The sequence below is a fragment of the Bombus vosnesenskii genome, unplaced genomic scaffold (assembly GCF_011952255.1).
Source record: "Bombus vosnesenskii isolate JDL3184/JDL3185 unplaced genomic scaffold, Bvos_JDL3184-5_v1.1 scf7180000013275, whole genome shotgun sequence".
Classification (NCBI taxonomy): Eukaryota; Metazoa; Arthropoda; class Insecta; order Hymenoptera; family Apidae; genus Bombus; species Bombus vosnesenskii.
The window spans coordinates 8599-229187 of NW_022882933.1; the positions used below are offsets into that span (position 1 = coordinate 8599).

The 220589-nt window shown below is 32.0% G+C and overlaps 23 protein-coding genes, 3 long non-coding RNA genes and 1 other non-coding gene across 51 annotated transcripts; 14 read left to right on the forward strand and 13 right to left on the reverse strand.

The window, feature by feature from the left end:
- Positions 1-14669: 14669 nt before the first annotated feature.
- Positions 14670-16353, reverse strand: LOC117231901. Of its 2 annotated transcripts, XR_004493041.1 has the most exons (5): positions 16299-16353; positions 16056-16143; positions 15907-15978; positions 15076-15256; positions 14670-14989 (listed from the first exon to the last, which is right to left on the reverse strand). It is a non-coding gene; the product is annotated as an uncharacterized LOC117231901 (long non-coding RNA). The 2 variants fall into 2 exon arrangements; XR_004493040.1 differs by having other exon boundaries at positions 14670-15256.
- A 4634-nt stretch (positions 16354-20987) lies between these two features.
- Positions 20988-23815, reverse strand: LOC117231895 (intraflagellar transport protein 74 homolog). 2 transcript variants are annotated; one of them, XM_033490779.1, is made up of 3 exons: positions 23698-23815; positions 22748-23044; positions 20988-22600 (listed from the first exon to the last, which is right to left on the reverse strand). In XM_033490779.1, the coding sequence occupies exons 2-3, from the start codon at positions 22834-22836 to the stop codon at positions 21076-21078; spliced, it is 1614 nt and encodes a 537-aa protein (XP_033346670.1). In that variant the 5' UTR covers positions 22837-23044; positions 23698-23815; the 3' UTR covers positions 20988-21075. The 2 variants fall into 2 exon arrangements, with proteins under 2 accessions (XP_033346670.1, XP_033346669.1); XM_033490778.1 differs by lacking the exon at positions 23698-23815 and having other exon boundaries at positions 22748-23459.
- A 214-nt stretch (positions 23816-24029) lies between these two features.
- Positions 24030-66830, forward strand: LOC117231893 (SLIT-ROBO Rho GTPase-activating protein 1-like). 6 transcript variants are annotated; one of them, XM_033490768.1, is made up of 14 exons: positions 24030-24152; positions 24258-24430; positions 56143-56326; positions 56976-57141; positions 57720-57944; positions 58452-58580; positions 59456-59686; positions 60030-60305; positions 60562-61157; positions 61349-61570; positions 61658-61728; positions 61811-61991; positions 62877-63150; positions 65126-66814. In XM_033490768.1, the coding sequence occupies exons 2-14, from the start codon at positions 24352-24354 to the stop codon at positions 66149-66151; spliced, it is 3660 nt and encodes a 1219-aa protein (XP_033346659.1). In that variant the 5' UTR covers positions 24030-24152; positions 24258-24351; the 3' UTR covers positions 66152-66814. The 6 variants fall into 6 exon arrangements, with proteins under 6 accessions (XP_033346659.1, XP_033346663.1, XP_033346664.1 ...); XM_033490773.1 differs by lacking the exons at positions 24030-24152; positions 24258-24430 and adding exons at positions 32338-34113; positions 49672-50287 and having other exon boundaries at positions 65126-66830; XM_033490775.1 differs by lacking the exons at positions 24030-24152; positions 24258-24430 and adding exons at positions 41258-42210; positions 49672-50287 and having other exon boundaries at positions 65126-66830.
- LOC117231900 lies at positions 24831-26362 on the reverse strand. Its single transcript, XR_004493039.1, has 2 exons — positions 24950-26362; positions 24831-24862 (listed from the first exon to the last, which is right to left on the reverse strand). It is a non-coding gene; the product is annotated as an uncharacterized LOC117231900 (long non-coding RNA).
- A 154-nt stretch (positions 66831-66984) lies between the features above and the next one.
- LOC117231894 (E3 ubiquitin-protein ligase RNF123-like) lies at positions 66985-73346 on the forward strand. Of its 2 annotated transcripts, XM_033490777.1 has the most exons (12): positions 66985-67914; positions 68255-68405; positions 68774-68913; positions 68997-69319; positions 69388-70356; positions 70427-70554; positions 70652-70755; positions 70823-71889; positions 71964-72292; positions 72366-72531; positions 72609-72755; positions 72830-73346. In XM_033490777.1, exons 3-12 carry the CDS (start codon positions 68816-68818, stop codon positions 73138-73140), a joined length of 3642 nt encoding a protein of 1213 aa, XP_033346668.1. In that variant the 5' UTR covers positions 66985-67914; positions 68255-68405; positions 68774-68815; the 3' UTR covers positions 73141-73346. The 2 variants fall into 2 exon arrangements, with proteins under 2 accessions (XP_033346668.1, XP_033346667.1); XM_033490776.1 differs by lacking the exons at positions 66985-67914; positions 68255-68405 and adding an exon at positions 68417-68515.
- Positions 73347-73551: 205 nt separating this feature from the next.
- Positions 73552-75706, reverse strand: LOC117231896 (putative sodium-coupled neutral amino acid transporter 7). Of its 2 annotated transcripts, XM_033490781.1 has the most exons (5): positions 75548-75706; positions 75239-75454; positions 74662-75022; positions 74339-74588; positions 73552-74266 (listed from the first exon to the last, which is right to left on the reverse strand). In XM_033490781.1, the coding sequence occupies exons 2-5, from the start codon at positions 75342-75344 to the stop codon at positions 73613-73615; spliced, it is 1371 nt and encodes a 456-aa protein (XP_033346672.1). In that variant the 5' UTR covers positions 75345-75454; positions 75548-75706; the 3' UTR covers positions 73552-73612. The 2 variants fall into 2 exon arrangements, with proteins under 2 accessions (XP_033346672.1, XP_033346671.1); XM_033490780.1 differs by lacking the exon at positions 75548-75706 and having other exon boundaries at positions 75239-75538.
- A 191-nt stretch (positions 75707-75897) lies between these two features.
- Positions 75898-79081, reverse strand: LOC117231898 (bolA-like protein 3). 3 transcript variants are annotated; one of them, XM_033490785.1, is made up of 5 exons: positions 78856-79081; positions 77040-77268; positions 76668-76794; positions 76261-76349; positions 75898-76193 (listed from the first exon to the last, which is right to left on the reverse strand). In XM_033490785.1, exons 2-5 carry the CDS (start codon positions 77079-77081, stop codon positions 76128-76130), a joined length of 324 nt encoding a protein of 107 aa, XP_033346676.1. In that variant the 5' UTR covers positions 77082-77268; positions 78856-79081; the 3' UTR covers positions 75898-76127. The 3 variants fall into 3 exon arrangements, with proteins under 3 accessions (XP_033346676.1, XP_033346675.1, XP_033346674.1); XM_033490784.1 differs by having other exon boundaries at positions 77040-77276; XM_033490783.1 differs by lacking the exon at positions 78856-79081 and adding an exon at positions 78619-78753.
- Positions 79082-79139: 58 nt separating this feature from the next.
- Positions 79140-81946, forward strand: LOC117231897 (GSK-3-binding protein-like). The gene has a single exon (XM_033490782.1). It carries the CDS (start codon positions 79807-79809, stop codon positions 80320-80322), a length of 516 nt encoding a protein of 171 aa, XP_033346673.1. The 5' UTR covers positions 79140-79806; the 3' UTR covers positions 80323-81946.
- A 1958-nt stretch (positions 81947-83904) lies between these two features.
- On the forward strand, positions 83905-91262 carry LOC117231884 (xaa-Pro dipeptidase). The gene is made up of 9 exons (XM_033490758.1): positions 83905-84279; positions 85761-85959; positions 86027-86266; positions 86619-86680; positions 86750-86794; positions 89691-89960; positions 90033-90477; positions 90617-90768; positions 90950-91262. The coding sequence occupies exons 1-9, from the start codon at positions 84260-84262 to the stop codon at positions 90990-90992; spliced, it is 1476 nt and encodes a 491-aa protein (XP_033346649.1). The 5' UTR covers positions 83905-84259; the 3' UTR covers positions 90993-91262.
- Positions 86900-89578, forward strand: LOC117231883 (FAST kinase domain-containing protein 3, mitochondrial-like). The gene has a single exon (XM_033490757.1). The coding sequence runs from the start codon at positions 87306-87308 to the stop codon at positions 89478-89480; it is 2175 nt and encodes a 724-aa protein (XP_033346648.1). The 5' UTR covers positions 86900-87305; the 3' UTR covers positions 89481-89578.
- A 304-nt stretch (positions 91263-91566) lies between the features above and the next one.
- On the forward strand, positions 91567-112840 carry LOC117231876 (C-Maf-inducing protein-like). 5 transcript variants are annotated; one of them, XM_033490742.1, is made up of 10 exons: positions 91567-91738; positions 92255-92449; positions 97770-99836; positions 105548-105733; positions 106576-107165; positions 109394-109483; positions 109807-110059; positions 110237-110494; positions 110870-111170; positions 111575-112840. In XM_033490742.1, exons 3-10 carry the CDS (start codon positions 98556-98558, stop codon positions 111697-111699), a joined length of 3084 nt encoding a protein of 1027 aa, XP_033346633.1. In that variant the 5' UTR covers positions 91567-91738; positions 92255-92449; positions 97770-98555; the 3' UTR covers positions 111700-112840. The 5 variants fall into 5 exon arrangements, with proteins under 5 accessions (XP_033346633.1, XP_033346636.1, XP_033346634.1 ...); XM_033490745.1 differs by lacking the exon at positions 92255-92449; XM_033490743.1 differs by lacking the exons at positions 91567-91738; positions 92255-92449 and having other exon boundaries at positions 97415-98025; positions 98516-99836.
- Positions 112841-117474: 4634 nt separating this feature from the next.
- On the reverse strand, positions 117475-128106 carry LOC117231875 (cartilage oligomeric matrix protein). The gene is made up of 15 exons (XM_033490739.1): positions 127814-128106; positions 126441-126614; positions 126126-126346; positions 124458-125043; positions 123963-124048; positions 123822-123885; positions 122633-122846; positions 122300-122428; positions 121846-122122; positions 121613-121720; positions 121129-121501; positions 119932-120285; positions 119635-119862; positions 118694-119203; positions 117475-117849 (listed from the first exon to the last, which is right to left on the reverse strand). The coding sequence occupies exons 1-15, from the start codon at positions 127890-127892 to the stop codon at positions 117773-117775; spliced, it is 3480 nt and encodes a 1159-aa protein (XP_033346630.1). The 5' UTR covers positions 127893-128106; the 3' UTR covers positions 117475-117772.
- Positions 128107-130356: 2250 nt separating this feature from the next.
- LOC117231878 (surfeit locus protein 1) lies at positions 130357-131857 on the forward strand. The gene is made up of 5 exons (XM_033490747.1): positions 130357-130688; positions 130775-130896; positions 130968-131159; positions 131230-131403; positions 131459-131857. Exons 1-5 carry the CDS (start codon positions 130467-130469, stop codon positions 131673-131675), a joined length of 927 nt encoding a protein of 308 aa, XP_033346638.1. The 5' UTR covers positions 130357-130466; the 3' UTR covers positions 131676-131857.
- Positions 131858-132057: 200 nt separating this feature from the next.
- Positions 132058-152537, reverse strand: LOC117231877 (glutamine synthetase 2 cytoplasmic). The gene is made up of 3 exons (XM_033490746.1): positions 152188-152537; positions 135854-136044; positions 132058-134162 (listed from the first exon to the last, which is right to left on the reverse strand). The coding sequence occupies exons 2-3, from the start codon at positions 136035-136037 to the stop codon at positions 133237-133239; spliced, it is 1110 nt and encodes a 369-aa protein (XP_033346637.1). The 5' UTR covers positions 136038-136044; positions 152188-152537; the 3' UTR covers positions 132058-133236.
- Positions 152538-157169: 4632 nt separating this feature from the next.
- LOC117231880 (putative peptidyl-prolyl cis-trans isomerase dodo) lies at positions 157170-160045 on the reverse strand. The gene is made up of 3 exons (XM_033490751.1): positions 159881-160045; positions 159121-159333; positions 157170-159024 (listed from the first exon to the last, which is right to left on the reverse strand). The coding sequence occupies exons 1-3, from the start codon at positions 159933-159935 to the stop codon at positions 158804-158806; spliced, it is 489 nt and encodes a 162-aa protein (XP_033346642.1). The 5' UTR covers positions 159936-160045; the 3' UTR covers positions 157170-158803.
- A 790-nt stretch (positions 160046-160835) lies between these two features.
- LOC117231879 (S-formylglutathione hydrolase) lies at positions 160836-166861 on the forward strand. Of its 2 annotated transcripts, XM_033490749.1 has the most exons (14): positions 160836-160955; positions 161250-161675; positions 161769-161990; positions 162141-162332; positions 162402-162617; positions 162680-163063; positions 163128-163382; positions 163487-163969; positions 164051-164263; positions 164341-164568; positions 165515-165585; positions 165821-166198; positions 166317-166542; positions 166606-166861. In XM_033490749.1, the coding sequence occupies exons 1-14, from the start codon at positions 160851-160853 to the stop codon at positions 166786-166788; spliced, it is 3582 nt and encodes a 1193-aa protein (XP_033346640.1). In that variant the 5' UTR covers positions 160836-160850; the 3' UTR covers positions 166789-166861. The 2 variants fall into 2 exon arrangements, with proteins under 2 accessions (XP_033346640.1, XP_033346639.1); XM_033490748.1 differs by lacking the exons at positions 160836-160955; positions 161250-161675; positions 161769-161990; ... (5 more) ...; positions 164051-164263; positions 164341-164568 and adding an exon at positions 165005-165229.
- Positions 166862-167511: 650 nt separating this feature from the next.
- On the reverse strand, positions 167512-169806 carry LOC117231882 (presenilins-associated rhomboid-like protein, mitochondrial). Of its 3 annotated transcripts, XM_033490756.1 has the most exons (10): positions 169673-169806; positions 169346-169458; positions 169159-169246; positions 168885-169074; positions 168680-168781; positions 168447-168612; positions 168149-168366; positions 167973-168074; positions 167783-167880; positions 167512-167713 (listed from the first exon to the last, which is right to left on the reverse strand). In XM_033490756.1, the coding sequence occupies exons 3-10, from the start codon at positions 169215-169217 to the stop codon at positions 167617-167619; spliced, it is 1032 nt and encodes a 343-aa protein (XP_033346647.1). In that variant the 5' UTR covers positions 169218-169246; positions 169346-169458; positions 169673-169806; the 3' UTR covers positions 167512-167616. The 3 variants fall into 3 exon arrangements, with proteins under 3 accessions (XP_033346647.1, XP_033346646.1, XP_033346645.1); XM_033490755.1 differs by having other exon boundaries at positions 169159-169458; XM_033490754.1 differs by lacking the exon at positions 169346-169458 and having other exon boundaries at positions 169728-169797.
- Positions 169807-170049: 243 nt separating this feature from the next.
- LOC117231881 (chromosome-associated kinesin KIF4) lies at positions 170050-175335 on the forward strand. Of its 2 annotated transcripts, none has more exons than XM_033490752.1 (14): positions 170050-170206; positions 170881-171106; positions 171202-171637; positions 171725-171990; positions 172074-172514; positions 172583-172970; positions 173087-173453; positions 173524-173812; positions 173906-174042; positions 174167-174352; positions 174434-174601; positions 174695-174877; positions 174951-175027; positions 175102-175335. In XM_033490752.1, exons 2-14 carry the CDS (start codon positions 170881-170883, stop codon positions 175112-175114), a joined length of 3177 nt encoding a protein of 1058 aa, XP_033346643.1. In that variant the 5' UTR covers positions 170050-170206; the 3' UTR covers positions 175115-175335. The 2 variants fall into 2 exon arrangements, with proteins under 2 accessions (XP_033346643.1, XP_033346644.1); XM_033490753.1 differs by lacking the exon at positions 170050-170206 and adding an exon at positions 170244-170264.
- Positions 175336-175873: 538 nt separating this feature from the next.
- Positions 175874-176760, forward strand: LOC117231888 (40S ribosomal protein S23). The gene is made up of 3 exons (XM_033490762.1): positions 175874-175990; positions 176173-176332; positions 176444-176760. The coding sequence occupies exons 1-3, from the start codon at positions 175987-175989 to the stop codon at positions 176709-176711; spliced, it is 432 nt and encodes a 143-aa protein (XP_033346653.1). The 5' UTR covers positions 175874-175986; the 3' UTR covers positions 176712-176760.
- Positions 176591-178578, reverse strand: LOC117231887. Its single transcript, XM_033490761.1, has 6 exons — positions 178089-178578; positions 177946-178004; positions 177753-177878; positions 177509-177682; positions 177087-177275; positions 176591-177011 (listed from the first exon to the last, which is right to left on the reverse strand). The coding sequence occupies exons 1-6, from the start codon at positions 178324-178326 to the stop codon at positions 176871-176873; spliced, it is 927 nt and encodes a 308-aa protein (XP_033346652.1). The 5' UTR covers positions 178327-178578; the 3' UTR covers positions 176591-176870.
- A 555-nt stretch (positions 178579-179133) lies between these two features.
- Positions 179134-187330, reverse strand: LOC117231906 (mediator of RNA polymerase II transcription subunit 12). 3 transcript variants are annotated; one of them, XM_033490843.1, is made up of 12 exons: positions 186609-187152; positions 185816-186531; positions 184770-185550; positions 184369-184694; positions 183735-184266; positions 183055-183648; positions 181259-182973; positions 180739-181164; positions 180195-180666; positions 179839-180104; positions 179588-179749; positions 179134-179522 (listed from the first exon to the last, which is right to left on the reverse strand). In XM_033490843.1, the coding sequence occupies exons 1-12, from the start codon at positions 187150-187152 to the stop codon at positions 179310-179312; spliced, it is 6747 nt and encodes a 2248-aa protein (XP_033346734.1). In that variant the 3' UTR covers positions 179134-179309. The 3 variants fall into 3 exon arrangements, with proteins under 3 accessions (XP_033346734.1, XP_033346735.1, XP_033346736.1); XM_033490844.1 differs by having other exon boundaries at positions 179250-179522; positions 180195-180663; positions 186609-187330; XM_033490845.1 differs by having other exon boundaries at positions 179310-179516.
- Positions 187331-188116: 786 nt separating this feature from the next.
- LOC117231907 (MATH and LRR domain-containing protein PFE0570w-like) lies at positions 188117-191851 on the forward strand. 3 transcript variants are annotated; one of them, XM_033490847.1, is made up of 5 exons: positions 188117-188171; positions 188511-188815; positions 188955-190140; positions 190221-190943; positions 191019-191851. In XM_033490847.1, exons 2-5 carry the CDS (start codon positions 188753-188755, stop codon positions 191663-191665), a joined length of 2619 nt encoding a protein of 872 aa, XP_033346738.1. In that variant the 5' UTR covers positions 188117-188171; positions 188511-188752; the 3' UTR covers positions 191666-191851. The 3 variants fall into 3 exon arrangements, with proteins under 3 accessions (XP_033346738.1, XP_033346739.1, XP_033346737.1); XM_033490848.1 differs by lacking the exon at positions 188117-188171 and adding an exon at positions 188245-188328; XM_033490846.1 differs by lacking the exon at positions 188117-188171 and having other exon boundaries at positions 188335-188815.
- Positions 191781-194767, reverse strand: LOC117231909 (kynurenine formamidase). 2 transcript variants are annotated; one of them, XM_033490852.1, is made up of 8 exons: positions 194627-194767; positions 193289-193379; positions 193125-193226; positions 192845-192979; positions 192667-192745; positions 192399-192590; positions 192194-192329; positions 191781-192108 (listed from the first exon to the last, which is right to left on the reverse strand). In XM_033490852.1, the coding sequence occupies exons 1-8, from the start codon at positions 194630-194632 to the stop codon at positions 191971-191973; spliced, it is 879 nt and encodes a 292-aa protein (XP_033346743.1). In that variant the 5' UTR covers positions 194633-194767; the 3' UTR covers positions 191781-191970. The 2 variants fall into 2 exon arrangements, with proteins under 2 accessions (XP_033346743.1, XP_033346742.1); XM_033490851.1 differs by lacking the exon at positions 194627-194767 and adding an exon at positions 193458-193789.
- A 1614-nt stretch (positions 194768-196381) lies between these two features.
- On the reverse strand, positions 196382-196454 carry Trnar-acg. Its single transcript has one exon. It is a non-coding gene; the product is annotated as a tRNA-Arg (tRNA).
- Positions 196455-198280: 1826 nt separating this feature from the next.
- Positions 198281-199918, forward strand: LOC117231908 (innexin inx2-like). Its single transcript, XM_033490850.1, has 2 exons — positions 198281-198422; positions 198530-199918. Exon 2 carries the CDS (start codon positions 198701-198703, stop codon positions 199775-199777), a length of 1077 nt encoding a protein of 358 aa, XP_033346741.1. The 5' UTR covers positions 198281-198422; positions 198530-198700; the 3' UTR covers positions 199778-199918.
- A 7843-nt stretch (positions 199919-207761) lies between these two features.
- Positions 207762-213058, forward strand: LOC117231891 (innexin inx7-like). Its single transcript, XM_033490767.1, has 7 exons — positions 207762-208287; positions 208689-208779; positions 209447-209528; positions 210073-210250; positions 210893-211230; positions 212008-212198; positions 212724-213058. Exons 1-7 carry the CDS (start codon positions 208200-208202, stop codon positions 212962-212964), a joined length of 1209 nt encoding a protein of 402 aa, XP_033346658.1. The 5' UTR covers positions 207762-208199; the 3' UTR covers positions 212965-213058.
- A 309-nt stretch (positions 213059-213367) lies between these two features.
- LOC117231892 lies at positions 213368-216406 on the forward strand. Its single transcript, XR_004493037.1, has 3 exons — positions 213368-213742; positions 214102-215154; positions 216062-216406. It is a non-coding gene; the product is annotated as an uncharacterized LOC117231892 (long non-coding RNA).
- The last annotated feature ends 4183 nt before the right edge of the window (positions 216407-220589 follow it).

Below are 220589 nucleotides of genomic sequence, written 5' to 3' on the forward strand. Positions count from 1 at the left end.
TGAAGATGCTTTTAAATTATCATCCAACATTTCTGTGTATTCGTCAAGTCAAAATTCGTGAAAATAATAAGAATATTAATCAATCTATGAAACAAAATCCTTTGAGAAACAGTTAAAACGAATAATTTGTGTCATAGGAAAACAAGTTCCCATAACTACCGAGTAAAAACCATAAACTCATCCGTCTGTCCCACCTGTACCAGGAAGGTACACCCTCCTTTTAAACCGTGCATTGTATACCATCATCCCCTTTTTTTGTCACGTACCGTGGGAAGAACGCACATTTGCTGATCGACTGTTTTTTCAGACTACCACATAGATCTATTAATCTATCCAAATGAAAATACCTATCGTTATTTTCATAAAATGTTTTTTCAAGATCGACGATTGGTAAGCCCGAGATAAAAAGCTGAATTGAATTTAACACTAGAACAGCCGATAGTTAACACTAAGCTATTTCTACCAAAACCAGTCGAAATGGCTGGTCTTTAAAAAGTACACAATAATAGAATATTTTTATATTTATTGATTTATTACTTTCTTACAGAAGGAATTCCATGTTATGTAGTACATTTTTGGTATTATTAATCCATCTGAGACCATGATCCCTAAACAAGGGTTCACACATCTATAAAAATGTAGAACCAGTCACTTTGACTGGTGCGAATTTTCCTGATAACTGATATCATCATATTGATCGATACGCAGTACAAATTTTAAAAACGTGTGGGAAGTTGTACAAAACGAGGAAACTGGTTAATTGGGGTTTGATAAACAGATTGCAAGGCCTCTTTACATTTTGACAAGCACCAGTCATTTTGACTGGTATTGGTATAAGTAGCCTTGATATAAAATTATTTTGGGTTTGAATACACAAAAAACAAAATAACATTCATTATATTATTCTTTTAGTTATCGTTGCGAAAGTCATTACATCATTACGGAAAAAATATAGGAATTTTAAAATAAAATTGTAAAACCAGTCAATTTGACTGGTGTGGTAGTTCTAATATTAATTAGAAGAGGTTTCCTCTATCTTTAGTCGAGGTCTTAAATTCTTTCGTAATTCTCAGAAAGCCTCGTTTCAAGCGCAATGCAGCTGCATGGATTCCCTGTTGCTTAATGACATAATTGGACATAATTGTTTGTCTGTTAATTAACGTTATATATGGACTGTCTGCTTTGATCAATCTTTCTTAAGAAACTTTTTCACTTTAAAAATTTCCCCGTGAAAATGGATATATAACTGGATTCTTTTACTTAAAATTCTTAATTCCGAATACGATTATATTGCGTGATACCTTGAGTAATACGTACGACAAAGAGAATACGCTATTTCCATAAGTGAACCTCACGTTCGTGCAAATCTTCAATCAGACATTGGACGAGCTCGTACACGATGATTTTCCCTGATAGCTTAATTGACTTAATTTAAGCGTTCCAAAAGATGAATACCATTTAAACATTTAGAAATGGGAACCGAATGAATTAACAGTTTGGAATGTCAAACAGCATATACCAAATGCCACGAATGAAGATTTTCAATAAAATCAGAAGGACCGTATGACACAAATAATTGATACAAAATTTAGGAAAATTAATTAAATTTATTTATTTCTATATTTTAACTTCAAATTTTTTTAATTTAATTAGCATTTACGATCATAGTTCTATGTTGCAATGATCTAAAGAAGCAAGATAACTTATTCTATCAATTATAACTTTTCTCAGCCGTCTTCTACATGGTATTTATATCCTTTTCCATTACGAAACTGTTTTTCATTTTTTCTTTTTTTTTTTTTTTGTGCCACTCACATCGTTTACCATTCCAACTTCTCGATAAAGTAAATAACAGATTAAGTAATTCGAAAATCGAATAAGGAATAGATATCATAACAAGTATACGAGTCTACACCCTTGGCGAGCGCACAATTCATAAATCTTGACGACACATAACTTCCTCTACAGATCGATAAAGTGAAATTGCGTACTCGGTAAGACACGCCGCATCCTGGCACGTGCCAACAGGGATCCCTTTACGTGTTTCCTTCTTGCTAACCACCATGCTATACATAACAAGCCGCGTATATTCGATACAGGAGGAACCCAGGTAGATATACATAATTTCGTACCAGATGCATCTTAAAGCTATAATGTTTCCTACAGACCATCGGGTTTCGATACCTTCCGCACGTGCCATCACTCCTAAGACTTGACCAAAACAGGCACCGACTATCTTACACGCGACGTCTTACTTAAACTCACTCGCAAAATGTATGAACTACGATTAAACTTTGCAAAATCTACGAATTTCAATTTATCTTTGCGGATTTTACAAAGCTTCCTTCTTCTTCCATTAGCTTTCAATTTCAATCAATCTATCGATCAATGCAGATTGTCGTGTAAATAATTATCTTTACAGTAAAATTACAATTACGAATTTTGTTCATTAAATATAGATACTTTTTATTATGAAGAAATTTCCTCTAAGACGACACTAGATACGCGTAGAATGTGATCAAATATTTCTTTGCGTTACCTGATCTTAAATTTTCACAAAACCTTCAAGAACGATTAAAAGGGTTGCTAGATGAACTCGTTTCGTAGAACATCCTATACACTGTACGTAAACGGTAGGCTTTCTGATAGTTACACTAGTTGAAACATTATCTTCGGTGGCAATCCAGTAGATTAGTCCTTAATGCAGCTTCGTACGACCGAGCAATTAAACAAGTCTCAGATGAAAATTACCGGCGTGACCGCCACTCGATAGAGATCTTATTACGTACACTTGCACGTATACTGTCGTCTAGCACGAAGGCTCTCCACGATGATTGCTTCGTGAGAACTAACACGAACTTATTCTGCATTAATCGAATCTGTAACCTAAAATTCTGAATCTCTTGATTCCATATTAATTAAGTTACCAGTTAGCAATAAACATAGGTATAACAAATTTACGAATAAGATAAATTCCCAATAAATCAAAGTAAGGACAACGATGGTTTATATAAAATTGAAACGTAGAATGAAATTTCAAATAACTGATGTGGAAGAAGATTACGGGAAACCTTACGAGAAATTTTTCGTGAAACCTGAGAAAGTTTCTGAAGCTAAAGCAACAGAAAACTGAACCACAGACACTTGGGAATATTTGATATAGCACTACGTAGAACCGTTATAATGGAAATATAAATAAATTAACGATGATGCAAATTTAAATAAAATATTTCTATTTCATCTTCTTTAACTAATATTTTTGTACGATTATACAGTGTGAGCCACGTAAAGAATTACAATCTTTTTTTTGGAACTATCATAGATATCGATTTGAAATTTGGGTACAGTAGATGGTTAAAAGGGGCTAATGTTACAAAGTAAAGGAAGTTGTGGGAGTGAATTTCCTAAGAGTGGAAAGGATGCAACCCCTAATTTTTTCTGATACAATTGTATGTTAATTTTTCATTATTCTAGCTGTTGTCAAGCCTAACAATTTTTGTCCTAAACATTTTTATTCTGCATATTTGAAAAGTTATAGCAAAGAACAATATTTTTAAGAGGGGTTTTAATTTTGGGGTGGATCAAAATAAGCATTAGTTGCGATTAAAATTTATGTTATTAAATTTTCAACATACTATCATTCATTTCTAAGCATTTATTTATTCATTTTATCATATTTTGGCCAAACCGCCTTCATCGAAAAAAGGATAAAGAACGCTTGTGCATCAAGCAATGTTACAATATCTTCAAGAATTTTTTTAACAGTACGAGAAAATATGGTGAAAAGAATAAATAAATGCTTAGAAATGAATATACTATACTAAATGAAACTATAATAGTTTCGCTGCTCGTCCTGTATTATTTTTATAAGATTTAACATTCTTGTATATTGGTAAATAAATATTAATAACTTATTGTCTTTTCAGATTCGATCAAACAAACGACCTAACATCTATTCCAGGCATGAAAGTGTGAAGACAGAACGACAGAATGTATTGAACAAGAGAACGTACTGGGTAATTGGAAATACGGTATTAGGGTGTCACAGAATCCTTAGCAAACTGTCATTCACGTGTCACCGGACTAAAAGAAGAGGAGGAGAAACGAGTGCCTCTGTTCTTTCACCCTTCGTTTGCGTAACTGTGCGTAACAACGAACACAATGGGGCTTAGAAGTCATTGATCGTCTAAAAACTAATGCTTATGCGACGTTATGAAGCTTCTGTTAAGTATTTTAAAGCAATAGACGTTCTTATCAATTTAATCAATTAATGATCGCGTCTTGTATGTAAATTTTTATGGACGTCTCATTGACGGATCCTTAATCATCTAACATAATCATTTCATCGCTACCGAATAGGGATAAAGAAATCTTACTTGCAAAAGCATGAGACGCCCATACTGATAAATAGTTCACGTGTATAGCTAAATTTTACAAATATCTTGACAATTTTCTAGCACCGCAAAGATCTGATATTAACAAAATAAAATAAAATATACGAATTAAACGTTTATCTTCTGTGAGTTTATTATCGTATTATAGCAACGTTTATTATCAGGCGACGAAATAAAATATATTTACAAAATATAATATATTACAAAAGGAGATTTCAATTGGATGAAATGGATTAAAGCAGTTTGAAAGTGAGACAATATGTATCGTCAAGTAATGAATTAAATACCGAATAATAGCGTAAAACAGAAAATAGGAAATAAAATTAAAAAAATGCATTTCAGCTAATGCAGTGTAAAAAATAATTCCAAAATTCGAAAATGCATGAACAGTAAAATGTACCATACACAGTACCTGTCGAGTCTCGAAGAAGTAAACGCGACTTTTGAAAAAGCATTCTTGCAAGCATCAGTTTATACATGAGCGGACGCGTATCACGGATCACCGTCCTACATACTAGAGACTTTTAATCTAAAATCTGGGCAACATGTACGCATGGCATGCACGAGACACATCGTAAATGTTACACCGTGTCGCAAGTAAATGATTGCCAGAAAATTGCAGTTTCCGATAGGGTCGTTGCAGCGCAGTTCCTCTGGTCGTAACGGATCATTTTCCTTTTTCTTATCGTCCTCTAGAAGCCCACCTTTTCTACCTTCCGCGAGATCGATAGATACTTTCAAAGTTTTCTACCCAGTGATTACAAAACTGCTTTACTTGACACGCCATTTCTTTGGACCATAGTCTTGCCGCTATAAAAATATTCAAACTTCACTGTACGATCGTTCTGCGCTTCTTACAAATTTCTTTCCACTATTTTCTGCTAAATCTGTATACGTTTATTTAAATTTTATTAAATCTTGGCTATCAGGATATTTGGAATAATAGTATTCCAACTAATAATATCAATGAATTGAGTTACAAATTACAGGCGAGTTATAAACCTCCCTTTTGTAAGTCCACAATTTCAAGTTAAAACGAACAATCGAATGACTTGTAATTGATAATATTTGGAAAATTTCATATGCTTCGTTATTGTTGCACGAGAGGATTTATTAACATTAATAACTTGTATCTTGGAAAGTTCATTAATAATATTAGTTCAATTGTGCAACAGAACCTTCCTAACGTTTAGTATTAATTGAATGTTTCACACTGCTTACATTCTAGTTATTTTACAATAAATCTGCTATTTCATGCGCATCATATGTGCCAATTTTTTTTTATTTATTTATTAAAATTGCAATCAATTCTCGCGTTGAGAATTTTCAGTAATTTTTCTGGCGTGACATGGCTGATTATTTATAATAAGTTAATACTTATTATAGATAAGTATAATTTATATGTAAGTATTATAAATAAGTAAGTATTACTTAATTTAGATAACTAACTGAATCTAACTTTTGGGTCTAGCGGGTAGTGCCTCTTCAGCCTGCGAATCTGGTCCATCGTATCGAGTAGTCCAGTGATTAGGGGGTTTCGGTGCTTGTCGACTCTTTTGCTATATCTGTCGCTATATTTTGCTATATATGTGCCAATTTGCCATACGATATAAACTACTATCTCGTCTAAAGACACAGCATTTTTCCCTGATGGAATTCGTCACTTGATAGATGGCTTAAACTTACAGAAAGCAACGGTGAATATTTTGATTGAATAACTTACTTTTCTTTATACAAACGTTGAGCTTCATTGGATAATTTGGATTATTTACTTTTACACCTGAAATAAAATTTCTTACACTTTTCCAATAAATGTTAACGTATGTACCATAAATGTATGTTAGATAACGAGTTGTTCTGACCCTCATAGCCGACAATGTACGTAAATGTTATTCGATGGAAGAAATAAAAAGCGATTCGGGTTCAGATTCATTTAAAGTTCGTTTAATCGAACCACGGATCTGCTTGTAAAAATTTTACTCCAACTACGTGGAGGTTTACAGGCGGTTTATGCCTTCGTTGATTGCATGCTTGACTAACCCGACAGCAGCAGTTTTACGGTACTTTATACTTGGCGTGAAGTTATCGTTAATTACTTATAATAATGCAACGCTTTCTTCGTGTTCTATCGATGAAATTCGTATAAACGTGGCACGAGATTTCTAGCTCCATTTTGTTTCTTATTGCAGCATATGGATGAACCGTATAGATTACGACTACTCGCGAAACTGGAATTAATCTTCGCCGTATTTGGTCCTTGAAACGCTCTACGACGTATTAATCTTGGAAAAAATTTACGTAGATCCACTTTTCTTTTTTCAGCTTTTTCGTCTGATTCTAACGATAATTCAGAAAATATTTGGATATTTTTGAGAAATAACAATAATGATAATATCGAGTGGATAACGATTACGTAATAAAACAAGGGAATCAAATTTTACCGTTAGAATTTACGTCGAAATTCTCACAGTAAGGTTGTACGTTATTGACAAGCGTTTAATTGGTCCCACAGAAAATTATAGGCCTTAAACATAGTATTTTTCCTGCGTTTATATTATTGGAATCGACGTCATATGGTGTGGTTGGACAAGGGTTGCAGGCATTCCCATGCGTGTACAAATAAACTAGCATGCAAGCTCTAGTAGTAATTCAAAATCGTTGTATTGCAACATACTACCTTTTACTATAAAATTATGCCACGTTATGACCGTTATATAATATTTTTATTTCATTATTACAAAACTACTTGTACCTACGTATAGGGAAAAAACAGATTGAAAATTTAGTAACATAACATATTCGAACGGTGAAACTTTTCAGCAACAGGATGCATTTACGATTACTTTACAGAAAATGCACGATTAATCAGATTACCATAATCAAAAATACAATAATGATATAATACAAGAATAAATGAAGCAGATAATAAATAAATGACAAATAGCTGCCAATACAAAAGGATTTTTGTTCTAGAATTATCAATCTAATGAAAATATGTATTTAGATCAATAATATTAAGTAGTGTTTGTAAGCGGAAAAATTACATCAAAATGAGAAGAAAACTGAGAAAGATAAAGATGAAGAACTGAAGACAATTGTATCGTATTCTAGGATACAGATCTTCTCTCTCAAAACAGTTAAGCCAAAATTACAAAACAGATTGCTACTATACAAAGTTGAGATTATCTTAATATGGACGTATGGTATCAAACTCTGGGACTGTGTTAAAACAAAGTAATTTCAATACCACACGAGGTATTTATATTTATATATTATATATATATAATATTTATATATAATAATATATAATATATAATATATAATATATAATATATAATATATAATATATAATATACAATATACAATATACAATATACAATATACAATATACAATATACAATATACAATATACAATATACAATATACAATATATAATATATAATATATAATACATAATACATAATACATAATACATAATATACATAACACATACATAATATACAATATATATATAACAATATATACAATATACAATATATATATAAATATATAATATATAATATAATATATAATATATAATATATAATATATATATTTATATATTTATATATAATATTCGAGGTATATATATTTATATATATATATAGGTATATTTCGAAATAAAGCTTTAGGAACTGTATTTTCGACCAGACGCGAGAGGACGCGATCGCGAGGAAGCGCGTCGACGGGAGTCGTAAATTCCCGTTACGATTATAATAATCGACACCACGAACAGGTCGGTCCCCTTATTTCTTTTGGGATAATAAGGATGATAAATGTGGTATAACACCGCGATTAATAGGCTATAAATTCTATATTTCCAACAACCTAATACAATAAAGAATTACGCCGTTACGTGTGATATAAATGTCGTAGACGATTGTTCAACGGATGAAGACCCGATACAGATACGTTGACTGATCTGTAAGTGAGATCAAGTACGAGTAGATATGTCGATGTTGCTCGAATGTAGTAGAAGTAGTCCGAGATATTGATTGATCCGTTGATGACTTGGCAGTTGTCGACTTGATGCAGGAGTATTGACTGAACTAATGTGGTAGAAGCAGTTGAGTTGACTCTCCTAGTGTCGTAGAAGAAGTTGAATTGACTCTCCTAGTGTCGTAGAAGAAGTGAAGTTCGTCCTCGTGTTATTACGGAAGAAAGTTATTATGGGTGTGCCTTTCGAAATAAGAACGCGGATTCGTTGTTCACACTTTTCGTTAGAAAAGTGAGGGTAACGGTCCACGATGCCCATTGGTTATAGCCAACGTTAATAAATGAAGATTAGAGGAGGAAGCCTCCTGCCAACGTGGTTCGTGGGTGACATCGTTTATGAGAAAAAGCTGCTTTTCCGTTAGACAAATTTCCGCTTTCTCCGTAATTTGTACGAGCGTGCAATAAACCTAAGGACTGTTCTAAGGACCATCCATAAACAGAAAATACTTGCAGGATTTGCGTTTTAAGTTAAGAAGATTCTCGCTAAGATCCCTAATTGATGCACCTTGGTATGTAACCAATGAAACAATACACCGCGACCTCAAGATACCCACAGTCAAAGAGGAAATAGCAAAATATAGCGACAGATATAGCAAAAGAGTCGACAAACACCGAAACCCCCTAATCACTGGACTACTCGATACGACGGACCAGATTCGCAGGCTGAAGAGGCACTACCCGCTAGACCTAAACGTTAGATTCAATTAGTTATCTAAATTAAGTAATACTTACTTATTTATAATACTTACATATAAATTATACTTATCTATAATAAGTATTAATTATTATAAATAATCAGCCATGTCACTGCGCCACGCCAGAAAAATTACTGAAAATTCTCAACGCGAGAATTGATTGTAATTTTAATAAATAAATAAAAAAAAGAAGATTCTGTTTATGGTGATTCCTTAGGTTTATTCAGGGTCTGCATAACGACACGCGGAACCTTCACGGCCAGACAATGAAGAACGTCGCACCATCTTACGCGACGTAACAAGAACAATAACAGTGGCCCTATGATATATCAGCGTGATGATAAATAATGAAATGGAGTGGTAACACTATTGAGTGTTATCCAAGCGCACACGATACCCAAATTATCAAATTTTCTGGTTGGCGCAATAAAACCACTTGCGAATTTAATATAGATATTTAAAAAAAAGGAATAATTCTAAGTAGTCAAGACAATCAAAAATAGATCAAATTTCTAAATTATAGAATTTAAAAATCATTTATATAATTTCTACACTATATAATTTCTAAATATTTCGCATAAAATTAGTGCAAAAATTAGATGCGATAAAGAATAAAGAAAGAAAGCTGTAGACGAAATGTACGATAGAAAACATCGAGGGAAAGGGTCGTTTCTTTCACAGATAGGGCAAGCACGTTTGTGCACACTGTAGTAGGAATCGTATCACGTTCTCTGGTTTATTATATCGTCTAGCATTCATCGAATTGAATAACGGCTTTCACACGAGACAGGACAGGACGCGCGTCATTATACAAGCGAAGGAGATACGAAAGGGATTGGCGAGCGTTCGAAAGGGCCCACCTGTTGCAACCACCACAATCTCCACCAGCTTAGCACGCTGATCAACGCGCGACCCTGTTCGAGTTCGAGTTCTATCAATTTCCACGAGGGGAAATCTGCTTTGCATCGCAACTGTTAAGCCAGGTCTACACCTGACGAACCAGATGAAAAGATCAAATGAAGAGAGAAAGAAAAGAGGGGGGGGGGGCAGAAAGAGAGAAAATGAACGTGAAGAAACAAAAGGTGCTCGACGTAACTCAAAACTTGGAATTTTTTAATTCTTATGACAGAAAATTTCTAACACATCCGCAGTGTAACAGCAAACGATATAAAGTCCCAATTATTGTAAAACGCACATAACTCGTTGTAAATATGAAAAAAGATACTATTGGGTTGGCAATTGAGTGATTGCGGATTTTGTCCGCAGACAAGATATACTTGCTCACAAAATCTAACTCAAACGTGTAATACTCATAGATCGTAAGGCGCTACCCTCTTCGTCGATGAGATCGCAAGAAAGAATGACTTTTCGTCCCAATGATGCCACAGAGGAAAACTATGATGGGGTGTGTCTAAGGACACGACATCATCGGATTCGTTGAGTATAGCCCTCGTTCAGAAAGTAAGGGAAATTGACGTCGCTGTCAATTGATCAATTTGGGACAAAGACTGCCTGTCCGTTTGAAGAACCTTAATTAACAAAAACCTAGGTTTTGTAGCGGGTCCTCAGGCTATCGGGACTTGTGCTGTGTAAGTGCCTCAACATCTGGTATTCATTGCCCGAAGGAACCGTTGGAATGTTTTGCTGTCAAGTACCTCTATGGGTATTTCTTTTAATGAGGGTCATACTGTCACTCCACACCTTTGTTAGACGACACGCCTGTCCCGTTGACCGCGGCTACGGTCGCCTTGAGCCCAAGTTTATTATCACAAATCGCAAATAAGTACAACTGGGTAGAATGACTTTAACTTTAAACTTTAATTGGCAATTTTACGGACTTTCCCGAGGTTCCAGAAGGAAGGTCTCCGGTGTCCTTTCATCTCCGACATGTATATATTTCAACTACCTACGATCGACAGAAACTTTACTCATAAAATTACGAATATTACTCATACAAATAAAATCTAATGACGAAACTGTAACTGTCCTATCAGCCTATAATAAGCCTGTAATATTTATAATACATAGGTATTAGGTTGTTCTAAAAGTTTCTTTCGTTTTATAAGGAAATAACAGATGCATAACATTTTTGCTTTCTATTGTTTTATCGAATTATGTATGATCCATTTTGTTCTATTACTACAAATATGTAGTAAAATAATATAAAACAAAAAATGTTGTGCATCTATTATTTGCTTATAAAACGAAAGGACAATCTAATACTTAGATATAAAACGTAACACGATCACAGAACGAAAATCACACAGGTATAGGAATACGGACAGATAATGTTAGATCGGAGACCGTAGCAATTTACGTTCACCGGTGACGGCACTTGTAGTGAAGCACCTTTGTAATTTCCATGGGTTCCGAAACAACGCTAACAATAGTGTTCGCAATACGGATAGGGCCACTCATCGAACAAAAAGGCCACTTCGGTTCCGAGTGGACGTCTGTGCTTTTTTTTTGTCCAAGAACACCACCTGTTCGTGGGAAATATTATTGGCATCGCCATAAAAATTCTATGTTAACGAATCCATAGAAATTAACCTGGTAACAGCATGGTGAGGTATGACATAGCACAACTGTTTTGAAAGTAGTGCAATTACGTTTTTAAAAAATCTTCAGCGTTTTCTTTCTATACTACACAAATATTCTATACTTGAATATTTTTCTATATTAGAGTCGTAAATTCCCGTTACGATTTGATTATCGACGCCACGAGTCAGTCGATTCCCTATTTCCATTAAGATAATAGCATCGGTTAATTAATTATAACACTAAATTAACAGGTTAAAATATGCACTTCATTCCAACAACTTTGTAGATATAAGTAGTTACGCGTCGTGCGAGTAGATGAGTTCTTAGTAACAAGTTAAACCGACGACTGATCAATGAACGGAAAATCAGTTAAGACAGTGACTGGTCAACGGATGAAAAACCAGTGAAATTCGGAGGAAAACTATCGATGGGTGTTAATCGCCCCACCAACAGTCGTTTACAGATGGAAATGACTGTTGAACCTGGGAAAAACCTGCTTTTCCCAACTTTTATCTGTTTGAACAATAACTCTTAGAAACGTCTCGATTTGAAAGATATGTTGCAATAATTAAGGGCTTGACGATAAAGTGAAAATCTTTAGTTCTATGACCGCTCCTTAGGCCCGACTAGTTATATTTGCATAGCTAGTGGTCGTCTTGACCGAGGGATGGATGTCACCCGACGTAACAGATACTGTAAGTTTAAAATAAATAAAGTTTAATGAGAAAGTTACAAATTTGTATTTTCTCAGTATACATATTTGGAGATAGAAATAACTTGGAATTGTTTTGTAGATAAACAATAAGACATAAATAAATGTGGATACAAGAGCAGAGATCTGGTATTAGGTTTAAATTTTGTAAACAATTGATTTGCAATAAAACCGCTGAAAGCATGCGTGCAATAACGAAATATTAATCTCCTGTTGCTGTCGAATTACTTCAGCAATGACCAACAGACACGAAACGATAAAAAATGTTCATGTAATACCTATAACATATTTAATTTTACTGCCAAATTATAATAATTTTTACATTCGACCAATTCTTCAAAATTATATTTTAAACCTATCCATCGTTGTCCCAATTTTACGGTTTTGTCACATTTCTCGGTTGTTAAATTACTCTAATCCTGATAATCACAGCAACAGCATGCGCATTATCATAAAATCAGTAGCGTGATTCCTGGCAATTGTTTAATTCAGTTATTTCACGTGATACGTTGGAGACGATGACTAAATCTGATATTTGTGTTCAATGTTCCTAGTAAATTGATACAGACTGCATTACACATTTTAAGCGATGTAATAAAACGTTGTGACCTTGTTTCAAGAACATAAGAATAATATTCAAATAAATATCTATTAGATGAAAATTTCATAAAATATCTGGTCTCGTTGAATTTTTTTTCTTCTTTTAATTTTAAATTAGAATAATCTTTCTACGAATTAATTCCTCTTATGCCAATTATTTTTCCAAATTTAAGTTTACTCTTTAATTTATTTTTTTTTTTAATTTAAAAATATTTTGTCCAACGACAGTTGGACGAAAATTGAAACATTAGATGGAAGAATCGATCGGTTAGTATCTTCTATCTGTAAGAATCAATTTCATTTACTATTATCGGTCCAGGTCGCCATACGATTTATGGAATTCGAACGCAATTAACTTCCGGTAGCTCGCCCACACGAAGAACGATAGATTTATAGACTTCGATTAAAATAGTAACCGTTGCAGGGTTGGTGGTTGCTGGCAGGCTGGTTCTTTAGCCATTGAGACATAAGAATAGAGAACGAGATGGGAAAACAGATGTTCGAGTGACTTGCAGTGCTCATTTTTTACTTTTATGTGTCCAATAAGGAAAGCACGCGATCGGTCCGCATTGCATGAAACTTTGTAGACTTTAAAAGCAACCGAAAATAGTAGATACGTATTCTTTTAGCTCTGATCGAAGGGGTGAAATCATCCTGCAAAGTTCGACGCCTAAAAGATAGCTCGCAAACAAATAGAAGTTAAATATAATTACAACCAAGAAGAAAATGTTAACAAAAATTGAATGCTTTCTAATGCATTAGAAGTAAAAAAAAAAACAAGTCTCATCCGTAATTAGCCTATATATGTATACGCGTTTTTCAAACTCGAATACCCCAAACACGAAACACCCAGTATATCCAGGAAAGGTAAATAACTTTGTCCTCTTACGTTCACTTTAATAGCAAAAGGTTACCTACGTCTGGCTACTTATTGAATCGAAAGAGGAAAGAAGGAAAAGGCAGAAACGTCCAGATGCGGTCGTATCGAAAGTAGCCGCATCAATAACGTCTATTCCATTTCCTAGCGTGACTGGAGATTTCGTATGCGACTGGCACCCTTTCGGGACGAGTGTGCTTGCTCGTGGTTTAACGTTGGACAAGGAAGTTAAAGAAGAGGGATGGAATTATTGCCTGGTGGGTAGTAAAATGCGGTGTGACGATGCCCCGCCGTGGGCATACTTAGCTAATTAAATCGTATAGGATACTCGTATCGAGATTAACTTACATCGGGACATGCGAGGCACCGCAGTTGAGAGGAATCCTTCGATGATACACGTGAACAAACGTATGCGTTGACCAAGTTATCAAGGACTATGAAACACTCAATAGATATAAAGAACATACTCCTGTTTTTCGATGATAGAGATTAATTGAATTATAAGATGTAAGTAGACTATGATCAGGATGTTTATACACTTACAGGAAATTGAACTTGATCAGTTTTGCTTTTGCTATGTCAGGAACACACTTTTTCTCCAAAAGATAGGGAACAAAGGAAATTGAAGAATGAATGAAATTAAAGATCCTGCCAGTAGTACTACGAGTTAACATAGATATTACTTTAAATTATTAATTTACAACGATTGAATACCAAACTTATATTAATTTGAATGTCGATAGAGTTATAATATCTAATATAAATTAGAGAAACATTCTTTTATATATCTTAGTTATTAGAAGTAACGTCACAGCTTTTATTATTTTGCTACAAACATCAAAATACACAAGATTTTTGTCTTCTTCGTGTTCAAATATCAGTGCCAACCAGTACTGTCAACGCTCCCTTTGCGATAATTTATTTTAATTTAATTTAAATGATACGTTTACTTTTCGTTATAAATATCTTACATATTCCAAAGACTAACATCCACGTGTACTCGTGTATAGTAATCTCGATAACTGTATCACAATGCTAGTTACTAGTCGATCGCAATGTTTGCGCGACTCGAGTGAAACGAAGCTTGAAGTTATTACGAGGGTTCGTGGATAGACATACCAAGACAAATGACGCGCTGAAAGGGACAGCTAAATTCGATATGGAACGAGGAAATTCTATAACGCGTTGCCCTGTGATACGCGTACGAATCTACGGACTTACCACGCTGCACGTCGAGGATATCAAGTTCCTAAATCGACACGGTAAACAGACTATCCGCGTCGTGGGCCACGCAATGCCTAATCGAATTCATGGCCCGAATACACGATCGAACATCATCGCCGATTTCTCGTAGTAATTCAATCGATTCGATACCATCCTGTTAGTATTCTCGCATTACCCCCTGGGAAAACGAAAATTGCTTGTTACCATTCGCTATTATCCCAATATGTATTTGGAAATGATTTTATTTTACATCATCGTTAAACGTTAAAATTTTAACTAATTTCAAACTTAAGTAGCTACTGACGAATAAATATTGGAATTTTTACAAATAATACATTTCATCTTCTTTGTGTCGAAAAGAAAGATAATAATTTCAATATAATAAAGAAAAAGTAAACACTGAATACATATACGTAGGTACTAATTAAATTTAGATTTGAATTTCTTTAAATCTCTAAATGTTTTTCCATTGAAAGTTTGTGAGTTTCTTTTTTATGAGGTTATCTGTACATTATAAGCATGACAATACATTAATTCAACCTAGAATCTTGAACTGCAACACATTCTGACAATGCGGGCACGGCATTGGTATTCACGGTCGAATCATGATTTAGGACCTGTCGTATTACTAAACCCCTATTCTATTCAGGGACACGCATAATAACGATTATCGTAACCTTGGCTATCTTCTTTTCACAAGTTACTTTGAAATCTCTAGAGAGATTCTACTAATACTAATTAATATTTCACATTAATGTTTTCTATTAAAAATATGAAAAGATATCTACATATTATATATATATTATTTTATATAGTAAAATAACTCACTGAAATACTGGGACAAACGAAGTAGATAAGTATTTTTCAAACGCGTGACGCCAATGCCGCCTTATTTCATCTCTGTGAATAATACATTATATTTGTATAAAATGTAAACAAAATCAAAATTTGAATATCTGATAAGAATAATTCTCTACCTGATTATACGAATTATATACTACCACTCTGCTGTTTGAGATGTTTACACCATTCTCATAATGCAATCTTCAATAACATAATTCTAACCTACAATATAGTGAATTTTATTAAATATAATTAGACATAGAAATTTCAAAGTGGAACGATTCAAACGCTAATTTCTAAAATGCAAATCTAAAGTATTCAAAGTAGTATCAAGTAAAAACAACCGAAAATTGTATCCTTTTATACATTATACATACCAAACAGTTACAAGAAAAAACGACCGTAGGATACAGCGACACACGCTAAGCATGGAATATAAAAGCTGCACGTGGTACAAAAGCCGTACATGCGCACAGTAGCGCCCTGCGAGAGTGGATCCCCCTACCTCTCTTTACTATAGTAATGTTAATGGCGCGACACATGCGCACGCGCGCGTGGGGGGGCAAATCTTTAAAATTGGCCCTGTGGTGGGGCAGATCGTGCGAATCCCGGAACAGAACGAATCCACGGTCCGTTTCTGTAGGATGTGACAAACGGAGCGGCAAAGAGGGGAAAGCTAGAGGTGGGGAATAAAAAGCGGCATGCTACAGAGCAGAATTGTGGAAGTGGGGCACGTGCCAACTTGTGCACCTCCGAAAGGAGTGTGGTGGTGGCACGGTTCCGAAAAGTGGGGGAAATATGCATCTTGGAGCGCGACGAACAGAATTTGAGGTAGTCTGCGAGCAGACGAGTGACTATGCGCTTGCGTGGACCCTCGGAGAATTTTCTTTTATTTTTAATTTCTCTTTTTCCCTCTCTTGTATGTTTTTGTTCGTATTTTCCTTTCCTCTCGTTTCTCTTCCCTTCACCTTTTTCTTCAAAACCAAGATCCAATCTCCGAGGGTCTGCAACCTTCTATCCTGCTTCCCCTCTCCCGATTCGACACATTCAATTGAAATCACCGAGAGCAATCGTCGAGCTGAATTTCGAATTGATAACCAACCGAACTACCAAGACTGAACTGGAAACACTGGAAGAAACCGGAGATCCTTGAGTGACACCGAGACGGAATTCGTCGAACCGATAAAACGTCCGAGAATAATCTGACATCTACACACTGTAAGTACAACATAGAAAACCAATACATTCAAAGACGGTCAAAGTGTTCATTTATATAAAATCATGGAAGAAATATATTTTTTAATGACAGATTCACTACTGATTTGAAATTATATGAGGACATCTACCATCGATGAAATAAAGTGGAATGTCGTTGACGATGTTGAAATCGGGGAAGGGAAAGCAAAGATTACCCTCTGTTACAGAGGATTTGTGTAAATATACTTGTACATACGAAAGTATTTTTAATTTGTACAAAGAGAGAGATGTAGAGTTCTGATGTTAAAAGTACAACACTACTCGAATCATATGCTCGGTGGATGAGAATTTCCTTCGAAATTGGCCAGTAGTCGGCGTTGCAGATCGCCTATCTCGATTGATATATCAAGCAAATAATCATGCAATACTACATAACAAATTTTGAATTTGATTATTTAAATAAAAGTCGAAGATCGAAGAAAACACTGCAAAAGATACGACGACCAGGAACCGTTTGCAAAAAGCTTATCACTGAAGGAAGCATATATCGATTAATCAATAGATCAAAAACATTTGAAGAAAACTTGTCATCACTTATACTGCTTTTATGGAAAAAGACGTTTTGAAGACAGAAAACAACCGTATTGCGATTTTTGACTTTGACACTTTATTGGTAAGGTAACTAATTTATTATTTGATTAAATAATACGAAACTTTGAGAATGTGTCAATTCTGCGATTAAAGATTATTGGCATTGATGTAAATGTATTTCGTTATACTTGTAACGTCGCGTGACCGTCTATATAAACTAGAAACCATCCCTCGGTCATAAAACTAAAGATTTTGACTTTACCATCAATTGCTGCAACATATCTTACAAATCGAGACATCTCTTAGAATCATAGTTCAAACCAGTAAAATATGGGAAAAGCAGGTTTTTGAACAATAACCCTAAGGAATGTCTTGATTTGAAAGATATGGGCCTTGAAAGCTATAATTAAGGGCCTTGACAGTAAAGTCAAAATCTTTAATTTTATGGCCGAGGGATGGTTTGTAATCTATATAGAGGGTCACGCGACGTAACAATACTAGTATAATATTTATTAACGATAATGTAACTAGTCTTATATTTTAATTTAGAGTTTTAGGGTTTATTGTAAGAAATTGACAAAATTTTCGAAGATTTCTAAACACCGAGCTAGTCATTAATTTAAGGTAATGTAATTATTTTATATTTTAAGTTCAATTTTCCTTTCTTTTTTAATTCATATATATCGTACTTACACGAAGGAAGGAAAATATTTAGAGGTTAATATAAAAAGAGACAATACAACGATCTAGTCAGCAAGTGATAAAAATGTAGTATACACTATGAGAATCAAAATATAGAATCTAGTCTAAAAAAGAAAAAAAGTATAATTACGATCTAGTCAAGAAATCGAATTATTAGAAAACCTAATCTAGTCACAAAATAATACAGTCTAGTCATTATTATTTTTAGTCGTTCGCATTGGTGCCACGGATTTTAATCTCGAGATAAATTTTTCTGAAATTTTCTCGTGAATTACTAGAAATTAAGTTGAAATCTTAAATTACAAAAAATATGTATTTAATTTAATTACACGTAGCATCAACGAGACGTGTGTATACCTTTTCGTATAGCTTTTTTATGTTTCTAGTCAACCATACTTTTCTAGTCATCGCGTTCTTTTTACTTAACACGTAAGTATCGTAAGTATCATATTCCTCAAAGGATATGCAGGCCACAAGTAAATGCAATTCTGAAACTTTTATTTCAATATATCCTCTACTTGTGTGACATGAATTTTGCATATTTAAATACATACGTACCATACATTTGTCAAATAAATAATATCCGTGGATACGATGCCATACAAAAGTTAAGTCATGAAAATATATCATACTCGCTTTCTATAATCTTAAAAAAGAATCACAAAAAGAATAGTTAAGAAATTGCAGTCTATATTATCTGATCGTGTATACATAATATAATTTATTAACTAAGTCAATATTCTATTCATTTCGGGGAATGTGCCAGTAATCTACATCAATATTATTATTATATAGGTTTATGGCAAAAAAATAATTTCATCAAAAATTAGAATTCCAATAGTTATATAAAGTAAAAAAATTAAACTTATTTCAAAATTAATTACGTAAACGGTTGTCAATAAAACTGAAGGAATATTACCTACGTATGTATATAATTCCGATTTTTTTGCCAAATTCCTATGACTCAGTCGGTACAGTTTAAACAATTAAATTTATTAAATCGTCCTTTACAAGGCAGCTAATTATGTATTCGTTTAGGATTAAATTATTATATACGTATTCTTTGATAATTTTGAACTGGGAAGATTACTAATCACAAGCACAACAATTTAGTACAAAAAGTATTTTGTTAAGTAAAAAGTATTATGTGGCTGTGTTTAATAATTAAGAATAATTTTATATTAATTAATACAAATCTGTACTTCTTTTTAAATTGATAGAGATGTCCATTACTATATTTTAGTAATATCTAATTCGAACATACCGACTGAAGTTAATATATGAAGTGCTCCATTTTTTCTGATCAAATTCTCTTAATTTGTACAGGAACACCCTGTATCGCATTTAATTTTAAGCTTATTTATTTCGAAATGATAAAATAATTAATTTATACATTGTATACGCATAGTCACTATCATTTTGTAAAAAATTCTAGTCAAATTAATATATAATTAAATTATTATTAGGAGTGGTATCTAGTCAATGAATCCATGGACACTAACTCGAACAGTTTAGTCCAAGTATTAAAAAAAACTGAAGAAACAAATTTGTTTTTGCTTTATATATGTAAAAAACATCGTATCGATTATCGTATAATTATACTAAATAGATGTTTTGGAATTTTACGTTTTATTGTGCAATTTCTTTTTATATTTCACTGGCGAACTTAGTAGAGTATTTGATCTCAGTTCATGGATAATAAATCTAGTCTACAGTATGCTAAAGCGATTGAGTAAATTGGAGTTACTAAATGTAAAATATAATCAAAGATAAAATAACTTATAATTAGTTTGAAAAACTTTTATTATAGTTTCCGTATCAACCTAATAGTAGGACACGATATATTGTGTATGGCTTACAGTAAAGTATTAAAATAAACATTTATTTATAAGATAGTTTATAACATATAGGTATGTATTAAGGTAAATTTATATTGTAAGGATTTAGAATATAAGATCATCATATATGTATTCTTACTTATTTCGTCATATTTATTTTCTATGAATTGCTGTGTTGTGTGCTGTATTGTGTGCTGTATTGTGTGCTGTGTGCGAATTTATTTCAAATATTTATTTATTGAATATTTATAATAATAATATAAATCGCGATTTATATATTTTTTGCTACTAGCTTTGCGTGTTCTTAGTATTCAAAAAATTGTATTCCATAATTTCATTTACATAACTCTACATACCAACTATAAGTATTCAATCATTTTACTAATCACATGTTTGTAACTGCCATAAATAACACTGCTACAAAAAATGAACTTCTCTTTGAAATATTGAAATATCTTAAATAAAATTATAATCGCCAAAAAGTACATTTTACAATTCAGTTATTACCTTATTCATATTCCTATACCTTATTTCTGCGATAAAACAAATGATGTGGCGTTCATAATAATACTTTTATTATTATTTATTTATATATTACTTTAATTATACAATTATTCGCATAATGTGGAAAATTTTTATATTTAGAAGGAATAACCATAGAGGATTGAAATGATAGGTAGAATCTGGAAAAGGTGAGAAACTACATAGAGTTCGGGAAAAGAAAGAAAGAAAGGTAAATCTGATTTAGGTTAACTATACTTAATAAATACTACAAACATTGGTTAATCGTGCACAAAATGAAAATAAATGTTAAAAAGAATTTTAATTAATAAATAGTTTTTAGATTTTCTTTCAACATAGAATTATAAATATTTATTGAATTAAAAGTGTCTTTTCTTATTGGATCATAATTACCACGTTTCTCCTCTTTGACAATAAAATCTTGAATCTTCTTATGTTCTTCCAGCAACTTGTCCATAGTATTCTCTAATACACTAATTTGAGTGTATATATCATTACTTTCTAAACGTTGCTTTATTTCATCATACTCAAATTGAATTGTTTTGATTTCTTCTTCACATTCTAATTGCTGATGTTTCAATTGTTCACATTCTGCTATTAATTGCCCTTGTTTCAATGTCAATTTAGCTTTTAAACTCTCTAGGTCTTCTGAAATTATTGATTTATTATCTTTGTTACCCATTCTTTCATTAAGATCAACAAATTCTGCTTGAATTTTTTGCTCTAACATTTCCATTTCGCTATAAATTTGCTGCAACTTTAAATTTTCTTTAGTTAATTTTTCAAAACTTTGATCACTCTTACTGTAGTCATAGTCATTGAAGGGTGGTAAATTATTCAGAATGGCTATTTCATCATTTCCTATAAAATCAATATCAACGTTTAACATATTTGAAATATTTTCCAAATATTCTACTATTGTATTTTCTAATCTATCCATTTTTCTTGTCTCATCATCTTTATTCTGCTCAAAAGAACTCATAAATTGCTCTATAACTTCTTCTCGTTTACGAAGTTCTTTAAATTTTGCTTGCTTCTCAGTTTGAGTATCTTCCATGTCTGTTTCCAATTGCTCGAGTTTTTGTTCAGTTTCTTGTACCTGTTTCTTTTTCTCAGTCAATTGAGCTTCAGCAGCTGCAATATCCAGATTGTCTTGCTTAATTTTTTGTAGTAGTTTTCCTCTTTCCTCTTCTGGTGAAATTCTATGCTTCTCTTCTTCTTTCAACTTGTCCCTTTTTTCTTCCATTTCTATAATTTTCAAATGTAATTTAACTGCTTCCTGTTTCAATGGAGATAATGTTATTTCTTCTTCCAAATAAGCTTGTTCTTTATATAATTCATCCAATTCTTGTTGCAATGCATTTGTTTTCTCTTGCAGTTTTGCTTTTTCTTTTGATAATTCATCATATTTTTCTTTCATATTAAAATCCATGCTCTCTATAAGTCTTTCAGTCCTCTTCTTTTCATCCTCTAACTGTTTTTCTATTTTAGTTAACTTCTGCTCTAATTCTTTTCTTTCTTCAAACATATCTTCGATTTTCAATAAATTTTGTTCATTCTTTGTGGCAAGTTCTTCAGTCTCTTGTTCAATGATTTCTTTCCCAACATCAGATGTCATTTTATCTACAATGATGTTGTAGTCAGCCAGCTGTCCTTGCAAAGTTGTTAATTCCATAGCTAAATCTTTGGCTCTTTTGTCATAATGTATATAAGTAGCTCTTTCCTTAGTTTGATCTTCAATATCTTTGAAAATAACAGCAATTTCCTGACTTAATTCTCTGATTTTCAGTTGCATGAGTCCAATGTAATATCTTTTATCTTGAATTTGTCTGAGAATAGAAAATGTAGATTAAAAAACAACAGAAATGTGAGTTTAATAATTCCATTACATCTATCAAAATAATACTGCTATTATAATTAATCTTAATCTAATCGTACAGATTTAACATGAAATATAGAAAAATAAATTTTTATACCTGGTCATCGACAATCCTCTAGCTGTTCCAGGTCTCAGACCTGCTACTCCATGTTGGGTGATAGGCCTCTCCGTAACGTTTATATTCATCTGACCAGGCAAAGGAAATGCTGAGTTAAATGCTCCGGAACTAGTTGAACTGATTGTACTCAACCGTGAAGTAGGTGTTGGTACATGGTTAAGTAAAGCCAATGATGATGGTGGTCTTGCCAGTACATTTTGTCCAGGTGTGCCTGGTCGAGTAGTACCCGAGGTGACATAAAACTCTCCAGATTCATTCTTTACACCTCTGTAAAATCTATCATATTTGCTTTGCAATGGAATACTTGTCTGTGGTCTTTGCATTATGATGAATTATTTAAGATATTTTTCACTTTATTGGATACAGGTATCTTATGTATTAATAAACAGTAATTTTTATAGATAACTGACATTATTTTGCTAGAGCACTTTATGATCCTTTTGGTTTACATTTAGTTGCCATAGAAACCAATCCATATCAATCCATACACTTGATATGAATAGAAATTAGATATAATAACATTTAATTAACATTCATATCCTTGTATAAAGAGATATATAACTTTTAATAGCGCTATAAGAAAATTATTTTATAGAAAAAACTTTCAAAAAATATACTTTTAAATATACATTTAGATATACCTAGATCAAACATTACAAACATAAAACTAATTAAATACGATCATTTACAATGTCGAAATAGATACTCTCATACTCTTAAAAAGTCCATAAAAACAATATTTAAAAAGAAATTTAAAAATTTGAATTCATCGCTATTTAACCGACAGTAATGTTACCCATAGTAGGAATAAAAACATTTATAATCGATTCCTCTATTTTCCATTACATTTATCGATACACTTACCGAAATAAAAAATTAAATTCTTAGTTCAACCGAGGCATCAACAGATGGCAACAGGATGAGGTTACCTTGGAACAGGCAGTTGCTAAGCAACAAAAGTGACGCGGCGTGGCGACCAAGTGGCAATGCACGACGGTGACGGCGACGGCGACGGTGACGGCGGTAGCGACGCCGGTCCCCCAAACTCGAATTAATATACGGTAGTCCAAGAATATCTTCAGTGTGCCTCGGGATAGTCAGAAACCAATCGGCGTTACCACAGTAACCCGCGTTGTAGATACGTTTACCCGTGGCATCGCAATTCGTCCCGTCGACGTATAAACGATCAACGCTACTCACTCGTTTCATACACGCTTCTTTCACGTTGGCATTTCTTCTCTGACGCTTGCCATTTTTTTTCTTTCTTTTCCTCTCTTCATCCTTCCCTCCTCTTGCCCTTTTGCTCAATAGACCGTAGTAGTCCGTGTGCACACGGTTGGCACATGTACCCGGTGATAGCGCATCTAGTGCAGATCATAGAAAGGTATCAACGCTGCCCGATAAACCGGTTTCACCGCAATCAACCGGTGACCTCCTCGTGCTTGAGAATGCTTTAAACTGTGACAAGTATTTTGTGCTCACTTCATAGAAACTGTCCGATCGTGCGTGCGTGAACACGGGACGAGAAAAACCCCGAGTGGGGTTTTTGACGGAAATCGAGACGCCGCGTCGTTGATACGAACATGGACGAAGAAGAAATCGACGGCGTGAAGTCGCCCATCAAGAGGCTTGGCTCCACGCGGAAGCTGCTCGTCTTTAACAGTAAGTTGTAACCAGTAACCATGCACTTGTTATCTGTCTCGTTCTTTCTCTCTCTCTCTCTCTCTCTCTCTCTCTTTCTCTCTCTCATTTTTTGTGGTTTGTACTCACTACATTTTTCTCTCTTTTTACTCACAGAAAAAGTCAACTTTTTCTAACTAGTATATTTTAGATGAATCGTAAATAAATTGTTTTCCATAATGCTTAGAATTTGAAATTGGGATTTGTTATAGCAGTATTGGTATTTATTGGAAACAATTTCATCAAAGATTTTTCTTTCAAAATCAGGAGGATTTTATTATATTTTGCATCGATCGTAAGTAAATTATTTTGAGATTGAATTTTGTGACTATAGTAATACAGATTGATATTTGTTGGCAATAATTTTATCGAAAATTTTTTGGGAAATCAGGGGAGTTTTGTTATCTTATTTCCCTAAAATTCGATTTGTAAAGTTATTAATTTTATGTCAGGTTTTCTTGTTATGAAAAGATTTAAGATAAGGATATAGATTTGTGTTACTGGTTTGAAATATATTCGCGGCGTGCTCCGAGTCGAAGGGTAATTTATTTCGATAAAACTCGTTCCAACGTCCATTGGGATGCGTGCATCTGCTCGATTGACTGTAAAGAGTGTAAAGGTGCAATTTGTTTCATTCATCCCATCGATAAAACAGCGAGTGCTGACATTTCTTTCGTGTTTTTTCTTTCCTTAATACATGGAGCATTTTTTCAATACGTTTGGCGTGTAGGAATGTATAAAAAGCTTAGCGGCTATATGGTCAACAGATGTTAGAAAATCTCGTTATAATGTGCACTCGACAGTGCGAGTACCGCGACGCTGACTTTCGAAGAATAACGCGACGTGTCGATGTTTTTATGTTCAAAATGCCGTTTATTTGTGCATCTTGGCATGCAATGTATTTCAAACCTGCGATGTTTCTCTGCAAAGAATAACATATTTCATCCATATAAAACATTGCTTAATTCGTGTAATATATTACTCAATGCTAAAAATACTTATATTTAATTATTTCATAAGATGATGCAGTCATATGTAACAAAAGATAGTAAATATTTTTTTATACAATAAAATGAGCTTTAACTTGTGACACCTCTCTAAAAAGAATTATTTCATCCATGTAAAACATTGTTTAGTTCGGTAAAAGTAATCTTAAAATGATTATAAATCTGTTGATAGACGAGAGAAAAATTTATTGAAAAGAACATAATAGATGACGTAAGTACAGGATTTCATGTGTTAAGAATATCACGACATTGTAAACTGCTATTATCAGCCAGAGCATTGTACAGCATAATCAAGTAGAGACTATTACACCCTTTGTGGAATGCTGGTGCATTCGAAGGTTGCGTTAGACATTCCTAGTTACCGGCGTACTTGAGTTATACGTTTGTATAGGTAATAGGCTTCGGCTTTACGCTTCGAACGTATATCTTAGAAATTATAATGTAATCAACATTACAAGTTTTCTAAAGAAAGATTTATCATAAAATCATCATGACGCCATAAAGAAATGTATCGAATCCTTTTTTTGATATTATTTATTATTATATCTAGATTCTTATCATATTATTTCCAATTGTTAATTAATAATTTTTATGTATAAAATTTCTCGCAAATATTTCGTACAACGAAAGAAAGCAAAAAACGTAGTTTCACTGGATCAATGAACAATCGTGTAATACCTATCGTCATTCGATGAGGCAAATGAGGTGCTTGCACGTCTCTCAGTTGAAATGTTGGCGCGTCGCATTAGAAATCGCCTCGTCTGCATATTAAAGTCGTGGGAAGCAACAAGGATAGGTTTCACGGCATTCTGAAAAAACTCTCACATGTTTGACACTGTTAAACATCTCTGTTTCTTCATTATCTATTATCTCATAAATACATACTTATTGTATATGTAATACATACTATAATATAATAATATAATAGTCTAATAATCTTATTTATACGTCCATATTTCATCAGGAATTAGATGAAATTATACTGGACTGAATAAAAGTATTTTTTAATAATAAAAGAAATATAACCTTAATATCATAAATATATTTATAACTTGATATTACAAAATAAGAGGAATCTTGACATTTTGCAAATTTTGAAAATTTATTTAATTTCCTATCATTTCATCAATGTGGCATAGTGCAACGTGTCGTGCATTCATAATCATAAGTCTGTCCGATCGGAAGTTCCCAGAAGAACGAACATCGGATGCCCATCCCTGTTTCCGTTTACAAACTTTCAAGGTTGTTTTTATTTTACTTTAACGCGCGTACTGCCCCCATCCCTCTCCGTTTTTTTCTCCCACTCCTTATTCTTTAGTGAACACATTCACACCGAACACTTTCAGACGCACTGTGGACGTGCATCTATGTATTTCTTGATTTCTCGAGGCGCATGCGCATATTCTCATTGTTGGTTGCCACTCGTTCCACACAGTCGTGCCTGACTGCGTCGACCGTTTCCTCTATGCATTCTGATTTTTGTGTTTATACCACGTTGCACGGTTGCAACATTGTCTGCTTTAATATCGATTTTAGTGACCCGCCGCTACGCGGAGCGCGCCACGCCGGTAGACGCGTCGCTTCACAGACGTGTTTCTACATTTTGTTTATTTCCTGAGTAATTTAATCCTGCTATTCTCTTGAGTCTATATGACCCGAAATGAATTTTACAATATAATTTTATTTTATTTTTACTAATTTATTACTTTTATGTACTTCACTCTTTCTATAAATGAATTATTCCAAAAAAAAGAAGGCATCTGAAAAGATACAAACAGCAGATTTAAGTTTATGTAAGCGATAGGGTATTGATATAAGATTTATTGAATGACATAATGTTTTGATACATAATACTTCATAAAGGAGGTAGTGAAAATAATAATTACGTATTGAGAGATTTGGAATAATCTCTAATACTTATCTGAATAAAAAAGCGGTCATAAATTAAACTTATACTGTTTTTTATTGCTATTCACTCTTTCTCATTAAACTGGAAGTAAAATGTAGAATATACGTTTGAAGGTTCTGATCAATGTTTTAATTAGACTAATTAGGGATTTAAGCATTGAAAATAATTCTTTGATAAATTGTCGGCGGAAGAGCTTGTTCACAAGAAAAGTTAAGAATTTTTGTCATTACTTTAACCGTAAATCCGGTGGAGAAATCTGAATAAAGTGAAGAGTAAAAAGGGAACGACATTTCCTGCTTTGTGCGGCAGATGTTTTTACGAACAGACACCATTTTTAGAGTGTCAAAGAGGGTATCTATCCCAGCCAGTAAAAGATATGTATATCTTTCATTCGAGTACTATTGTGATTACATGTTTTATTTAAATGTTTTCCAAAAAAATTATATTTTTTTGAACGTAATGAAAAGATGGAATTTAAATAGAAATTCGTTTTACCGATTAAAGATATAAATATAAAATAGTTATTAAAAACAATTATTTTGCTTTCAATATTTTATATATTATTATGTATTATACGCATTCTGTACATTTTGGTATCTTCAAATTGTAATGCATAAAAATCTGTAATCTAGTTATTCGGTTATTAAAATATTATATATATATATATATATATATATATATATATATATATATCACATTGTAATCCCTTTGAATAACTTCAAGGATATTTTCGATTTGATTTTCCCGATCTATAAATATCACGAACGAAAGTTCGGCCTCCTAAACCGCTGTGTAGAACAGCGAATACACATATACACGGGACAGTATAATTTTTTGATGCACATGTGTAAGTACTAGCAAGGGCATTCATTTTATTTTAGTTCATTAGCAACTAAGTCCTACTAGAATAGAGGCGAAGAAATTACAAAGAAATAATATGTCTCCCTAACGTCTGTTAGATTAGATTGTTAGATTAATTAGCTTGTGGCGTGCGTATATTTTCATCTAGATGTACGACGTTAACTATCGGGATGAGTTACTAATTGAGATAAATCGCCCGAAAAGGGGATCGGACAATTCCTTCGTAAGGACAATCGAATGTCGCTGTATATACTCTATGGGTGCGTTTACATTCCGAAAAACGATTATAAGATAAAGAACGCGGCCTCTCACCGGGTAGATTGTGAACTTGCAGGAGGAAATGTCGCGAGTTGTACAGAAACACCAATAGAGTTCGCTAACGAGATAGCAAGGCGAATAAAGCGCTAGGGTTGTGCTGCTGGCATTTAACACTGACGGTATACATATAAGAAAGTACTCATTGTACTTTAAATTAATTCCATTTCTCGGTATATGTATCGTGAGGGCTGTCGAAAAAATTAAGCAAGAGACACGGTGTAAATTATCTTATATTGTTACTTGGAAAGAATGCAGTAGAACTATTTTTAAAGTATAGAGTAAGAAAATTAAATCAAAAGTACTAGAATCATTTCATATCTTTAATTAAGAAGAGATAATAAAGAAGAGATATAGGGAATTTCTAAAAATGGAATAATCAGAAAGTGTGATTAACCAATACAAGAATAGTGTGCATGCATACATACGATATTTATATTTGCGTTAGTCTGGAATGTATGACATAGAAATTGTAAAATTGTACGGAAATTTTGCGTGGAGAATAATTGTTTCAGGTTGACACTAATCTGATGGATCAACAAAGACTTCTGGATAGGTGCACGGTAAGAAGTCTAAGTGGTATTGAATCTGCACGCTTATCTGTACGAAGGTCGGAACCCCGAACGATCTTTAGCTTTAAAATAGCGGTAGCGGTACTACGTAATGATCACATGAATAGAGATTCAGTTTTAGAATAGTACACACTGAATGAACTTTATCTATACTATGAGTAACTAACAATTTTTTAATGTTTGAAATTAAAATTACCATATAAAAGGGTAATAATGACAATCATTATTACTACTATACGATAATTATAAAGATTAGATTGTTTAAACAATTGATTTTAATTTAATGCAATTTGATAAATGTGAAATAGACATTGAAGAAATATAAATTTGTATAGTGTAATTTTCATAGAAATAATTTAGAATTTAAGCTGAAGAAGGAACGACATTGGCCGTTACTTACTCACCATAAGGTTAGCGGCATCAATGAAATGGCGCGGTATCCCATTGAACCACTTGGCTGAGTCAACCAATTGCGAGCGCGCTAGGTTCAGGGTACATTTTTCATAAGTGCTTTTACGACGTTTCAGATTTAATACGTGATTATGTTGGAAACAAGTGCAGTTTCTTCACGAAAAAGAAAATAAGTAAAACAAACAAATCGATATCGATCATTATCATTGAGAATAAATTTTAAAAAAGGATTGATTTATGAAAATTTTTTGAAATACAATATTACTTTCATTCAAATCAAGTTTATGCAGTTAATTGTAGATACTATCCTCTTTTCATGTTTCTATATTTGTAAATTTAATAATAAAAGTATCTTTTGTCGAAATCAGATCCAATTATCATGACTTGGAAATTAAATAACAGATGACGCTAATGGTTCCACAATCCTCGTATTCTGATCCTAGAGCAAGATTAAATGCTCTCTTCTTACGTAGAATTTAGTGTTTTATTCTTATAAAATTCTTGACCTCGATCATAATAATTGACATAACCTCCACAATAATTCTGTAAAATCAAAACAGAAGTGCATTTATATACTACTGAATTTTATTTCATGTTTAGACTCTCAAAATACTTAGAATCAAAAATAAATAAGAAGATGAATAGAAAACAGTTCGACCATATTTCTCTTCACCAGTTGGTGATAAAGTAAATGAAAGAATGCAGAAAAACTAACAGTGGTAGTAACCTGCCGATAAACTAAGCCAATCGTAAGATGATCCCTGAGTGCCTTCGAAGTGGCCGATGAAAAGCAATTTGTTTCAGGGTGCTGAGTACATCGAATGAGCAAACGAGATCCACTTTTATATCAAGTGTAATCCCTCTCTCTCTCTCTCTCTCTCGATCTCTTGAATTATCTTTAAGAAACCAGAGAAGTCGTACCAGAAAAAAACATTTTATTAACGAACAGTTACCAATTTTATACATTACATAAGATAGTTCGTGTTATAACAAATATTATAAAATTTACTAGACTCACGTAAAACAATTTTTAATTATGTATTTTAACCACACTTTGGAAATCATGAAAAAAAACATAAATATAGGTTAGTTAGGAATCTGGGCGCGTGGCGCTGAAATGGTTACCGAAATGGTTAAGTGTTTGTTGACCAAGCGAAGAATGTCTACAATTAGGCGACATGGAACCGTGTGTATGATACGCATGTATCGCGTGAAATAACCGCGTCGAAACGAAGAAAAGTGTTTCCACGTGGTACAAGTTCTACGGGGATGTAGAGAACAGGACCAGCGAGAGCACAAGCAAGCGCGCAGAGCCAGAGAGTAACGTACACACGGTGGACACGTGCACTCCGTTTGATCAGAGTCACAGTCACGGTCACGCTTCGAGGGTTGGACGAGCCTATATAGAACACCACGGTGGGAGACTGGTGTACAGAGAGTATAACCATGCAGCGAGAGAGACGAGGAGAGAAACAAAAGCGGTGGCGCGAGTAACACTCATTGATTCCCCTACCAGCTCAGCGGCCATCTCTTTTGCACTGTTTTGCCTCGCTTTATTGCTATTATTTCATCTCTTTTCGTTACGTCTCTTTCTGGCTACTGTTCCCTCATTAACCCTCTCCCTCTTCGGACAACTGTTATCTCTGTCCTCCGTTTTCTACCTATCTCCCTCGCTCTCGTTACGTATGCACGATATACACTTTCCGCTCGACGCTTCGACAACGGTATTACGCGATTCAGTTGATTTCGAAACGGTGCATCGGGAGCGCGGAATTTCTCTGGTATATAATCGGTTTTCTACAGACTCGTCCCCTTTTCCGTTTGCAAGTGAAACGCTTTCAACGTAGAAAGTTTCCTGGCCGATTCGGCTTAACAACTTCAAGTGTGTTCTCTTTTCTGTTTTTTTTTCCTTTTCTACTGTTTCCTTTTAGGCTGCACCGGCCTTATGATCCGTGTATAGTAGAATCGTCGTGTCTACTACTGTGAGAATCAGCCGTTTTGAGGACGTGCCAGTGCCTCACAATGGGGAAAGCAAAGCGCGCCAAGAGATAAAATAACCGTAACCGATTGTCTTATTTTGGCTTTTCTTTGTGCGCGACCAATTTTTCATAAATGGCCTCTTCTCTGTATTATTTTTTGTAACAACGTCGATACAAATTCAGGTATTTTGAATTTTCCTCGGAAGGGATAAAGCCGATTTTATTCTACAAAATCGAATGTTTCAATTCAAAATAATTAACTTTATCGTATTCTTTGCTTTCTTTTCTACTTTTTGCTTACAAATTTCCGATAAACTAGATATTGAGCCGAAGATATAACGCGTGCCAATATTGTGCGCAAGCTCTTTATCATGACTGATCGTGCACAAAAATACGATAATCCACAATATCAATAATTAGAAGCACGTAAACTTAGCCTAGTATAAAATCTATCGCGAGATATTAAATCAAAATACACGTCATCTGAGAAGCTTATAAACTTTACTTAACAATAGCTTCTTTACTACGCAGAAAGTAAATATACATTAAAATTAATTTAATCTTTACACTGCCTAATTAATTTCTCCAATTATATATTTTTAGATAGCTCCAGTTTTAGAAGTAAGAAAGATTCTTTAACTTTTTTAAACTTTTTCTGCATTTCTTTCCTACCATTTAAGAGATTTCTCGTTTGAAAAACGTGTAACCTCTCATGTTGTATAAAAAAAAAGTTCTAAATTTTAATTTCGATCGAGTATCGTATTTTCAAGGCACGACGGTGAAGATCGGTGCGCGGTCTGCCTAAAGTCATCGGCCAAGGTATATACAAGAGAGAGAATCCTCTACACGTTCCGGAGTATGCAGGGGGTGGCGAGTCAGGAGAGCGAGAGAGAACGAGAGAGAGCATGAGAGTAACCGGTGTGTATGTGGTGTGGTGCGGTGTGTTGCTACTGCTGCGGCTCTTCAGTGGGACCGAGGGAGAGAGTTTAACGCGACGATAGAGGAAGAGAGGGGAAAGGAAGGTGGGGCGAGCGAGGAGGTTAGAGCAAACGCGAGAAGAGCACCGGTACGGAACCGAGTGACAAAGAGAAGTGAACAGAGAGAAAGAGAGAGAGAGAGGGAGAGTGAGAGAGAGATGGATAAAGTAAGAACGAGTGCAAAGGGAGGGAGGTGGTGTGCAAGAGAGAGACAGAAAATCCGGTTGCCTGGCGACGAGCCATCTAGTTCGATCCCAGCCAGCCGACCAGCCACCCTCTGGGCGCAGGAGCAACGAGAAAAGGCGACTACCTTCTGCCTTCGTTTCCTTTTTCTTGTCATTCTTAACTTTCTTGAACCGCGCCGCGCCTTTGTTTCCCTGGCCTGTGCGTGTTGGTCAATCTTCTTGCCCACCCCTTTTGGTTCTTTCTCACGTTAACATCACAGAATACATACGTTAGTGTACCGTATGAACGAACGTTGGTGATGGGTTTCGGTTAAACCGGGAAGAGAGAAGTGCACACGTTTCAAGGCCGGAGCGGTCGGTCGGTCGGTCGGTCGAGTGCATTGCATTACGTTGCGTGTAAGAGCGCGTGTGCCGAACGATGGAAAGATCGCTGTGAACTCACAGTGTTTCGTTTTGTTGCGAGGATGAGAGTAATCCTTGGAGTAGCGGGCTGCGGTGAGGGAAGCCAGGCCTGAAGGGAAGAAATCAAGAAACGGAAGAAGAAAGAGTGTGGTGGTCCATTGGTGGGAGACAAAGCGAACGAACGAGTTAGAGAGGGATAAATAAAGAACCGGTGCGTATATGCGTATACCAGTTGTGTGTATGTGTGAATATACACACATGTTCGAAGAAAGAAGAGAGAGTAGTCGAGCGACAAGAAGAACATTTGATAATGATGTGAAGCCGATGATGAATAATACCCGCGGTTTCTCCTATGAAATGGAGGTCGGTCCAATTGTCGATCTTGTCTTTCAACGAACGACAACGAGCGTATAAATCGAAAGTATCTTCTCACGAGATGCAAGAATACACATTCATCGAGCTCCATGCCGATCACTCGAATCGTGAATCGAATCGATTTTACGATTGACAAAAAGAAACTAGAGCGTTCCGGTAATGGTGGTGCATTGACGGAGAACCATTCTGGAAAGAAGCTTGGAAATCTTACCGGAAAAGAAGTAAGCGTAGAAGATTCGTTTCTGCGTACTTGATCGAGTCGAGTTTCGCTCTAAATACTCGCCGTACGATAATATTAATCGCTAATCAACGAGGAACTCGATCTTGCAGTAATTGGTGCGCTCTAGGGATATTTTTAAAAAGGAACAGAGGGAGAAGGTGGCCCATTGAAAGAACTTGCCAACTATAACGGATCTTGTGTCTTTTTTCACCCTGTTTCCCCGTCTTTCTTTTTCGTCGCTGTATACTCTCCCTCGATCCATCTCGCTCTCTCCCTTCCTCTTCCTTCCATTCCCCCTTTCTTTCTTTCTCTCTCTTGCTCGTTCGTTCGTTACAGCCGATCAACACGAATCGAGACCTACGCATAGTCCAGCAACATGTTCCAGTGCATTATTCAGCAGAGAAACGGATGGATTCATCCTTATAACCCCGATACTAAGGACGTACTTCCAGGTATGGTTCATTAGATGCAAATGCGTTCGCTTTTTCTTGCATCTGAAGTAGCTGGGGATGAAAGAAATCGCGCATTAAACGGAACAGTAAAGTTCCTAGATCTTTCCCCTCGGTGATAGTTCGAAACACCAAATCAGTAGATACTTAACCTAACCTAAAACCCGTAAGTAGTTATTCGTAGTTCTTTTTTATTTCTTTGAGTTGCCTACGTTTGAGTAATCACTACGTAAAACATTAGTAATCATTCTACGACCCCTACTCATTGTTTTATAATTCGCATAAGCTCTATACATTATTTGTCGATTTCATTGAATTTAGTTTACAAGCATCGTACATTTTGGTTTCGACATTTTCGCGTGCATTTATACCATAAGTCTTTCATTCGTCCACAGTTTTGCCGTGATACATTCGCACAATGTGTGCGTTATACAATATTGGAAATTCTAGATAGACGAGGACATCTAATGCCGCTGGTGTAGAGTAGTGCGAATACTCGTTTAAATGTATAGAATTTCTCTCGTCGCGTTACTTGGAACGCGAGAAAAGCGGCGCGGCGCAATGTCGAGCTCGAAAAAATGGTCTTGGAGGTCGCTGTATCAGCATCACCGAACAAAATATTATCAAAAGAAATTATATTATAAATTCGCTGATTAGAGCGTAAATGTGTGGTTTGCATTAATTGTAAGTTTATAAAATCTATATTTTTTAAATGTAATAGAAATTTTCTAGTTAGCAGTGAAATTTTGTATTTGACTCAGAAAAGAATTACGATATAAATATTCAACACTTAAACGCATAAATAACATTTGTCAAGATGATATATATTATTTAATCCAATGATTGATAAAGATGACTTCAATTATTTCACTAAATACATACATATTTACTAAATAAGCATGTTATCTTTAAATGAACAATGGGCGACGCATTTTATTGCGTTCGTCAGAATTACAAATTCCAAGTATCCAATTACACAAACTGAACAAAATATCAGATGTAGAAAAAGGTTCTGTGTTTCTATTGTCTATATTACGATCTACAATCTACAGCAGTAAATACTTTGGGTTAAGATATCTTAGCGTTTTTTACTACTGACATCTAATTTTTTGAGTATTATCGTTTATCACCTTGTTTTGAGGTATGCAGTAAATAATGATCAACACAATAGCAATTGATAAAGTATACGTTCAATACTGCATTCTCATCGCGTTTTAGCTTAATCAGAACTATTTACAATGAACCTAAGATTTTTTTCCTACTCTTGATATCTATATTGTAGTAGATTAAATTTAAGATATAATATCAGAAATATTGCAGAGGATGTTTTGATTTCAAAAATTAACCACTTACTAGTAACAATATAGTGATGACAGTATTGAATCATTATGTCCAAAAAATGGAGAAAAGTTATTAAAATCGATACATAATATTTAAGAAAATAATTGAAAGTATTACAACTTTTTGTAAATGAAAATACATTTTGCCTACACAGTGCGTACATAAATAGGGAAAATTCTTATACCAAAAATCTAACTTCAGTTAGTTTGCAATTACTATTAAAAATCAAAAGTTTGAAAATCATCAGTACATTATAGAAAATAAATAAAGCGTATCATAATAAAACTACAGATAAGAATTTCCCTATCTGTATGCTTATCATTAAAAAAATAGAATTCTTTCCTATATTTAATAGTATAAAATGAAATTATTAAATATGATGCCATTTAACCTTCCAACTAAAATGCCGATTCTCCGTAACAGTGGAGATTGGCATTCGGATTAATTACGAAAATTAAGTGAAGTCTTTGCAGCATAATTAAATTGTAGGCGCTCAGAAAAGTCGCTCGATGGTGGTATTCACATTTGCAAAGGGTAATTACGTAACGTCTTTCATTTCGAGCTTTGTCTCTTTGAAAGTGATTAGAAGGAATATCGAGAGCAGTCGTTCTCTCTCATGATCCTCAGGCGCGGCACCTATTTCTTTCTTTCATTTATGTCTGCCTCTTTCCTAGAGTCGAATGCACCGCAAATGGCATTCTCGATTCCGTGTACCAGTGTACGTTTTTGCCTGGATTGGATTCTCATATTGAACGAGGTTTCTTTTACATGTTAATTGGAAAATGCCTGTGTAGATTTGCTGTTCTAACAATGTGAAGGGAGTCGTGGTATTGTTGAGTATGTACATGCTACATGTGGTGTAGATGCACGATTTGCATCGAAGGCCAGCCCTTTCCTTTTAGGAGTTTTCCACGATAGATCTGAAAAAAAATCAGTTTCTTTTAGTATTGTTTCCTTACCACTAGAATTACCAGATTGGTCGAGATAACTACTTTGCAATCTTTTATAGAAATCTTTCTGATTTGTAACTATGTATTTTTGAGAATTTGAATAATTTTCTATGATTTTTAATCTTTTTATTTTTAATATATTCTTTATTTTGATTTTTATATTTTAGTTGATAGTTCTAATATTAGAGAACATATGTTAAACTGTCCCATATTAGGTTTTTTGCATAGATTATATATACCAAGAAGTATATGTGTTGTTCGTAGTATTTCATATATAAAATTAAATTGATTTTCGCCCAAGTATTTTGAATCGATCTGCGGTCTCTTTGTTTCACGTATGAAAATGACATTTAGAATGACATTCATTGTTTAAGCGATATTACATTATGGTTGAACTGCATAGTCACTACGAACCTATGACCTTTCTGTCACCGAATCATTATTTTATAATTGTATGAGCTTATTCAGAGATGATAATAAATTTTTTATTTTTTTCGATAAGATGCAGCTAGTTCGGAATTTTATATGTTGATTTCAATTTCAGAGATTTTACGTTATTCCAAATACCATAGTATACAAGTTTTTGGTTATAAATTAGTGGCTATTAAAAAGAAACAAAGAAAATCAAAGGGTTTCGAGTAAATGTAAAGCCGTTTTTCTTTTCTTAAGTACACTGAACGATTAAACAAAAGACACTTCCGTGAGCGATAGCATTGTATCAGAACAGAATTACATGTTATGTATCCGTTCTCTGAACGAATTCGTTCCTACCATATGGCGTACGAACTCTAGCAGCTAGCTTCCGGTCGAGATGGTTATGAAGGTTCCCCATGCCATGCGCCGGAGAAAATCAAAGGGGTTCCATATGGCTTCCTTGTCTGTCGGAACTTCTAATCTGCTTTCAAAACATTTGATTGCAAAATCATGTATTAGGTCGTCCGAAAAGTCTTTTTCATTTTATAAGGAAATAATGGATGCACAACATTTTCCGTTTTATATTATTGTATCGAATTACGTATGATCCATTTTGTTCTATCAAAATAAAGATCACAACCTTTGACAGATTAGGTTTCATGTTTGTATAAAGATGCATCGTTGTAAAAGACATGTCTGTAAAAGAAAGACACTTTTCTGATGACCTAATACTTATGTTTGGAAATTTTAAAGTAAGTGATTTTAGAAAAATATACAGGGTGGTTGGTAACTGGTGGCACAAGCGGAAAGGGGGCGATTCTATGCGAAAAAAGAAGTCGAAAATGTAGAATAAAAATTTTTTTTTAATTTTTCTATCCAGACAACGATCTACAATGAGATCCGTTATAGCGTACCGAGCGAAAATTCAAAGTCGATTTTCTCGAAAACAAAGCCTCAAACGAAAAATTTTTATTCTATATTTTCGACTTTTTTTTCGCGTAGAATCACCCCCTTTCCGCTTGTACCACCAGTTACCAACCATCCTGTATATTATAATATAGATTATAGAGAAGAGAAATGTATTTTTTTAAATAGTAAAATTAAATAATAATGAAACAAAAGTTACTATTTATATTTAAAAATGAAAAGGGAGTACTGATGTACTAGAAGATAATCTAAAGTTATTTGGAATTTGGTTTTCATCTTTAACAGTCCAACTAGTGAGTGAAATAATCTCATAAATTGTAAAACCTTGTACAAAAAATTTTCATTTCGATTCGAAAAGAGATTCCCCTTTTCTCTTCTCCTGCAATTTCAATTTCCACACGCCAATAAAGAAGCCAACGATAAAACGCGCAGATGTGTTTAGTCCAATTACTCCTTTCGCGTAAAAGTCAACAACGCTGGGAACGTATTCAGAAAAACGACGAAGTAAAAGAAACGCAAACGTTTTAAAAGCTTTTTTGTCCGAAGAATCAACACATTACCAATCAAATGAATTGCGTTTGAATAGATCTTTAAATGATCCTTTATAAGGATTGCAGAAAAGATTAATAAAATATTTGGCGCCAAGGAAGTTAATATATTCCGTGGTATTATATGGTAGAGCAGCGATGTTAAAATTTTCATTTAACTAAGAACCATGCATTTATATTAATTAAATTAACGATCTCAGTAACATAAGTTAAAAAGATGAAAGAAGAACCAAAGAATAAAAGGCAGGAACTGAGTAACTAGAATTTATTATGGTCAACTATTTTCTAATTGCATATCCTTCTTTACTTAATTTCAAAATTTAAAAATATATTTAATCTTTGACTGGCATTGAAAGTGCTAACTATATTAAATTATAAAATATATTCTTTTTAATAAAATTTCTTACAAAGTAACTTACGAAGATGATCTATCAATTACGATAAACGATACGATAGAAAATATTAGGACAGATCTGATTTATATGTATTCTTATTTCCTTATGCAAAGTTTTTAATGCTTGGTTGCGACGATTCGTTTAGGAGGGCGCGCCGGTCGCAACATAAATCTTGATAATTGACGAGGCGCGTTGTTCGTCGTGAACTACACGGCTAATGGGTAATTCTCGTAGCAAGACTATTGAGAGGCCATCGCACTATCTTTCTGACCTGCTATTACAGTAGATAGTTTCTAGTTTACCATGCACACGTCACGGTACAATTACGGGATACGTACACAAAGGAACTGATATGCATTGGATTTTAGATAACGAAAAGTGAACTGAACGCGCAATAATCATTTTATGTTCCCCTTCAATTCGTGCAGGAAGGAAGTTGATAGAGAAACGTTGCGTTGCATATCAATTTGTGCGCGCGAACTCGTGCGTGAAGATTCTTCTCCCTCCATCTTTCCGTAGATTTAATTTAATTGTACCGATTTTTATTTTATTTTTTCCTCTTCTAAAAGAGTACCGGTTAGGATTTTCAGTATATTGGCATTTAAATATTTTGTTATTAATTGCGTTATAAATTAAAAATATGTAGTTATTTTGTTTTTTGTTCTTTTCGGGCTAGAGTATAGCTTAGGATCTTTAAAATATCAATATTTGAATACTTTGACTGAATACAGCCATTTTGTCTTTTGTTCCGTTTGGGAAAAACTATTGGTTAGGATTTTTAGTACCCTGAAATTTGAATATATTCTTTCATATTAATTGTATTAAGTTTGAAAAGTATATAGACTATTCCATATTATTACTGAATACAGTTTCACATTTTAACCCGCGCGAAATGTAAAGGTTAATATCTATTAAACTTTCTAAAGTTCGTGACCTAACCTTGAAATCTACAACAAATTTTACTTTCACATTCCATTCTCGACAAATAAATAAATGTATTTCTTCACCATGTAAAAAATAAAATTATGAATTTAAATGAACGCGGCTCGTAAAGTAACTCGAGAACGATTTAAATTATCCATTTCCTTTTTGCGTTTTATTTTTCGCCCGGTAGCGCAGCTCGGTGCAAGGAAGAGAAAAAAATTAATTCGATAAAGTCGTCAACCTTTTGTACGCATGACGTGTTTGTTCGTATGACGGTATCGCGAACGATAACGTGGTAATTGGCAACTAACTTGTTAATTGTCGTGGTTCACCCCTCCCAAATCTGCTCGAACTGAATCACGTATTTCGCCGCTGCGTCGTTTCAAACACTGTTCAATGGTATCTGAATTCCTGAAATTCAACTTACCGTGCGAACGAAAACTTTTCTTTCCTTAAAATCAATATTAAAAAATATGAAATTATCTTTAAATGCATGAAAAATGCATCAAATATTAAAAATTAAGTTAGGTTTGAATAATAAACATATGAGCGCTGCTTTGGTTATTTTATAGGAATAGTAAATCGTTTCTGTGATCAAATTGCATTTCTTGATGACCTGGTTTTCTTGAGATCGCTTGCCTAACCACGAGTATGTTTGTGTTGGTTATCAGAATGTCGGACCAATGTTCACTGTCAAACAGTCGTATACGTGTAAAGTATGATTAACTATGAATATGATGTGTTAAGTATGTATAATTCCTAACTTAGAAATGGTTTACTAATCTTTAATGTATGTATATAAATGTAAATCTAAAAAGAATGTATAAAATTAGCAATTATCGTTCTAATTTAGTGTGTTCTAATAAAATAATTTTTTCAGATAAGAGAATGTATAAGATAGTTGTTTGTAAACGTTTGCTTAGATCGATTCATGAAAACTAGATTAAACGCTATCTGTAATTGTGCGTGGAGTGCGCACGTGATACGAATAGATATATGTTTCTTTGCTTATGCGTTTGAGAATGCAAGATCTTTCACGGTATTAATTTCCGGCTATTAATTTGCAGATGAACATCCAATTATGAATTTACATCGAATATATTGTAACTTATTCCTATTAAATTCGTGCTATTTGATCTGACAACTTTATATCGTATGTTACAAATTATAAATTACTAAATTAATAAATTAGTACAAATTAATTTTATCGAACTATTGTGAAAAGTGGGAAATTAAGTATCATATAATCACTTAAAATTCAATAATATAAAAAATTACTATTCAAAATTTAATAAGGTTAAAAATAAAATCTAGAATTTCATAAAAATGTAAAAGTTTTCGAAACTACAGAAATAAAAATGTCTTCAAGAGACCCAATAACATTGAACATACTATTTTCGTTTCCATAAATCTCCTCTGAATCGTCGCATTATTCAATAGCAGTTTGAGATCACCGTATATCGTTTGCTTAATGGCGTTCGCGCAAGTGTAAACGCACACGACCGAGCAAAGTTAAGACGGATGTGTGTACATACATGAACATATAAACGTCGGTAATATACACAGTAGGCGTACAGAGAGGAAGGCGCGTGCGTGTAGGCCTCGCTGGTAATTGTGGTTAATTTAACGACAGTCAAAGCAACGACTGCCTGTCCTTACTGGTCAGTTCACGCGGCCAAGTCCCTCTCGACTGGTCGGCCAATGTGCAATACTCTCGCGGTCATCGAAACCGCACGCCGCTGTTATTTGCTATCGATATTTGTCCGTAATCCCTTGTCTGGATTCGTCAAGAATCGTAAAAACCAGTTAATTTCGTTCCTTTCATCGCACTCGTGAAACCACGCGAATTTTGACGAATACGAATATCTTCAATAATTTCACAACGAACAGAACTATCTCAGACAACTTAATAACATTAGTTTTCCAGACAAAACGATCTCGTTCGTATTACAACTGGTTTGCAGTTTTCTTTCGTGGATTTCTCTCTCGCTCAGTGTGTATATATACCGTTGTGCCGTCTCCCCTCTATAGTAGAAAAAAAACAACAGTCGACATTGGTTTAGCCGAATAGAGGCAACGTCGGTCAGTGTTCGAAGCACGTGTGTATATTCTGTCGCAGGATATCCGGCAAACTTTTGTGTTTCATGGACGGAGAGAAAGGATACTTAGACGTGTCGCGTTCTATAGCGATCGAACTCGCGTGTAAAGTTCCTCGAAGTATCCAGCTATTAGACAAGCGTATTCGGTGTGGACACACGTGTACGTAAGTTCGGTAATCAAAACAAGGCCGTTTTACACGTCGAGTGAGTTTGTGATTGGTGTGTTCAGTGGTTCATCGATACGTGTTATTGTGACCGTGTGGAACTTTAGGAGATCCGAATGATGTTTCGAATTAGAAACGCGTGACATTTACGAGAATCTCGCGTTTCTAATAATACATCATCCGTGGTGAACGGATCGAGAGTGAAAATTAATGTTATTCGCACGGTTGCGATACTTCGTGGCGCTGTAGTTTTAAAACGTTTAGTTTCTTCGAACAGTGGTCGAACGCTCTCAAAAGGAATATAATCAAGCCTGTTTCAATCGTCCTGGAATGAAACGGTAAACAACGTGTGATAGGAATAGAGTTTTTCAGACACCAGCTGTTTGCTGTTGTGTGCTGCTGAACTTTCCACGTCCGTTGCATAAAAGTCTACTGAGTCATCGAAAGATATGTTTATGTTTCGAACGAACAGCATCGTGTTACCGGTCGCGAAACTACTGTTGCGATAGAATCGAACGAGGCACCGTGGTAAAAACTCGACGAGTAATTGCTTGGCTTGCGTAGAACAGCTAATTGAAGGAGAACTAGTATTGGTGGCAGGTTGTTCCCGAGAACACATTTTTCGGAATACTAATTGTCCAACGGGACAAGCAACGATATTAGAGTTTAATACGGAGGTTAGATTTGTCCCGTATATTACGTATATCGAAGTTTTGTAATGTTATTTACTTTCTACTTTAATTGCAGGTTTTCTTAGTATGTGTAATCGAAAAGTTCAAGTGATAAACCGAGTATGTAATTACTCGAAGTAATCATTTAAGTGACAGACTAGGAATTACTTTTAGTATCATTGAATATATGACAAGAACCATTTTGGAAACAGGAATATAATGTTGGATTTTTATTTTTCATGAGACTAATGTTTGTAGATTTTTATGGTAATTTTGTTACTATAAATGTTGCTTTTAGTCTGCTATAGCTTATAAATTAATTGTAATGCATTTTTAATGCATTTATATATTGCGCCAATTGTTTATTATATAATACAAAGAAAATAATAATTATATTTTACAATTGTTTGAATATGTATCAAATATTTTAGGATACATTTAACCAGTACAATAATAGTTAAGTTCGATATAAAAATTTTTACGAATAGAAAAATCAGGGCGAGTATTACATATTCTCTTTGAAATGAACAAACTTTTGAACGAGTAACTTTTTACGTGCTCGATTTACTTACTACGCTACCGGAAATATCTCATGTTTTTCTACGAATGATTGTAGGAAATTGCTGACATATTTATTTCAAAGTACAGTAAAACATTCATTATCCGTTCACCTACTCTTCGAATAGTTGCTATTTGAATAGTTCCTCTATCCCGAACCTTCCATTATCCGAACAGTACATTTCCTTCGTTACTTTGATATGAAATTAAAAACAAAAATTTCCTTTTCCTTACTATCCCTTTTATATTCGATGCTATGTATATATTATATTATACTTTAATAAGTTATTAATCTCTCTGACCTCAAATTCTAGTGCATTATATGTTCTTGACAATCCCACCTGGTAAAATATATTTCTATGATTAATAATTAATTAAAGTATTTGCCAGAATAAAGAGGCAGCTTCAATGTTTAAATTGTATTTATTAGAGAAGTAAAAAAGTTTATCGCTGCGATTATTAATTGACTATGAATTTATAGAACTCTACCCTTATTACAACAGCCCTTTCAATTAATAAAAAGCTATTTTTCTCATAAACGAATTTCCCAAAGAAAAAGTATCGACTCTAAAAAAATTAAAAAGAAAGAGGAAGATCTAGGTGAATGTGGAATAATTTACATGAAGAACACTATAGTAAATCTCGTAGATTCAGTCCAGGTGTAACCTATATTCCTCGTATCATTTTATCACTATCCCCTGTCGAAAGAAAAATGGTCTCTCATGCTCGTGCATACTTTCTCATTGGAAACAGGATTTTAAACGAGTTTAGGATGACCCAGATCGATGGGTGGACATCATAGGTCCATGATGTTCATAGGACCGATTCGAGGCGATCCGAACAGTGTCGAACGAAACGGAATAGTCACAAGTACATCTCAATTTAAGGGCAATTGTGTTTAACAGTCCGACGCTCTCAATCGACTGTGGGCGTTTGCTTCGTTGACGAACGAACGAACGAACGAACGAACGAACGAACCCACGGCCGAACCGTGAATTTTATTCTGTATCTTCTATTGTCAGACATATGACTTCCCTTTCCGGTTTTAGTTTACAGTGTCTTATTAAAACTTCATTACTTATGGCCTATTGTAATGTACGACAGATTTTTTAGTTCCCTTTCCCTTTTTTCTTTTTACATATGATATGTTCTACTTTCCTTAACGAGATTTTATATATGTATTTATTCATGTTTCATTAAGATTCGTAAATTTTTTGAATGGCAAACAATCAGAACTTCCGAATATACTATCGCTTGGAAGGAAAGTTTCCTTATGGTTTTCACGATTCTGCCTTTTTTTGTTCAATTGAGATGAGTGAATCAAAAGAATTCTTAATTAGGATGAGATTGAATCTGACGGGTAGCAGAAGCGAGAAAATACAGACGATTAAAAAAATTGCGGTACTTTGAAGTTTTACTATCGATGTTTTCTCCTTTTTCATATTTTTCGCGGATTAAAAGAATTAAAAAGAGAAAGGTAGAAGAGATAAATGAAGAAAGCAAAGGAAATCATTGAAAACAGTATCTAATTTTGCTATTTCTGATCTCAGAGTTAACATAATCTTGCATAATTATCAAAACATTCTAAATTTTACTTACTAATTAGATCAACTATATTTATAACTATACCGTAGATTTTTCTGCATCTATGAAAAATTTAAAGGTAAATTTAAACACAAATACATAGAATGCACACAATACACAAAAGTATATAAAATATCCAAAGTGGAGTACTCATCATAATTTTTAGCAGTCGAAATAGATTGCCATGTATGTTTCATTTCTTTAGTTCTCTTCATAAAAATATAAAGTTGCATAACAAATCGCTACTAATAACTGTTGCAACTATTAATCAAACATTTTTCTATGCAAACTTAACCAATGACTTTTACATCCTTTATTAAATGACTATAACTTCGTTGTAATATTTGGAAAATTTGAACATAGATTTTTGTAGATATATTTTTCAAAGGACATTCTTTCGGAAAATACGAAAAAAAAAAGAATCGATTGTTTCTCAGTTTGAAAGAGTCGTAGTAATTGGTTCTTACGCAGTAATGATCGATACACCTCACGGAAGGATGATTAGTCGAACATCTCGTGAAACCGATTGTTTGTTGCGCAACAAAGGCAATAATGATTGCACGGTGATGATTAAGGCTAGAAACGAGATCGTGGTAATTCCCAATGTAGGATAATGACAAAGTTCTTGTGTTGGCGTAGCACGCTCTTCCGAGGTGAACTTTTATAGAAAGAGAGATTTTAATAGGTTTTGTCACTTTGCATTGAATTGTGCGTATTTTTTATCTGACTTATCGGATAATGATCAGATGCTGATTATTAAGATAGATTTTAATCGTTAATACTGCTTCCATTGTTATCGTCATTAAGGCAATCGTCAATCATTAAAATAAAGTTTTATGAAAACTCGCCTTTGAATATTATTTTCTTTACTCATTTATTGCGATTGTTTATTTGTTCATTTATTAAAATTAAAAAGAAAAATTTCTTATAGGGGAACGTATTAAAATACTATTGATATTATATCGAATATTTCTGTCTTCTTTCTTAAAAAATTGAATCAATCACGTAAAGGTACAATTTTTATGTAAAGATACGTTTAAATTTCATTTGCATAGAATTTGTTCGATTGGTCTTCTTATTCTGTTCATTTATTAAATCTTATGTTTATTTTACTTGATTTTACTGTTTCAAGTAACTCGATCAAACAGTTCTGTTGACAAATTTGAATCGATTGGACGATTGTTCATTCGTCAAATTTATTCACTGCTGACGTGTGTAGAGTGATTGTACAAACTAGGCCGGATTATAGCTGTTTCCTGAAGGAAGATGACGAAAATTGATAGTGGGAACTATTTCACGCCTGAACTGAATTCATCTATGTATCTAATCGTATTTTTCTTCTGAGCGCGTCAGCACATCCGTTCTGCTTTTTTGCTTTTCTTCTTCTTTTCTCCTTTTATATGAAATTGTATGCAGTGATGAGTGTCTAAAAAAAGGGCACTGTTTGAATAGAATTTAGCCTGTTATTGTATCTGTTTAAATAATGATAACGCCGTGTCTTTATTATAACATTATTAAAACATATATGTTGGAAAATACTGAAAGTTGAAAATATATTCCAAGGAATAGATGATAAAAGGAGTAATAAAATCTTTTTTTGTGTTTATTTCTATTTACAGAGTTTAAGAATTCATAAAAATTTAAATACATAAAAATTATGTATATAGATGAGATAGTAAATAATGAATATTTTTCTATTTATGTATTTCATATCTTTTTTACCCGTATATATTTATATTCTTTCAAAAAATAAAAATACTATATATATATATATAAAACAACAAAATGAATAAAAGTATGGAAAATTAAATCATAGACAATATATTGAGCCTATTTTATTGCATGAAAAGCTTCCAAAACTATCAATCTACCAATAAGATTAGCATTAATATTAGCTTAATAACGTTTTTTCTTTCCTCCTAGTTTATTTTCTTTCTAAACGATTCATCTCAAAGCGTTGTTTTATCGATAACTGACCTGTACCTACTATGCTAACAAATGTAACATGACATGCTGTAAATAGAGAAGAAATAGAAGTGATACCAGTGTCTCGCGAAGAGGATTATCTAGATTTCTAGAAATACCTGTAACAATCCTTATTAATAGCGCATTAAGTAGTACAAAAGTATAAACTCTTAAACTCTTCTAAGTTAAACTCTTCTAAAGACGAGATGAACTTCCATCCAGCTGCCACTTTATTATCAATTTTCAAGTAAAATATACAGAGTTTAACTATTTATTAGTATTCTACCTGATTACTATCTTGCCAAAAATATATGCAAAATAAACGATCAAAGCTTTCCAAACATAAAACAAATTCCTATCTATGTCCCATTTTATAATCGTCTAAAGAAATATACATTTGCATAAACATCCTCCGTCTAGCGATAAACGAACGAGCCGATTTGCCACAATCTTTCGACTATTTTTATATTCGAAGTTGACCCGTTGAGACCCAGAAAATTCTCAATATTATAATAATAAACTACCCGCATCTATGGCAGCATTCCGTTTCGTCATTGTCGTCTTACAAACGACCTATTAAGGCCATCCTCAGCGGGAATTTTAAAAATAATCCTTTGCGTGGCCATCACGCTATGAAAACGGTGTTGTTGATCGTGTTCTTTGAGGACTCGACGCACGACGTACAATCATTATCTGTTGCAGTCTATCAGGGCCGATAATTGCAAAGCATAAACTTGCAACACAGCAACTTATCGTTCACCAGAGCGAACGAGTGAAAGAGATAGATTCACGGTTGCATTCTATTAACGGAATCCTTTCTGAGGCTATAACGGGAACATATAGGAGCTAGAATTTTTATGCCACTGCGCTTTCAATTTTCTCGCACATGGTGCGAACCAGACCTTTCTACGGTTTGCTGATCCTATAACAATACTTACTTACATCGAAACGATAATACACTATTAGAGAGCATGCAATAGGAATTCGATTTTCTTTCAAAGAATTAAGTACACATTATGTTGGTAAACTCATGTATTGGATGGATACATTAATATACATATACATACACAGTGGCTACAAAAAATATATATTTATTTGTACACAACTTTATTTGCCAATGAAACGTATTTTTTTTATTAGGTTCTACGTTTTATTTTCATAGTATCAAAGTGATTTTGTAATCATATGAAGTTTATTACAGTTGGATACAATTAACTAGTATGTATGTACTATACATGTATACAGTAATAAGTAATAGGTAATAAGTACAGAAAATTGGAATATTTTCGGCAATATATAGCAAAAAGTGAGTATTTGAGTTTGAAATATTTCATTCGCCGTGAAATTTCGAATCGGTTTCAGCATCATACGTTTCGATATCTAAAATTCTTCGAAACTTTATCGGAACTAGAAAAACTCGAGATCCAGCAAGATTTTTATGAAATATTACAAGAGTTTAAGCGATTCAAAATGTTTCACGCTCAACACGTATGTATCGTAGGCCATTGATCCCAGAAATACTTAATTTTAAATAAAGTTGCATTACAAACATGATATTTAAGAGCAAATTGTGATAAGAAAAATTATTTTTGCAATGTTTATCTAAACATTCGTGTTTTTAATCTCTATTTATATAAACTGGACCACGTGTAATATAACACAGGGACAGTTCTGGAAATATGAATGATGCGATATTATCTAATATTAGAAAATACGAACCACTTCTTCTGTATTTTAAGAATTTTCTTTCATGTTTCGAAATATTTGCATATTATTGTAGTGACAATGGAATTGTCGGAATCGTTTCGTGAAACAATAGAATTGAAAAATTGAGTACACTGTTTTGTTTTCCTTTCTTTCGCAGAACTTTTACGAAATTGTTCTGAAGCGGAAAACGCTTAACTTAACAGATATTCCACGACGAGTTTGCAAAGTAGTGTAGATAAAAGCTGCATAAATAGAGAGTTCATGTCAATGTTGTAAGATATACGTGTTAATTTGTACATTAAAGTAAAAATATCTCTTAAACAAATAACATAGCGAAAGCACCATAAAACACTTTCTTGCAAGTAATGATATAATACACATTCGTTTAAGAGGAATATAATTTTCACTTTTGATTGAACTTTATATTGAACTTATAATTTCGCTACAGAAACAGGAAGAAACGACATACACTACCGATCAAAAATTTGAGACCAGTTGTCTCAAGTTTCGTGTCAATTTTGTTATTAATTGATGATTAATGTGATACAGATATCAATGGCGATTTTCTTTATTTCAATATATTCTTGACTAAAAAGATATTCTACGGTAAAGAAATTGTAAGCCGATATCATCTTATCTATTCTTAGATCTTATCAAACACATGATTCCAAATATAGGTCCAGTACTAATATCTCTTGTAAAATGTATTGTTTTAATTTGTTATACTTTCCAATTTCTTAAGATTATTAGTTATTATAATTAATTTTATTAAACTAACAAAATAACTTTGATTTCAATGCGAATATTAATTGTTACTATAAATCAACATTCGAATCATTAGTCTTAAACGGGTTAAAAAACTTCAATTTACAAATTTTCTTCGCATCGACAAACTTTTACTATTACAATTTTACAGTCTGGTTAACTTGAATTGCTTCTCAGCAAATACATAGATAGCAAGTTTATGACTATAATCACGTTTCATACAAAAACAGCATTTCTTTCTTCGTTCCCACACAAGCACGACAACGATGTTTTCGTTAGGCACTTTATCATTCCATTACATAACTATTATTTTCCAACAATATCTTCACGATACGCATCTATCCTCATATCATCGCCACCAGCTGGTACTCGATTAGATTGCCAATCCATCGTTGCAACGAAATGTATTAGCCCACCCACGATTAGATACACGTTGCTCTATAGTCTATCTCGAGCTTTCTTCGCCTAACCTGCCCGCCCTACTCACTCCTTAACGTCATTATCAGTACGTATATATCATAATTATCGTCTAATATCAATGAAATCTAGATGCGAGCTCGTCATTCGAGGCCGAAGAATGTCAAAGATCACGGCGTCTGGGTCCAATTTGACCAGTGTGTTCCAGAAACTGAACATTCTCAGAAATATCACGTTAGCTCGTTGATGTTCGTGCAGTTTTCGTGATTCGATTAATTCAACGAAATATTCACGTGATCATCAGTGACTTTCCGTGACACGATAGATTTGAGAAAAGCTCGCGAGAACTCGCGATAATAATAAATTTGAGGAAAGTTCCCAGGAATTCGTGATTTCCGCGATATGATATATTCGAGAAAAGTTCGCGTGAATTCGTGATAATAATATATTTCAGAAAAGTTCAGGCGAACTCGTGACTTTTTCGCGATATAATATATTCGAGAAAAATTCGCGTGAATTCGTGATTTAGTAAAACACGGATTAATATCGCGTGTGTTCGTGTAACTTACACGTGAGAAAGGAAAAGACAGATTATTGGACGAAATAAAAGAGAGAAGTGATTTGTGGGCACGAGGAATAATCGTCGGAGGACCGGAGAGAGATCAGAGTGTGGTGGACAGTCGAAAAGGATAACGGAGAAAAATGTTCAAGCTCGCTGGACGACAAGAATGGGAGGCTTTGACGAAAGGTAAATGGCACGGCCGTTTACGAACCGTTTTTAAGCAATTATTCCACACGTGTACCCCTAACCCGTTACCGTGAGCCGGGTATCCGATTGTTGAAAGAATGTTTGGAAGTTCTAAATAGGGAGACATGTGCTTTTTAGGAAACGAGAAGTCTTGCATGAACTTTAACCCCTCATATGAGAGTCGTGAGAGCTCCCTGGCACAATCTATGATGTTCGTGCACAGATTTGATTAATGTGTTTCTTATAATGTATAACAGAAGAACTGGGAGTTTTAATTTTACAAATTAGATTTGGAAGTGTGGAAGAATTCTAGTAAACTGATTGAAGTCGATGTTTTATATAATAGGGATGATTTTAGGAATTATTTATGTTCTTCTGTCTTTTTCTCTTTTATACACTTTGAAGGATCAATTATTATTTATGTTCTTCTGTCTTTTTCTCTTTTATGCACTCTGAGCAATCAAGTATAAGTGTCTTTATAATTTTTCTGGAACAGTAATAAACATCTTTCACAGATTTTAAATTACTTCTCATATAGAGTGTTCATTGAAATTATTTGAATACTTACCAAAAAAAAAGGTTTTTTAAAAGAATTCCTTGAAACTTCATTAGCGTTGCAATGAAAGAAGATTGTGGCAATTATTTTGATGAAGTTTGAAACAAATCAGACATTATAATGCAAGCAGAAGTTAAACATGCAATCAGTGCTAGTGAAAGCTTCACTAAGTTGAGGCATATTAATATAATGTATAATTAACTTACTTTCATTACGATGCTTATGAAATTTCAGAATGTTCTATACAACACGCATAATACATTCATAAAAAATTTCTGTAATAAGAGTTATAATATTTTTATATATCACTGTATAGAATATTATGTTTAATTTTCGATTTATTTTTCGCACGGGCAGTCATCTTTATCTACTTTATTATTTCCGATACCTTTTATGAAATATGAAAATTCCAAGTAACAGGTGGTATGGAGAAAGTCTGTAAAATCAACATTTTCCTTTATGTTGCAATAAATATCTTTTTCAGAGTTTCTAAACATATTTCACATACTTGATACGATGGCTAAATTTACGATATCTATATTACTGACTTAATTTGTCGGAAGACTTAATTTAAAAAAAAATTGCTTAGCAAAAATGTAAGTTAAAAAAATTGGTGACTTGGCTTTACAAAAACTAAATCATATTGAATCCGCAATTGATACACATTGTTCAATTGCTAAACCTATATAATCAGCTACAGCAGTTTCCAATTGATAAATTAATCGATTAATGGGTATTATAGATAATAAAACAAGAAAATACTGTGATCGCAGAAATGATAAAAGTAATGATTAGTTTACTGTTGTATCAATTAAACTCTACTTTGTCGAAAGAAGCAAGAATCACATAATGATGCAACAAAGCCAAAGTATTATCAAAAGGTATTGATTAAAACATACAGATATTGATAACTAACTCGATTAAATAAATGTTCCTTTTTAAAAAGTGAATCAAATAAAATTTGTCAGCTATTTTTGTTATAAGTTCTATTCTTGTTTAAAAAATTGTTATTCTTTCTATGCAAAAATATCGACTAAAATTTTGATTCAGATTTATATTTTATGCACATCGGATCTGTTTTCCTTGCAATTTTTTAATGTTAGATATATGTAATTCTTTAATTTATGTGCATCAGTGCATTCACTGCACCTATCTCCAACAGTTAAAAGGTTAAAAAATAAAGATAGACAAGCATGTAACTTCCATGTCACTTGCAGAGAGTTAATCGGTTATCGTTATAGAACAAGTTAATTTTATATCCGTTACGACGACCTGTTTCATTCTTCGAACGTGTTTAAAAAAAGGAAAATATATCGGCGCTAGCGTATGCATCAAAAAAGAAAAAGAAAAGAGGGAAGAAGAGAAAGAAGCTAAAAGTTGGCCGTGGGTCACCGGTGATCCACGCAGGACGGAGCTCGTTAGAACTGTTAACTCGATACGCATTAATCGAACGGGTAACGCCGTGCGGGTTATTATTATTATTAAGGTCGATTACGTAATATTCGATAACCATGTGGAGCATAAAAGAGTGCGCCGGCTATTATTAACGTAGAAATAATTTATCGTAGAAATGTCGATATTTTGACGATGCGTTGGGAAACGGGTAAGCCGACAGTTTCTGAAAGGAAATTGCCACGCGCTCATCGCCATCCTCCGGTTACTCCCCCTTCGAGGTTTCTGATCGATGAGCACCGTGATATACAGGGTGATTTAAAGTTTGGTATATGTCCTCTTTTATTTTTTATAATATTGTCTGGTAATATTTATGTTGGGGAAAATATTCTTTCGTTTCAAGTAAATAGAAACATTATAAATAGATCGTGGATTTTTATGTGTTTATGGAAGATGCAAAAATGTGCAGAATGTATGTAATACGTAAAAATATAGAAATTAGTTAAAGTGATAGTAATCTTTGCAATACATGTCAGATAGAACAATTTTCTACCCAAGTCCCATTTTATACTTATAAACGTGTATTTCAATCTGTATCCCATGTTTTATGCGATGTAAAGAGGAGTGTTTCATGTAGGTAGGACGATGTAACTTTAAAATACTTAGAAATGAAGAGAAATGGCGTAGGGCGAAATGAAATGATATAGAATAAATGTCATGTATTAACGAAAAAGATACAATTGCGTTGTTTGAATGTACGAATGGATGAAAATACATGAAATTAACACCAGAATACCCTTTATTCTATGCCATTTCATATTGCCTTATGACATTTCTGTCCGTCTCTATTTTAAAAATACATTAGCCTGCCCTAGTTACGTGAGACATCCTGTTACTTATTTATCGTTTTTACCATAAAGTGCAAATTAAAAGGACATACGCTGAAATTGAAAGACTTCTCTGAAACTAAACGAAGCCCAAACTGTTATGCGAATCAACGATACCAATAGTTACGGATTAAATTAAGTTTGGCTGTGAATTATTAACATCATCATTCCAAAACAATTTTTAGAGTATAGTTATCATTATAAATATGTTCAACGAACGCACATTTATTCGTACATTTTGCATTTATTTGTTTATTCTTTTTTTATAAACGTATTATTGAAATTCTAGCGCTCGGTTGTGTAATTCTAGCAGCCAGGCACTATGATTGAGATCGAGAGAATGTTTTTGCCAGGGTATCGGTTACGAGCGAAGAGTGATTCGGGGAACTCTCGTGAAGATTTGGAATGCACGGTGTCACATGGAGATTTGGCTGCACGTGGCAAGAATGGTGTAACTCGTCGTTCGTGTTGCCAATCTCTTGAACATAATACTTTCTTTATTTAGAATTTCCTTATCTCTTTTTTTCATACGGCTCGTTTCATTTCTGTTAAGAATAAATTATATCATATTTAAAAACCTGTCGATTCCACTATATATATATTACAGGAATAAAATAAATCACAAAGAGATAGGGAATTTCTAAATAAAGAAAATATTATGTCCAAGAGATTGGCAATCCGAATGACGAGTTGCACCATCTGCACGAACTGAGATTGACGTAACAGAAATGAATTTATTTGTAGTCATTTATATTGATTATAGAAGAGTCCGATTAAAAAGTGACCTAGTTAACAGGTGGAAACCTTGTTCAATTGATAAATCAAGTCGTGTGAATTTTTAATGCTTGAAAGGACATTTTATGTCATCGATGAATTCAAGTGTCTGAAATCACATGCTACCTTTACTTTAAATCACCCGATATATTGGCAGCCCGCAACGAAATGCGTTTATTTACCTTCTTAGGGGCGTAGGCAGGTCGATTCATGCGTTTCAGCCCCTGTGCGACGGGGTCGAAAATCTCGTGGCCACTTGGGGAATGAATCACACCGCGGAAGTACGGAAAATCGATACGCCCTACGCTCGAATCGAGTGGAAAAAGTTAAGCAAGTTCATATGGGATGACCTAAGATCAACGATGGACAGCTTCCTTCTTTTTTTACTCCTTTTTCTTGCTTTCTCAGAAGTACTCGACACCACATGGTACTTCCCCGATGCCCTCAGCTATCAAGTTTCTTCGTACGAGTTTCTAAAAACGTTAAAAACTTTCTCGAATATCTCCTAGAACTTTTTATCCCTTTTTTTTTTAAATTGTTCTTTATATTTTAAAATATCCATACTGAAGGAATTTGAACAGCAAATGATATATTTTATTACTAATTTTCGTTCCAGTTTACCATGGTTTACCATGTTTACGGATAAATGACGAAATAAATTCTTGTATTACCTGATTTTATTTACTTATACATTGCCGCCTAGTCAACATTAATGGTCATAGTCTAAAAGCTAAAATAAATGATCGTAAAAGCTTTTTCTTATAACTTTTTTACTTTGTCACGCATAGAATTTACATATTTCTTTACTAGAAAAAAATTTTATTTTATAATTCTATCATTTATATCGTTTATTCTTAGAAGTCCTGCACTCTTAACAACTATAGCTTTTACGCGCCCGTTTTTTATTCGACTGTTCGTATCATTCGTTTCTCAGAAAGTCACATAAAGAATCGTTTAATCCTCGGCGAAGGGTGCCTTTTCTTCAATGAACTCGTTACAATGACCCTCATTGATCCATGATTAGATGCAAACCATCCAGGGGTAGTCTAGACTTTAGAGTTTTATTCGCATCAGATACATAGAACGAAACAGGTTGTCAGTTTCAGCTGCTTTTAAATTGCTATTCTTTTTTTTTCTCTTCTCTCCTTCAACTTTGATTTTTTGCTTCGATAAATTGAAGAGACATAACGTTTTTCAATTTGTATAACTTCATCTTTCAAGTATTGTTCATTTGCTTTAGTCGTAGAATAAATAAAAAATGGTCATCCGTAGATTCTTATGTAAATTGGAGTTTAAGGTCAGAATGAATTATTGAATGATCATTGAATGAAAATTAAAAGAGATTGTCTGAGATATCGTTCTACGTAGGAAGTGTTATAAAAACACAGATATTTACAACAATTTACAATTTTAATGTTTAGGGTAATACAATCACAAGTTTAATACCACATGACCTTTAAGAAATTGCAACAAAACAGACAAATATGAAATTTATTATTTTATGATATTTATTTATATTATTTTTTGTAGGTCACTTCGCATTACACTTGCGATCCTATTAGAACACCAATAAAACCCCCTCAACTATTACAATTAAGGATAAATAGTAATGCTAAAGAATATCATCTATGCACGTGTACATGATATTTCTGTTTTTACTTATTTTTAGTATCTTTTAGCAATCCCTCAGTTTTTCTCAATACTCGTTCTTAATACAAAACAAAAATAATGGAGAATTATAATCTTATAACAATACATTTTTCAAGCTCATAGCAACGATGCAATATGTATAACATACGATGTAATTCCGAAATCGTGATATAAAAAGAGCGAATGAAAAAACTTCACCTTTTTTTTTAAGAAAGCACATATTGTATAAAAATATGTTGTTCTAGATATCTGGTCTCATTTTACTAAGGAATTACTTTGTATATTTTACATTGAATCCACCAAACCACAAACCAACCCGTTGAATCGATAAAAGTATAAATAACTATAGAACTATATAAAGTTCTGTTATTACTTTTATATGTACTATTTCTGCGACAAATATAAAGTTGAAGAGTCGGCAGCAGGTGTGTGGAAAATAAAAAGTAAAGCACGATTGGATGTAGACCTTTCAAGGTAGCAAATACGTTCGTAACACGAAATGCGGTTGCGATAAACGGGATTGGTCGATCGATCGATTAACGAAAAACGAACGAACCAGCAGAAAGTCTTTATTCGTGGCGTGTTCCTGTTTTCAGACATACGGTTGCAGCTGAACGAACAGCTGAGATGTCTCGACATCCGGATGGAGGCCCAAGTCGCCATCGTGGCGGAGCTTCAGGATTTTTTTCGAAGGAGAGCCGAGCTCGAGCTCGATTACAGCAAGTCCCTCGACAAGTTAGCCAGAAGCATACAGCTCAGACACAAGGAGCAAAAGCAAAAGTACATATCTTTAGACTTTCTTCTCTTTAGACTTTGTTTTTAACAATCTCACATTATCATTACATTATCTACATATATACGCAGTACTGGTTTCCTTCTTGCTAAATTAAGAGACTATTTGTTTCTGAATGAACAAAGAATAATAATCTAGTGCTATTGGGTTCTTTCTCCATAACTAATATACTGTTCAAAACAATTAAGTGTGTGTTATTATCGTACATTTTATTTCACGAACCACGCAAACAGAAGTAAAGAAGTCCTACAGGTTTGATAGACAGATAGTTTGTAATAAATAGATTGCGGATTTTTATACACTTATGGGAGATTTGAAGGTGCAAAAATGTATGCAATGCATATGATACAAAAAAATATATAAATATTCGAAGTAGAAAATTTATTATAAAATATATAAAACTGTAGAAATGCATAAAAATCTGCAGTCTAATAATAAAAATTGACTTTGTGAGTTATCAGAAAGTCTACGAACAGAACGAGTGGGTACACAGATCAAAGTAACAACACGGGGAACGATCATTTAATTGTTTTGAATAGTATAGTTTATTAAAGTACATAGATAGATGCGTAGATTGGTGATAAAGTAGTAATGGTCGGAAGTAAGCAGATCAAGCTAACAGCAAACAATTCCTAGGCGAGAACATTGGCCCCTATTCTCGAGTTATGCTTGCTGGCAACAACTTATCAACGAGACCAAGTCCTTAAGCAGAGATCATGCGGCTCTTTCAGAAGTGTACAGCACACATCTCGTCGGTCGTCTCAATCAGGTGATGGAAGATGTTCAACGGATATACAAGCGTGTGAGTATAAGCCAGTACCATTGGAATCCCACAAAATACATTTACGATTTGTTGTCTGCAATTATGCAATGTTATAAATAATATTATACGGTCGAGAAACGTGGAAAAATACAGTTTGAAGTATTTAGGATTTTTGTACATTAACTTTTATCAATACAGTATTTACTATAGATTAGAAAGCGATAGAGAATAGTTACTATAATGTAATTTTAATACAATATTCCAACTGAAAGCTCTAGATATCAATTTATAAATAATATTTGCAACTTGAAGTCCGAGACATCCCACTTTGGAGCTCCTCCAGACTGATAAAAGTATCTAACAATACGTGCGCCCACTTATGTCCTTTTTATCAGGAATACATTATTTACTATTCGTCGAAGAAACTAGATCCAACAACTAGAATCAACGTAAAATATTCATATGAAAAATATCACACATACGCATCGACAAATCTTACTACCGCCATGAATATATGTACTCGGCGTTGGTCTGGGGGGATGCTTATATCAACGAACGGATATGCATAATCAGAGGAATCATTAAAAATGACGGTCGTTCAATCCGATTGATTTCAGTGCCGTGAAATAGGCTACGAGACGCACGAGGAGATCCTTCGAGTGTTGGACGAGCTGCATACCACGATGAAAACGTATCAGACATACCAGACGGGGTCACGGCAAGCGGAAACGAAGCTTCGTGTGGCGGAACAACAACGCAGCAAGCTCGAGGTGGCGAATGCCCCGCCCGAGAAGCTCGCGCGTAGCAAGAAATACAAGCTCATGGAAAAGGAAGTGAACAAGGTGGGTTGGCGATGTGAAATCAAGGCCAAGCCGCCGGCTGCTCTCGCTACTCGCCCGTGTTTCTCGATCCTCTCTATTCTCTCTTCAGTTTTCTGTCCCTTTCTCTCCCTCTCTTTTCTTACTTTCTACCTTTCTTTCTATTTGCTTTTCTGACCCTGGCGAGGTCGAGTGTACTTCAAGACCTCGCGAGTATCAATTTCCGCCACGTTCTTCTTACATGGAGGATACGTGAACCGAGGCCACCAGCTATCTATGTATTCTCTTGATGAATAAAGCACCGTTTCATTCATCTCCCTGTCAAAATTTCACGCCTTACCATTACTAGTTTTAGAGAGGAGCTTCGTGCAGGGTAGATTGTGCGATTGCCTAAGTTTGTTGGATCGAAGAGGTGCGGCAAAAGTCGGAGGTTTCGGGGATTTTGATTGTCAGAAATGAATACCACGGATAAAAGGACGGTATTGATTAAAATTGATTGAACTTATCACGTATACTTTTCATTCTGTTCAGAGGAAGGTCAAGTATCAAGAGGCGAAGCTAAAGGCGTTGAAAGCAAGAAACGAGTACATTTTGTGTCTGGAGGCATCCAATACGACAATACACAAGTACTTTGTGGACGACCTATCAGATCTCATCGATGTAAGTTTTAATAATCAAAGAAAAGAGCAAAATTCTTATAACTTCTATAAAAATCATAATATTTTGATGAATAGAAGACAAAGATAATATTTGGAGCTTGCTGCTTTATTTGTTATATCTACTCTTCTAATGATATACTAGTTTTGGAAATAGCTTCTGGTCAATTTACAAAAATTTTCAAATGCAAACCAATAGAAAAATTGTTATTATATCAAAAGTCAATACAATTATATGGATCAGTGATCTAAAACTTTTACCCAATAACATAAAACGTAGAACGTTGCAACAATTATTACAAAATATATTTAGCAACTCAAAGGAAACTTATTGCATGCATCACGCTACTGTACATCTGCGTTCCGCGCTAATTGTTTTAACAGTGCAAAGCTTTAATGTAGAAAATGCTCGAATGCATATTTGACACGCAATCTATGAACTAATTGCAGTAACTTGAACATGACTTAAGAGAGCATTAAACGGGCTTCTCGATACCGTACACGTGACTCAATAATGGGTCAGTGAATCGGTTTAGTCAACTGAAAGGTCTAATCGCCTTTCCTAATTGTTTCTTTGTTAAATGATTGTTGAGTAAGATGTACATAAATAAATCTCCTTGAAAAAATTGCATTCACTTGTTCCAATAAAGATCTAGTCATTGTCCTTCCAGTCTCTCAAGTTCCATTCCAATTTTGTGCAAATTTTTCTAGAAATATTTATTTATTTCATAATAATTTATTTTTTTTATATTTTTATAATAAAAGAAATTCATATATGTGCATGGAAAATGTTCTCGTCCTTTTATTTACTGTAATATACAAATATAGGATAAGAAATATAGATATCCTAACGACTGAATATTCTCGGTATTTTTTCAGTGTATGGATTTCGGATTTCACAATTGCATTGCAAGAGCGTTGCTGATGCATTGTAGCGCAGAGGAAGGTAGGCAACGTTCGCTGCAATCCGGTGCTGAACAATTGGCAGCATGTGTTGGTGCTCTAGACTCGAGGGCGGATAAACAGAGGTTTTTAGAATCTCATCATTCTGCTTTCATGATACCCAAGAAGTTTGAATTCCAAGGTCAACGAGGGGACGAGGTACTTGAAGTATGAAAATTCTTCTTTTCTTTAATCATCATTTGATCACGTTCGAACGATTTAGATCATGAGAGAACAAGTTTATAATTGATTAATCTTGATGTAATTATAGTAATAAAATTATTATTATATTCTAAATTTATTCTTATATTCATGTTTTGAAACATTCTACATAACTTTAAAAAAGGTGCGTTTTGTATTTTTTAAAAAATAGGTTTTGTAAAAAATTAAGTTTTGGAGATATATCCTACATTTCATATACATAAAAACTAGTGAAAACGTGTGCAAATGATACTTTCAACTTTCAACATATTTTAATTATTAATCTATCTTTTGCAATTTATTTTCATAGACTCCAGAACCGGAACTGCAAAAATTGTTACACGCTGAGATGGAACAAAGATTGTCCCAATTGCAACAAAGACTGACATCTTTGAGAACAGAATCTGAAGAAGTTTGGAAAACCTTGGAGACAGCAGAAGCTAGTCTATTGGAGATGTTAACCGCGAAAGATTACGACTGTTCCAGATACTTTGGTGAGAATGCTGTTCCCACCTCCAGGCCACCAGAAACTGTGCAAATTAAGCTCAGAGCAGATAGACAGGAAACTGAAGAATTCTACCTCACGGTAAGTTCGACTGATTAAAATAATTACTTAATCAGATAATGAAAAATTAAATGGAATGGGGGGTTAAATATAATAATATATGAATATAATAAATTTGGGAATAAGGAAAATCCTTAGGGTAATAAAGGCCTTTTTTATAGAATGGCTATTAGGGATTAATAGAATAAATAGAGTATATAGAATATTAATTTTTTGTTATTTAACTAGCTGTTACCAAAGTTATTGTTAGTAATATTAGTTTGAAACATTTTTACAGAAATTCAGGGAATACCTTCTTGGAACATCAAGAATAGCTAGGTTAGACGCAAAACAAGAATACATTCGACAAAGCCTGTTAGATGGCTCGACTGCTAGCCCCAATCCATCGATATCAACAACGAAGCAAAAACAAGCTCGAAGAAAACGAATTGGTAGATTGCAGATGAACGGCCAACCAAAGTTATTCGGTGGCTCATTGGAAGAATATTTGGAAAGCACTAATCAAGAGATACCTTTAATCATGAAAAGTTGCATTAGAGTGATCAATCTATATGGTCTTCATCATCAAGGTATTTTCCGAGTCTCGGGCTCCCAGGTAGAAATTAACAATTTCCGGGAATGGTTCGAAAGGGGAGAAGATCCATTGGCCGACGTCACTGATGCGTCCGACATTAACAGCGTAGCCGGTGTGTTGAAGCTCTATTTGAGGGAACTAAGGGAACCACTGTTTCCTATTATTTACTTCGAACATTTAATGGAATTAGCACAACTTGAATCGAAGCAAGAGTTTGTTAACAAGATGAAGGAACTGATTTCCAGTCTTCCAAGACCAGTTGTCATAGTGATGCGATATTTGTTCGCTTTTCTTAATCAGTAAGTACATTATATCAATTACCAGTTAAGTAAAATTTATAGCAAGAATTTTCATGTTAGAATTTAAAGAAAAAAAACTGCTTTTTATAGTCCCTAATATTTTTTACGCGTTTGCTTCAAGAAGATTAAAAAGATAACTATTGAGAAATCCCTTTAAATTTTATTCAAAATTTTTCTTTATTTACTAACAGCCTTTCAGAATTTTCGGATGAAAACATGATGGATCCCTACAACTTAGCAATTTGCTTCGGCCCCACCTTGGTACCTGTTCCAGAAGACAAGGATCAAGTACAATACCAGAACCAAGTGAACGAACTCATCAAGAACATTATCACGTTCTGTGAAGAAATATTTCCAGAAGATATTGGAGGTACTCAATACGAAAAGTACATCAGTAGAGAACCTGACGACGTGTAAGTATATAATAATCTTATCTTATACTGACAGAATATTTTATCCATAATTTACCAATTTATGATTTTTTATAAAAATAAATGCAGAGACGTGGGAGATTCGCCGACGGACCAGGTCCAGGAAGACATGGACTCCGAAGTGTATCCATCTGAGGATGGTGAGTGAAACCAGATATGTAATAGTTGTGTAGTTGTTCGGAATCCAACAGCGCGATCTACGTTCGTTTTGTGTATTCCCAGAATCGGAAAACCTCGAAGCCACAGCGCAATTCGATTTCAATGCAAGGTCCGAAAGAGAGTTAAGCTTCAAAAAGGGAGATACCTTGACTCTATACACACAAGTCAGTAATGACTGGTGGCGAGGTGCCTTGGCCGGTAGAGAGGGGCTTATTCCCGATAAATATATTATGATCAAGATAAAGTAAGTGCGACTTAATCACGCAGTGGTGAATTACTTCCTTCGAGAATGTCTTCTGTTGAACCTAGTGGCTGAATTTAGCAATTCCAAAGGGAACGAAATTTGGATGACATATGCTTGCTTTTTAAGATAAAAGGAAAAGCTTCTTTATAGATTTCGCTGTTAGAAATGTTTCCTCAATATAATTTTCTTTTGATGAATGTATCTTCTTTCCTTTTTAGTTCTTTCCATGTGAATATCTGATTTGTCATATGATTATTGTTTATGGAAATATTATTCTTTCAAAATGGGATATATGACTTCTTATGGAAAGAATTAAATATGGAGTAAGAAAGCACGGAGACTTGATTAATTCCACTGCTTTCAAATCCTTTTCGTTTTCGCATGATTATTCAGTATAAAGTCTTATATCCACCGGCCACGTAAATGGTTCACAAACGTTTACGAATTCCTTGAGCGGTAGGTAGAGACGTAAAACTAAATGCTCATTAACATATTTAGTATTCGTTAAATTGACCATACACCATTGGAATAATTTCGCTTGTTTTAACGCAATATCCATATATATTATAACATATGCTTTACAAAACAAATAATATTATTTAGATGCTCAATGATGCATTTGATAATTAACATCATTTTTATAACATTAAGCTGTTGGTAATCTCCACGACAGCAATATACATATTGCGGAGGGATTTTTCTAACATTCTTGTTGTAAGATTTAGGTTTTGTTAAACCTACGTTGAAATTTATTATAATTCATTGCATAATTCTTCCAGACTCAAAAAGTTTCTTTATAGATCCAGGAATGCTTGTCATGCAGCTCTGCTTGCCTATTTCCTTACGTAACTTCATTTTATAAAAATACTTGTATCTTTTGTTCAGGGACGAAGAACGTGAAAAGGAACTCCTGAAGTCGTCTAGTGAAGAATCAATGCGAAGAAGGACTTCAAGCTCTGCCGATAGTGTTCTTTCAAGTAACAATTCACCGCTGATGGGACCGTCTGGAAATCCGACTACTTGGCCCTCTAGCACTACGTCCGACGTGCAGTCAACCGCAAATATAATCACAACAGACAATAGCAGTAACAGTGGTGTTATTCCAGCAGTCGTGACAAATGCCCCTTGCATCTCAGCACAACCAATCATCAGTCGAGAGGTACTGGAAACTACCGTTTAGTATTAATATATCTTGTTCGATTTTTTTTTCTTTTCATACATTCGTCTGCTTGTACATTTTCTGCGACGCACTCGGAAGATTTTTGAACTTTTAAGCACAAGTGCATGGCTATTGTGCTGTAATTCGTCTTTCTTAAGTGCAGTAGCAGCGAAAGATTGGAATGCACATTTTAAAGACGCAGACTTGTTGCCTGTACACCACACACATCTAATAGAAAAGCAGCATCGCTTTATGTCGTGGGACCATAAATCTGTTACAAAATCTCTTGTTTGTTCAAATGGATATAAGATTATAAATAACCACATTAATTCGGAAATTTTGTGGAAATATAATGGAAATTTTATAAGAACCAGTAACGTTATTGTTTTCTTTTATACTTTAGAAGGGTCGCTGGATTTTTTATGATAGATTTCATTGGGTTCATAATCTGTGATCTTTTAAGATTCGAAGATTCTCTCTCACACTATAGTAAGTTCATAAGATAGGAGACATGAACCTAAGGCTATTGTTAAGTTTAATTTACTTCGAAATAGTACTATTTCAATTAGCTGTAATCATTTGTATGATATATTTGTAAATAAAATAGAAATATATACATGTTTGTTGCTGCATGTGCCTTGGTCTCTTTGTCTTGTGTCGCCTGTATCCTTTTTGTTGTCTTGCGTCATGTACTTTTTTTTTCATTTTTTGTACTGATTACGACTTTCGATGTTAATAGTTGGGATGGTTTTTCCAGATATACGTTTAGTCAGCTTTTAGTTGACAAGAAAAGTTTCACATACATAGGTAGTGGGCGAAACGGACTAAAAACTGTTCGATAAAACTGCTGCCAAGTGTCGTGTGGTTCTGTCATTTGTGTTTTTCGTTTCGTTGAAGGAGTGCCTCTGTTTAACAGTTCAGTTGGTTTGTGAATCCTAGCATTCTGTAAAACAATTTCAGTCTATAGATGAAACCAAAATGGAATGCTACTCGCAGAGCCTACTTCTCCAGCGGATATTCTTTTGGCTTGAGGTGAGTAAATAAGTGTCTCACCCACCCAGATCAGTTAATAATTAACTTCGTCGTTGGCATCTCTAGACAGATAGGTATCAGTGCGAGGCTGTTGTCACGTTTACATGTTTGCCTGCTTGTATTCATCCTACTCATTGCCAGTTTTACGAGCAGTTTTTAATTCTACCTTGGTATGAATATTGTTCTTATGCACTTGTGTTTATTCATTTCCTTCTTCCCGTATTAATGCATGCAGATATCCACTTTAATCATTTATATAAATATTATACCTTCATATTCTTGTAAACACGCGTCTAAAACCTGCAAATTACTCCTGATCAATTTATGAGATATTCTAAATTAGAAGATTCAAAAATTTGATTTCAACTTTTAATTGACTTATATTTCTGTACAAATATAAAATAAACATGTAGGTATTATCTACATCAAAAAATTGTGGAAGTCACTAAAATTAAATTGAACCGTTTTCAAGATTATTTTATAAAATCCGCTAAAAAATAATCATCTAAATTAGAATATATCTCTCATTATTATTTACTGTATTATAATTTTATCTTTCCTCTTCTTTTTATAATATATATCATTTATTTTAGAGAATGAAAAATTTTCTGTGTTATACTTATTATCTATTTGGGATTTAGTTCAATGATTCTTTTTAAACAGATTTTGTTCAATTAAAAAGTAGTAGGTTCTTACCATAGCTATTTATAATATAATAAACATAAATTGTAAAAATAACAATTTGTAACAAAATTCCAGGGCACTACATACGCAATAACAACACAGAAAATAATTTACATTTCATTGCAACAAATGTGGTTGGTAATTTGGAGAGCGTCACTAGTTTCCCATTCACTACGTAACAAAACATTTCACCATAAATGCTTCTTTAAACGTCTATATTACAATCTACAATAGTTTCACATTGTTCAACTATTTTCAGGAATGTGCATCTCGAGTAGCAAAGGTATCGACACCAGAAAAAGAGAAGCATATCTTCGTTTCTGATCATCGTGCAGACACAACGCCAGTTATTATTAGTAATAATGGTGAGAACGAGAAGATATCAGATTTCAGCGAGTCGTTACAACAACGCAACGAAGATACTAGCGAAGAAGCAGAACGTATTTCCTTGATGAGCCTAGACGGCGGATCAAAGCGTGGAACAAGTAGAAAACAACACTGGAAATCCCAAAGCATGGGTGATACTGTGCAGCAGACTGCGAATTCTCTTCAAACAAGCAATACTATCTCTCAAGATGAAGAACCTCAGGAACAGCCGACGTTTTCTGCGAATCGAGAACTTTGGCAAAGACGAGCGACGTCGCAAACGCAATTGAACCCGCCTGCGCCTCCTAATCATAAAATTTTCCGTGCCTCCCAAGAATTCCGTGAAATGCGTCAGAAACATACACCGGATTTGGTAATGGATCTGCCTTTATCGGCACAGGATGCGAGTAAAAAGTCTGCTTCATCGAGCAGTCTAAGCAGCTCTGACGAAGAGACGCCAACTCAGCCATCTCGTGCTGAAGCGGCCACATCGCCAACGGGCGGTCCTGAGTCCCCTGACATGAGCACAGCTGCAGAACGATTCGCTAAACAGAACCAATGCACTCTAAAGAAAAATACCAAGTCGAATCCTGACGCGTCAAAGTTAAAACGTATGGAGACCGAACACGATCCCGAACAAGAGTCTGAGGAAATTGTTAGGTCGACAAGTTCCAATCAGATCTCGGATTCGATGCCTTTGAGATCACCTCTTCCACCACGTTCGACGCCGAAGATAGTGGCGAAATTTGCAGATATGCATCTAACAGGCGGCAGCCAGGTGTCCTCGTTCAAGCCGCAGATAAAAGTGAAGCCAACGATTCTCAGAAAACCGGTGTTACCATTCCCACATCCGCACATGAGTCCTGAGCTCGCGAGGAAAATCGAGAAGCAAGCGCAGAGCGCCGAACAAACCAATTAATTGCTAACCCAGGGTATTACAGAGAAGTTTTTAGCAGCGAGGAAATATTTATTTTCAGCAACCCATGCGTGTTTGAGTAAGATTTCCAGACGCGTAGATTTGCCACTGACTTTCCATTGACCAGTTACTCCGCCCAAATCGCAAGGACACGAAGTGTGTTAGTTACAGTACCCAAAAAAAGAAAGGAAAGCCGGACAGCATCGTTCCTTGATATGGAACGGGTCACGTGAGTTTAGTTTCAGCCAGTGAACGTTGCGTATAAAAGGTCTGATGCTGTCCTCGGGCCGAGTTTATTTTTTCTACGACTATTTTCCATTTTCGCATAATTTTTTTACCAAATGACCCGCGAAACGATGTTTCTAGTCATCGAGCGATGATTGAAAAACGATGCGAGAAATGTGTGAGCGAGAAAAATACATCGAAAAAGAAAAAACAAAAAAAAGAATATAATTTCGAGATTAAGTAGTTTTTCGTCGATAGAGCGAGAGAATGAGAGCGAGAAAGCGCGAACGAAAGAGCGAGAGAGAAAAAAGCCAGATGATTTTGTACGTTGGACGATTTGTAATTTATTGCAAAGAATATTTCTTCTCAACGTGTTATCAGTATAATGTTTGCAACAAACGTATTTGATGTTCCTTTAAAAACGCACGCGAGTAAGTATGAGTTTTAAACAAAACAAGAAAAAAAGAACTAGAATCTTTTTTAGGAATTAGTTTCTTAAGAATGAGTGAGATGATTTCGGGATTTAAATCCCGAGCTATTATTATTATTATTATTATTATTATTATTATTATTATTATTAATATCATTATTAATATTATTATTATTATTACTATTATTATTTTCATTAAACATTAGTAACATGTCTTTAATAAGAATTATAACGACAATGATGTTTGATATATTCGAGAATAGTAAGTGTACAATAATGCACGAGTATTTAAACAATTCGACGTCAGTTCTAGATATGTACCAATAATTCTACTATGACAAAAAAAATTCAACGAAATCAGAAGAAAGCGATGTAACACCTCGATGTATTCATGCCCTTCTTCCCTATAACCAATTTAAAAAAAAAGGAAAAAAAATCGAAAAAAAATCATTGTACTCGTTTATCGAAGTAATATGCATACAGTATACTTGATACTCTGTGCAAGCATTCTACGAATTATACTTTGAGTGGAAAACTAATGGGACGCGTTATAAACAATCGTGATCCATAAAGTAACGAGTGATGCAAATTCAATTAAGATTGATTAACATAATACTCTTTATAGTTACTGATCAAATATTAGTACGAAATATTATCACATTATACCCACCGCAATAAGAAAAATACCAAAGCCAATGGATTATTGCCTCCCCCCTTTCCCCATTTTTCTGATTGTATCATAATATTTGTTGAACGAACACAAAGCTAAAACTTTAGTTTTCTTAACGGTGCGTTCGTTTTTATATACATAGTTCATACATAGTGAGAGTTGCGCTTTTACAATCGTTTTCTTTTGTATAACTACTCTCATGTTGAATTGTTAGCCCTATGAGAATTCAGTGTAATTTAACGTGTAATTTAATGTTGTTACGTATTTATGTCAATTTGCCCCATCGTACAGATACAGGAGCCTAATTTGACTATTTTTCCGTTACGGTTACTGATATTAACTTCAATAAAAAAAACTTGCAGGCTGCATTGTGACCATTTCTGCAACAAAACCTAATCATATTCCCAAATCTAAATTTGTGTAACTTTTATAGGTATTGCGGTGAGTAAATTTCTTAGTGCTTGTTCTTTTGTTTTTATTATTAGGAAAGAGTCCCTGAATTTTAGTTTAATGATAACTTTGAATTATGACTGCAATTTTAAAGAAACTTTATGCATCGCTTTGGAAGAAATTTAACATGTCTATAATTTTTTAATATTATTCGAATTATTTTTCCTGATAAAAAATATTTTTGGTCGTGTTAAAAATTATAATTTTTCCAGTTACTTGCTCCAGTGCAATCAAGAACCATTAGGTGATCATTGAAAGCTAACTTGAAATAAAAGTATAAAACTAATGAAAAATGTGAAAAAACAGGTAATAAATCATTTATTTTTGGCAGGCCTTTTACAAGTATCCTGCACGTTGAATGCAATAACTTAAATGAACATCTACATAAGATTTTCTTTGTTAAATGTAAAAAAACGTATCAAAACGATGTTTATAGAGCGCGCGAAATTTAAATGGAGAAATGCAGTATTTACACCTGATGAGTGAGTGACTAATGGTCAATAAGTATACATAATTAAATACATAAGGACGGCCGATAAATCAGCTGATGTCAGTTTTTGTAAATAACTACATACATATTCTTTGCGAAAAGGTAAAGATGACATTGTATTCCATGCGTATGCGTGTTTATTAACGAAAAGCTTGAAAAAATTTCTCAACAAATCAGTATCGAGTATTAACATTCACGTCCTCATACTTTTATCAGATTCAATTGTTTCGTTTTTGATATTATGTGTCCCTCTCGGTTTTCCCTTCGGTAAAAAAAATGTGGTTAGTTTTTGATAATTACAACAAAAGTTATTGAAAATACAATGTTGATCCTTGTATTTCATACTTGAACTTATTCCAGTTTAATGGTTTCAATGCCGATACACAATAAATATTTTCAAACATGGAAATTGATGAAATAGTGAGAGACATTTTTGGGTCAGATATACTCTTAGAATCTACTGATAGAAAATCTGGCAATGAAAGTGAAAAATCATCAAGGTATTTTTACTACTCGATCGATTTATTTATGTATTAATTTATCATAGTTAATAGTTTTTGAAATATATGTATTAACATTTTAGGGTAGCTCATAGCTTAGATTTAACAAATAGGTACATTGAAAGTGCTCTTTTAAAAGATGCTCCAGAGAAAAATGTAGAAGACAAAAGAATTGGCAGAATTGGACCAAATGTTGTCAGATTTGACATAACATCACGTCTAGGATTATTCTCAATTTCTCCTGATAAGCTCACTCTTAATGGCAGAAGTAATTTTAGCACAATGAGAGCAAATACAGCGGTATATCAAGGAAAATGGATGTACGAAGTTCAACTTGGAACCAAAGGTCTCATGCAAATTGGTTGGAGTACAGTTAATTGTACATTCACTCAAGAATCTGGTGTTGGTATGTTGATATTTCTGATAATATAATTTAAGAATTTAACTCTATCTTATAGAATGTATCTTTATTAGGAGATACCATTAATTCATATGCTTATGATGGAAACCGTGTTAGAAAATGGAATGCATCTACGTTTACATATGGAGAACCATGGCATACAGGAGACATTATTGGATGTGCATTAGACTTAGATAATGGAAATGTTGATTTTTATAGAAATGGTAGATGTCTTGGACGAGCTTTTGAAAATATATCAATGGGTGCTGGTTTTGCATATTTTCCAACAGTAAGCCTTGCACTAAAAGAAGGTTTAACAGCCAATTTTGGATCCACACCAATGCACTATCCTTTAGAAGGATATGAGCCATTACAAGCAATTCCAAAACAAGAAATACATCAAGCTGTACTTTTATTCAAATGGTTTTTAAAAATAACAGAACAGATAGATACAAGACAAAATATGAACAAAGAGAGTGATATAAGCAAAGAGATTATACACAAAGAAAAGTTACATAATGAAGATATGAATGTACAGACCTATTTAATGTGTCTTTCAAATTGCGTTTTAAAACATATAGGACCTTTAGTTTCAATGCCATATGTTACGGAATATATTGTGGTTCCTTTTATAAGACATCTTTCGGAACCAGAAACTTCTTTATTGTCAACATGTTTAGATTTATTATGGACATTTCTTGAAGAGCATGAACTCAGGATATGTTTAGAAACTATTGTCGTTTTTTTACTGTCTGCATTCAGACATGTATCTTATTTAGTTGAATATTCTGATCAGTGTAAGAACTTGCTTCTTCTAATGAAACTTTGTCAACATGTATCAACGCGTCAGTATTTATTGCAACATTTACTCTTTGATCAAGTAAGGCTTCCAAATTTCTTGGATGTTAAACCACCAGATAAAAAAGGACTGATTGACATAGTTAGTAATGTATGGTGGGAAACAGATCCTGTAGATTTAACAGTTGAAGCTAATAAAAAAAGTTACTTAGAAGCTTGTCAACGAATTAAAACTACAATCTCTGGTACAGTCAATTTTAAGCGTTTTTGTTGTATAATTTTTAATATTTTTTATTTATAATTTGTATTTTACAGAACTAGAAACATTACAAGTGCAATTTTTAATAATTCTTCTTGACAATTCTGATGGTAATGAAAAAAGACCAACTTCAAGAACTATATTTTTAAGAAAATTTAAGCATTTTATTCCTATAGCAAGTAGTGTAAGTAACGAACTATTAAACTTTCGATAATTAAACTATTTTGTTTAGCATTATGTCTTTGGTCAGTATTTCTACAGATAATAATCAATAACTTCAGAATCCGGCACCGATTACTCTTTGTTGTATTTATCGACTTCTGATTGCATTCAAAATTTTATGGGATGCCGAAGTTGGAACATCACCTGTTTATGTGCCTTCCAGGTAAAATTTTATTCAATATACCTTCAATATTAATAACATCTTTTTTTTTATAAATTGGAATGAACAGGGTATTTTACGATGGATCGATCGACTACTCCAGAATCGAAAGACTGGGTGGATTAGTGTCTCATTTGAACAAGATGCACAGAAGTGAACTAATACAACTGTTAGGATCTGAACACCAAACAATTGTTACAATGGATCAAACTCAAGAAACATCTCATTCATATAGGATGGCACTTGTTCGAGTGAACAACATGAATTCACTAGATCAAGGAAGATCAATAACCCTTGATACAACATCATTACCCATGAACACTGCAGATCCAACTACATCTTTGCTTGAATTACTCGATAGTATTATTTTATTTTACCATCTAGTAGCAAAGAAGCCATTGGCAAAAGCGGCTCTTCTTAGGAATAGCATGTTAGAATATATTTCTGCCAATCAAAATATAAAAATACGACTAGAAGAAGTTAAACAGAAAGAGAAGCTTGAATCTGTGTCAATCGAACAAGAATTACTCAGATCCATTAACGTTTTCAATGCTAAGTTAATAGAACAGGGAAGACATATGGCGTGGATTCGTGCTGCTGTTTATTCAAAGGAGAAACAATCACAACTAGCATGGCTTCTAAAAGTGATCACGTTGACTTTGACAAACGCCAGCTTAGAAGGAAACATGTTTAGTTTTGTCCCGGACTTTTACGTAGAAGCATTAGCCGACTTGTGTGTTGGTTTACGAAATCATATGCATCCAACAGCACGTATTGAACAAATTCCAGATTATCAACAAATGTTTTTGAACACAGCTAAATTTCTTTGTGATCATTTTATGGACTCTCGTATAGTAAACGTAGATTCTAAGAGTACGTTACTTTTGATGCTAGCTGGATTCGTGTTCAATCCACTTACATTAGAAGCTATGGAAAGTGTACCAGAAGAGAGTCGAATAAAACTTGTCACGAGCTTATTGAAATCATACGAAAACAGGGCATGGGCCGAGTCAAATTGGATTTTAGTCAGATTTTGGCAAGGTAATGGCTTTGCCTTTCGATATGAAAGAAGCCCACATCTTTTGAAAAGAGTCGGACCAAAATCTTATCAACAAGAATCAATTTCTCAACCTAGAAGTACGTAATTTTTGTTTTCAGTAAATGCCTTAAAAATTGGACAATCAACGAGCTTACTAGTCTCCGTTCTTTAGAGCCATGTCCGTCCATTGTGTACCAAGGCCACGTAAGGGATGTATTATTGAAAAATCTTCAAGACACGACAGCGTTGTTAAATTCTTTACTAAATTTGCTGAATTGGACTTTCTCCGAGTTTATTGGAATGGTTCAAGAGATTCACAATGTTTCATCCAGGCCCGAAAGAGTCTTCATTGAATCTAGACAGCTAAAAATTTGCGCCACATGTTTCGACTTAACGATTTCGCTATTGAGAGTTTTGGAAATGATCATCACTGTGATTCCGGATATCTTCAATAATTCACCACAGTCTTTCAGTGAAAATCTGTTGTTTAGATCGTGCCAAGTACATGTTTCTATGTTATTAATGTTTTTATACTTTACTTAACATATAATTATCATTACATTATTATTTTTAGTTACTTTGTCAAATTTTAAATAGAATTAGCTCACAAACTAGTTGCTTCCAACATGTTGTGTTATTGGAAATCCCAGATTTAGAGTCGGTGGACCACTACCCAATATTAGCAGCAGTTACAGGTATTTTGTTGGCATTACTGAATGATGATATGATCAACTCTAAATGTAAGTATAATTTTTAATTACAAGTAAAGAAGGTATATAGACAGAATTCAGCGTAAGAAAAATATGAATTTTATTAGCAAAACCCATAGCAGAAGTACCAAGGATTACTCAAACCCTATTGATAGAGCCGAGTTTTCAAATGAGCACTCTTTATTTCTTGCTAGGAGATTTAAAAGTTGAAGATAAGCAAGGAAGAAATATAAAAAGATTTTCTTTTTCAAATTGTAAGTATAAATAAATATATATAGTATGATATATAAAAAATTATCGCATAACTTTCTAAATTAAATTTTTGTAGATAAAAATGACGTAACAGAAGAAGAAATTGAAAAAGTGAAAGGTATGATAGAATATTTAGACGAATGTCGTGCTATTTTACCAAACTCAAAAATTTCAAGCGATAATGGTGATATTTGCACAATATGCTATGCACAACCTATAGCAGTAACTTTTAAACCTTGTAATCACCAAACATGTCGTATTTGTATCGACCGACATCTCTTAAACAGTAGATCATGCTTTTTTTGTAAAGTTACGATCGAGAAAGTCATAGACCTTTCTAGCAACGTGTTACACGATTTTAGTAATGAAATTACGTCCTCGAAATAATCCATGATAACGTGTTGACAGTATAACATAATCGTGAAAGTAATTATAAAAATAAATTTCTTGTAAAAGCTATGATAGATTCTGGAGAAAAGTAAACAAATTGTAGAAAATGTTATATAAAATTTTATTTATTTAATATTATTTTCTATCACTCTGTCTTAAAGATTTATGAATGCAGTACAAAAATAAAAAAATTATAAATTTTAGTCTTTATATAGATTTTCTGCCATAATATAACAAACATACCATTATATTTGCGTATGTATCAGTCTTTCCTGTTTCCTATTATAATTAATACAATCTATCAGAGAATATTAAAATATTTAGCTAAATTATAACAGTTATAAATCACAGGACATTATGATAAAATTATTATACGAGCATTTATGACATTTTTTCTTTTGCTTATTAGTAGTTTACACAAATTTTTCTTGTGTAAAATATTTTACAACCTCAAATCATATAAGATATACTAAGTACATAGATTTTCTTTCAACTGTCTAAATCCAGTTACTAATGAACTTTTGTTAGGTTTTATATTCAAATCTTCTGTTGCTTCTGTAAGTATAACACCAGATATAAACGCACCAAGCGCAGTAATGAAAATTGCAAAAAATATTAACAGTCGATCTTTATTTAAATGTAGTTCCGAATCTTTCAAAAGTGTACTCTGAAATAGGCAAATGCCTGGGAAGATAAACATAAAAGCTGCTGACAACGCACCCAGAAAATTAATAACTGGTGAAATATCTGGTACTAATACCGCAATTACTAAAGACAGTATATACCAGATCAATGTAATAAAAACTCTAAATTTAATAGAGTTACTGTCCATTCCTAAAAGACTTAGAAGCGCATCACGACCACAATACAAAACAATTGGATATGTAGTAAAATTTTTGATTGCTATGAATATAATCCCTAAAGTGAGAATTATACTTTTGTCTGCATAGCCTTGAAGAATATCACTGGGCACTTTTCCAGCTCCAAATGTCGCATATCCAAAAATACCAACCACTGTGTAAGCAGTAAAACAAATAATCATGCTTACTATAGCACATAATGTAAATTTTTTAAGATTGCGTTCTTTCATACAAGCATACATTGGTATTGCTGTCATATGACTCTGCAAATATAAAAATCATTTGTAAGAGTGAAGCAACGAGTTAAAACCACAACATTCTTAAAAATAGGATACCTGGTATGCGAAACAAATTACTGGAATTATTTGAAGTGCCTCATATTCGTTGTCTGGCCATATTTTCATAGAATTAATGGGATACACAGTATTTGTAAAATATTTATAGACTATTAATGCTATTACATATAAAATAGTTATGCAACCAATAGAACTAGCATAGCTTAGAACATCCAATCCTTTAAAAAAGCATAAAGGCAGTATAAATAAACTACACGTCACAGTTGTGACAAATGTTCTGGACATATACCTAAAATATTAAATTAGTTAATAAAAAACAGTAATATTAATACAAAAATATTCCAATATATACTTTCATTTACCATGTATAACAATAATCAAGTCCATAGTATGTTGCCAGAATTCTATCAAACTGGTCACCAATAATTATTAAAAATGTTAAGCAACATCCAAAACTATATATCACAATACAAAGTGCACATAGAAACAATGATCTTTGTCCATAAAAATTAGCAAACATATCTTGCATAGTGCAGGTATTTGTAATGTCACTGCAATTGGCTAAAATGACAAGTGTAGCGGTAATAAAGATGAGCGCAACAATTTGCACATTAATAGAACTGACCAATCCTCCAGCTCTATCAAAGGCTTGTGGGAAATTTAAAAGACCAGCTCCTAAGGTGGCATTCACAATTAGAAAAATTGTACTTAATATGCTGGTTCCTACAAATATTACAAACAATTAATAAAAAATATGCAATACATTTCATTTCCTTAAATGCTTAAATATATAAGCAAAATTTACTATCGTACATTATTTTGACATATAAATAGTAGATAAATTAGAATTATTAGAAAAAATCAATGACAGATGTGTCTTATTTATGTTTGAAGAAAAATTAGAAACTGTATTATAAAGTAAAATAATAAACGTAATACCTGATCGAGCATTTTCAGCATTAGGAATAGACGAAGGACTTGGTGCAGTACATAATAACATATCATTGGTAATAAGTCGTTCCGTATCCCCTATTAAACAATTCATGATGATGTTTGCAATCTGAATGGTTATTCCTGACTAATAAACTATCCAAGTTTTATCTGGGATAATGCATTTCTTCGAGTAAACAGAAAATTTATCAGCAATATCTATGACTAGATAATTAGATCAAAGTTCGTTAGAAAATAAAATTATGTTCGTTACTTTAATAACATTGTTGTTTTAAGAAATATTTTACAAGTACATACTCTGTTTCAGTTATGATCTATTGGTGAACTTTAAACCTTCCGACTTGGAATTGCCGATTGAATCCGCGTGATGTCGCCGTGTTAACTTTGATTAAACTTACTACTAAATTTGAAAACTTGTTAGATGATAAATTATAGTACTTTAGACATTCTTTCTTATTTAAAGCCAATTGACAGTCTAATATATTTAAAAATAATAAATTGTGTTATTTTATAATTGTAATAATATAATATGTTATTTTTAATATTTTATATTTTATAAGAAAATGTTTAAGATAACATGATGGGAACAAAATATCAAATTTTATAAAATTGAATGAATGGGTAAAATAATATATAGAAAAATAAAATCTATTTAATTATGTTAGTCATTTATTGTACACATTTCTATTATGCATATAGATGATTCATATTATTAAAATCCTTTAAATAAACATTGAATTTTATATATATGTGAATACAAATAAATATTGCTAGATGTATATATGAATATTTATATGCAAAATTTACAAAACTTTATACAGTTCAGTCATACATTTACATGATATAAGAAATAGTTTCGTAAAAAATTACAAATAATCTAAGCTTCAGGAACGCTTGTATATATTCTTACTCCATGCATATCCTTAATCTCTTCTTTAAGGGCCTGTGGAAATAATTACAATAAAAAAAAGTCAATGGTGCAACAATATCTTTTCAATAATGTTTCTTACATCATTAATTAATCGATGCTGCTTAATAGTGTTCAATCCTTTGAATTCTGGTGCAATAACATTTATTTCAAACATTGCACCACATCCTCCTACAATAATAAAATGTATACATTCCTTCAAGCTTTAAAAAAATTTTAAAGATAAAAAGAATATCTTTAAAATTTTTAGAAGCAAGATATTTTTAAATCAAAAATATTAAATTAAAAATAAATAATATAGAATCTTAAATGAATGAAATTAACGTTTTTTTCATATTTCTATATTAGACAAATCATTCTTAAGTCTTTAATCCTTAATAATGATCAAGATAACTTTTTTCAACAAGCATCAGCGTTCTATTACATATTCCATTACATTGTCGCAATAAAAATATACCATAATTTACTTTTTTTTCACAATCATTTTACCTGAGACATCATTAACTTCTATAAGTTTAGCTTGAGGAAATTTGTTTCTTAGAATTGATATCATTTTTTGTTCAGCATTTCTACCAGCCAATGCCCTGTTGGGTCCATTCCATACCCTCGATAGAAGCTGCAAAACTTTCATTTTATTCATCTTACGCATTCTTCAAGAGTTTTTTATTTCTCTCTTTTGAAGAGAAAGGAAATATGAAAATATGGATATTAGGAATTTCTTCAAACGTGAATAATAAGTATTTAACGAGCTGATTTTGGCATGTTAAGAGGGGATGGTAGCTATCATAAAGTTTCTTCAATTATAGAACAATTTGCTCGATAGTAAACGTACACTTATATGAGAAGTGTGTTTGTACCTACCGAAATATTACGAAAATTTGACATAAACACACGACCGAACATAGTTATTACGATAGATCGGGTTCGTTTAAACCTCGTTTGTTTTTCTGTTTATGATCCAATGAATGACAGCTTTTCGTTGAAAACAGTCAAATGAAATGGTAGTCAACTGAGAGTACATAAGCATCAATATTTCACTCGATCAGCTGATTCCTAAATATAAAGTTAAGATGGCGCCATCTACTTAATTCTAGAACACTGTAAAAAAAGAAAAGCGCATTAAACAATATAAAAATACATACATATATTTTTTACTTTTACTCATACATGGAATACGTGAATCGAATATTAAATTGACATCAATTGAAAATTATTATCACAAATTCATTACATTTGGTGTTATTTCATTTAACAAAAATTTTATTAATGATATTATTCAGTAAATTTGTACATAAAAAGCTTCAAATAGTGAAAACTGAATTATGCAACAATAGATCAAAAATATAAAATATAGCCAAAATTGATGAATGATTTTTCGATCGATAAATATTGATTTCATAAAAAGCGAGGTTAGTCTATTTATTACCGACTAACCCATCTTTCATAACAAAAATTACAAGCTATTTTTACCGAACGTTATATCACAACCGACATCATCATTTTCATCTACACATCCAAATAAACAATCTTTCATTGGCATTGATACTTGAAGAAACATTGTATCGCCTAATCTCTAAATGAAACTAGCAGATATATTAGAAGAAAATGTCATTCCTTTCAAATTCGCGATAGTTGCGATACATATGTTAAGTAAATAATCATACATGTAACAAGAGCCAATACATATTCGTGATGATGCAATCAACGAATGTGTGTGTATATGAAATTTTTCCTATGATTTCGTCATTTTTTTCAGCCAATTAGAAGAAAATTTGCGAAAGTGGATGCACAACAGGTTACGTTGTTTCGCGGATTAGATCTAATGAATGATTTGCTGGTTGCCGATAAATGCTTACGTAAACACATATATCGCAAGTGGAAATCGAGTACACGCGCGTATGCGCACGCACCATAAACTTGGCAAAGGATGACGTAGATTAACACGGACTCGAGTGTAACCTTGATCCGTACATTGCAGCCTCTCCCTCCCTTTGCCCTGCGACCCCTGATCCTTCTATTTCATCGAAGCTGAAGCGCTTCAGGAGCAACATACAACTTACGTACATACATACATGCAATAAACCATAGACTTGAGAAGTATAGACCGCAAATGCCGTGTTGAGAAAATGGCCCTTGTGGAAAAAGAAATAAAGATAAATAACAAGGTCTCTCTTTCTTTTTCTATGTATTAAAACGAATATCTATTAAAAAGAGAAAAAGAGACCACGTAATATATCTCTATCTCTTTTTTAACGAGAACCACACTCTTCATAAAGCATGTCGGTCTATATTTCATATGTCTATGCAACGAATCAATGATGTGTGTGTACGTGTTTCTTCCACCGAAATTCATGCTTAGCCCGAATCCGAACGATACGTTGCGAAAAATTTACGAAGTGAAATCATTTCACCTTATAGGCTTATATGTATATACACTTACACACGGTTTTCCGGGGGGTGCAGGGGACACCGTGCAACAAGGAAGTGGTAAAGATATTATCGATTCGCTAGAGCTCACGAGTTAACGGTTTGTTTACACGAGCGTGGGGGAAAGTGCGCATGCGCGTCAGAACCAAAACAATAATAAGAGAGTAGAAGATTTGTGGCTAACGGACGAGCGGTCGCTCGCTTTAGCTCTAGGGAACGTTGCCGTGCCCTTTTTAATCTCTATACTTACGAATTACTCAAAATTGTAAACTTTCGACCTTTTATTATTCGAAAACAGTTATTTGTTGGAGGTATTGCAATCGTCAGTGGATTTCTGGATTCCGAACCGTACACGCTGTGTGAGAGCCGGAGCTAGACTTGCGTCAAAACGTGTATTATTGTGCAACGTGTGCTCGAATCGAAATGTAACACGATCGAGAAAGAGACGATGTTGACGTTGAAATAACTCCAATCGAGTTAAGAAAGAGATAGACAAAGAAGAATATTTTCGTGTATATACGTTCAAACGAATTTAAAACCACCGTGTGTGCGTGTGTGTGGCCGACTACACTAATATATGTGTCCGATGAGGATGTGTTCATTCAATTCTTCGAACTAAAGCACGAGCAAAACTTGATGATTCGTTCAACATTCGAGAAAAGGAAAGGCTTGGAGAGGAGGGGGTAGGATAAATGGTGCGTATTTACACAGTGAATCACGCGTTCCATGCGATTACGAGACGCGACTGCTAGTTTAGGCCATCTATGTTTACACGAACGTTTCTAAATATGTTCGTAAACATCAAGTGCACCTTTAACTGGGAAAGCTAGGCAGGCTTAATCAATTCAGTTACCTATATCATTCAAAGACAGGTTTATTCTACTCTGACAAAGAAATTACAATATATTTAAGAAACAATTAAAATAAAAAAAAAAACGGAAACAATAAGCTAGGAAAGTATTTTTCTTGTGTATTGATGTGTGCAATGTGAAGAACCTTTTGCCTGCTTACGAAAGGAAAGGAAAAAAAGAGAGAAGGAGAAAGGGAAAGAAAGAGAGAGGACAATAACACGTTGGCCGAGAGCGCGGCTTTATTGTAGCCGCTGCTCGCCAGTATCGCAGACGTGGAGGTGTAAACACGGCATTCGTGCCATTGTCCTTTTGTTCTCGTAGCCGGTGAACGGGGGAAAGTAACCTACGCCATGCCGAGCGCCGAGGAAACAACCTACTTGATCGAGGTAGTGCCCAACACGACGCAGGACTTCCTCTCTCGCGACGTCGATCTTCTTGTCTCTCAAATCAAAGAGAACCTTCGACTATCCAGTTTGAAAGCCAAATCTAGCATCAGTCAGAAAAACCGACCATCACCATATCAAATACCTTCGAGGTCTTGGGCAGATCCCAGTAGCTGTGAGATGTGCGGCATGAAGAATACCGGTGGCCACGATCATCGTCATCACTTAGCTCATCATCATCACCATCACAAAAGGCCGACAACGAGAGATGACGACCCGTATGAGCTTTTACAAGAATTGCTCAGAGAAGGTGGTTTGATAAAAGAGGCTGTGAAGAGACTTCAAGCGAATCTCGTCGATCTGGATAATTCCGAGGAGGAGGAAGATGATGAACAATCGTCGACGGTTTATCGAAGAAAACCGTACTTCTACGATTCGGAGGACGAACAGTTACCACCGGTGTACAAACCACTTGAGCTGTGAAAATGAATTATAGTGCGACCGGTATACGAGACCGGTATATGGAGATTTAAACAGATTTTTGTGGTGTCTAGACTACACAAAAATGAAAAAAAGTTCGGTGTCCTTTATTAAAACAGTCATTCTTGTTCCTTGGTGTATCTTTCCACGGTTATACATTTGGTATACCTCGTGTGTATATATATATGTACTCTGTGTGTATATATTGTGTATGTGCATACATGAGAAAAAAAGGGTTATCAGGCGAGACATATTCGCCCGTTAAGCGAAATATGTGTGTGGCTCGTATCGAAAGAAAGTACAACGAGGTAAACATAATTAGCCAAGAACTTACGGCCTTACATGGCCGTGTTTGTAAATATGGTATGTTGTTATCCGAAGTAGTTTCACACGCACGAATCGTGTAAATTCGGCTAAGCTCGCCTGTATCGACGACTCACGAGGCTTACGTGGAAGATATGGCTGCCTCGATTCGGGCCCTCGGATTCGATTTACATGACAACAAGGTTCACCGATCTTTTTTCAAAACTGCGATTCTTGTCCCTCTTTGAATAAATGAAAAAAGATAAAAGGAAGAGTTCCTGAGTGCTACTTTCGCGTCCAGGGTACTAGAAAGATGAGGTTTTGGAAGTAGTGATTGACAATTGAAATTTACCGAAATCGTTTGCAACCTATTTGTTCTCTTTTTTATACAAAAACATTTATAATTTTTTGTTTGCTTTGATAGTTTTTACCTTTTTTGTAATTATAGAAAGTAACCTGGTAGTTAATTTGAATTAGGTATTTAAAAATGGAAAGAAGTAGCAACTTAATGTGCGATCTGATGTGAATCGGTTAGCATAATAATTCAGCATTCAATAATTTAATGCTTATTTAAGTTCATGTGTTACCTCCGTTATATATGTATATGTATCTTATGATTATGGATTTTTTAATGGCGTGAAATACGAGAAAGAGCACGCGTATAGGACATATTAGTTAAAGAATTTTGCTCGATTTGATCAGGTTGTTATGGTCCAGTTACTACTAGAGGAGTTAACTATGTAAATCATCTGAGAAATCAATCAACGAATTATAGAAACGCCTTTTTACGCGCGGAAGCATCGCAACTCGAAGGATAGTGATCTCATTTATTTTCTTCTTTTTTATTTTTTTCTGCACAACGAATGAGAGGTATTTGTTTAAGGTAGAATCAACAATGTAGCGTTCGTTACTTGAGTTATATATATTATGTATATGTATACTTTCAAATTTAAGTTCTGTAATTGTACGCACACGAATTATCGCCATTTTGTTCGTTTGAAAGTATTTAGCCGACTTGGTTGAAGAGAGATAGTAAACCGACTTTGTTGTAAGAGTATATACGCGAGTGCGTGGGTTTCTTACACGCTTGATACATGGTAGGTTTACATTCGCTCTGCATATATTAAGTACATATATAGTTATTTATCACTATCGATCGTTAGCGACGTAACAAACGCTGTACGCGCGTGTAAATTTGTTGTATGCATATTGGATGCACATGCGTATTCGGTTTAACGGTAGAGCATAATTCAGTTTACGATTTCGGAATTGATATGAAGAAAAATCCGGTAAAAGGTGGATTTTGTAATATATCGCCCTATAAGAGCCGGACAAAATGAAAGCACGGTATCGCATATCGTGTCATGTCTACATATTGTACAAATGTTAACTAGTTCACAACTACAAATATTACGTTAGACACAGTTCCGATGAACGCACGTGATCATATGTATGAGCGAATGAATGGGGAATTAGCGCGTTTCTTCCTGATGTGTATTTTGTGCGTGTATGTGCAACGATTTGAGTTCGCATAGGTATGAGTGTGTAGATAATGAGAGATTTGTCTTTAAATTCACCGTTAAAGTGTAAATCAAGGAAGTTATATACCTCGTTGTGATCGCCGGATGACAAATCCGGCGAACCTTAATTATAAATAAACAAGTAAAAGATTTCATCCTAGTCTTATTTTATATTTTCTTTTACCCAGTGAGTTGTATTTTAGGAAATTATTGTTTTGAGAATTTTTTATTAGCTACTATATTGATTTATGCCATGTATTAATATTACAAATATTGTAATGTAGATTTTAACTCGTGCTGTTGCCATAAAAAAGTATCGGAGAAATTTTGTTACGAAAATTATCCAGTCACCTTGGTACATACATATATGGAAAACATATTTCATGCGTGAAGGTATTACAGGGATATCATAATATCCTCGGTGATTAAACGAGATAATCTTTCAATAAAAAAATAACAGAATCTTTGAGATATTTGAACTTCTTATTTAATTATTTTCTATTCTTAAAGATTCTTAAGTACATATTTTTTCAAATTTGTATAATGTAATATAAAAAATGATATAGAAATAACTTTAATATACATCAGTAATAAATTTTAATTTTCTATTTTTCCTTAAAAACACTCAAAACTTAATTTATAAATGGTAGCATAGTGGTCAGATAATAATACCGATAAAGTGTTTCAGTTACATTTAAACAAGATTATGGGAATCAACTTATATTTACCGGTGCTTGATATTTACTCTACATACAGATAATGTTACGTAATGGAAATATTGTCGATAGCGAGGAGCAAAAGTAAAAAATTACAAAAGGGAATGATTCTTTACATCTATGTTATTATATTCATTGATAGCATCGTAAAATACGGTTAATAAAGAATATTGAGTTGTTTTATCGATATGATAGAATTAAAGGAAAGAGCTGTACGATAAATAACTTTTGACGTTTTAAATATTGTACGTGGCTGGATTGAAACATTTGCGTCACCTCTTAGAAATAGATGATAACGGAAATTGGTATACGCAAATAACATATACGCGATTATAAATAGTTATAGTTAAAATTATTCCTTTTGACATATATGAGTAATAATATGTACATACATATACATATGCACGTTCGTACGTTATCAGTGACGTTTTACGACATCCGTCTTTAATTAGAACTTCGAAATCAAGTAGCCGTTCATGAACAAATTAGATGTCAAATCGTAATATTTCATCGATTCAAAATTTAAATCAAAATTTTAAGTAATGAAAATATATATTTTAAAGTAGCCAGTCAGTTGCAAATATGTATACATAGAATCATGTAATCGTACAATAAAATTATTTATTAAAAATCAAAGTTAATTAGATATATTATTATAAAAGAAAAAATATGTAGACAGGAAATTATATGAAGCATGTTAGAAAAATGGGAAAAATTATTATAGGAAATCTGCAATTTATTGCTATTATAAGTTAGTACAATAATATTTTTCATTTTTCATAGCTAAAAGATATATTTTTATACATTAATTTAGCTTATGTAAAACAGTGAGTTTTATACTCATATAAAAATCACCAAGGTTTATTAACAATGATTCGTCTTAATTATTGATTAAAAATATAGGACGCTAAATAATCAAATTTTAAGGTTAAAAACATGTTAAGTCATTTGTTTGATCTAAAATAATATAATATAGAATGATAAATAATTTACATTGATTAAAACATAGTAAATTTGACTGCCCTTTTTATTTGATGTAGATTCATGTTGTTTTATAAAGAATAAATTTAATACATGTATATATAACATACAGGTATGTAATGAGTAATGACTGGCAATGATAACAAAAGGCCAATCATTCCATGTCGTTACGCGGGAAGTTGCAAACATTATTGGTCGGTTGAAATTCATCACGTGATCCTTTAGACTGTTGCAGATAAAAGATAATAAAGTGGGTCGTGAATCGTACATTTGCGTGAAAAGTGATTTTACAAGTATCAATGGAATTTTCGTAATTTGAACATTGAATGAGTCATTGCTTACATTACAAAGTATATATTCAACTAGTGTCATAAGAAAACTATACTGTTCTGTCAACAAATCGACAAATGAGAAAGTAATATGGCGGACACTGCGCATTTGTATGTATAGACGCAATTTATTGATTCTTATTATATCCCCGATATTAATTAGGAATCGATATACTGTTATTGAATATAAATATATAATTGTTATAATGATAGCAACAAATTATTTGTTCTTTGTATTCCAAATACTTTGTTGTTTACTTTTTTTCCCTTGTGCATCATTTCTTGTCCAACTCGTTTCCTGTTCGTACCTTATAATACCCTTACATAATGCTATCAATTATATTGCTTATTGCTTTATTAATTATACCATAACGACTATCTTTTATTCTAGCAAATACGATAATGTTTGTAATGTTAAATTCTAATTTTTACAACAATATTTTGCCAAACTTTAAGGTTATATTAAAGGCAATTTCCTTCTGCGCATGCGCGAAGAAGGATGCTAGGTATACCCATATATACAGAATGTTCAAATTCTATATCTAATGAAAACATTAATACTAATATCACATTTAATACATAATTGAAGTTATAGAATTATAAATTGTTATTTAACATAACAAATATACTTATATTAATTTTTTAAATATTTGGACATATTCCCCATAAAGTGTTATATATACTATAGAGAATACTGAATACAGTCTATAACAAATATGTTTTAATCTCTAAAAATACAAAAATAAAAAGATAAAAGTGTTAATCAGTGATTACTTACTTATCATATGTTAAATACAATTTCCATTTAATAAAATGTTACTTATCATTGATCTTATTTTACTAATTTTTGATTATGTAAGGTAGATAATTATCGATAATTATGTACCGATTACCGATATTAATATCATTTTAAAACAGATTTTTGTATTAAGTCTTATAAAACTAGAATTTTATTGCTTTGGAGTATTTTTCAAAATTTTAAATGTTTAATAAAAATTGAAAAATGTATACTTTTAAATGTAGCAATTATAACTGGGCGAAGAAATTTGTATACCGGTAAAAAAATTTTGAAGTGACGTAATTATTTTTATTGTAAAAAAATTGTACGTATATTGAATAAATTTAACAGTAAATTATCCTCATTGAATTTTTTAGTTATTTCTTTATCCTAAGAGCATATTTTCACTAATAAGAATAACGCTTATCTTGTTCATATGTAGTACTTTATAACTATATAATCTTATTGTTAGTATTATTTTCTTATGATAAAGATATATCGAATACTCGACCTATTTATTTCTGTGCTATTATTAAATTGTTAATAGAAAATTATACCTACAAGAACTTTCAACGTTGTTACTAATTTTCTTCTTTAATTATTGTTCAGATATTTTACAAGGAACAATATAGCAAGATTATATTATATTGTAATATACAAGATGTTTTTATTGGATGGAAAGGTTTATATAAATTAGAACTGAAATTATTTGCTATTAAATTGGAAATTAGATTGTTTGTTAATGTAATAATAAATAAAGCTTTTATTTTTTCGTATTTTTTATTACTTGATAAGTATAGAAATATCATTCTAGGAATGGATTAGAATCATGCTTTCAAAGGGGAAATCTTACTTTAAAAGTACCTATGTCCCTTTTTGAAAACAATCGCAAAAGATTAGTCGAACGCATTAACTCAAATACAAAAGTACCAACTACAGGCACTTTTATTATTCTCGAAGGAGGAGTTGAGATTCCGTTTAATGATACTGATATATGCTGGCCATTCAGACAGGTAAATAAATCGTTAATTATATAGTACAGTAATATAACATATCTTTTTTATGTAATTTTTTTGTTAGGAGTCATTTTTTCAATGGTGTTTCGCTGTTGAAGAGCCAGGATGTTATGGTGCCCTTGATTTAGCAACAGGAACGTCCATTTTATTTATGCCACGATTACCGCCTGAATATGCAATTTGGGAAGGAAAATTACATAGTTTGGACGATTTTAAAAAACGATATGCAGTAGACGAAACTTATTATACCGATGAGATAGCTAAAGTTTTGAAATCAAAACAAGCAAATCTTCTTCTCACTTTAGTAATTTAGTATTTAAAATAAATATTTTAAAGGACTACATACACTTAGTTAGGGGCTATTTTATTTAAAAATAAATTTATTATCGCGCGGAAGTGAAATGTAACTAAATTCTTGCGAAAAGTTACTTGAAATTTAAATAGCAATTTTTCGCCATAAAACAGTCAAGAAGAATATGAAAATTAAATTATTACTTCCGATACTGTTCTTGAAAATATATAGAGAAAAAATCACGAATAATACAATTTTGAATAAAATTATTATTGATTCTACCTACGCGTATGTTTTCTTTTTAGCGAATAGCTTACTTAATCTAGGTTTGCAAACATATTTATTTCTTTTATTATACTTCTAGAATGGTCAAAATAGTGATAGTGGCTTGCAAGCAAAAGAGGCAACTTTTGATGGCATTAGTCAGTGAGTACTAGTTTTCAATATTTTCTACATTATAAATAATTTATTTATTTACATTTTATCGTGTTATAGGTTCAAAGTTGACAATAAAATTTTATATCCTGAAATATGTGAATGGTAAGTGCTACAAAATTAATATTATGCGGTCTGGTAAAAATACGTTAATTCGACCGAAAGAGTTAAATAAATGGCTCCAAAGAAGAAATTTTTATTTTATTGTAGAATATAGAAGGTAGAACATATAAAACGTAAAAATTAATTACTATATATCAAATTGAAATTGGCGAAATTTCACACGATATATGGAAATTTAAAAAATTGCTATCGAAATTGAGCAATTGTCGATTTATTATATCGATATATATCGTTATAATTATTTTCTGTAAGTTTGTCACAAGTCTTTCACATGAAGCCTTTTAATAATGGCTCTATAAAATCGTTAAATTGAAAGTATCATTGAAAACAGGTTCAAGATATAAATACTGGTCATTATATCTATTTTAATTCAAAACAATTTTATTGCATTCTGCAAGAGATATTTCATACTGCTTCATCTTTTCATTTCATAATTGGAGAAGGTACATTAAATAAGACATGAAGGAATTATTGTTAAACTTAATCTTATTAGATGCTTGTATGCTTTATGCAGATGATACTAGCTGGTCATGTATGGACAAAATTTTTAATGCGTATGAGCATGCAATCTTCTGCTTGGATCACTAAATTTATTATACGAAGCTATGAGTCCAATTCTGGAAAATATGCTGAACAACAAAGTCTAACACAGACTAGCATTCTTGTAGAAGAGGGATTAGAAATACAGGAAGTGCCTTTAATTGTTAGAAAGATCAAAAATATTGAAACCATATGTAACAATAAAGATCAAAATAGCATTTCTATTATTGATAATTGTTACAAGGTTCCTGATATATCTAAGAAGAATGAGCCATTTACATTTAAAGTTAAAAGTAATGCAAGTTCCAAAAGTAACACTAATGTGAAAAACAAAGCATTAAACCAAAGAATAGACATAGAAACAGATGAGGGAACTGCAATATTATTTTATTCAGATCTTGACTGTTTCAAAGATTTGAACGTAGAAGAGGCATTGCAAGGATTACAACTGTTCAATGCAACTAATGGTGCCTATCCTACGTTAGACAACAAGATCTCACAAGAAATCAATTGTAGAGTAGCTTTAGAAGGATTAAGAAAAGTTATAGACTTAGAAAATAATTGGTTTAAACAGAAGTCTAATAAAATGCAAAGAAATAGGCAGTTTGATGTTGATAATACTACTAGAGATATGATAATGAAACAATTGATTAAATTAATTATTAATAGTAATGATGCTGAAATAATAGTTCAGGGGCTGATAGCCCTAAAAAAGGATAAAGTTAGTCCATCTAGAAATATATATAGAGATTTCATGTGTGATGAAGCTTTAAGTCGAGCAACAGATGGAGAGTTTTCACCTGCACAATTAGTAAATTTAATAAAGATTTTATCATCTTATAAAGATTCTAAGTACCGTAAATCAATAGATACCTTATGGGTTGGTATTTTGCTTCAAGAGCAAGAGATTAATACATATACATTAGTAGCATTATTTAAAGTATTAAAGTATTTTAATCAAAGTAAAAATATGGTCAAACTTATTTTAGAGAGAAAACTTTCTGACTGTTGGTTAAAATTAACAGGCACACAAATTGCAGAAATACTAGATTCTTTTCATGATGATGTTTCTGCAATGAAATGTTTAATGAGTGCCAGTAAGTGGGCAAGTATAAGCATGAATGCATGTAGTGAAAAAGATTTAATAAATTTTATACATAGTTTACATGTAAAAGATTACATTGATGATAGAATAGAAAGTACTTTACAAGGCTATTTGAAATCTAAAGCATCACAAATTGATGATTCAAAATTAATAGCTACAATTATGAATTATTGTAAGGATTTGCAAATCAGAAATGAAAGAATCCTATCAGAATGTGGGGAATATTTTATGAAACATGCTATGAATATATCAACTTCTTCATTGTCTTCTATTCTTACACCATTTGGATTATTATATGTACATCCTCCCAATAGTACTGAATTTTGGAAAACTTTTGATGATGTGTTATCAATAAAATTTCATGATTTGAAATTAGATGATGCTTTAGATATTCTTCTTTCTTGTACTTATTTGGAAAAATATCCTGTTAAATTTTTTGATAAGATATTTATTTCACAATTACTGCATAAAATTCATTTGAGAAATCATTCTGTATTCTCTAATCGCATAAAAAATAAGTTGAAATTACTAGATGCTACCATGTTTTTAGAGTCTAAGGAATATCCATCTTTACATTTTCCCCTAAGAAGAGTAGAGAAACCTTTAGTTTTAGATGTTCGAATTAGAAGAGCAGTGAACATGATATATCAACCATTGGCATCTTTGGTAGGGGGAGAACAAAAATTGAGTAAAAATGTGATATTGAATAGACTACCACCTATTAATTTCTATATTCTTGATATTCTTATACATCCGCATATGGTATCCACGTCGGTATTTCATTTGAATTTAGATCAGGAGAAAAATGTAAATACTGCAGTTTTTATTTATTTACCAGAGTATTATTGTAGAAATACGCGACATTTAATAGGACCACAAATAATGAAAAAGAGACAGATTAAGAAATTAGGTTTTAAAGTCATGATGTTAGATTATGCAACAATACAAGAACTCTGGAATCAATCTAATAAATTGTTATCTTATTTGTTGAAAAGTTTACATTCTGCAGAAAATTCTGTATAACATATACGTAACAGAAATATAAAATATAAATTTCTCTATTTTTGATAGAAATTGTAAAAGTAATCTAATGAAATATATTGTATAATGTGTAGAATAAAATTTTTCATAGATGAAAACTGAATAATTTCTTATATAATTATTGACAATTATATTATTATAAAATAAGATGTAAGTTTCATGTGAAGACATATGTATTTCTTTTCTTTATAGTCGAGTCATAAAATCTCCACAAGAAATTAAGGTACTGGAATATGTGATTAAAGTTAGCTCAGATGCTCACAAATCTATTATGCAAATGGTGAAACCAGGATTTGCAGAATTTCAAGCAGAAGCAGCTTTTATGCATTATGTATACTCCATAGGAGGTTGTAGGCATGTGTCTTATACTTGTATTTGTGGATCTGGACATAATGCATCTATATTACATTATGGACATGCTGGTGCTCCCAATAATAAAGTTATAAATAATGGTGATATGTGGTAAGTTTTGATCTCTGACATTTTAATTGAAATTTATTTTATTTACAAAAAATATTATTTTTTATCTATAAGCCTTTTTGACATGGGTGGAAACTACTGTGGATATGCAGCTGATATTACATGTAGTTTTCCAGTTAATGGAAAATTTACAGAAGACCAAAAAATGATCTATAATGCAGTGTTGGCTGCTCGTGATGCAGTGATGGATGCTGCAAAGCCTAATGTTCTTTGGACAGATATGCATCTTTTAGCAAATAAAACTATGTTAATTTCATTAAAAACCGGTGGTTTATTAGTAGGCGATGTTGATGAAATGATGAAAGCAGGATTGCACGAAGTTTTTCAGCCTCATGGGCTTGGACACCTTATGGGATTAGATGTTCATGATGTTGGTGGATATCTTCCAGGACATCCTGAACGTTCATCAGCTCCAGGCTTAAGAAAATTGAGAACCAGTCGTGTTTTACTAGCTGGTATGGTTTTGACAATCGAGCCAGGTTGCTATTTTATTGATTGCGTAAGTAAAAAAACTATAATAGATTATAAGAATGTGAAGAAAGTACTGAATATTAAAGTTTTTCGAATCTATAAAGATTCAATAATATTAACAAAATATTACATATCAATCAATATAAAAAAAGATAGTTGATATATAGTTATTAGATGCAGCACTGAAAAATCCAAATCAATCAAAATTCATCGTTGCTGAAGAATTGAAAAGATTCCGTGGTTGGGGTGGAGTTAGAATCGAAGATGATGTTCTTATAACGGAAACAGGCGTAAGAAATTTAACGGATGTGCCACGCACGTAAGTTTCTTGCATATTTTGATATTTACATTACCTGATATTTAAATTATTCATCTTATAATTATATTCATTATTTACTAATATTTATACGCACTTTATTTGTTAATATCTGCACAATTTTTGACGTCACTTGCAATTAAAATGTAAGTATAACTTACAATAACACACCGTTTAATTATAGCGTGGAAGAAATAGAAGAATGGATGGCCGCTAGAAAAGAATGAAGTTGATTACATATGAGAAAACAATGAATACATCGTATAAAATATGCGATTGTATAACGAAGAATTTCGTGCGAAGAAACACTATTTGCATATTCTGTTCCTTATGATATAAGAACAATTGTGATACGTCATATAACGTCATAAAATATTTTTACACGCGTTTCTTATAGCGCATATAATGCAATATTTAGTATCACACAGGTTTAAGTCATGCCTTTATAAATTGTATATAAAGAGAAACAAATAAAACAATATTCTTTATTATACAGTGCAGTTCATCAATACTTTTATTTTTCCAAATGAAATTTTACTGCATCTTTTCTTTTATTAAACAAAATATATATTGCAAAATATTTACTTAATATAGATTAGAAAATAATCTTTAAACATTAATAGAATATATGGAATTAAAAAAATATTAAATGCATTGAAAATGGAACTGCATGGTTTTCTATCGTGAAAATTTCAATTCGTAATAACCTTTTGTGAGACGAAAGAGGGGGACAGACAGTGTCAAGTGTAACCTTGGATGTGATATCTTACGCATATTGAAAGGGAACTTGAGCGCTGTTATTATCGGGTATGGTGTTACAGTCGTGGTCGTGGTGTGAACGCGCGTGGTTCTTTTCGTGGAGGTTCTGAAAACTGTCAAAGTAGACAGACGAAAGGATACAAGTGTTTTCTTATTGCAGAGTGTCGTTTTATTCTTTTTTGTTCAATGATTCTTTACAAGTTGTGCATTAGTGGTACGTATATTTTATGAATTATTTATTATTTGCGTACGAATATGTATATTAATTGTGTTCGGTTATGTCTTAACCAAAACAAATTTTCTATCCACGATATTAATAAGTTTTTAAATAATTTAAAACTGAATTGATTGATAAGACAGTTTTTTTATAGATCTTTAAATGTATGAAGAAAGATAATGATGAAAAAGATTTTGAAATGAGAGTTTTTTTTATATAAGATGTTGATACAGTACTGTTTGCAAAATATCTTATTTTTTATTCTCAGTGAAATTTTTAAGAAATTTATAGATATATTATAATTATTTAAATAATTGAATACGGAGCTATTACGAAAAATAAGGCGGTATCGATAAACAAAACAATAACAATTAAAATCTCCAATTTTTGTATTATAAAAAAATGAAATTTAAGAATGGAATAAAAATAAATTTAAAAAGAAGTATGTTAAAAATTAAAATGGAGAAGGACTAAGACTAATTATGTCACATCTTTTTCTCTTTAATGATGAAGATTCGTTGTATTTGGTTGTCGACGTCAAAAGCGAAAGTGGATTGGATAGTCGCTGATATGACTTGTCTTTTCGAAGAAGACCACAATATAGTGCTGGATCTGATAAATTATAATAAATAATCAACGAAAAGCCAACAATCAGCCATCGAGAATAAAAACTGCATATGCACTCAGAATAAAAGATGATTGATATAGGTATGTTAATCTAATTATTAATAGTTATGACTATATACGAATAAAAATTTTTTAGTTAAATATTATTAATTTATCTATTATGGATATTAGAACGTAAATGGTTCAATTAATATTTAAATCGTTACGATAAATCTTTAATGAAAATTAATGATTTTGAGTTTATCAATTTTGCATTAATTTAAATATTTATTTTCATCGGGTTAAAATAAAGCTTATTTTCATTTTTTGGTATCTTCCAATATAATTACAAAAGTATTCTTACAATTGTAATAATATAATTTAAGGATTGATTAAGTTTGAGAATTAAATAACGAAAGAAAACATTATTTAAAGATTCAATGTGGAATTTGAAGTGTATCAAAGATAGGATGGAGAATGAAAGATTCTTATAACGGATTGTTCTATAATTATTTTCTTACAAAATTATATAATATTTCCCTAAGTAGAATAGTGCAAACTGTAATCTTATATGAGTTTTTAAAATTTTAACGAAAACGACAATAAATTATTATTATAAATATCATAGAAGATAAATGATAGTAAAAATGAGGAATTAAGATTAATAAATAATTTGTTTTCAATAGTTCAAAACAAAACAATTGATTAATTTATAAAGGATTACAAAAAATTTCATTGATTCCCTTTTTCGTCTTGAAATAACTTTATGTATAAAATGTTAGTTTATATTATAGCGTTTAAGAGAAATGGAAAATACTTTAATCTGAAATGTAATAGTAAAAAATAATTCTAACCAAAGGCTTGACGAAGTAAGTACGTCATTTACCAAGAAAAAGTGATAGCGTCGTCAGCTATTTATCATTTCTTCCTCCCTTCGCAAGTTATTATTTTATGCGCACATTTACTAAAGCTAATCAGAATGCTACACAATAGTTAGAAACTGAGCGGGACCAAGTCTATTAACCTATTGAACCATGAATTGTCGAAGAGATTTCATGGGCAGTTCATTTCAGATGAAAAGAAGAAGATTGTCAATTGCAGATTTATAAACGCATTCTTTTACAATCTTGTCAATTGACCATATTTGATGAGTTACATTCAACAAGTATGTACTTCTTAATTTAACTACATTTTCATATTTTCGCAACTGGGTACGTATCTGTATGAACACATTAGCAGCCGATGGCGTAACGTTTTTTTTTTCAACAATCGTATCGTTAATAAACGATTTTTCTGGTACGTATATACAATCGCAAAACTTGAATAACAATTTAGGAAACATATATATCTATGTATACGTCCAATTTTCTAAATTAAGAAAATGCATATAAGTCCAATTTTCTAGATCTAGAAAATGTATATATGTTTAATTTTCTAGATTAGAAATTTTATTATTCAAGTTTTGCTATATATTGATACTTTTTTCACTCGCTATGCCTGCCGAATATTGTTTAAAACTGACTGTATTTGCTAATTTCAATGAAATTAAAATGTAACATAGAGAATTACATTTTGTATGCTAAAATTAAAAGAAAATAGAAGAATATACGGTATCGACTGCTCTATCATCATAAGATCATGAAATACAAAATAGTCGTCATTTTTTCTTGCTGATGGAAAATCTATTATTTCAATTAATATTTTTCGTGTAATTATCGATTCTTTATTTCAATGTGATCGTTTTCCATAGAAGTCACGAATGTACGTATTTCTCACGTAATACTTAGCAAAGAAACGTAAAAAATACCTAGAAGAAAACAACAGGTCCAAGTTCTCGGTAGCAAAACCTGTTTCCCTCGCAATTTACTTTGGCTATTAGCGATTGAATTCTTCTTCTTCCTTTTTTTTTTCTTTCATTTTGCATGGTCGCCACCTCTTCCTGCTTCCGCGAACATACGATTCGGATTAGTCTAAGCTCGTGATCAAGGTGAGGGTAATCGATGAGGGCGGAGTGTTTACGTCGATTTCCATTACGTAGAACGAGAGAAACGACGGCTTGACAAACACGAGTCACCTTTGACGCAACGCGAATATATGACAGTCAGCTGCATCATACGACCAGAGACCAGGATATTGTCGGCCGGTCTCGTCACGTGGCTGCTATGTCAATGATTTGAGACGTCAACCAAACGCCTATTGCGTGATCGGTTCCTGATTTATGTTATGATAATACTAATAATCACTTGATCTCAGTCATAGGTTCAATAGAGTTACAGCACAACTTCATTTAGTGGAATGAAATTTTAGTCGATGTTTGATATAAATGAGTTTCTAACGATTGAATAGGATTATTCAAAAGTGAGCTTCTACTATATGAATGAAAAATGATAGATAGTGAAGAGAATTAGTGAGTTTTTATTACATGCATTATATTTCGTTGTATTATAGTACGTGTCCATTTATTGAAATGAAATTTGACTTGATGTTCAAGTAAACGTGTTTCTGACCATCGAATGCGATTATTTGAAGGCGAGCTTCCATTACATGAATGAAAGTCATAGGCAGTGAAAAGGATTAGTGGACCTTTATTATATTACAATAGAACTCCATTTATTGGAATGAAAGTCAATATCCAATTAAACGAACTTATTACTTCTACGTTCATTTCATTCACTTGTTTACATGTTTTTGCTATCGATTTAATTTTGAGTCCCAAGTTCAGTTGCGTATTCATTTTTATTAAGTCATTGTTTTGTACGTTTTCATTTATCATATAAGATCGAGTTTTCACAACTAATGATACGTTCTAATCCTTTTGTTATTGTTTCTTCGAAACTGAAGAGTCATAAAGATACAGGTAACCATCTTATGGCACGGACGTCTGTATCGGACAATTTGATAGTCACGGGAACCTTGGTACAAATTAAGATTTTAAAGATTAATGGAATAACAATTTTATTCCTAATTTTGTTCAGAAATTTATTGAGAAAGATATATCGAACGACGATATCGTCATTATAATTAAATAAAATCAACACATTTTTGCATGGTACCAAAAATGGAAGCTAGTAAACAATTTTATAAATTAATTTAAATCTTTAATAGTATCATTAAATGTATAGTTTATAAAAGTAACTGTCTGAGATATATGTAAACATTGAAATATCGCGTTTGGGGCAACGCATTGTTAATTTATTTCATTGTTATTTTTCATTTTAATTATGAAGCGAAGGAATATCAAAAGAACATTCGATGATAAGTTTACTACTCTTGCGTAACTTTTTCTTGTCTTACGATTTTATTGAAACTCGTAACTAAATTGGATGGTCGATTATGTTCAATAAAAATGGCTTTTGGCAAAATTCTCATGTCGTAAATGTCATTCTTTGCATCATCGGAACGCGACTTCTCCGATGATGTCATTGGACGAGGTGAACAGTCGAACCGACTCGATAAACTAAAAATAGCAGTTTCTGTTTATGCTTTTTTAATTTTTTCTCTTTTTATTTTCGTATGCTAATTTCGAACAATCGCCAACGTTGCTGAAAAATTCCTTCGGTGGGAACGAGATACGATCGATCTTAGAGGCACAAATAGTGCGACATAGGAAATAAATCTTATCAGTTGCCCAAGTTCAAGTGAAAATCTGACATACTTTATCAGGAATGATGCATTGAATTATATAATAGGATAAAGTTCGTTGAAAACGAGATCGTCTTTGAAATCGCTATTTTCGTCGGAAGTAAAAGTGTATTTCGCTATTCCGTTGGCTAACAATGAGAATTTACTATTGGTTTATTTAAAAATATTGCGAGTTCGTTATCGGACCGTAAAAAAACAAATGTGAGTTCCATTCTTTCAGCAGTCTTTAAGTCTATGGTTTAGTATTAATGTATTTGGTAATATACTACTATTTCCTTTACATTAATCATCGATGATATGAAATATTAATTATAATGAATTGGAAAGAATAATTTCATATTTTTACAACTGTTTAATATTTCTTATAACGGTTGATTTGCTCTTTGAAATAATATAAAAATGTTATTAGTAAGAATTTAATGGTATATAATGTTTGATTGTGAATTCATAATTTTAGTAGGTTCTTGATGCGAGCAAAATTTGGCGCGAGTTTTGAATTCTCTTTTCTCTTAAGCATCGTGCAATGAATAGCACGTGCGATATTATGACTAATTTTTATGAAATAATTCGAGAGAAATGCAAATTGACAATTTTAAGAACCGATCGAAAATAAAATATACCTTTCGTTTCTCCTATCCCGTTAAAAAGGATCATAAATCTAAAGCACTCATTTTTACGAAATTTATAGACAAGATATTAAAAATATGATAAACGATACTAAAAAAATTACTATAACTTCATTAATATTCCAAACTTCTTTATCAAATATCAGAATGTTAGAAATTATAGTGAGTGTTACACGTATATTCTAAATGTCATACACTCTCAGAAAATTAGAAACAAAAGAAATCGATCCTTTCTTACCCGAACCGTGCAAACACTCCTTAAACCGGAATGTCAATGTATCATAACCTCATTAACAACGTCCACGTTCTATTTGTGCACGTTGTGCACATTATTGTGAATCGCATAAAAATAGAAATCCGGCATTCGCCAGGGGAAGAAGAGCGAGGAAAATTCGTCGGGGACTATTTTCGGAAAAACCTTTGAATTATTTTCAAGAGTTTCGGTATATTTACCGTAGACACGAGCCAAATTTTACTTTTCACAATTTTTTTCTTTCCTTAAACCAAGTCTCCAATAAAATAAGAACACAAAACAGCCAACGGAAACGACCAACTGCGGAAGCCAATGACAGAAACGAACATAGGAAATGAAAACGAGAAAGGAAAAAAAGGAACGAGGAAGAGAGATGGAAGGAGTGAGAGTAGCGGGAACGCGATAATTCGAAGCAAACTCGTGACTAGTCATTGATCGACCGCGAGACGTCGAGCGCCGCGACGCCCTCTCTCCTTTTCCTAACCCCAGCGGCGCGGCCCGGCGCGGCGTCCCCACCTGTACTTGTTCACAATCGTGTCAGACATTTAAGCGTCACGTCGGAAACACGCCTCCCTCTTTCTCTCGCTCTCTCCTCTCTTTCCCCTTTGTTTCTCTCTCTCTCTCTCTCTCTCTCCTTCGCTCTTTTCATTCGTCGTTCATCGACTCGTCGTCGCGTCGTCGGCCGCGTCTCGCGGACCAGAAGAAGAAATTCGTCGACGAATCTCGAGTGCTCGTTTCGTGTTTCCTGTCGGTTTCGTCGTTCGGGTAGAGAGAAACGAGACTAGAGATAGAGATAGAACGAAAAGGAGAGAGACGGAGAAACTGGCGCACGCAGCACGCGAAACAGAGACACTTCTTTGCTACGTGAAACTCTATTCTTCTCTTTTTCTTTTCTTTGCAGAGGAAGAAACGTGCCGGTGGTCGACGCGCGAGTGTTTCCGTGCGAGCTTCATGATTCGATTGACCCAGTGAATAATCACGAGGAACGGAAGAAAAGAAGAACCGAAAAGGGGGAAACGTTTCTCAAGTGGTTGTGCGTTTTGTTTCGTGGCAAAATGTGCTGTGGCCAGCTGCAATGCGCGGACGAAACGTTCGACACGAGTCTTGGTTGATCGTTCTTCGTGAAGATATCCCCGGTGCGCGGACAGGGAGTATCAGTATGTCCTAATGCTAATGTCGAGGATTCGTCGAATTTCGACGTCGGTTTGCTGGTGCTACCCCGTATCGCCGTGCTCATTGAATCGCTTTGTTTGAATGGGGTGGCGGTGAACGACCGTTTCTAGGTCGGTTGAGATCCACACGGGAGCTTAATTGACGCGCATCGAGGGATTCTAGGAGCGGGTCGTAGGCGAAATTGGGATATCGAACGCGGACCTTTTCGCGCGGTACGCGGGTTCGGGACAAAGCTTTTCTCACGGAGGCTTTCCGCGTCGCATGGAAAACGACGTTTTTCTTACTTCTGCGATCTTCGTCAGTCAGTGTCGATCGTTCCGCATCAAATCCGTAAACGTCTCGCGCGACCAAAATTAGGTCACTGGAAGACATATTACGACCATTAGCATCCAGCAGAATCTTCAACGGAATTGATAAAAAATTTAACAGAGAGTTGATAGGACGAAGTTAACTAGTAAAAACTCGCTGATATAGGAACGAGCGTTTCGCGAAAACTTGGGAATATAAAGTCGATATGTTTTGTTTCCAAACGCCGTTCACACGCGCGTCACGCGTGTTCGTGTCCTCCTTATCTTCCAACAAGACGAAGACCTCCTCGATGAGCATGATTCTTCCAGCGAACAAGACTTCGGGCTCCAAGTGTGACAGGCAAGACTCGGAAGCGACGAGTGAAGGTTCCGGCTCTTCTATCGGCTACATTGACCAGGAACCATCGGTCTCTGATACGAGCAGCACCGACAGCACGCTTCCGGATATCAAAGCGGATTACCTCGATCCTGAGACTTTGTCACCTGGACCTGATTCTCTGATTGTACCAACTTCTATTGTCATCGTGGAGAATGGAATAGACGAGCCAAATAACATACACGCGGAGGATAACGAACAGAGTCACCATGCGACCCCTTCCTCTTCTCCTGAGAAGCAGTCGTACAGCAACAGACGGTCCAAGAAGTTGCTGCTTCGTCTACGTTCCGATTCTTCGACCAACAAAGAGGACAGCTTGGACACGGTTGATGATTCGATCGAGGCTGTGTCGGTGGCTTCGAATAAAGAAGAAGAACATAGAGACGAGGAGAAAGAATATAAGTCTGGAGAAACTTTGCTGACGAATTCTTCGTCGTCGGTGCTGATCGACTCTGTAGATACCGAAGAAGATATTCTAAGAAACTCTAGAGTAACTGCAGCTTCTGAGAACGATATATCCTCGTTGCAGAACGTGTTCAGCGAATCAGAGAAGGAGAACGTATCCAATCAGGAAACGGAAACCGAGACGGAAGAAGGATCCTCGTTACCTTTGAGTCCCGCTGGCCCGTCAACTGGAGGCTTATCTTCGTCGACAGTACCTTATTACAATTTTCTCTGTGTTAATGGTGGATCTATGCGCCAGGAGATGACCAGCACCAGCTCTCCTCAGTTGTCTTCGGATAGCAATCACAGATCCAGCGCTGAATCTACTGCAGTTGATGCCTGCAGTTCGTTTAACGTTGAGAAGAGCTCGAGGATAGATACGTTGAAGTCAGAGGGCTTGGAAAGCACGTTTTGCCTACCTGCAGCAAGATCTTGCCCTAATTTGGAGAGACAGAGCGCTGGATGCTCGCCAACTAGCGGATCCTCTTCTTCTAGTCCTAGTCCAGGGCCTGTCGGGCCTAGATTTAAACCTATAGAGGAAGGAGACATTCAAGTGTGTTTTTTGAATTATACCAACCTCGTGAAGAAGATCTTGTCAAGTAAATATCTGAGGAGGTGGGAGACGCATCATCTTTATTTGAACGACACCTGTATCTCGTCGAAAACGGTGAGTCGGGTTTTTGGATATGTTGGATATAAACAATCGAAATTACTAGCATCTCTATTTACTACATTTTATATTTTATTCAAAAACTAATAGAGTTTTCATACTTAATAAAAGTATTTTTTTTTTACACAAAAGCTTTAACAAATTTTCCTTTTTATTTGGTATTTTACATTATAGGGCACGTATGGCGAATGAAGGAACAAATTTATTGTAAAATCAGATTTATAGAAAATAAGAATAATGAGTTTGTATTGAATATCATCAGGACCCTCTGACACGATAATTATTAACTAATAATATTAGCAAATTCACAAGTTATAGGTTGTAGATTATAAATATGTAATAAAATAACTTGTAATTTGCTGATTTTGATATATGTATTTCGTTTGTGTTATTATAAAACTTGTTACTATATACATATAATGCAAGAGAATTTGTTAATACTAATAACTTGGAACTTGTGATTTTAAAACTTTCACTATACATGTACAATAACGTTAGTGAAATTGTGTAAGTGGTCTCAGCTGTCCTGACACATATTTACCGGTAGTATATACGGTGAACTGGGATTGAATGGTTTAAAATTAATTATTTCATTATGGTAATCTTAATATTAATATTATAATAATAAAGGACACTACTATTAATAATCATATTAATACAATGTCAATATTAAATGTATTAACTATAGTAATCTCTCTCTTTCTCCCTTTCTTCTTCCTATTTTTGTATATTACGTGTATTCTATGTATACTTGCATCTTTAAATTTTCCACAAATGCATAATAATAACGATTAGCTTTGCCATTAAAATAAGTAAAAGATTATTTTATGAACGTATTATGAAAACTAGAGGGATTAGGCGATTCGGAAGTATTTCGAGTTAAATTTTAACTCTATTGTTCTACAATAGATGGTTTCTATTTTTGCCCTCTATGCAAAACATTTTCGTAGAAGGACGCTGCGAAACATTTTGAGCAGTTTACATAAAGTTATTTCACGAGTATTCTTCATTTTCCGTATCGTTATGTATCGTATCTTGTACATTGTACATAATTGACTTTTATAAGTTTCTTGTCATGTGCGTCATTAATGCCCAAAGGTAAAGTATTTATGAACCAAAGAAACGCGTTTTGCAGTCTATGAACTATGTGTAATGTTAAGTAGATTTAAAAGGAAAGGAGCAAAGAAAGAGAAGAATCATATATTAGGTTGTCCGAAAAGTTTCTTTCGTTTGATAAGGGAACAATAGAGACACAGCATTTTTTATTATTTTATTGAATTATGTATGATCCATTTTGATAGTAACAGAACAAAATAATAAAAGAAAAAATGTTGTGCATCTATTATTTCCTTATAAAACAAAAGGAACTTTTCGGATAACCTAATACGTGTCTCTCAGTAATTAAATGTCTTAACGTGACTTGACGTGGTTCCAAAGTTTTATTAAAAGCCATAATTTTCGTATGACGCGAGAGATGTTCGCAGATAAAATAGAGCGGCTATATTTCTTTCAGGATTAATTTGTGATTGTAACACGATATTTTTTAGTCTTTTCGGAGGATATTTCATGGATTTCCATAGAAACTTTATCAATAAAAAATAAAATGGGAATACATAAACGCATAATCGCAAACGAGGGAAAAAGATAGAAAATATGAGGAATAATGATTCAAGCTTTAGTATATAGTATAATACATACAGCGGATGAATACATACATGACATCTATGTATGTTTTCCATTGGTGGATTTATTTTATCTATACTAGATCTATTTATTATTAGATCGCAGTTTTTCATGCATATATGTATAGGAAATTTAAAGCTGCAGAACTGCGCATATAATATAAAAATATACACATTAAATATCCGAATTATGGCATGGTTCTTGTAATATTTAACGAATGAAACAAATTTTTGCTTAGATTTTATTTCTTTAATCGCAACCATAACAATTTAGAGCACAAACATTCGCAGTCTACTTATAATTTCGCTGTTAGGCTGTTATCGACAGACGAAAGGACTGCGAAACGTACAAATAAATAATCGTTTCTTTCATATTCTTCTGCATTCGTGGATTTACGTATATTTCTACGAATATCTGTTTCGTTTCGTGTCTGATACGAACTCCTTTTTGACGTTAATTGATCGTTTACAAGCTGCACGAACTACTATAACAATTGATATTATTAATAATATTCTATGAATAATTAATATAATATATGTATATTACTAACGAAATCAGAAGCTGAATTTTATAATTTTCGATACTTCCCTAAAAAGGTAAATTATCGATGCCATAATTTAAATTTAATTCACCGTAAATGACACTATTCGCTTGAATCGTGCGAGTTTATCGGCGAAGATTTCATCGTTAGCTGTCAGTGAATGGTAAATCGTTAGGAATTTAATTAATTTTGTTTTATGGCTATTACGTCATTAAGTTTCTTGCCGATATCGCATCTGCAATTACAAGTCGTACCATGCGTCTTAAACTTTCCAATAATGACTACTTATACATCAACTGGTTATTTATTTCCTGCTAACATAATATTATGATAAAAAGACAAATGCCTCACATGTGTTAACTATTAAAAACATCGCGTGACAATATAATATATCAATGATGCTAACTTTATTAATATGCTGTATATGTAACTTGCTGATAATTACAGGTTAATAATTCAAAACTAATACTTGGTCAATGTGCGCAGAATTGCTAGAATTGACGCAGATATTGTAATTGTGATAAATCATGCCGTTTTACGTTATTTTACGTTAGTCGAGGCTGCGAGTGTTTCGTCAGATTTTAAACTCAAACATCTAACTTACATACAGTTGTGCGAGGATTGGAAGCAAAAGATAAAGAACTGGAATTAGTATGCAAACATTTTTTAGCTTCTGAGAAATGTAGGATTGCGGATGGAACATTAAGAGTTTGCGTTTTAATGCAATTTAATTATTTAGGCAGATTTTTATCTTTTTATGAATATAAAGTTTTCCAGAATTATTATTGGAAAAGATGTTCATCTATAACTACTTTACATAGATATAAAAAGCTATTTACTGTTATATGTAGTCGTATATTTATTCAGAGTTAAACTTGTTATAATACACACTGTCATATGAACTTGCGATACTCGTAAGAAAAATTGACTATCATTTCATCATTTTCATCTGAACCGTATCTACAGAGTTGCTAAATTAAACAAATATATTAATCAATTTAAATTTCCTCTTACATTCGCATTTTTTTAACAGCAAAATCTGTCTACCAGCCCTTCGTTCGAAACTTTTTCCTTTTTTTGTTCTGTTTCTTCTCTCCCCAATATAAAAGAATAAAGCAATTCTTGTTCCCTGTTTGAAACGATTGCCGTTTGCTACATCGGTATCTCGCCTGAATTCGTCGAATGTTAGTATAGATAACAATCTTTTGTCGGGAAACGAGAAATGTATAACCAGATTGGAACTCGTCGTTGCTTGTATCAGGTGATCAGAAAAAGAAAAGGTAAAAAAAAAAAAAAAAAAAAAAGAAAAAGAAGAAAAAGAAGGAAAAAGAAAAGAGAAAAATGAATCGAGCTGGCTTTTTCGCGGTGCAAGCGTAATCTGAAGCGGTCGCGAGACGCATTCAGGGTCGGCTTTGACGCAAGTGATGCACACGCACACGCACACGTGCACGCACGTGCACCTCCCTTTTGTCTCTTTTCCGTGTACACGTTTACGTGACAAGCGTGCATACGTTTGCGTGAATGTATCGAGAACTGCACGCGACGCAACGTTTGCAATTTTACGTATTTTGAACAAGTATCTGCGTTTTATGCGGGAAAATTAGGGTACGAAGAGTCAGCTAGTCCCAGGGAATAGTCATTTTTCGATGCTTTCTATTTTATCGCGTTTCATCTAAGGTGATCAATTTCTCTCTTATGTTCATGCACTTATGGAAAATTTGAAGATGCAAAAATCCATAGAACGTATATAGTATTCAAATATATATATATGATATTCAAGGTATAATACTCGTTGTAAAATTTAACGAGCAAAACAAATTTCTCCTTAGATTTCATTTTTTTAGGTATTATTTATCGATATTCCATTTGCCCTCTGGGATCTTGAGGGGCTTTGGTTTTTACATCCTTATATCTACTTTTCTCTACTCACTAAGTAGTATAAATCATTTTTTTTGTACTTCTGTTCATACAGATAGCAATTTACATAAATTTCCGGAGTTTAGTAATATCATTTTTATTAGGTCGACATTCTTAGGTTGATATTCTTTTTATTAACTATTTGAGACTTGATGCAAGTGTTTACATTAACAAATACATACATGTATGTATACATGAACTGATTTGCTTACTTGTTTATATCTTTTTAAAACTGCAATCTTTCCTTCCTTCTTTAAAAATTGGGAACACTATGTAGAATAACTTTTGATATATTATAATTAGTTAATTTTTATATTAAATAATTTCCAATTTCTAAAAGCTTAGAATTTCTGTAGAACTATCTCTTTGTGTTTATATGCCAAGTTTTCAACGATCAAATTTTATGTTAATTTTTAGATTGTGAACTATGGTATATTACTTTTTCTACTATCTGACGTTACAATTAATTTACTATTTAATTTTGTTTCTTTATTATGAAATCTTTTTGATACTATGTTATCAATAACGAATTTTATTAGTTCCTAAGTAATTCAGGTAATTTCTGTAACATATGAACTATTACTTTTCGAAACTGAGTATACGAGAAGTGACGAACCAAGTTTGGTATCGACAATTTTAATTAACTTTGTATAACTTTAAATTATTGCGATACGTAAAAGTTTCAAATCTTAAAGTCTATAATATTTCAGTCTTGTAAATTGAAAGTTTCTATATTTTAAAAGCTCGTATAAATAGGTATATCTTTGTATTTATATCCGAGACGACAGTTTGGCCAAACAGTTATCCGATTTTTAAACTTTTTAATATTGAGATATTATTTCTTTTTTCGTTACAGTATAAAATTTACGAAAGTAAGATTTAAATGCTAATACAAGAAACATAGAGGCATTTAAAGTTTGTAATCTGACTTTGTAATAATACAGCCATTTAAATTCAAGTACGAAATAATTATAGTTCTCATTTAGATATGCAGTCTTTAATATTGAAATGTATCCAAATTACCCGCATTACAACCGTTTAACTAACTATCATTCTAATCATTCTATCAACATATCTGCGTTGATCTGTAAAATTTAAATTTTAAAATAATATCGTCGATTTAAATTATTAAAAATTATGTTAATATGGTTAATAGATTGCAGACATTTATGAACTGAGGAGAAAATTAAGCTTTCTAAAATGTATAGTTCAGTATCAAAGCGTTCAGTATCATATTTACGTATTAAAACAAATCCTTATATATGTATTCGGATTCTATTTTCTTAGTTCAGATATTCACGCAATTATGAATAAAAATAATATTTAGAATATTATAAACGCTTAAAACTATAAAAGAATAAGACTAAGTGGGTATTTGCTCGTACGCTTACTTTTCAACGTAGCATTATTTTTTTTATTGGGCTCTATACATTTTATTTTATATGAAAACACGCGCTATTAAGTGATATGGAATTTAATACACTTGAATGTTTTCAATCAGTATGTGGATGCTATAATAGATACTTTTCGTAGCCACTGTAAATTATTTAGATATAATTTGTTTTAGAGAACGGGATTTTTTCGACAACCAATACCTTATAATAACATGTCGGATATACGAAAGTATGCTGTTACTAGATGGGATCCTACTTACAAGAACTGCCTTAGCATAGTTCTGCCAAACAGTTCTCTTCTTCTCCAAGCGAATAATGCTTATACTAGGGACCAATGGTATCATTCGATACTATGGAAGGTAAATTCTTGTATAATTCTTTCTTTCTATTTTTTGCAAATTCTACTTGTCTTTTCCTCTTTTGATCTAAGCACATATGTAATATCTCTAGAAATTCGAGATATTTAAAGACATTTGGAAAGACGAACTAAAAACGAAGAAAGTACACATATCGGAATTTTTTTTTATAAACAGCAATACAATCTTCGATGTGACGACGGAGTAAATAAATTAATTAATAATAAAACAAGTGTGAGAAGAGTTTCGAAATGTTGACGTTTAACTATCGAATAATGAGCCCAAAAGTATGTTGTTATACAATAAGGAAAAAACATTTCTATTAGTGTAATTCTGTATCAAAATTACCAAAAAGAAGAACATATTCACTTGTGCTATTTATTCAAAGTGATATTTGAAGTGCAGCATCATGATAATTGAAGAATGTATGTAATGAATGGCATTCTAAGCCATTAGAGTATATAATGCATAAAGAGTCTTTTAGAAAGTAATATATGTGAAAGTGATACAAAAGAGGGGCGCCAATAAGCTCATAATTCATTAAAAAAGTGATACATACACCTCCTCTCAGAAATCTTAGAACAGTTGTCATATTTGTTTCAAAATTGAACAAATGTAAGTGATAGTAAATTTCTATAGAGCATCGTTTAACTTCATAAAATTTTATGTAACATAAAAAGTAATGTAAGCTAAAGCGAAGCTAATAATTCTAAATACCTATAGTTTTATTAAAGATAGAAGATGTCCCAAGAGTTTTGAGCGGGAGTGTACATCATCGATTATGTAAACGGATCTTATGTAAGTGAATTTACGCAATCTAATATGTGTGAATTTCGAATTTTCAGAGGAGTATCTTTAAATATCAGCATCTAGTATCTCTAAATACCCGAGAGGAAGTGATCATCAAAGAATTAAAGTCAATGGTTGATTTCGCGTTATGGACGTCGCTCCAGGACGAAAGAGTGTCTGTAGCGCCGTTAGAAGCTGTTGCAAAGCATCTCGAAGATTCGGCCGTCGAAAATCCATCAGAGAAATATTCGGAGAAATCGACAGAAGAAGTGTCTCGATATCGAAACGACCGGAAACATTGGGCTGAAGCTGTTCTCTCCGTGGTATCTCCTCTTTTAGACAAAGTTGCACTTCCAGTCTGTTTAACGAGGGTTCTTGTGAAGTTGGCTCAACAGCATCCACAGTCGTCCTTGGTCACAGCCATAAGTCCAGCGATAACGAGATGCCTCAAGCATACGGTGGATTTTGGCAAATCCCTGGACATGAGGAAACTATTGCAAGTGTTTATAGCTTCTTTGTATGCAACGGATGGAGAGCAAGCGATCAGGGATTATATCGCTTCAGTTCACGGGCCTGGAAGCGACTGTCCTCATCCGAGGATGCTTCCTAATTTGGTGTCCGTTTGCGTAGCTGCGGTTTTCCATAGGTGAGTTTGCTTCTTCTTTCTTTTCGCTTTTTTATGGACAAATTTACAACTCACAATCTGACATTAGATATTACAATAATATTGTACTTATATGTAGGAATGTTTATTATAAATTAACAGAAAAGACAGTATGATAACACAATATTGTAGCACTCTCACAAAATTGAATATAATATCGCACTTCACAAATTCGCTTAACACTACTATTTCTACGTCACAGCAACACGATGAACTTCTCTCGATCACGATTAATTCAACTCTGGCCACATTACCACGCTCACTTTTCCTGTAACAAACCTTGGTAACGCTCACAACACTCCTTGACAACATTAACACATCTTAACAACGTTTATAAACAATCAGCCACGTCTTTCGCCAACGTCACACCATCCCACATATATAATAATAAATTATATTCAAATATAAGGAGAGTCACGTAGTCTGAATCTCAAATGGTGCATTCGTATTGGAAATTATGGTACTTGGACTAAATGGTGCGTTCGTATTGGAAATTATGGTAATTGGAAGATATTTGAAGTATGAGTTGCAAATTTGTGAAACTTCTGTGTATTGTACAAGATTTCTTTTGTATTCACGTCAAGAAATGAATATAAAGTTCCTTAACATATTTATTATTGAAGCAATTAATATTGATATTATTTTTCCAAATTTAAACTCATACGAAACGATTACGCGAGCGTTCTGATTATTTATGGCAGTCAGTATAATAAGGTTCCGATATTCTTACCGTAAACATTTTTAACATTGAATATACGCGACTTATAGCAAAATCTAATTATTTAATACGGTTGATGATTGTCGATAGAATAATATTTAATAGTACATCAAATTCAAACTTCAAAGAAATGTTAAAAATTTACATGTTTTTTAAAATACTTCTAAAAATTATAATGTAAAATTAATACAATATTTTTAAACATTTCATAATAATGTTTGTTATGTGCATTGACTTTGTCTAAAAAAAAAAAAAAAAAAAAAAAAGAAAAGACTAATTGCACGTGGCGAGTGCATTGTTGCAAATTGCGTGAGTCACCCTGTATTTTATCCACGCTTCATTAAAGCGTATCAAAGGCATGAACGTTCTGGAGTGCCTTGTTTGAAAGTGCAGAAACTAACCCTTTAACGAAGAATATGACTTTAGTTAACTGCTTGAGAACAATTCTGCGGAAAATCTCGCTTAATTTCACGTTAGAATCTTTTTAATAATATTTTCATTTTATTTTTCCTTAAAATTTCATGCAAATATAATCTAATATATTAAAAATATGCTTTATCTTAATATAAATATAATTTCTCAAAGAATGTATTTATAGAAAGAAATATGTACGCATTAAGACACTTTTTATTTAGTATCTCTATATTTTTGTATAATAAAATATTAGTATTTTACCTCAGTATTCTATATCAATATAGCTTTCTGCAACATTTTTTATTTTTATTTACTGTGACTTGAAAAAATATGCTACATACGATCTTTAGATAAAATAGCAAAGAATTTAATGGAAAATGAAAAAGAAATCAATTTACATATGTACAATATACAGAAGAATACACTATGTGCGTCGATTCGTGAATCACATACATGTGAATCTACATGTAAGATAATTAACTAATTCAAATGAAGAGAAGATGCGGTATCATTTCTTGTGAACGAGGCAACAAATCTCCTTATCTTATGATATTTTTGCTGATATGAATGATAATTTTTTTTTTTGTTACGTTGCAATATCTTTTTCCTTTGCGTTCCTTTAATTAATGTATTTTCGCATCAACAGGCGCAATATCTAAATACGTTGTTCGCATAATAAATTCGACAAAAATTTGAATAAAAAAGGTTCCACGTTCTGTAAGAATCTTTTTAATTCTTTTGTTTACATACGTAAAGACTATTTAATAATCTACCAAATACTATCGTGTCGTCAGTCAAAGAAACATATATTCGATGCGAAATATTTTATTTCCGATTTGATACAGCTTTTACTTTTATGCTAACTCGTAAATACGTCAGCTTGCTTTTTTACACGCGTCCAGGCGCACTAAAAGAACAGGTAAAATTTAGAAGTCCATTCGTTACAACATGTCAAACGCACAACTGTGCAGAAAAAGCCGCTATGACGCGAAATAAATTATATATAGTAGAGAACATTCTTGCGTACCACAAACGAAATGCGAATTAATGAAACTAATTACGAGCCGTTCAATTGCAGATTCGAAGTGGTTAATCGTTCTTTGCCGGAAAACGAAAAATCGCCGACCTTGCCTCCATTGGATTGTTACCTTCTGGTGCTAAATATCGCGTAAGTTTCATCACTAATGCGCTCATTATTACATATGGAATGCGAACATTTATGCAAATTTATATTTTCATGAGTACAATTAAAGAAAGTTAAACCCTGATGGAAAATTGTTTTACTAAGTAAATAGTAATTGTTCCACTAAATATTATAACGAGCGTTGTATTTCGGCTATTCTATTGTATATATATTTGTATATTTTTGCATCTTCGAATATTTTATAAATTGCATAAATATCCGCGGTCTAATTACAAGTAAACTATACCCTTTTTTCTCTTTCTTTTAAATTTCAAATCGCAAGAGCTAACTATTATTTTCTTTTCTAGATCAGAATATGCCGATTGGAGGCCAGAACTTGGTGCTTTATTGCAACCCGTACCATTCCCAGAGGAAGCTTTTGCTATGAAAGAGGTCCAACAATCGATATTAATGTGCGTAATTAGCCGTTTAGCGAAAGACACGAGATGCGTTGTGCATCGTGTTCTACTTCCGATTAGGGAACCCAGACCTGGATGGATTCATATTGCCGCACCATCCAGTCCGGATTGCCCTGATCAAGGAGAATTGTTTGGCGAAATGGTAATTTTTCATTTTCTACATTAATCCAAATAAATAATGCCATAGAAATAAAATTGACTTCTTTCTTTATTTATGCGATAGAATAAAAAGCAATTCCTTTTGCCAAATACAAATTTGTGCTAAAAAGCGATATCATCTTTGCTATGATAATTGATCCCCTACTGTTTTTTTATCCAGTTAACTACCTTACTGGCGTGCTGCTGTCGAAGAAAGAAGTTCATCAGCTGGCTGATGAAACAAGTACGCGACGATTGTATACTATTAGCAGTAAGAGGCTGCGAGGCTGCCCAAGAAGGTCTTTGTTTAATGCTAGAGTGGCATTTGCTGTCAAGCAAAGAAGCTAAATTGCAAATAGTTAGTGCGTTAGAGTCAACCATTTCAGGCAAGGAACGATACGCAGCTCTTTGCCAGAGACAAAGGAATTTGCAGCAACTTGTGAGTAAAGAGATTACATCTATTTTGGAGCAATGTCAAATACACAATTTTTCGGATAATATGTTGTTATAAACTAAATTAAATTGAATTTGGTATGTTTCCGATTTATATACTTGCTACTGTAAATCTATAAATTTTTCAATTGTAAATCAAACAAGAAATATGACTGATTTCAAATATATGTTCATTGTTTAATGGTGATGTAATATCATTATAGATTTTATTTTACAATAAGAAAAAATAGGTGTGACTTGAAATTTCATAAAGGGAAAAGTCGTTTCATGACCGGGAAGCTGAAAAATAGACTATGACTATTATTACTATAAGATATATTTTTTTTAATATGGTATAAGTTTTTGTTTTGTATTGAAACAGCTTCGGAAAGGAGGTCCTAGACGACTGACGTTACCAGCCCGGGCGACAGACGCGGACGTTGCCCTTATTCTGAGCGGAAGGGCTCTTGGCAGCTTGGAATACCTTAGTTTGGCCTTTACCTCGGTGACCTCGGCTTGCGCCGAGCAGCTAATCAAATTACCAGCTTTGAGGCATCTGAACTTGTGGGCCACGCAGTTCGGTGACGCTGGCCTACAAATGATTAGCGAACACTTGCAGAAACTGCAGGTCCTGAATCTTTGTGAAACCCCTGTTTCTGATAAAGGAATCTCTAGCTTGGCCTGTAAGGAAATATTGAATGTTAATATCGTTTTGTCCAAAGAGAATGTATCTTGATATGTTTAGTATACATTTTATATGAACTCTTATCTCTATATTTTCATAAGATGAATTTTTATTTTAACATCTACTTTCATATATTTTGTACTTTACAACTTAGATATCCATATACTGCACATACAGTGGCTACAAAAAAAAAATGTTAGCACATCATTAGATCCAAGCAGCACTTTCATATGACTAAAAATTTGGTACTATGAAAATGAAATATAGAATCTGATAAAGAAACGTTTCATTGAAAAATATGTATGTGCCAATACTTTCTGCAGCCGCTGTATGAAGTTAATATAAAATCTTTACTCAATTTCTTAATTAATCTGAACATTTATTCAATCTTTAAATTTTCAGCACTAACGAGTTTAAAGAAGCTGAACCTGAATAGCACGAAACTGTCCGTTCAGACGTTCGAATCCCTGAAGAAGTGTTTGCCAGCTCTGCAAGAGTTCGACGTGAGATACACAGACGCTTGGTAGCCAGAGCTTTCTTCCTATATCCAGTCGAACAATTCCAACAACTCCAGTATCAAAGAGAAAAGACAGAGTTAGACGAGATTCAGACGAACGAAGAGAAAGGTTCGAATGGTGAAAACAATTTGACGAGTCGTTGAAAAATATCGTGGCATCTGGTGTATTGCGTGCTGTTTTATCGACGAAACGAAAAGAGTTATTTAGATGTAAAAGATGGCTCTCGCATACGGGAGTATATCGGGAGTCTTTTAGAGGTGTAGTTAAGAAGATGGATAGTTTGAGTTCCAAACGGGACACTTTCCTCGTTTACGTGAGAACAAAAGATATTTTCAATCGTTGTTAAGATTGACTAAAAAAAATATATGCACGTGTCTAGGATTACAATAAAAGCCTGAAAGAGTAAGATGATTTTACTCGATGAAGAATCGAAGCGAGAAAACTTTCAAGAAGTATCGTTAACTGCCCAAGAATTGACGTTTCGATATAAAGAAAAAAAGAGAGGTGGACACTCATCGAAGTTAGAATAGAAAGAGAGTGGAAATTCGTAGCGACTCTATAAATAGTTGATTCATGTAGGAATAAGTAAGAGGACATCGAGAGATCGTTTCCGATGGCACAGGGACTTGCTGTTCGGCGACAGGAGTCCGAATTATTATTCGGTCGACCGCAAGTCTCCAAGTGCGTTGCCTTTTTCCTGAATCCTACGCGTTACGTTTTATTCCGATTTTAAGCTGTTAACGTTTTTAATTTGAAGATATAGTATAATTTATCGATATAGTAATAACGAATAGAGTGTAGATCGTTTAATTTATTATTTGTATATTTATTGAATTTTGAGTTCGCGATAGGATATTATTAATTTCTTTACGATATACTTGATTCGCTTTATTTCGTTCCTTGTAAATATTATTTGATAGACGCGTTATTCTTGAAAGACGTTTCTTCGAATGTGATCTACATAGTTAAGTAAACGTAGTTTTATAAAGGGAACAGAAATATGCATTTAATTGAGATTCGATTTGATTGCGCAGATATTAAAAGGATACCGGATAGAACTGACGATGAGTGAAAATAGATTCCTGATGATGTATTTTTATTTCGGTTCGTTTTTAGTTAGACCATAGAATAAAACAGCCAACAACTCGTTCGCTGTGGCTTGTTCTTTTAATGTACATTTTAAAACTCGTTGTTAAGATATTCAACTAACAAGATACTATCTTAAATCTAATGATCTAATCTATAAAGTAAAAATTTGAACTATGTGTATGCTATTAACAAAAATATTATATATCCTCGATGAAGATATTGGGTGTTTGAGAAAGGATAACAAATATTTTAGGATATTCGTAAAAATAAATAAAGATTTTGATACCAAAAATTTAATAATTCCAGAGAGAGTTTATTTAGATAATGTAATTAAATTTTCAAAATTAGTAAATTTTATTGAATAATGATATTTGTTTATATATAAAGGGAAAAAGGAATACACAATTATTTATGATTAAAGATATGTTGTAAACTTAATTCTATTTTTAATTATAAGTTCCTTTCTGCTTATTTTGATGAGTATTACGTATGTATTTTTAATGTTTTTCACCCTTTCTTCGACACCCTCTATATTAACAGTTTCTACCAAACATAATTTGACAACGTTGACTTCGTCGAACGAAAGATTTACGTGAATTAGTCATATATACCTTCTATTGAAAATCAACGTGTTCATTAGTCGGTTACTATTCACTTGTATGTACAAGTAAAGTCGGGGAAGAAAATTTGTCAAAAGAGAAGTGAACGTTATACATGGAAAAGTCGAAAAACAAAGGGACACATAATAAATATTTTAAGACTAATAAATATTTGTCATTTTACCACGTATCCGTTCGAAATTTTTATACGCTTGGTTTATTCCTTGATAAAACATTTGCTATTTATAAGAATCCGGATATCATATTTAATATAATATTAGAACAATCAGAGTAGTTAAAATGACCAATTTCTAATTTTTTATAGAAATTTTGTTTAATTGGAAAATTATAAGTCCCTTTACTTTACGACTTTTATTCGTGAATCGAGAGAAAAAGTGTAAGTTGTCATCGTGTAAAGTAATATCAGATTTATTTTATTTATATTATAGCTTGTACGCTAGGAGATAAATACGGATGAACTTCTTACCGAACGAGAGTGTGTTCTCGAAGAAGATTCTTTGCCGAGGATTCTTGCTCTTTTTTCCTTTGAATAGCGCTCAACTGCCTTAGCGATCAAGCTCTGAGCGGCCACTGCCATAACGTGTGCGAACCAGAAGAGACTCAACTGTCCGTTGCACTCGTTAGAATCAAGTTTTTCGTTTAAATTTTAACTCTTCGGGTGTTTCGAAAATAATACTCGGCTGCGAAAATAATACTCGGCTCCGAAAATGTCGATTGCTTGTCTGGGATTTTCTTAGGACTGTTCGACAGTTCCAAAATATACGGCTTTTGGAGTTCATATTATAATCAGCTTCGAATATTTCAATTATTCAACTGTCCTCTATTTGAGACATTTTATCATCAAAAGTAATATTTTCTTTTTAAAAAGTTGAGAATATCGTATCGTATAAAAATTGAAAAAGTACAAATAGCATTTCTATATTACACATAGTAGGATGATTTCATTTCCAAGCGGTGTATCTTTTGCAATTAAATCGTAGCTGGTTAAACTTCACGAAAACAGTGGTTCGTTAGTTTTAAGGAGAATGATACGAAACTGTATGAACGTGAATTTGAATTTTTGTCTTGTTAATCTTTTTACAATTGTAAGAAAGATATCATATTTATGCATTCAATACCAGCGTTGTTAGATATTTTTTCTTAATGAATAACAATTTGAAAGTACTGCCCTATCAAATAAAACTTATCTAAATGTTAAACAGAATAATTAAGATAATATATATATTATTACTATTGCGTATATCTTTTCCATTTTTGAAGGAAAAGGCTTTCGAAATTACGTTTATATCATTTTTCTCGTATTTTCGTTTTCATATAAAGTGTACGCCCAAAATTCGAGCAGCTGTTTTCGAAACACCCTGTACGCGAATAGTGCAAAACGAACTTTACTCTAAGATTCGGAGAAATTTATATTATTAACTTCGTCGATTGTGTGTGACTGTCTTTTCGCCTATGATGAACTAAAATACATATTCTACTCTTCTTCCTCCACCACTTCTCCTTCTTCTTCACTCAAAGAATTTATACACTTTTAAGAAATCGATCAAACACACTTACAATTAGTAATGTTCTATTTTCTTTGCGAAAACATTAGGGAAATGTACAATTACGAATGTTTAACCCATTAACTGCCAGATTTCTTTCTTCTTCAAATTATCATACGTACATACACGCGTATAATTCTATAGATTTCAATCTCGATTCCAATCAATTTAATATATGCGTTTGAAATATCAAATTCAAATATATTCTTCGAAAAAAAAAAAGCCCTCATTTGGGTATCATCGAAACCGTGAAATCTAAAAATTTCTTATTCCTAATTTTATAGTCCCTAAATGAGGATTATCGCAGATAATGGGTTAATTAATAGAGCAACATTATTATTTTATTTTCATTAAAATCTCTATACATATAGAATATTAAGGAAGAAAAGATTTAATTTAAGATTTTAAAAGTTTATAGGATCTATGAAGAGAACAGTATAGAAAGTGCACGTGCTGATTAACACTAAAGAAAATGGTAAAAGCGCTATAAACTCTTAAAGTCGTGAAATCTGACCTTTTGACGTATGTGTATGTGCACGCCCTATTTTGTAATAGTTGTACAATATTTATTCGGCCTCTCTCCGATGGTTAGTGCATTTAAAATATAACTTCCGATTTATTAAAGAACTTCCTCGGAGAAGGAATTGCTGTAGCTTTGAAACAAATGGTATCTATATGTTCCTTAGTGTAAATATAAAGTTAAGTTTTATTTTTAATTACGATCTCTAGACTTCGACTATTTATATGTAACAACAGGATTTTCCGTTCCCGTGCAGAATGTTAACGTAACACATTGACATACATAGGAAAAGTAATAAGCAAAATGGTTATTTACGCCAGACAGTTTCTTTTTTCAAGTATTTATGTTATTTCAAGAAAAGTATTATATATATATACATATATATATATATATACTTTTGTACAAGTATATTTACAACTTTTGTAAATGAATAAGAAGCGATAAGAAGTTATCTCTCTCGTCCTTCGATTTACGCGGTTAGACGCTATATTGGTATTATCCTTTTATGGTATTTATTTATGTTAAAAAATCCTTGTTTGTGATCGTACGTATCGTATCATCCTGACCATTCTTTGGTTAATTTTTAATAAAAAAGAAAAGGTTGATTACCTTGAACATCCTGCGCAACATATCTGAAATAAATATTTTTATACGTATACACCAGTTTCTTCTCTTACATACTTTTATTTCTTGCACTAATGAATTACAAAAAGTTTACATTAATAGATTTACGCTTCTCTCAGCCATAATAGAATTATTTGTTGAATAAATTTATGGCGTATATCGAAGGAAGGAGTGTGTAATGAAATTTTATTCGTGATAGAAAAAATAATAAATTATTATGTTTTTTAATTTTTAATGGGCCTAAGTATCGTGTACATTTATGTGTTATTTATTTCGATATTTATCGTATTTCTTTTTGGTACCTCGCAATATACAATACATTATTAATAAACTATATACGCACCTATTCTCTTCATTCAAGCAACGCGTAGAAATATTTCGAAAATTTTTCTCTCTGTCACGTACAAATGTTCTTCCTAAATTTCGCAACGATTAGTTCATCTTGTACTGTAGACATTTTCTTATACGAACGTGTATATATATAGCTTTTTTTAATACCTATCGTAAAGAGCCTCGTTATTCCGTGACATTGTAAGTAGACACTCTTTAGTAAAGAAAAAAAGAACACACACACACACAGACACATACACATACACACAAATATGAAAACGTTTTAAACGCGTATATTATCAAAGCGAGAAATTTTTTCTAGGCACTTTGATCGACTTTGTCAATCACTTAAAAAAGAGGGAACGATTTAGATGTGCGCTTTTTGAACTGTAACGACCAATGTAAATCGATTGTAAAACGTGTAATTTAGCTATGGAAACTTTTGAAATATTAAAACTACTATTCGAAAGAAAGAAAAAATCTGTAAAAATTTAAATTAGTCATATTAAAATAAGAGCACTTATGAGATCCAACTATCTAATCTCTTAAACATCAGAGTTCACATCATTAATTTATTTTATTAGTTACTTTGTATATTAAACCACATCTCGTATATCCTATATCCACAATAATCTGTAATTCTTTATCACCTGTTTCTTCGAGATTAAATGAAATTGATGAGAGCAGTCACGGCATAAGTCATTTCCAAATACGATTCAATTTACAATGAAAATTAACTTACGCTGTTCCTCATATTTAATTTTGAATTCACGATACTCGTAAGGATTATCAAGAGTACAAAGCTTTAATTTGTCCATTTCTCATAAAAGCAACTTCCGTATCCTTGCACACATCGGTATAGTAAAACATAACGTAATAAATTTAATATATTTGATTGAAATCGTTCGGAAAGCGCACAATCATATTTTAATATATCCTTGTTAATTAGAGAATTAAGCGTTCGTTGCACACATTCCGTAAAAATATAATCTATTTTTAAGATTTCCCTCGTCCTTAGCTGCTGGAAGAAGGTTCATTGAAGGTATTTGTCATGCTGTATCTTTAATTACGTATATTCTTAAATGTTACAAAACTTCGAATTTCATAAAAAAAAGAAATAAAAGAGAGAAAAAGAATCACGAAATTTTCCAATGAATTTTGCCCATATTGAATAAAGCTCGTAAATATAGATACATATACATACACTTAAGAATATTTTTTAGTTCTCATCGCGGGAAACGAACCAAATTCATGATATTCGGCTTAAATAGACAAAATTTTCCTAAAATGATGGAATACATTTCAAGAAGTTATTAAAGTGAGTCGTAATAGATAAGTCTGGTAGAAGGTCTGATTTAGTTGTTCATCTCTACATTTATTTCTTTCTTCAAGTTCGCCGGCAACTCGTTCCATACCAATTTCGGGACAGTCTCTGAAAAATATCATAAAAATTCAGAAATTTTACGAAGATTTTGTCTTTTTAAAGGCATTTAAAGTAAGAGTATTTCTGTTAGAGTTTATTGTTCAGTGATAAGGTTGGACTACAGGTTCATATTTTGTGTACTTTTTAATTTATAACACAATAAATTATTATATAAGGAACGTTAAATTATAATATAAAAATCATTAATTAGGATTATTGTTAAATTATTAGCAAATTTGAAGGAAAAGATGCAAAAAGTGCATATGCTAAAGGAAAAGTTCACGTGTGAATTGGTGTGGATTAAATCAATTATTGTACTATCGCGGATAAATTTGAAGTTTTATTAATATATTGGGTTCAAATTTTAGCTACCGTATTGCTGAAACGTTAAAATAGTGAGATTCTGTTTCGAGCTGTTTTACACCTAAATATAGTTTAAGTAAAAGTCTTGTGTTAAACTGTAAATAATTAAAAAATGTATATATTTTATATGTTGTATATGAATTTCTTCATTTATAATTGATGTTTTCGATCTATTATGAGTTTCCTTCATTAATCTGTAACTCTTAATTCTTAAATGTATGACATTTATATTATATAACAATTTTGTTATCTATACTGAACGACATTAATAAATATGTGTATACAGGGTGACACAAAACTTGTAGGCGATATTTACAGGGATACAATGAAAGTAGTTCATATATGAAAATATCGCCTGAGAAGCTTATTTTTAATTATAAATGATTTAATTTCTGTCCTAAAAATTGCGTAATATATTTTCAATGTATCCACCAACGCTTGCAACCAAATTCCAAGAGCAAACCTAGCACCTTTACAAATAAAATCTTACCTTTACACGTATATAACAAATTGGACCAAGTAATCTTTTCCTGGGAGAAACAGTAAACACCCAATCTGCCACCTTTCAATGTCGAGTCGTAAACATTTCCTGAGTCAGCTACTAGCTGTTTTCCTTGATAAAGTCGGAACCTAATTAGACCGATTTTAGGTCTATGTAACAAATGCCATCTATACGGTGTCCTTTCTTTCCACCCGATTTTCTTTGGGTCATGCCAAAGAATCTTCACCTGGTTGGGTACATCTTCATTATGCCAAAGGCTGTTTCTAAGAAATTCTCCGGGACCTGTATCTGAATTGACGAGTTTCAAAAAAACTCCGGGTTCTCCTACTGCTCTGAACGGATTCGGCATCCAATATGGTTGATGGCCTTTCTTCCAGCACACGACGTAGAATCTACGGTTGTCCTGGTAAGAAAAAACGAAACCAACGTAGTCGTCGTCTCCGTCGTCGTCGATGAAGAACGTGCCCTCGAAATCTACGCCGCTGAATATATCCGGACCTGTTGCAGATGAAGACTTAAAGTCGAGGAAATAAACAGATTACAAAATTTCAAATTTCTCCTTTAGTATGATTAGTAAATTAAATGATATTAGTCTGCTAAATTCTGTTTCAGAGAAACAAAATTTCATATTCGTCAACCTGATGTTCATTACATAGTGACTATACGAAGTATTTGTAAATACTAAATACATATTTTTATCTTCTAATGAAACGCTTTTTATGAGATTTTATATCTCACTTTTATAGTATCAAATTTTTGTAACCAAAGGTATTAGTAAATGATATGAAATTTAATATACTTGGATCTAATTAATTAATATTATGTAAATGCTGTAGTAAATGTAACTGTGTACAAATACCTTTTGCAGCTACTATAATAAATAAATAAATTGATTAATAGATATAAATTAATACAAATTACTACATTACCAATAGCAAGCCCGGGATCACTATTATAAAGCTGCTGAATTTCAGCCCCTTCGTGGTGTATTACCCAAACAGGATCTACTTGAGCAGTACCAATAGGATCTAAAGCAACCGTAGTATATTTTCTGAAATCTGTTGCCCAAATCAAACTATTGTTAGGACAATTGTCTAATAAGTTCTTCACAGTGTCGTTATCATTGTCGTTCCAGCAAGCATCACCACTATTCTCATCTAAATATGTATAATATTTTTTTAAATTTTTATATGATAATCTTTACGATTCGATGATTCTTTACTTACGATGCGTGCGACGTTGATCCGGATTGTAAACGTAAGGACAATTGTCAATCGAATTGGGCACACCATCATTATCCATATCATCATCGCATTCATCTCCTATACCATCGTGGTCAATATCATTTTGTCCTGAATTCATGACATCAGGACAATTGTCTCTATCGTCTTGCACACCATCTCTATCTTTATCGTTGTCGTTGTCGCAAGCATCACCTACCCCATCTTCATCCTGGTCCAATTGGTCCTCATTGTATATATTAGGACAATTGTCGCAGGCGTCGCCAATTCCATCCATATCGCGGTCATTTTGATCTGGATTCTTCGTTTTTGGACAATTGTCGTTCTCATTCAAGATAGCTATGAGATTATAAATGTTATTGATCATAAAAGATATTCTATTAAAAATGTTTTAAAAAGTATTTAATATAAAACATTTGTAGATAGCCGCCTAGTGCTACATAACAAATTTGAAGAAAACATTTGCTAACGGCCTAGGTAGCTTAATCGGGAAAGCACCCGTTCGGTAAGCGGAAGATCCGGGTTCGAATCCCGGTCCAGTAAACCTGATTGGATGAACATTTTTTCTCTCTAAAATCTCAGGAAAAGTATAAGTCCTTTGATGCCCAGTAGTGTAAATTAATAATCAGTAGTAATTATTTATTTTAATTGATCGATATTTATTGTATAGATCAATGTTATATGGTAATTATCGATAGTTAATCATGCATTGTGGGTAATCGAAGGTCGTCACAAATTGTCAGGTTGGCGCCGGCTTGTAAAAGATGTGGACGTATATATACTTTATACTTATGTAAGTATAAGGATTTGAGAGAAAAAGGATTCGCCGATGGACTCTCTGGGTAGCTTAATTGGAAAAGCACCCGTCCGGCAAAACAAATTTGGGTACGAATCCCGCTTCAGTTAAATCCGATTGGCCGAATATTTTTCTCCCTACATATCCAATTCTTTGAAAAAAATGTTGAAAAAAGCTTTAAAAAATGTTTCGTCGATTTTACCACGTAAATATTTTAGAAGACATTCTATTTTATACAAAAACATTCTTAGAAATGAGGAATACTCTTACCAATATCGATTGGGTATTTTGAAATTAATCTATCGATTAATTAAATTTATCTAAATTTATAATTTTGTCTACCATCTATTACTGAACCTAAAATAAATTTCTCTTTAAAATCTCACCATCGTTATCAATGTCGTCGTCACAGGCGTCACCGATGCCATCATCGTCAGTGTCGTCCTGCTTTAGATTTTTTACTAGAGGACAATTATCGCAGGCATCGCCGATAGAATCATGATCACTGTCTTCCTGGCTAGGGTTTGGAACTAAAGGACAGTTGTCCGAAGGATTCAAGATGCCATCGTTATCAGCGTCTGGATCACAGGCATCACCCAAACCATCTCTATCCGCATCCTCTTGTCCAGTATTTGGTATAAATGGACAGTTGTCCATACGACAACGTGAATCATGACAACGGAGGTTCCTATCAGGAATTCCATCGCTGTCTCTGTCCGAACCACACATCAGTCCATCCCCTGCCCATCCAACGCGACACTAGAAATTGTATTTTTTGATGTAAATTGTGAATTTGATGTATAATTGTCTGGAACACACATATATATATATAGACTTAAAAGAGTAGTTGTGTTGGATTTGTTTTCTTACTCTGCATGTGTATTCATTGGTATTGGTACAAATACAATCGGCGTTTACATCGCCAAATGTTTGGTTTCCCACGTAACCTGTTCTACAAGTACCACATCTATACGAGCCCTGAAGTGTTAATAAGAATTGTTAAGTTGGAAATATAATTAAAAATATAATAAAGAAGCAACTTCAATATTTAAATTGTATTTATTGAATTTAGTCGAATTGTTACGAATTTTTGCAAAAACTACCTCCGTATTAATGCATGTCATATATGGATCGCATCCTCCATTGTTATTTTCGCATTCATTTATGTCTTGGCAAATTTGCTTGCGAACCATTGCGATTTCCAAACCGACTCCTTCGACTATAGGTCCAGCAAATCCTGGTGGACAAGATTCGCACTTGAATCCTGGATGAAGATTGATACATCGTACTCCTGGATGACAAGGTTGAGCTAGCTCGCATTCATTTATATCAACACACGTAGATCCATTACCCATGAACCCGCTTGGACAAGAACCGCATCTAAAAATCATTATAGTTCAGTCAAAAACCTTGGAATAGTCGTCCTTCGCAATTTTTTTACACTTTATAATAAATAATTGTAATTTACACTTAACACTTTAAGTTCAATTAAATTACAATTAATTCTATTTAAATTATAGAAATTTATGGATTGACTTGACGTTTTCATTTCATTACTTGAAATACGGCGGATGAAGAATTGGATCACATTTCACATCCGGATAGCAAGAATGAGGCTCACAACCACCCTTAAATCGTTCGCAGCGTTTACCATCACCTACGTAACCGTTGGGACAATTTCCACACCTGAAAAATTGTTATTCAATTCATTACAACTCATATCCTTTCCGATATCCTATATGCGCTGTCTAAATGTTTCTCCCTAAGTAACATAAGGATCAAGGATGGGTACACCTACATATCATACTTCGAAAAGTGAAATTTCTGCATACGGTCGTAATTCAATCGCCGGGAACTGTATTGTAATTAATTAAATGATTCTACTCGTACCTGTATCCATCCGCGCGGTCGTAGCAACGGACCCCGTAAAAGCAAGGGTTGTGCGCGCAACTAATTTTCACGCAACGATATCCATCACCGGTGTATTGTGGCGGGCACGCTCCGCACTGTGGCCCGCGTGGTGTGTTAATGCAGTCAGCGCCCGGGAAGCAGGGCGATTTGTAATCGCAACTAGGAGGAGGAGCCGCCGTGGTCGTCGGTGAAACTGTGGAATTACTAGGATCAGGAACTTGTCAGGGTATCGCTATTCCAAGAAGAAACCTCGACCGTATTGCGACTCAACAGATTTCCGCCTGTGCTTGGAATCCACTTTAATGCTACAATTACTAATGGTCAATCTACATTTATCTCTACTAAACTAGTCAGAATCACAGATTTTTGAAAATGTCTATAACCCAAGGCAAAATAGCTCTCTTTGTTCTTTTTTTCCATAGAGGAAAAATATATTATGGAATATTCTTCGTACGTATATCTAATTAATAGCTTTTAGTATTTCGTATATATATTATAAATGCCAGAAATATTTTAGAATATCATTTCATGTTCTATTTGTAGTTTCGATTTAAGCATCATATTATTATACATTTGAGCAATTTTTTTGAAAAGTTTTTTGAACAATTTTTCATAAATTAGTTATTTTGTTTTTGACAACTTTGATTTAGTTCCTGTATTAGTTTCTGGTGTCTTCGCGACAATTTAATAGTTTCCCAGTTTATACAGTATTTTCTATTCCTGCAATTTCTTTTCAGGCTATAATCACGTTGCCAATATCATTTTCCTCGATTTAGATATTAGTCGTTTCGGTTAAGACGTCGCTTTTCGATCTAATCACGTTGCTTTCCGATCATACGAACTAATCCAGTGATTCGAGGATCTTTATTCCTAATCATTCTCTTAAAAAAGTAAGAATATGAGTCACAACATTATTCCATTTTGCCAGAAATGTACATTTATTGCAATGTAAGGCCGTATTATACATTTATTTAGATGCTCTTTCGTTGTTTATAATATTAACAACTATTTGCACACTTGTGAAAATCGTTACTAAAAAAATTGTCTCGAAAGATGGGAAAAGATTGAGAAAAATTAAATTAAAAAATATTATCGAAGAACAAATAGAAAATTAAAAGCAGTTAACAATAAAGATATCTTTCGTGTATGTAATTCGTTCAATACCCACCAGGAGGTACACGACATGCTGCGCAATTTTCAATTAGTTGTCGAAGATGTCGCATTTCCAGTTTCTAAAAGGAAAACCATATTAATCAGAGAACTGTTCATTAAATATTCTTGAATAATTATGGGCGACGTTATTACTCACGTTTAATTCTATTTCTCTCCAGACCTTCCTAGTAGCTTCAATCAACTCGTTTAATGTCCTCACGATTTGAAAATCCATTAAACAAACTGCAAAATCACATTTTCTTAAGATTTTGAAATCATCAGAAATAAAAAATAATGCTCGATGTTAGATAACATACTATCTACACATTTTATTTCCTAAACTTCCATTATGATAGTTAATATCTTAAACAATTAGAACAGTTAAGATATTAAAATTTATCAATAAACTGCAGTTTTTTTGTGCAAATTCGCGTTTTCCAGAATACAATTAAGAAAAGAGATCCCAGGTAGAAAATTGTTTTAATTACCAGATATTATAGAAAGCACTATACAATGGTTATTTTAAACATTTCTTCGTGTTATCTGCGTGTTATGTACAATTTTACACGTCCAAATTTCCTACAAGTGCATAAAGATCCGCAGTCTATTTATTAATTCATTTTTCGCATGATTCACTTCAATTACAGCTTACCCTTTTCGTTCAGACTCTGAATCCCTATGTCCCCTCTTCGCGGAAATCTCTTATGATACAAGTTGGACTGACTCAATGGATCCAATTCACCAAAATTATTCCATTCCATGGGATTCTCGTAAAAGGGTCCGTCAAAGTATTCAGATCGTGTTTTCTGACGCGAACGTTTCACATGACTCGAAACATCTTCTTGATTAGTTTCAACCTCACTTACAGAATGATATTTCTTAGGACGTTCAACAGGACGATGATCGTGTTTCGATTGAGATGATTGTTTAAAATCTGAATCGCCGAAATCTTCAAGTGAACTTGTATCCTCGGGCGTATCTGAAGTTTCAGTTGTGGAGTTTTCATTGTTTCCTAATTTTCTACGAGGTGGATTAATCTCGTGTGAAAATTCGTCGGAATTATTATCAGAATTGTCGTTGGTTGATGTAGGAATTGATTCGTCAGACTCAACAGACTCTTTGTACTCATCCGATAACGTGCCTAGACCGGCCAGATAGTTGGGACAATTTTCTTGTTTCAGAGCGTCGCTGACGGATAATAAGGGATACACCTTTACGTGACTCCTCCTTTCTCTAAACTAAAGACACAACTTTTCTAAGTTAAATTCTTTAGATTGAAAGTTCTATAATTGTTAAAAATAATAAATATACAGCAATAAAATTACATTTTTCACAATACAACTAGTTGAGTTTTGGAATTCTCTTTCTATTGATATAATACTGCATGTATGTATATTATGGATGTTTCACATTTAGATTAAATATATATCTGAATATATCAAATCTTTTAGCTATATATATTGAGGTAGAAAAATTAGCTATCATCATTATATAGGAAAATGACACTCAGTTTAATGCGTTTTTCAGTTATAATACAAAGAGTAACAACGAAGTATTACAAGTAGTAAATAGTGCTACTTCCTTTACAAGATTATTTCTAAACAACGTAAAGTCACTTAAAAGAAGAAACACTAAGGCGATTTGTATATTAACCAGCTTTTTCATGAATATTTAAATAACGAAAAGACAAGAGCGAGAAGAAAAGAAGGCTCGTTTTCCCTCTCTTTTCAGCTCATAAATTACGATCATCGTGGTTCTTTTTGTATGCATATCTCGAGTGCAAGAAAGCAGACCGTGAATATTCAATAATGATGAAGTCTAAGCGAATCGAAATCAATTCACTATGCTTAAATGTGTTACGCGAGTTAACAGCTACACGTAATAAATGCGAGCAGCCTTGGACTGGCTTGCCATATTTGGAATAGCATCATCCTACGATATCTAACGTCACCGGTTCTCTGGTAACAAACGTGAAATTCTTCAATGATAGATGAAAGAACGCGTGTTTTGGTTGTTTGTCCTTTGACAAAACAGAAACAAAAAGAAATTGTAAACAAAAGAAAAAGGAAAGAACAAAATTACTTTGACCCAATTGAATTTGTTCACTCCACACCATTATAGATGTCCGTATGTCACGGGATAACAGAACAATAAAGTAATTATTAAAACATCCGAAGAAGTAATTAACGTGAAGTGTTTAATATTTAGCTTAATATTAGTATTTTTTCTAATATTGTTACTAATATTCGTAACTCAAGTATTTAGGCTTAGAAGACTTCAAACACCTATTATTTTTAATTCTTTGATAATAAAAACTCACCACTTCTACAAGAGAATCATCTTCATTTTCTGCTACCTTACGGAAGCTTTCCTTCAAGTGTAGCATGCCTTGATAAATGCAATCAACGTAAATGTCTATTTCGGGGTCAGGTTTATTCTGATGCACGAAGACGATTATTTTCTTCCATGGAGCATTCACGTTCTGAATTTCCAGGCGCTCTGTAGTTCGATGACCATTTCGGTTAGTCTTCTCATAGATGACTAAAATAAAGTTAAAATGAATTAGTAAGAAATATATAGTAATATTTTTTATTTATAAGAATCAAATAATTTGTATTTGGAATATTCTTCTTACTTCGATTAGTTTGTCTGTCGAACTTAAATATCATTTTTGTCTTCGATTTCTCGTATTTTACAGCTAGAAGAATATCAATCGCTGCTTCTGATTGTTTCTTTTTTGATTTGGCGTTCAAAGCAACAATCACAAAATCATTGTAGTCCCATGTTTCTCGAAGATTTGTCGTTAACCCTGTAAGCATTTGTAACAAGGAAAAATATTAATTAATTTCATTTTGAGAAACTTATTTTAAAGATAAGAAGATATACAATGCATATTATATAAAACAAAATATATGAAATGTTCAAAATACATACTGGTTAGGTATAATATTCAAAGGATGAAATAAAACTTTACCTACTTAATTGTGCTTATAAAGATATGAATTTGATAAATATCCGCAGCCTAATTATAAAATATTTCTTTTGTCTATTGTTTATCTCAAAATAGTAGAAAAAATGTTGTTAGTAAATTTGTGTAAAAAAAAGTTGTTTTCCTAAAGATAGATGAATTACTTCCACAATTGGCGAGCATGAAAATAGTTATTTCAAGTTGAACTGTTGTAAAAACCATTTGTCGTTCCTTGCGTGCCGTTACCGGGTTTCTTGTCAAGTTGTATGGGGACTGGTTTGCAACACCGTAAACACCTTATGGGAACGTTCTACCTCTACTGTTTTACTATGACACAGTTTACTTTGCTTCCAAGACTATAGGAGGAAAATAATAGCTTTAAAAAACGTAAGGAAAGGTAGAGAAAAATTAATTAGAATTGATAATCAAGAATCTAGGTTGTAGATATATAATTCAAGATCAATATTCTAATTAGTTTTTAACTCGCAGTTTATTTTACTTTTAGCATTATAAGATAGGAAACATTAATCCATATTTGAAATCTTCTAGATTCTATATTATACTTGTAGATATCCAAAGATTTGTTATACTATATTTGTACTAATTAACAATTTTAATTGTGACCAGAAAATTATTTTTATCAAGCTTGATATTAAATATTTTATACCTATATTGGAAACATTAGATTTATCTGTCATCCAAAATTCTTAATGCTTAAAAATTACAAAATTTTCCAATCTTCATATATCCTCAAAATGTTATTATATTTACAAAACTAAGCAACTAGGATTAAAAAATTTTGGAACTAAAGACTTGTATTTTTAATTTATAAGCTAAAAGCTATTAAACTATATTGAACTCAAGAATCTGGATCTGTTTTTAATTACGAAAGCCACATTCATAGAGTTGATAGACCTTCTATATCATTGCCATTGATCTTCCACTTTTATTTTTAAATTGTTTACTAACATTCACAAATAAAAATAATTACGTAATAAATTTAATAAACGAAAAACATGAAAATAATCGTTCCATCTTACCTTTATCCAATTTCACGTGACAATCAGCGACGTAAACAACGAATAGTATCGCGAAGATCAACGACGCGATAATATGCATTTTAAATCACTGTCTTCGGAATTTAATCGATTATTTTTCCACGAGATCAATTAGCCAATTTTATTTTTTTATTTTTTTTGCGTCGTATTTACGGTTTATTCCTACTGCGAGTTGATTAAGGTTAAGACGTACTGATCTAGAATAAATAAATCGTGATGAATAAAATCGCGGGACGTTGGCAGGACGTTCATCGACTGAGACATGGAAAAGCCTACCGACGACTTTATAACTCACCCACGGAAATTTCCGAGTACAGAGTCGTTGTCCGTGGCATATAGAACGAAAGGAATTGATACATCTACGAATAATTACTTTATAAACACCTCTTCTTTCCTTATCCATAACCACGCCCAATATTTAATCTAATGATTCTGGTTAAAAGTCATTTAATATCTTCGTTATCCCTAAAACATAAAAAGCACCATTAAATAAAATATTTATAAAACTACGTACACTAAATTAATAATTACTAGAATGATATTTCGAAATTCAAAACTAATAAATTACCATATAATTATTAAATATTGCAATTTAATATTTCATGACGTAAAATGTATTGTATTAAGAGCCTTTACGGCGATTAGAATGTTCCTTATATTCTCTTTTAATTGAAGCACAATGTGTGACTTAATTTACTCTTATAAGTTGCTCTGAGTTTTTTAAATATAGGTATACTATACCATAAATTATACCGAAAAATGTTTCACATAAAAGTTGAATAGCTTCAACGGGAGCATATTTTAATGCTAGATTAGTTTCTCTATAGGTAGGTGTATAAAGGTGTTGTGAAGATCACCCTTGTTTTTTTTAATGGAATTATATATTTTTTAATACATTAATCGATGCAACTTGAGATTTTCTATAAAAACTTATTAATCTACTTATGTCGAAAAACTATTAGTTTAGTAGATATTTTTACGTTTATTTTGTAAAACTTATTGTATGAAACAGAAGGAAAATAAATACAAACCTAATGCCTTGCGTCTTTCATTTAATTAAATCAGCTAATTTATTTACGTTCCAAACGCTCAGTAGCTTCTGGTAACTTAAGACTTTTTTTAATTGAAGGAATGTTCATTGAGAATTATTATATCCAGTAGCCTTTTCTTTCGTCCGGAGGCTTGAACAAATATTGATGTATTTATTAGGCTCTGTATTAATTGAAAAGCTTGGAGGTTTTGAGAAAATTCCAACTAGGCAGAATCACGAAGAAAATAATGAAGGCCGATTTTTACAACTTTTTTATCTGAGCCTGTAATGAAAATTTAAACAATACGTTTTGTAGATTTATGTCAGTTATAATATGTACGTGCTGAAAATTTGATCGATGAAATTTTTATGAACCTGTAATGAAAATTTAAACAATACGTTTTGTAGATTTATGCCAGTTATATATGTACGTGTTGGACATTTTGTCCATGCAATTTTTATGAGCCTGTAATGAAAATTTGGACAATGCAAAAATTTCATTGATCAAATTGTCAGCATGTATATATTATAACTGATATAAATCTATAAAACGAATTGTTTAAATTTTCATTAGAGGCTCAGATAAAAAAGTTGTAGAAACCAACCTTCACTATTTTTCTCGCAATTCTGACCAATTGCAATTGTATCAGCAATTTTTTTACACATTATCTAGTTATTAATTTGTCTAGCTTCTCAAACAATGTCAAGTCGTTTGATCCGATTTTAAAAGGGTTATTGTGTTTTAAAGAGTATCCGAATGACGACCACTGTTAACGTATATTACAGTGTGCACGGTTATTACAGTCTTGCATGTAAAATAACACTGTTCATTTTTATCTTTTTCCCCAGGAAAATGAAAATTTAGTGAAATTAAAAAATAAATTAAGTCAAAAGGAAATTATTGACAGCTTCAGTGCATGATGAAAGATCTAAAAGTGAGCAAGGTTATATCATTCTCTATGAGGGTATGCTGATTACACTTTACAAAACAAGATTTTATCCCATCAAACAGGTGTATATGCAATATATACAATCATAAACAGAATTGGATATAAAATTTATAATTTTTAGAAAGTCATGTCGAAAATTTAACTAAAATTTTTCTTCTAGATAGTTGTATGCATTGTTTAAAAATTTCTCGTTAAAGAATACAGTAATTTTATCAGTTAAGCTTTTAATACAGAGCCTGGTAAGTACTTACATCAACAGCTGCTAAAGCCTCCGAATGGGAGAAAAGAATACTGGATAGACTAACTCTCAAAGAACATTTTCTCAATTAAAAAAATTTTAGTTATTGCAAGTTATTGAGTATTTGGAAAGTAAATAAGTCAGCTAATTTGGATAAATGAACAAAAAGAACATAGGACCTACTTTCAGTAGTTTGTTATCTTACCATCAGAGGACTAAAATCTAAACTACGCCTCCACTAAGTTTCCCAATACACTCGTTTTATGCTAAATCGATAAAGTTGGGAATGACATTAACACGACAATTGGTCTATGTCAAATGATCAAATGATTCTATACTGTGCTCGCGGTTCCGTGTATACAATTACTGTTCGTTCTAAAACATAACCTATAAGCATCCAGGTGAATATCGACAAAAATGAATGTACCAACTAGAAGAATTTTTACGAAAGTAGGAAAACCATATAATATTATCATTGTTCGATCTCTGAGCAAAGAAACTTTATCTCAATGGTGGTGTAAGCTTACAAATCAGAAACCAAATCACAAGACTTTCAGAAGTGATATTTATGGACGGGAACATTATGAATCCAACTACAAGTCAAGTGAAAAAATTAGTTTCCCTGCATATTGTTTATTGGTAAGTTAGAAACAAAAAGTGTCATATATTACAGAGAATTGATTATTATAAACAGTATTTTTTTGTATCGAAAAATTGAAAAATAGAGTGTACCAATTTGTACATTTTTGCTTGGTACATGGCAAGTTCGAAGGCTTCAATGGAAAACAGATTTAGTAAAAAGACTAAAAAGGCGTACTAGTCATGAACCTTTTGAATTACCAGAAAAGTAAGGAGAATAAAATTTATAACATTTTTACTATTATAGAATTATATGGAACAATGATCAATTTTATTCAGTTTAGAAGATTTGGAGACAAAGGAATATTATCCTATTAGAGTGAGAGGAACATTTTTATATGACAAAGAATTTATGGCAGCAAATAGAAGCCTGATAAAAGATGGTAAACCATCAGATGCCAATTTTTCTTTTGGAAGCAGATCAAAAAGAGGATATCATATTATTACACCCTTTAAGTTAGCAGATAGAGAGTAAGTAGAGATGTACTAAAAGGATGTACATTTATTCTTCTTTTGTTTTAAAGCTTAAAATATTTTGCAGCTTAACAATTCTGGTAAATCGTGGCTGGATTCCAAAAACATTAAAAAATTCACCACAGAGATACCAATCTGAGATAGAAGATGAACAAGAAATTGTAGGAATTTTAAGAATGAGTGAAAGAAGACCATCTTTTGTTCCTAAAAATCGTCCACATCATAATATGTGGTATTATAGGTATGTAAAAATATTAGCACTATAATTCCTAAATAAATCTTTGTTTATTTTCCAGAGATGTGTATGAAATGGCTGAAAAGGCAGACACGTCTCCTATATACCTCGAAATGAGCACTAACAACGATTTGAATCAGTATCCAATTAGTGGTCAAACAAGAGTGGAATTACGAAATGACCATTTAAATTATCTCCTCACATGGTATTGTCTGTCTGGAGCTACTGCGTACATGTGGTACTGGAAATTCATAAAAGGAATACCATTAGCACATTAAAAACAAGCACTGAGTATGCATTTAGGTCATAAAGAAAATAGTTATCATGCGCATATATATATAAGAATCATATATTATTAGTCTAATATTTTTTTGTAATTTAATCCTAGTAATTTAATAAATAAAATATATTGTTACAATTATTCTATACCACAAAAAAGTGATTGTACTATGCTAATAAAGGAATATCAATTCTTCATTAAAAAATGTCGCTTTTTATTATTATAACAACAACAGTGATAACCACTACCAACAAAATTGTCAACAATGGTCATGGTATACAATTACATTGAAGAAGTCACCATAGAAAATACAAATATGAAAATATACCATACAAATATGAAAATACACCATGTACATATTACATTGACTTTTCTTTCCATTTTTCTTTTTAATCATTATATGTACGTATTTACTCTAATGTAATAATCACGGCCTTCGCAATCCGCGAGTAACCGTTCAAATGATAACTGCGAAAAGGGGACATATTTATTGAACTTTTCAGTTTGTCATGCCTTCATGAAATTCCGTGATTGACAGCCATACGTATATCATCGTAACGACATGTAATTGATCATGGCACCCTCCAGCATTTTCAGGTACTGAAAGAGGTATTATATTTGTTTTTTTATTACATTTAAAAGATGAACATATATCACGTTTGAACGTAGCATATGAAATACAAAGTTTTACATATATTCTGAAATAACGAGTACCTGTTCAGACCAACAATTTTGTAAACGGTGTATATTATCATCTTACATCATTTTAAACAAATATATATATCTCCTCGAACGTATCAAAAAATGAAAGAAATACATAGTAGTTTTGCAAAAATTACTGCGTTTGTTATCCTAAATCGGTAACGCCTCAAATCCATCAAGTGACACATTGCAGACTGCTCATGAAACTTGTTTCGAGGAATGTAATATGCAGTAGATAATATATCAAGATAATTCAAGAACTATTAATATAAATATTAATTTCATGCATTTCCTTTTCTATTTCTTTCTAACGAGCACCAGAATTAATGAAAATAAGGATAATCTATGAATCATATTAATTTCAAAACATCTACGCAATTAACCCTGAACAATATAATAAACGAAATTGGCTTTATTGTCGCGCTAGGATTAGGTTGGTAGACGTAAAAAGCATTAACACTATGTGCACGGGAAATAATCTAATAATAAACATTTTCTACGTATGTATTCAGACATATATATATATATATATAGATACATAATTATAACGATCCTCCTATACCCTTTAAAAATATCAAATACAAATAACAAATCGTTCGATTTGCGAAAATTTTATAAAATATATTATTCGAATGTAAAATAAAATATAATAATTATTCTTATCAAGTATCTTGTTCGCATTTATTCTCTTCCCTTTCTTTTCATACCTATATTTCTAGCAACAATTATCGAGCAGGCTTTTTATACATTTCCATAGAATATGTTCGACGAAAGTATAATCACTATTGCACTACAAGACATTTCGTCCAATTTCTCCTTTCCATGGATGCATCCATTCGAAAATAGCTGGGGGTATTTTACTCGTTTAGGACGCAGGTGCGCACCAAAGCATCGCATACTGAGTACGGATCGCAATTGCTGCTGGGTCTCCTATCTTCCAAGTAACCTTTCTTTTCCTCCGCAACACCTCGAGGAATACGAATACTAACGTTACGATTGGCCACGCCAGCACTGAAGTCGTGTATGCTGCTGGTTTCGCATTTTCCGGTTAAACGACGTTCATTGTCCTTCCCTCCGCGTGGGTCGTACGCTTGAATATGCCTGAGGTGTTGTTTGCTCAATTTGTCGATTGCCTTCTCGATCTCGGCGATACCATTCTCGGCACGCATGGCTTTTGTCGAGAAGTTCGTGTGCGCACCGGCACCATTCCACGTACCATCCATGGGTTTCGGGTCTAGGGTGACAATCACACCATACTCCTCAGCTACGCGATGAAGAATAAACCTGGCAACCCACAAATCGTCTCCACCCGATATTCCGCTACATGGTCCAATTTGGAACTCCCATTGAGAGGGCATAACTTCTGCGTTAGTACCGGCGATCTTTACGCCAGCGTAAAGGCAAGCTCGATAATGAGCTTCAACAATTTCGCGGCCAATTACTTTATCAGCACCTACACCGCAATAATAAGGTCCTTGAGGGCTAGGGAAACCATTTTTTGGCCAACCAAGTGGTCTACCATCGAAATCAAGGAAGGTGTACTCTTGCTCGATTCCGAACCATGGATCTTGATCCTTAACAGCTTCCATAGCCTCGTTACATTTGAAACGCTTATTCGACTTAGTCGGGGTCATGTCGCTGTAGTAGGTATCACAAAGTACTAGCTTGTTATTTCCGCGACGGAACGGATCATTGTAGATCGCCACCGGACAAAGATAAATGTCGCTGTTGGCACCATCCGCTTGGTATGTCGAACTTCCGTCGTACGTCCATATTGGTAGTTCTGGAAATCAGAAACCAATACATATTTGATTAAGAAATGTTCTCTAGTTATTGGCATTTATTTTATTTTACTTTCACTTTTACAATGATTTATAGACCATGAAATAATTTGTATGTTAATATGTTAATGTTGTTAAAAGGTGATTGTTATAAATAATTTATTAAACTAGACTCGACTTGATCGTAAAAGTTTAGCTAAATATCAAGTAGTAAAGTAATAATAGTAAAATAATAAATCTTTGTTTTTTGTAAGAATTGATAAACATCATTCATATAGTTGCTGATAAGTATACCTACTGAAAATACTAATAAGATTTCACTTAACGTTCGTATTGTATTTTATTCTGCTTTTACTGATACAGATTCAATGCTTCATTGTAAAGAAGCGTTTTATTTTCAGATGAATAAAAGAGCTCGTGTATATTCGTAGAAAGCAGCTATTTAGCTATCTCTGTTAGCCTTGGCTATCTTTAGGATGGATAAATCTTGCAATTCTCGTAGTAGATATTAAGGGACTTGATTTATTCAAATTTTCAATTATCTATCCATTAATGAAGAAAAATTTTATTTGTTCAATTGTTCTATGAAACATTACCTTAACATTGTAAAGAGTAGTAAATAACTAAATAAAAAAATAAGTAACTAATAAGTAATAAGTAACCTAGTAAGTAATAAATAACATAAGTTATTGATTAATTATTAATTAATAAAAAAAATGAAAATACATCTATTTATTGATATTATCATCCGACGAAGTTCAAAACAAACGCATATTTCGACTTACATAATCAATTCCATGCAAGTACTACTCTTAGATTGCCGACATTCAATCATGGCCCCGTGAATTCTACGCGCCACAGATGTTAATGGTTTTGTAACGCGCGCAGAATCTCATGAAGACGGACGGATATTATTCGTAATGCTGACAAACGTTTGAGATTAATGCATATGTGCCGAGCGATCAACTATTTTGCACATCATACCTTATGTGTTGCATGCATGAATCGAAAACGAGGAAAAAAATGAAAAACAAATGTTTCGAGATGCGAAATATTAAATATAATCATCTGATGTTCATTAAACATAGTTTCTATCGTGACATAATATTCAACATGATTAGTTAATATTGGCCGGAGAAGATAATTTACTGTTTTTACAACAAACAAACAATTTTGAACATTTATGAAACACTTTGTCAACACATTTACACGTGTTCTCATGTAAGAAAATGCCTCGATTTTGTGTCCGACTTTTAATTACGGTAAGTAATTACTTAATTTGGTGTTTGTAATAGATCATTTGTTTCGATTCACTGAACTGGAAATCAACTAGTTCAGTCGCATTTTGATGTAACTACATGGAGTAATGAAATTTTTGATCGGCCTAGTTTAAATTACTCTGTAATTTGAAACTGATATTAGATTAACTCTCTTTAGAAAAGGATCCCCACGATAAAAAATTATTGAAGATATGAAATTATTGATATTTTCATGATTAAGTTTCTATAATTAATATTGGATAAGGTTGAGATGCGTTTTTTTAACGAATAGTATACTAATAATAATATATTAATTGGAATGAATTTAACACGTGATTGATCTTGAAAAAATATTAAATTGTAGTTGCTATTTTCCTTAAAATAAAAAAAAAATTACTTTTTCATGGTAAATATATCAAGATTAAGACACTAACCTGACGGATGTTTCGGCACAAATTCCACAGTCCTGGTCTTGCTTCGCAAACCTTCACCAGTACCATCGATCCAGATGTATTTCGCTTGAATTTTATCCTCTGGTTGAGGCAGGTCGAGATACTTATTTAGCAAGGTCTTGTCTAAGGCCGCGTTCGGCGACTCCTTCAACATAACGCGCGACATAGTGATGCTGCAACACGATAAGAATGGTATTAACGACTATAACTATTATTTTCTGTGTCGAAATATAATGCAATTACATATGTACTATCAAAACGGACTACATTGTATCATAGCACCTATAATAACTAGACTGCGAATATTAATATAAGTTCATATTTTTACGAATATCATTAAAAAAAATGTAATCTAAGTAAAGAATTTTTTACCTATTAAATATTATAACGAGTACTATACTTTGGACATTTTACATATTTTTACGTATTATATGCATTTTAGGCATTTTTGCATCTGCAACTTCTCCATAAACGTGTCTATAACATTGTAGTAATACTAATAATAACTAATAATAACATATCATACAATATTTCGTTCATCCAATCGATTTTATTTCATTATACATGAAAAAATGTTCATGAAACAATAAAGGTAACTCTAAAATTCGATCTCTTGAAAATCTCGAATAAAGATTTTGTTTGACATTCGAATCGTTTGTTTCGATATTTGCCGGAAAGTATCGATTCTGAATTCAGACGGATGATGGCGTCGCGTAGTGGCGAGAACGTGAACTCCCCGTGTGATATTAATGAGGATTCATTCGCACATGTCAGATGCAGCGGCACACGGCATAAAGGATCCTCTCGATTTATTCTCGGTGAGACAGAAAGAGAGGTGCGCCTACGTATCACGCAAGACGCATCAGGCATCACGCAGTACGCACGCGGGAATCGCGTGCTACTCCAGCCCCAAAGAGTACACACGCATGTTGCCAGTCGCCCACGAGCAACGCAGTCGAATGATGTTCCTAAAGTCTTTAACTGATATCATAACTCTAACCACGCACGTGCAAATATTTCGAACGTTTCGAAGGTCGAATCGGACTATTTTTAAAATTTTTCCCTTTGTTGCTCGGATGATACGTATACCATGAAACCAATATATGTATAGAATGTATCAAGTGTTACGAATGTATACAATATGTAGTAAATATAAACTAACAGCTTTGTGTACTATTTTTATTAATAATTTTAGAAAAGCTTTGCATTACTAACATTTCGAAATGTTTATATATAAGAGTTAAGATAAATGAAAGTAGAATGAGAAGGAAACTAAATGAATCTTTTAGGCACTTCAACATTTTTCAATGGAGTTCATTCCACTTTTGTTTGATCGTTGGAATCGGATGTAATTCGATATCGATATATCGAATAATAGTTTTTTGTATATAAATTTGTTAAAATTTGATTCTTGTTTACGTAATTATTCATCTCTTATTCTGAATTACTTAGTTGTCATTTAATAAACATTGTTACAAGCGTTATTAAAATTAGTTTAGTATTCTAGGTAATTAGGCAACTAAATATGAAATCAAGACTTGTGTAATCGTTTGCATAATAGGTATCTGATTAAATATAAAACGATGGATTAAATATATTTCAAATTAATCGTTTGTAATACCTAATCGCTGCTATATTTATGGTTGAGAGAGACATAATCTTTCTCCGCAAATACATGTACATTATCTAAACCGTGCAAACTATGCAAGTATGTACATAAATCATTTCTTACAATAAAAACTATCTTTAAAGCTAAAAATCAATTGAAAATTTAGAAAATTATCTTTAAATTATAAACACATTTAAAAAGTAAAAATCATAATAGTACTTAAGTTAAGTATTACTTTAATCACGATCTAATCAAAAATATACATACATATATTTTTTGTTTCATTACTATATTAATTATATCAACAATTATTGTTTGGAGAAAGTTAACAAATATTTAAAAAATTCTCCGTAAAAGAAGAAACGAAATTTATTGTCCGAGAAATTGACCGAACTTTGATCAACCAGACACTTATTCCTTTAGCTTCATTTATCATGGAATGGCGTTAAAGACACCATTTCTCCACAGCATCTTGTTCACTCGTAGTATGTACAATGTACATTGTGAAACACACTGTGTAATTTACCGGTTTCCCGAGTACTGCCATTTGTAGAAAGCATGTCGGACCATATATACATATTCCCTTGAATGCAGTGAATGCATTTATAAGCTTCGCAATAATGCAAAGCGTCCCTCGATCGCGAGCGAGAAACATAAAATCTTGTTCGATAAAATTCGATCAGACTTATTCAACAGTTCTCAATACTTCTTTCGATAGTACATAGATACTTTAAGTAACTTCCCAAAAAGTTCGTGAATATTCTAAATATGTACTGTAGGGTACTATCATCTTCCTGCATTTTTATAATCGATCAAAGATGATTTTAATGAACAGTGGCGTTAATCAAGTGAACAAATATTTACATACTCCTCTTTCTGATTTATCGTTTAGGTCCTAATTAGTAAAGTATCGCTACTCTACCGGCTAAAAATATTGTATATACTCTAATCTAATTAAAAGAGATTAATAGAAAAGAAATAAAATGAAAATGGAATTTAAACAAATAAATGGTATTAGTACGACAGTAAGGTTGTATGACTAATATAAAAAACTAATATAAAAAATATAATAACAAATAAGAGAGGGAATCTGTATAAAATTCTGTAATCAAGATTCTAGATCCACATAAAAATTTTAATAAAAAGATTTATGAAAATAAATTAATTTTATTGCAACTAAGATATTAGATGATAAGATGTTAAAACTATTAACCTTAAATAAAAAGAGTTAAAATCCATCCGGTGTCTTATCTATTTGTGCTAATATTATGGGCATATTTATGAAAGAAATATGTAATGTGAATTTTTTGTACATACTGTAAATTACATTATTCAACTCAGCGCATGCACTATTGTAGCTGTAAACTATTGTAAACCTTATATTTTTTTCTCTGAAGTACTAAATAATGAAATGTGATATAAAGGGATTAAGAAAATACGTTGATACGTTATCTTAAAAAAGTTAAAAATGAGGATAACGTCAAGAACTACATTTCAAGGTTCTGAACCAGTTATTCACTTTCACAATAATTACTCGCTTTTGTAAAGTCTCTTTTAAATTCGATATGGCTATAAGTTTCATTATATAATTCCATACATTTCATCTAGGATATCTTTTCAATAATCGTGTATAATGTACACTATTAAATAGATACAATGTAACGTTTGATATTAGGATCAATTAGGATCAAATAGAGTAATCGAATTAGATTCAAAAGCAGTAAATTGGATCGTTCATACCATTTTGATATTTTTCGATTTGTACTACCACCTTTTCCATTTCTGCTTCGAATTTTCTTATATCCTGTTAGTACGAGGTAAAGGTGCTGTCAATCGATCACAATTAAGCATATACTAACCTAAAACATCTGCCGACAGTGATCCATTTCGGTGTTGACCCAACGGCAACATTTTTTAAGAATCCAGTTCCACACAACTTTACGAGCATGTTCGGACCCATTTTTGAATATCGTTGGTCAAACAATCGATTCGCGTTTGTTAACTTTTTGTGTGAATCGAATCTCGTTTGACTTATTCGCACGAAACGAAACGACTCTTAAGAAAGAGTCTTAAGAAAGAGCACTAAGAGTAGTAAAAAGAGAGCAAATAATTGCTTCTCGGTTTTGTTATGCAAATAACACTTTTGAAATCGAAGAAAATGGAAGAAAAATTTGAAAAGAACTCTGAATAAGAAGAAATCGTGAAAGAACAACGTATTCTTCACTGGCCCACTAACATAAACTGTAGCAGATATTATTTATATATGTAGCTATCCCTTCCATCTTCAATTCCAACAGAAATACCGGTTTCATCGCATTTCGAATAAATTTTAAATTTGTGCCTCTCCCGTGTATTATCAATCTTTGTTTCTACTTTTTAGATTGTTTTATTACGTATATATTATAATGTAGTTCTTGTTTAGTTTCTTTGTTTTCTGTAAGTATGTATATAAGTATGCATATATATAATATGATACAATATATAACTAACAGTATATGTAACTATCGATCAGCAGTATATGTTGAGATCACCTGAGATGTATCAGTGAAACCCAATACATTGCGTGACCATACAGTAGTCGTACGATGTAAACAATAGCGTATTATTACATATATATGTATATCGTATGCATTTCGCTTTTAATTTATCGATCTTAATAATCGAAGCATACTACCGAGATATTTACTTTTTCATAACTTCTCACCTATTAGATAAATTATTTGTAACATTTACATAGTTCATAAATTTTTGTATGTTCTTGAATGATAAATTTACAAAAACATTTTATGTTTCAATTAACTTGTTTGTTATATGTCAGGTGATCAATTATTTTTCATTATCCATTGTTTATTTCCCAAATATAATACTACTATTGTATTCATGATTGTTTGCAAATTCTTCAGCCTTAAACAAAACAAGAAATTAACAATATGTAAGTAACATTCATTCTTCTACAACTTCTTCTTTCTCCTGATGCTCTGTAAACTAGAAATCGCAAACTGTTATCTAGAGGGACAAATATTCATAACTTTTTACAAAGGTTTCATTAAAGATCTTTTTATTAATGAAGAATTATGTAATGGTATTTGCAACTACTTGTACAAACTTTATGTTTCACATAATGATAAGGTGCTATCAGTGTAATACCTTCCTGTATTAATATTATCCGTAATAAACATTCGTTCATTTGATAAAATAAAAATACACGAAAAATAGATAACTCAGATAGAGTATAAGCTAATATTTATTTGAACGAGTACACAATAAAGATAAAATGACGCGTAATAATATATCAATTACATTAATCGTATCTATCATATTAATGTGATTATTTTACTTTTTACATATCTATAATAGCTATATTCTACAATGAGGAAGAATTTATATTATTTTTTATTAACTGAGTTATTGATTTGCTTTTATATATAAAACACCTAGTGACTGTATTTACTCGATCGAAGTTTGATACGTGCGTGTATACATATGTACGTATCGATGAAACTAGCGCCACACAAGTATAAATATTGTTGCTGTAACAAATATCAAAGTAAACCAGTTATAACATAGAAAGACGGCTATTACAGACTGTTCAAAGATTTTGTCAAGAGGACCGTTAAAACATTGAATTCGTGTCTTGTTGCATGCAACACGTAAGGTTATGAATTATTAGTTTGCGAGATATTATGCTAGAATGCTCCACTAACCTATTTCTGTCAATAGAAACGATGTCAATATCTACATATATATATAAAAGAAGTCGAAAATATAGAATAAAAATTTTTCGTTTGAAGCTTTGTTTTCGAGAAAATCGATTTTAAATTTTCGTTCGGTACGCGTGCACTTTATCACGTCTCGTTATAACGGATCTCATTGTAGATCGTTGTCTCGATGGAAAAATTAAAAAAAAAAATTTTTTATTCTATATTTTCGACTTCTCTTTTCGCGTAGAATCACCCCCTTTCCGCTTGTACCGCAAGTTACCAACCACCCTGTATATATATATATATGTTTGACTTCTTTTATACTTGATTACTGATTAACGATATCCGATGAATTCTGTTTCAATAGCAAAGCGATGAATAAATACATATTTATGCACCTTTCAACTTATTACTTCTTTTAAGTGAAATGAAGTGAACTTTATGTGTCATTATTTCCATTTAAAATGGAACACAGGAGGAACTTTTTTCAATCATTTATATTGCATTCATTAACGAAAATTGGGTACAATAACGATGCCATAATAAGAAATTGATACAGCCATAGCCGTTTTATTTTGAACTGTGTCATAATTGAAACAGCAACAACTTCTCGATGGAATAATTTTACATGAATAAGATACAAATATTCTTAAAGCATGAATTAATCTTATAATTAAGTTAATTTTATTTTACATATTTTATTTTTTTTTTATATATATTTTTAATTCACAGTAATTTTAATTATATTATAATTGAAACCTTGTATTTTTAAATATCAGACCTAAATATGTAGACGTATAAACTGGTCTAAACTAAACTACTATGAAAAAAGTACTAGGAAATAAATAGTACAAACAAGTGCAACAATGTCACAATTTAAATTTATTCTGTAGTGTACACATCAAAAATATCGTTCATTTGACATACCTTTATTTGTCATCTATGCTTCTTTAACTATGTGACTAGGCTACGAATGCGTTATGTTAACGTAATATTCGCGATCGTATATGTGCTAATGCCAAGAAATGTGATTCGAAAGAGATGAAAAATTCCTAATGCATTCGCTTTATGCCAACATTTTGCGATATATTTTATAAGTACGGAACTCAACGGTGTCTTTCTTAACCTTGGTTCTAAAATTTACAGAATTTCGTAGAACACACGTGGCATAAGCGCTTAACGAAAATTCAGGGATTTTCCTTGTCATCATTTGTAATATTCCCTAGTAACTTTCCGGTCACTTTCAAGAGAATACATTGAAATGAACGGTGTCATGCTGCGCTGCACACCCTTGAAGTTAGATTGAAAGGAAGCCATGAAATCAATTAAGTGTATTAATTATCCCTGTGAAGGGTTGATGATATTCAATGTTATTCGAAAATACTTGGAAAATATTTTTGTTTTTAGATTATATTAGGTTGAATTAGAAAAATTTTAGAAAAATATACATATAGTGCAAACATATTCATTATGTATCACGTACTTTTAACACATAAAACACGTTGCTATAGTCAAATTGTAACGTGTTTCTTTTTTGATAAATATACGCGACAGCCAATTAAAACAATTACTAAGCATAATCTGTAACAGAAGAAGTTAATGTAATCAAAATAATATAAAATATATATATATAGTATCATACATATTATATATAAATATATTATATAATTATATAAAATCTATTTTACTTCTTTCATAAAAAGATACATATTACAGGAGCCAATTAGATAATTGAATTCATTGAGTGTGCATGCTTGTATGCATCAGCATGCATCAGTGTGCATCACAATCGTTTATGACGTTAGTGCTTGTTAGCTAAATAAAACGTAATCTAAAATTAAATGTACGATACTTTCGATCGCTTAACTGATCGTTTAACATATTTTCGAGGGCTTCGGCGTGTATCTCTTAATTATGAATGATTGGTATATTGATAGTTCAGACACTATACATCAATAAGTTGTATTGGTAGTATATTTTAGTTCTATTAAATATTTATTTAATTATCTTACTTTAGCTCTATGTTAAACATAAAAATTAATTCTGTAATCTTGCTCCTTGTTTATGTATATCTTATGCCTAGATGTGTTACGATGTTTACGACAATCTATTGAAATTGAATCATGAATTTTCAAGTAGGTAGTATGTGACATACAGCCACCTAGGTATTTCAGGCACATATATACATGTACCTCAAGGATACCTATAAATCATGATTCATTCTCGAGAAGCTGTTTCGTCTCGTGACGACCTTCTAATACCACAATTTTCACTTCCGTTTTTTTGTCGCGGTAACCATCACAATTAACGATAATACCAATATGAACATTTCCTGTAATTTTGTCATTTAAAATAATGACGCTTTCTCTATCATTCGATAATTTACGCAGTTACATATATATATTATATGTACCTATGCATGTACTATTAAAGAAATATTCTGTTCTTAATATTTAATTAACATACGAAACCAAGTGTATTGAACTAGGTCTCAACATAAGCTGAAGAAAGTACGGGAGATAAATAACTGTCCAAGGATGGGTTGACATATTAATCCATCTAACTCTAAGTGCATATATAGAGGATAGTAAATATCAAGCTTGCTAAGTGCAATTAGGATGTATATGAAGCTATTTAATGACTTAATTACGCATTTAATTAACGAAGGAACTCAACCATCATTTATTTCGTTGAAATCTCGAGCACATCAAGAACTATCTCAATAATCAAATTAAATGTATCATAATATCTTGTAAAATTATTTTTTATGCATCTCAAATGGTTTCTCTTATTGAGATCAATTTTCCATTTTTGTATATTTAAGAAGTTATTAGTTTTAAACATATACCCTATAAATTTTCTATCGATATCTTTTAAGGAATAATAAAATACTTCAGTGAAGTAAAATATATGAGACTCTGAGTATACCGAATTGAATGTTATTGACAATTGAAATTATAAGTTTAATTAATATATTTATATTTATATATTTATATAATTAATATTAATATAAGTCTAATTGTAAGTTCTTGTGTTATAGAGGAGAAATTGACCATGACCCAACATTTCATTTCCTTAGCTATTAAAGATATGATGCTATGATAATTCTAGGAGGAGAAGGCAGTACATTACTGAAATTGACAAATAATGTAAGTTAAGCTTACATTCATTACAATATAAATAAATGTAATGGTATTGAGATAACGTGCAACTTAATTCGAATAATGTAACACTTAGAGAATTTATCCGGTGTTGGGATAGATACAAGTGCGATCATAGTGGGCATTGAAGTTTGCCAAATGCAATTGGCAGGTGAACATATTGCATACAGCTCAACTGACGTTCGAAAGCAACGGTTGGTATAGATAACAGTCACCAACGAAAATAGTTTTCGGTCCGAAGTGCACTAGATTGAAAGTGCATTTGGCTTCCGGGTAGAAGAGCGACGCGGAAACATCTCGTCATCCTCAAGATGCTCACTCGATCAGAATGAAAGTTCGTATTCCACGTGGAACATCGCACAGCGATCTTATGCATTCTTGCATGCGCTCATTGCCATGTGATTTTCTACTTTCTATATATAAATATACTCATATAATCGAACGTATACTTATTTTTCTGTTTTTCTTATTGGGTTGTCATTAGAAAAGAAACAATATTTATTCAACGATAAGATTAAAAGTATGTGATTAAGAGGCGTAGATTTCATCTGTTTTGGAACAATTGAATTTGTTGTTCTCTATTCTGTAAACATAATGATAAGTATGTAGGTTTTACAGTTAAGAATCTTACGAGAAGACAATATTTGTTCATTGATAAGATTTAAGCAAGGACAAACGTGATAGCTGTACGCTTGAAGTATGGGAAAATCTTCCAAAGATATCGAATCTATTTTCATATCTTTTGTTCTCGACTAAAATGTTGAATTTTCAAACACTGAATTGTGTGTACAAAAATTTGATTGTTGCGTTAATGGTCAAACGTAATCTTTGTTAACTTGCTTTTAGCAAATTTTCCATTTCAAAATTCAATGATAACGACGATATATCTAAAATGATCATTTGATAAGTCAGTTATTTAACAAATATACACTGGTAAGAAAAACAAACTTAGTAATAGATTAGTGTAATAGTATTAATATTCGTAAATTGAATATCGTTGAGTCTTTATCTTATATGTATTAGAGAAATGTATCATAAAGAAATAACATTGCTTTCAGAACAGTCGATACTTTCCTTCTATTTTCGAAGAGTTTAAATGAGAACGTTCTACATCTTTGTACCTACGGACGATCGATTACACTTTACACCATGTTCAACAAAATGTATTACTGCAAACCGTGGCATTCGATATGTTATCATACATACGTATACACTTTCGATTTCGAAACTAAGTTATTCTAATTGAAACAGGGATTGTTTCAGAATGTTTCCAAACTCTTTAATCTCCTACTTTAAAGTTGAGCGGCCCAGTCGAAGATAAATGTATGTCACAATACTTTTATTTTCTTTAGAGAACAAATATTAGGATAAATAATTTTCTTAGAAAATTTGATACGAAATTGTAATTATTTTGATCAATTACAATTGAAATTTATTCCTTTCTTTGAAATTGGTCCCTTCGTTGAACAGTATTATTTGCGTTTTCTTGACATTTAAAATAGCAGAGATATTTTAGGTGAACAGAGTAGTGACCCACCCTAGATATTACTTGCTTAAGAAGATCAGTGGAACACAGCTAAAATCGCAAAATAAATTTCCTGCAACCATGTCGCCCTTCAGTACTATGTATTACCAAAATTACGAATTATCTTATCTCGTAATATATATTAATAATACACTAACAAAAGTAACGAAAGAATTTCCTTCATGAAAACTTTCATAACTTATTCACTAACGTGTTAATAAAGAAATATTTAAATGGACGTAGCCGACTGAATCTTTTATTTGTATTATATTCCTTTTTTACTGAAATCAATCAAGCGATAAAATTGCGATGAACCCATTTTCCATCCAAAAAAATATTTTCATGAGCCAACCTAGAAATTTCTGCACACAATGACCATTATACAGCAAAGGGCGCAAGTTACCACACGAAACACACAATAATCTCTGTAATCCGCTCGTCAAGATGGCAGATAATACAATATTTCTAGAGCGCGTTCGTGTCTGAATAGACGATCGCAGGCCTGTTATGATTACGGAGCGTTTGCAACAGTCTAGCGACACACTTTCTTTAGTTTTCGGAACAAACACGCGTCGTCCGATGATTACACGTGTTACCGCGACCCCCACTGCTATCACTTCCATTCTTGTTAATACGAAAGAACGTTGGATCGATTCACTGTCGACGTTCTATCGTCATGGAAACTTGCGAAAACATATCCACGCGATTCACCAGACCCGATGACCCAATCCTCCATCATTATGTGGATTCGCGGCCTCACATGGGTTCAGTGTGCCGCGTAGAACGGAAAAAAAGAGTCACGTGCGTGCAAATCCTTCACGTCTGTCAGTCGCCTTGGCTCGGTTTTTACGAATTATTTTTCTTGGTCATACATTAACCCGATATTTAAGTACAGTGACATGTAAATTCATCAGTTAAATGGATTTTTCATTTTATATTTTATTGTAAAGAATTACTGTTAATATCGAATGTAAGGTTATGATGAGAAAATAGTATAATAGATAAACACTATTCTATAATATTAGCCAAATTCTTTAAAATATCATTTTCAGAATATAAAATGAAAAATCTATTTGATTAACGAAGTTTTTGGACGCTACTGTAGGTACAATGGGTGTATGAAATTATCTAATTAGATTAGATAAAAATATATATCTAGTTTGTAGAATGACAGTTTTCATATGAAACAAAGGCATAGATCGATGTTGAATACTTATCGAGTATATGTGGTTGTACACGATTTAAGTAATGCCTTCGATTAATAAGTCTCGCTACAAACTAGTTATACCATAGTTCGTGTTTGTTACATTATATAACGAATTAGAAAGCAATAGTGTATACTATATTCCGTAATAATTAGATACAACAGAGTGTCGTTACTGTGTGATGAACTATTTCAAATTAATTTAAATACTTTTTTAAGCTTGCATTTACCTCGAAATACATGGAATAATTCTCAGGCTTTATGAACAATGAAGATGTTTTATTCAGGAATGGATATCACCTTGAAATATTCACAAACAACCTAGAAGAATTCCACTTCCCAATCACATTTTTGTGTCTAAAACAGTCTTGGCTAATTAACATAATACTCTTGCTATTAACATATGATGCCCTTGTCATTTCATCATTTTATAAAGTAAACACAAATTAACTAAACATATTAAATCAAAGGTATCGTTAACAAATATTATTTAACGTATATTTCCATCTTTTTTTTGTTTAAAGTCCGATTAAAATAATTAATGAGTTATTACAAAAACATTAACTTTCATTTTTCTTTTTATTTAATTTAGAATAGAGTTTCATTCATAGAAGCTGATTTTTACTAAGAAATATTTTTACCCGCGATCAACACTTAGTAATACGGGATGAAATTAAACCACAAAAGATAAAGGCTTATCGAAGAGTAGAAAACTGGTTAAGTCAAACTGGTTAAACTGTTTACGGAAGTTGTTGTTCGTTACCAACACCATCAGTTGAGTTACAGGGACGCAGATATATAGACAAATATAAGTATCGAATATGGTTCTCACGACACTTAATACGCGAGAAAACATCGGTGATGTTTTAATGACACCACCACATGGTTTCCAACATAATACCGGACACGCATGTTTGTTATAATCATGAAATTACCAAGAAAAACATTTATGTCTATACACTATTTAACTTGTTAACTAGTTTGTCCTCCAACTAGAAATTTAATGAAAATGACTCAACGGTTAAATTTGTTTTACTCCCTGCAAATGTAAATGCTATATTATAATTCATTACGTACTGTGAAATTGTTACATCCAACAGATCCGTGTGACAAAGTAATTAAAATAATTAGGGAGGATTATTAGTCCTTTCACAGTTCAATTGGACAAAGACTCTAACTATTTTTTACAAATTCCTATAAATGTAATACATAATTTGTAGAATTTGTATAATTCTAGGTAATTCCTATAAATAATTATAGTGCTATAAATTTCACCGTATATTATACAATTATCAATATTTACTTTTTGTGAAAAGTCGAAAATATGTATGTATGTTTTTGTATCTGATAGTAGAAATGCAGAAAATTTTGAAGAAAAAGAGATAATTATTTTCGAAATCGTTCGTTTCGAATTTTTCGTTATTTTATTGCACCGTAATGGGGTTAAGAGTAATCCCAATGAAACAAGGTACTCTTAATTCTGGAAATGGAAAATACATAAAAGTAAGCTAATCGTTAAAGAAGATAGAAGAAGTGATCATACTTCATGAATCGAAATAAATGAGATGGTTTTATCCTTGAGATGGTTTAAATGCATTGCATGCAAGGAATAATCGATTAATGGATAAGATAACTACAAAAAAAATTTTCCACGCGAATTATGCAGGAATAAGACGTTAGTCAATTACAGTTAGGAATAAATCGCGATTCTTAGAAACATGTTAAATCGGCGTATTAACGATTAATGTCGCAAAACATTATGTCCTGTATCTGCTTTTCTTTCCCCACATGAAACACGATTCCCGGAATCATAGTAATCACTATCGTGGCTGAGCGCGTATATTCGAATGCGCTAGATGCTATATCATATTTCACGTAGTTCATTGGAGCACGGTTCAATCGGTTGACATGCAAACCGTCGATATCCTGAATGAAAATTTCATACAATTCGACAACTTCTATTTTAACGATGTAGGTCAGTGTCTTACTTCCACTACTTCAACTGCCGGTTTAATCCTGACCGTCACTGAAAAAATCGATAAAAATGCATTCATTTACGTTTGCCTAATTGAAAAGGAGTATTGAAATCGAATATATTACTACAAGTGGTTGTAACGTATTGAAACAATATAAAAGAAGGAGATTGAAAAGCAAATAAATGTATACTTATATAACAGTGGCTCACAGAAATATTTACCATAGAATATTTTTATGAATATATTCCACATATTATACAAAACTTTTCAAAATTTCATTAACACTGTAATAAGAGACTGATTACATTGACAAAATTTGGAATAACCTGAAAATGTATATGAAAGTTAAAAAATACTGCAAGTATGTATTTAATAAAAAGTTAATATAAGAATAAATAACAGTGTTAAACATATAATTAATGCCGACAATCGCACTAAATACTGGCTTGTTAGGAAATGAATAGAATTCACTGTTCAGATACTTTGGTGATATCTATGAAGCGTATGCTTGCGATAAATATATTGTAACTTCTATATTTACATTTCCAGATTCGCTTCAAACTTTACCAATATAACCATGATAGTCGTGTCTCATTACAGAGTTAAAGAAGATTTCAAAATGTTTTATATAACACACATAATACATTCATAAAAAGTTTCTGTGAGTAAAATACTTTTATAAGTCACTGTATATCTAATGAGAATGAAGAAGCAGTAGAGAGTATAGCAGAAAAATACGAAGAGTATAAAAATATGTACAATAGATTTAGAAAGAGCTATAATCGAGCGTCGTAAAGAAACGAACATGGGGAGAGAGATACTCTAACTGATTGTCGCGTAATTTCGTTTCGTTAGACGTAAGTAGAGATAAGCATTATTTCAACTCGAATGACTGCAAAATGACGCCAATTAAAATGTATAAATAGATTCACTCGGTTTATGTAAAAAGAAATAACGGAGCACTGCTCCCATATAGTTGCTGTATAATATTTTTATCTTAAGATTCTAAATTAGTATTGCCACTATTTCACGATGAATGATTATAAAACAATGATTTTATTGTTCTGTTTTACACAACACAATAATACACTACTAATAATGCTTACTATATAAATACTAATTTTTATAGGAATATAATTTTATAGTATCTAACAAATTATTATATTTTAATATAGATTATTTTATAATAATACAGTAATTTGATAGCACTAATTTTATACTAGATCAGATTTTTATTACACAAAATACAAATAATTTCATGTAACAACTCTATTCGATTACAAAAAAAAAAAAATGTACAAAAAGGAAGAATTTATTTGATTAATGTATAGTTTTATGATTTAAATATTCGCAGAAGAGCTCAATGTTATTTCAAATGCAAGCGCATAATTTCAAGGAAATTCTGTTTTACCTACCATGCCAATGAAATGTATTTATATACGTATCATGATTTAAGGTATCATAGCTTTCTTCTGTCCAGTGCGAGCGTAAGATGCTCTTTGTTCGTTCTTTGTTCAACTAGCGAGGAGATATGTAATCGTTCTCATTATGAAGCAAAAGTTTAGATATCGCCTGTCAAATGAATATTCCTCATAATGCTAAACTAAACTGCTAAAGTAACTACTAATAACTTTATAATTAATTATTATTGTTAAAAACAAAAGGTTACGCTATTATTGCAAAAGACTCATCGTAAAATCTATTGCGAAAAGGTAATTCAAGAAAATTGCATCATTATTATAAAAAAATTTTTTGCAAAAGTTATCGTGAAAAAATTCAAAAAAGTTGCATTATTGTTGGAAAAAAGCTACTTGTCAAATGAATATTCTGAATAATATTAAACTAAAACTCTAAAGAAGCAACTAATATTTTTATAGTTAATCATTGTGAAAAAAATAATTCCGAGAAATTATGTTATCATTATGAAAAATGATTAGGAACTAATTATTTTTATTATATTAATAGGGTATAGTCATTAGCGCAAAGATAAGGTTACAGTAAATGCGTATTCTGACGAATTGACATTCTAACGAATTCAATACGACAATGTAATTAAATATGTATATAAACTTTTCATGAGCGTGTGCATTGCTATCTTCAGATGTCTCATTCGCCAGAACATCAATTCGCACGAATACCAATCCACAATAACAGTAACCTCAGGCAGCTATTAGAGCTATGTGGAAATAGAAAAGTTAATTCTTAAAGATAAATATTACAAAACAAACTACGAGAGAAGATTATTCTGTTACTATGATTAGCAAAAAACTCGTTAAGCAATCTTCAAATTTATAGCCTCTATAATCCTACAAGGCTTTTTACTAACAATTTACATTTTAATTTTTGTAAAGTACACACAAACGCATGATAGTGCGCCGTTTAAAATATGCCGTCCGAAAAATGTTCTCATTCAATAGAAGACACAATCGCCTAAACACCGTATCCATTACTATTTGCCTTTGGATTAATTAACATGAATGATAATTCCGCTTTTCCCACTTAAATGGAGGAAAAACACGTTAGATCATTTTTAACTGAAATTTTAATGAAACATTAGTGTTCTCTTTTCATTGAGAACTGTTTCTGTTGTTCATTGTAATTAGCAAAAAATGTAAATCCTGAAAGATTGCCAGTCTCAATTTTATATCACGGTACTTCAATGTAAAAAGTGATAAATCAAATATTGTATGGTATAGAATAGATTAAAATATAATTAAAGTATGAATTAAACTGTATACTTCAATGGCGAACTATTGTCAATTTTTTCTTTACTACTATTTTCTTTACTAACTATTTTCTTTACTAACGTAAACGATACTTAAAGAAAAAGTTAGACGATAAAGAAATCAATGAGAATAAATTGCTTAGTATTTCAAACAATAATTCCTTTCTTGCTACAAATACGGTTTTCAAATTTCCTTTAATCGTGCATTAATCCACTCAATTCTATAAAATACTATAAAATCCTTTGTCGCAACAATCACATAGATTTAACTGTATCATCCTACTCAAATTAATATCTAAAATCTATGCTAAAAAAAATTCGAAATATTTTCCCTCTTTTTAAATAAAAAACGTGTCAGTTTGATCGAAAATCGATGCAATATCTATATAAAGAGGAAGATCAGTGTGATACTCACCGGTGTTATCGCTGGTCCAGCGATCGTACAGAGTGCTGGTATTCTGGCTGATCGTTTGATCGATGACTGTGAAACGAAGTTGCGCGTTGCGTCCTATCGTGTTGTGTTGTTGGGAAGAGTTAAAAGGCACTGGTCATGAAGGCAACGAGCGTCTGATAGCACGAACCGTGTTACTACCGTAGGAGCGTGGCTGCGATATTTATGTAGAGAAGCGTTTCAGCGCACGCGTCGCTTACCCCGCGCTCTTCGACTGCTACGATTCCCCACCTCTAGCTTCAAAGTGATTATCCGATGTGATCGTAGGTCCACTTGATCGTTACATGCCGGAAAATTCTTGTCTGTCCGTGTTGCCATGGTACTTGCCGGTCACGAACCATCCACGGAAATTATTTGCGAGCTCTTCATCGATGATGTAACTTGAACTTGTCCAAGGTTAAAATAGATCATCGTTGATCATCGTACGGGAAACTCGGGGAGCAATTTTTCTGATTCCTTAATTTTAGGTAGCTCATCAAAACAATGCACTGCAATGAATATCGATACGATTACATTACTAGGGGAAAATGCATTTTTCCCTATTAAGTGAAACATGTACCATTAGAGAAGTTTCTCTTTTTTATCGACTTTTCATAGAAACCTATGAATAAACCTATTAATAAACATTTTCACACGATTGAGAAATTTATCGTATGACGAATTCAAACAACGCGCGCAAATGCACGTGTGGCTTTACTCAGCGATTAAAATTTTTACTTGACATTAACCTTGTTTTATTTTTACTGTTTTTTTTTTTATAGGTACTAACACGTTATTTTAGTGTAAGAGGCGTAACTTGTCTCATGTTTTCTTAAAGATGCTTAAGTATGTGTGTAAATTTTTATGCGATTATATAAGGCTCAATATAAATCTATTTGTTAAGCGTCTGCGACTTCTGCGGCGAAAATCATCCATGCGAGAATATACATACTTTTTTAATATTATATAAGTACTCCTGAATATAAAAATTGTTTGTCATTTATTACTACTGCAACGTATTTTGTCAATATAAGCAAAGCAGAGAAGATAAGGCACGGACTGCGATACAAACAACCAAGTTATGTCATACGTTGACAATACATTCTAGCAAACTATAAACATAATGCAACTGGTAATAGACAGTATATTGCACTTCCTCGATTGTCCACCAGTAAAGATGTATTTGGCTCTAGTCATCTGTAAAACAAGAAACGAAATTAACGTAAAACAATCATTTTTTATGCATAAAAAATCCTATGAGAAAAGGGAGATATATTTTTATATTATTTAAACTGATAATAAAAAATGATATGAATGTAAATTTAAAATAAAGTACAAGGATGAAAAATATTGATTGAGAATTATTGAATGATCGATAATTTTATTTCGAACGAGTGTATACATAAAATTAACAAAGATGATATAACCTTACTTCATTCTTTAAATAGAATTCGAAGCAAATTTTTAGATATTTAAGATGATTTTTTGAAATAAGTCGTAAAAATTTCAACCAATCATTTCAATCAAAGTAATCATTCAGATCACTCAGATTGTTCAAGCAACTTAAAAAGGTTTTTTCTATTTAAGGCACTTCGCAACAATGTAAATATGTACATATATAAAATTTATGAAGTTACACCAATTATTTAAATAAATAAAATTTCCCTCGAAGCAATTTTCATATATTCTAAGTTCCCAAAATAAAATATACGTGTTAACAGATAAATCAATAACGAAGATGCCAATTAAAAGCTTCGATATTCAAAGCTCAAAGTAACAAATAGCAATACAGCATTACACATGAATGTTAATAATTTTAATATAAGTGAATAGAAATTGTTCCAATAAAAGATATTTAAAATGTATAACATTTTTTAAATTTTTAACATAAAGCATAACACTTCAAGTTCTGAAAATACGTATACAATTTTTGTTACTCACATGAATCAATACTACATTAAAAAAGCTGAATGTGGAAAAACTTTTATCAAATTCGTCTCAAGGAAGTCTACAAAAATGTTTCATTAACAAATAACATCCTAAATCTAATCCTAATCCTAATCTTAAATCCTAATCTGAATAATGTCTTAAAAGTCCAATTATTATTTTTATATATATAAAAATGAATATATAAAAATGAATATTCATTAAGTGATTAACTTATTACTATATCAGTTGAACAGAACGTGCCTGATATTACACAGCGGGGATTCATTATATAATATGTAATTCATATGCATCGTAATCATATAATAATCTCAATTATTTAAACATCCTTTAAAACGACACCCTGCGTTATAAGTTTAGTATGCTGTGAACGATACACGGATTCCCACGATATTCGATTTGTTACATTATCATGATAAAATATGTGTATTTTGGATAGATTTTTGTTTGTAGAGACATTTACATTGTATTAAGCAGTTGTAAACAATGTTAAAAATCTGAAATAAAGAATGAGAAGAACTCGAAGAAAATGATAAACTACAAACATTCAATGAAAAAATTACAAATTTCAAACGTCCTTAAATAATTTTATAAAGTATTTTACCTTTGTATTATATCATTATTTAAAAATTAACGTTTACTGGAATGTCTTATCTTATTACGTTTGTTATAAACAATTAAAAAATACCTTAGGTAAAGATTACATTAAAAGTAGATAATTATACTTCTCGTTTATTATCAATAAATGAGTTTAATCCTAATTTAATCTTATAATCCATCTTTAGATAATTGCTATATGATTGTTTGTTTATTTTGTAGCAACCATATACAATAACAAACGTGAATCATACTCAATAAAATGTCATCCACATGATTCAAATGACAAATTCAGATAATTGTCGATTACGAAAATAATTTTTTTTTTCAAATTGATATCGGAATGTGAAGTATGTGAAACAGAAAAGAACCTTATAAATTCTTCGAATTAAGAAACCGTCGTGCACACAAGTATGCATACAGCTAAGTACTTACACATACTATGTACCAGGTGCGCTGATAATTATGGAACCGATCTTAGCCATAAAATTGATATTTTGAAATATATGTATCATCCTCGTGTTTTTATCTATTAAGAAATATCTTCCTTCAATTTAAATCATTTCTCGAAAACGTTCGTTACTATATCGTAGGCATCATGCCATACCGACAAATTTAAATTCCACGTTTAAAAATAAAATCAATCTTAATAATTTTTTTTTATTTACGAACAGAGAACTTCGTAACTTGGAAATTTCCAAAAGTTATAAGCGCTGATTTCGTTTTTTCAACGTAAATTTTCATTAAAAAACTAATTTACTATCTACGTAATTCATCAAGTTTTACGATAACGCAAATTTTGAAATTAAAACTAAAATCGGAATTTTTCACTTTTCCCTGTTAGACCACTTCATATAATCGTCAAAATTAATATTAATCATAAAATTTGATATGTCATCCATTGCTGACGCGTAGAAAGTAATTTACTACAAAGTAACCGATTTTCTTCCGAGAGTTGCCTTAGTGAAGCTAGTTCGTTCAGACGCGAATTATGAAATCATTTACGTCAATTTTCCTTAGACACAACAATAAATAATAGTAAATAATTAATGTGAGAGATATTTAACGATACTTTTGAAGAGGCCATCACAATTAATACATGTATAGCGGAAAAGGAAAATTAACATACTTTTTTCATAGAATAAGAATTACAATAAACGCTTATCTATGTAGATAATCATATTATTTCATAAATGGAGAATAAACTGTGAATTAAACTATTATAAAATATAATATGTACATATTATTGCAATTAATCATGATTATTCAATTATTGTATTTAATTTATAATATATATCTTCTCTATGTAATTAATGACCTTTTAACACAAAAAGTTTAATTTTGGTTTTCAAAATTGATATTACCTCGAGTTTTTACTGCCCAGTAATAAATATCTCGACATAAACTATACAAAAATAGCCAATTAAGTTGTGCGTGTACTCCAACCGACGCATCAGTGATATCCGCTTTTATTACATTCGTGCGTCAAAAGCGTATCATATTTCAAAATTTCCTCCTTCTTGTTACAATTACTTTATTTCTTTTTTATTATCGAAGCAATGGAACATGTATTCACGAGAAGAAAGAATAAGCCGCATGATTTTAATCACGAGATCGTACAAAACTTGCATGTACAATCGCGATTTTATGAATAACGTGACCAATTTATTTAAATAAATCAACAAACTGTCTAAAAATTAGAGAAAATTGTCATTGAACAATTTTAGCAATCATGAATGATCATTTGTCGTAGAGGCAGTTGATATTATTATCTAACAATAAACACGCAATAAATAAATGGATACGCATGCATAATAACAATAATTAACCAGTCAAAACAACAAAATAAGTTCAGAAATAAAATGTTATTAACCTTGACTCCAATTTCTTACAAATATGTATCTTTTTTCTAAGATTCTAATTTTCAATTAACAAAAATTTTCATCTATTGTTTTACTAAAAGAAAGTGATTTAAAAAGAATATAGTACAAGCTTGTCACCTTTAAGCTGACCTACTGAACCGCGATAATCGTTTATATTTAAAGCGTATACAACATTGTAGATATGCAACGTCCTCTAGAATATTGTGCCAATCATATTCTGTCCCCTTAGTACAAGCGAATATATGCTCATACTTGTGATTATATAATGATTTAAAACAAGCTTCATGTGGGGTTCCCAACTGAGAGGGAAGTGATTGAATAACGGATTTCCTTTGGTTGTAGGACGATATATACAAATAATAGATAACGTAATACGCTCACAGCGTGTACATTAACAATTCGGCATTGAATAATTAAACCGAAACTATCAAGATGATGCAGTAACCTTATGATCACAGTCATTTTTTTCATTCATATTAAGAAAAAGCTATAATTTCGATTATTCGGTCATTTCAGGACACAAATAAACAAACTGCATCGTAATGTTTGTTATATATATTTCATTGTTTCTCGTAGTTCTTTTTGAATACATTTTTTTAATAGAATAATGCATTTATCATCACTACTATTGAGAAAATAGCAGTTTATTCATAAGTAACGATTTTATTAAAAACAAAGTGCACAAACGCTCATGTAATAATTATATGTACTAAAAAAGCAATTAGTATCCGTATATGCCTAATTAATTTTAATTTAAACATGCTGTTTCATTGATTTAGATAAATGCATTGTATTGTGTATTTGCATTAATTTTACTTCATAATACATCTTTGAGGAACAAAGTCACACATACATATTGTACATACATATAGATTAAATTAAATGCATTGTAAGCTAAACAATAAGAAATAATTGTAACAATTATAACACATATAACTTAACATAATAAGTAGAATGTATTCCACAAATATTCACAGTTTTTAGAAATACAGCAAATTCTCAGTATGGATGATAGACTAGAAAACTTGAGAATGTTATAATCTCTGAACAAATTTCTTTTATATCACGTTTGAATTAAGAACTTTTTTTCGCAAAACTATTAAAATAAAATAAAAACTGTATGTAACTTATGTTTATTAAAATTTACCATTAATTGATTTTAGATGACCCTATTTTTAATGACACGTTTACAACATCTAACAAAATTTAGGAACATACATATTTCTATATTGTTTAGTGTTTAAAGAAAATTGTTTATAATGAGAACTGAAATAAACATAAATAAAAATGCTTGAACTAAATTGTATATAAATGTCTTCTGAGTAATAAAAGGTAGTATATCTATTTATAAAATAAGCTGCAATAATACTAAAATTATGATATGAATAACTGTCCGTGTTTGAGCAAAAACTTCGTAATTATACATATTTGTATTTTATTTTATTAATGTTAAATTCATCTTATTTGCAGATTAAAACATTTCATTTGAAATTTATTTAGCAATTTAATTTAAGATTAATAAAACATTTTTCACTGTAATACAAGAGAATGTAACAAACCTCGTTTTTCATGGTTCTTATTTGTGTTGTTCACAGATATTCATATTAAGATTTATAGTAATTGATGCACTGGATCAATGTAATGAAAAATGCTTTTTACATTAGAATAAACTAGAAAAGGAAAAGAATCGAAATTTAAATATTTGTTTCTTTTTTTAGAAAATACTTTATATTTTACATGAAATAAAAACCAATAAAAACGTTTGTTAATCTAATCATTGCTTATCTTTTTACCTTTAAGGAATGTAAGGTTAGCAAATTAGATTAAATGTTACTGTTAAATGTATAGATAAAGTTTATCTATTTTATCGTGTGTTATTCATAAAAATTTTTGTTGTTTTCACTGTATGCACACATTATTGAATAAAAATTTTATAATATACTACTTGGGCTAAAATTTCTGGAAGACATAAATATATAATTGGACATTGGATTATGAGGAGAAAATATAATTTACATCTTGTCCTTAGATAAACAATTGTTCATCATGAAAGCAAACATATTCAATTCTGAATACAATTATGAAAATTTCCTACCTTGTGGGCATATTTTATCGGCAAAACTGAGGAAAATTTTATTTAAAGAACTTAATACTTTATTGGAGGTTAGTATATTTTATGCTGTTCGCTGAATGATATGAATACCACTATCTGTGTGAACTGGTGAAGACAATTCACCAACTTTGAGAGCAAATGCTGCTTGTTCAAAAGGCTTTTGCATTGCACCTCGACTAAATGGTCCCAAGTCTCCACCTCGCTTGGCTGAACTACAATCACTATACTTTGAAGCAAGTTCAGCAAATGTTGCTTTTCCAGACACTATTTGTTCTCTGTAAGCTAGGTTTGTAAATAAAATTATAAAAACATATAATAAAGATCACCACTACATTGCTACAGTAAAATAGAACAAAGTAAAAGTTATTGATATCCTACATTTAATAAGTTCAAGAGCTTCTTCCTTTGATCTTGTGATATTTTCTTCTCGCCAGGAAGATGGTCTTCTAGAACCTGAATGTTTTACTAACAAATGAGAACACTGAACTTCTTCTGGACCATCTCCTTTATTATTTCCAGATGGATCAGCTGGTTTATCTGGCCTATCCCATTGACTTTCTTTAGTATAAACATTTAAATAATAATGTTGTCCTATAAAAAAATATATTGATTAATAGTACATCATGGATGTTTTAAGTCAGGGAATATATATCATGGTCTATATTATATTAAATATACTGCTTTATATTATTATACAAAATACTTTACAAAATATCTTAAAGTATAATAAATATTATTATACAAATTATCATGTTGATAACAAATAAAAGCTATCAAATTATTAATATTTTTTTAAATTGACAAGTTATTTAACATTTTTGACGTAATAAAACTATATACTTTTCAAAACATTTAATGCCATGTTAGTTTCGTGAATGATTGTAATATTATCACAATAAAAGAAAGAACGTATACATTCGTTAAATTTTCGTAATTTGTTAACAACTATGCTTGTAATAACAAAATTTTAGCAAGTGTAATATAAGTTTCCCGGAAAAATGCCGGCCGTATGTTCCATATTATAGCCGATACAATGAAATACCGTAACTAATACAAAAAATATGATAATGAAGTAAATAATTAATTTTTGTTAAGTATTTTTTAGATAATTTCTTGAATACTCAATAAATTAACGTACCAGTAGATCTGCTTAAACGTTTTTCCCAACCCGCTGGTAATTCTTCGTCCGCCATTGTTTCCAATATTTTTCTACTCTTGTCTCACGTCAAACACAGCAAACACGTTTTCACTATATCTAGTTACATATTAGCATGTACACCAGTTTAAGCAACTTTATCAATAAAATAACTATCTTTCCCTAAAGAATTTAGAAAACATACTATACCACGATCATATTAACAGAGACTTAAGACTAATCGATATTCATATATCGAAAGCATAGAAGAAACCGTTCGAAAATTGAGTCGTGAGAAATCAACATGGGAAACAAGAAGGTTCTTATTCTGCGCATGCGTGACATGCTATGAATGTCTCAGATAAAGACAGAAACACTCTACTCATCTATATCTGCCTCGCAAGAACAAAAACTTTATTGTCTTCCATGTTGATTTTTCACAGCTCAATTTTCGAAATGTTTTCCCTAGCAAGTATCAAGAGCTATTTATTTGACCGTATGCTATATAGTATAAGCTGGTATAAGATATAAATTCTGTACAGGAAATACCTTACGTTGGAGCAGAGAGGAATTTTTTCTCTGGCTGGGCATAATAAAGGCAGATAGATAGTAGCAAAGGGACAACTTCCTCTCTGGTAGTAAATAACTCTTGAAAACGCGATCTTTTGAAAATAAATATGTAATCTAGGAGAAAAAATAAATTCGAACTCGAACTCCATACAAATTTCATATTAGGAAAGATATATGCATTTATTTTAATAATTCGTAAACCAGCATACATATTTTTGCAACAAAATTGAAAAATGGTCATAAAATAAATAAAAAATTTGCTATAATTTACGCACTACCGTTATCGACAAAACATGGTTACCATGACGACAAACTATAAACGCTTTTTCTGTACATTAAATCTTTGAAACGTGCGTCAATTTATCTTTCAGAACATTGTTTAAACGAAGAATAAAAACTAAATATGACAATGAATAATAACATTGATGCAGTTTTGACTGAGTTAGGGTGGAATGATGGATTTCGAATACCGGTAGCAAATGAAGAAAATAAACGATTAGAAGAAGAAGTAATACAATCATTTATGCTATACTAATTTCACTCGCGTTTTGCACATTATGTATAAATTCTTTTGTCTGTTCTGTTGCACGCTTCAGTTTTAGGCACAGTAAATTTTTGCACAGTAGTATGAATAAATATTTATTATAATAAATAATTAGTTTGGTATTATTATTTATTTATAGAAATATATAAGTAATATAAGTAATAGCTTGAAATATTACTTAATCTATTATTTTCTACGTATGTTATATTTACTTTGTTTAATTTTTCATAATATTTATACATAATTTTTTATTAAAAGATTGAAAGGAAAATGAAACTAAAAGAAAATTTAAGTACGAAACTCGAATCAACGGAGGAACGAATTAAGATGATGAAAAAGCATATTAACAATTTAATGACAGAGCAGAATATAAATCAAAAACTTTTAACCGCTCATTCGGCGCAACTTAAAACTGAAGACCATCATTACCGATTGAGTTGTAACACTGAATCGAGCCTTCGCCAAGAAGCGCGACGTTTTCAAAAAGAATGGCAAGAAGTAAATGAGATGGTAACAAACATTGAGAAAGAATTACAAAAAATGATAAAGAAAATAGAAACGTCGAAAAATACACTAAAATATGATGAAAAAAATCTACGAGAAATGGAGGAGATATTAAATGAAAATGAAAATAATAATGAATTAATAGCACAATATATGAAAGAAGACTTAAAAGAATATAAGGTAAAAGAAAAGTAAACAAATTTAAGAATGAAGCGCTAGTGTGATATATATACAAAGATTTCATTGTATTTATTTGATTTTTCTGTTATTTAGGAACTGGAATTAAAAAGACAGAAACTTAGCAAAGAATTGCAAACATATCGTGATTCAATTATTAAAACAACTAATGAAGCGCGGGAAGTGGAGATTATACTTAATCGAACATCTGCATTGTATAATCAAGCATTGATAGAATACCGGCAAATGTTTAATCAATGGAAAGGAAGCGTAATCATGTTACAACAAAGAAATAATGATATCAAGAAAGTCATTCAAGTATAACTAAACATCTCATTATGTTCTTATATTAAACAATAGTTTTAGTAAAATTTAAATATTTCTTGTTATTTATTATACTTATTAGCTTCAATTAAATTTTAAGTGTACTAATTGTAATATAGTAATTATAATAAATTATTTAACAAGGAAACCGAAGCATTGTACGAAATTTCTCAAGATAAAAAAAAAGTACTTCAAGAATCAGAAAAATTCTTGATTGAGCAAATTGAGAATAATAAGCAAGTTCAAGATTCAATTAAAAAATTAGAAAAGGAGCTTACTACAATGAAGGAAGAACAGGGCAACATGAAAGAAATGATTACTTCATACGAAAATCAAGTAAGAATATAAGTCAAAGTACTTCTAAAGTCCTCCTCCTTAAAATCTTTCTCTATTTTAAAATTTTAGCTTGTTATACAAAAAGGTATTGTGAAAGAGTTGACACAACGTGTGCAGCAAGTAAGAGCTGACATAAAACATAAGGAATCACAAATTCAAATTAAAAATACAAAAATAGAGAAAATAGATAAACAAGTAATAGATTTAACTGCAAAATTGCAAGACATTACCAATCAAAAAGTGGACATTGAAGAAAAGGCAAAAGAACTAGAAGAGATGATAGAGGTATTTATTGCTAAATAATTGTTGTTATATAAAATAAAATAATATATTATGAAACAATATAGGAGCAAGAGAAAAAAAAATCCAAAATGACTAAAGAAATGAATCGATTACAAATGGCAAATTTACGTGTAATGAATCAAATAAAAGATTTACAAAATGAGAATAAAGTTTTAAAGATGGAATATGAAAAGGAATCTAAAAAATGTGAATATTTAGACAAATTACATACCAAAGAAGAACATATTTTAGAGGATAAAAAGGAAGTATCCTACCAAGCAGAATTCGAAGTGCGAAAATATGAGATGAAATTGAACAGATTAAAAGGGCTTGAATATAACAAGTCTGAAGTTGAGAAAAAACAAAAAAAGATTGAAGATCTTCAAAATACTTTAGATGAAAAAACGAAAGTGTCTAAGTTATTGCAAAAACAGATTGCCGTTTTAGAAGTAAGTTGTTTCAAAATAACTTATTTACAAAATAATACACTGAACATATTTGCTTATTGTATAGGATAATATGAGGAAAATTTCAAATAGTATAGCACAAGATAACAATGAATTAGAATATTTACAAAATAAAAAACAAGATCTTGTTCTTCTAATGAATGCAGGAGAAAAACAATTAAAAGCTGCTCAAAATTGTTATGAGGAGAAACAAGTAGAAGAAAGTATGCTACGACTTAGAGTATCTCAAATGGAGAAAATGATGTGTAATATAGGAGAAAATGTTTATGATTTGGAAAGATATAGACTTGAATTAGAAGCAGTACGTTTTTCATAGGATAATACTTTTAACATTAATAAAAATATTAAATAATTAGCAATTTAAAATATTAAAGTAACATATAAAATTTTGATAATATTATTTAGGCAATGCGGGAACGAAAAGCAGAAATTGTTGTACAGAAGGAATCTCTAATAATACAAAAAAGAATTGTAGATGGTGAATGTTCAGAATTAAGAAGTGCTATTGCTGAGAGAAAAACACGAATAAAACAATTACAGGCAAGGTATGACAATTACATAGCATTGTTAGGTACTAATCCTGATGGAACTCCAATGAGTACTACTCATATGAAGATTCAAAGTGCACAAGAAAGATATCTTTTACAAGAACAGGGTGATCAATTAGATGAAACAATAAGAAAAACTGAAGATGAAATACAAGCCATGGAAAATACATTACGAGTAATAAATGTTTGTAATGACAAATATAAGGTATCCTTAACAACAGATGATCAAAATAAACCAGAGATAGAAGAACATAAAAAATTGGATGAAGAACTGCAGAATGCAGAACAACATTTGAAGCAAAAAAAGGAAGAATTACAGTGTTTAACTGAAAATATGCAGGTATTCTACAATATACTTAGTTGAACATAATCTTAAGAAATAAGAAGTATATCCAATCATAAAATAAAATGATTTTAATAGAAAATACAAAATGACTATGTGAAAATTCTTGAAAATATAGAGGAAACTCAAGAATGCAAAGAAAATAAAAACCAATATTTAACTGACTTGAAACATCACATTCGTGAACAAAAAGAAAAAATATCAAGAGCTGATAAAAGTTTACAGAATGCCCAGAAAAGTATTCAACGATTGTATGAAAGTACAGGAGACAAAACTGTGCTCATACAACAGGTTTGTAAACTACATAATGTATTTTATAGTAACTATAAAATATATTATATAAACTTATCTTACTTTACATTCAATAGAAAGAGATAGAATTACGTGAACTGCAAGAACAAAATTCCATTGCTTTGCAAGATATTGCAGAATTTACAGTTCATCATATAGAAGTTGAGCCTTACATTAAAAAATTGTTAGCATCACAGAATATACAGTTACCTACAAATTTATTAGGCCAATCGCCGGGATCTAATCATTCTCATAGTAATACAAACTTATCAGAATGTTTACCAAAAAGTACAAATAGAGAAAGTGTTTATGGATCATCTAAGGGAAGTAGTAGAAATGTCATCAATATAGAACCACAATTCGAAAGTATGTCCATAAAAGCATATATAATAATTTAAATTATAAAAATTTATCAGTCATCTACAATTATTATATTTCAGTTGTTCCAATACAAAGTACATCAAGGAGGAATATAAAGCAGAAACAATTACCTGTAGAAGCTTCCGTGCAAGTACAATCAATGAAAAAAGCTTTTTAATATAATTTTTTAAACATTGTATATTAATTTATTTCTTATTATATATATTTACCAGGAATAGCATGTAAAATAAGAATTTTAAGCAATATTTAAAAGATAATTAAAAATGTTAATGAAAAATGATTTATCGCCAAAAACGGGACTTTTAGAAATATGGTACCCATTTAATATATATTAAAACACCAGCTAATTACTTTTAGGTTACATTACTTTCTTTCATTACAATGAAACATACATAACTTATACTATAGATTCAGCATATACGAGTGTTTCCCAAAACTGTTATCAATTTATTTGATTACGCATGCATCATGTTGATTATGTATAACTGCTAGTTTTATTACATTAGGAGTTTTATAACTCATAACTATTCAAAGTCCGTGGCAAATCACAGATATTGTACGTAATTTTTCGCATTATAATAAAAGGTATGATAATCACAATAATACCTACTTTATATTTTAAATATATTACAAAATTAAGGAAGAATAAAAAAAACAGTTAATTTAATAAAATAAACCTTTCTTTTTTCCTTTTTATTTCAAATAACATAAGATTTTAAATGTGCCGAATGATTTCAATTTTTTATTAACCCTACATAACCCTCTAATAATGAATGAAGTAACGATGTTCAAACAAAATTATTGAAATATATTTAAAAGTAGTTAAAATGTAAAAATTTAATTAGTTCTAACATGGAAAAATGTTTCCAGATGCCAGATATTACCGAAGTTTCTAGCAACAAAGTTTTCGGCGGATGGCAGAAAGTCTATTCACACGAAAGGTACTGTGTAATATTATATTTTTTATATCGAAATTATTGAAACGCAAGATTATTTAACGTGTAAAATATTCTAAAAATGCTCAATTTCACATAGTCATAACTTTTGAAATAGTGGATTCCTCGCCTTAAAACTTGTTTTCTTATTCTATACGTCGAAAACTACAAAATTGCAGAAAAAAAGTCAATAATTTTTGGTCTCCTGGAGTAGAGTTTAACCAATTTTTTTATAACACAGCTATGAATTAGGATGTAAAATGAATTTTGGAATCTTCCTACCACCGCAAGTGGAAGAGGGACCTGTACCCGTCATTTATTGGTTATCTGGCTTGACATGTACAGAAGCTAATTTTGTTCAGAAAGCAGGTGCACAAAAATATGCTTCTGAACAAGGAGTAATCTTAGTTGCACCTGATACTAGCCCTCGCAATCTTAATATACCTGGAGAAGATGATGATTGGGATTTTGGAACTGGTGCTGGTTTTTATGTTGATGCACTAAAGGAGCCTTGGAAAAAACATTATAGAATGTATAGCTATGTTACTAAGGAACTACCAGCTTTGATTAATGAAAAATTTCCTGTTTTACCGGACAAACAATCCATAATGGGTCATAGGTAAACAGTGGGCCAACCATTGATTATTTAATAATTGGGTTACTTAGTTTCTAAGTTGATCTATTCATTAGTTTTTAATAATGAGAATCTGCATATAATTTTGTTATAAATTCTATAGTATGGGTGGACATGGAGCTTTAATATGTGCTTTAAAAAATCCTGGTTTATACAAAACAGTATCTGCTTTTGCACCTATAAGTAATCCAATTTCATGTCCATGGGGGAAAAAGGCTTTCTCCGGTTATTTGGGTGGGACAGAAACTAACGCTGCATGGAGAGAATGGGATGCTACAGAACTAGCTAAAAAGTACAATGGACCTCCTTTGGATATTTTGGTTGACCAGGTATTATACTATGATATTATATTATGAAATAAAGTTTTTTAATAAATGAGTGTATAATTTTAGGGAAAAGAAGATAAGTTCTTGAAAAATGGACAATTGCTACCAGAAAATTTACTATCAGCTGCAAAAGATGCTGGATTATCTTTAGTTCTTAGATTTCAAGAAAGCTATGATCATAGTTACTTTTTTATATCTACATTCATAGAAGATCATATTAAACATCATGTAAAATATCTTAAATCTTAATTTAATATATGTACTTATTTTTTTTTTATATTTTTGTCATTGAGAAATAACTCTTAAATAAAAATAAACGTTACAATAATGATAATAATAATAATAATAATAATAGCTCAAAAGAGATATAATATTTAATTATATAAATTATGCATATGCGAAATATAACAATTACTTATTTTTGTTCTGTGTATGTAGTATGCAGAATCGTTCCGAGACTTGGGAACCCAAGCTTTGGTACGAATCAAAAAAATTCAGGTGAGATCGGGTGATTCCCTATTAAAAAATATATGACCCTATTTAGAAAAATGATGATCTTAAAATCTTCTCACTACTCGACCCGTAAGAAAATAATTTGTACCATATGACGTCCCCTTTCGAACCAAACAAACTTTTGTTAAAACATTTTTTTAATAACTTCAATCCCTTATGAGGTATCCCACTGTTCTCACTTAAACGGAACACCCTGTATGTAAGCATGAACTCAGATGCAATCTGTTCAAGAAATCAAGATTTACTTATTAGGAAAGGATAGTATCGTTCCTGATTAATTATTACCGAATCGATTCGAAATGACTCTCGGAATCTTGAGTAATACACGTATCGAGATCTCACCTGCTCCACCTGAATTTTGCCAGACCATTCCAAGCCCGTGTACCCCAAATTGTGTATCTTCTTCCTTACTATAAAATTTTTAATAATTTTATCATAAATTATAAAGAACAAAATAAATACATTTTCTTTCTTGTATAATTCCACTTCTTATAACTTTCAAAATTTTTCATAATATTACAAATATATAATATGTATTAGTATCAATTTTATAACAAGGAGGTATTAATTAGATCTAGGTGGTTCACGGACTTGATGCCAAATTACTAATACTGGTTCACGTTTTTGCCATATATTGGCACTACCCCACATTTGCCAAAATCTATAATAAAGAATATATAAGAATATAAGAAAATATATAAATTTTTATAAATTTTGTACAAGGGCTTACATTCCAAATAATGCTCCACCCAAATGTGCTGCATGATCAAAACGTTGCCAACGCAAAAGGCATCCCAAAGTATCCAAACCCATTATAGCTTTCATGGCCTGACCACATAGATATTTTTAGTAAAAAGATATATAAACTAATTCACATATAAAACTCAAACTTTATGCAGTTAAAATGAAATTATACATACCATACTCGCTGTAAATGTGAACATTGGAAGAAAAATAATAGATAGGTATGCATTTGGAAACTGAGTACATACAAATCCAAAGATACCCATTATTGCTCCTGACTATGTTGCAATTATTAGTATGAATATTGTTACATTTAAAATCATATTTATATTAAATTTTAATCAATACTCACAGCTCCCAAGGAAGGATCTCTTATTCCAGCGACAGCTTTATATAAATAACTTGAAAAACTAGATACTACTCCACTAATTAAATAAAGTGCCAAAAATTGTTCTCTACCCAGTTGAGTCACAGCAATTTTAGAGAAACCATATAATACATACATGTTGACAATTAAATGAAGAAGGGAACAATGCGAAAATGTTACAAACAACATTGGCCAACATCTACCTTGATTAATAGTATAGAATTTAATACTCTTATATATACCCATATTATAATAAATATTTTTAAAGATATGTATTACTCACTAGTAGTAGGAGTGCATGAAAAATATCGATACATTGTCAATCGAAATGCTGGTATATGCCATGACAAAAATACCAACACATTTAAGAAACATATAGGAATAAATATTCTTTCTCCTTCTGATAAGTTTTTCCACCAATTCTCCATTGTATGTCTCCATCCTGTTCGCTAAATAAAGTAATATGTAGCAATAAAATATTTTAATAAATCTATATATGAATCTCAATATACAAACATGTATTCCCCATTGTTTGTAACTTCTAATTATCCTATAGGTTTTATCTCTGACACGTTCATATTCCCAAATGGCAGCCGCAATAAATGTTGTTGCACTAAACTGAATTAAACACAAGAAAACTTATAATACTAAAACAATGGATTATGTTTAAATTAACTTAGTATAAATTGAAATAAAATTTAATATCTTAACAATCGCTTACTATGATAGTAAAGGTAAATGGTTTCCATAAATTAGGAAAATATCCTGATTGCTTTTTAAGGAACTCTTCTGGTAGTGAATTTGATGATTGTGATAGTTTTGTTTTACCTCTGAACTTATGAAAATTTCTAATTTGTTTATATCCTTCAACTACATATAATTTAGGTTTAAACTTTATTGTAGTAAAAACACTGAAAAAAGAATATATAACTATAAGTAAGTGATATGAAATTATTGATGAATATAAAAATTTGAGATATAAAAAATTATCTTACCATTTATATGTACTATCACCTATATGTAAAAATGACCTAAGAGCCATATTGTAGGCCATCCAAAAACAGTAGAAAAATATCGTCAACCCTACATTGATTTTATAAAAAAAATTTGTCACATAATATTATAGTCAGATATTATTCACTCCTATCATTAATTCTTATAATAATTCACACTTTTATTCACTTTTTATAAAAATCACTTATGTCAAGTTTTCTCATAGGTTTAAAAATAAACAATCAGCAATTTTTGAATGTAGTCGTTTTCCAATTGTATGATTAAGGTCGCGCCCCTTTATACTGTAAATATATAGCTATAAATTATTTTAATTTGTACGAGAGTTTATCACAAATCAAATATTATAGTAGTTGACGTATGAGTTTGTAATCTGCCGTAATTTTGTCAAGTAGGCACATATGTTAATTATATATCAGGTATATATATATTGTAATATATGTATTGTATATATATGTCATAATTATAGAACGGCATAAAAGTATACTTACAGGTAACTGCAATCGTTTTATTTATTGCTTAACATGTAATGATTATGTTATTAAATACATACGTGAAAATTTTACACTGAAAACTTTAATGCCAGTATCACAAGTATGCATTTCCATGCATGAGAATTAGGTATGCTAAGGATAAGAAAATACGTTTTAACGAAAAAAGAAATTATTTTTGTGTTCTTAATTTATGCTTTTGACACACATTCACTTAACTTTCATCATATTAATAAAAATCTATCCATACTTAACTTTAACAGGGTTTCTAAATTTCGTCGACCAATTAGAAGTATTAAACTATAGTCGAAGAAACTTACATGCGAATCGGATACTTTATTCGAAACCGCATAATTTCAAATTCATCGGTAACGGTCAACGGTTGATTCGATTTCAAGCAGTCTGTGTTCAAGTTTAAAATTAACTGATTCAGCATATTTATTCCACCGTGATTAAAAAATAATTTCTGTTATTATTGCTACTGTATAATAAGGTATAATTTATATAAAGACATCACTGCTTTACGGTGAACGATTCAAAGGTAATTAATTATGATTATCTTTAACAAAGTCTTGTTTAAAATTTATGGGGTAAATCAGGTAATCGTTACAAATGAATATGTTCTAAGTGAAATGATATAAGTATTTGTTAGAATATTTTGGTAAAGCTTATATGGTAGTAAAGAATAATAGTTACAAAACGTGCGTTTTAATAGGATTGTGGACTTCCAAAAATTATGAAACATAGGTCTCAACAGGATTACGCATTTTCCAGAGTTAAAATATTCCGAACAGTGAAATTTATTTCTTATCAATGCAATTAGTATAGTATTATACAATTAGTATAATTAGTATATTATCTTATTTATTTATACTGGCGTAAATATGCTTTAATGTTTAACGTTAGATCTAGAGAAAAGGATTCTTCAATGACTTTTAGATCAATCTTAGACAAATGTAACTTTGTTTACACTATACTATGAGCATTATCGTATAGTATTGGTTGAACTGCATATATGTCTTTCCTACTTCCTATACTTGCAAAACTAATAGCATATATGCATCTAAAACACATATAATATATAAACATTACAATAAAGTAATTAAAAAAGGTCTTCTCAAAATTCATGAGGACATCATGCATCAATAGAATGACCAAAGTTAATAAGTTTTCTAAAACAAACGTATATATTAAAAGATAAACATTTTATTGCAGATGACTGAAGATGCAGTTAAAGTTGCTGTTCGCATTCGTCCATTAATAAAGAGTGAACATGAAAGAGGATGTCAAACATGCTTAGATGTTGTTCCTGGTGAACCTCAGATTGTTGTATGTAATACAGCCAAAGCTTTTACATTTAATTACGTATTTTCTCCTAATGTTACTCAAGAGGAATTCTATAATACAGCTGTTAAAAATATGGTAGAAAATATTTTTCAAGGTAAAATTATATTAAAACATAATTCTGCAAAATACTGTAATTGTATTTTATTTTTGCAATTAATGTAGTAGTATATTTATATACCTTCTTTGCAGGCTATAATGTCACTATATTGGCTTATGGTCAAACAGGAAGTGGTAAAACTCATTCAATGGGTACAAATTACATTGAAGAAGAAGACATGGGCATTATACCCAGATCGGTGAATGATATATTTGATATAATTTCATCAAAGGAAGATTGGAGTTTTAAAGTTACAGTTTCGTTTATGGAACTTTATCAAGAACAGTTATATGATTTATTAACTGATAAACAAAGAAATCAGTCTATTGTTGAAATCAGAGATGATGGTAAAAATATAAAGATTGCTGGACTTGTAGCAAAAGAAGTTAAAACTGCAACAGAAGCATTAAACTGCTTGACACAAGGATCTTTAGGACGTGCTACAGGTGCTACTGCAATGAACGCACAAAGTAGCAGAAGCCATGCAATATACACTTTATGTGTATATCAACATAAAAAAAATGACCTGTAAGCAATATATCTAGAAATTACAAAATAAGATTTATTTATAATATATTTAAATATTTTGTTCTTTTCTACTTTAATATAATCTAGCAATACAGCAACAACTGCAAAGTTTCATTTGGTAGATTTAGCTGGATCTGAACGTAGTAAAAAGACACAAGCAACTGGTGAAAGATTTAAAGAAGGAGTTAATATAAATAGAGGTTTGTTAGCATTGGGTAATGTTATATCTCAATTAGGAGAGGGTGGCCCTGCAGCATATGTTGGTTATAGAGACAGTAAACTCACAAGATTATTGCAAGATTCTCTTGGTGGAAATTCCATAACATTAATGATAGCATGCGTTAGTCCTGCAGGTTATTATTGTCATAAAATTTAAAATATTTGTATTTAATACTAATGTTCAAAATAACTTATCTTTTATATAAAATACTTTCAGATTATAACTTGGATGAAACTCTAAGCACATTAAGATATGCAGACAGAGCATGTAAAATAAAAAATAAACCTGTAGTTAATCAAGATCCACAAATTGCAGAAATAAATCGTCTAAATAAACTAGTACAAGAATTAAAACTTGCTTTGGTAGACAATGAAATTAAGGTCTCATGTCCATTGGAACATCAAGAACTCCACACAAAAAACCAATGTTTACAAAAAAAAATAAGGGATTTAACGGAAAAGTTAAATAGTAATTTAATTGAGGCTGTAGTTATGTATGAAAGGGCAGAACTAGCTGAGCAAGCTAGAGAAAAAATTCAGACTGACATGATAAAGATATTAGAAGAATCTAAAAAACTTTTAGATGATTTTGATAAAGATCCTAATAAACATAATGAACATCGTTCAAGACTGGAAGCTTTGTATTTAAAAATTCTTGGTAAGTAACGTAAGGAAAAGTTATTGATATACAGTTTCTGAAAATATTTCCTTATTTATGATAAATAGATATTCAAAACGATCAAAAGAAAACATCCGAAGAACTCATAAAAATATCGTCTGATAATGCAAACACATTTACAATAAACTCTGAAGACGACCCAGAACAGACGTGTATGGATGAAGTATGTTCCCCAGATAGTTTAGATGATTTTCATGAAAAACAGGAAGAACATACTTTGCTCCAAGCTAAAAGGAATGACGAAGTTCAAAATATCAACAAAGAACTTGCTATTAAGGAGAGTCTTATACATCAGCTTTTAAAAAGCTCATCTCTAACAATTGATTATTCCAAAGAAATACAGGAAATGGAGCAAGAGATAAAAACACTTCAGATAGAAAAGGAAGAACTTCTGCAAGCTCTACAGAACGTACAAGCAAATAATGCTAAGTCAAAGTAAGAAGTTTAATTAAATACAAAAATTATTATTTTTTTAATTTTCTTCATTTACAGCAATCATTAACTTAGTGTTATTTCTTCAAGTTTTTTAACTTATTTTGTTTGTTTTACAGATTGGCAGAAAATAGACGTAAAAAGGTACAGGAATTAGAGAAAAAAATAACAGAATTAAGGCGAAAGATATCAGAGCAAGATAGGATAGTTAAAACGAAGGAAAAGCAAGATCAACAAATAAGAAATTTATCAAACGAAATGCACGTGTTAAAGCAAACAAGAATAAAATTAATTAGACAAATGCGCAATGAATCTGATAGATTTACAAAATGGAAGGAATCAAAGGAAAAAGAACTGAACCGTTTAAAAAATCAAAATAGAAAGCAAATGAACGAGGTGACACGTTTAAAATTGTGGCATAGTAAACAAGAAACTGTTTTCAAAAGAAAGATGGAAGAAGCTTTTGCTGTTAATAAAAGACTGAAGGTAATGAATTAAGATTTTTGTTTCTAATGCTTTAATTGAACAATAATTTTGTCTTTTACTTTATCTTTAGGAAGCTTTAGATTTGCAAAAGAGAGTGAGAAAAGAAAAGATGAATACTAATACTGATAAAATTCAAAATTGGTTAACTCAGGAAATAGAAATATCGGTGAGCACCATTGATGCAGAATATTCTCTCGAAAAATTAATGCAAGATAGAGCATCATTGGCTTGCATGTTAGAAAAATTTCAAAACGATGATGATGTAAATGGGACCAAAATTGCTGAACTTACTGAATTTCTAGATTTACGTAATACGCAAATTACCGATCTCCAGCAAAAAATAGTTGAATCTGATCAAGGTAAATGTTCCATTCGCTAGATGTACGATATACGTGTTAATGTAGTAAGTTCCCTTGTTCAACTATTAATTGTATACATGTGTATTTATTTAGAAAGTAGAGCACATACAAGATGGCAAAAAGTACATACAATGGAAGGAGCAAAAATTGCTCTTGAACTATTATTTAAACATGTTACAGAGAGTAGAAGAAAGCAATGTGTAAAGGAATACGAATACAATGAGCTTCAGGTTTGTATATTTGAAAATTATAGACTATTTAAAAGTTTACATAAATTAAACAAGACTCTTTTAAGTTCAATATCAACAATCTAATTTAAAATTATTATGTTTCTAACAATAAACGTAATTTTAGGGAAAGTATGAACTGTTGCAAGCACGGTTGAATGAATACCGGGTCAAAGAGAAAGAAAGGCGTATGTCAAAACAACTTGCATTAAATGATACACATAATATTAAAGAATACGAAAGTGAGGATAATAGTAAACTAAAAGAAAAATTGGAATTTTACAAACAAAAATGCGAAGAACTAGAACACACAGTTAATATACGCTCTTAATTTTATTATTGATAAAATTAATTCTCCACTAAAATATTATAAATTGTTTTGTAAATTTTTCAGCTCCCACGTAAAATTCAGAACAAGGAAAATGTGAAACCCAAAGCTATTAAAGACGTACAGGTTGAAGATATTCATTCCGAAACAGATGATAGTACCATTGAAGACGATGTTGAAAAAGATCCAGATTGGACACGAACACCACTTTATAATCGTATACGGAGTCTTTTGGTAATTCATTGAAATTAAGAATTTATTACCTTTGATATTTAAAACAATATTCTTTATATTATTAATTCTAAATAATATAATTTTTATTTTCAGGATACAACAAAATCTTCATCACTTGACCGTAATTCATTGAAACGGACATCAGATGGCGATGCAAAATGTAATTGTAAAACGAGTTGTGCTACACGAATTTGTCGTTGTCGTAAAAACAAAATTATATGTGGCAGTAATTGTAAATGTGTGGAAGACCAATGTCAAAATAGAGATAAAAAAAATGTAAGCTTGTTATTCTTTCTAATAATAATAATCATTTAAAATTATTTCATAAATCTATCATTATTATCTTTAGTTGAATCGTACATTATTTATGGATCAGTCAAAAGAAGATGAAAAAGCAGAGAACGATGAATTTCTAAAGAAACCAAGGTATATATAAATTATATTTTTGTAATTTCATCCATACAATTATATATTATTAAATCTCTTCTTTTTTCAAACAGACTAGTGGAATGAATATCACCATCATCAATAATGCAAAGCTCAATTTTCTGGAAGTGCAATTTGTGTGTACGACATGTTTCATATTAAGAACATTTTACAAAGAGGCAACTGGATTTTACATTCTGACACTCAAGTTTTATTTATTTTCTTATTTATTTATTACTTTTTTTATTGATTGCTTAGTTCAATATCTTACCTTAACTGAATAAAATACCTTATGTTCTAATATTCAATTATATTATCTTATTTAATTAAGTGCACAAATCTTATTTTGTCACATAATTGTAAATATATAATGTAAATAAATTTAGCTGCAAATATGCTTATTAGATATTAAAATAATAAAATCTTTTACTTGATTTTATAATAAAATATAATGTCTTATGCATTTTTCCCAATCTTATTTTGTATGTATGTTCACAAATCCTCCAAAAATGACAAACCCTATTATGATGCAATTAGAAGTGCTCATACTTCTAATTTTTATACGCATTTTATTAAATTTCATAATTTCATGTGACAACTGCAATGTGCATATATATAAGAGAGAAAATATACATTATTAACTTTAAAAATTAGAAAAGTACTTCAGGCATATATATTTATCGTATATTTTTTTCAGATTACGTGTAAAATGTATTTTTCGTATTATAATAATTAAAAGAAATATTTAGATAAGTCCGCTCGTTCCTAACATACTTATAAGATTTTTATAAAATACTAAAAAATAGTCTTATTTTTTAACATTTATATTTATTGATCTATTGCTATATTTATTGCAACAAACGTATTTTTGATTTAAATGTGACGGTAAAATTGAAGTTCATATGCATTTCCGTTAATGGAAGATAGAGCTCTTCCGGTTGTATAGAGCAACGAGCAAGATGGGTAAGTAATCGATGTTAAAATTATATCGTTTTTAAAAATGTAAAGCTTATATTATTAAATATGTGTTGTTCTCATCGATTGTTCAATTTTTTTCAATTATAATTTCGTTAAATATTTAATAGAAAATTCTGAAATAACAAAATGAAAATGAAATGTATTAATGATCTAACGTTTTGGTACAGGTAAACCTCGTGGTCTTCGTACCGCACGTAAGCATGTAAACCACAGACGGGATCAACGATGGAATGATAAAGACTACAAGAAAGCTCACTTGGGAACGAGATGGAAGGCCAATCCATTCGGTGGTGCTTCTCATGCTAAGGGTATTGTTTTAGAAAAAGTGTATGTATATTTACATTATTGAATCTCTTACTATATCATATTTATAGTAATCTCTTTGAATTAAAATGAATTTCTGCATCAAATTTTAATTAAGTGTTTGTATGTTTTTAGTGGTGTAGAAGCCAAACAGCCGAACTCTGCTATTCGTAAATGTGTGAGAGTACAACTTATCAAAAACGGCAAGAAAATTACTGCTTTTGTACCTAGGGATGGTTGTTTGAACAATATCGAGGAAAACGACGAAGTTTTGGTCGCAGGTTTTGGTCGTAAAGGTCATGCTGTAGGTGACATTCCAGGAGTTCGATTTAAAGTAGTGAAAGTTGCCAATGTTTCGCTACTTGCACTCTACAAAGAAAAGAAAGAACGACCTAGATCATAAAGTCACTATCATGTATTTCTAATAAACCTATAAAACATTTTTAATTAAATTAGTATCTTTTTAATACCCATAAGTGCTTTTATTTTTATAAGAGTACAAAAATATAAATTTAAAGATTGATATTTTAAAAACCACTTAAAAGAAAATTAATATTACAAATCAATAAGTATCCACATATCCATTCTTAGCTTCTTCAGTATGTATAACAATATTTTCAACAGTTTCATTCAATGGAGTATTTAATTTCCCTATTTCTTTTGGTATATTGGCATTCAATATTTCTTCCTTTGCTTGTAGAAACTAAATATTAAATAGCATTTGTATAAATTGATATTAATTGTATTAAATATAAGAAGGTCTATAAAAGTACAAAACCTGTGTTAAAGAAGAAAATTTTGAATATATGTCGTTAATATCAGCGTCCATGGAGTATGATTTATTCTTTATACTTTTTGCGTTAAATGGTGACCATGAATCAATGGATGAATATGCTTCTATAAAATTCTTTTTTTCCTCATTAAATAACGAATCTCGATCATTTTCATTAGTTTTCTTTTTTTCATCCTGTATTTCATATAATTTTATATATTATTTCAAGACAAAAGACATAGAGTATTATAAAACATCTACTACACCAACAAAGGAATGATTCTATATGACAAATGAACTGAAAAATTAAGACAGTTTTTTCATGTCTAGCTCACATTCAAAATGATACTTTTTGATGAGGAAACATTCTTTTTGCAGTTGTAGCAATAGTTACAGATCACTTTATATAAATTTTTTAATGAAATTACTTTTGAAACCTGTTCCACTACATGTTCTTCTTTTTTAAATTCAAAAGTTGATGATAATTCTTGATGTTCATTTAGATACTTTTGCAAATTTTCAAAATACTGCATAGATTCAGAATAATTTAACTTTGGTTCAACATTACATGTAAACGTATTTGAATCTTCATTGATATAGACCTAATATAAAATACATCTGTAAATATACAAATTATATGCATACATGTTTTGGATGTATTTATTTACATACGTTTAATATATCATCAGTGGATTCTTTTTCATCATATTCAGTATCAAAAGACTTAAGGAATAAACATTTCATAAAGTCCAATAATAATCTTAAAGTTGGAAGTTGTTCTTTTAACAGGCAATTTCCCTGCAAAAAAATAATTTAAATTTTTCTGTTGCCAATAGTACAAAAAGAAATTGTGTAAGACACGAACCAGAAATAATTTTTTGTCAGTACAAATTCCAATTTCGGAATAAGATCTTAGTAACTCTTCTGCAAAAAAAAGATAATGCCTTTATATTGAATATATTAAATATTATTTAATTACAAACTTCTAATGTTATTTAGTTATAAAACCTTCTAAAGCAGCGCCTTTTAACTTTTGTAATTTGGAAGCTATCAAGGGAAACTTTTCAGCCAAGAGCCAAGATAATAATGAAAGTCGATTCTCTCCATTAAGAATTGTTACTTCTATATTGTTTGCTAAAGCTGTTGTAATTTTTGGATATCTTATTTGTACTAAAGTGTTATAAATATCAGTCATAAGTTCTTCTGTATTACTCATTGTTGTACATTTCTTTTCTATTCTTGTCATATGTATAAATTATATTTTGTTATATATCTATTTTGATTTTTGATGTAATTTCTTTTCCTTCGAGATTAGATAACTAGTTACTAAGGCAAATATAAAATTATAAATAAAATCACACTAAAACACTTATTACATTCAATACGTAACCCCGTAACCTAACCCACGGTCATGTAAACGATTTAACGATTTGTAGTACTTTATATGACGGTGACCTAACCAATTTTGGTAAATGACAAATAAGATTAGTTGTATTTTCGTACATATTTGTAATTTCAAAATACATATAAAAATATACGTTTACAATATTTTTATAAAATGAACAATTTTTATATTTTAGAATTTTTATTTCGTAACAAATATGATAAGAAAATTTATATGTGTATGTGTACAATTTTTATTTGATTTATAGTAACTCAATTATAAGGTAAATTTTTTATTATGAAAGGTTTCTTTTTTTTAGAAATTGTTTTCTTTTTTATATTTACGATATTATACTTGATATAATAATTTTTTAATATTACCAGCGAGTATTTAAATTTTATTCAATTTATTGTTTATTTGCTGTCTATTGTTTGTCTGTTATCTATACTTAAATTATGTATCCCTTAAATATATATATATGTATTTCGTGTAGCTAAGATTACCATTAGTTTTACATAATTTATATCTAATTTATTATTAGCCTTACAAAAAGAAAATTTATATTTTAATTTATTTGGTTTAAGAGTACAGAAATTACACAACATTTTTAAACAATTATAATTGCTTATTTTTCATACATTATACACAATATTAACGTTAAAAAGAAGTAAAAACGAAAGAAATAGCTTTTAAGATTTTTCTGAAATTCTTTCTGTTTATTGCCTCTGCAATGGCACGCTTTATACATTCACACTGCAAATTAAGTTATGTAATTCTTTTGACCCAGTTTACACAGTCTATGTTAATTATACAACATATTCATTAATTATATACAGATTAAATTACTAATAAGGCGGCGGTTGATGCTGATAGTGTTGCGGTGGTTGACTCAAGTGCCGTTGTAAATGCGTTACTAATTGTGGAGTTGGCTGCTGTCCACCGGCATTACCTTGTTGTTGTTGTTGTTGCTGTGCTTGCTGTTGCTGCTGTGCCTGTTGTTGTTGTTGCTGCATCGCAAGCATTTGTTGTCTCATACGTTGTTGGTTTATCGCCTGTTGCTAATAATGTAAACGATTATACATACAGATATATGGACAACTTTTTACAGCACAGTAAACCTTACCTGTTGGAATTGTTGATTTTGTTGTAAGCCGACGTTAGTAGTGCCTACTCCCGTTACACCAACCGTACCAGGTTTTCCACTGGTTTGCCGATATGGTGGTGCTGGTTGACTTTGAACTCCACCTCCCATTGGACCCATTGTATTCATTGTAACATTTGGAGCCTGAAGAATATCAACAATAATTTTCGATTCTTTATAGTAAATACTTTTTTTATTAGATTCATTTTATCTACTTTTCTTTTAAATGGTACCTGAAGGTACGGTGGCCTCGTAGCTCCAGGTTGCATACGTTGTTGTGGTATATACTCTTGCGCCCTTTGAGGTCCCATCATTTGCTGTTGATTAGAAAACATCATGTTCTGTTGTTGATTCATTAAACCTTGTTGCTGCTGCTGCTGCTGTAACAACTGTTGTTGTTGCTGCGCTTGTTGAGGCGCTTGCTGTTGTTGCTGCTGCTGTTGTTGTTGTTGTGGCATCATTTGTTGACCCCCATATCCTGCATAATTTTGATTCATTCCTGTTAAAAAATATAATTATAATATCTTCATATATTATACTACCACAGTAATTATTATACATAAAATAATAAATTGTAATATATAATTACCCTGTTGCATTCCAGTGTAAATTCCTTGTTGTTGCGGTTGTTGTTGCTGCTGTTGCGAAGCAAACATTCCTTGTTGTGGATTGATATTTGGAGCTCCATGTTGAGCTCTCAATTGTTGTCTGATGAATTGTTGTCTCTGCATTCCTTGGAACGCTCCTGGCCCAGCGACAGGTGCGGCATTTGCTTGTTGCTGAGAGCTTATTAATTGATTGGATGGTAACCGTAAACGTAACATGTGAGAAAGCGCCTGTTTTGATTGATTGTTCATGCCTGGTCTGTCGTATCTTGGTCCAACTGGAGTTGGTGGTAATTGTTGTCCATATCCATATGGCTGAGCTGGTGCGTGAGTTTGCTGATTGGTGTACCAAGGTTGTTGATGTTGCGGCGGTTGACCAGTAAACATTCCAGGTTGTTGACTAACGGGTATTTGCTGATTTCCAAATGACATTTGTTGTAGTTGATTTGGTGGTTGCTATTTAACACATAAAATATATCAAAAATTGAAAAGCAAATATTTTAAAAAATCAAATGGAAAAAAAAGAACCTGGATTTGTTGTGAAACAGGTGTAGTAGGTGTAGCAGCTCCTCTATTCTTTCTATGCTTTCGTGTCTTCATAGCTTTCCCTTTGCCATTGGTAATAGCATTACCAACTCCACTACTGCCAACACTACCTGTTACTCTTCCAGGAGAATCGATACTCATTGGTGTATCAGCTTTGCCAGGTTCTGATTCCTTTTTATCTGGTTCTAAATCTTCCGGAGGTAATGGTGGTGGCTCCAAGTAATGGCTAGGAGGTCTAATTTGACTATGTGTATGATATCGTAAAAGCTTATGAGCATTTTGGTACGTAAGAGGCTTACGTTCCAATCGAACTGCTCTAAACCAAGCCCAAGAAATTGGTGCTGGATTTTTATGACCTTCTAATACTTCCCATGCAGATACCCTTTGGGAATCACATACTTGTAAACCCTAATTTAATATGCATATATTTTTATATCATTTTCTTTTGCTTGTTATTAGAGTGTAGTATTATATAGTACAAATATAAAGTACTTCAACTTACTTGTTTTTTATCAATACTATCAAAACCAGCTATTTTATTTCCTTTTGTGTCTGTCAAACATCCAACTGGCTCACACGTAATTACTTCCATCGTTAATTTTGGCAGTGGTAACAATTGTCTGACATATCGAATACTGGGAGAATTTCTATCGCCGAGTTCCTTTTTCAACTTTTTCATTAAGTTTTGATAATGTTTTTTATTTTCATCCTTCTCGGACTGCGAATCGGAAACTAGAGTAGAATGTATTAGGGTTGCTAACATATCTATGACAGTAGTAAACAATCCAGAATTATTATTTAAATCTATAACACCATAGCTAACCAGCTGAACCAATAAGATAGCCCAGTCTGTGGTAGCAGTCGTATTTCTTTGTATGGTATCAAAGACTCCACCGACGAGACTAAATCTCAATTGCAATGCATCTTGTAACACCTCTCTCGTCTTAGGATCTTCGGTAACAAAATTTTTCTCCTCTTTGCTAATGTTCAAGAACTGCGATAACTGCGAATGCAGAGACATCAGAAGGCCCTCTCTTTGATCGTCCTGACCTTTGAGGCAAGTGAGTACTAACGAGAGAAACGGTTGGTGATTAAACAAAGATGGCGATTTCGATCTACTTCTCTCACGACCTGTTGCTGTTTTTGACCAATTACCGGATTCTAATACCTGGCCCGCTACTTTTAAGACTCGACCTTGCACTGCGCTTGGTAATTTTGAAACAAGCGGTGCAACTAACCATATCGAACCAGATCGTTTGTCTGGCTTACTTGACATAGTATTCAATTGAAATACATCGATTGCAGCTTTGGCAACGGTGTCCAACCACTGTGAAAGATCGCTCGATCCTGGAGGAAATTGTTTGTACATGAGTTGCAGATCAAGCCATGACATTCTTAAACTCCATTGCTCCAGATTTTCCAAAATGTTTGTTATGTGAGTCTTCTGGTCGATAAATGCGTCTATAGAAGTCTCCGGATAGCAGATCATATGAAGTAACCGTTGAGCTTGACGCGGTGTCAGCATGTTATCGAGTAACATATCTGGATGACAAAGTTCTTCTGGGTTTTGTAAACATCTTTCTAAAACCCACTCTTGGCTGCAGATTTGTCTGAGGACATGTTGTGCAAAGTCTGACAATCCTTTCACATTTTCCGTAGTCATTCCAGCGCTGCTGCTAGATGAAGATATTGCTAGATCAAGTCCCAAGTCATCGCCACCTCCTAGAATATCACTGGTACCTAGGATATGACTGATAGACAATTCACTTGGTCCACCTGTAGTTACCCCAACACCAACACCAACACTAGCTGGTCCTCCTGCTTTATTTGAATGATTTATCGGCACATCTGGTTTCTTTGGAGGTTGTTTACCAGCAGTTGCATCGGCGACAACTAAGATAGCTTTCAGTACAGCTAAAACCGGACCGACCCTGATGTTATTGTGAGCAGCTGCCAGCAAGTGTCTATCACAACTTAATTTTATACTGTAACCCCTGGAATTTCCATTCGGTAAAGGGTGAGGACTTGTGCTTACGGAATAAAGCGCTGGTTGGGGACATTCGACAGTCTTGAAAAGCCGTAGAAGCAAATGGCACGTTAAACGTGCTCCAGCTTCAGCTTCCATATCTGCGTCTCCACGACCTTCATTACAAGCTTTAACTAAGGATGGTAATGCTATATGCACGACAAAATCCTCCAATGAGAAGCAGTGTCTTGCTATAAATAGAAAATATTATTTTAGTACTCTACCAACTTTTTAAAATAACATAATGCATTAAAATCATTTAAAAAATTTACCAATTAAAATTGACGTGAATACAGCCAAAGAGTTATGTATACTTAGGTCTTGTACATCAACCTGATTTAACACGTCAATATAAAAAGCGGAGCTATTTGAAGAACAACAAAGTGCCATAAGGACTCCGAGCCATTCGGCGTTAAGTGCATTGCAACAAGCTGTTAATTCCGCGCATGTTATCGCAATGTCATTTAATTTATCATTATCCGTTTCACTGCAAACTGCAACTATTGCGTTGCAAACAAAACTGTAACGATTAGCCGGTGTCTCGTTTAACTGTCTAGCCCATTGTGGTTCGATTTTTCCACCGCGTCTTGGACTGGTAAAAACGTCTACCATAAATTGTGAATTATACACATGACTCGATGTTGTTGGTTGTAACGTGCTGTAAAGAGCCGTTCGGATTTTAGGATAAGCATTGCTAAATGCTTCAACTCCATGTGGTTTCGTTTTCAGCAACGAACAAGACGAGTATAAATCGTAAAGATGCGCTAATACACATCGTTCAGCAGAACTACAGTCACTAGGATTGGATACATGCTTTACAACTTTACAAAGTAAATCGAATACCGCTGTTGTTTGTTCCGGAGATACTAAAATAACCAAGATAGATATAATTATCATTCCTATTATTTGAGTACTTTATAAAATAATGAATTTTGTTATGAATAATACTTACATAACAAACAACAATGATACCTTCTTAATACTCCCACAACATATAAACTTAAACTTGTAGTATAGCTTCTAACAAGCTGACTGTTTCTAATTCCCAATTGTGTTTCAACTTCTGGTAATTCCTTTAGTATTTGAATGCAAACATCTATCAGGCCATATATATTTAACGCTAATTCCATTAAATCAAATAGAAATGCTACATGTTCTTGGACTGGCAAATAAGACGAACCAGCCAATGCAAATGTATTCAACATTTCTATAACTTGTGTCGCGCATTGCCACGTCACTACGTGTTGATCGAAATAGCTGAGATTCTGAAACTTTAGCGTAATCGCTTCAAAGTTGAATTCACTTCGGGAATGTTTCTTTACTTTACCGCCTTCTGCAACGTCAATGCTAAATTTTTTTCCGAATAATTTACATACTTCTTTCGTCATTTTTTTAACAATATGTCTAGCGTCGTCTCTAACGCGACCTACTCCATACAGTAATACATGTCGTTGATTACAGTCATGTTGACTGCATGTCTCATCCTACAAACATATTATTATAAAATTAATGTCAACAGCACTTTAAAGATGACAGAGTACATGTTAAATTTTGTATAAAATTGTTTCAGTCAAATATTAATTTACTTGTGGTAAAGGGAAATGCGTTGTATATAATAAATGTCTACTGTGACTCGATGGTATTTTTGAATCTAATCCTTCTTGAGTTCCATGCCCAGCTAATGCATCTTCTTTAGGACTGTCAGGTGCATCCATGCTATTTTGTTGATCCTCTTTGATGTGTTGTAATAATTTATCTAAATCATCATCAATTTTACTATCATCATAATCCATCGTTCGTCCGTGATCTGGTACTTCTAATTTTGTTGGTTTTAAATCTATCCCAGTAAACAAGCTGTCTTCGTCTATTTGTTCTCGATTACTCGGAGTTCCAGGTTTGCTAGCCACAGGGCCTAAATAAAATAAAATAGTAAAATATGTATCTACGGTAATAGATGATGGAAAAATTTGTAAAAAGCTTATCCTACCTTGTATGAGATCTCCTCTTGAGATGAGTGTACACATGTATGCGTCGTGTGAAAATACATCATGTCTAATTAATTCTGAAAATAAGTGAACCAAATTCGTGAACTGAACTTTTGACTGAGTTGTTGTATTATCTAGTACCGGGGCATCCATGTCCAAGAATTTCATAAGTAATGATTGAAAAATTGGGAGCACGGGTGGATTTCCATTACTACAGATACTGTCTTTATCATCGTTATCGTTCGTTTCTCCAGTAACTTCACTTTGCCGTTTTTCCAGCAGCTTCGCAACTGCCATTGCTCTATGCTCTCCCCACCTTTCAGCGCTCACTGCCCATTCGCATAGAATTTCAACTACAGCAGAATCTTGTTGCGGATTATATTCCGTTTTTGTATCTCGTTCATTGGTATTATCTTTTGGAGGTGATGTAAATATTTTAGCATACAAAGTATCTAACGAATTAGTAGAATCCATTCTATCAAAACTATGCCGATCTAAAGCATCTAAGGCTGCCAGTACTTTAGTTGTTGTTATTCCAGCACTGCTTTGCTGCCACTTATCACATGACCATTTTCCTTCAGCAGCTTGAGATCTTGCTCGAATATTTTTTTGAGCAATTTTCAGTTGTTTTATTGTAGGATTAGTTGCACTCACAGGTGGACATGGTAAAGCTGTAGGGGGACATAGTAAATAATCTAAAGGAGAACCATTTAATACAGATGGAGCTTTTCCTTCGCCAACGCTATTCCACACTAATGCAGTAGGGCATTCTAGTGTTATAACCTGATAGAAAAATAAGTTTAGATTCTTTTATATTATTTTATCATATAAATTTATAATATATTTTTTTATATTATTTTTTAATTATTTTTAGATCAGCATGTTCCATGTTAGGTGAACATTTGATAGAACAAAACCAATCTTTGTTATATTCTTCAAGTAAGAAAAAGAACACCAACATCCTATTAGCGATTTAGAATAATATTATTTTTTTTAGTTCACTCTCGGCCATGGAACATGTTAAATAATACATAACATGCTATCTTACCTGTATTATTGTTGACAAACTATAAACCACATCCCTGTGATGTGGACAAGACAAATAATCATTAAAGGCAGCAGTTAATGGATTTTGAACTTGATTAGCAATGGCAGTGTCTTTCCCACTGTTAACATCACTTTTATTTATGGACGGACTTTGTGGATTGCCATTGGTTTCTACGTTACTACACATATGTGCCAATTTGCGGCAACACAAATATGCCAGACGTCTGGCTAATAATTCAGATTGCACGAATTCCTCTAAATACTGCAATGCCAATGGCAACAGAAGTTTCAAAATACCATTTTCTGAAGGGGAAGATTTAATTTTATCTAATAATTCTAAAATCCATTGTAATAATTCTTGCCTATCTAATAAACCTTCTTCAAACATATACTTTGCCAATTGTATGCAATAATGCCATTGTTTTAATGCTAATTTATGTTCCTCGTTCATAGTATTTCCAGTTGCTACTTGGTTACTTGAATTTGGTGTAGCTGGCTGATTATTAGATACTCCATTATTATTATTATTAACATTATTACTGACATTATTGTTATTGTTGTTATTATTATTGTTATTTCCAGTATTGTTTCCACTACAAGAATTATTTGCAATACCATTACTATTAGTACTATTTGTTGTATTATTATTTATATAATAATATTCCTGTAGTTTTGAAAGCTGATCCTTCAAGAATTTAATAAGTGTTCCTGTCCATTCTAAATGAAGAAACAAAGGATAAATATTTTAATTAAATATTTTGATTTCATTAATATTGAAGAAGGTCTTTATTTACCTGTAGTTGGGTCAGGCAACTGCCTCTTTTTTATTTTGGCTTCTGAAACTGCTACTGTATAAGCAGAGCTAAGTTTAATGAACCAAGCTGCTCTAAGCATTGGTACTTGATACTCACAAAGCATCATGAATATTTCTTCTTTCTTATTGAAGTTAGGAGCTTTCTTAGCAAGAGCTATCAGTGGTTTACACCCAGACAAATCTTTGAACCAGGCCTCAATGCCATTTTTTGTTCTAGCAGTTACTGGCCAAAAATTATCTTTTGGATTGATTTGTTGTCGTTTCCTTGCAGTGTCTGGCATCGTAGAGAGCTCTTCTTTCTTAGCCAAAATTGCATTGAAATATGCTCCAACTTTGGCAGCAGTGACATTACAATGTCTTGCTGTCCCAAATTCCTCTGACATCTGGGGCATTGTGGCAAAGCCCAGTTTGACATTTGTGGACGTAAGTTCATCTTCTTTCTGTTTAGGTTCTTGAGGATAGACGTCCGGCGGCCCTAATTTAGGCCGTTTTAGTGGCCTTTTCTCATACAATATTCCCATCATGGTATAAGGAAATAATCAAAATCGACAGACGACTATCGACATTGTTTAATTATACAATAGGATGAAACAGTTTCAAAGTTATGTAGTGTTATCTGAGGCTACGTATGACATATAACCTCCGTTAATGACATATTTACAATTACTTAACACCACTGTCGTTCAACCAACACTTGCAATGATAGAATTACTGTGCATACAAACATTTCTAGATGGCGTGTCGTTATTAAAATCATGGACTACACGAATGTATAGTTGCGCTTTGAATTATCGTCAGAGATGGATAATCATCTCTCATTTTTACATTGCATATTATTTACTGATATGTAAATTCTAGTCTATGATTTTAATATACATATCAGTGCTTTTATCGTATTTAGATATTTTTATGAATTAATATGTCAAGTTATGAGATAGGTTAGGTTGTGCAAAATTTTATACTAACATTTCTAAAAGAGAAATAAATAATTAATTAAGTTATGAGATATCTTAATGTCTAATATATTATAACGTTGGTTATTATTATTATATATTTTGATAACAGAGAGAAAACTGATAATTAGTTGGTGATTCTAAGTATTAAGGATTAAGAGGCAAGAAGTTAAAGAAATAATCAAGAAATTAACATAAATAAAATGTATAGGAAAACTTCGATTCTAAATTTTCATCAATATAATCGTATTCAAAGATTAAAAAATAAGAGTACGATGCAAGTACAATATTTCGATATTTATTGTGCGAATAAGTTTTTCTAATTATTATTTTAAAGTTTTTACTCGTACCAACTTAATAATGCTATGAGAAAATCGTTTAGGTTTGACTCTAAAATTAGTGTTAGATTAACCTTAAATAGTAATAAAAACACTAACGTAAAACATTGTATCGTTATAGAAATATTGGAAATTTATATTTTATTCTGATCGCCTTTTATTCTGATCAATAAAAATTATTCTAATATTCTATTTTATTTTTTTCTAAAGTTTTATGTAGTCGCTTTCTTGGATAAAATTTATCTAAAACAGGTATTATCATCTTCTACTGGTTTATTTTTTCCTTTATGACAATAATTTACAAAATTGCGGAAGAATGGCGTTATTCCATTTTTTCTTAAGTTTTCTTTCCTATAGACTGTTTTGACAAAGTTTTTCCAATAAAACTTAAAGTTGCGTGATTAAGGTGGTATGTAACGTGAGGAAGTAAAGTCCCTAAAGGCTAATAATTAATTGTAACGTTGTAAATATAGTATATAAGAATTATTTATTTTTAAGAATACAATTTCGAATTTTTCTTCAACTGTTAACCTTTAAAGATAAAGATTTCAATGAAAACATCTAAATCAATATTGAATTGCATACTTTTAGTTTTACTTAATCAAATTTATCTATACTGTTAAAGTGGAAACAAAAATAAGGTGATGTTATAGCAGGCTAAATAGAAACGTGTATATACTTTTAAACAAACGCTAGTATGTATACACAATGAAAGGCTTTTGACGCAATTGTAATAGAATTAATCGTTATATTATCGTTTTTTGTCAGCAAGATAAGCGATGGATGTCATGTATTGTAATATTATAATCTAACTTTTTCATAAAATAATAAATATGGTTAGTAAGGAGAATGACATTATTTGTATCTCATCAGATGATGATGAAGATGCAAGACAGGTTCGTATATCTTGTTACATTAAAATATATATAATTATGTGAACTGTAAATTCTTAGCAATTCTAATGTGATGTATCTATGCTTAATAAGTTATGAACATGTTGAAAGACATTTAGAGTTCAAAATGTTATTGTTTCAGAATAAAACTGATGAAACACAAAGGTCAGTTATCAAATTAGTAAAAGATAATCATAACTCCCATTCTAACTTCTTAATAACTACTATAAGAGTAGAAGCTTCCTTGTGTGACAATGAAGCAGTAAAAAGACGTAAAAGAAAAGCATCTGAAATAGAAAATGTTGATAGTTTTTGTATTGACAAAAATTCTCAAGTTAATTCTCAAAAAGCTAATGTTAAAGTATGTAATGTGAAGGAGGAGGAAGAAACAGAAAAAGGAAGAGAAGAAAATAAAATATTATTGAAACCACAGTTGGTTGTAAAGGAGAAGAAAACTATTTCTTCTATGGAACAGGATATATTCTCTATGTTTATTAGTTTATGTTTACAGAAAGATCGTTCTGATGATATGAAAAAGATTGTTAATAAATTAAAAAGACGTTATGAACAGTTGGATCCTGTATATGCTCATTCTGAAGCTTTCAATAATTTTTTAAATCGAAAGAGAAATGACATAATGGAGAGTAATTGTAAACTTTACATATATATAGCTGAAGTAATGAATGAAATGAAAAATTGCTGTAAAGGAAAGTCGACATTATTATCAAATAGAGATTATTTTTCTGATGTAAACAAAACAAATAGAGATTGTAAACTAAATAATTCCAATGCATCTACTGGAATGTGTCCAAATATGACACAAACTAGTAATAGTATAATTAATGATAACGAAATGTTGTTGACTAGCGCAGATAATGAAGAAGAACAAAAAAAAGAACTTGCTACAGAAAAGAAAATTAGAAAAATTTTAAATGCAATGAAAAAATGTGAAAAGTATATAAAACATTTTGAAGAATTAGAAGTAGATTTTGATGATGAAGAAAATAGTAATTATATAAAATTAGAAAAATATAAACATCGAATGGTGGAACTGTATAATAAGTACTGTGAATATACTGGAGAAAATATTGATGCAGAACGGCAATATCTAAGACCAAAAGACTTCAGTACAACTAGTATTGTTGTTGTAAATAATGCTATTACAAGTTTCATTAATTCTAAAATATCAAAAAGAAACAAATTGAAGAAAATTGGTGATTTTACAAGAGCACTAATTTTCCCAGATTACAATGATATTTTACAATGCGTGACAAGATGTAATGATATAAATAATTTAGGTTTGAATAATAAAAAACTGCGTGAGATTGGTAAGTTATTATAATTTCACTAGTAATTACTATAATTTAAATAATTAAATTTAATCTTTATGTATTGTTAATTTTTATAGCAAAAAAGGCGTTCATCGATTTAGGAGAACATTTGCAAAGGTGTAGACGCAATGATTATTGGGATACATTTTCATTATTTCTTGAAAATAAAGAAGATGATCCTGCATTAAAGGATATGGAATTAGCTGAAAAATTAATGCAGAACAAGAGAATTGGTGAGAAGAAACTATCAGATACATTTGAGGAATATGTAAAGAAACAAGAAGAAATGAAAGATCAGATTACTCATCCTAAAAGATCAGAAAATGAAGAAGATGATGATGATAGCATAGAAAATAATGATGATGAAGAAGAAGATGATGATAATGATGAGGCTGACGATAATGGCATTAGTGACATTGATGTAAATCTGGATACAGATAACGATAAAAGTAGTTCATCGGAAGATGAGAATAGTACTGATAGAAGTGAAACATCTAAAAATAAAACAAATACAGAAGCCAAATCTAATACAGGAGAAGCTAACTCCGATATAGAAATGGGAGAAATATACCAACAAGAAATCAATGATAGATTAAAAGATCATAAGGGTGACAATTTAAAATCAAGAAAAGTTAACGATTTTGTGAATACATCTAATTATAAAAATAATTTTAAATCGGAGTCGATAATACAAAATGACACAATATCAGCGCCTAATATGACAAAGCATTTAAATATTACAACTAATATAGCATTCTCAACCACAACAGATAATAAAATTCTTATTAACAGAACAAAAGGTTAGTGATGAAAAAAAGTTAATCATTGAAGAATGAACAAAAACATGTAGATTTTATTACATATATGTGTTGTAGAGGATGATCCTAATATAATAAGTGAAAATCCAATGGATGACAAGTCACTAGAGGATAAGGCAGAAGAAGCAGAAGAAGCAGAAGAAAAGCCATTGTTACGAGTACGCTCTTTTGCTAAACCTCCGATTACGTGGAAAGATGGACAAGAGAAAGTAGGTGAATCTAATGAAAGTGAAGATACATTAAAGACATTAACTGCTAAAAATGTAATAGATCTTACACAAGATACTACACAAGAAAATTCGGTTCGTACTATTCAGGTAATTCCTATTGTAAAAGGTAACTGCAAGACATTTGTAATACCAACAGGTAAAAGCATAATTAATGTAAAAAATATTACAAATAATTATGTAAGATTGAATACTAAAAATATGGATTCACGTAATGTAACTAAATTAGGAAACGGTCAGATCATATCTTCGCCGCAAGCAATAGATAAAAATACAAAATTTACAAGTATAAATAATATTTCATCGAATTTAGTTAGTCAGGAAACAAATATTAATCAAATACAGAATTCACAAATGAAACAAAAAAGCACAAGTTCTGTGCTTCGGTCTAATCAAATGATAGTGCTACCCATGAAACAAAAGGAAAATACTTTGCAACGTCCAAAGACATTTTCATCAACGTCACAATCTAAATGACTCATAGAAAAGTTAAAAGCAGTTCGTCGTGATCATTGTTATGCAAAATTAACAAATGACAGATGACCAATAGACAGTCTAGAGTAAATAAACGTAATAACTTTTTTACAAACAATTTGTAATTTAGCAACAATGTATTAGTATACTGATATATTACATTAAATAAATTTTTTACGAATATCAAAATATATATATATATATATATATACAAATTTTATATGTTAAATATTATAAATTTATCTGATCGCATTAAAATTATATGTTTCTATATTCTTTCTGATTTTATATTATTAAATTATTCTTTTTCATTCATGAAAGATGTTATTTAGTATCACTTTTGTCAAAATAAATTCTTCATTCGTGAGTTCTTCCATGATATTAAAATGGTCAATATTTCCCCGAAGAAATATATACTGAACATCGTCTACTATTGTAATAAGTTGCTAGAATGAAAAGAATATAAGATTACAAATTTTTATTTAGAGCAGGAAAAAATTGTCACTTATTTATTTAGAATAACACGAGTACCTGAGTACACTCGCGTGATTCATTAATAAGTCCTGGTGAATCACATTCCCCAATAGTTACAATAACTTTCAACCCTTGGATGAGTGTGTTATTTTTGGTATCAAGAGTGGTAAAGCTATATGTGTTGATTTCATCTCTAAAACATATATGTTACATATTATTATGAACTAAAGTAAATAGTCTATATAAGTATTCAGATATTTACTTTGTAAGTTTCAAAGGCGTAACAATATTCGTATCGAGCAGGGGATTCAAATTATAAACGCCTCCTATTAACACGATACCTTTTAGTAGATTTAAGTATCCGTTTTTCGTCATTTCATCCAACCATAATTTATCATACAAAATGCTGGATGCTAAATGTGCGCCAGCGCTATGACCAGAGAGCCAAACATTCCTATAAGAATCCACCCAATTTTATCATTATATTATAAATTAACAAAATTATCATGTAAGTATTATGTGCATCTTACCGACATTCGAGATTCGATGCATAGTTTAATATATGTTTAATCGCTATTTTTATCTGAGATATTATATCCCCAAATTTGACTAAAATATAATATAAATATTAATTAAAATATTTTTTAAATATTTTTTTAAAATTGTGTATCTAGAGAAAGATAGAAATGTGAAAGAAATACAGTTTACCATTAGGACATAAATCGTAGCCAATGGTTATTACTTTAATTCCTTTATTAACAAAGACAGGAACTGTAAATGCAGCAAAATCTTTGCTACCTTCTTGCCAATAACCACCGTGAATGAATATAAATATGGGGGAATCTGGAAGAAACATGTATTGTTCAAAATACCATAATGGAAGTAAGCTAAAGTGAAATATTTAAAATTATTTACACTGCAAAAAACTGAAACAAACTGAAAATTTAAAACCTTTAATATGCGTACATGCGTAACATGAATAACATACCTTTGGGCAAGTCAGCTCCATAGATATCATATTTAGTTCGTTCTGTTGTTCCATACGGAATATTTAATTCGCATTTACAATTTTTACGAGCATCATCGGTAACTATAATAATATAAATAAATTATTGTTTACTTTAATTCGATTTCATGTTAATTTTAACTTACCCTTTTTAGCAAATTTATAATAATTTGATAATATTTGCATTTGATCGAACCTCTTGCTCCATTTGCTGGGACTATATAGTATCTCCTGTTCCTAAAACCAAACAAATGCAATTCTGAATAAATAGTAATGAGAATTCATTAACACCATAAGGAATCGATTAGTAGTTACCGAAATAGACATCTTTAATCCATATATTCATGTATACGTCCCAACTTCAAACAAGAAAAATTTAACTGTAACGATAACTATGTTCTTATTGGAGACACTCTCTTTAACATCACGTCGTCGAATTTTTGATAAAATTCACGATATCGTTAAACAGATAATGAGTTTTAACCAAAAGGATGCGATTTATCAGTTTATTTCAACAGTTGCGATATAATTCACTGAATGTTCCGTCATGTAATAAAAATTACTTGTACATTCTTTGAAACTCTAGTATTAAATATCGTGACTGTCCCTTGATTGTAGATTGCGCTACTGTTACATGCGCATGACTATGAAACTTACAACAGATTGCAATACATAATTATGTACTTTCACTTCTAGGAATTGGATGATACGATTTGCACAATGAAAGCAAAATTATTCATTAAAACTTATAGAATTTTAATTTAATTTAATTTAATTTAGAATTTTAAGATAATAATTTTACAATTAAGCCTTCTGTCAATGATTGAAGGATTCTGGTCATTTACATAATTTTATTCATGATAGTAACACTCATGCAACATAGAGTAAGCATTCGGAATGTTACATATTTAAGTGACTGATTATCGTATTTACGCTCAAGTTTATCTCAATTTATACCATAGTTTGATTTACATGAACACATTTTAATTTTATTATAAGTTTACAATATGATCATAGATAAATAAATAAATAAAAATATTTTTAATTAATTAATTAAACATATTGGAAAGATTTGACTTTTTATGTAATATTTCCTGGTATAAATATTTCTAAAAAGGAATCTCACTAATTGTATTTCAAGTAAAACAATCATTAAATATACGTAAGTATATATGTACATTTGAATTTTTAGTGGAACGATATTAATTCATTAAGTAAGGAAACATAAACAATGTGATCAATATCAGACGCTATATGTCCCCTTCGTTATAGCTCAATCGTATACAGCATGAGTTGAGACGATTTTTTTCTCTCGGGTGCTAGAAAATTTTAGAATAACTCGACAATCCTGTATCTCAGTTAAAGCAAAAGTGAATAAGTTGAAAAATTATGTTTGGCAAAGGAGGGCGTAAAATGGGAATGAAATATAGTAAATATGTATACTATATATATACATACGTTCAAAATACATATTTTACACATACATACATATCCTATAGCACGATCGTGACGAAAGTAACAAGAATAGAGTATGAGGGTCGAAGATATTGAAAACCAGAAAAACCGGTCCCTTCATTTTGGCCCCACTCTTCTGTAACGCGCGCCATTCTCCACGGAGAAGTCACAGGTAGGTCTGCAGCAGCTGATGTATCGAGTATCGTGCCACGTCAACGCCTACCCACAGACCACAGGTAAGAGAAACCTTTTTCAGTCAAAAATCCGTCGGTTCAACGGATATTTCGTTCGAGAGAGCTGAATAATGCACAATAAAATGCAAGCAGCGGTATAATCCAGGCCAGTGACGAACGATCATCGAACCTTCATGCATTCTTAAATCATTATTCGATCCATCTATCTTCACGATTCCTATTCGCAATGAAATCATTTCCTCGAACAAAAGATGTTACCTATAAAGTTATGTTTAATTTGAAACTATTTGAAGAAGTAATATTTGGTATATTTTTACTGAATCATTAATAATAAGGGAAAAGATTAAATTAGTAATTCGATACTTGAACGACATAAAAGCAGAATTATTCTGTCAATTTAAAGATTCCTTGTGAAGGAACGTCTTCGTACTTGCCTTGATAGTCCTCGGTTTACACTGTCTTGCAACCGGTTTTCGTGTGCATACTGGGTTAATTTATTTGACCCACCGACTACGCTCGCTTCCAATTAGTTTCCAGGGCATTAAGTAGATATCCTTCTATACCGTGTTACCTTCGTTGGAATTCAGGATCGGCCCGTGGCTATTAATAGCAGCGATTCCGGCATTTGTTCGCGAACTAGATATCATAATATATTCCTTCAAGTCATTCCGAATTGAGTAGGTATGACATGTATTGCTGAAGATCGTACTGATTATAGACGTTTCCACGCGTATTTGCATTCTATCGCCGACCCTTCTCTTAAGCTTTTCGAATAACTAAGGTTTACCTGCTTAACAGTTAATCAGTAAGAGAAAGTACAGTCAAACTGCGATTTGTATTGTTAGAAGAGACTGAAAATGAATGGTTAAGGTTAAGACAGGGAAATGAACTTTCTCGATAAAAATGTTTTGACTCGCAATTTGAATATCCAAAGCATTTCTTAATACAATTCATGATCAATTATGAAACAAAATAGTTGTTCTATTTTATCCGACTGCTTTCAACTTAAGATGGCATGAATAATCCAGTAAAGATAGATATATGACAAATGTATTTCTTGTAAGATGTCAGTGCTTTAATTTTGAAAAAAAAAAAAAAAGAAAAGAAAAGAAAAGAAAAAAAGAAAAGAAAAAAAGAAAAGAAAAAGAAAAGAAAAAAGAAAAGAAAAAAGAAAAGAAAAAGAAAAAAGAAAAAAAAAAAAAGAAAAAGAAAAAAAAAAAAAAGAAAGAAAAAAAAAAAAAAAAAAAGAAAAAAAAAGAAAAAGAAAAGAAAAGAAAAAAAAAAAAAAGAAAGAAAAAAAAAGAAAAGAAAAGAAAAAGAAAAAGAAAAGAAAAAAGAAAAGAAAAAAGAAAAGAAAAGAAAAGAAAAGAAAAGAAAAGAAAAGAAAAGAAAAGAAAAGAAAAGAAAAGAAAAGAAAAGAAAAGAAAAGAAAAGAAAAAAAATATATTTGAGACATTGTTTGTGAGATATAAAGAAAAAGAAATGCATTATCGGATTATAAAAATAATTAATTGTTTAGTACAGTTGACCTAAAATTATATTGATTCTATCATTTAAGGGATGAAATATGTTTTAGGAAAAAAGAAATTCCGATCCTGCCAGGATTCGAACCTGGAATCTTCTGATCCGTAGTCAGACGCGTTATCCGTTGCGCCACAGGACCGACCTTGGTTTTATTTTTTATATACATGTACAAAGTGTATAATAGTATTTATATTATATATTAAAATTGTATTTGTTTGTATAATTTTGCTTAAATAAAATAAATCCCATAATACTTTGACAGTAAAGAGTGTAATTGTGATTGTAATGCTTGTCTAGTAGTATCTGCAAGACAGTATAACTAACCTAATATAACAATATATAACAATATATAATAATCTGTTTGCCATTAAGAAACGTAAGTATTTATTAATATTTATTAATATTTATTAATGTTCAGATTTTAAAGTTATTCTTCCAAGAATGCCAATGACGATTCAGATCCGTGACAATCAAATAGAGATACAGTTACGTTACCGGAGACTTACCGTCAGCTGCAGATAAGGATATGATATAGCAAAATCAATTTATAGAAAGAGTTCACTGGAATGCAATGTCAGAGAATCTTTTTATCGATAAAGCATAACTGAAATAGATAATGACATTTAAGCATAATATTAACATTACAAATATTCGTGATAAAAAGAATATAAGGTTGTGATTGACTACCTCTATTAATGTGTATGAACAGATCATGTGTACTCATAATACATAATTTACTATAAAGGCGATTTAATTTGTCTAATTATCAGCGTCTGCTGATTTCAGATTAAATAGTAATTAATCTACATATCGATTTGAGATTAAAGTAGCTTTTACCTATTTATTTAATTTAAGTAATCCGTGGAGTAATGGAGGTCAATAAAAATTATTTGTTAGGGATAATTACTATTCATTACAGAGTATCATTCTAGAACGGTGCAAAACTTCAGATAGAAAGTGGTATGTTAAGTCTGGTATTTGTAATACGAAACATATAATACATATAGTGCAAGTTATTCCGATTACCTCTTTCGAGCTTTTTTTAATAATCCTGTTGAATTAAACCCCTTGTATATTTTGCTTTAATAAAATTCAAGCATATGATTTTATTACAAAATATTTTCATGCCAAATATTTCCGTTGTATTCTAAAATATTCGATTCGATAAAAATTTAGCTATATAAAAACGGTAGTACTCAAATAACTAAAGAGAATGGAGTTAACGATATGAGATGGAAAACAAGGTAAATGACACTATTACCAATAAAGAAGTAATTTACAATTATCAATTTTTGACTGGTTATTCTATTTAAGCAGCGTATATTCTTTCAAAACTAAGCCTTCAATTGAAGAGACAGCATTTAAACTTTTGATTAAATAATCGAAATTTACTAAACGAAAGAAACTACGTTTATTGTAAGAGTAAATGTTTATAGTAACGCTCTAAACAAATATTTCATGGCTATTATCCTTAAATTTAAATAAGATCGTACACGAGAGTGGCGTGGGTTGCTTTTTCGATTACGCATGCGTACATGCGTCTGGAGGTTTCGCTGGAACGTTGGAACCGATGTTAGCCGAGCACAATCGAACCTATACGAACGACGGGCCTAAGTTTCTTGTGATCCGGGCCGACGCGGCGGTTAAAAGAGACGAAAAGTGGGGTTAGGTTATAGTAAAGGGACAAGAGTGTGAAAGAGAACCTAAGACAGACAGAGACAGAAAGAGAGACGAGTTTTCTCGTGTCCGTAAGTGGGGATAGAATCTTGGTGTGCAGCAGAAGTAAACGTATAGTATAGCGTCCCCAACCAGGCTGTGTATAATCTGCAAGCGAGACAGAGATAAGACGTTATACGGTATACATACGCAAGAGAGAAGAAGCGAATCGACGAAGAAGAAGATAGACAGAGAGAAGAGCAAAAGGAAGCAGCTTACGGAACGGCATGTCCTCGTGTGCTCGTGTCGTAGAGCGTTTCTGAACGCAGCCATTACGACACAACCGCTCTCGGTGACGCTTTGCTGCGGTAGAGCCGTGCTCACGCGCGCAGTGGTCACGGAACGATCGGAACGGAACACACGTGTTTTCGGAAATTCGAACGAGATTTCGGTAAACGAAATTTATTCAGTGATAGATATATCGGTAACGAATAGAAATACAACGATTATCGCGATAAACGAATTTTTTGAACTCTGTTTGTTTTTGTGCGTGTGCAGGGAGGCCCAGGGACGCTTCTTGACGCCTCTTGACGCGCGGCGTCACGTCGCGCGGGTCATCAACAACCCGAGTGTCCGGTTTGATTGGTAAATAGTAAAGTAAAACTTGCGATTGGGATAAATCGCTCGATTTCTCTCTTGTGGTACCTGTTCGAAGGAAAATAATCAACCATGTTTGACGTATTCGGTTCAGTAAAGGGACTGCTCAAGCTAGACAACGTTTGCATCGACAATAATGTCTTCCGGCTGCACTACAAAGCTACGGTGATCATATTAATTGCTTTTTCGTTATTGGTCACGTCCAGGCAATATATCGGAGACCCTATAGACTGTATCGTGGACGAAATACCGCTTCACGTGATGGACACTTACTGTTGGATCTACTCGACGTTCACGATCCCTGATCGAACTGGCGTAGTCGGCAAAGACATAGTGCAACCAGGTGTTGCGTCCCACGTCGATGGCGAGGACGAAATAAAGTACCACAAATATTATCAGTGGGTGTGCTTCACGCTGTTCTTCCAGGCGATATTGTTTTACGTGCCACGTTACCTGTGGAAGACTTGGGAAGGTGGTAGAATCAAGATGCTAGTTCTAGACCTAAATTGCCCAGTAATGAGCGACGAATGCAAATCGGAAAGAAGGAAATTACTAGTCGAGTATTTCGCTTCGAATTGGCACACTCAGAATTTTTACGCATTCCGTTTCTTCCTCTGCGAAGTGCTAAATTTCATTAACGTAGTCGGCCAGATCTACTTCATGGACTTCTTCTTGGATGGCGAGTTCACCACCTATGGCTCGGACGTGGTGAAATTTACAGAAATGGAACCTGAGGAGAGGATCGACCCGATGTCACGGGTATTCCCGAAAGTGACCAAATGTACCTTCCACAAATATGGTGCGTCCGGTACGGTGCAGAAATTCGATGGTCTCTGCGTGTTACCGTTAAACATCGTCAACGAGAAGATATACGTGTTCCTCTGGTTCTGGTTCATCATCCTGTCGGTGTTGAGCGGTTTGACCCTGGCGTACCGTGCCGCGGTAGTAGCCGGACCGAAACTTCGCTTAGTGCTCTTGCGTGCCCGATCGCGCCTCTCCAAGCCGGAGCATATCGGAACCATCGCTGAGAAGTGCCAGATCGGTGACTGGTTCGTTCTTTATCAGCTCGGCAAGAACATAGATCCTGTGGTGTACCAGCAGCTCGTCGTCGATCTTGCCACGAAACTACAGGGCAAAGAATCCGTCTAGTTTCTTACATACATTCTTAGAATTCCTCTTTTTTCTTTTCTTTTCCCCTGCTTCTTCGTTTTTACTATTCGATTCATCAACAGATCCGATTAGTCGAGTCGAATCAAGTTGTAGTTTACCGTATTTTCATTAATGTAGTTATTTGAAGATCGAAAGCCATTTTGAATTACGTTTATTTTTCGTATCTGTAACATATATATGGGACGTATACGTGCATTCCAACAATTTTGGACAAATTTTTCGTAGTTCATTTGGCATAAGTGTAAAGTGAGTTGCCTTACCGATCGTGACATGATAATTCTCGATCGGAAGTGCAAGTTCTGTTTAACATATCAAGCGAAGCAAATGAAGAAATTAATCATTTTTCTTTTTTGTCTCTCTCTCTCTCTCCTCTTTCTCTATCTCTCTCTCTTTTTTTTTTTTAGTTAAACAGTTAAACAATACATTCATTTCCATCTGCACTACAGTATACACGAGACTATCAATAGTTTCTGTCGATAGCTAGCGACCATAGATACATGTTCGATCCTACTCATAGCCTCGTCACGTAATTTCCTTGAATCCTTTGACTTCGATATCATCCATAGATCATTGTTTTTTCCTTTTAGTATCTTTTTTAATACTACACATTTTTGTAACTAAATCTAATTTACGATCCAATGTACACAATGTCAAAAATTGCGCCATGCTGTTCCGTGATATCGTTATCGATATTAAGAAACAATAAGACGAATACCTTATATTTGCTTTCATTTTTCTAACGTCATCGTTTTTATTCGCGAAAATAATGTTTCCCATCTGCTCGGTCGATATCGCTCGATAAATCTACAAGCATTGGTAGCACAAATATAACGAGGATGTATATGTGTGTGTATATATATTATACATATCGTACATACACACACGCGCATATATAGCTATATACCTATACACATGCGAGATAGAGGGAGAAAGAGCTTACAAGTATTAAATTGCTCCGAGACATGGAGGCTTTGTAGAGAGAAACTTCGATTGTGTGATATAAAATGGGAGACGACACGACATTTTCATTTCTCTTGCCATTCTCCTTTTCTCGGCATTTTTTTCCATTTCATCTCTTTTTGTCTTCTTTTTTTTCTTTTAGAACAAGCGCCTTTGCTTTTTTTTATTTGCTTCGAATGGATGCGTTCGTATTCTTTGCTATTTTCTTTTTTTCTCTTATTGTTGGATGAAACAATGCACGAGAGAAGGAGAAATCGAAAAGTCGGGTTGTGCAGGTTTGTCGCGAAGATTAAATGGTCCCTCATCGACCCCACTCTTCGTTCGAGAATCGAACGACGCGTCGCTTCGTCTTCCTAGAAATGTAATTTTTCTGCTTACCATATTATTATTTTCTCATATCGTAGGCGTACATCTTGTACATTGTAGAATATCTTATAAAATAGAGAATATATATAAATTTATATTATATATATATATAGAAAGAGGGAGTCCGAAATAAATGAGAAGAGGAGAAAAAGAGGGAAAGAGCACGCACGAGAGAGAGAAGAGTGAATGAGATCGAGTGAGAGGGAGAAGGGCAGCCATGCAGACGGGTAGTTTAGAAAGAAAAAATGCTGTAACGAAAAATTTCCTTTGAACGTTTATTTTCGCTTGCTTTTTCTCTATTAATACTTTTAACTCATTGCGATAATTAGAATGTTATATACATTTATATATATATATATATATTTTACTATACATGGAGGGACCAAAAGAAAGAAAAGAAGAAGCGTCAAAAAAAGTCTATAGACTTTCATCGATGAACATACGTAGATTTCTTTTTCTCCATCCTTTCTTAGTGTTACTTTTGCTCGTCCATCATTTCCGTTTCTCCTATTTGAAACGTTTGAAACTACTACCTTAAAATTGTCGTTACTGTCGGAATTATTGTAATACCGTCCTTTATATGCGACCTAAGTGAAATTCTAAAGAAAAAAAGGAATAGACGCGAGAAAAAGACTATTTTAAGAAGAAATAAAAGACAATAAAGATAACGTACGTTTAGCTGGTAAGAATTTAAAAGGGAAGAAATGGAAAACGTGCGCGCGAGCTTGAGAGCTCAGATAATCGTTTTTCGCATACCAATTCTCATTGTCAAATGTAGTAATATGTAATTCTTCTTGAGGGATCCATGCTCAAAGTAAGACTGCCAAGTAATCGAAACACTCCACATCATCGTGATTTTTGTATTTTGTATCTATCATATTTAGGATTGTACACGTGAATAGAATTTAGAACTTTCTCTCATTACACTTATTACATATATATATACACATATATGTATATATATTATTCATATAAATATGTTATATATATACTTCCTTCTCTCTTGCTTTTCATGCCAGTGTTCCCTTTTCGATTTTGATTAATTTCGTTCGCATAATATCTCCCCAGAGGTGTTTGTTCCTTTTCTTTATAAACCGTCAGTTTACTCCCGTTTACTTTTTTTATATTGATAATTTTAATAATCATAGTCGTTATCTTCTCACGCACACATATACACAGACATATATTTAATTTCCTGATTCAGAGAAGTTGAGGGTAAGAAAAAAGTTCTGCAATTTACTTCTTTTCTTGTCGAAATACATTAAATCGTTTATGATAACTCACTGGAATTTGAAGAATCAAAAGACGCTGAGAAGCTATGTTTTAGTTCCAGTGCCTTTGGACGCCGAGTATTCGATCAAACTTCCTCAAGGAACCAAGAGTACTCCAAAGGCTGTAACTAATTAACATGTTCCTTTCTACATAGCTTATTAGCCATCGATGATAATTAATAAATTAAAGCTATTAAACGCACAACAAAATTGCTTAATAAGAACGTACAAACTATTAATATGTATTAGCGTATCAGTAAAATCTCTATTTTCCTCTAATGGATATTACTCTAACGCACGATAGATGCTTGCCCTTCAATTTTCATGTGGAAAAACAACTTTGCCTTTTAAGCTTACGTGGCACGGAACGTGTTAAATACGATAAGTCTACGAGAGTAGTAGAGATTAGCGTTGAAATTGTTATTATAAAATAATCGGGAGGAAGAAAGAAAAGTGCCTATTTCATACGCATATGGTGTAATGAGCGATGGAATCGCATTCGTAGATAGCAATAGTGTCGGTGCATTGTTCTATTCTAATGAATGTCCATGCTGCTTAGTGCAGGAACGTAATATGTATATCTACTATAATCATACATGTACGTTGTATGCACGTGCTTCCTCGTGCCTGTAGAAGCGATAAGATATGAGAAACAATTATTATATATGAAGAAAAATATATATTATATATATATATATATAGAATTATAAAGATCCCAGCTAGTTGACTTGCTGGAAGAACGAGTGATAATTGATTAGTAATGACAATTGATATGTTATTTTTTTCCCTATTATTAATATCCTGTTCTTTACTCGTTGATAATGATAGTTACTACTTACTATAGTAAGACGAAAAATGTATGTTGCGACAAAAAAATGTGTTTTTATAAAATTTTCTATTACAGGAACAGCGCACACTTTGTGAATTAACTTTCTTTTGACATATATATGCGTTCTCATCATGTTTCTTCGAGGATCGACAATGTACTGCCAGAATAATCCTATATTTTCGTAAAAATGTTCTATGGGATTAAACAAATAAAACGTCAGCGAGTAATCAATGCTTTCCATGATTCCTGAATTTCAGGATCGCGCCTCCTTCCGTCGAGATTACCCACGTATAATGCTTTAATTAATTTTATGCTATAGGTTATGATGGGTAAGTAAAGTCGTTCACGGGGAAAAGGAACTCGTGTGTTAAAGATAGCGGTAATTTTAATTAATTGTTCGGTTTATAAGACTTATATCTCACAATTAGCTTGTCGTTTACTATTAATTTTTTCAATAAAGATAATTAATAACCGCCATAGCGCAATTTCTGTATGACATACGAATATGTTTTTGAGAAACGTGGAATAATTGAATAAACAACGTTAAGTAATTAAAAAATAATTCGACTAATTTAACGCGTCCAAAGTTGTCCAACGCGTCCGTTGGTTATCTTACTATTATATGTAAGGATCGAATGGAGTTTGTATTATCTTTCTATGTACTGATAAACGTAGATCAGTTAAATGCTATATATTATATAGGGATTAAGTACAGTTTTGTATTTTCGTAGTTTTATGACTAGTTTTATTTACTATACGTAAAGAGGAATAATTTGAAAAATTGTAACTAATACGGAGTGAATAACAGAAATATTTACACTTTATGAATTACTAATCCTAGGATAATTCTGCGAAATATCTAATTTTCTAATTATATTTTAATAAATTAAATAAATTTATTTGATTAAATTGATTGCTTAAATTGATTGCAAAGTTAAATAAAGTGAAAAAATTGAATCGTAAAAATTAATCTCTTGGGATGATATAAAATTTCGATTTAATAATAGAAATTTCAAACTAGAAATGTATCATGGTATTTCGCTAATAGAAATATCGTTCCACTACGACCTTCGATTAAGCTTTCATGACCCTGCATGATCCCTATTGATGGAATTTATTAAAACTATGCGATCTCCAGAGGGTTCGTTGCACATGCATGTACACTGCTTCGGGATTGACGATCATGGAAACGGACCTCGACGCTCGAGGTCCAACTAATTTCGGTTCCCTCTGTTCGCGTTATTGTATCAGGGGACATGAAGATTATTCTCATTTTGCCGATTAGTAATTTAAATCTCATCCTTAACGTAAAATTGAGCCATTATCTTGTGTCCGCGGGTCATCCTAGATTTATCCTCCGGTTATTTTCTTAATCACTTTTTACAGCAAATTTTATAACTAAATTTAATGGTAAATTAATTTCGAAGAATTTGATTCAATATCAAAAGATCAGACATTACGAAAATATTTTCCAATATGACTTTGTTTCTTAAAATGTCTGTAATATTGAGCGGTACAAAAATGTGTAAAATGGTGGTATTGTATATATCATATGGTCACGTATTCATAATAAATAAGAATGCAGCAAAACGTGAAACAATGTCTTTGTTCAGCTGCCAGAACAAAAACAATATGATCCAGGTATTACGAAAAGATGATTATAAAAAAAGGGAATCCATGTTCGCTATCTTCAGGTAGGACACACAATTAGTGTGACGGTAAACATTCGAGGTGTAATCATTAAATATTCGAAATAAAAATAGTGTTGATAACATTGAATGGAAATACTAAGATACAGAAAATCATTGTTTATGACGTTACAGAAATAATTAGCGAGAAGCTTTGAGAAACAATTCTTTACTAATTTTCGATCATTATTAAATCACGTTTATATTAGGACATAAAGAATCAACCAGTGTAAGAATTGTATTTCCGTTAAATTCCTTCTCTATGTATTCAACGATCTAAATACATATCTAAAGAAAAAGAGGATTAAAAGGTTACAAAAAGCAAGGCAACATTTATTATCGCTCGTTATGAATCAATCTTTGCATGAAAAAAATGAAACTGAATTATGTAAGCAGTAATTAGAAATTACATTGTAACTGATTTATGGCTTTTGTATGCTACAAATGAACAGCCAAGCAGACAGTAACAAACAGGCCAAGAACGATGGAACTGAATGTATAATGCGTGTAAATAAGTAACATGTACGAATGGAGAAGTCAGAGGACAGAATTTTCTTTGCAGGATCCGTTGAGTTTGCTGGCTGGAGGCGACTGCATCAGGGGCAACGGCCGGTCAAAGTCCTACCTTCGACATTCTATCCCTCCCACCTCTTTGTTCGTGTCTTTCTTGTTCGCCGTTTCTCTTTCCCTTGCAACTTTACTCTTCTTCCACCTCAAACTTGTTCCCTCTCATCTCCTTATCTTATTTGGTCTTTCCCTTTTTTTCCCCTCCCTTCCATTTACCTTTCCTATCTCCTCTGGCGTATCTTCCTAATTTTGGACGTTTTTTCATCCGTTCCCCTGTCAGCTTTACACGTTGCATTCGAATTTTCTTCTCTAAATATTGCTATCTTTTGTCGTTCCTACGTTTTCTCAGATTATCTTCCGAGTTGTTTCAGTGATATTTTTTAGGATCCTTTGTGGATTTTGGACTTAGAATATTACGAAGGAAGTATACTTTGGACTGGATTTTCAACGAAACCTAAGATTTCAATTACAATAGAACAACGTTTATCTAATAACAAATTACCAAATAACATTTATTTAATTACCAAATAACGATTATTAAAATTTATCGAAGAATTAACTATTTGCATTCCTCCGAATATAGTGGCGTTTCGTGGAAAAGTTTCGCACAAAAGTTGAATTGAAATCACTGAATCGTACTTACGTTAGATTCTCTAGTACACGATGATAAGCTTTTGTATCTCACGGTCGTGTTTCTGAATAGAGTAAAACTCGCGATAAAATACAATTAATCATCGCGATTGTATTCGACGCAATTCCAACGTGATTACCGTGAAATCGCCGGTTTGATATAGATTAAGGAAGATTTGTTCCGTAATTTTTATCGATAAATAACGCGACAGTCATCCAGATCAACGATTATTAAGGGTTCTATACGGTCGTACTATCGTATTTGTAGCAGCTGTTTAAATGTTGTGATTATTGTCGCGACATTATTCTTACATAAAAGTATGCAGATGTCTCATTAAATAGTGCAAAATGTGTACATTATTTACAATGCCCTAGGGAACATTGTGTAATTTTAATCACTTTACATCTACATTTACATTTGTCGAAATATAGTCTCAATATAAGTTTCGTTTTTCTGTCCTATCGTAAAAGTAATTTTAAGAGGCAGATTAATCACCAAATTTAAAATATCGTTAATTCAAGCGGTTATTCTCTAACGCGATAAAGTTCAATATCATATAATAAACTACACAACAATTTTTTCAAGCGAAGAAACTTATATTTCATATATAATACAATAAAAAGTTAATAAATAATTTACTAACGGCAAAGTACTGCCAGAAGATCAATAAATGTCATCATTTCTCATATTTCAAACTGGAAGACTTCCTAAATAATAAAATTCTTGCATTCTGTTCGTTATATCTGTTTAAATAAACCTTGGCAAATGTTCACGGTTTGGAAACATTTTACCGTTTCATCCTATCTAAATACTACCATATTTCTTTGAGTAATTCTATCATAAACTGTTTCTCTTTTTAGACACAATTTTCATTGTAAATTTTGATCAATTTCATAATAATCCCGGTGACGTTATCGTTATATAAATCTGGAGAAATCCATCAGGTGTTTCACCGTAATAAGGAGACTTACCGAGGATCCGCTAGGATGGTGCACAGAGAAATCTTTGACTACTCTACATTCTTCTCGGTGACACCCAACAGATCTCACAAAGGACATGACCTAACAAACACGACGATAGTACCCCGCTGGGGGTAGCCACATGTTATATTAGTATACCGCTATAATATTTTACCAAATGTCCTACTGGACAAATTGTAAAATACAAATAAATAAATAAAAAAAAAAAATTCTTCTCGGTTGCACGAAATGCTTTATCATTGGAAACGGCGAAGTAAAGGTCAAAAGGTATATGAAAATTTCCTCGAATCAAAGCCAGAGAAATGATCTACTTTCAATAGTTTCTTAAATGATGCATTGGGAGCATAAGTCAGCTAACTCGAATACTCAGCAGACTGAAAAATTCGTCGTCAGTGACGTTTGATTTAGTTACGTTATCTGGATTTCATTTGGAAATAATGAATTCGCTCACTTTCGTACGATTGATACTGCTTGTTGGAACAGACATTTAGGGAAAATGTGGCTTGGTTCATTTTTGCCTTCAATACTTCAAGTCAAGAACAAGCATCAAGTATTTATTTCATTAAGAGGATCAACCGGGTTGATCGATCGATCAATCAGGGACGACATGAAATGATTCTCCATGAAATGATTATGATTGTGCTGCGTTGAATCGCTCATTCTAGCTCGATGTTATCTAACCTTATCTAAGCGAACAAGTGGTTCAGCAACAATAATAACTCGCACCTTCTTGAAAGTATGGTTACGAGTTTACAAGTTTCCTGAAACCTTGTCATGATTCCACTGCGCAATCGTAGCTGATAAGAGAAAATAAGATTTACCAGCATTGAAAGTTCAGTCTGAATTCGATCAACATTTCATTGGTATTGTGGAAAGTCTTTTGCACGATCTTAAGTTCTTCTTCCGGTTCTTTTCTGCTATTTTTCGTATATGTTTCGTATATCGTACTGTTCTTGGTGAACAGAGAGGGAAATTTGAAATAGAAGTAGATGCCGTAAGTCCGGAAGTAGCTAAGGCTACTAAAGGGCTGAATAGCCAATCAACAAAGAATTTTCGGCGAAAACGAATGAAAGATTGCGATTCAAAGTGATTGAGGATTTCCTGTACAGATGGCAACCGTTTTAGCTACGTTTTCGGTCCTCAAGGATCATGTCAAGTTGAAGATTTCACAGGACACAGTGGCCATTGATAATATGGGTAATAAGAATTGTGACACAGAGATATTTCATAGCTTCGCGAAAAGAAAGTTGAAACATATCTGATTTAATATCTGTAATTTTGAATGATTCCTTGACTGATAGACTGGAGTTATTTATTAAAATTTGTAATTTTATGAATGATACCGAAGAACTCTAACCTGCTCTTACTTTTACTCTATTTTCAATATTTTACATATTTTTACATATTATGTACGTCCTACGTGTATTCGCTTTATATTCTCCGTAAATGCATAAAAATCTATTCGTTTGTTTTAGTTTATTATTATCGCTCGTCTTCGTCCTTGTCTTATTTAATTTATATAAAGTCACCTTGAATGTTTTCCTTATTCTTCGTTTCTTCCTTTTTTGATGAAATTATTAATTGTTGAATATGATTAGTTTTCAAGCTACACTACAGAGTCACGTTTTTGATACTCTTGGCCAGTACGTTGATGGTGACAGCTAAACAATTTATCGGAGAACATATCAGGTAATGTTGTAATATTGTAAATAAAATGTGAAAATATCTCACGGTATTTCAGTATATTTCTAGTTATTGGATTCCCATTCATTCGTCTTCCCTGTTAGTCTTATCAACTAGTACATACTAAAATTGAGATATTGGTTCTGTTCTCCGTTTAAGAAGGCCTCGATAATATTCGATTAAATTGCGAAACTAATAAACTGCCTGTCTCTATTAGTTACAGACAGAAGCGTTATATATTTGTGTGTAGAATTTTGTTGCCTTTTATATATTTTCGGAAGGACTAAAATAGAAAATATTTATCGAATGAAGACGAGTCGATAGTTGAACCATTCATCGCTCACTGAAAATTGTACGTTTTCCATTTATTGAGAAAGAATTTTTTACATGAGAGAAGATTATTTGAATTAGTGCATTAATATTATTTTTATGATAAAACATTAGATACCTGAAACTGAACAAATAATTATTTTTCTTGATAAGAAATATATTCTTAATAAAATTTGTTAGATTTGCATTTTTTCACAGACATTTGTTTAATTATTCATTGCATAAAACTTTACCCGCAAATTTAAAGTCATAGAATTCCGTGACCCACAGATTAAATATTAAGGTCAATTAGAGACGCTAATGAAATAAATAACCATATTTGATGTTATGTTTTATCGATAAGGTGTATCGGTGGACATGGAATGAGCGATGATGTACTGAAAGTAATCAACACCTACTGCTTTTTTACGTCTACTTACACTGTGGTAAATATTAATACTAATACACTAGATTCCATTTATTCACTTATTGTCTTCTTTAAACTATTCTTTTAATACGATCAGATTAACCCTAATTAATTTCTAATACTTGGATCTTCGTCAAATTTTCGAATTTTGTTTAACATATAATTTGTAACAACAATATTAAAATATTAAAGTACATTAGAATTTATATTCCCTTGTAATAGCTTATACTATATAAAATATCTATCAGAAAAATGCAAAAATTACTTAAATAATTACTTAAAGTAAAAAATTATTTAAAGTATTATTATGTAATTAAACAATGAATGTAATCATCTTCGATAAAACTCTTTCAAATTTTAGTGCATTGTATCATCTTTACAAAAAGCCTAGAAGAGGTGTACTTCTATTCTTAATAATTGATGAATAAAAATAATTTTCCACAGCTCAAGGCCAAATAATATTTTCAAATTTGCATTATATTGTTATACATGCCCTTCTCTTTTCTTTTTGACTTTGCTAAATTAGAGACCTTACAAATAATACAATAGTACGAATTTTACAGTCGAAACACTTGAACGCAACACCGGTGTTGTTAGGCGAAATCCCGCATCCTGGCGTGGGACCAGCGACCAAAGAAGACTCCCTGGTGCACCATGCTTACTACCAGTGGGTGCCCTTCGTTCTGTTTTTTCAGGCGCTCTTCTTTTACGCGCCTCACTACCTGTGGCGGAATGTTGAAGGTCAGTCCCGCTATAATATCTACCAACCCATCCTGCATACCTTCGCACGCATAGTACATAACCTTCAGTCATCTGACTTTCTCTTATATAGTTAAAGTTATATATATATAAGTTATATATATATAATATATATAACTTTTTACATACATACATATTACATATTTAAATTACACAATTACATATTTAAACGATGGAGATCTTTACTGTAATTATTTTCTAATTTCAATTTATTTTAATAAATGACACGTGTAAATTAGCTTGTTCTATATAATCTATATAATAGAATATAAAAGTAGAATATTTCTACAATAATCTTGGGATATAATATACGTATAATATAATATATATAAAAACAAAATGGAATACCTATATAAATATAAATGTTCCAAATACGTATATAATTACTTTTATCATATACAATACTTTACGGGGTACTTTATGCGCTTTACTTGTTAAGGAAAATTAAAATTATACACATGCGATGTATACGCTGATTGAATGTGAATACTTAAAAAATATTTATAATAACATGATTATCCTATCTTTTTATGGTAGCTCATTGTTACGGAATTAAACGAATAAAAGAAAGGAATACAAAAAATGAAAGAGATATTAATTAAACGAATAAATTGATTGGTCCAGGAGGTCGGTTAAAAGTGTTGGTATCTGGGCTACACATGGCGTCGTTGGCTTTGCGTGAGACGCCTTTGACAACTGAGAACGGTATAACCGTTCCGTCAATACATGACCGTGACGAGAAAATACGTCAGATTCGACATGCTTTTCTGAACCGTATCCATTTGAATCGACCGTGGGCATACTACATGGGCCTCTGCGAGGTTCTCAACTTCATCAACGTCCTCATGCAAATTTATTTAACCGATTGGTTCCTCGGCGGTGCTTTCCTCGGTCTTGGCCAAGCTGTAGCGCGCAATGGCTTGGATGGGGAAGTCGACGCGCTCGACATCGTCTTTCCTAAAGTATGTTTCCCAGTACAATGCAATATTAAGAACTCTATTCCCATTCTACATTTATGTTTTTTTTTTTTTTGTTATTTAGTTTACATTCACAATTTATCCGATTTGGACATTTGGTAGAATTTACATTTATGTGAACTGTGATTGACGAAAGTATTTGAACGGCTTAGTTTGGAGAACTTTTACGAATACGTTACATATGTTACACAGTATTTTTTAAAACTTTGTTATTAGGATTGTAATGAGATACAAACCGTGTCTCGTTATGATGCTAATGAAATTTCACACTGTTTTGTATAATACATATAGTACGAGATATTGAGAGTAAAAGTGAGCTAAGTCGCGATAAAAGGAATTCATACGTAACACAATGAAATCAATTGCTGCACCGAATTATCGTATCTATTTTAGACGGCGAATTACTCAGTTGGTTGAATATTGGCGTTAGTTCACTTAGTTAACAACGTTAGTCCAAAGTGACTGTAGACGATTCGTTTAGGATTAACGAAAGTTCACTCGTATAGTAAATTATCACACATAGCTACTCGTATGGTAAATTATCTAAACAATGGAGAAGACTTTAAACAGTTGGAATTATTACGAAATTTTTATCTATTTCGTAAATATATTATGTATAAAAAGAACAAAGTTTTTTAAAGATCATTACAACGATTAATTCAAACGTAGTTAATATCAAAGAATTAGAACTAAAACTTTGGACTTTTTAGTAGAAAATCTGTTGTTGTTTAAATAAAAATTCCTTCCGAATAAATGTTTCAGGTGACGAAATGTACTTTCCACAAATTTGGTCCATCGGGTACTATACAAAACCACGATGCGCTATGTGTCATGGCGTTGAACATCGTTAACGAGAAGATCTATATCTTCCTTTGGTATTGGTATATCATTCTGTCGGTGATAACCGGTTTAGGACTGCTTTGGAGGTTACTGACTATGGTCTTGCACGCCAGGTTACTACTATTTATTGCCTATACCTATTCTACGGTTTATCGACCGTTGCCTTTCTTAGAATCTCGATTCTTCGAACTCGTACCATTGACTTCAGTTCTGTTAAATTGGCAACAATAATGTAATGTGAAAACTTTAGCTAGACTATGATATGCAATTATTATTTTATCTTCCGTAATTGATAATACAATTAGAGTAATGACGACGACTAATTAGAAAATAGACAACAAGTTTTCGTTGTATCTTTAATTTCGAAGGAAAGCAAGTTATTTACGATTGAATATATATTACATAATTTAAGAAAAATGTGAAATAATTCAGTTTTTTTGATTTTTCTAAATTTCTGTGTATAGCTTTGATATGCTTCCGAAAATAGACGATGGAATATTTTCTGTTCCTCTTCTTGTTTTCTTAGAATATTAGAATTATTTCGAATATTATTTAACGCTTTTTAACATTTTTATTAGTTTTATTAGCACAAGTTTAATTTATTTAATGTTATCTAAGAAATTTTCTCATGTGATCAGGAGCGTAACATTCAACAAGTTGGTCTTCTCCATGGCTTGTCCCGGCAGATATAATCCGTGGAACGTGTTGGCAGTTACTAACGAATGCCACTACGGAGACTGGGTGTTTCTTTATTATATAGCGAAGAACCTAGATAACTACGTGTTCAAGGAATTGTTGCAGAAACTTGCCGAGGACCTGCAAGAAAGACGCCAGATTCAACCTCATCTCTTTGGCGAAGAGAAACCGTTAACTAGCTGAGTTTCAGTCTTATCTTACTGATATCATCTTATGAGTAATATGATAATTCCAAATGATTCACAAGAAAACTGACTCAGACAAACTGGAGGAAAATTAAAGAAGTCAAATTACCAAAAAAAGCTATTGTTATATCAATGGCTTTTCTCATATTACTTATGGAATGATTTGATTATGTAGAAGCGTAGAGGAGCTTGCATTTTAATGACAGTATATTGAATTTAGGATTAATTTTTAAATTTTCCATGTCTTTAACCTGGTGCCTTATATTATAATATGAAGATATACTTGTATTACGAGTTGATGGTACAAACGTGATACATGCGAATTAGATTTAATGATAGTTATCGTTATACAATATATATCATATTTATATATTTTGCTATGACAAGAAGAAATACTTATTTGTAATATTTATTTGTAATATTGTTCAATGCAAACTAAGTACAAGAGTATTCGAGTTGTGAATCTTTTAGCTGTTGCAGATTTAGTAAAAGTAACATTATAAATAAATACAAAATTGGTACACGTTAAACGAACGCCGGATAATTTAATTTATTTTAATTCGATGTTAATATGTAAATTTCCATTGTAAATATCATGTATCGTTTCTTGTTACTATGTCGCTTTATTTTGAGGGTTACGTCATTGTTCAAACCAACTGCGGTTCTCGAATCAGTTCGTTTCGCTATGTTACATCACTTCAGGGAATGCCAGATTGCGTATATGAAATTCGTTGTTCACCATTGTTCTTTCCGTGCGAATAAAACTACATTTTCAAGTACAAACATTTATCTTAGAGAAAAGACAATCTACTCACCTTTACACCTGCTTTCTAACCAGTTCCTTTCAGTAGTTAGTAATCTTGTAAATGCAAGTTTTACTTTGTTGCACCGGAATTTAACACTAAACTTGCTAGGTTACCTAATTAAATAACCTAACCTTAATTTAAAATTGTACATTCATCGTTATTTCTTTTTTTTTTATCATCTAACTTTACGTAAATTCTCATATTACTTGATTAATCAATTTCTCAATTCTTTTTTTGCTTCCTTCTTTTACTAAAAAAAATTCATCGCCTGATTCGTTTATCGCGATCGACCATTTGACCAACTGACAAATTTACATCTTTTTCTAAAGTTCTCTGCCTGGGACCTTAGCTCTGAACTCAAGTAAGATCTAACCAGTTGCATACATCTGAATGCGGTATGTATTTGACTTCGTCGTAAGCACTTGAACATACTGATAGAGTCCATGTCAGGTAACACTCAAACGCAACAGAATCTTATCGGATGCTCTCAAGAAATACTTCTCAAGAATATACTGCCTTCATAATGAGTTCTCTATAGCAGCGGCTTTCAACCTGGGAGGCGCGGACCAGGGAAGGCGCCAAAAGCTTTTAATAAAATATTAATTTTCGTACCATAACATCTAGAAACAAATAATTTAATATAAAAATAAATATACATGTACGTATATGTTATGGCAAAACCTTATTATTATTCTGCTAATTGTAGTTTTCAGATTTTTTTGTAATAAAGTTTTTATTATTTAAAACGCGTCTATATTATTACATCTATTAAAAAATAAATGGTATGGAGACGCGAAAAAAATTTTTTTTTCGGCGAGGCGTAGTAGCATAATGGTTGGAAACCGCTGCTCTATGCTAAATGAAATCTAAATACGGTATTTTGAGAGTTACAAAGTACAGACCGAAGCATACGAGAAATGAAATACGATAAGGAGCGAACAAATCTCATAATATTCAGTACATTGGTTTTGTATTTTGTTTTATCCCTGAATATGTCCACAAGTTCAATGAGGAAGTTATTGAAAAACATACAAAATGCGTTCAGACGGACGAAATTCTAATCAAATGACCGGTTACGGTAAGAATAGTTATATGTAAAGCGCCGATACGGTTAGTGTTAACGAATCTACTTTTATTTTATTCTTATTGTCTCGTCTTGTCTTGTTATCTCTGTGTTTTGGTTCGATATATCTACTTAATAAATAATCTACGCCCGTACTCTAGATCCATCTGAAGTGTACCACGAGTAGGAACTTATACCGCTTTAACCAATTTTATACCACTTACAAGATGGTTTCGAGAATGGTAAAACTACGGCGCCACTTTTAACGTATCAATCGACGCTTGGGGGCGCCGGAAACCACGCAAGATTCATATCGACCGTAAGAAACTTTTCTCTTAGGGAACGAGATAAAACACTGGCTCCTCCAAAACTGGGGACCTCAATATGCATTTGACAATTATAATTGAGTTATTACATTTATCATAATACAATTATAAATAATTGTGTCAGGATGGCAAAAGTTTAGATCACTTAATAACTCGCGAGTATCTTTCAAATAGCTCATACTCATCGTTGTGTCTCAAGAATACTTACATATTTGTATGCACCGATACTTGTATGCAGGTACTCAGACTATATTGATCTGACCCCTTTAGCTGGTCGACAACAGTCGAGATTATTAAACTGTAGCTGAAGAGGTTTATTGACTTTGTAACACGGTATTCCTGTCGAATCAGAGCATTTACGTTTACATATTTAATAACGTCACCTTCGAGATAGTCCGTACATAGAACGTATCATAGATAAATATGTAAATACATTGAACTTTGCAATGAACTTAGAAATAAGTCTTACCTTATCTTCTCTTCTTTTTACATTCTCACCTTATTTACAATTATTGCAATGTACATAAAATGTTAAGGAAGGAGGATCGATCATAGGCAATGAAACAAAGAGGAAAGTTGGTGTGCAAAAATATCGGTTGAAGTATCGTTTTCAAGCTATAAAAAGAGATCGAAGTTTGCATTAAAAACGCCTGTATATATAAAGCTGAATCCAAGCAGACATTTGTTTCACGTAATATTAAATTGAATAACGGATGCTATACTTTTGCATATTATATACGTTTTTGCATGTATAAATTTTTCATAAATGCATAAACACCTACGCTTTACTTATTCATGAGAGTATTTTATTCTGCATCTTCTTCCGTTTAAAATAAATTCATAATACATTTTATTATTGTAATATCATGTGTTAATACTAAATAAATTTGTCTGTTACAGAGTCAACGTCGATCAGACTTTCACTAGTACTGTATAATTTGAATTCCTATTCATGTCAAGGTACTAATTTTCTACAATTTTCTATTACTCGATAAAAAGTAGCTTGCAAATTATTATCGTTCTATTGGTTAACTGGTAACGACTTCGTTCCGATTTGTCTTGGAAATCATAAATCTTGTTTTCTTAGGAACAGTCAATGTAGAAGATTAATGAATCATTTCAAAGTAAATACAGGAAACAAAATTTCATGGAAACTGCAAACACAGTAGATATTGCGTCATTTATTGTACCAATTGTTTTCAATTTTTCACTTACGTTTAAGAGATTGAAATTTAAATATCCTAACAGTAAAGCTAAAAAAAATTATCATATGTCGTAACGTAGATATCGATGGACGACTGTATCATCAACATTTCAATTGAAGAAACTGATTACCCGACAACTGCTAATTCGTTATCGAAACCTAACGTTTAGGAAATATTTGAACGTTTATCAGCAAGAAATATGGCAATTGAATCAGCTATTAACGAACCATATAAACTAACAATAATATCTCGACATTTTACAGATTACAGGAAAGAGTAAAATATGACAAAAGTGTAATATTTAATTTGCCACAATCTCTTCTTAAATGTCATTTCGTTATTAAATTAATTAATAAATATTAATGATGTTACAACATGCCATATAAAATCATTCTGGAATAATTCAAATATTTTAATGTAAAATATATTTAATATCTCTATTTATATATTTAGTTAATTGTTTATTTATTTATCTTTTGTTACGAGTAATACTAAGTAAATGTTAAAAAATTATATTATACCTAATAATTAAATAAGAAAGATATACCTATATATAAATAATAATTTCATTTATTATATAGTGATAAATAAAAAGAAGGCAGGTTTTAAGAAAATAAATTCCTATAAATCAACGTAGGTACCAATAATCCTTTAGAACAGCCTTAAACATGCAAATAAAATAAAAAGAACGAAGCAGTGTCACTCATGGTGTGATTATACATAATAAACATTATGCAAACTAAACATAAAGGAGTTAAATACGATCAAACGATTGTGTGTATTGGATCAAGAGATATAAGCTGGAAAATCAGATTGCGAGATCTTTGTTCGTTCCTTTTGCGTGGGAGGAAGAGTCATCGCGACCGGAACACGGTCCATTATGTCCTCTCTCACAACCAGGAAATGACGACTGCACACCGTAGAAAAGAGGAGCATACCAGGAAGGTTCTTTGATGATCGTAACACGCGTGCACTTGATGCAACGTATTCTGTTAACTACTTTTACATGTATATTCTCTACTGCATGTTCTACGTATTGTAATTACTAGACTGCGGATTTGTATGCAAATTCATACTTGCATAGATAAAATTAAAAGAATAGGACCTAGCCAAAAATTTGTCTTATCTATTAAATGTCACAAAGAGTACTATGATATAAGAGCACTTTGGGTATTTTATACGGTTTTTTTACCTTTAACTTCCTTTAAATTCCATAAAAATCCGCAATCTAGTAATTACGTATTGTAAATTTTATATTCTATCAACACGAGTGTCAATAATAAATGATTACGCTTACTTTACTTACTTACTTTATGTACGTAGTATTACAACAATGAAAATGTTTGAAATGTTTTATTCTGTACAAACTTTCAAAATTTTTTTATATTTTCTTCCATTTAAACCATTTGTATATTGTGCCTCGCGGTGGTATTTGATTATTTCCAGGAACTACAGATACTTTTACATTTAACGTTTTGTTCCTTTACTTCTTCGACTTACTTCTTCTTTACTTCTTCTCTTAAAGTAATGAAACATGATAATGACAATTTTACAAAATCCTTTTTAAATAATTTATACTTGGTGTAACTGCATGATGTGATATTACAATTATTTTTAAATTCTAATCTCTTTCTCTTTTATACAACATTCTGTAACATACGTCGATAGCGACGATAACGATAATAAACTCGTCATGAAATAAGAAGAAATAAAATTCTGAAGAAAGAATGTACATATTAATTGTCTTATGTAATATGTCTATGATTCAGGCGCATGTAAATAATTATTAGCGTATATCTATTAATACATTAAATATGGCCTGTAATTTTTCATTTAGAGGTTAACAATTTTAAGATTATAAAAATATTTCAAAAAATCGTATAAGGCACACTGAACAGTGATATAGGAGTAGAAAGTATAAAAACTCCGATATACTGGAATAACGAGTTTATTTGGCATTTTAAGCAACGTTTCTACGAGAATCCTGCACGAGAAGCATAAAATTATTTTAATGTATTATTTTCAAGATAAAATTACGTTCCATAATATATCTGCACTTTTCATATTCTCTCATTTATTTTTCTCTATCTTTTATTGTTGTGTTTTTTATTATATTTAGCTAAAAATACACGCATCATGTTTTTCTCATGTTCTTTGATTCTCTGATGAAACCAATAATATCGAAGCATTCTCTACATTACAACTTGCCATTGCAACTTTTATAGAGATGTGATGAAATACCGCAACAAATGATCTGCCATGAGCTGTAAGATATCGCTGATTCCTTTCTACTACAATGTGGGTACTGGGTACACGTTCATGGACTTTCAAAACGTGTCAGATACTGACTCACGAGGCGGCAGATTTATTATATACTCATACAAGCTTGTAGGACTTGTCACTATCGTTAGTCAGTTCAAAGGAATTCTTGGCTGTGCGATAGGAGTTTTATTGTGGAACAAAAGTAAAGGAGAGAGTTCGAATTTTGTGACAGGGAATGGCCACGAAACTCTTATAAAATAGCCTCTGTTTTCTGGCCTACCATTTTCGAAATACATACAATGTTATCTAGTCTCTTGAACTTATTTACACTTTAGAGAATGACTAAGCGTAAGATTCTTCTCACCAAGAAAGAAATGGAAAAGTAGATCAACTAAGGGGAGATTTTATGACTCTTCAAATAAATCACTATATATTTCATTTTTCGCAATTTATAAAGATAGAATAGAACGTTACTCTATTTGAAGGAACCTAATTTCTTTTGATCTAATTATAAAATAAAAATCTCGAAAATTTATTTTATGATTTATAATTAAAGAGATTACAAACATTGTCAATATTTCAAGGTTTTTAACATCATTACGGTTTGTCAATAAATATTTACAATATATATCGTTAATACTTATTGACGAACCAGATTTTTTTAATATGTTCAATATTGATTGAAAACACATCCGGTATCGAGATAGTGTTCGTTTAACGATATCGAGTGAGAAAAATCTCTTATACAGTCACTATTTTAGCATTATCAATGAAGAAACCAGGGGGAGAAAAAGTATAGGTTAGGAAGTGACTTTTAAGATGAGATATATTTTCATATTTAAATTTTATTCATTAGTATGAGTGGCACGTGTTTCGAAAAACTTGTTGAAATAGTGCCAATTTTAGGTTATGTTATATTATGAAATATTAGAAATATATGACACATCAATATTATATTGGCAATGTGTATCGATCGTCTGAGGCTCCTTTTATACGTCCAATGATGTTGAGAACCTTGAAGTATTGACAATATATATTGAACGTCTGAGGGCTCCCTTAATCTAACACGAGAGACAACAGAACTTAAGAAAAATGCTTTTTTCAGTAAGATTGAAAAATGATCAAATTATCAATATCTATAATAAAATAAAATAATATTCTGTTTGTACAAGGTGGAATAAAATGTTGTTGAATTTAAATAAAGTAGTAAATCAGTAAAACACGAATTTTAAATAAAATAGCACATGAATGTTATACATACGTATATGGTACACATTAACATGTATGTATATGCATATATCAAATTTGAGCTAAATTAATAAACGGAAATATTATGAACTTTCCTCGTTAGCTTAGTTACATGCTATCATAGATAAATAATGGGACTGCATTTGCATACTTCTGTAGTGGAATTTCTTTCCGTCAAATTTTCTCCTAATTTCTTATTGCGTTTAAAACTCAACGATAAGATCTGTATCGTGTATTTACTACATTTAAATTATCAATTCCTTAATGCGCAATTATAAAAGTATGCAGAAACGAGGTATCTTATGATGTAGTTTTAATGTTCAATTTACTCATTTCGAGATATTTCCCAAGTTATTCATAACGTTTCTAAAGTTATCTTTTTCTTTGTTACACTCTCGATTCCACGTATATAAGAAAAGTAAGTGTATTTTAGTTTTAATATAATTAGTATTATCTTTTTTTCTATTTTCAATCGAAGAAAGTAAATAAAGTTCTGAATATAGGCAGCTATACATATTGATACATCACGAGACGTAAGTTAGAACAAAAATAATTAATATTACAATTTTCCATAATGCACATTATCTGCGAACACATAAGTCTTCCTTCATTGGTGGCAGCAGGTAAAATATTCTGGAAGCGTTCCAGAGGCAAGAGGCAAAAGAGGCAGAAGAAATACGAATGCATTTCGTATTTCGTCCGATACTTACTAC

What these genes read in the sequence shown, in the direction of transcription:
- LOC117231895 (XM_033490778.1), bottom strand. Translation starts at nt 23,091, where the DNA reads ATGCAAAGACCACAGACAAGTATTCCATTGCAAAGCAAATATGATAGA. An exon ending in AGAGGATTGTCGATGACCAG is followed by an intron (nt 22,601 to 22,747) that starts GTATAAAAATTT and finishes TTCTATTCTCAG; the next exon opens with ACAAATTCAAGATAAAAGAT.
- LOC117231893 (XM_033490768.1), top strand. Translation starts at nt 24,352, where the DNA reads ATGGACGAAGAAGAAATCGACGGCGTGAAGTCGCCCATCAAGAGGCTT. An exon ending in CACAAGGAGCAAAAGCAAAA is followed by an intron (nt 56,327 to 56,975) that starts GTACATATCTTT and finishes AACAATTCCTAG; the next exon opens with GCGAGAACATTGGCCCCTAT. An exon ending in TTCAACGGATATACAAGCGT is followed by an intron (nt 57,142 to 57,719) that starts GTGAGTATAAGC and finishes GATTGATTTCAG; the next exon opens with TGCCGTGAAATAGGCTACGA.
- LOC117231894 (XM_033490777.1), top strand. Translation starts at nt 68,816, where the DNA reads ATGGAAATTGATGAAATAGTGAGAGACATTTTTGGGTCAGATATACTC. An exon ending in AATTAAAACTACAATCTCTG is followed by an intron (nt 70,357 to 70,426) that starts GTACAGTCAATT and finishes TGTATTTTACAG; the next exon opens with AACTAGAAACATTACAAGTG. An exon ending in AAGATTTTCTTTTTCAAATT is followed by an intron (nt 72,756 to 72,829) that starts GTAAGTATAAAT and finishes AAATTTTTGTAG; the next exon opens with ATAAAAATGACGTAACAGAA.
- LOC117231896 (XM_033490781.1), bottom strand. Translation starts at nt 75,344, where the DNA reads ATGAATTGTTTAATAGGGGATACGGAACGACTTATTACCAATGATATG. An exon ending in CTTGATTATTGTTATACATG is followed by an intron (nt 74,589 to 74,661) that starts GTAAATGAAAGT and finishes TTAATATTTTAG; the next exon opens with GTATATGTCCAGAACATTTG. An exon ending in TAATTTGTTTCGCATACCAG is followed by an intron (nt 74,267 to 74,338) that starts GTATCCTATTTT and finishes TTATATTTGCAG; the next exon opens with AGTCATATGACAGCAATACC.
- LOC117231898 (XM_033490785.1), bottom strand. Translation starts at nt 77,081, where the DNA reads ATGTTCGGTCGTGTGTTTATGTCAAATTTTCGTAATATTTCG. An exon ending in CAAATTTTCGTAATATTTCG is followed by an intron (nt 76,795 to 77,039) that starts GTAGGTACAAAC and finishes AAAGTTTTGCAG; the next exon opens with CTTCTATCGAGGGTATGGAA. An exon ending in AGCATCGATTAATTAATGAT is followed by an intron (nt 76,194 to 76,260) that starts GTAAGAAACATT and finishes TTATTTCCACAG; the next exon opens with GCCCTTAAAGAAGAGATTAA.
- LOC117231897 (XM_033490782.1), top strand. Translation starts at nt 79,807, where the DNA reads ATGCCGAGCGCCGAGGAAACAACCTACTTGATCGAGGTAGTGCCCAAC.
- LOC117231884 (XM_033490758.1), top strand. Translation starts at nt 84,260, where the DNA reads ATGGCGGACACTGCGCATTT. An exon ending in ATAAATAATGGTGATATGTG is followed by an intron (nt 89,961 to 90,032) that starts GTAAGTTTTGAT and finishes TTTATCTATAAG; the next exon opens with CCTTTTTGACATGGGTGGAA. An exon ending in TTAACGGATGTGCCACGCAC is followed by an intron (nt 90,769 to 90,949) that starts GTAAGTTTCTTG and finishes GTTTAATTATAG; the next exon opens with CGTGGAAGAAATAGAAGAAT.
- LOC117231883 (XM_033490757.1), top strand. Translation starts at nt 87,306, where the DNA reads ATGCTTGTATGCTTTATGCAGATGATACTAGCTGGTCATGTATGGACA.
- LOC117231876 (XM_033490742.1), top strand. Translation starts at nt 98,556, where the DNA reads ATGTTTTGTTTCCAAACGCCGTTCACACGCGCGTCACGCGTGTTCGTG. An exon ending in ATCATTCGATACTATGGAAG is followed by an intron (nt 105,734 to 106,575) that starts GTAAATTCTTGT and finishes TCGAATTTTCAG; the next exon opens with AGGAGTATCTTTAAATATCA. An exon ending in AGGAATCTCTAGCTTGGCCT is followed by an intron (nt 111,171 to 111,574) that starts GTAAGGAAATAT and finishes TTAAATTTTCAG; the next exon opens with CACTAACGAGTTTAAAGAAG.
- LOC117231875 (XM_033490739.1), bottom strand. Translation starts at nt 127,892, where the DNA reads ATGCATATTATCGCGTCGTTGATCTTCGCGATACTATTCGTTGTTTAC. An exon ending in TCACGTGAAATTGGATAAAG is followed by an intron (nt 126,615 to 127,813) that starts GTAAGATGGAAC and finishes AAATGCTTACAG; the next exon opens with GGTTAACGACAAATCTTCGA. An exon ending in TCAGAGTCTGAACGAAAAGG is followed by an intron (nt 124,049 to 124,457) that starts GTAAGCTGTAAT and finishes GTGATTTTGCAG; the next exon opens with TTTGTTTAATGGATTTTCAA.
- LOC117231878 (XM_033490747.1), top strand. Translation starts at nt 130,467, where the DNA reads ATGAATGTACCAACTAGAAGAATTTTTACGAAAGTAGGAAAACCATAT. An exon ending in CCTTTTGAATTACCAGAAAA is followed by an intron (nt 130,897 to 130,967) that starts GTAAGGAGAATA and finishes AATTTTATTCAG; the next exon opens with TTTAGAAGATTTGGAGACAA. An exon ending in TTTAAGTTAGCAGATAGAGA is followed by an intron (nt 131,160 to 131,229) that starts GTAAGTAGAGAT and finishes AATATTTTGCAG; the next exon opens with CTTAACAATTCTGGTAAATC.
- LOC117231877 (XM_033490746.1), bottom strand. Translation starts at nt 136,037, where the DNA reads ATGTCGCGCGTTATGTTGAAGGAGTCGCCGAACGCGGCCTTAGACAAG. An exon ending in TGTGCCGAAACATCCGTCAG is followed by an intron (nt 134,163 to 135,853) that starts GTTAGTGTCTTA and finishes TCTGATTTCCAG; the next exon opens with AACTACCAATATGGACGTAC.
- LOC117231880 (XM_033490751.1), bottom strand. Translation starts at nt 159,935, where the DNA reads ATGGCGGACGAAGAATTACCAGCGGGTTGGGAAAAACGTTTAAGCAGA. An exon ending in ACGTTTAAGCAGATCTACTG is followed by an intron (nt 159,334 to 159,880) that starts GTACGTTAATTT and finishes ATTTTTTTATAG; the next exon opens with GACAACATTATTATTTAAAT. An exon ending in AGCTCTTGAACTTATTAAAT is followed by an intron (nt 159,025 to 159,120) that starts GTAGGATATCAA and finishes TTACAAACCTAG; the next exon opens with CTTACAGAGAACAAATAGTG.
- LOC117231879 (XM_033490749.1), top strand. Translation starts at nt 160,851, where the DNA reads ATGACAATGAATAATAACATTGATGCAGTTTTGACTGAGTTAGGGTGG. An exon ending in CAATCCATAATGGGTCATAG is followed by an intron (nt 166,199 to 166,316) that starts GTAAACAGTGGG and finishes TAAATTCTATAG; the next exon opens with TATGGGTGGACATGGAGCTT. An exon ending in TGGATATTTTGGTTGACCAG is followed by an intron (nt 166,543 to 166,605) that starts GTATTATACTAT and finishes GTATAATTTTAG; the next exon opens with GGAAAAGAAGATAAGTTCTT.
- LOC117231882 (XM_033490754.1), bottom strand. Translation starts at nt 169,782, where the DNA reads ATGGAAATGCATACTTGTGATACTGGCATTAAAGTTTTCAGTGTAAAA. An exon ending in TTTCAGTGTAAAATTTTCAC is followed by an intron (nt 169,247 to 169,727) that starts GTATGTATTTAA and finishes AAATCAATGTAG; the next exon opens with GGTTGACGATATTTTTCTAC. An exon ending in TTCATGCACTCCTACTACTA is followed by an intron (nt 168,367 to 168,446) that starts GTGAGTAATACA and finishes CTATTAATCAAG; the next exon opens with GTAGATGTTGGCCAATGTTG.
- LOC117231881 (XM_033490752.1), top strand. Translation starts at nt 170,881, where the DNA reads ATGACTGAAGATGCAGTTAAAGTTGCTGTTCGCATTCGTCCATTAATA. An exon ending in AGCATGCGTTAGTCCTGCAG is followed by an intron (nt 171,991 to 172,073) that starts GTTATTATTGTC and finishes AAATACTTTCAG; the next exon opens with ATTATAACTTGGATGAAACT. An exon ending in ACGAATACAATGAGCTTCAG is followed by an intron (nt 174,043 to 174,166) that starts GTTTGTATATTT and finishes ACGTAATTTTAG; the next exon opens with GGAAAGTATGAACTGTTGCA.
- LOC117231888 (XM_033490762.1), top strand. An exon ending in GGTATTGTTTTAGAAAAAGT is followed by an intron (nt 176,333 to 176,443) that starts GTATGTATATTT and finishes GTATGTTTTTAG; the next exon opens with TGGTGTAGAAGCCAAACAGC.
- LOC117231887 (XM_033490761.1), bottom strand. Translation starts at nt 178,326, where the DNA reads ATGACAAGAATAGAAAAGAAATGTACAACAATGAGTAATACAGAAGAA. An exon ending in AAAAGGCGCTGCTTTAGAAG is followed by an intron (nt 178,005 to 178,088) that starts GTTTTATAACTA and finishes TTTTTTTTGCAG; the next exon opens with AAGAGTTACTAAGATCTTAT. An exon ending in CCACTGATGATATATTAAAC is followed by an intron (nt 177,683 to 177,752) that starts GTATGTAAATAA and finishes ATTTTATATTAG; the next exon opens with GTCTATATCAATGAAGATTC.
- LOC117231906 (XM_033490843.1), bottom strand. Translation starts at nt 187,152, where the DNA reads ATGATGGGAATATTGTATGAGAAAAGGCCACTAAAACGGCCTAAATTA. An exon ending in CGCATTTCCCTTTACCACAA is followed by an intron (nt 184,267 to 184,368) that starts GTAAATTAATAT and finishes ATATGTTTGTAG; the next exon opens with GATGAGACATGCAGTCAACA. An exon ending in GTATCATTGTTGTTTGTTAT is followed by an intron (nt 183,649 to 183,734) that starts GTAAGTATTATT and finishes TGGTTATTTTAG; the next exon opens with TATCTCCGGAACAAACAACA.
- LOC117231907 (XM_033490847.1), top strand. Translation starts at nt 188,753, where the DNA reads ATGGTTAGTAAGGAGAATGACATTATTTGTATCTCATCAGATGATGAT. An exon ending in TAAAAAACTGCGTGAGATTG is followed by an intron (nt 190,141 to 190,220) that starts GTAAGTTATTAT and finishes TAATTTTTATAG; the next exon opens with CAAAAAAGGCGTTCATCGAT. An exon ending in TCTTATTAACAGAACAAAAG is followed by an intron (nt 190,944 to 191,018) that starts GTTAGTGATGAA and finishes TATGTGTTGTAG; the next exon opens with AGGATGATCCTAATATAATA.
- LOC117231909 (XM_033490851.1), bottom strand. An exon ending in TGGAGCTGACTTGCCCAAAG is followed by an intron (nt 192,980 to 193,124) that starts GTATGTTATTCA and finishes TGTTTCTTCCAG; the next exon opens with ATTCCCCCATATTTATATTC. An exon ending in CTACGATTTATGTCCTAATG is followed by an intron (nt 192,746 to 192,844) that starts GTAAACTGTATT and finishes ATTATATTTTAG; the next exon opens with TCAAATTTGGGGATATAATA.
- LOC117231908 (XM_033490850.1), top strand. Translation starts at nt 198,701, where the DNA reads ATGTTTGACGTATTCGGTTCAGTAAAGGGACTGCTCAAGCTAGACAAC.
- LOC117231891 (XM_033490767.1), top strand. Translation starts at nt 208,200, where the DNA reads ATGGCAACCGTTTTAGCTACGTTTTCGGTCCTCAAGGATCATGTCAAG. An exon ending in AGTGGCCATTGATAATATGG is followed by an intron (nt 208,288 to 208,688) that starts GTAATAAGAATT and finishes GAATATGATTAG; the next exon opens with TTTTCAAGCTACACTACAGA. An exon ending in ACTATGGTCTTGCACGCCAG is followed by an intron (nt 212,199 to 212,723) that starts GTTACTACTATT and finishes TCATGTGATCAG; the next exon opens with GAGCGTAACATTCAACAAGT.